Below are 243,793 nucleotides of genomic sequence, written 5' to 3' on the forward strand. Positions count from 1 at the left end.
AGAGGAATGATATGTCTTTATCTTTAAAGGATCAGTCTGGCTGCTGTCAGAACAGACTTCGATGGGGGTGGGAGGGTGGCAAAGATTAAAGCAGAGAGGTTACTCAAAGGCTCTTCCAATAAATCTAGGCAAGAAATTCTACCAGAGGGGTAGAATGAGGTGGTAAGACAGGGGCAAATTCCAGGCACATTCTGAAACCTCAGGAATGGAGCGGGAGGGAAAGGAAAAAAGACAAGGATAACTCCCAAGTTTCTGGCCTGAGCAACTGGAAGGATGATGCTGTCATTAACTAAGATGAGAAAGACTTTGAAGAGAATAGGAATGGAGGTGTGATAGATCAGGAGTTCCACTTGAGACATGTGAAGTTGGAGGTGGCTATTACACATAACATAGATATGTCAAGTGGGCTGGTGGATGTACAGGTTCGGAAGACAGGAGAAAGTCCAGGCCAGATATGAAAATCTGGAAATTGTCAGTATATATTTGGCACGGGTGGTACTTAAAACCTTTTTACTTAAGCTAAACAAATCCAAAAGCAACATGTGACACATGAATTGCACTTGACTGTACTTCATTATCCACTTTAAAAAGCTAATAAAAATGTAATGAAAGGCTGAACCATACCTTATGAAATTTCAGGCTTACCTTGTGATTGTATTGTGTTTGTGTGCTGATCCTAAATATCAGGAAACACTAATTTACTAGATGAAAACACAGTCAACAAGATACCATAAGGTGGCCTTCTAATGATCTAACTTCCTTGCATGTATACATTACATTGGTTTTATTATTATAAATACTGTATCAAAGACGACCTCATCCTTAGTTCCTACATAAAATGATGTTTTAGCTTGACCTCTAATTACAGTTTTCTTCACTTTTCATGATCTGAAAAATTAAGAGACCTCATCTGGGATATTCAGAGATAAGACCCTGGTTGCCTTACCAACAGTTGACAAGGCTTGATCTACTCTAACATCTTGCCTTTCCCCTAAGACAGCACACAAAGGATGGCTTTCATGAGGATGTAATACCCATTAGCAAACAATATGAAGATCAATTAATTAATATTAAATTTTCCCTGTTAAGTATTTTGGTTTATATCTCTATGGTAAAGTCACTAATGAAAGTCACATATGCTAGAATTTCATTTCCCTTAAGAGAGTACATATTAAAGTGTTTAAATTAGCCCTCTTTAAATATATATAAATTACTCTCATCTAGAATACTTTAAATAAAACTTCCTACCTAGACTTAGGGATTCCCTCTTTCAAAAAAAAAAAAAATTTAGATGAGTCTAATTAATATCTATTCCAAGAAGGAAGACCTCCCTACTGATTTTATTTTAAATTGAGAAAATAATTAGAATGGTGTTGAAGAAGATAGTTAACATGCAACTTATCTGTGAAAAAATGGAAGTATGTTAGTTCCACTGCTAGACTTTTAGGAGTAAATTTTTGTGCTACTGCAAGATGTTTGGACTTCTCTTCTTTCTCTGCAGATTCTTGTCTCCCCCACAAAAAAACATACTTGGGATGTATTTAAAAGAGATGGGAGATGAGAAAACAATAGTGAAGGAAACTCAAGTGGAGGCAGCTGTTGGACTTATTTTGTTTTGGCAATGTAGAAAGGTAACTAAAAAAAGAAAGGCATATGGAAGCGGAAAAAAATACAAAATTTACAAAAGGCATAAGCCATCAAATACCCAAAATACACACTAAAAAAATCAAAACACTTTACGCACAGACCATCATCAGTGAATAAACAATCTGTACATGACATGTGTTTCCCTTTTCTACTCTTATTGTGAGAGTCTCAACTGTCATGCATTAGCCATTGGGTCAACAAATATTTTTCAGCACCTCCTCTATCCCTGCACTCTGCTAGGCACTGAGAACACAGCAGGGGATGATCTCATGGGGTTTCCATTCTGGCAGGAAAGATACTTCCTAGAGCAGGCAGCAGAAAGAGGAAGAGTATTTCTTTTTAAAAACCTTTTCATTTTACATTGGCATATAGCTGATTAACAATGTTGTGATAGTTTCAGGTGGACAGCAAATACAAATACGTGTGTATCCATTCTCCCCCAAACTCCCCTCCCATCCAGGCTGCCACATAACATTGAGCACAGTTCCCTGTGCTGTACAGTAGGGTCTTGTTGGTTATCCATTTTAAATATAGCTCTGTGTACATGTCCATCCCAACCCCTCTATCTATCCCTTCACCCCATCCTTCCCCCTGGCAACCATAAGTTCATTCTCTACGTCTGCAAGTCTGTTTCTACTTTGTAAATAAGTTCATTTCTATCATTTCTTTTTAGATTGCACATAAAGGGATGTCATAGGATATTTCTCCTTCTCTGTCTAACTTCGCTCCGTAGGACAATGCAATTTGCAGCAATGCAAATAAGTATTTCTAAAAGAACAACTCAGTCTCCCCTTCTCATCACCACTCTCTTACTACCATCACTTGTCATAGGCAGTTCTTTCACTACTGTCAGCCAATTCCCTTCTGCCCAGGAATTTCCACCTGATCATCCAGAGGAGCTGGAGGAGGGCATGGCAACCCACTCACTACTCTTGCCTGAAGAATCCCATGGACAGAGGAGCCTGGTGGGCTATAGTCCATGGGGCTGCAGAAAGTTGGATACAACTGAGTGCCTACAAATGCATACGCGTTCACAACATTACTGCTCAGGCAGGGGAAGTAATCCGGATTGTAACTGACGTAAATGACTCATACAAGTATTTCAATTCATCTCATATATACCTAGCCCCTTCTATGTAAATACAAGTCATGAGAAAGCCCAGAAAAAAATAAACCATGTTCTCTGCTCTTATAAAGCTGACCCTCCCAAGCAGAGAGAGATATGAACATGAACAATTCTAACACAAGTTACAAAATGATGATGCATCCAAAGTCATGTATAAATGACATTGTTTGGAGGGCTCTAGGTTAAGGAGGGGAACGCTCCATTCATATCAAGAAAGATCACCCAGCTCAAGCACAACATCTGAGATGGAGCATAAACAGTACTTAGAATAGACAGAGAAGACAAAGGACAGTCCAATCTAAAGAAAAAAAGATAGAAACGGAAGAATAGGGTGAGATGAAGGGACAGTGATGGTCTGGAAGTGCTGGGTGTGGGAAAAACACTTCACTTCATGTTTGTGTTTGTTCCCTCGTATGTTTGTGGGCGAGTGTTATATTTCTTGCATGTGATATCCCTATCACTTTCTCAAAAGTATGTAAGTGACAAAGCACTGGCCTCGGACTCAGGAAACCTTGAATTCAATTCCAGTGACTGTGCGACCGTGGGTAAGTCATGTATTTTCTGATGTCAGGTTTCCTCTTCTGTGAAATGGAGAAGATAATCACATCCGAGAGGAAAGTCCAGGGTCGCAATAAGATAATATACCTTTGAAAACATCCTGCATTATAAAGATGTTGAAAACGCTTAAGATCATTCCTCACAGGTGCTCATAAAGGGTTTTGTTGTTTCATAAATCAGTACAACCAGAACTACACGTCTTTATTTAATTATCAGTTTTGCTTGACAGTTTCCACTGGAGATCACTCTGTCACAGCAAAATTGAACCCACCATTGCTCTTCTAAAAAATTTAGACACCAAATAATGACACCAATATCAACATCATCTGGAATAGTTAACTGTGTTTAATTCTGGGTTTGAAATTTCTGTTAGGGAGAGATGGTATATCACTTTTATTAAAAAAAAAACTCCCAGCATCTAACATGGCTGTTATCACTTTCTGCAGGAATATTACAGTTTATGAAAGTTCAGGATAGCACTATAAATTCTGAAAATTAAGGAGGAGAAAAAAGAAAGTACAGAGGGGATAATGGAATAGTTAAGAGGTGATGCTATTTCATTTCCTCTCCATGTCTGGAAGATATCTCCTGGAAAATTCACATGAAGTTGAAGAATCAAAATAAGAAGCTTCATTGTTTGAAACTCATATGTAAATCTAGATTTAATAAAGACTCTATTTCTTCAATCTCCAATTAAAAAGTTTGACTTTTTTCCTCCTAGAGTGGCATTTTGATATATAAAACTTGTCAGAAGCTGCCAACTGCTTAAGAAAGTGTTTCGTATTAGAATTTCCATATCTGAATTTCCATCATTACTAAATGTAAACCAGCTTTCTTTTGAAACTCATATTCAAATACCATTTCAATTTCATGTAATTTTAATGCTTCTTTGTGTCCACAGTAGCAAGCAGATATTACTAAAATGAATTTTAGTAACATTCTCTGTTTTGAGTAGTCCATTGAAGGAGGACACCTAAATCTCAATGAAATAAATGGTAATGTAGTATACATCATGCTTTCAAAAAACTGTACAAATACCATTTGGCACGGGCAAATAAAAGAATCACCTCCAAAGCTGACATGACTATTCATAAATGATGTAAGAACAATCCTTGTTATTGGTCTTGCAGTGATACCTAATGTAATGGATTAAAAAAAAATTCCAGGTAGAGTCCACTATGTGGACTTCCTGGAAAGAGCAGTAGTTTGAAAGCTGGAGAACAAGAGCAAGTCACTGAACTTCTCAGGACCTTATCTCCTCCCTGACAAAAATAAGAGGCTAGCCCCGGACAGACTTTCTAAAAGCAAAATAAGCAAGTGAAAAAACAAACAAAAAACATGATTCTAGTCATCATTTATTTCCCAGTTACAAACAGTAAAGATGCAAAGGAGCTCCATAGCAAATTATCTCAGAAAATGATCAGCAACAAGATCAGAAAAATAAGTCACATTGTTAAGAACTACAAGTTCTTATATCTTCATCTTTTCTCTCCTTTGCTCCCCACCTTAGCGGGGGAGGTGGAGTGGAACAGAAGAGACTTGTTGGAGCAGACTACGAGAGACTGCTGAAATGTCTTAGGAAAGAAATAAAGCTATTTAGTTTGTCATGTTTGGTTCCAAATGGATCTCTGATAGTCATCCTTTAATGCATCTCGCTTGGCAGCCACTGAGTCAGATGAGAACCTGTGGCTCTCTTAGATCAGATACAGCTCCTAAATTGTCTCCACAGTGAGTTCTTCCACCTCCATAACTCTCGGAGCAGTTAACATATACTGACATTTTATGGCAGGCTATTTTTAACGTATAAAACTTTCTTTTCAGATAGGTCACAAATCCTGTCTTGAGGAACAAAGCACACTGCATTTTGTTTGCATTTGGGACCCTTCTGAAACCACAGTCCATACAAAGATCAAGGTTTTCCATACAGTGGTTGTCAATAAATACTTGCTTGTGAATTAGTAAATTAATATGGTAGGGAGACTCTTTAACAGCTCACAATCATCTCCACCTTCTAATATTTAAGCCCTGGTATTATCCTTTCCCCTTGACTGTGGGCCAGACTCCAGTGATTCCAGTGAATAGAGTACAGAAGAGTGATGGGATATCACCGGCCAAGATGAAGTCACAAAAAGATGACTTCCGTCTTGCTTGTCATCTCTCACTCTTTCTCAGAGTCCTCAACCTAGGAAAAACAAGTGGCCATATTGCAAATGACCCTGAAGAGAAACCCCATATGGCAGGGAACTGATGTCTCCAGCCAACAACCACCATGACCATGTCAACGACCATGGGAGTGAGCTTAGAAGTGTATTCTCCCCAAGTCAAGCCTTGGAATGACTTGGATCCCAATCAACAATTTGATTGCAGCATTGTGAGAATTTGTGGCTCATAGAAGCTAGGAGACTATAAAAGTTTGTTATTTTAAGCCTCTAGGTTTGGAGGGCGAATTGTTACACAGCAATAGAAAGCTAGTGCAATTAGCAAAACAATGAAAATCTCCAAACATCAGGGATGTAACATTCAGGGATGTCTAAGCTTCTTGTGTTGACTTCCTTTGAAGGCATGTTAGGAAAAAAATCCCATCACCAGTATTCCTCGCTACCACCCCATACACTCATACTGTGCACACACGGTAAGTCACTTCAGTCAAATCGGACTCTTTGTGACCCTATGGACTATATACCCTGTCAGGCTCCTCTGTCTGTGGGATTCTCCAGGCAAGAATACTGGAGTGGGTTGCCATGCCCTTCTCCAGGGGTTCTTCCTGACCCAGGGATTGAACCCAGGTCTCTTATGTTGGCAGGCAGGTTCTGCACCACCAGCGGGAAGAACTAGACACACGTGAGCCCTCAAGTAAAATGAACCAAGAAACTGTTTCTATACTTACAATTTTTTGTTGGTCTATAACCATTTGCATGCCACTAGAAAGCTCAATCTAAAAATCAAATTGAGAACGGAGAGGTTGATGTATGATCTTGACTAAAGAAGTAATTGAAGACACGGTTCACCCACAAGGACAGTCACTGTAACCCAGATGAAGAGGCCAAATGGCTAGTGCTTCCTCTGTCCTCAAAACCAGTCGACGACTGAGTGCATCTGCCTGGAACTCTCTCCGTGGTGCTGGCTGGAGGAGGCAGATGGGGATAATGTGAAAAGTATCCCACCCTGACTCAATGATTCAGTCTCAACCTGTAGAAACAGGAAGCTTTATATCGATTCCTCAACTTTGAGTTAAGCCTGTAAGTCCAGAGAGAGGAAAATATTAGGGTGGATAGCAGTCAACCCATGGAAAAAGAAAAGCACATATTTGGAAGGCACCATGAAGACTCAAAACCTTTAAATATATTCTGGAAAAAAAGAAAAAAAAAAGAGAGAGAGGGAGAGCATCTGGGTTTCTCATTAAGGCCAACATACTCAGAAGACTGGCCATTTTCTGCCAAGTTCTGCTGCCATATGCCAAAGGGTTTTGTTTTATTTTGTTTTGTTTTTTAAAGCTTTCTCAGCTCACTGCCTTATACCTCACCCATCTGGGGCACTTTCTGGTGCATCTATGTGATACTGTGAAACCAGTAAGTCCAGGACTGAGAGAAAACAGAACAAAGTGAAAGTGTTAGTCAGTCATATCCGTCTCTTTGTGACCCCATGGACTGCAGTCCACCAGGCTCTCTGTCCATGGGATTCTCCAGGCAAGAGTACTGGAATGGGTCACATTTCCTTCTCCAGGGGTTCTTCCCAACCCAGGGATCAAACCCAGGTCTCCTGCATCACAGGCAGTTTCTTTACCGTCTGAGCCACAAACAGCTCTACCTCAAAGGATAGCAAACATGACTTCCTGCTTTCCTAACCATGACTTCCAGCTTTCCTAACAAAGCAACAAGTTCCTCTTTCTCCAAGGTTGTACTACCTTTTGTATGTATAAAATCCTAGAAGTAAAAGTTAGTTGCACTTGGTGCTGGCTCCTGGAAAGGCTCCCTAGAATGTGTGTGTGCCAGAAGCCAGAAGATCTAAAGATTAACAGTAGTTGTGGCAAGTGGGCTCAGTGGTTGCAGCTCAAGAGCTTAGCTGCCCTGAGGTACGTAGGATCTTCCCAGACTAGGAATTGAACCTATGCCCCCTGACTGGTTCAGGCAGTAAAGCATCTGCCTGCAATGAAGGAAACCTGGGTTCAATCCCTGGGTTGGGAAAATTCCCTGGAGAATGGAAGGCTACCCATTCCAGTATTCTTGCCTGAAGGTAATTCCACGGACAGAGGAGCCTGGCAGGCTACAGTCCATGGGGTCACAAAAGAGTTGGACATGATTGAGTGACTAACACACTCTTGACTAGGCAGGCAGATTCTTAACCACTGGACCACTAGGGAAGAGCCCTTACCACTATATCTTGATTCTTTTTCCTCACACCCCTTATCCAATCCAGTCCTGTTGGCCCCACTTTCAGAGCTTATCCTAAATCCAGCCACCCTCTCCATAGCCATCAACATGAGTGGGCCTCTCTTTTGGACCACTGCAAGCCTCCTACCCCTGCCACCCTCAAAGACAGCACCAATGATGGTCTAAAAACAGAAATCTCAAACCCTTTGATGGTTTCCAGTTCTGCACAGCCCTTCAGGATCTGTTGCCTATTTCATCTCTCCAGAACAACCTCCCACTACCTCCCCTAGGCCATACTGACGCTCCTCAATACGGCCTACTCATTCCCTCCTCAGGCCTCCTGCCGCTTTTTCCGTGGGCTACTCTTACCCACGTGGCCATGGGTTTCACACTCTCACTTCATGTCATCTTCTGCTCAGTGTCTCTCCCTCGAAAAGGTGTTCCCTGAAGCCCTGTCTCAAACAGCTGCCAACAATGATCACACTCTTAATTACAACTCAATTCCTTATCTCTACCTGAAATGATACTGGATATGTACTTATTTCTAGGAAATATGCTTCATTTGGGCACACGTTGTCTCTGCCTTTTTATTTTTATATCTTCAACACTTAAAGAAGTCCCCAGTAGATCCTCAATAAACATTCTTGACTAAGAGAGGATTGAACAATTTTCCACGTGAGCTGAAAAACCCAGTGGTCCCATGAGGACACAGTTCTGATTGAGGAGTTTGCTCCTGCTGACCTTGATGGCTCAGTTGTTACACTATTAACCTGGAGCCTTACTGGTGACAACTGAAAAAGCCCTGGGTGAACTATATGCACCCCTTTCCCAAACCCTACAGCCTGATCACTGCCCTCACCAGAGAGGCAGGGCTCTGCCTGTCAGGCATGGCGTTCACCTAAGCGAGAAGGTGGTAGGGTGTCCTTTTGATTTTATGCCCAGTCAAGGGCACTTCATGCCAAGCCTGGCTTGGATGCTTGTGATACAGTTCTTCAAATTTACTCACGCAGCCACTTTTCTGGGATCTAAGGCTGCTACCAAGAGAGTGAGGTCAGGATGAATTCTGGCAGTGACTATCAGAAAGAAACCTGAAGCAGGGTTTCAACACCTGACCCTCAGCAGAAAAGACACTCAAAATGCACCCTTCTACCCCAAGCTTTGTTCATTCAACTCTCAAAAAGATAAAAAAAGAAAAAATCAAGGGGCTTTCCTGTTGGCTCAGTGGTAAAGCATCCACCTGCCAATGCAGGAGACACAGGTTTGATCCCTGATCTGGGAAGATTCCACATGCTGAGGAACTGTGCTCCACAGCTACCGAAGACCACGTGCCGTAGAGCCCATGCTCCACAATGAGAGGAGCCACAACAATGAGAAGACCAGACACAGCAGCTGGAGAGTAGCCCCTGCTTGCTGCAACCAGAGAAAAGCCCGCACAGAAACAAAGACCCAGCACAACCAAAAATTAATAAAATTATTTTTTAAAAAAACCAACCCTCAAAACAGATACGGAGTGCTGATTGCACTCTTCCTATAAGTCACACTTAATTGTTATAGCAATTTGTGGAATTAAATAAACAAGACTCTGCAGGGCAGCTTCCTAACCCCATATATCAATGGATAAAGCTAGGTTGGAAGAAACACAAGCTGGAATCAAGATTGCCGGGAGAAATATCAATAACCTCGGATATGCAGATGACACCACCCTTATGGCAGAAAGCGAAGCAGAACTAAAGAGCCTCTTGATGAAAGTGAGAGAGGAGAGTGAAAAAGTTGCCTTAAAGCTCAACTTTCAGAAAACTAAGATCACGGCATCTGGTCCCATCACTTCATGGCAAATAGATGGGGAAACAGTGGAAACAGTGGCAGACTTTGTTTTTGGGGGCTCCAAAATCACTGCTGATGGTGATTGCAGCCATGAAAATAAAAGACGCTTACTCCTTGAAAGGAAGGTTATGGCCAACTTAGATAGCATATTTAAAAGCAGAGACATTACTTTGCCAACAAAGGTCCGTCTAGTCAAGGCTATGGTTTTTCCAGTGGTCGTGTATGGATGTGAGAGTTGGACGGTGAAGAAAGCTGAGCACCACAGAATTGATGCTTTTGAACTGTGGTGTTGGAGAAGACTCTTGAGAGTCTCTTGGACTGCAAGGAGATCCAATCAATCCATCCTAAAGGAGATCAGTCCTGGGTGTTCATTGGAAGGACTGATGTTGAAGCTGAAACTCCAATACTTTGGCCACCTCATGCGAAGGGTTGACTCATTGGAAAAGACCCTGATGCTGGGAAGGATTGGGGGCGGGAGGAGAAGGGGACGACAGAGGATGAGATGGTTGGGTGGCATCACTGACTCGATGGACATGGGTTTGGGTAGACTCCGGCAGTTGGTGATGGACAGAGAGGCCTGGCGTGCTGCAATTCATGCGGTCGCAAAGAGTCGGACACGATTGAGCGACTGAACTGAACTGATGTTAAAGTAAGGTGATACACACCTAGACAGCCCCAAGCCCAAGGCTTGAATGAACCAAAATGTTCTACTGCCTGTGAGAAAAATAGGACATATTAATACTTCTCAAAAGTATGACATTAGAAAATGTTCCAGACTGAGCATCCACTTAATAATAGGCCCTTTGCTAAACTGCTAAACACAGGTGGTTATAAAGATAAATATCATCTCTGCCCTATAGGAGGTGATCTTCTAGAAGGAGAGGGATACAGTGATGTGAGTCATAAACCCAAATATGTGCTAGATAAAAACGATGTAAGCGGACAAACCCAGAAAATACTCTACAAAGAAGATGACGCTTAAACTGAGCCTAAGAGTGAGGAGGAGGCTGTCAGGTCATTTCAAACAAAGGGAACAGCATCAGCAACGGCCTGATAGAGCCTGACTGTTAAAGAAATTTCTCTCTCCAGTCTCATCTTCCAACACATCTCCCTAGCCACTTCTGTTCCAGTCAGAGTGATTTACTTTTTGTTCTGTAAGTAGGAATAAGCTGCTCTTTCTCCTCTTTGCAAATGATCTCTCTACCTAAAGCAGTTTCTCAATACCCAAATCTTGGATCTGAATAATACCTTCTCAACCTTTAGGTCTTAACTAAATCTGAGTCAGATGTCACTACCATGTTCCCTGATTGTGTGCGATAACTTCCCTGCTATAGAACATAACACTCTCTAAGGTAAACCCCTGCAGACTCCTCTATACTCCTGCACATTCCAAGGGGACAAGACTATCTCTCTTCTGATCACCACTGTATACCCAGCATCTAGCAAAGTATCTGCTACATAGCTGGCAATGCATGCAGAATGAATCAATTGCTCAAAATTTCCAAGCATAGGATGGGGTGGGGGAAAGGATATTAAGAAGTGGTACATTTATACAGTGAAATATTACTCATCCATTAAAATGAATGAAGTAATGCCATTTGTAGCAACATGGATGGACCTAGAGGTTGTCATACCGGGTGACAAACAGAGAAGTCAAACAGAGGAGGAGAGATGTCTTATGACATTCTTTATATGTGGAAGCTAAAAAGAAATGATAAAAATGAACATGATTATAAAACAGAAAGAGACTCATAGACTTAGAGAACAACCTTATGGCTGCTGGGGGTGGGGAAGGACGAGGGGAAGGGATAGTTAGAGGGTTTGGGATGGACGTGTACACACTGCTGTATTTAAAATGGATAACCAACAAGGACCTACTGAATAGCACAGGGAACTCTGCTCAATGTTATATGGCAGCCTGGATGGGGTGGGGGGAGTTTGGGAGAGAATAGACACACGTGTATGCATGGCTGAGTGCCTTCACTATTCACCTGAAACTATCACAACATTGTTAATCAGCTATACCTCAATACAAAACAAAGTTAAAAAACTAAAAGATTGAATTTATAGATGAAGAATTAAAGCCTGAATGATCACAAGCATTCTGCTGTGTTTATATGTTACCCTCTGTTCAAGAGGAAGTCATGGAAATGTTTTAAATTTATAAGAAAAGAAGAGCAAAGTGGCAGTAAGAGGGCCTGAATTAGTGGCAGGGGGCTGGAGACAAGAAGACCTATTGCCAGAGACACTTGAAGAAATTATATCTCTAGGACATGGTGATTTATTACATGTTTAGGTAAGGGAGTAAGAGAGTCAGGATAACTTAAAGAATCAGTAAGATGGAAGATCTATAGGGAATATTTTTATTTTGCTCTTACGTGAGAGAGGTGAGTAATGTAAACAGTGGGATGGCCCTGGGTATTCACGACTAAAAATATGTCTATTGTTCATTATTGTGTGTCTTGATATTGGCAGCTCAGTAAGCTACTGGGACATTTGCATCCCCACAGGTGGAGAATTCGAAATTTCAAAAGACTGCTAGATAATTAAAATAGGCTAGAAACAGATAGGATGCCTTTTTAAAATAACACAAAATAAATCATCTTTAAGTTCTTTAAGAAATGGATATTAAGTGGAGGTTGAATCACTAAATCTTGACTTGGGAAAATGACAAATTAACAGCCAATTTTTTTATTACTCTTTGCCTTCAGATTACGAAGAACTTTACTAAACATGGAAAAAAAACAAGCAAACAACATCTCTCAGGAGATGTTTATCCAAGTGGAAACACTGGGGAAACAGCATTATAATAGAGATAGGGAAAAGATATGCTTGATAAGTGAGAGAAAACTTCAACGTCAAGAGAGGAAATGGTTTTCAGAAAACATGTTGAAGAGACGCGAGAGGACATCAGGCAATAAAAAAATGCTTTCATGTGCGTGGGAGATGAAGTTTTTGAAAGGACCAGAAAATCAAGAGGGCTGAGTACAGAGAGAGAATAACTTTTAAGGAAGATGAGAAAAATAGGAGGGAGAAATGGAAGCAGACTTGCGGTTAGAGAAAACAATGACAAAGTGGCCCCTCAAATCTCAGCCTGAGCTGCAAGGAACACAGAGGTCAGAAGCAGGTTTAGAACACCATCAGAATGCCTTAATTTAGTCATCAAAGCCTTAGCTTTCTCATCTATAAAAAAGAGACACAGTTAAGGTTTCTATTGATCATCTCAGGCTGTCATAAAAAAAATACCATATACTGGGTGGCTTAAACAACAGAAATTTATTTTTTTCACAGTTCCAGAGGCTCACAGTCCAAGATCTAACATCTGGCAGAGGCTGTTTCCAGCAAGGGCTCCCTTTTTGGTTGGCAGACTGTACCTCCTCACAACGTGGACAGAGAGGAAAGAACCGTGATGTCTCTTCTTATACAGGCACTAAGGCACATGAAAATAAAAGACACTTGCTCCTTGGAAGGAGAACTATGACAAACCTAGATAGTGTACTGGGGGAAAAAAAGCAGAGACATCACTTTGCCAACAAAGGTCCATCTAGTCAAAGCTATAGTTTTTCCAGTAGTCCTGTACAGATGTGAGAGTTGGACCATAAAGAAGGCTGAGTGCTGAAGAACTGATGCTTTCAAATTATGGTATGGGAGAAGACTCTTGAGAGTCCCTTGGACTGCAAGGAGATCAAACAAGTCAATCCTAAAGGAAAGCAATCCTCAATATTCATTGGAAGGACTGATGCTGAAGCTCCAATACTTTGGCCACCTGATGCAAAGAGTCAACTCATTAGAAAAGACCCTGATGCTGGGAAAGATTGAAGGCAGGAGAAGGAGGTGACAGAAGATGAAATGGATGGCATCACTGACAGTGGACGTGAGCTTGAGCAAACTCCAGTAGATAGTGAAAGACAGGGAAGCTTGGCATACTGCAGTTCATGGGGTTGTAAAGATTCAACACAACTTAGCAACTGAACAACGACAAGGATGATATAAGAAGTGTGTGAAAAGATGCAAAGTACATTGTGTCTGGCACGTAGTAAGTGCTAAACAAATGTTGGCTGATTTTACCCATACATCATTGTTAAAGGCATCAGCTCTATGCTTTTTCTTTTATATTTTTTAAGGAATTCTACAGATGGAAAAGGTATCTGTTTCCTACTGTCCCTGAAAATTGACCAGCTGTCCAGCATACTAACATGTCCTCAGGCCTGTTTTAGAAACATCACCCAGCGCAGAAGTAGACACAAAAGAAGCAGAGACACAGAGAGTTGGTGGAGGAAGAAGAGGAGAAGGTGGGGAGGGAGGGAAAGGATGAGGAAAGAGTGAGATCCAGCAGGTTCGCTCTTCTTCCTACATGCCTACAGGGTGCAGCTAAGTTGTCTGATGAAAGAAGGAACATTCAAACTACCACCTCCAGAGGTGTTCACTGCAAATTTCCATTGCGAAGGAGATAAAAATGCCACTTTTAGACACTCCAGCACTAGTCTCATGCTATTCCATTCAGAGACCATGATCAACAGATCAGACTAACATCTCAGGTAGTCACAGACTTGATTGGAAGATTGGACTTATAGGGCTTCCCTGGTGGTTCAGACAGTAAAGAGTCTGCCAGCAGTGTGGGAGACCTGGGTTCAATCCCTGGGTCGGGAAGATCCCCTGAAGAAGGAAATGGCACCCCACTGCACTACACCTGCCTGGAAAATCCCATGGACGGAGGAGTCTGGCAGGCTACAGTCCATGGGGTCGCAGAGAGTGGAACATGACTGAGAGACTTTACTCTTTGACTTATAACAATCTTTGAGCTTGGAAGACATGCTGCTACTTTTACTCCAAGGTAACTGTATAGAATAGGAGGAAAGGGTAAGTACAGCTATGAATTTAAAGGGTTCATGGACATATAAGAAACACTTTATTTATTTTTGGCTACACTGAGTCCTCATTTCTGCACACAGTCTTTCTCTTGTTGCAGAGGATGGGCTCTGGAGTATGGGCTTAGCTGGGGCACACGGGCTTAGTTGTCCTAAGGCATGTAAAATTTTTCCAGATCAGGGATTGAACCCATGTCTCCAGCATCGGCAGGTGGATTCTTTACCACTGAATCCCCAGGGAAGTCCAAGAAACACTTTTTAAATGGCTATGGATTTCCTGGACTTCCCTGGGGGTCCAGGGGTAAAGAGTCCACCTGCCGATGCTTTTCCATTCCCTGTCATAGATTTTAAAATAAAAATACAGCTAGAAAGCCACTGTATTGAAAATCAGGAAAATGCATCCTGAGTCACTTAAATGATCACAAACCCACTGTGATATATTTTAAAACTACCTTCAAAAAGGGGTAAGAAGTGCTAAGTTGAAGTAATGCCCCAGTTGGCTCTGCTATAACTAGAAAGGCCATCATTTGTTTAGTGCCTGGAATGGCAGGCATTTTACAAATACTATTTCACTCACTTATTCCTAAAAATACTGTTAAGGTTGCTATTATTGTAACCATTTTACAAATAAGTAAACCAAAGAGCTTGCCCAAAGTATGACAACAAACAAATGAAGGTTAGAATTCAAACCATAGCTGACTCCAAGTACATCTTCTTTTTTTATACCAGAATCATCATCCTTAGGGTGTTGGTACATGTGAGCATGACTAGAAAAATGGGCTAGGCTGCTTTAAAAAAATTCGCATTGATTCTTAAATCTATGTATTTATTTTTCAGTATTGTTCTTATGAGTATTTACTTTCTCAAATTTGTAAAAAAAAAAAAATCACCTGAAAAATGCCTCAATACTGAAAAATTGCTCTACCAATCTAGTCACTTGATCATATAATGGGCTTTTTAGTTTCAATGCTAGAGCAGAAGATCTGGGTTGCAATTCAATGTTGCTACTTCATAAGCATGTGATTTTGGGCAAATTGCTCATCTCCTCTTAGGATGAATTCCTGAGGGAGCATTATCACCTATGTCACAGGGAAATTTTAAGAATTATATAAAGTGAAGTCTGAAAAGCACAGTCAACTGCCACATCAGTGTTTATATTTTAAAAGCAGGTGAAAACATTGCCAACATCTCTAGTTCTGAATAAGGGAAAACAAGAGAGACCGTAAGGATTTTTACAAAGAACCTAATGCCTGAGATTTAGGACTCATTACCATGTAAACTCCAGACATAATCAAAGTTGTTTTCAAGCTTCATTGTTCCAATCTAGTTTATCTTTCTCCCCCAGTTATTTTGATGGGTTTTTACAAACTCTGCAGACTTCAATAACTCACTCTCTAATAATATACTCTGGATAATTGTTAGCTTCATGAAATGCAATTGCCTATACTTTAAGTTATAATTAAAGGCATTACTTAAACCCTCAAGTGGCCTCTGGAAATCTGAAAATGGAAGTTGAATTCATAAATGCTAGTGAAGAATAGGAAATCACAGAACCCTAAATCAAGCAACTTCAATTCACGTGAACTCAACTGAAAGAAAAGCCACCTCTTGTTTTGGTTATCACCACCAGGCTTATAGGGACATTAACAACACCAGCACTGCAACTACTAAATGAGAAAACTGGACTCTTTAAAGTTCAGTACATTTACTGATGGGAAAACCTTTGTAATTCAGCTGAGCAAAGAAAATGCAGTTTGAAAAGGCCTACCGAGTAAGGGGCAATTCTAATCACAAAGTAAGTCTAAATGTGCCTATGTGGCATGTGACTGAGTGAGAATGGTGAGGTCTGTAAATCAGCTGTTCCATGATTTGATCAATCTGGGACCATTTTCCTCCTTTCTCATGATATCATTCACTGTTGCTGGAGAATGACCTGATGAACCATATAGAAAGATCCAAAGGTCATTGCCGTCCTTGACAGCTTCATCATTCTATTTTTTTTTCAAAGAAACCAATCACTTGTCCACATTTTCATAACCTTGCCAGAAGAATTCTATTTCACTCACTATTTCAAAATGAAGTTAATATCATCTCATCCTTCATTTCCGGTCCAAGTTGTATCTTTTTTTCCATCACTGCTTAAGCCTTAATTCTCTAATATGTTCATTAGTGTGCACATGCGTGTGTGCTCAGTCATGTCTGAGTCTTTGCAACCCCATGGACTTTAGCCCACCAGACTCCTCCGTCCACGGGATTTCCCAAGCAATAATACTAGAGTGGGTTGCCCTTTCCTTCTCCAGGGGATCTTCCCAACCCAGGGATCAAACCCACATCTCCTGTGTCTCCTGGATTGGCAGGCGGATTCTTTACCACTGAGCCACCTAATACCACAAAAAAACTAAAATCGACCCTTCCTACCTACACAGGCCATTAAAGTATAAAATATAAGTCTCTAAATATAGAACTAAACTCCCCTCTCAATACTGAATAATAGCTTTAACTTTCCTATTAAGTTCTAGTTAATACACATTATTTTTTTATTCTTACTGCCCAAGTGCTATCACTAAGATGAATAAGCCATGAGCCCTCCTCTCAAAGAATGGCTTTTCACAAAAAAGTAAAACTTACATGACACCTCTATTATAAAATGTAGATGGTGTTCAGTTTATGATCCCATCTTTCTTTGAAGACCTATGAAGTGAAGTGAAAGTCATTCAGTCATGTCCAACTCTTTGCGACCCCATTGACTATACAGTCCAAGGAATTCTCCAGGATAGAATACTGGAGTGGGTAGCCTTTCCCTTCTCCAGGGGATCTTTCTAACCCAGGGATAGAACCCAGGTCTCCTGCATTGCAGGAGGATTCTTTACCAACTGAGCCACAAGAGAAGCTCAAGAATACTGGAGTGGGTAGCCTCTCCCTTCTCCAGGGGATCTTCCTAACCCAGGAATCGGACAGAGGTCTTCTGCATTGCAGGCGGATTGATTTTTCTCTTCTATTATCTCTTGCTGTATCTCTCAGCTAACATTATTATCTGGACCACTTTCTTTTACCTAATTAGAATCAGATTAATAGAGAAGAAAATGGCCTGACATCATTGAGACCAACCTCCCATTTTATAGGTGAACTGTCCTAAAGAATACTATGTTGGGTATAAGAAAGTACTTAAAATCTATCAGATCAAACTCAATGATAAGCATTAAACTTCTAGTGCAAAATTATTTTATCCCTGGAATTATAATCCAAGAGAAGAAATCTCATGGTACAGTTCTGATTTATAACTATTCAGAAATAAGTAGGTCATATACTCAGCAGGTCTGCTGAGCCTAATTCCTGGCCCAGACTGTCCAGAGGCACCAGAAAAGTGGCACATGAGTTCTTTGTCTAAAGGATCAGACATTAAGCTAAAAATCTGAAGGCACTTAAAGTATATACATAACACACTGGCGATTTTGGATAGCTCACAGTCTTCCTCTGAAGATTCCCATTTATAAGGGCCCTGCCACTCGCTGTACTCAGGAACTCCTTTGTTCAGAAACCAGGAAATTCAACTGGCTCCATTCTCTACCTTTCAGTGATGAGCCAGGCTCCTTATTCTCCTGAACAGGAAGTGGAGGATTTAAGGCCCCTGGATCCTGTGGTCCTACAGAATGCATCCAAAGATATACAGTGCCATTTTCAAAAGCTCTCCAATCTATAACATGTGTAAGGCCCAAATAAAACACACTTAGCTATCTTAAACCTAAAAATAAATGGGTTAATAACCACACAGAGAAAAGAAGAATTAGGTTGTACATTTGTTAGAGTTCTTTATTGTACTTCTATCGCGAAAGGTAAATTTTTAAATGTTAGTATAACCTAACACTTTTATATTAATTTTGTTTATATGAAAATTTGAGGCGAATATGTCCTTGAGGGTAAGCTTTGTCTTTTCATCAGTGTATTTTTAAAAGTTGGCAAAGTGCTTGGGACATTATTAATGTTTGTTGATTGAATGAAAGGATGAATAAATGAATATAAGTGAAATTAAGACATATTTCTTACTGACAGACACTAATGACTAAAAAAGGGTTCCAACAAATGAACAGAGTTGACAATTAAAGTGTAAATAGGAATCTAATGAATGCTCTAATTGATCTTCCCTACTTTAAAATGTAGCCAGGATTTTTTAACCTTGAGATACAATGCTTAGCAAATTAGTAGACTGTCCTTGTGTAAAACTCTCTTTAATCAATCTAATAGTTGTCGACCCAACTAACTAAAGGCTTTAAGACATCTGCCAAATTAGCATTTCATTTTGTTACTCTTAATAAGAATTACCTGTTAGTAACAGATTCATATACAGAAGTTTAGTTTAGCACTTTGGACTTCTGTGACAATAGTGAGAATATACTATTTTTTTTAAGTCTTCAAAGTTAATGAACCTGAGAGGGTAAAGAAAATTCTCATTCTTTCTGGATAATTCTGCCACCAAGAAACAATATACCTCTAATGTCTGAGTAAGGTTTTAACAAGATTTTTAAATTTATTTTCATTTATTTATTTGGCTGCACACGGTCTTGGTTGAGACATGCAGGATCTTTAGTTGCAGCATGCAAACTCTTAGTTGCAGCATGTGGGATCTAGTTCCCTGATGAGGGAGTGAACCAGGGCACTCCCCCTGCGTGAAGAGTGCAGAGTTTTAGCCACTGGACTTTAGCCACAGAGAAATCCCAGTGAGATTTTTTTTTTAATTGAGTCTCTTTTGTTTTACAGAAGTCTCAGGATAATGGGAAAAATCCCATGGACGGAGGAGCCTGGTGGGCTGCCGTCCATGGGGTCGCATAGAGTCGGACACGACTGAAGCGACTTAGCAGCAGCAGCAGCAGCAGGATAATGGGTGCTAAACATCTTAAACCCATTGAGAAGTCTGATACCATGTATGTGCTAAGTCACTTCACTCATGTCCGACTCTGTGCGACCCTATGAACTGTAGCCAGCCAGGCTCCTCTGTCCATGGATTCTCCAGGGTAGAATACTGCAGTGGGTTGCCACTTTCTTCTCCAAGGGATACCATGTATATAGGCTTGCTAAAAGGTGGTTTAAAAAAATTTTTTTTTTAATTTTAACTCAGACTATAGGAATTAAATTTTAAAATAAGATTCTGTATAAGAACTGTTGGTGAGTATTGAGTCCCACTCAGTCCCCAGGCAGGAAGAGCTGGGTATGCTTTTCTGAAGCTCAAACCCCGGAAACGTAGCTTCACTAGAATTAGAGAGTGGAAGGTAGGCCCGAACTGCTGATGGAAGACAACAGGATATGGACAAACTCTGCTCTGATGGAAGGCAGAGGGAGACTGCTACCAAGAAAGATGGCCAAAGAGTTTCTTGGTGCAACAAAAGTGTGAGAGTTAACTGTGAATCCAAGAGCAAAGATCTAGGCTTGGGGTCCCTTAACACAGCCCCAGATGACCACCTTGAAGAACACCGTAATGCTAGCAAAGGACTGTGCCTCTGGAGTCCCAGGGATGGAGGGAGAGCATCACACAAACAGGCAGCCTCAATGATGAACTTCCTGGCACATCCAAAGAACTGCAGCTTAGATACTCCAGTGATTTGGGGTTGAAGGGTGGGAAGTTTTCCAATAATGCACTGAAGTTTGCCAGGAAAAAAGTGTTGGCTTAAAAAAAAAAAAATCTGCCATGTGCAGAGAACACAGGTATCAGCTCATTTCAGCACTGATCAAATAATGCCTTTTTCTTCCCTCAGACCTCCTTCCTTTCCCTTGGCCCCCTTCTCCACCAAAGGGGTCAGAAACTGCAGTTACAAATGAGGAGGAGGAGACCCAGAAGCAGAAAGTGGAGAATCAGAGACAGAGCCCACCAGGTCTGCCTTCCTCACCTCTGGCTGTCCTTCTGTGCAGACCTAAGCCTGAGAGACGAGATGCCTCGACTTCAAATAATACCAAGATTATTCCTACTTGGACATGGAGATTTTAATAACCAAAATCAAACCTCTTGGGTGGCTGAGAAGTGAAAGTGTTAGTTGCTCAGTTGTCTCTGACTCTTTGTGACCCCATGGACTATAACCCATCAGGCTCCTCTGTCCATGGGATTCTCTCGACAAGAATACTGGAGTGGGTTGCCATTTCCTTCTCCAGGGGACCTTGGCTGAAAGAGCACAAAAGGTATCCCTTCGTGGAATTCATCCAGAACCAGACAAGAACCTATCCCACTGAGCGGGCTGGAATAGGAAGTGGGGAAAATATTAAAGTTGTCTTGTGAGTCCACTGGAAGAGGCTTGCTCGTTCACTACTGCAAGGTTATTTTGCCACATCAAAATTCCAACTAGTTCTGTCATCTGGTCTTCATGACAGGTATTCCAAGAAAGAATGAGGCAAAGAGCACACAGCTGTTGGATATCAACGTGGTTCAGGGGGAAGATGAGCTAGGGATAGGTCATGAAACTTTCCTCCCAGTTCCTCTAGCCCAGTGCCTCCCCGAGTCAGACTCAGGCAGACAAACAATAGCAGGAATTCATTCTGCTGCCCAGAGTTCAGTATCAGCTTAAGCTGAGTTTGGTCTCTCCTTCCCTTAACCCCTTCCCCCCATGGTTCCTCCTAATGGCTCAAATTGACCAGTTTGGTTTTTTAAATACTTATTTATTTGGCTGCTTTGGGTCTTAGTTGTGACATGCAGGATGGGCCTGCAGGATCTTAGTTCCCTGACCAGGAATCAAACCCATGCCCTCTGCATTGCAAGGTGGATTCTTAACCACTGGACCACCAAGGCAGTGTGACCGGTTTGATTCTTTGACTGTGTAATGATAATCTGCCTTCCCTGAGACACCTGGACCCTCTGTCCATGTACCCTGCCATGAGCCAGGGTCACGCTCTCAGTTGACTGATCTCCTAGACTCTGTTGGCCTGACAACAAATTCTGTCCACCATCTGTATTTCCTCTGCCCTGCCCCACTGACCAGATTCAACCTCTTTGTAGCAACAGCCACCCACAACCCCGCCACACCCATGGGGAAGAGCCTGCAGCCGGGAAGACTTTCCCAGATCTGACTTCAGCCTCTACCCAGCAGCCTTTGCTAGTGAAATCCCAGCATGCCTTGTGTCTGAACCCATGTGTGTGTGTGCTCAGTCTGAACCATTAGAAATCTGGGGGCGGGGAGGAGGGAAGAACTTGGAATGATTCATTTGCAACTATTTCTAGTCATTAAAAGTGGCATGACCCTTAAAGAAGAAAGGTGGGAGGTAAAAATTGGGACCTTAAAAAGTAGCCTTCTGTTACCACCTAAGACTAGGAAAGTAGCCACAAAGTGTTCTTAATGTTCCTCGGTGGTTATCATTTCAAATCAGATTCAGACCAGAAAGATGCAAGGATAATCATGAAATATGAGGCACACTGCTGCCGAGCACCAGTTAGTTCCAAAAGTGTTCATTTATTCATCTGCAGTAACAGCCTCTGAAATCAGTGGAGTGGTCTCTAGGAAGTAGAGGAATAAAATAATTTTCCAACTCTCATAGTCAGAGGGCTAATTGAAGTTTCAAAAGCAACACTAACTTGCTTAAAGTATCATAAAAAAGAGAGAGACAGAGTGGAAATTCCATCCTGCTTTAATCATTGTCCACTGCAAGTTCCCTTAATGATTTCCAGCTGTCTCCATTTAAGTTGTTGCCTTGACAGAACTTTCATACAAACTTGGAACACTTTAAAGTAACTTCCCCCACCTCCCGCAAAAAAAAAAAAAAAAAAAAAAAACTTACTTTTCCCTCAACTGCATCCTAACCAAAAGCAGATTTCTTTTGGATTATGTAAGAATATGATGAGCTGGAAGGGAGCAGGGGAGGAGGACCCAGCAAGGAGTCAGCCTCTGCTTTTTTGCAGTCTCTGCAAGCCATTCCACACGAGGCACAAAGGAAAATGTGAAAACCCAGAGAGAAGCCCACACCCTGTGGAAAGTCAAAATATGCTTTTACTTCAACATACCACTGCATTCCAAAGTGAAGAAAAACTATGCAGAATTAAGGCACCATGAAACAACTACCTCCAAAGTCGTATCAGTTAAAATTTTATGTGTGTATGTGTGTGTGTGGTGAGTAAATGGAAATGTTAACAGACAAAATTGTACTGCCTAAGTAGCCTGTAATCCCAAATCATTCATTCTTTGCATGGGAGAGAGGACAATGGAAACATGGATGTCCAGCATAATGAAAGGTTGGATATTAACTACTGAATAAGGCGCATGAATGCTCAGTGGTGTGTGACTCTTAGCAGCCCTACGGGCTGCAGCTCGCCAGGCTTCTCTGTCTAGGGGATTCTCTAGGCGAGAATACTGGAGTGGATTGCCATGTACTCCTCCAGGTGATCTTCCCAACTCAGGGATCAAATCTGAGTCTCCTGTGTGACTCCTTTGCATTGCCAGGCAGGTTCTTTATCACTAAGCCACCTGGGAAGCCCATTGAATAATGTATTTTGTTACAGATCATGAGTTTGACGTTTCATGCCTCTTTAAGTTCATAGTTTTCTTTCCAAAATGGCTGCCTGCTCTTAAGGAGTAAAGAACAGTCGTTTCTTAGTAATCTTTGCCTCCCCCACAGCCCCGAGCACTAGCATCTCCATGAAAACAAGTTAAAGTAAACAAAGGAAAACTTTCAGAGACATGTTAGTTAAGCAATAGGATATGCAGATACAGAAAATACAGATGGCTTGAGAATAGATGAAATAATTATTTCATTCTCATGATTCCATGAACTTACAGTTTTTCATATATCATTGTTTTCCATATAGATATAGTCTTACATTTTTCTCTAAAACTATTCCAGACTACCGAAAATCTACTCTTCTTTTTTAAAAAAGAGTTCTATAAATTAACTGGTTAGTACTTTTTTTGGTCCACCATATCTGTCAGGAAGTACTCCATCTATCTACCTCAAATCCTTTGTTTTGTGTATTGAACCCTTTGACGGTAGAGGTTAATGTTGTTCCTAACAACATTAACAAATTCACAATAACATTCTACTTAAAACCCAAAACAGGTACAAAGGACACATAAGAAATAATTGCTAAGTCAGTCTGAGTCACTTCTCATCACCATCTTCATTCATTTTGACAAATATATTTGATTACTTAGGGTGAAGGAAATGGCAACCCACTCCAGTATTCTTGCCTGGAGAATCCCATGGACAGAGGAGCCTAGCGGGCTACAGTCCATGGGGTCACAAGAGTCAGACATGACTGAGCGACTAAACCACTTAGGGTGAAGCAGATGTTGAAAATCCCATAGATGTTCCTCATAAATCTCATTTCCATCATTTAGGAACATTTGGAGACTCTAGAATTTCTGTCTGTGAGGATGCTGGGGCTAATAATCTGGTCGGCTGGCAAAGATGTCCGTCAACTTTTGTCGTGGAGTTGCATGTGAATATTGAGCTCACTGTTTTACTTACATTGCATCTTTCTTTTAAAAATATGTTTATTTGTTTATTTATTTGGCTACACCAGGTCTTTGTTCCAAATTCTAGGATGTTTAGTTGCATCATGCAAACTCTTAGTTGTGGGATGTGGGATCTAGTTCCCTGACCAGGGAGCCAATCTGGGCCCCCTGCATTGAGGGGGAGTCTTAGCCACTAAGAGTCTAAACCACCAGAGAAGTCCTGCATTGCATCTTATTTGGAGGGCTTGACGAGTTAAATTCCCCTACCCTCCTCAAGCCACTTTGTACTGTCCCTGTTGAAGATCTCACCTTAATAAATTTTTGAACTCTTATTCTGAATCTTTCCAAGCTTTCCATATTATTCTCAAATTCTAGTGTCAAAAACTGTACAGAAGACTCTAATGTGGGTAAGCACATTAGATGAAGACAAACAAATTCATCACTTTATAATTGCTGGGTTTTGCTTATTTGTAAGACTCAGTAATTATACTTTTCAAACAAATTCACTCTTCTTTTGATTTCTCATGACTAGATAATTTAGCTGCCTATCACTGCAAACAATCATTTATTTTCAAAAAAGTGTTCTGCAAATGAAAGCTGTCAATAATATAGAATGTGAGTATACTATATCTGTACCGATTCTTTCTTTCACTTGCTCTTCTTATACATACCTACCCCTTCTGTTTCTTCTCTTATTTTTATTTCTGTTAAATGTATTAATAAAATACTATTAATAAATATTCCTGTGCCACTTTTTTTCTTTCATGATCTATGTGTTTTGCTTTCTTTACCAGATGTAAGTTTCTTAATTATAAAGACATTGCTTAGTTCATCTTTTCATCTCACTGGCCAGCATCTGACACACAGAAAATATTAAGACTAGTTTGTTGAGTGAATGAACAAATAAGCCCAAACCTGAACCCTAGAAGAAAGATATAAAATAAATGTTTAAAACTTTGATAAATAGATTCTAAAGCTGTTTCAGATAAGCTATTAGCAAGTCCTCAAGTCTAACACTTCTAGGAGGCCCACTAGGGAGGGTCAACATAACCCTATCAGGGCATAAACACAGCTGTTGTTCTCTACAGGACATGATTAGTTTTGATTTATTGCACATATCCACCTGCAAGGCTTCTCCAGCACACAGAGTCATAATCTCCAAAGTCACCTGGTGACAAGTGAGTCCCTCAGCTCCATCGCTCACCTGGATCAGCAGCTCTCATTTATCTATCAGGCGGCTCAGAACCGCTTACAGCCTCAAGGCCCAAAAACTCAGGCTTTGTCAAATCAAATGGTTAATAATTTACAATTTAAGTATCTTTTACAGAATAGTGAGTTATTTCTCTTCTTCTTCATCTGTTTTTCTCACAAAATAAAACCCTGGAATTACAGACTACAGATAGATTTATAGTTAGTGCTTTTCTTTTTTGAGAAGAGAGGTGCATTATCCTGTCACTGGTCACAAGGAATATGAGGCCAACAATTGAAAGGGTCCAAGTAAACACATCAACACTTCCCCTAGAAGGGCTCAAAGTACATGGATGGGTTGCAAAAGGTAAGCCACAGAAAATGCCAGAAGGAAAGAAGGACATCAGGTAAAACTCGGTTTTGAAACTGAGATAGAAATGTAAAGCAGGAATGAAAGACAGAATGTCCACAAGGGAAGCTATGCTCCCTTAAGGAGTTAAATGCTGAATCCTGAGATGTTAAATTCTAGTCAGGTTTTAAGTCAGATCAAGTTACTTCATATATCTGTAACTTGCCTCTTCTGTGAAGTTTGTTCTTAAATTAATGCATGGACAATAAATACTTGAACATGAGCAAAGGATACCACAGCTGAAGTGCAGCCCAATCAGTGTGATTCCCCAGTGGAAAAAGGAAATTATCCTTGTAGTTATGCTACATTATAAACATCACATAACACAGGATCCCTGAATAAAGTATGCCTTGAAATTAATACTCTCATCCATATAGAAAGATTGGCCCCTTTCATCTTAGCAGAAAAAAAGAAGGGAGCATTTCAAAAATTTATTTGCCCCCTGATAGAATGCTGAATTAGGAATTAAAATTCATGTTTGAATCCTGGTTCAATCTCTTAGCACTGTGTGAATTTTTTAGTGATTACTTAAAATCTCTTGAATTTTTTTAAATGATAAAACGGAGAGGTTAAAGACACTTGCCCTAATAAACACCCATATGGTTGAGATAATCAAATGAGATGTTATATTTAAATGTGCTTTGTGAACTCTAAACTGTCAGGTGAATATGACACTAATTGAACACGTTTGATAACATAAATGGCTTTCACAGAAATTTTTCTACCATTGTATGAGACAAAGAGCTGTGGTCAATCTTTCCTATAACAAAAGAGCATATAAATAAATGCTCTAATAAGACATAAACAGCTTTTCCCTGTCTAAAAATCATCTGTCCCTACTGAAAAACGGCTACTAAAATGACAGAGGTAAGCAAATTCTTCCAGGTAGTTCCTTTCTTTTGTTCATTGAGCTTTAGAGAAATATTTTTTTTAAGTTTTAGTCTATTCCTCCTAACAAGTTTCTGAGGTACATATGACGGATAATTCTCCAGATGCTCGCTCTTTTCAGAAAGAATTTACTTAGAGAAAATTAGAATTTAATTTATACTGGGTGATCAATATAGACCTTTATGCATGCAATACATCTAATACATTGGAACCAGATTAATTTCTCCAGTCAGTGATTAATTGCCTGCTCTGTCGCAGGTGCTAAGAAGATGCCTTGAATACAGTGGCAAGCGCAATGGACAGGGTCTGTGCCCTTCTAAATGTCAAATCCATAGTTTCGTCTCAGAGCTCATCTTTCTCCACTTCCGTGACATTTGATTTTGTTGCCAAATCACCTTCTTGAAACTTTCTTCTTTCTCAGCTTTGAAGACATTGTTCTTGCTTAATATGGCATATGCCACTGACCAGGTGCCCCAACCTGAATGTCCAGCCTCTTCTCTTTCATCACCCTCCATCTGGAGGTGGAGATGTGATGTAGTTCTGATGAAGTAGATGTAAGATGAAGTCTACACTGATGATCCTGCAATACCTAGGAAGCACTGCTTCCTCTTGCTGATTTCTTCTGCAAAAATGTAGATGGCTAGCCAGAGCCATAGTTGCCAACCTGCAATCATGGGGGAAAAATCATGGCAGGGATGGTCTAGGAGATAATTTATACCAGAGCTAAACTCACCACCAGTCACAGCTTAATGTCTTCTCAAAGGGACCTCCCCAAACCTCCCATCTAAATTAGCATCTCCTACTAAATATTTTCATAGCACTTGGTTATCTTCCTTCATATAACCTTTATATTTTTTGTTCTGTATTTCACTGTGTTAGTATTTATTTTACATCTTACTCTTCCACGAGAAAGCAAAGGGATTGAATCTTTTTATTGCCATTCCACATTCAATGCTTCACTGATTATCTAGCACATATTCTGTGCTTAGCAAATACATACTGAAATTTTATGACTTCTCTAAACTTATATGTTTCAAATTATCTTCTGGGTATCTCTACTTGAATGTTTTGCAGAGCCTTCAAAACAAAGACCCAAAGTAGATTTTTATTTTTACTGAATTCCTATTTCCAGTCAATGGCACCACCAGAAACCAAAGCCAGAAACCTCTAAATCCTCCTTATCTTTGACTCCTCCACTCCCCTCTCACAACCAGCTGGTATCTAAACCCTCTTGATTCTATTAATTTAATATTTCTTCACCCTCCTCTTCATCCCCTTGGTACTGTTCATCCTTCCTTACTTCAAGCCCTCCTTGTACCTGAATTACTACAGTATCACTACAGTGTTATTATCGCAGTAGTCTGCTCATCAATCTTCCTGTGTATTTGAATTTCATCCTTATTAATAATCTTCAACTAACTATTCTGCCCATTTTACAGATCAGAAAAACTAAGCCTCCAAGGTTTTAAGAAACTTACCTCTGGTCACTCAACTAGTAAGTAGTAGAGCTGGAATTTACAATGGAATATATCCCTAAATCAGGAGACTTGGGAGAGATGTTCTAGACCTCGGCATGACCAAAAGCCCCAATCCAGGCATCCTGGATTATACGACTATGTTCATACATGGATCACCCCTGGAAGTCTGTGCATTTCTTGAGAACAGAGAAAAGATCTTCACGTTGTTCCTCTTCTTCACCCATCACTGCTCCTCTCCCAGAACACTGCATAGTGTGTGTCCATTGCAGAATATCAAAAGATGCTTGAGACAGAAAGGAAAAGAAAAGAAAAATAAGGAAGTATTCATCCAAGGGAGAGAAAGGGAGAAGGGTTCAAAGCAATAAGATGAAAGAGAGAGAAAGGAACAGAAAACATAACTCAATTTAGATTCTTGTTCAGAAGTTACGCTTTTGCAAAAAAACATCAGCTTGAATTCTGGCTGATGTTTTACTTAGTTCAGCACAGGGAAAATTCCAACTTGGCCTCTTCCCTCGGGAACATCTATGAAGAGTTAAGAGTTATACGGTGATGCGAAGTAAAGAAAGTCAATTCACATATACCCTTCCTCAAAGTAAAAGTTAGCAGCTAAGTGCCAACAAGTGAATCACCTCTCTTCTAAAAGCTCTCCCCTCTCCCCTTCAAAACAATTACAGTCTAAAAAGCTGATTGATTGTCACATTTTTATGTTTTTTTTTAACCATTTTGTGCTTTAAAAGTAATTTGGGACTGTATTTAGGGCTGCAATTTCTCCTCTATAGCAACTTAAAAGCCTTAAACCTTTCAGTCTGATAATTAACCCACCATACTATTTCACCCAACTAATCTCCTGGAAATCTGAGGCGTATCTCGCTCCCCAAATCTTTCATAGGCTGGTTTTTTGCCTCAGCACCGCAAACTGCCTCCCTATCAAGTTTCTCATGGGCGGCAGCTGAAATGAAATATGCAAACCATGTAATTGGAAAAAGATTCTGTCTCATTTGCCTCAGCTGTTCTTCCTTGTTGGAAATGCAAACGAAAAGAAGGCAGTAAGAAAACCTTCCTGCTGACAATTTAGAAGAAAAAGCCATCATCTCACAGCCACATCAGCAGGGGCAAGCCTGAGTTCTCTGCAGGCATCTAACAAGGCCCTTTGACCTCTAGACACTCATCAAGGCCCCTTGACACTAAATGAGAAGACTTTCGATAAAGCAATATGGCACACAATTACAGAACACATCTTCAGTGCCCCCTACTCATTGGCTCTGTTCCATTTCCAAAATGCTCTTGTTCTGCTTTTCCAAAAAAAAGTTTACCTCTAGCCAAAGTGCCACATGTGCAGAGAAATAATATATTCTGTCTTTATTTTTTTATGTGTTTCCATAATCCTGGTAGTAAAACATAGTAAAATGAGAATCTTCCTCATTAGGCTGGGGTTTATACGGGAGATGATTTAAAATTTTATAAATTTTCTATCACTTTTATTTTCCGTTCTCTATCATTTAGAATTTAATTGTTCAATTCATGAAATAGTTATAGCTAGCACTTATTATACTTGCCACGTGTCAGGCTCTGTTCTAAGTGCCTCATGTATATTAATTGTGTCCTCAAAAGATCTTATGAGGTAAATGTTATTACTATCACTCCTATCTTTACAGATAACTGAAGCACAGCCATGTTAAAACCCCTGCTCACATCACCAGCTAGGAAGTGGTGCCCACACCATAGTGCCTCTTCCTTAGACAAGCTATCATTTATGTGTCCACTATTTCTTTTTTTCCCTCTTTCTATGTTCCCTTTGGGGCCATTTTATTCATGTATTCTTTTAGCAAATGCTTACCCTTAAGAAAATGTCATCAGTATATGGAGGAGATACGAGACACATCTCAAAGTCACGAGAGAGGGAAATAAAGTGGGCTCGAAGAATCCTTCAGAACGTGTGGCAGAAGCAGTCAGTGATCTCTCAGTATCCATGGATTCCTTATATTTCCAGCTTTCCTTGAAGTTGGAGGGAGCCACGTGACTAGTTCTGGCCAATGAGCAGAGGCAAAGCCAAGTGAGAAAGTATACAGGAGGACAGAGCATTCGACTATGTCAAATGCCACTGACGGGGCCGGTATGGTGGGAACTGAGAACTGATTGTGAAATTTAGCTATGTGGAGGCTATTACTGAACATAATAACAATAGTTTCCCTATAGACATTCACTAGCAGCATTATTGAGCCGGTAATATTCAGAAACTACGTCACCACTGGGGACAGAAAATGGGTATATAGAAGTTAATCAATGACTGGCATTAAGTTGCAGAACCTAGATCCTTCTCCTCAAAACCTATGCAGTTCTCTTACCTAACCCACTCAGAATTCTGTGTTTCTTTCCTTATTCCGTTACACATCCACATATTCACACACATATATTGTGTGTCATAAACTGAATTATTGGTCCAAAGTCTTTTACTCTCCTATAGTAGTGTTATACACCTGTAGTTTTGCCATGGTCTTATGGTAAATAGCGTGTATTTCTAAGCCCCTTAACTTTGGACTTGTTCATATGATTATCTTTGGCCAATGTGAAAGTGAAGTGCAAGTCACTCAGTTGTGTCTGACTCTTTGTGACCCCATGGACTATACAGTCCATGAAATTCTCCAGGCCAGAATACTGTAGTGGGTAGCCTTTCCCTTCTCCAGAGGATCTTCCCTACCCAGGGATCAAAACCAGGTCTCCCACATTACAGGCAGATTCTTTACCAGCTAAGCCACAAGGGGTGCCCAAGAACACTGAAGTGGGTAGCCTACCTCTTCTCCAGCAGATCTTCCGGACCCAGGAATCAAACTGGGGTCACCTGCATTGGAGGTGAATTCTTTACCAACTGAGCTATGAGGGCAGTTGACCAATGGGACCTTAGCAAAGACAACCTCAGCATTAAAATTGAAACTCACACACCAAAAAAAAAAAATGAGCAAATTAAACCAAACAAAAATACATAGATACAAAGAAAAGATTAATGGTTCCCGGAGGGGAAGGGGAATGAGGGGAGAGCAACATGGGTACAGGGGGTTAATTATATGGTGATGGATGAAAACTAAACTTTTGGTGATATGGTGTCATACAGAAGTTGAAATATAATGTTGTACACATGAAATATATGGGTTTCTCACGTGATGTTAGTGGTAAAAATTCTGCCTGCCAGTGCAGGAGATGCAAAAGACATGAGTTCAGTCCCTGGATCAGGAAGACCCCCTGGAGTAGGAAAAACAACCCACTCCAGTATTCTTGCCTGGAAAAATTTCATTGACAGAGGAGCCTGGTGGGCTGTAGTCCATGGGGCTGCAAAGAGCTGGACACAACTGGGCAATATAGCACATACACACATGAAACATATAATGTTATAAACAATGATACCTCAATTTTTAAACTAAATAAGTAGAATTCTAAGACAGAAAAAGAAATTGAAACTTACCTGAGCAATTGGACTTGCCCTCTTGCAGGTCTACACAGCCCTGAGAAAGTCCACACATTCGGGAGTCTGCCAGCCCCACACAGGAACCCAAAGCAAACCTCCAACCTGGAATCTAGTCCAACCAACATCAGTCAAACTCTAGTTGACATGCAAATGCATTAGAGAGAAATAAATGAATTTTTTGCAAGAAGCTGGTGAATTCTGTGTTTGGTAGATAGCATTATTGGGAATATAACTGACTGAGACAAAATTAAAGTTATAAATCTCTCAAATGTCCTGAAAAAAAAATAAGGCACAAAGTTTTGCCTGGACTCTTCTCTAATTATAAACCTCAGATTAATCCCAAAATGCATAAAGCCACTCAGCACAATAGTCACACCACACAGTAAAATTTGTTCATTCTTCTCTTAAAAAAAATCAAAGACTTTAAGAACTGGAAGGGGCCATCCACCACTTCTCTTTACATCTGCGAGTACCCAGGAAGTGAAATGACATGTCAGATATCACACTACTAGTCAGACAGAAGAGCTGTTAGAACCCAGATTCTTCTTTTTTTTTTTTTTTAGAACCCAGATTCTTAATGGTTATTTCAGTACTATTTCCACTGTGTCATACCACCTGTCTGAATTCTAAACTGAGAACTCGCAGGTTCAAGCTATATTCAGAAACAAGAAATCTAGGACTCAATACTATAAACGTTCATTCTCTTGTCACCCACAATATCCTCCTTCCTTTTTTATAAACTCCTTTCTGTCAGTGTCTGAACCACTCCAACACACACGCACACACACAGAGAATTGAATTCAGTCTTTAGACTTCGTTTTGAATACGATTCTACATCCTCCGGAAGTCTCTGTTCCATCAACAATTAACATACATGTTTCAAATTTTTCACTGGATGATGTTTTTTAAAAAAGTAGTGTGCCCAGTAGAACCATAAAAGTATTCACCTAAAGGCTTCATTTTTCAGGCAAGAAAATTGAGCCCTAAGAAAAGTAAGATGATTTACCCAAAGTCATATGACTGGATGGCTGGACTCTTCTCTAATTATAAACCTCAGATTGATCCCAAAATGCATAAAGCTGCTCAGTGTAATAGCCACATCACACATTAAAACTGATTCTCCTCTTAAAAGACTACTGAGTATCAATTTTGACTCTCTCCCTAGCATCTACTTCCCAGCCCCTGCCATTTATTGTCCTTGTGGTTAGTTGCTTAGTCATGTCCGACTCTTTGCGACCCCAAACACTGTAGCCCACCAGGCTCCTCTGTCCATGGGATTCTCCAGGCAGGAATACTGGAGTGGGTTGCCATTTCCCACTCCAGGGGATCTTCCCAACCCAGGGCTTGAAACTGCATCTCCTGAGTATCCTGCATTGGCAGGCAGATTCTTTACTACTGCACCACTTGGGAAGCCCACCACTTATAACAAGGTACATATATTTGTGCCTTTATGGCTAGTAACTTCATTACTTCAGGAGAAACTAACTTTGGGTTACTTTTTCAATATGGTAGTTCATTTTTTTTTAGAATGGAAATAGAGGTTTTTGTTTTAGAGTGTAATCCAAGTATTTTTGAGGGCTTTCAAAAGTCACTATGGCTTCTACTCTTTCTAAAAGACCATTTCTCTCTCAAGAAGATAGTGACTTGCCTTTGCATTGCTGTGCTCTGAAATGAAAGGGTAATTTGTGTATTTAAAAGGCACTTTTCATCTTCTCATCTGCAGAGTTCAATGCTTGCAAAAACAACTCATTATTTCTCCACCGTTTGTTTCCCTAGGAAAAAGGAGAAATTCAAGTACTCAGAAACTAAGTCTTTTGCCCCAAGTTGGACAAGAAGATACTGGTTTAGCATATTGCCTCCAAAAAGCCCTGGTATGAACTTTTGTATATTAGTATTACTAACTCCCACAAAACCAGCACCCATTGAAGTTATACTGTGTTCTAGACACCATGATATAACTTTTATATGCATGAACTTATTTACTCTATAATTATTGTAATCTTAGCATGTAATACTATTATCCTCATTTTACAGCTGAGGATGATGAATCTTAGAGGCGTTAAATAACTTCTCCAAAGTGACACAGAATATGTCCAATTTCTGGCGAGGGCTTCCCAGGCGGCGCTAGTGGTAAAGAATCCACCTGCCAGAGCAGGAGACAGAGCTCGATCCCTGGGTTAGAAAGATCCCCTAGGGGAGTAAATGGCAATCCACTCCACTATTCTTGCCTGGAGAATCCCATGGACAAAGGAGCCTGGCAGGCTACAGTCCATGGGATTAAGAAAAGAGTCAAACATGGCTCAGCAACTAAATGACAACAACAACAATTTCTGGCAGAGATGCCGTGTGTTTCATACAAACTATTACCAGCTCATCACAGGGAAAGGATCTTGATTCTAGCACCGAAAGAGTGAACAGAATGGTTTCTGGGGTTTTATGGTGAACTGCTGTAAATACGTATAGCGACTTGCCCAAGGCACTGTAAATCTATGGGGAAAAAAAAGGATTTGAGCTATTTCATTAAGATAAATTAAAAAATATACACTACCATATGTAAAATAGATAGCAAGAGGGAATTTGCTATATGATGCAGGGAGCTTCAACCGGTGCTCTGCATCAAACCAGAGGGGTGGAATGGGGTGGGAGGTGGGAAGGAGGTTCAAGAGGGAGGGGACTTTATGTATATCTATGGCTGATTCATGCTGATGTATGGCAGAAACCAACACAATACTGTGAAGCAATTATCTTTCATTTAAAAATAAACAAATTTAAAAAATAAAAACAAAACAACCACAACAATGAAGGGCATGGCAACCCACTCCAGTATTCTTGCCTGGAGAGCCCCATGGACAGAGAAGCCTGGTGGGCTACAGCCCATAGGGTTGCAAAGAGTCAGACATGACTGAAGCGACTTAGCACAGCACATTAGAAGTTAGGACATGGTTTGCTTTGAACGGGAAGAATCCTCCTGACTTGGAGAGGGGCCCACAGTTTTGTGGGAGTCACTAGTAGTAACCTCTTGTCCACAGGGTCTTTGGCAGCACAGGCAATGTTCTATACTGTGCTGTGGGCGGTCGTTATGTAGGTGTGTTTCCTTTGTGAAAGTGCTTTGGGAAGGACACTTAGGATTTATGCCATTTTCTGTGTGTATGTTACATGTTATTAAAGTTCACATTAAAATTAACCTTTGAAAATGTCTAAAAAGCATATTCAGCATAGAACCACTGTCTCCCTCTGAGGAAATGTTACCTTTACCAGCAGTGTAACAGGGGAGGCGGTATATCAGAGGTTACGTCTGTGCGGGTTGACGATGACAGGTCGTGTTCAGTTCTAACCCAATTAAGGATTTCTAAGCTTCAATGTTCTTGCCTATGAAAATGAAGGGACTGAGCTCAGTGAGGTCTGTTATAGTCTCAGCTGCAGTCTTTGTTCCTTCATCTTCCAGTGAAGGTTTCTGTTTACCTTGTTTGTTAGTCTAAAAAAACAGACACTGAGATGGAATTAAATGTGCGACAGATTTATTGGGGAAAACATCAGAGGAGGCTGAGAAAGATGTCAGCTGCAATGTGAGTCTGAACTTTATGAAGATGAGAAGGCGGGGGTCACCGCAACGGATAATGCTTGAAAAGAACCAGGTTTGAGGAGAGGGAGAAATAATGAATTCTGTTTTGGCATATTGAGCTCGAGGTGCTTTTTTAGACATCAATCCTAATAAGGAAATGGCAGCCCACTCCAGCATTCTTATCTGGAGAATCCCGTGGACAGAGGAGTCTGGCAGGCTATAGTCAAAGGGGTCACAGAGAGTCAGACACGAGTGAGCACACATATACCTAAGATGTCAAAGGGAAATATGGGTCTGGAGTGGGCTGCAGTTGCACAGTTGTGAGTTGTCTGCATATAGGTGGTAACAGAAGCTGGAGGCATAATGAGACAGCCTAGGGACAGAGTGCCAATATAAAAAAGAAAAGGACCTCAAGCATTGAAAAATTCAAAATTTAAAGTCAAGAGAGAGAAGGATGAGACTGCAAATGCAAGGAGTCTACAAAGAGACAGGGAGAAAGCAGAAAAGGATTGAGTCCAGTCAAAGAAAGTAGGAAACAATCAACAGTGACAAGCACACTAGGGAGGTCAAGTAAGAAGCAGTCTGAAAATGTCCATTGAATTTAGAGACCTGGGAGCCATTGCTGGTCATAGTTCAGTGTTGGGAACAGGCCATTCTCCCTACTGAGTGGTGGCGGGTGCGGGGAGGTGGACAGAAGTGGAGACAGTGTACCCATCTAAGGGGCAAGTGAGCAGACTGGCTTTCTAAAGGACGCAGGCAGCTCCTCTATTAGGAAGAAAGGAGAATAGATTAGATACAGATATAGTCAGAGATACGTTTGGAAAAGGGAATGTGAGAAATCACAGTCTTATAGAACAGTTTCCATTTTCTCTGTTGAAAATATCATCTTCTGAGAGCAATAGAAAGGATAGAAATGTTGGAGGAACAGAGAATATGAAAGTCTTTTCAGAAGCTGGAGGTGGGAATTGGCCAAAACAGGTGGCAAGTTAAATGTCCATTTGCAGTTGTTGAGGTTACATTGATAGCAGGTGCAGAGAGCCCTGCTGCACGACCTTCTCCAGCCAGGGTGGGCTGTTAGCTGCACACACACAACAAAGGCAGATCTTTGGGCTAATTTGGGGCTGAGTTCATGCCTTATGGGTGCAGTGAAAAGCCAAAGGTGCATGCATTTAGTGGTACTGGGCATCAAGTTCCTGAAATCGTAACACATGGAATCGTGGTTGAGAAGGGAAGGGACAACAGAAGAGGAATGATGGATTGAGAGAAGGCAAGAGGTCACTAGAGCTCCCTGCACAGCCTTACCCTCTAGCCTTAAACAACTCTTCTAAGGCCTGTCAGTTTGGTCCCAGGAAAAATCATAGTATAAATCTTATGTTTGAGAAATCAACTACATTTATGGCAGAAAACACAATTGAAAAATTCCTTGCCTTCATGATGTTTGTACTCTAAGAGAGTCAGGATAACAATATTTACTCTGGAGCAATACTGTCTAACAGAAATCAAGGAGACCATGGATGTAACTTTAAATTTTCTAGTAGTCATATTAAACAAAGTAAAGAAAAGAGGTAGACTTGCCACATAAAAAACAGGAATATGCTTATACTAGAAAAAAAATCATTTCTTGCTTATCTGAAATTCAAATTTAACAGAGCACGTTGTTCTTTTATTTGGTAAATCTGTCCATCTAAGCAGGTGAAATAAATCTTAAGATTCTGTATCTTTTTTCATTTGCATATGTAATTAGTGTTTTAAAAACTGAGCTATTTTACATTTTAAAAAGTTTAAAGTAAAGAAAAGTGAAAATTCAGTTTCTTATTCACACTTGCCACACTTCAAGTGTTTGACAGCCCCACATGTGACTAGCTGTTACTCTAACAGACAGCAGAGTTCTAGACTATAAACTCCTGGTGTCATGGATGATGCCCACCTTTGTAACCTCTCCCACTGACTAACATATTAGCAACAGAAGGAAATATGCTTTGGGGAGTATGATTGTTTCATTATGTTGTGTTAGCTTTTGCTTTACAATGAAGTGAATCAGCTATATGCATGTGTATATATATATATATATATATATATATATATATATACACATACATACATATATATACCCCCACCTTGAGCCTCCCTCCTGCCCACCGCCATCCCACTTTTAGGTCATCACAGAGCACCAAGCTGAGTTTCCTGTTCTTTATAGCAGATTCCAACTAGCTATCTATTTTACACATGGTATTAGATATATGTCAACACCAATCGTCCCACCCTCCCCTTCCCCCACTGTGTCCACATGTCTGTTCTCTATGTCTGTATCTCTTTTCCTGCCCTGGAAATTAGGTTCATCTGTACCATTTTTCTAGATTCCACATATATGTGTTAATATATGACATTTATTTTTCTCCTTCTGATTTACTTCACTCTGTATGACAGACTCTAGGTCCATCCATATCTCTATAAATGACCCAATACAAAAGATCATTAGGAGGGGAAACTTTTGAATAGAAAAGAAGCACAACAGTGGGCAGAGAAGAGAAGTAGCATTTGTGTTGAACAAAAGAACCTTCTGGAAACCCAAGAAATTATACCCTTCAGACAGAAACATACATGAAAAAGATGATCCTTAGAGAAACAGTTTCATAACCAACTGGAATCTAATTTTAAAAGAAAAACATATACTGTATACTTCAACAATATATACAGGGAAAACAAAAAGGTGTCTTTTAAGAAAGCTTCTATCCCATTCATTCACCAGACATTTCTTTCTCTGAATTTTGCACAGAGTTTAATTCCTAACATGAATACATGTTCCACAGAAACAGCATAAGAAACTCCATCTCTGTAAATACTGCAAGGACAAACTCTCCCTAAGAATTCCACAGTTGTGAAGTTGGGTATCTCTGATGAGCGTGGCTATTTTCTCTAAATCCTCTCAGGGTGTTTTCTGTTTTCCAAAATGAAAACAACCTGGAAATTATTTACTTCACGGAAGAAACCCAGAAGAGTAATGGCAGACTGGAAGCTCACGAAAGAGAAGGCTGAAGCTGTCCTTTTCCTCAGGGAAAAATAATCTGAGTCTGATGCAATGTGGTCATTTTTTCCTTGCCATTCTTTTTATCTGCCAAAGCTGTGCTCTCTTAGAGCATTCATCAGTTCTTTCTCAGTTAGCAGAGAGAATTCTGTATGAATTCTAACCCTGCAATATGATCCATCTTGGAGAAAGGAAATACAATGAAAGAAGATGGGGAGATAATTCTCGTATTGATATTCACATTTCCCAAAACATATAAAACTATCATTTGAAATTAACTGCTCACAGACCAGGCTCCCACTGAGGAAATGTTTATTCAAAGAGAAGATTGACCTAGAGCCGTTTTGAATCAGAGTCACTGTTTTAATTACTCTTTTCTCCTCACTCATCAAATGAGCCCCCTTTATGGCTTGGTTCTGAAGTTTAGAATTCATTCTATCATTAATTTTAATTAGATAACAAGTAAATTTTATAAACTTCTGAACTGACAAAACAATCATTGCTTTTCAGTCTATAAATGGATTTTTTTCAGTGACGATTATAGGGCCAATTTTTGAAGTCAGACTCTACCTAGAGTGCTAAGGTTAAAGTCCTGGTTTGTGGGAGAGGATGGCATATAAATTTTAATGATATACCAGTGGTTGGGTAATGTTTGAACACTGAAAAAATGACACCCAAGTATACTACCCACTGGCAGTTTTTTGAGGCATGAACTCAGGAGCAACAGCCTGAAAAGAAAGATCGCCCTTTAGTGAAGAATCATTTCCACTACTCAGCATTTACTAAGAACTGACAAATTATGAGTCCATCAGTACATTTAACATTCAAGAACAACTCTTTTCATCTTGTTCTTCACTTAATCTCCCAAATCATTATAGCAACCCTACAGAAAGAGAACACAGCCTAGGATGGAATTAGGGTCCTGGTGAAAATAATTCAACTCTCTTTCACCCTAAAAAAAAATGTCTTACCAGCTCTGTTGTATACACATGAAATTGTTGGCAGACAATTCTTTGTGGGTCTCACATTTCTGTACATTTTGCAAGAGGAGCACTGATTTCTCTTTTACTGCAGACTACATTTTCGAGGATGTTTGTACCATGAACAAACTTGGGAGAAAAAAATACTTTGGAGATACTTGCATGTTTACCATCTAGTAAAACAAAGATAGAACACATACAGGAAAGCTTACCGCCCACTGTAAAAGATTCGGGTTCCCTAAATTCAGGGTTCCTCGCCTACAATGCAACCTACTGCATGTGCAGATGTCATCTGGTTTTGTTAAATCACCCTGAGGGGCTCAGAGAATTGGGGAAAAAGGCATTATTCCGACCACTGTCATTACTAAGAGTAATAAAGAATCTTCTGTCTCTCATTCAGCCGTCGTTTGTCTTCTACCAGTATTCCTGAAACTATGGCAGTCTTACTTGTTAGTTTACAAGCAGAGAAGTTCAAAGCCTTAACAGTTCTTAACAGGAATTAGTCAGGAAAAGATGTACAGAAAGACAGGCTTTACTACTCAAATATTTCTGATACATTCCTTCAAGCTGGGGCCAGAGAGGGCCAACAAGTAAGGATTTCTGGAGTTAGAGATCACTGTTATCAACAGTGATGGACAAACCCTTCATCACTGTACAGCTGGGGCTCAATATGTGAGATGTATTTTTGCACAACAGAGGACGTGAACCCTTATGGTGTGGTTCATCTGATAGGATACTGAATTCCCTGAGCATGCAGTATAATATAAAACAGAGATAACTTGCTGAGAGTAAGAGAAGAGAGGTTAAACTCCAGCCAGCAGGAGAGAAACTGAGGATTCACTGCAATGTGTGAGGGTATTGCTTCAAAAATGCAAAAGTATTGTCAGAGGATAGGGATTCAAGCTGAGGGACCTAAGTGTGACCAGTTGAAGAGGGTGGTTCCTCTAGTACATTACTGTTTTTTAGTTTTCCAATACTTTCCCTTAAAAAAAAAAAAACACTCTTTTCATCTTTTCAAGTGTGCTGATTTGAGAATCTAGAATTCAATAGTGTGCCACAAAGACAGAAAATGATGGGAACCACAGATCTAGAATGCCCAAAGCCATGGGGTGGGTTGGCATTGCCAAGCCCGGTATCCCCAAAGAAACCCACCCCCCACTTCACTTGCACCTCCATGAGGTTGATTCTCACAGGAATTTACAAGTCACACTGGGGTCTAAATACAGAGCTGAGCAAACAGCTGGTGTATTCAGGACCCTTTTCCTTGATGTCCTTTAAGAAGCTGTGAGAAAATGCCATCTCCTCAACCCTCTAAGTTCCCACCTAATTCCTAACACAAACACAGTGTAGGAGTTATATGAACAGACTTAGAGATGTAAGCCCCCAGACCTCATATATAAAGCTTTTCCAGTCATACCTAAGGGATAAGATAAGAGGGATTCGGTCCACCATCCATGCCAGAGGGAGGCCTCCAAGAGAAGGTCTCTGGGCCTCTGAAGGGAAATGCCAAGATAAGGGAGGGATTCCACATACCACAGACATAAGTTTCAGGAGGCAGGAAGGAGCGAACACAAGTCAGCTTAGCTGAGACCATGCTTGCCCTGCCCTGTGAAGACTGTGGCAGACACTGACGAGGCGGAGCTCCCTCCAAGCCAGTCAGAACACATTGCTGCCCCCAGACATTTTAGGGGTCCTCCCTAATGACAAACTTTAAAGGAAAGTAGCTGTGCCTATGAGATCCTGGAGTCTGAGCCACAGGAAGCAACCTCCTCTGACAGTATCCAAAGAACAAAGAGAAGTGATGTCTCTTAGGAAGAACTCCACTCTTCACCTTTGCTTAAAAGCCAGACAATAAATAAATGTAAATAAAAAGATAAATATTTTAGGTGAGTGTGCTCACTGACCACCTGCTAAGTTTACAAGTTGACGTCGCAGAGGAAAACCCTGTTGTCTTTCTACTGCAGAAGACTTAAACGATAAAGCCCTTTTCAGGCAAGACAAATCTGAGGTGGCTATTTGTTTTAATGAAGACTTTTGACCCTTGGGAAGTAGAAGAAGGAACATCCAGAAAGAGTGATAACAGATTTCCTGTCTTTCCGTCGTGATGGGAGATCTTTTTTTTTTTTTTGGAGAATTTTAATTCTTAACGAAGATCCACAACAGATGACAGAACTGATTAACGCCTACGAGTTCGATTCTTTTCCAGCAGTCTACTCAGGTTTTGAGTCCCCTATTAAAACTCAATGCTCAGGTCCACTAGTGAAAGAAGGAATGAAAATTCTGTCTCTTGCTTCGAAGTCAGAACGGCCTCCAGCTCCGCTGTGCCCACTTTAAGCAGATTGCTTGGTTTGGCCTCTTACACTGTTTTTTCTGGAAACCACTCATACTTCTTCTGGGTTGCACTCCTAAACCACTGGAAGTTGTCTGGTTAAGAAGGAACTAGAGTCCAAGTACTTTTTTTATGACTTTATTTTACCTGCTCCTTTTGAGTACCCTGCCCTTTAACACACAGAGAAAACAAGCTTATTAACAACTTTTTACAACAATGTCCTTACAGGAAGATTTTGTTGTCACCCACTTCTTTTTCCCAAGGTTTAAGGTAAGACCAGCAACCCTGTGGAATCTAGCTGGTGACTCCCATGGAAAAGTTTACCACAGAAACATTTGCAATCAGTTAAGACTTTGGTCCCATAATGCTTAGCAAAGGAAGCTGAAGACAATTTGGAATGGGAATCGAATTCTGTATGCCAAACCTTGGAGCTAAGCTCTGGAGAATCACCCACAGGTGATGTGTACTTTTTTTTCACGGTTTTTTGCCTGATGGATGCAGAGGACTGTGTCTTTAATATTTTTATTCTCCAGATTTGTGTCTGCATCTGTATAGGACATTATCTTCCACTTGGCAGGTCACCTAGACTTGCTCACATCTGTTTCTGCTTTCGTTTCTGTTACCCTATTCGTTTCTGGCCAGCAGTCAAAAAGAACTGCAAGTTTATAAGTGCCACGGAGGCATATGGTTAGAAGGAATGATTTCCCTTTCACCAAGCCTCTATTCCTGTTTTGACTTTTCCTCCATTTTTCACTTAATTCAGGATAATCTCAATTAAACAGAGGGTTTCATTAATTTTCTAGAAAATGGTGTTTTAAAGAGACATTTTTGGAGTGATCTAAATGCTTAGAAACTTTGTTTTCAGTATGGAACTACAGCCCTTGTTGAGAGGCAGCTTTTTATTGAAAGACCCTGGGCGTCACAGCCAGGCAGAGCTCATTGTGATTCTACTTTTTCCATTTACTAGCTGACTAGAATCCTAGGTTTTCCCATCTGTATTTATGGGATCTTTTAAAATACCTACATCTTCAGGCTGTTGTGAAGAATAACTATAAGTACATGCTAAATGTCTGGTAAAAGAAGTATTATTAATAAAGAATAGCTCTTAGTAATATTTTGTAGCAGAAAAATGCAACATTCTGATCACACTCAGCAATTAAAAAAAAACCCTGCTGGTTATCATTTCCATGAAATCTATTATGTAGGGGGTTTTCCATTACTCCCAACAGAAGGTCTTTGCTCATAATAAAGGAAGCAGAGTCACTGAGGCATAGAAATAGTATTTGCTGAATGTGAGAGAATGGGCCCAAGGACAATACCATTATGGTTTCAGAGAGAGAAACAAATTGCACTAAAAACATTAGCAGGTTGAACATGTCAGAGAGAAACTCAACTCCAATAAACAGGAAAATATGTCCTAGTACCAGGAATAAGGTGAAACAGTGATTATCTACTGAAAGTCCAGAGAGTACACCTAAATAAAAACAGACAAGATTAGCTAGAGGAAACCATTCTCCATCTTTCTCTATTCTCTTGGCTATTATCAGTTGTGACTCTTAACTGAGGGGGAGAGAAAGGTGCCAGCCAGGTAAGGCCATTGCCAATCAGAGTTAACCATTTGACATGACTAAGTGGATGTCAATTTCAGTTTGGCCTTAAGCAGGGAAATTAAGCACAAAACATATTGGCACTCATCTAGTGAATTCATAAACATAAAAGAGACAAATTTAGAATAAAGAATTTGGACAATATTTTGAAAGATGACATTTTAGGTGTTTATTTCACTTCCAGAGTTAAGCAAAGTTGAGTAAGATACATTGTACTATTCTGATAGAATTTACTTAATTGACTGTATTTAAACCTTGCTTCTTTTGTGTGGGTGATGGTGTTTGCTGGATCAGAGGAGATTTTTTATGATTCTTATCTTTAAAGCAGTGATTATATCCTATAGTTTCTAACAGTTTCTCAGGCACCCACAAAGATAACTATGTTCGCTTATTTATATTCTCTACAAATATATTGTATGTCTTCTCTCTCTCTTAGGTGAGGTTGACTTTCATAAAAAAAGACAGAGATTCAGGTAAACAATGGAGTTTTTCTTTAATCAGTTTTCTTGTCTCCTATTGGGTATCGCTTACTTCCCTCTGGGTCATTCAATGAAATTAGACTTCACTAGGCCATACTAAATAAAGGAAAAGAGGAGGGTGAATTAATGAAGTTTGGATAATATAATTCTTTTAATGAAATTCAGTTTTATTACTTTAAAGAATCTATGGTAATTAAAACTAGACTGAGAACTTGTTTCATTGAGATTCAAATTTAATAAATAACAAAGCAAGATTTGCAATTAGATTATCATATCCAGGCACCAGTCTAAGTATTGCCAATGCCTGTTTATGAGTATATTATTTTAATCATTTATTCATTCTTTCTTTCCACACAAACTTATTGAGCACATATTACTTGCCAAGAACTATGGTAGATGCTAAGGACAGAATGGTTAACAAGATAGAATTACTTCTTCACCTGCTTGTACACTTGAAAACATTTTCCTTCCAGTTAATCTCTCTCCTTATGATCTTATTAATACTATTCCATGTATTGATATATTCACAAACTCACAATTAAGTCTAAATTAATGAAGCTTTTTCCTACTTTTTTCCAAGGGCAGAAACTGATCAGCAACTCTTTGTTTTTATACAGCTGTGTATCTTGAAAGACAAAAGGCTGTCTGAATCCATTTTCTTTTTCTCTGACAATTTGTAGGAAATGGGTGACTACTAACTGGAAACTATTCATCAGGTCAGTCTTTTCTCTCTTTCCTGCTGTACCAATTATTACAGGAGTTCTAGCAAACAACAAGTTAAGGAAAATGCTATGAAGTCAAGCAAATATTTTTGTACAGTAAAAATGTGGGGATATACATTTTCATGGGAAGAAGCTGAGCCTTCCAGTGGTTCACAGTAATACAATTGTCCTGAGTGGCAGGACAGCTTCAGAAGGTTAAGCACACAAGTGCTATGTGGTGTGTAGCACTCAGAAGTACTGACCCCTCAGCAGGAGGCACTAGCCATAACGGGCATGATGGAAAGTCTGGTGGTCCCAGCTCTGCTGTGACCTTGTGCCAGTCACCTCACCTCATAGGCTTGCAGCAACTCAAAAGCACAGGAGTTGAAATCCAGAGCCTGGTATGACTTATGACTGCGGGCAGAGCTCTTTCTAGCAGCAGACTCTTCTGTCAGAAGGATGAAGTCAGGCCAGAAATTTTCTAAATGAAACTCCAGCATTAGCATTCTTCATTATGAGAATTAGTTAATACCAGAGTTGTTTTCCAGGTGGAAGTTTTTTTTTTTTTTTTTAATTATTTTGAATAACACCTGTCCCTTCACTCACCACTCCACTTCATGGTACTTATTTTGGGATCATTGAACTGACCATCCCAGCGCAGAGAAAATGAAAGTGTTAGTCTCTCTGTCATGTCCAACTCTTTGTGACCGCATGGATTGTAGCCCGCCAGGCCCCTCTATCCGTGGGATTCTCCGGGCAAGAATATTGGAGTGGGTTGCCATTTCCTTCTCCAAGGAATCTTCCCGACCCAGGGATCGAACCCAGGTCTTCTGCATTGCAGGTGGATTCTTTACCATCTGAGCCACCAGGGAAGCCCCAGAGCAGAGGAGAAGGTAGTAATCCCCCAAATATGTATGTTGAATCCAAACCCCCAAGACCTCAGAATGTGGCCTTATTTGAAGATAGAATTTTCAAAGAGATAAGCAAGTTAAAGGAGGTCGTTAAGGTGGCCTCTAGTCTGACATGTTTTTATAAAAAGGGGAGATTTGGGTAGATACAGAGAGAGGATGCGAGTTGAAGACACAGGGAGAAGATAGCCATCTATAAGCCAAGAAGAAAAGTGTGGAACGATCCTTCCCCCACAGCCCTCAGGAGGAATCAAGCCTTGCAGACACCTTGAACTCAGACTTCCAGCCTCCAGAAAGAGGAAACAATAGATTCATGCTGTTTAAGCCACCCAGTTTGTGGTACTTTGTTTTGGCAGCACTAGCAAATTAATATACCCCATGAGCTAGTTCCAAGAAAATTCCAAAGGGGTCTGAACATCCCAAACAACAAAAAGCATTAGGCTTGGATCCAAGATTTCTTTCCCCTTCTAAACACACACCTCGTTTTGCATGTTTCCCTTTCCTGGCATCTCCTGTATCTCCCCCTCCTCAAACCTGCCTCCAGGCACACTTGAACCAAATATAAGAAGCTGATGCGAAGTCCAGGATGGATCACCTGACTTGTCCAGGCTTCCACACTCCACCCGTCTCCCCCAGAATAGTCTCCTTTGTAAACTAGTTGGTTGGATTTGATAGTGAGGACTCATTTTAACTGGGCTTCCCTGATAGCTTGGCGAGTAAAGAGTCTGCTGGAAATGTAGGTGACGCAGGAGACACGGGTTCAATCTCTATGGCAGGAAGATCCCTTAGATGAGGAAATATTAATAGCAATCCACTCCAGTATTATTGTCTGGAGAATCCCACAGACAGAGGAGCCTGGCGGGCTGCAGCCCAAGGGGTCACAAAGAGCCGGACATGACTGAGCACGCTAGCACACACTTTTAGCCACAACATCCACATAACATATATGTTGGGTAATAGGATCCCCTGAGACATTTTGAGAGAGGGAATGAGATAATTAAAACGGCACTTTAGGATGATAATTGGTGACAATGGGAAGGAGGCATTAGAAGGAGACAAAAGTAGAGGCTTAGAGACAGCAACAATTGTCATTTTTCAAACAAGTGATGTGACCAAATTGTCAACAGGATTAGACTACAGCTGCTGCTGCTGCTGCTAAGTCACTTCAGTCGTGTCCGACTCTCTGCGACCCCATAGACAGCAGCCCACCAGGCTCCCCCGTCCCTGGGATTCTCCAGGCAAGAACACTGGAATGGGGTGCCATTGCCTTCTCCGTTAGACTACAGCAGTGGTTCTCAAACCTGAGGGTGGACCAGAATCACCTTTGTTAAACAGACTTGTTAAGAGACTTGTTAAAACACAGACTGCTGGGCCCCACCCCTAGAGATTCTGTTTCAGGAGGTCTCGGGAAGGGGCCCAGTATTTCCATTTCTGACAGATTTCCCAAATGATTCTGATTCTACTAGCTTAGGATCCAAGCAGTAGGAACCACTGGGATAGACTGTCACAGCTATAGTGCTCTGGAGAATTTGGGTTATAAGTCCTGTTCTTCTTAATCTGTTTTTTTTTGGGGGGGGGGAGTGCTGGCTTTTGGCAAAAACAGGGTTTGTTTTTGCTTTCTATTTTATTTTGGCCTGAATTATTCAAGCTGTTAAAGATGCAAGAGTGCCAACTCAATGATAATTGATCATGCAAAATTCTGTCTTAGTTCAGGCCATATTAATCAGGCATTAGGAGCTTAAGAACCTAAAACTGAGGGGGAAAGATGTTGAATTGGTGTCCTCAAATCTGGCTTCAGACTTCTTCAAGTTAAAAAACCTAGGTGACTACCACTTCTCTTCCAGCTTCCCCACTCCAGTTGAGAATCACTGATTTATAATATGCAAAGCCTTTCCATTTGATTTTCCAGAGTAATTGGTAAATTCACAAATAATGGTTTTGTCCACCATTCTATGTATGCAGGCTGGGAAAATATTATCCCCAGTTAACAGGTAAAGGAAATGAAGCTGAAAGAGGATGTTACCCCTGACTCATTTCTGTTCTTGCCAAGATTTGAATAATTTGTCAAAACAGATTAATCTTCCAGCTTCAGAAGCTTCCCTTAACACAAATGATTAGGAACAACATGAGACTTATCATGAAATTCACACAAGTAATTTAAAACAAATAGCCACAGAATTAGAGTCCGCTTAAAAAGAATCATTTGGCCCTAACAGACCTCTCCACTATAAATGATAGATTTGGCTTGAATATTTATCCTATAAGATTGATCAAACTTCTGTTGCTTTTCTCTGTGTTCTTTGTTAACTTGATAGGCGCTTCCAGCTGCCAAATCAGCAAATAGTCAATTGTTCAATGAGAAAATAAGCTTCTCTTTTCTGATTTCCTTCAAGTTCAAGGAGAGGAAAAAAAAAAATCCAAGAACTGTACTTTCTATTAAATTGAGAAGCGAGATGTGTAATGAGGAAAGAATTTTGTTCAACAATAGCAGCAGTGCCACATAGCTGACCGGCTGGAGTCCAGCCCAGCTGTGGTCCCGCTGCCCCCTCTTCCAGCAAGAGGCCAGCGTGGCTCCACAGACGCTCTCACAGAGGGCACCTGCCCTTGGCCGCCGCCCTAGAAACCAGCCGTCCATTTCTGTAGCGGAATGCACGTGCTTATACAACATATGGGCCCTGTCTCTCTGTCTCTACCTTGATCTCTCTCTGTCTCTCTCTCTCTTTTTTTTCTCTTTCTCTCTCCCCAACTCCTGTCTTTTAAATCAGTCCTGTAGCTTTCACATGAGCTTTTTGGTGTGTGAGATCCACCCAGGCTATCTTTGGATTTAAGTGAAAAATGAGCTGCTTTTATTTCCTTCGGGCTTCATTTTACTCAAAAGATGAGGCTTCCATCCTGACACTTTATTTTCGTGAGAGAGCAAGAGAGAGACAGAGAGACATTGAGAAAGAGAGGCCATTCTGAAACCAGCATTTCAACCTCTCCTTCCTGATTGCTATTTAAAGCACTTATTCTAACTCAGAGAAAATGTAATATATAGTTCCTTAATGTGTTTAGTTAAGGACCTCATGAATCATGCGGATTTCTCCACAACCTAAGTGGTTATTATGCTGACCCAAGGGTGTGCCATTTTGTGGATGCTTCATCTTTGTGTCCCTATTTATTTGTATCGAGCAAGCTGGGTTCTGTAGGACACTGATTAGAGGCACAATGGAAGTTTGTTATCTACTGTAAGCTGCATACAACAAAAAGCTGCCAAGCAGCATTCATGTAATTGAAGATGCCAGTTTTCAGACTTGATTGTGATTTTTGGTTTGGGGCTTCCAATTCTAGCTCGGCTCTCAGGAAGGCCAAGATGATTCCTCAACCTGAATTATTCCTTTTCAGGAATAACACAACTGTGCATCTCAGAGATGGCATACCAGTTTTTGCATTTAAAACCTTTTTAACGACAACAATCTCATCTTTAGTCCTCCCTAAACTAACGAACCAAAGCTGCTTCCTTGGCTTACCACTGGATTTCTACTCTCGCAAGGCAGTTCACTAAGTGAAGCAAGGCAGTGGGGGATGGTGATGGACTGAGTTACTTATATGGCTGAGCTGAGCGCCAGGGAGACTGCTTTCTTACCAGCTGTTATACATCAAGAAGAGACAGGCTTCTGTAACCCTTTCCTGTCTTGCTTGTTCAAAACGAAAGCCAGATGCTCCGTTTTGATAAAAAGATTTTTCCTCTGGAAACATACAAACAACGTGATCAAATTCACAGCTAAACAAGATTAATAAAAGGTGACGCTGTTAGCATCTGTGTTTTGGATTGTCACAAGAAAGTGTGAAAGGCATTCGATGGCCTTGGTCACGTTGACATCCCCAACAGGTACTGTAATTTGCTTGTTTTTCAAGGAAAGCCTCTCTTCTCCCTTGAGGTGTGGGTTAGGAAAACACCAATCTGAAATATAGAAGGAAAATGGCTAGGGTTGGACGTACTCTTGATCAAATTCCAGAAGTATGTATATTCAGATGTGATTCCCTCACGGGTTAAGGGCCAGACTCCTCCCAGGAAATGACAAATGGCTCCACAGACAAAGTTTTCCTCACTCCCCTGCCCCCAGTATCCAGACTTGCAGACTTCAAATAGTTAGAAAAAATGTTTGGTTTGAAATAATTCCTCAGCTTCAACTGGCCTCACAAACCACATTCTTTTTTACCCTCCTCCCTTAGCCCAGTTAAAAAAAAAAAAAGTGGAAAAGGAAAATGGCCTGGAATTCTGATGATAGACTTTCATAAAACTGTCCACGTTGCCTGCAGAGACAAAAAAAAAAAAAAAAAAAGTCTATCCAAAGTATAAGACTTCTGTTGTTACTAAAATCTTTGTCTTTAATATAGAGATATTTTTTTCTATGTTGACTTTTTCAGGTCTTGAATTCTTACTGTAGTTTTCATTTTGCAATTTTTCATTTTAAAAACTTCATTCTCTTTTAGCCCTACCCCCATGAAGACATCAACCCTTTTGTAAAGCTCCAGGTCCCGAGATATACCCAAGCTCACAAGGCAGTGTCTGTGAGATTTTTTTTTAACCTGCAAATGCCTGGAACCTGCCTATAAAAATTCTCAGTAAATCTGGTCTGGGGTATTAAAGAGTTAATTGGTCCTCCAGTGATTTTAACACAGAGCCTGGCTGGGAAAATACTGCTATATAGTACACACACACACACACACACACACACACACACACACACACACACGATTCCTACATAAATGACTAGCATCAGAGAACAGTCAGCATTAAGAGTTCTAATTGTAATTCTGTTATAGAAGATACCCTATTTTTCCTTTATGGCTAAACTTCTTGAAAAAGTGGCCAAGTCTGCCTTCACCACTCTCCTACTTCCTAACCTACCTCCCGCTTATAGCAGGTACTTCTAATGATTCTTAGATTAATGGTCAGTGACTTCATCATAAAGTTCACTGGCCTTTATTCTCTGCCTCTAAAACACATGCTTAGGCTTAACACTTGACCATCTTTGCCTTCTTCCTTTGGATTAAGGAGCTTTGCACTCTCTCATGTCTCTTCCTATTTTTGTACTTTCTCTGGATCCTTATATTCTTTCTATGGCAAAAAATTCCCCTCACATCTGTCCTTGGCTGTTTTGTTTTCCATCTCCACAACTTTTTCTCTGACAAGTTTATTCAACCCCCACAGCTTCAACCAGGACCCCCTCACCAGGCAGTTCCCAGATCTCTCTCTCTCTCGCTCTTCTTCTGGCCTCTCTCCCTTTCTCTACTCCTCTCCCTTTATTGTTCACAAGACTCCTTCATCTGGCTCTTCCACTACACCCTCAATGTAACATGTTCAAAAGGGAATTAATCTTTTCTCTCAAACCCACTGCTTATCTGTAGTTTTGTGATTCTGTAAATTGTAGCTCAATCCTCTCACTTATGGAGGTTGGAATCTATGACATCTCTGACTGATTCCCATCACTATCCTACAACATTCAAACAGGTATCTAGCCCTGTTTATTCTTCCCCTCAAATATCTCCAACTCAGTCTCCTCCTTTCAAGTCCTACTGCCAGACTGTAAACACTATTGCATTTTAAATATAAAGATTTTTTGAGAACAAGAGTACTCAGAGAAAGATTCAAAATGCTCAAGATGAGGAAAATCAGTAGGATTTAGGTAAGCCAAAGGAGAAGTTGAATGGGATCTGGTGAGAATTTAAACGTGGGTCAAGGTCCAGAGGCAGGAACAACCATGGCATGTACACAATCAAGGAGAAGTTGACTAAATGTGTCAACTAAAGCTAAATGTGTTTTATTAGTCTCCGAAGGTTGCTCCATCATAAGTCACACTTTCAGGTAATCATACCTGTGGGTAACCCCATCCTCTTGAGTCTCAGGTGGCACTGAGGCTCTCTTTATAAACACAGAATGAGGTAAAAGTGATGCTGTGTCATTTCCATGGCTAAGACAGAAGTCTTGCAACTTCTGCTTCAGTCCCTTTAGCACCCTCTCTGTGAGAGCCAAATAAGAAAACTGACTGCTGTGCTAGAGATGCCTCATGTAGGCATTTCTGTCAACAGTCCCAGCTGAGCCCAGCCTTTCAGTCATCTCTGATAAGGCAACAGATATATGCACAAAGCCATCTTGGACCCTTTGGACCAGACCAGCTGCCAGCTGAACTCTGAGTGACCTCATTCAATATAAAGTAGAACACAGTAATCACCCAGCTAAATCCTACTTGAATTCCCAGTCCATAAATCAAGAATGTATTGTTTTAAGCCACTAAGTTTGGGGCTAGTTTATTAGGCATGAGAAGATAACCAAAGCACAAAGGTAGGTTTTCTGGAGCAGTAGAAAATCAGATTGAATATGTAGGATGCTTCCAAATTATGGAAATTCTCAATAATGTCAAGCAGAGACGTTTTTCTTGCTGATGTACAGTGACAGAGAACTAATAAAAGTTGTTGAGCAATAGGATGATAATCATAGCTTTGGATAAAAGATCGTTTGACAGAAATACACAAAATGCATAAATGATGGCAAGCATTTGGCAATTTGATATGGAAGATCTAGGACCTAAACTTGGTTTTGTTAATATTGAGAAAGTTACTAAATTCAGCTTGCTACCACCTCAAGGGGTTGTCATGATGGGTAAATGGGTCATATACAGGCCAGTACTTTGAACACTCATTCTAAATACCACATACAATTAATTCTTATTAGTCACATGAGGGAAAGGCTAGCGGCATCGAAAGTAGGTTGAAAGTTGGAACAGCAATCTGGGTGTGTAGAATGATGCATTCCTTATTTAGGATGACTGATCTGATCCCTCTTGAGCCTTTTTTCCAGCCACTTTCTGCTGCATCACTTGTGTTCTAGTCATACTAACCATGGAGGGTAGCTTCTACAAGCCATACCTTTCCTGAGCTTCAACTCTCTTGTTCATGCTCTGCCCAGTACAGCTACAGCTTCTCTGCTTTACTATCATGCCATTCCTGGTCATTTTCAAGACTGAGCTGGGGTTTTTCTTCTCTTGTAAATATGTCCTTGATTTTCATAGTTTGAATTCATTACAAGGGCCTCCACTATACATCACACTCAGCAGCAATGACTCTATATCCTATTAAATGGTATTTGTTGCTTTACATATTCACCTGGTCCAGTGGTACTACACTCAACACCTCTGATTACCTCTGATTACCTGACATACGTAGGGTCTTACTACATATTTTTCTTTTCTTTTTATCAACTAGAACATTGTGGATAACAATATAAGAAAGATTGAAAGAAGTAGCAAAAGCAAAAAATAGGAGTTTGTGATTGACTGAATTTGGTGAATGAAGACTATAGAAACACCAGGATTGATCCTGAGATATGACTAGGAGAACACTGGTGTACAAAGAGATTCAGGAGAAATTATAAGGATTCTGGACACAATAAAAGAATTTGGGAAAGCTTTTAGATGTGACTATACTGAATTGAGGAAATGACAAAACATCCAAATGGAAATATCTAGAACTAGTTGTATATATAAAGCTAATGTTGAGTTCCTGGAGCCAGAGTCAAGCTTTAGTGGTTCCAGTGATGATAGTTGGTTATTTCTTTGATAAAAGGTCTTCTCAGAGAAGTAGAAGAAGGAGCTCATCTTTACGAACCAAGAGAAGGAAAGGAGTTACAGAGGGACCTGAAATAAGCCAGCATTAATAAGGCTACCGGTGGTGATGTCGCTGAAACTAGCAGCTGTTGCCTGCTAGTCAGCAGCAGATGGACACCCTGCTTCACTCTCAAAGATACCACGTGCAAATCTAACATCAGATCCATAGCTCTGCCTTTCCCGCTGTCTCCCCATCTCTGTTAATGACATCATCATCCACTCAGTGTTCAAAAGGACATTTAGGAATTATTCACAATTCTTCCCTTAATCCTGATATTCTCGCAACAAGTTCTATGAACCTGTCCTTGAAATATGATTCCTTTCTTCTTTCTCCTGACCGACTGACCACCACTGTGTCATACGAAACAGTTGCTTTGTAACTACCTGGCTCCAGTATCAACTCCTTATAATTCATCCTTCCCATTGTCAGAATAATTGTTCTCAAACACAAAAGTGCCCTACTGAGAATCCGATGATTCTCCACTTCTTTAAAGGATACCTTTTCTCCTCCACTACATCAGTTCAGTCACTCAGTCATGCCCGACTCTTTGTGACCCTGTGGACTGCAGCACACCAGGCCTCCCTGTCCATCATCAACTCCCAGAGTCTACTCAAACTCATGTCCATTGATTCGGTGATGCCATCCAACCATCTCATCCTCTGTCATCACCTTGTCCTCCTGCCCTCAATCTTTCCCAGCATCAGGGTCTTTTCAAATGAGTCAGTTCTTCACATCAGGTGGCCAAAGTATTGGAGTTTCAACTTCAGCATCAGTCCTTCCAATGAATATTCAGGACTGATTTCCTTTCTGATGGACTGGTTGGTTCTCCTTGCTGTCCAAGGGGCTTTCAAGAGTCTTCTCCAACACCACAGTTCAAAAGCATCAATTCTTTGGCACTCAGCTTTCTTTATAGTCCAACTCTCAGATCCATACATGACTACTGGAAAAACCATAGCTTTAACTAGACGGAACTTTGTTGGCAAAATAATGTCTCTGCTTTTTAATATGCTGTCTAGGTTGTCATAACTTTTCTTCCAAGGAGCAAGCGTCTTTTAATTTCATGGCTGCAGTCACTATCTGCAGTGATTTTGGAGCCCCAAAAGTAAAGTCTGTCACTGTTTCCATTTTTTTGCCATCTATTTGCCGTGGAGTGATGGGACTGGATCCCATGATCTTCGTTTTCTGAATTTTGTTTTAAGCCAACTTTTTCACACTCCTCTTTCATTTTCATCAAGAGGTTCTTTAGTTCTTCTTCAATTTTTGCCATAAGTGTGGTGTCATCTGCATATCTGAGGTTGTTGATATTTCTCCCAGCAATCTTGATTCCAGCTTGTGCTTCATCCAGTCCAGCATTTCTCATGATGTAGTCTGCATATAAGTTAAACCAGCAGGGTGACAATATACAGCCTTGATGTACCCCTTTCCCAATTTGGAACCAGTCTGTTGTTCCATGTCCAGTTCTAACTGGTGCTTCCTGACCTGCATATAGATTTCTCAAGAGGCAGGTCAAGTGGTCTGGTATTCCCATCTCTTTAAAAATTTTCCACAGTTTGTTGTGACCCACACAGACAAAGTCTTGGGCATAATCAGTAAAGCAGAAATAGATGTTTTTCTGGAACTCTCATGTTTTTTTAATGACCCAGCAGATGTTGGCAATTTGATCTCTGATTCCTCTGCCTTTTCTAAATCCAGCTTGAACATCTGGAAGTTCACAGTTCACATACTGTTGAAGCCTGGCTTGGAGAATTTTGAGCTTTACTTTGCTAGCATGTGATATGAGTGCAATTGTGTGATAGTTTGAGCATTCTTTGGCATTACCTTTGGCATTGCCTTTGGCATTGCCTCCATGACGTGGATACTACCCATTGCTCCACCTCTCTTCTGAACCTTTATCATAATCAGCCCACATATTCCAGTGATGGGAAGTTATACTCAGCTATTTCAAACACAACGTGCCTGAAAGGGAATTGCATATTCCTGTTTATTTCACTCAGTGTCAACCTAACAAACCTTAACCCATCAAGACTCATCATCTCCTTTGGGGAGGGAGTTCACCTTAATATTCTCAGGCAAAGTTAGATACCTCATTTTGGTTTTCCCACAAACAGACCTCTATCACATTGCTTTGTTTCCATCTCATAGGTCCCCACTAAATTATGAGCAACTGGAAGGCAACAATCATCTTAAGCAGCCTTCTCTCCTCAGTGCCTATGATTCAATACATGTTTGTTGAATGAATGGACAAATGATTCCCTTGAGAAGGAAGTAGGTCAATATTTCTTCCAATATTGACAGATGAAGTGATCCTTTTCTAATAGCAATTTTTATTTTTAATCAAGATGTATAAATAATTTCTATGAACTTACAAAACAGAAAGAGACTCTTAGAGAACAAACTTTGGTTGCGGGGGAAAGGATAGCAGGAAGGGATAGTTAGGGAGTTTGGAATGGACATGTACACACTGCTATATTTAAAACAAGTGACCAACAAGGACCTACTGTATAACACAGGGAGCTCTGCTCAACATGAGGCGGCTGGCTGGATGACAGGGGAGTTTAGAGGGGAATGGATTCGTGCATACGTATGACTGAGTCCCTTCGCTGTTCACTCGAAACTATCATGACATTGTTAATTGGCTACACTTCAAAACAAAATAAAAAGTTTATTTTTTAAAAAAGATGTATACCTAATTTTTCAATGAAGTGTTTCTATAAAAGTTGTTCATTTAAGAAATAATTCCCCCCAACTCTTGCTCCCAGTGATAACTACTTTTACCATTGTGTAAATTTGCTTTCACGTTTCTAATGATGTATTTATGTTGAGTTTGGGATTTTTTTCAGTTTTAATAATTATGTCCTTTGAATAGCAGGATTTAGCTTTCTTAAACACACTACTCCTCCAACCCCCACCCCTCCCCATGGAGCTGTCTATCCTATTAAGTGACTCTAGTTCTCCATTACCATACTTGGAAGTTATTGTAAACATATATGAAACAACATGAGACAACACACTATTTTTTAAAAGGTGTGCAGGAAATAAGAGTGTAAATATAGTAATTTTGTATTAGGAAAATACCTTCAGTTGATTGTGAGATCACTCTGCCAACTCTTTATTGTTCACTACAGTACATCTCTGTGCCCACCCTTTATTTTTAAAAACAACTTAAGTAGTGGAGATTCTTTAATGTTCTTTGGAAAACTGATCTAAAATGTTAAAGGCCATTTGATTTTTTTGTGTCATGAGTCTCCACTAAACTTTCTTGAACAATTATTTTTTTATTCGTAATCCTTCAACTTACCACTGTCATTTTCTAGCTTTATTTTCTACAAATATTTTGGAGATGAAGTCTATAGAAAGAGAAGATTAAAGTTCTAAGAACTGATGAACTGTACTATTTCAGACCTTTGCCACTGACTGGCCACACGACATTGATGGAACCACTTTATGTCTCTGGAATAACTCCATTATGCCTTACATGAAGTGCAGCAATCAGCACTATAAAAATAGAACAAATGGTCTCTTCAATCCCTCCTTGCTCCCTGTTCCTGCCATGGGCTTTCATAGCCACTGAGGCTTTATCTGGACAGTTTTGTCAGCTTGAAGAACATTTTGTATCATTTGAGACAATTATAGATAGCTCACATTTATTTGCCATATTTTTTTACTAGTCTCTCTTTCTCATGAGACTGTGAGCTTACTTTAAAAAAAAATTTATAGAGGTAAAATTCACATAAAATAAAAGCAATCATCTTAAAGTGTAAAATTTAGTTAGTACATCCACAGTGTTATGCAACTATAACTATATATATACTATATAGTTCTGGAACATTTTCATAATCATCAAAGGAGACCCGATACCTGTTAAGAAATCATTCTCCATTGCCACTACTAGTATGTTTCCTGCCTCTGTGGATTTACCTATTCTGGATATCTCAAATAAATGTAACCAGACATTATACAAATTTTGGTATCTGGCTTCCTTCACTTAGCATATTTTTGAGGTGCATCTTTGTTGAAGAATGCTGGAGTGGTTGCATTCCCTCCTCTAGTGGACCACATTTTGTCAGAACTCTCCACCTTGACCCGTCTGTCTTGGATGGCCCTACATGGCATGGCTCGGCTCACAGTTTCACTGAGTTTGATCCATGTGATCATTTTGGTTAGGAATAATCCTAGAAAAGACCCTGATGCTGGGAAGGATTGAGAGCAGGAGGACAAGGGGTGACAGAGGATGAGATGGTTGGGTGGCATCATAGACTCAATGGACATGAGTTTGAGCAAACTCCAGGAGATAGTGAAGGACAGGGAAGCCTGTAGTCCTGCAGTCCATGGAGTCACAAAGAGTCAGAAATGACTAAATGACTGAACAACAACCTTTTAACTATTGTGAATAGTGCTGCTATGAACAAGTTAATTTCTTAAAAATTGGAATTATTTACCATGATTTCCTTAGTGCCTGGGAAATTGGTTAATCAAAAGTCCGTTAAGTACACCAATATAAGCTAATGTTTTAATAGATACACAGAGACAGGCTCACACACACATATACCACAAACCTTGCTTCTCCTCCTATCTTCCTCATCTCAGGAAATGATACCAACATCTACTTCGCAGCCCAAGGCAGAAACTCCTCCCCCATTTTCTGTATTTAATTAATTACCAAGTCCTAAGGATTCTAAGTCTTAAATCTCTCTTCAATCTGCCCTCTTCTATCTGTCTTCACTGCTTCAGCCTGCGATTAGGCCCCCATCATCCCTGACCTATTACAATGCTTTTCTAAGTGACTGTCCAGCCTCCAGGCTCTTTCTTCACTGCTTGGTCCTCCTAATAAAACATAAATCAGATAGTATAAGTCTTCTGCTGAAAACCCCTGATGGAACAGTTCTCTGTGGACTATACATTAAAAGAAGACTCCTTCAGATAGCACAAGATGCCCTACCTAATTTCTCTTTATCTTATCTATAATCTTATTTTTCCAATACTCTTTTACTCTAACCAAGCTTCTAACTCTGAATATGCATTTTCCCTCCCCAGACATTCTCTCTTCTCTTTCATGCCTCCATTCACTCAATAAATTTAAAGGATTACCAATCTGCCTCAAATCATGCGAGGTCCTGTAGTCACAGGGGTGAATAAGACAGGCTAGGTCCCAGCTCTCATGCGACTCACCTTATAGAGAAGAGACCATGATGATTTAAGGTGGAAGCTTATGTGTTATGGAATCTGTCCTATGTACTGTAAGAGCTTTAACAGTATCCTTGGCCTCTATCCACTAGGTACCAATAGAACACTCCACACCTTGTTAATTGTTATGACCTTAATTACTTTAAATACAAATTATGATAAATGTCACTTACCTCTACACATGTTATACCATTTCCCTGGAAAGGGTTTTCCTTCCTTTTCTGCCTGATCAATTTCTCTAAGAGTCAGTTCCCACATTCCCTTTTCCTGCTCAAACTTCCCAAGTAGAATCAGTTACTTTGTGCTCTTTGATCCTCCTTATCACCCCCCTTAGACCTTGTTAATATGTTGTTCACTGAATAAATGCAGTGAAGTAATAAATGCAGTAAAATATCTCTATTTTCATGAGATAATGTCTTACTTTCTCCAGTTATAAAGTAGTCCCTCCCTGTGAGCAGACCACCCCTACTTCAAATTTTAGTAAACAAGGGATTTCAGTTGATATGGACTGAGTTTTGTATACTTATCCCCAACCACAAGAATGTTAGTTCCAATATTTAAGAATTATGAGTTACTCCTGTTGGGGATAATTAGAAAAAGGAGAAATTGGGTGTCGGGACTGAAAAAGTAAAGTAAAGCAGATGGCATGGCAGTCACAGAGGTTTTTGCCTAGAGGCTTTAGGAAAGAAGGTACTCTGAGGAAACATAAAGCAGTACCTTAAAATGGTACTCCTTCAACTGCAAAGAGGAGGAAGTGATCTCTGTGTATGAAGGGCCTGGTGGCATGTGCTGTGGAGAGCTATCTCTGGGACCCACAATGCAAGAGTCAACAATTCGAAATCATGAAATCTGAAAGGCCTCACACATTTGGATGCAGAAATAGACATGGGGCAGTGGGGGATGGGGAATATCCTTTCATATGCATATTATCTTCAGCAAAGCAAAGCAAAGCAAAACAAATTTATGGGCATTTCATTGAAATGGCAGAGGAGAAAGACCCTGAGAAATTTCTATTGAGCAAGAGATGGTAAATGGAAAGCAACCGTACCATAACCCTTACTAGTAGTTTAAGATGTGAAAAATGTCACTGATACTCTATTCACTTAGCATGCTGTCTTGATGTTTTAGAAATGATACAAAGCTTTATAATGGCTTGCCTTTAACCTTATTGTCCCCCTAAAATCTTAAATACTTCAACAGAAATATCTCCTTCCCCTCACAACGGGGGAGGATCCACTCTATTTGTAATGTTTCCCGAGACTGGAATCTATAGTTTATCCCTTTATCCCTGTATCTGCACCTGGCACATAACTGAAACTCTATCACTGATTATTGAGGATGCAATCCAAAACAAGATGTGGTTGGTAAAACCTATCCTCTTCTCTCAGATGGAGATTCTAAGAGAAAAGCGGAGACTGGGAGCAGGCATGACAGCAGTGGACTCAGCTGCAGGCAATAGCTGGAAATTGGGAGCCGGGGGAAAAAGCACAGCCAGGAATGCCAACAGCGAGGGGAAGGAATGCAGGTGTTGCAACAGGTGCTAAAACAGAGCCACGTGGAAGCAGAGCCAGGCAAGCAGGTTTGCCACAGTAACAGACATGAACGTGGAAACAGTTCTGAAGTTCAGGGGCAAGACTCCTGTCTCCAGGGTGTCGGGAAAGGTCAGGTTGCCAAGATCCTAGCCCAAGCCCAGTTTCCAACGTTGCATCTTGCATGGAAAATAGGTTTGGTTTTTTTTTTGAGAGATTTGTCATTTTTTTTCTTCTTTCTAACTTTAAACTTTTTATTTTGTATTGGGGTATAGCTGATTAACAATGTCACGGTAGTTTCAGGTGAACAGTGAAGGTATACATATATACAGGTATATGTGTGTATATGTACACACACATTCTCCCCCAAACTCCACTCCCATCCAAGTTGGCACACAACATTGAGTAGGGTTCCATGTGCTATACAATAGATCCTTGTTGACTATCCATTTTGAATACAGCAGTGTGTACATGGCCTTCCCAAGCATAGACAACAGGTTTGTTGAGTGAATGAATGCACGAATGAGTGAATGGAGTGAATAAAGCCAACTAGAGGGGAAATCAGGCGCAAGAACACAAGATAAAAAGAGATGTTCTTAGAATGGGCTTACCATGTAGACTGGGTTTCAGATACATGAAGCCAGCTAAAAGAAGAGTGCCATAGAGTCAAATCCAATGAATGGTAGTTAGAAAATGTTAGAAATGGAGCTTCTTCAATTCATCATGTGTAGGGACAGGGCCTGTTTCCAGAGTCTGGACAGGACTGGCTTTGCAGTTGTGCCTAATTGGCTACCGTTGTAAAATAAGGAACCTGTCAGAAAACCCAGCAGGGACTCACAGGCAAAAACAATGACTTCTGGGATTGTTTTAGCCCAATAAATTGCACATTCTGAAATTCTGAATAGGAAGGTCTATCCTCTTAAATACTCTCGTGGGTGCTTCAGAAGGAAAGTCCATTTTTCAAGGCTGTGGAGTGCCACTTTAACTCAAGTATCAAAGCATGGCATGGGAAAGAGGGAAGAGGAACATATGTCTATGACGTCAATATAGAAATGAAACATTTCAAAACATCACCTGGGCTTTCGGGGGGGTTGCATTTTCTAGAATGAGTAATGGATTTGCAGTAAACCATGAATCTTTCCTGTCTCACCTGAACTATTTAATTACCCAAGGAATTACACCCCAGGTTCACAGACTGGTGAATTCCAAGGTACTATAACAGGAGAAGTTAATTGGTCCAGAAGTGAACTGATGTTACAAACGAAAACTTCATGTTCTAACCATTAGGCCAATCATATTCAGGTTTCTTGAGTTAAGGTAATATATCCTTTAACACAAATTTTTCCACTGTAAATGTTTCCCAGAGAGCCTTAAATAAAGTTTGTAGCAGGAAAAAAAAGGCTAAATACAGTATTCCTTTGAGGTTAACAGGATTTTGAATAAAGAATAATTAACAGTCTTTCAGATACCCATCCTCTTGAACCAAGGAGAATCAAGAAAAGATGCACTGTCAACAGATATATTAGAGAGCAAAAATGGATGTGGTGGAATACAGTATAATAATGCATATATATGGAATTAGAAAGATATGGAATTTAGATAGATGGTAACAATGACCCTGTATGCGAGACAGCAAAAGAGACACAGATATAAAGAACAGACTTTTGGACTCTGTGGGAGAAGGCAAGGGTGGGATGATTTGAGAGAATAGCATTGAAACATGTATATTACCATATGTGAAATAGATCGCCAGTCCAGGTTTGATGCCTGAGACAGGGCGCTCAGGGCCGATGCCCTGCGACAACCCTGAGGGATGGGATGGGGAGAGAGGTGGGAAGGGAGTTCAGGATGGGGGACATCTGTACACCCATGGCTGATTGATGTGAATGTATGGCAAAAACCACTACAATACTGTAAAGTAATTGAGTGAGTGAAGTCACTCAGTCGTGTCCGACTCTTCGTGACCCCTTGGACTGTAGTCTACCAGGTTCCTCCGTCCATGGGATTTTACAGGCAGGAATACTGGAGTGGGTTGCCACTCCCTTCTCCAGAAGATCTTCCTGACCGAGGGATTGAACCCGGGTCTCCCACATTGTAGGCAGACGCTTTACCATCTGAGCCACCAGGCAAGTCATAAAGTAATTAGCCTCCAATTAAAATAAATGAATTAATTTAATTAAAAAAAAAAGGATGTGGTGGAAGCTCTTTGGAATCTGCCTACAATGCAGGAGACCCCAGTTTGATTCTGGGTTGGGAAGATCCCCTGGAGAAGGGAAAGGCTACCCACTTCAGTATTCTGGCCTGGAGAATCCCATGGACCGTATAGTCCATGGGGTCGCAAAATGTTGGACTCGACTGAGCAACTTCCACTTCCCTTAACTGGACTTTCCTACTTTACTATCCTGTCATACTCACATCTGTTCGCTACAATACTAGAACTATCTAATTCAAGTTTAGGGGCTTCCCTAGTGGCTCAGTGGTAAAGAATCCACCTGCCAATGCAGGAGACAGAGGTTCGATCCCTGGGTCGGAAAGATCCCCTGGAAAAGGAAACAGCAACCCACTCCAGTATTCCTGACTGGGAAATTCCATGGACAGAGGAACTTGGTGGGCTACAGTCCATAGGTTCACAAAAGAGTGGGACATGACTTAGCGACTAAACAACAATAACAATTCAAGTTTAACCATAATAGTCACATTCCTCAATACTAAATCACCTGGAGGGCTATTAAAACACAGATTGCTGCTAACCCACATCCCAAATTTCTGCTTTAGTAGATCTGAGATGAGGCATGCAATTTTTCTAACAAGTTCTAAGGTGATGCTAGTATTATTGATCCAGGGACCACACTTTGAGAACCACTAGTCTGGAGAATATTTTTTTCTTTGTTGAGCCTCAATTTATATTCTCTACAATAATAAGTAATGTTCAGATTGTTGTAATGGTTAAATATTGCAAAGTATTCCAGACAAATGCTAGATGTGATTTTAATTTGAAGAAAAGAGCAGGGGACTGTGGATCAGGAGACTCCTGGTTACAGGTCTACCATACGCTAGCCAGTCACATGACCTCTCTAGGCCTGTTTTCTCATTTATAAAATGTGTTAATTCATGCAGCTAAAACTTATGGAACACCCACTGTGTAACTGACATCTGCCAGACATTAGAAACATGGTAGAAAAACAAATCCCTTAATTTGAGAGAGCAGCACTGAAACATGTATACTACCATATGTGAAATAGATGGCCAGGGCAAGCTTGATGCATGAAGCAGGGCACTCAAAGCCGGTGCTCTGGGACAACCCAGCGGGATGGGGTGGGGAGGGAGGTGGGGGGGTGGCGTTCAGGATGGGGAGATACATGTGCACCCATGGGTGATTCATGTCGATGTATGGCAAAAACCACTACAATATTGTAAAGTAATTAGCCTCCAATTAAAATAAATAAATTAATTTAAAAAAAGGAAAAATCCTATTCCACACACTATAATTATGATTATGATTTGGATGATATCTAAATTGTCTTCCAACTGTAAAATTGGGTGGCTTTATTATTTTAAAAAATCAGCTTTTTCCTATTCTTCAATAACTTTGTCCTTCATAAGTCTGACTAAAATAAAAACTTTATAAGCTATCAAGGAGTAATTAAGTGTTACTATCAGGTGAGATGGCTAAAATATAAATATAAAATATTCATATATTATTCAAGTAAATTTCATGTGTTGATTACCACTCTTACCTATTAATAAAAATAAAATTTTATGTCTGTGGATTAAGTGACAAACCATCAGTGAAGAAAACAATTGGAATTTACATTTAGTTCCATATTCTCCAATTCATTTGCATTTTTCAAATGCATATTTCAAGGCATTTGAAAACATACAAGGCAATGGATCCAAGCCCAAGAATGGACGTGACCCATTCTAGCATACCTGGGAAGGCTTAGACAAGTCTTTTCAACTAAATCTCATTTCTTTTTACTTGTAAGCTTGGGAATAATAAAACATACCCCACCAAGATTTAGATAATGATTTTTGGAGTTTTGAGATAATTTATGTAAAATTACGAGCACAGTACTTAACGCACTGTGGTTATAATGTCACATTAACTAGAAGATTATCTATGCAAGTATAGAATTCCAAAGGGCAAAATCAAGTTTAGACTCTATAAAGAGTCTGTCAGTAATACCAATAACTTAATTTGCTATTTTTAAATGAAACATAAATTACATAAATTCTAAATGTGATATCATATATAATTAAGTCTTTATCATTCTTTTTCTGTATGTAATATGTCTCAATTCAACTTAATGGGTGAATCAATCAATTAACAACACCCAGAATCTTCCACTGCAACTGAAATTAAAGTCTCCTTATTTCTTCCAGCCACTAGAAAAGAACTAAAAAATTTGAGTCTGGAAACCAAGACAACCAAAGTCCCAAAAAGCCAGAGTGGACTTTTGGAATGCACCAGCATTATGGTGCTCTTCAACTTAGGGATGGATTTGGAACTAGCTGAAGATTTTGTAATCAACATCATCTCAAAGGAAAAGGTGGGCTTAAAAGCTGAAATTTATGTAGCCTAATATATCCCTCTGAATTACCTGGCTTGGAATAGTCAATAACAAGATGCCACAAAACACCTACAGCCACACAATCTGTGCATTCCAGAATATGAGCTGTGCTTAAGTAAAGAGTGATTATTTCATATTTCTAAACATGAAAAATAGGGCACTGAATCCCAAATGAGTCTCCCAGACTAAACTGGGATTCGAAAACTGTGATAAAAATTGACTCTGTCTACACATTTTAAAGGGATCTCCTGAAAAAAACAACTGATTATTCACTACCAAGTTAAAAAAAAAATCTGCAAGCTCTTAGGTGTTCTTTGCTTCAATACTAAGAAGCAAATAAGGAGGAATACAAAGTCAGAAACCTAAGGAAGGAGAAGAACATTTCAATGGAAGGCTTTGAAAGGGGTCTGGGGACTTCCCTGGTGATCCAGTAATCAAGACTTCACCCTCCAATGCAGGGGTGGGTTCAATCCCTGGTCAGGTAGCTAAGATCCTATGTGCCTCTAGACCGAAACACCAAACTGTAAAACAGAAGCAATATTGCAGCAAATTTAACAAAGACTTTAAAAATGGTCCACACCAAAAAAAAAAAAAAAAACTTTTCAAAAAATAAAATGAGGTTTGTGTCAAGATTTAACATCTGCTTTGATAGTATCATCCTAACACAAAAAATTCTCTTCCACACTAATCCTAACATCACCTTTAACCTATACCCTAGCTCTTTCTCAACTGCTGTTATACTCCTGATATAACATAAATTCTACTCTAGATGTGTTTATTTCCTCATTCTTCCACATTCTCTCAGTAGGATTTCATTCCACTGGAACCACCCTCACCAAGGACACCAGTGATCTCCAATTTGTTAATCTGGTGTCTTTCTAGCCTTACTTGACCTTTCTTGCTCTCCTCCCCCAAACAACCTGTTTCCTTTTCTTCTGTGATGGAGACACAATGCTTTTCTTCCATCTTCTCTGGGTGTTCCTTCTCAGTCACCTGTACAGATTTTCCTCTTCTACTGTTGGCTGCTTACATGCTGGAGCTCTTCAAGCTTTTGTCCTAGGTATTCTTGATGTCAACTTCCATTTGCATGTACAACCTGGGGGATTTCATCCACTCCTGTGACATCAGTAATCTGCTGACTCCCTTATTCATCTGTCTAGGCCATGTACAAGTTTTGGATTTCAGGCCTAAATATCTAACCAACTATGAGACCTATCCACCATTGTGGATAGGACATAATCACTAAAACTGAACACACCCAGACTTGACCTCTTTATCTTCCGCCTCCTTTACTCCAAGCCTTCCCCCTCAAATGTTTCCCTGCTCAATGGGTGGTACCTCCAAGGCAGTCAGTTGCTCAGGCAAGAAATCTCCTGATGCTCCCCAAGTCCTTCTCCCTCACTACCCACAACCGGACATCAGTCTTTTTCTTCTACTCCAAAATGTTTAGAAAGTCTGCCAACTTCTCTCCAACTCTACCAACCCAACCCTAAGCCACCACGATTATCCTTCAGTACTCCTGCAGCCTCCTAACTGGTTTCTTTGTCTCCACTGAGTTCTCTTTCTAATCATTTCCCTACACTGCAGCCACAATCATCTTTCTTAAAAGCACTCTCTAATTACACAAGTTTTCTGCTTAAAATCATCCAAACACTCTCCATAGCATAGTCGAGAAAACACAAACACCAGAACAGCGCTGAAAGAGTGCTTTCTGACCTAGTTCCTGCTGAATCCACCAGTCTCATTTCCAGCTCCTTCCTCTGCTCTCTCTCCCTCCAAAAACCCACTGTGCTGAAAGGCTTCCATTCCTCAGAATTGCCGAATTCGCTAATCCCTCTGTGACTGGATCTCTCCCTCATCTCTTCTGGTCCTATTCATATTTAAGGCTTGAGCTTCTTGCATCCTCCAAGAAGCCCTCTTTGATTTCACCCACCTAAATCTGACACTGGAGAAGACTGAGGGCAGGAGGAGAAGGGGGCAACAGAAGATTGAGATGGATGAGATGGTTGGATGGCATCACTGACTCAATGGACATGAGTTTGAGCAAACTCCCGGAGATAGTGAAGGACAGGGAAGCCTGGCCTGCTGCAGTCCATGGGTGGTAGAGAATCAGACATGACTGAGCAACTGAACAACAACCACCTAAATCTAGATTAGGTGCCGATGTAATCCTCCCATAAAGACTTGGAAGCACCCTGTGCTTCCCCATCACAGTAGTCCCTACACTCGTCTCTTAATCTCCAACAGATGTCATGGTCCCTGAGGGCAGTGACCGTGTTCTGTACCCACCAGTTAGCACAATGCCTGGTTCCAGTACTAAACAGTATTTCAGTAAATACTCCTCTGGTCCTAGGTAAATAACCAAATGTTCCAATTGATAAGATGTAGGGCAGGAATCTCCATGTCTTCCAAACGTCACAGAGAGAAGTCGGCCCTCAAACCTCTTCAGCTACCACCTTAATGATCAGCTTAATACCTTCTTAGCAAAAGACCATCCTACCTAGAAATAGAATAAGATAGTGTAGTATTGGTGCTTTCCACAGAGTGGATCCTCAGAAATGTTCGAAAGGCAATGTCAGTTTGAAGCTCGATCAAAGGAAAGAAAGGAATAAAAGCATAAGACAGCATGGTCTTATCAGGCTGTTCTACATTTTTTTGCATGTTTTTAAAATTATTTTTTAATTGGAAGAAAATTGCTTTATAATGTTGTGTTGGTGTCTGCCATACAACAGGATCAGCTGTGATTATACATCTACCACCTCCCTCCATTCCCTGCTTCCTACCCTTCTAGGTCTGCTCTGCATTTTTTTAAATCAGTGGGTCTCTTGACCCTTCTCTTGCCAAACTTTATGGTGTGGCCCGGTTTGTAAACTGAGAGTTGTAGGGAGCTGAAGTGATCATCTTATATTCAATGGAGAACAATTTAGGAATAGGAACCCAAGTGTTAACTGCCTAACAGCAAAATTTAGAGATCTTTAATATCTAGCTCCTTTCTTCTTTCTCTCCCCTCCTCTGCTCTCTGCCTCTACCCTGCTTTACTCTCTTACTCTTTTTTTCCCTCCTACTGGGTCTCCAATCCCTCCACCCAGTCACCTAGGCTTCCCTTTCACTCACCCACATCATCACAGCCATCCCCAAGACACTCAGTTTAGGCTTTGGGTCAGTTTTCTCCCCATTACCCCCTGCTCCCCGCCCCCGTTCATTCACAAAGATTCTCACTTCGTTTGGAGGCACAAAATAGTTAATAGAGATCTATTTAGATTATAAATCCGTTTAGATTACAAATGCTTACATTTGTAAGCATTAAAGAACTCCTCCAAAAAAACAAACACTTAATTAACTATATTCCTCACTAAGTGGCAAGAAAGAGAAGGTCAAAATAGTGTGTAAAAACTGCTGGAACAAAAATGTCTCCCACTTTAAAAATTCAGTTTTCTCCATTCTCATTGTTTCCTCTGGATCCAGGGCCTCCCACCAAAAACGGCTGACGGCTGACGACTGCCAGCTTCAAACTCTGCCACATCAACAGGGAGGGAGCCGGGCAGCGTTAGCTATTTGCATCAGGTTCCAGGAATGCTTTTCTAGTTATCAGTTTACTCTGCAGAGAGATTTTTCCTTTAGTTTATAAACGTGTGCTTGAATTTCTTGAATTCTCCAAAACTTGCTGAGAATGTTGTTATGCTAAAAGGTAAATTATAATCACATTTCCCAAACAGTTACTGCAATTTCAAAAAGTCTTCTAAAGTTCTTAGAGGAAGCAACTAGTTTAAGAAAAGTTTGTTTTATAGCAGCTGCTGAAAGAGTTAACTTAGGCAGAAATTCTTCCTTATAGTAGTGGGGTGGAGGAAGGAGAGAAGAGATGGGGGAAAGAAAGGAAAAAAGATTAGAAAGGAACTACCGCCTACTCATTTCTGTTTGGTGGAGACAGAATTGACCTAAAGATGCCCCCTTTGTGCTACCTTCTGGGAGAGAATGGTTGTCTCACTGGGGGTACTGAGCAAGCAGGGACGCAGCCCCAGACCAATGGCCTTTCCTCCGGGCCTGAAATGACATCTCAAAAGGGCTGGGGAAAGGGCCATCTGCTGACGTTGACGGCACTCAGTATTCTGGATTCTCAAGAGTTCCGGTGTCTCACTTCCAGTGCTTCGGGGTCAAGGTCCCAGCTCCTCCTTTCCCTGGTGGGAGAAGGGGGTTGGGTGTGGCGGAGAGATCTAACATCCACACCGGTGGAAGCTTTGCTTGAGGTGTTACCAGAGCAGACAGTCTATATCCCAAACTCAAATTAGAAGTCCCTCTAGATGGCCTAGGCTTTTTCTCCAAGGTGTGGAGAGGAGCTGGGAGGTGCTTGGGCATTTCCTGTTCAGAGTGGGGTCAGTGAATGGGCAGAGAGGGGAAGAGGGACGGGGTGGGTTTGGGGGACTCTGAGTTTGGGCTTCGGATGGAGCTGGTAAATCCAGACAAGGAGTCTGTGGAGAAGAGGAGGGGGAGACTGGAACCTGAAAGGGAGAGGGTGGACTTTCCATGCAACCTCAGGAAGATACTGCGAGTGAGAGAGGAGTCCAGGTCGGTCAGTTACAATCACTTTGCAGGGTCAGATAATCCCCAAAGCCTCGGTTTAAGATCAGCCTCAGCTAAGGGTGGCCAGGAGGTCTAGGATTTCTCTTATGACTTGGTCGATCTGGTCTGCTGGCAAAGCCCATCCTCCCCGGAGCGGGAGGCCACGCTGCCACTAGTGCGCATCTCTCCCTTTCCAACAGTGGGTCTCCTCGGGACCCCAAGTCCACCCTCCAACAGACGGAACCCCCCTCTCATCCTTTCCGGGAGCCAGAAGAGAGAGGGAGAGTTACTTCTGAAAAAGTGGGCGCACACACGCCCCAGAGTTGGAGAAAAGCGGGGCGGGGGTGAGGGGCAGGATGGAGGAGGCGGAAGGAGGGCGGCCTCCGGCTGCGCCACGCTGTCGGACCCGTTCCGGGTCCTCTGCCCCCTGGGCCCTCCACCCTGCCGGTGGCCCGCAGGGCACAAGGTAGGCTGGGCTGGACAGCTCCCGCTTTGATCTCTGGGCTCCCATCCCTTCTCCAGCTGCCGGGCTGCCCCGGAGAGCTGCAAACTCTGCCCACGTCGGTGTCAGCAGAGCCCTCCGACGTGTCCATAAGTGTTTCCAAACTTGGAAAGGGCGGGGGGTTGGGGGAGGGAGGAAGGCCCGGGGGGGGGGGGATGGGGAGGGCGGAGGTATGCAGACAGCGAGTCAGAGTTTCCCCTTGAAAGCCTCAAAAGTGTCCACGTCCTCAAAAAGAATGGAACCAATTTAAGAAGCCAGCCCCGTGGCCACGTCCCTCCCCCCGCTGCGCTCCCTCCTCGGCGCCCCCGCAGTCTCCTCCCAGCTGTGGCTGCCCGGGCCCCCAGCCCCAGCCCTCCCATTGGTGGAAGCGCTTTTGGAGGCACCCTCGGGCCGGAGAAACTTGGGCCGTATAAATAGGGCAGATCCGGGCTTTATTATTTTAGCACCAAGGCGGCAGGAGGTTTCGGCTAAGTTGGAGGTACTGGCCACGACTGCATGCCTGCGCCCGCCAGGTGATACCTCCGCCGGTGACCCAGGGGCTCTGCGACACAAGGAGTCTGCATGTCTGAGTGGTAGACATGCTCAGCTTTGTGGATACGCGGACTTTGTTGCTGCTTGCAGTAACTTCGTGCCTAGCAACATGCCAATGTAAGTGCCTTCAGCTTGTTTCGGGCAGTCTGGGGAAGAGGTTAGAGGGATGGGCAGGAAAACCTGGTCTGAAATGGAAAACCTCGCCAAGTTCCAGGTACAGCTAGGAGGGCAGGCTCTCTGGCATGTGGAGAAACGCTGGCATATAGGAGAAATGCGGAAAATACTGTAGAAATGAAAATCAAAAGAGGCTCTCGACTCTCGCCAAAAGTTAGGGAACTTTTCTCTTAACTCGGAGTGAGGCTGTGAACTTCATCTGGATCCCCCAGTTAGTGAAGCTCAAAAGAAACAGAGAATCTGTTTCTTTAAGGATGAGATGTTATCTGACATAACCAAGGAAGACAAAGGCCTCCACCTAAAAGGCCCCATAACTGCACTGATGCCCACCTCTGTGAAACCTGAGGCCTGGTTTAGAAAACCTTTTAATTAAGTTATTTAAAAACGAAACAAAACAAAACTCACGCCCTAAAGACTTTTCTTTTCTGGGTGTTTTAAGACTGGTCTGGATGATGGTGACCATGAGGCGCCCTCTGGAGGGAGGACAAGGAGAGCACAGGGGACCAGGGCTTTAGGCTCATGGAATCCCCATTTAAAGACTCCACAGGGTTATACGGAGAATGTCTGCATTTCTCGTTGAACCCAATCCCAGAAGCTAGTCAGTGTTTCCCGGCATGGAAAATAGATACTTTCTGAAATGTAATTAGCTTCTCATTTCGTTACCTGATCATGGAAATGGTAACATTATTTAGCTAAAATCTGCCCTGTCTTTTGTTGAGCCTGAGCGTTATCTCTTTAACATGTTCCCAGTGACAGGCATTCTGGATTTAGCAAGCTAGGAAATCATCAACACAGATCTGAGTCTCAAGAGACCCAGGTTTTTCCCATGACTCTGCCAATAATTTATCATGTGATGGTGGGCAAGTCAAACTGAGCCTTTTCTAAAACACAGGATAGAAATTGGATGGACTCCAAGGCTGCTTTCCAGCTGTAGGTTTTATGACCAGATTGGGTATCTGGCCACACCCAACACTCTAAAACTTGGCTCCACCCATATGCCACGGTGTCTACCATTGCATCATTACTGATGCATTTGTGGGTGTGTTTTCTCCCTTCATCCACTTTTAGTATACATATTGTGAATACTAAGAAATAATTGCATTGAACAAATTCACAGGACCAGGTTCATTTTTTTATGAGATCTGAGGGTGGTGGAGGAAAAGGGACCTCTCCTAAAGATGAAAATAGACCTAGGGAAGTTTGAAGGTACAAAGGACAATTCAACTTCTGATCAATATCCAACCCCAGTCTGAATAAAAGTTACCCAACACACATTCTTCAAAATGGCTCAGTCTGAATAATTAGAAGGCAAATTTCCAAAACCATGAGGACTTCCGTTAATCAAGCCCAGGCATAATTATTCTTCCTACTGATGAACACAATGAAGTAAACATATCATTTTCCTAATTTAAAAGTAATTCTCATAAATTGCCCTTAAATGTCAGGGCTGGATGTGGTCCACCCTCCTGAATTGTGACTGCTACAACAGATGTTCTTACTCCAAATGACACACTTCTTGGCCACCTAATTAAAGCAATTTTGGGGGTGATTCATTTTGTTGCCAGCTTGGCCACATTTATATCCTGCATTAGCCTGTAATTTTTATACTGTAGGAGTGGAATTCAGTCTTTAAGGACTTACAGCAATTATGGCAAAGGGGGAGAATACTACTTTGGTGTATTTTTCCCATTATTTTTCTAGATCTTTAATGCAGTTTTTCCATTTATACAGAGCAATTATTTCTCAGGGCCAAAAGTGATATGTTGGTAAAATGACCTTACCTAATTCAAGTGAACCTATTTAAAGCAAAACTTCAGATGTCCAAATGAATCCATTTTCATGGTGACTAATTCACAAATTAGGCCTTTTGAAAAAGGACATTAAGAATGGTACAAACACTGTAATGTTAATGTTATATAAAAAAACAAAATCTGCTTTAGGTAATGTAGTTTCCTAAATCTCCCCCCTTTTAAATTTCTAAGTATCAAAAATTATCTAAACTACAAATTATTCCTCATCAATCTACTGGTTTTGCTCACATTCAGTGAGTCATTGTGCAATTTACCATCATAATTACTAAACATTGTAAGTATCCTTTAGACACATTAATGTTTCACAGCATTTATAAAATAGTAAATAATTAACAATTTAATTCAAAAAATTTACATATTAATATTTAAAACAAATGGTCCTGTTGATCCCTGCCATAATTTTGACCTGCATAATTTCCAAGTCATTAGAATATTCTTAATAAAAAATACAACTGGTCCTTTAATTAGGTAAGTCAGTTTTATAGACAAGTATACCCATTTGTTAATCACTGCTGGTGATCAGTGAAATAATACTAATAATTATTTCTTTTTTTCCCCTTTTTTCTATAGCCTTACAAGAGGTGAGTAAAATTATTTTTAGAATTTTTTATTTTAGACTTTGATTGCCTTGGCCACAGTAGTCGTCTCTGGGGAAGGAAAAGGAAGCTGTATTGGTATTGACCAACCTGAATTTCCAAAAAAATCAAGAGTTAAGGTAGTCCAACCTTTCTGGTTGCCTTAGAAAGTACCCACCCCGGTTTCCAAAATGGGCGGGGCTACTGAATAAGGCCACCCTAAAACCTACACCCATAAGAAAAGAAGAATAAAGAATTCAGTGGAAGGTTGGGTGTTAGCACCAGCTTCCTCGGAGCTAGACTTCATTGAGCTAGAGAATTTTGTCACTCCCTGGAGTCATCTGCAAGATTATTATGAGCAAATTCTTAGCTCATGAACTAAATTTGAGGTATAATTATAGATAAGTATATATCTGAGATCTGTACATATTTTTTATTGGTAAAATGTAAATTGTACTTTGAAATATTAAGATAATAGTAATGTGCAGTATGTATAATTTGTAAGTATATTTGTATACTACATGGAAATGGGAGCCATTTTAAACTTTATACAATTTTCCTCGTAATAATCTTTTACTTATTCTCTTCTAGGCAACTTCAAGAAAGGTAAGAATCCAATACTTCTCTGTATCTGAAATGATCAGAGATAACTTAGAGTTTAACTAAACTTATGGTACACTACAGAAGGAAAATACCTTGTCAAGATTTTATGCATATGAATATGCATTAGCTAAACCATAAAATGAAGTAGCTTTGATATGTAAGATAACAAAGCTTTATTATTTTCCAGAGTCATCTCTAATTATGTTTATATTATACAACTGGTGACTTACATACTAAAGGAAAAGAAAAGATTTATTTTTGTTCTAGAGATGAACTGAGTATTATGTTAATTATAGGTAGTAGACAAAAGTTTATTTTAAAGAGCTTTGACTATATAAATATGCTATTATTGATGTTACAAAATGATGATTTTATCCACAGAAATTATCTTTCTAAAAATAGTGGTTATAATATTGGTCCTAATGCTGGAGACTATAGCCTCCAATCTCCCAGTGTAAAACAAAATTACATGTAATTATAATAAAAACAAAATACTTTTATCTATTGTATTGTGCTATTTGTATAGCTACTATATAATAACATTATGGTTAGATCAGCCTCCTGACTAATCATTATCAAGAATGCTTTGCTCATTCACTGGAAATTGCTTAGACATTTATTATTGTTCTGTTTGTATCTTCCTTATAGGGCCCAAGTGGAGATAGAGGACCACGCGGAGAAAGGGTGTGTAATTTTTGAACTATTAAAGGGTTTTGGCCCATATTTTAATAACTACATATTAGAAACTACAGGAGTCTGACAGTTTATAAAAATATTATGTATCCAAATAATTGCCTACCTTTTAAGCAGATAATGCCTTACAGAAAGTGAATGAGCATTATTCTATATAATCAATATTATTTTTAGGTCAAGATTATCCTTTAAGAAAGCAGACCTATTATAGACAGCCATATTCTTTGCATGGTCTATCTTTCTTTGTTTTAAGCTGACAGGTCCAACACATACCTAAGGGAGATGTACCTACCCACTACAATATGACCCTTCCCTTTTCAACACGCTTTGTTTACTTTTCAAGTAAGATCTCTTATAGGCTGAATATAATAGTGACCCAGCAGTCAACAACATGTTTCTGTTTACATTAATAAATGTGTAAGTTAGGCTTGCATTTTATTCATGGTGTTCTTAGATCTCCTTGCTATATTTATGCGGTATGTGTAATCATGTGGTTTTTCACTATATGACACTTTCATCAATGTATAAATACCCATACCTTGTATCCATTGAGAAGTGCAGACTTAAATGTATTCCACTCAAGCAATTTATTACAGGTAGGATTATGTCAGTAAATTACTTTAACAATATAAATAGTATTAATGGCAGGAAAACTGCAGGATTTTCTGCACTGTGATAAAATGACTATTAATTATCATATCGATTCATCTACTTTTCACACATAACATACTAAAATAATTGAGTAAATTCATCAATCAGAAATTGACAGTCAGTATACATAGTATATCACTGTGCACTGTTAACCATATGAATTTATAGCTATGAGTTGTAGCTTTATTTGAATACTAGAGCTCCTTTATGATTCAATATCAAATGGCTGACATAGTCCTCTTCCAAGAGGAACTATCCTGTCTGTGTCTTTTTTGGACACCAGCTACTAAACCTCCTTCTAAAACAGACCCATGTCAATAGTGACAAATGTGGCATTTTAAACTTCCACACCACTTGTACCTTCTGACCAACTTCTGAACTTATCATATGGATTCTGAGGTCTCCTTTTTGAAGTACAGGTCCCATGGAGTCTGTCTAACCCTGGCATAATTCACTTTTTACATCACAGGGTCCACCAGGCCCACCAGGCAGAGATGGTGATGACGGCATCCCAGGCCCTCCTGGTCCACCTGGCCCTCCTGGTCCCCCTGGTCTTGGCGGGGTAAGATGTCTTTAAGTACCGTTAACTTCAGCTTCTTATACCTGTATTGGAAGAAGACTCATTGGGGAATTTATTTTTAGTAGTTTTGAGGGAGAGTCTGCTATTTGGATATTAGTATAGTATTTTATTTCATTTCTTTGGTTTCTTCATTCAAGATTCTGCTTTGCCACATCTCTTTGTGAGCCCTTGTCAATTACAGGACAGGTCTTTGTGTTCACTGAAGGTAGCTGCAGCCCTCGCGACCATTATTTAATTTGGGAATTTAATATCTTTTATCAACAGGGCACAAATAAGAGGTGTTGCATTATTTAAAAGTTTGATTAGATTGAATTATAGATGAAATCCCTGATCTTAAGCAATTTCACAAACATCCTACTCTTTTTATTCTCCTTGGCTTGAAGTCTGCAGAACTAACATTCAAAGCAGTTTTGGGTTTAATTTGCTTGAAACTAATTTGAGAAAAGTACATTTCCCTTTTTCATTAATATCTTCTTTTAGCTTTATGCTTTAACAATGGTATGAGCGCCAAATGGCCTCACTGCAGGAAGGAAAACATATTTGCTTAATTGGTTAGAGCTATGAATCAGAAGCCTGATTCTAATACCCAACTATATGCCAGTAAAATAAGACCTTTCTCTCCCAAAGATCTTATTATGATTGCTTATCTACTGAGTGCATTAAAAAGCACCTTCTTTAATAGATCTACCACTATAAGAGAGATCTTTAACAGTAAAGCTATTACTGTGAACTATTTTTTAAAAGTTTAATCTTCCAAGGGGCATTTTAATTTAATTTTCCTCTAAACTTGAATACTCTTTATACTCTTTTTGAAACTACAGCAAGAAAAAGATCCCTTAGTCGTTTTGTATAGTTCTGGAGGAACAGGGCAACAGGTGGAAATGCAAGTTGTCCTCTTGGTTTCTGTTTAATTTATCAGGGACTCTCACTGACTTTTAAAGTTTAGAAAGCTGTCTTCCTCAATGTACAGGTAGGGGGTGGGGATTGAAATGAGAGGGTTAACAGGGCAGGAAAATTTTCAAAATAAAGTAGGGAAGCTGCCTATTTCAAACTAGGGGTGACCCCAAATTTTAAATTCTTGAATTTTTTTAGGAATTTAGCTCAGTAGGGAAGGCTAAATTAAGAATGATGTAAAAAAAATACTGCTCCCTTTTAAACATCAACAGAAAAATCTTTAGAAAGTAAAATGAGAAAAATGAACTATATGGCCAATAGTTATTTTTATATATTTTTTTCTTTTTCTCCCATCTAGAACTTTGCTGCTCAGTTTGATGCAAAAGGAGGTGGCCCTGGACCAATGGTATGTTTATCTGTAATTTTTATCTTAGCCAAAAAATTACTAAATAGGGAATTTACTTTATTTTTAAAGTTCTCGTAGCCATTTATTTAGCTACCTAGGTTAATAGTACTCAGATCAGATAAAAGCAGTAGCTCTTTTTGTATTCAAATCTACAAAAATCTAAGCCTAACTAAGGGGGTTCCATTTTCTCTACAAACATGCCTCCTTATGATAGATCAGATATTTATTTCCAAGAAATAATCTCTGGACATAGTAACCATAATTTAGGCAAATCAATTTAATTTAGAAGAGCAATCACTGTGATTAACTTTTTTATGCCCTTTAATATTGCATAGAATTTTAAGCAACCGATAGAGACCCAGAACTATTAAGTTCTATGAACTTGCTGGAAAGGATCAGCAAGTTCTAGTCTAGTCCATTCATTTTCTGTGTGTGTGTGTGTTAGTCACTCAGGCCTGTCTGACTCTTTGTGACTGAATGGACTGGGGCCCACCAGGCTCCTCTGTCCATGGAATTCTCCAGACAAGATTATTCAAGTGGGTTGCCATTCCCTTCTCCAGGGGATCTTTCCAATCCAGGGATCGAACCTGGGTCTCCCACATTGCAGGTAGATTCTTTACCATCTGATCCACTGAGGAAGCTCATTTTCTATTTAGAGAGTTTAAGGTCTTTCCCAAGGACATACATGTGGTTAATGACAGAATGTCAGGCAAGATGTCTGATATTCAGCATCATGGCTTATGTATCTAGTACTTGAATAAAACATTACTTCATTCAACAAGTATTTACCACTTATCTTCGATAAGACCCAAACTCTATTATGCCTTTGAGATACAAGCAGTGAATGTGACAGATTCTCACCATCTCTCAAGGAATTAATAACACAGGAAATGTTTCTTTTTATCCATTTTGATAAAATATTCTTTTTAAAGTCTGATTAATTATAAATCAGTATAGGAAAGAATATGACTATGGTGATAAAAGTCTATCTTTTACAAGAAAACCTTCTCACAAGCATGAGTGAGTTTTGTTAGGGAAAAAAGACTGATAAGAAAATGCAAAACATATACTAGTACATATAAAATAGAGGAGAAAATTGCTACAAGTAAAAATATTAAGTTGATTAAACACTGCAGTTTAGTACATACCCACACATAATTTAGTGATTTTTTAATTAATTATTTGCAAACAAAAGTATTTATCTGCCCAAAGTTAAGATAGTCCTTAAAATATAAATTTTACCTGGACAATGTATGCAGTGCTCTGTCTTCAAAAGATGTTCTGCTGGAGCTAATGGTCCGCAATAAGCTAATACACTGTAAGAGCAAGACAATATTTTCTGTAAATTAAAACTCTCACTTGAGAAGTAATATGCCTTTAATTGATGACTTCCAATTTCCTGATTTTGCTGGTAATTTAAAGCATTCATAGCTGAAATGAGGAAGTAGAGATTTTCTCTTGGCTTTGTTTATATTAGATATTTGAAATTAGCCATTTCAGCTAATGCTGGACATTAAAAGCAGTACCTATATCTCAAGAAGAAGCTAAAAAAAAAAGTAACTCATTAATTAAAAAAAAAAAACAAAAACACCTACATAAGTCTGGAAAGTTAATATGGATTTCAGATTCCCCTGACTTCGGAACATCTTTCTGGTGGGCAGAAAGCGTTATGTTTTACTTTTAAATATCAGTGAAATATAATTTAAGCTTGCACATTGACAGGCATTCACAGACATATGTAATTAACAGATATGTGTTTCACAAACAGGCAAGATAGGCAGCAATAAAGCATTAAAATAAATTTCCATGTTGGAAAATCAATAACTATAAAACCCCAAAGGGTTCTTCTCTGAATTAATGAGTAATCATCCTCCACCCAACAGCCTCCGCAAAATAAACTACCTTTTATGTAAATGAAATTGTTGCAAATACATGGAAAAAATGAATAAATATAATTAAAAATTCATGTTGTCAAGGAAAATTATTTTTTAATGTACCCCTGAAAATATTATTTTGATTGAATAGTGACAGTTTTTCTTTTAACGTGGAAGCAATTTCTAAAACCAAAAAAAAAATAATTCTTATAATTAAAATGATGTGCTTTTAATAAAATCCGTATTATTTCACTCTGGGCATTATACAGTGGGGCAGACTTGACTGCAGAATCCCCATAGACAGATTACCTGAGGCTTATTTGTGCAATATTTTCAGCATTGGAGGCATGGCCCCTACAGAAGAAATTGCACGGGCCTTGCAAAGGGGGCTCACAGGGTGTATGCAGCTCCCAAACCAGCAGCACTTGGTTTGACTCTGTGTGCTGCTGTGTGTGCTACAGAGTGAAGAACCAAGCGGAGAACAGTCTGCTGCCATGTGGGCCAATAATAGTAACGTATGATAGATTCTTCCAGTAGGATGTTTCAATACTATTTTATTTTTCCTTCACCCCTTACTACATCCACTTTTGTTTGACATTTTCAGCAGCCACCAACAGCCTTTCATGGAGCAATAAGATTATAACAAAGATTATAACCTAAGATTATTAAACAAAAGATTATAACCTCCCTCTAATCATTAAGAAAGACTTTCGATCCTTTGCAATTTACGCCCCTTGTGGCAATAAAAATACCATTTTCTTAGCTAGGTATGATATGAGGAGATGACATATGATCCAGGAAATCCAGATGGAAATGCTTCATTGGCTGAATGCACGGTAGTTGCATATTCTGTACCATGCAAAGACTGAGTCACTTCATTTCATTGGAAGAATCTCAGTATGCCCAACTGCACACGAATTTAACGAACCGGTGGCCACGCCATCTAACCAAGTTGTGGTCTGGGTTAGGAGAAAAGGTGAAAGCAAAGGCAGAGAAACAGTGGAAGAAACTTGGGTCAGTAAATGCTTCCTTAGGGGGGACAAAAACTTATGAAACCAGGACAGTTCTGTTCATCGGTCCATCACAGACTGTGGCACTGCTGTGCGAGTCTTGTCTAACCCACCCTGAGGCCCTGATGACTTGCCAGTGCTAACTGTGTCTGTCCTCCTCACAGGGGCTGATGGGACCTCGGGGCCCTCCTGGAGCCTCTGGAGCCCCTGTAAGTACCGGGAGCCTGTACTCTCTCTTATGGAAAGAAGACAGAGAATTAAATAAAGGCTTGGAGTGTGACTTACTGTGTTTCTCTTAGGGCCCTCAAGGTTTCCAGGGACCTCCTGGTGAGCCTGGTGAACCTGGTCAGACTGTGAGTACTTTTCCCCCTGTGTGATAAGTATTTTTTTTTCCAGAGGTTTATTAATATAGCATTAACAAAATGAGGGGTCTTCTGTTTTCCTAGGGTCCTGCTGGTGGTCGTGGCCCACCTGGCCCTCCTGGCAAGGCTGGTGAGGATGTAAGTATTTACTCTTAAGCATTTCCAAGTGTGCCATGTAAATACTCCTGCCTCAGATAGAATTTCTAGATTCAAATGAAGGATTCTGCCAAAAGCTGAATATGCCTGATGTAATTCTCCCCAGATGGAAAATAATGTTTTAATGAAATAATGATTAATTTTCTTGTATTTAAGGAAATATCATTGTTAATTAGATATGTATCTGGATCCACATTTTTATATGATGCTTTTTTCCCCCTATTGTAAAAACCAAGATGTCCCCACTTTCATCTGATAGTTTACTAAGGAAAGGTTTACCCTATGGTGCTTTGATATTTTAGGGTCACCCTGGAAAACCTGGACGACCTGGTGAGAGAGGAGTTGTTGGACCACAGGTAAGATTTTTTTTTTATAACAGCATATAGTCCAAACATCAGCGGTATCTCAGGTATAAAATAGTTGCTAAAACTAGAATCAGACTAAGTGGCGACATAGATGTCATACTTATGACATTCACTGGGGGCATCCAACAAATAAAGGAGCCTAGTTAAGAACACATACAGTTTTTATTAATGCTAATAATGTAACATTAATGACAGTAAGCATATTGTAAACAACTAAATTGTGGGTTCTAAGAGTATCAAATTATAGCATCTTAATCACCTCTCTGTGCTTACACATATGCTAGTCTGATTCCAAGCTTGGACTTTGATAAGAAGAAACACTTTGGAGGGAAGAAATCAGGATATCAGGATCTTTTTATTTAGGACAAAAATGTCATCTGTGTTTCTTTTTAGGGTGCTCGTGGTTTTCCTGGAACTCCTGGACTCCCTGGCTTCAAGGGCATTAGGGTGAGCACCTTCTTTACCCACAAAAGAGAAAATGTTGATGACTTTTAGCAAACACCTCAGGTACCTTTAAACTCCTGGATAACACATATTGGTTCCAAATTCCTGGAATTTGCCCAAATGGAGATAGAGTTAAAGAGTAAGGTGGCCAGAAAGTAAAGTGGAATGTAGCTTTTTTTTTCAGTCTGTTCATAGCTTCCAAGAAATGAGGATCCTACAGAGAAAACTGTATAAAATGGGTGCAACTTAAGAGGTATTTAAAGCCGTCTGAAGATCATAAAATTATTAATGATGGAAAGTACTTGAGAGAGCATCTAGTTCTTTATGCTTCTCTTTCAAGTGAGGGAGGTTTAGTGACTTCCTAGGGCAACAGAGGGAGTTTGTCAGGGGCTGGGGCACTGGGACTTCATAGTCTACTGGAGCAGTCGCAAGATTCTTAGAGAAACAGTCACTGCAAAGATAAAAGCTGTTTGAGTTGACCAATTACTGTAATGGAATAGCATTTTAATAATGAGGTTTTGCCTTTCAGGGTCACAACGGTCTGGATGGATTGAAGGGACAGCCTGGTGCTCCAGGTGTAAAGGTAAATACTAAATCAGAAGTCCTGTTTTTAAAACGATTGTAATTTCTTATCACCATCAAAAAAAAAATGTTTTATTGAAGGCTACTCATATTCTGAAGCATATCTGATTTCCTCCTCAATACTTTAAATCCCTCAGTGGTCAGGACTATGGGATTCTGTAACAAAGGGCCAATTATTAATAATATTCATTTAATTTAATACCTATTAAACTACTGAGATAAAATAATGTCAATAGTTTCTTCCTCCATTTCCTTTCCTCCTGTAATTTCATTTGCTCTCTGCAGCCAAAACAAAAGTAAATAAACATATAATCAGATATTAGAACACTGTGTTATTTTAAACTGTAAATTCCCCTTTGCCATGCACTAATTAGATAGGAACATTCATGTCACAATACACTTTTCAACCTCTTTCCTGTGATTTATCTGTGCACCCTCAAAAAAATTTTAATTAGGTAATTAAAGTCTCAGAAGTGTGTTATCTCTTGGCTGGGCTCTTCTCTGACAGCGTTTTCAACTATAAAATGTTCTCTCTCCTATTAAGGAGATAATGTGATATTAAAGTGAATACCAACGTAATTACAAATTAATGAGTAACGAATACTAGTGGGACCAGGAATGAACATGAATATGGAGAATATGTTCTAACTTTGCAGCTGCCACACAAATGGATAAGGTCAAACTTCCCCTCCCTAGAGCCTAATATAATAGCTCAGACTACTAATCACAGCATCATCAAATGCTAGGGCTGCAAGGAGCCTTGGAGACTCTCTCATTTTGCAGATGAGGGAAACTGAGGCTTAAAGAGAGTGAGTGACTTCCCCAAAGTCACACATCTAGTAGAAGGGCATAGGCTGGAATTCCTGACTCCCACTCTAGGGCTTACTCACAAAGAATACACTTCAGATAAAAATCCTAGAAATGAAGCATCTTAAATGGTCTCGCAGACCAGGTTTCTTCTCTATCTAAATTAGATTATCTTGAAGGAAATTTCCATTGTATTGAATTACCACCACCACCACCACCATGGTTTTTACTCAAGAAAGTAGATTGGAAATAATACAGCTCTATAAAATATTAGGAAACTTCAAATTTTCATGCATATTTTATAAAAGTAAAAATAGTATGTTCAAAATAACTTTAAAGAGGGTAAATATGTTGCAAGCAATTTATCCTATTGTCTCTTTTTATGTTATCGTTCCTAATATATAAGCCTCGTCTAAATGATATCCAAAATCTAAGGGGAAAATTGGGGAGAGGGTAAATAACGCTTGACCACATCTCCCTAATACTGGGGTATCTTGTATTATCTAAATAATAACCCATATTTTATAAATTTTTAAAACTTACATGATTGGCATAATTGAGAAAAAGTCTATGTAAGAAATGTTATATGAATACATGAATGGTTGAAACTGAAGTGATAGTGTAAAAAAAATTACCCAATCAGAAAAAAGTAATTGATATATATAATATATAATATATATATATAAAATGAATAAAAACTCAATCCTTCTTTTCCATGTAGGGTGAACCTGGTGCCCCTGGTGAAAATGGAACTCCAGGTCAAACGGTAAGTATTGATTACTTTGCTATAAATAAAAAATGTGTACACTCTTTGCAAGCTGGAACTTCTTTAATGTTTTTGCTAATTACCATTTCCCTTGGCATTGTATTCTTTGATATTTTTCTAATAGCCTTCTGCCTAGTTAATTGAAATCCATTACCTTTTAGTTGGAATTAGAACAAGATCTATTTATTTCCAGTGGATTCTTGTACATGTTAGAAATTGGAAAAAAGCAAGTGATGCCTGTGACTTTTTCTTGAATTAGCAATTCTGGATCTCATTGGAAATATTTCTGCTTCTAGGGAGCCCGTGGTCTTCCTGGTGAGAGAGGACGTGTCGGTGCCCCTGGCCCAGCTGTGAGTGCTTCCAGTTTGGTTCTTTTTTATTCTTTTTTAAAAGCTTCTAATATATGCCATTTAACTTTGCACTTGACTTTTCTTCTTGCTTTTCTTCATAGGGTGCCCGTGGAAGTGATGGAAGTGTGGGTCCTGTGGGCCCTGCTGTAAGTTTTGACACTGAAGAATTTGAAAGGACTGGGAGTGTGGGATGGGGCTGTCTTCTTTATTAATTCCTTCTTTATTAACGCCATTTTAGACATCTTACCAAATGTTTTCTGAAGAGCCTGTTTATAAGAACTACTATCCTCGAGGCTTGTAATTGATATATAAAATAAAATCTACCTCACCTGGGATTCCAGTGACGACAGACTAGCTGTCAGTTTTCTCTTGGCCCACATTAAATGTGACCACCGCACTCTAAGCCGCTTCAGTCTTCTGTTACTGTTTTGTGAATTTACTGGGAGGAAACTTCTTACCAGCTTCTCCTGTGATTTCAGGGTCCCATTGGGTCTGCTGGCCCTCCAGGCTTCCCAGGTGCTCCTGGCCCCAAGGTAAGAACACCAGTGCCCACTGTCATTACTTGAAAACTTTTTATTGTGATGTGAAAGAAGGGGACTATGTTTGCAGGTAGCCAGTTACAGAACAGCAGCTTAATTACTCCCTCCTTCAAACCAGATACAGGGCAGCTGGTTTTCTCTCTCTAAACCTGAAATAGATTCTCTCTCTGTACCTGAGCACGGTGGGCATAGATAAAGATGGTAGCATGGCAACTGACTTCGTGGGGCTCCTCTGGCGTACACTCTCAGACGAGCTGGAACTGACTGGTTGAGAACCAAAGTCTCTACCGAGAGAGACAGACGTAGGTGTAGATAGCAGTGGTAGCCAAGATGGTCAAACCGGGCCAGGAAAATAGGAATGCAAACCCAAGACTGAGGTGCGTGCTCAGTCCCTCAGTCACTCAGTTGTGTCCAGCTCTTCACGACCCCATGGACTATAGCCTGCCAGGCTCCTCTGTTCTTGGAATTATCTATGGTACCAGACCACATAAGGGAAATTATTGCAATTCTGAAGAAATTTCATAAAACTTGGTGACCTAAACCCAGAGATATGCTGTCCCATTTTTTGCTGACTAATGCCTCGGTGTCTGTTCCTGCTTTTAGGGTGAACTTGGACCTGTTGGTAACCCTGGCCCTGCTGGTCCCGCGGGTCCCCGTGGTGAAGTGGGTCTTCCAGGCCTTTCTGGCCCTGTTGGACCTCCTGTAAGTAGCCATTGTCGTTAATCTTACTGAGCAGGAGGAAGGGAACGAAAAGAGTGAAGGCAGGATCATAAAAGAACAGAATACTCCTATGAACCGTATCCTTCTCCCTTCCTTTTCCTCACAGGGCAACCCTGGAGCCAATGGGCTTCCTGGTGCTAAGGGTGCTGCTGTGAGTATATGGCTCAAATACGCTGATGTGGCTTTAAATGTGCTTAATGGGCACTGTCTCTCCTGCCGATTGTCTCCTGATGGACCTTGCTGCCTTTCTTCCCCAGGGCCTTCCCGGTGTTGCTGGGGCTCCTGGACTCCCTGGACCCCGGGGTATTCCTGGCCCTGTTGGCGCTGCTGGTGCTACTGGCGCCAGAGGACTTGTTGTAAGTGGTCATGGCTGATGCTCTCCTCATTCTGAAACGCCGTCCCTACCATCAGTTCATCCCCATCTAGACTTCCTCTTGTCATTCTCTTTCTTCACTAGCATTTTTAATTTGTATTCTTTCTATAAGTTCATGCACCTGTATGTGTACTCTCTCCCCCCTCTCTCTCTTTCACACACACACACTTCGTGTCCCCTCTCTCTCTCTCACACACACACAGACACACCCCTCCTGCTATCCTGGGACATTACCCAGAGGTCAGGGAGGCACATCTCCGTTGTACCAGTCTCATTCTTTCAGTCAAGACTATTCCCCTGTAGGTCGTTTACATGTGAACTGAGCGTATTTCATAGAGAACGAAAGCTCACTTTACCTTGACTCATAAACAGTCCCTGATGTTTGTCTCCCAGAGAATTGTGACAGATGTCTGTCATTTGACCACTGTTTTGTATTGGACCCTAGGGTGAGCCCGGCCCAGCTGGTTCGAAAGGAGAGAGCGGCAACAAGGGCGAGCCTGTGAGTAGTTCTGTAGTCACAATTTTATGGAACTACTACTTTTTCAATCCAAAAAGTAATACTTCTACTTTTTTTAAGTTATTGCTTTTTCTCTAGCTGGATATAAGGCAAATCTTATTTTCCTGCATTTCCTTTTTTTTTTTTTAAATCAAATAGGGCGCTGTTGGGCAGCCAGGTCCTCCTGGTCCTAGTGGTGAAGAAGGAAAGAGAGGCTCCACTGGAGAAATCGGACCCGCTGGCCCCCCAGGACCTCCTGGGCTGAGGGTAGGTTCCAAATGCTCTTGACACCCAGATGTGCCAGAGGCACTCCTTCATTGGGAATTGGTTAGAATTACCAAGTGCATTTTCTAGATGAAGGAGGCATCTGCTTTCCATCTGCTGTCTTAAATCACTGACTCTCAATTTGATATGTTATAAAAATTGGTCTGGAAACAGGATTGACCTACTTTTGCAGAATGTTTCTCCCACACATTCCTTTGGGGTTTGGAGGAAGTTTTTTGGCTTGGTTTGTTATTGTATCCCCCGCTGAAGGGCATCAAGATTTCTTGCATGCGTGCCATGTTTCAATAAATTCTGCTCTACCTGATGGAAGAGTTTTCTCTGATTTTCTCCCATGTTTTGTGTACTTTCTTACAGGGAAATCCTGGCTCCCGTGGTCTACCTGGAGCTGACGGCAGAGCTGGAGTCATGGTAAGTTGTCCATTACTCATATCCTGGAAAAGAACTTGATGCTTCTGGTGGTGGGTATGTCATTGGCTTTAACAACCTCCCCTCCCTCTTCTTTTAAATAGGGCCTTGCTGGTAGCCGTGGTGCAACTGGCCCTGCTGGTGTGCGAGGTCCCAATGGAGATTCTGGTCGCCCTGGAGAGCCTGGCCTCATGGGACCCCGAGTAAGTTTCAGAATGATTCTGAGAAAGTCACACCTGGCACTGTTTCCTTTTTTAAAGGGACGATTAATATTTGAAGACAACAATAAAAAAAAATCAAAAGTTAATTTGTTAGTAAACTTGCTGACAGTTCTCTTTTTAATTTAACTTTATCAAAGCCCAGTAGATATTTTGATGAATTTAGTTAGTTCATAAATGTCCTATTTACTACTTGATACAATGGCTGTGAGGTTTTTGGAAGAATAGATTTATTTTAATATATCCAAATTAGGTTGGTTCTTCTATCAGCATGAATCTTTTATCTCAATTTGTGAGTTCTATATAAGGTGTTCATGAAATGTATTAGGACTATACATTATCAGTTTATTAGATTCATAAGTGAGTCATTTTTCTAGCAATCACAAAGTGCTATAATGTATTCAGCATCACACTAGCCATGGAGAAATGACCTTTAGAGCCGTAGACACTCTAATCCATAGCAATAGAGTAATTTTTTGCCTCCATTATCTCTTATGGATGGGTATCAACTGTAATTGTACCATAAATAAGTAATAAAGACACCAAACATAGCAATAAAAAAAATCCACTTTGAAAACTGCTTACTAAAAGTATTTGTTTTTCTATTACAAGATAGAAAAACATATACGTTTTGCCCATACAGTGTTGTTCAACAGTTTCTTGAGATATCTTTAAATGGGTCAGTTGCACTAAAATTCAATAAAAGGAAAGGCATTAAAAATAGAATGAAGAAAGTTTTCAGAGGTTTTTCATACCTCCTGGCTAGGGCTAATATCCCTAATTTTTGCCCTAAGACAACAAACAAAAATTGGGAGAAAAGTGCTTTTGTGACATTTCAATCCATTGGAACCTTGAGTATATGTGTGAAAGTGCCAATAGGAAGGCATCCTCATTTGTTTTACAGGGTTTCCCAGGTTCCCCCGGAAATATTGGTCCAGCTGGTAAAGAAGGTCCCGCGGTAAGTATCACTTTTATTTTCAAGGACACTTATTGCACCCTTATCAAGTCTATTCTGTAGCTTATTTACCCATGAACACATTTATACTGAAAATAAGTATCAGCCACACATATATCTGGGAATGCAAAGTAATAGATTGTAATTACAAAGTCCAAATCAGCACAGGAGCAAAAGGAAAAAGAAAAACAGGGCAGGGAAAATTGAAGAGGGTGGTAAGGGTTGGAAAAGAGAGGAGAAGGGGGGAATTGTGTACATATGAGATTGACTTGGGTGCGTGTGTACTGACATCCTATTCAGAAAAGGAAAATGGATTCATAGCTTACTGACATTTTCTAGAAGAAGTTCTATGCATTCAGAAGATGATTCTGTTTCATCCCATGGCAGAATCGCAAGCTTGAGGTTGTGAGATCCTGTAGATGCTGAGTAAACATTAAATAAACTCTGGTTTCAGGGTCTCCCTGGTATTGATGGCAGACCTGGACCCATTGGCCCGGCTGGACCAAGAGGAGAGCCTGGCAACATTGGATTCCCTGGACCCAAAGGCCCCAGTGTAAGAATCACCACCACCTCCTCTCCCTCAGCAATTTTTCGCATCACATTTCATCAAAACTCTCATTTCTCTCTGGCATCAGTCCCCTCTACCTCAGGGGGTCCCTTTCAACACAAGAAAACTGCAATTTATCACTTACCACATTAAAAGTTGACCTCCAGTATGGCGTGAAAACTCACATCCTGAGTTGCATACTTCTACGGACACAGGTGGACCTTATTGTAATCTAGAGCTGCACAATAATGGGTCATGCCTTAGATAACAGAATTCAAGGATGACGAAGCTAAAAAAACAAAACAAAACAAGATACTCATATTTCAGAATTGTCATGGTTAATTTGACATTAAATGTATGTTTTTAACATGTTTATTATAGGGTGATCCTGGCAAAGCTGGTGAAAAAGGTCATGCTGGTCTTGCTGGCCCTCGGGTAGGTGCTCATTTCTGTGTGGCTCTATCCACGTGATATTTATTCACATAGGATACACTTATTGGAAAAGACCCTGATGGTGGGACAGATTAAGGGCAGGAGGAAAAGGGAGCAACAGAGGATGAGATAGTTGGATGGCATCATCGACTCAATGGACATGAGTTTGAGCAAGCTCCGGGAGATAGTGAAGGACAGGGAGGCCTGGCATGCTGCAGTCCATGGGGTCATGAAGAGTAGGACATGACTGAACAACTGAACAACAACAACACATCTTTGAGGCCATTGCATATCATTCCATCACTTTCTTTCTACGATGGTACCTCCAAGGTTCCTTTTACAATAAAAAAAATGTCTTTTCTCTTTAACTACACTTAGAAGGCAGTGAGCTATAGAACAAATCAGAATGTATACTAAGTCAAAAATATTTATGGATGCTTTTGGCTTTTATTTAATTCATTTTGTGACTAAAAAGCTATGAATATGCTACTAGCATTTTCTGGTCTTCATGAGTTGCCCTTCATCCATGGATTTCCCCATAAGCCATATCAAAAAGTCAGTAGGCAGTATTTGGGCCTCAGTTGGGGACCCACAATACATTTAATTCATGCTAAAATGTCAAGCTTTGTTTTGAGGAAGTCACATGTGCTTTAGGGAACCATATATTGTCTGACTCAGGAGTGACTAACACTGAGCCTTTCTGCTAAACATTTTAGGGTGCTCCAGGTCCTGATGGCAACAATGGTGCTCAGGGACCCCCTGGACTACAGGTGAGTATTCTCCCACTCTTGTCCTATTCTGCCCTAAAAATGAATCTAGTCCCACAAAAATGGCCATTTCTTTTTTTTCTCCAGTCTGAAATTTATGTAGCTAGAAAGCAAGGGTGGCATATACCTCTATGTAATCTTTCCTATCATTTTCAGGGTGTCCAAGGTGGAAAAGGTGAACAAGGTCCCGCTGGTCCTCCAGGCTTCCAGGTAAGTCAGCTAAAACATACAGACTAGTGGTCTGTATGATTACTTTGGTCAGACTATCCAGCTGTAAATCATTATGCCGGTCTCCCCCAGCCACACAGAACATGATTTCAGAACTGAAGCAAACACATAGCTCGTGAAAAGCTGCTGTGTAACACAGGGACCCAGCCTGGTGCTCTGTCGTGACCTGGAGGGGTGGGATTGGGGTGGGAGAGGAAGGCTGGTTCAAGGGGAAGGAGACTTGTGTATGCTTACAGCTGATTCACAACATTGGCAGGAACCAACACAGCATTGTAAAGCAATTATTCTCCAATTAAAAATTTTAAAAAAGAACTGAAGCAAAGAAGGGTACATGTTTTTCAAGGCAAACTTTTCTGTAATCCCTTCATAACACACAGTAGTTAGTAATCATGTTGATATTAGACAGTTTCCCCCAAAACCAATTGTTAGAAAATCCCCCAAATATAGTCATAAAGATTGAGGTTTGTATTTTTTTCACCTAGGGTCTGCCTGGCCCTGCAGGCACAGCCGGTGAAGCTGGCAAACCAGGAGAAAGGGTGAGTAAAACAAGTGATCATAAATTCGCCTAAACTTGGGACTTTTTCTCTGTTTAATATCCTACTGCAGTGCAATTATGATATACAAAAGAAAACTTCATATTTCATATGTTAATGGTAGTGTTCCACGTATGTTGGTACTGTTGGAGAGAATGAGCCAAGTTACTGATTTTCATTCAGATTACTTTGTTTTAAGGATTGAATGAAATATCACATTATGGAAGTGAAATATATCATGAACATTCCATTTAATAGCCTTACTTTTTTGTATTGTTCTTAGTAATGTTAAAATACAGATTATTTCCCTTTCCATAGAAAAGAAGTAAATGCACTGATTTTCCATCAAACTAGGCCCTGAAAAATTGCTTTTAATGTTTTTCTTGGTATTCAGACATGACACCGCTATTCACAATCAGGGCATGAGTTCTGAGTCATTTTATCTATAATTGTGATGAATGTGCTTCAATTCAGTTACATTCTGTGGCCTGCTCTCCTTTGTCAACAGTGGGGCACATTAAGGAGACAGCTGGTCAGTAATAAAGGAGATACACTTGGGTATACAATTAACTAGGTAATGGGCAGAATATGATTGTTTCTATTAAGAGAGCAGTCTGTTATATAACTAAAAATAGGCAATGTCTGATACTGTTCATCATCATTATTTATTATATTATCAAAGGAGAAGAGTCTTTTGTCACCTTTAAAAAAGCAATACACTAAATAATGAGAAACTAAAATTTTCTGCTGCCAGGTTCTAGGGGAGATCTATCTTTCATATCAGTGGAATTCTCACTTTTTTTTTTTATCTTTCCATACACCACTGAAAGTTTTGCTGTTCCTAACAGCCTGTGTACTTATACACTCATGGAGGCAGAGCCTATTTGGCTTTATTTCACTCTTTCAAAAATTTTCTAAACATCATAAACATAAGTGGATCTAGAGAAAAGACATAAATGTCATACTTGATTTATTCCCATGTTTTGCCTAGGGTATCCCTGGTGAATTTGGTCTCCCTGGCCCTGCTGGTGCAAGAGTAAGTATTACTTTCATAAACTCCTGGAAATATTTTTAAAACAAATAGTGCTTTCTTCTAAAAACTACTGATGACCTTGTAACAACAAATTTCTGATTCTCTTCTGTAGTCAAGTCGATTTCTAAATTGGTAATAGACTTTTGTATCTAGTTGCTCATATTTCTTATTAGAAATCCACAAGGTATAAAAAACATAAATGAACTAATATATGTATTATATTCAGTGACTTATACAGACATGTGAGATATATTTATATGACAGTGGCTTGACCTGAGCTAAGGAAAAGTAATATCCTATTAAGATTTAAAGTCAATTTTTGCAATGCCTGTTGGTGCTCAAAGCCTAAAATCTGAAATCATGAGCCTACTCTTATTTTAAAAATTAAATAAATTTATATAATTTGTCTGTGGTCGTTAGGATAACTGGAAAGATTGGTTGGCCCCTAAAGTATCCTGTTATGTGGCTAGTTACCATAGAGCTGGGATGCCCACACAAATGTAGTGACATAGGACCATCGGGAAGATCTCCTGGATGAGGAAATGGTAACCCACTCCAGTCCTCTTGCCTGGAAAATTCCATGAACGGAGGAGCCTGCTAAGCTACTGTCCATGGGATTGCAAAGAGTCACACAGGACTGAGCAACTTCACTTCTTCAGGACCATAGAACCAAATTGTAACAAGTGTCTTTGAAACAGTTACAGTGTGGACTTAGATGTTAAATATTCTGAACCATAGAATGCTATGTTGTAGTGATATTTACATGCAAAGCAAATTGGGACATATTTAGATAGGTAGAAAAATAAATAGTAGACATATATACAAATATACACATTTCATATATATATATTGTTTTATATATATATACACACACACATATATATATTATACCTGTTACATCCCTATTGCGTGCAATTGTAAAAAGAGATCATAGATATGAGGACATATAATCTTATTTACACCTGGTATTGCTTTTCACCGAAAATGATACAATCTTTCCCTTTGAATACTGTGTATAACTGGCATCTGTTTTTACCTATGGATCTATTAATATCACAGAAAAAGACCAAAAAGAGGAAATGAATTCTAAAAGTTGAACATTATACTCTAGAGGCAACAGATTTTGACGTTGTAGCCATAGACCACTAGAACTGAATAAGACCTTAGAGATTATCTCATCCCATCCCTTTGCTTTACTAGTAGAGAAATTATGGGAAAGTAATTGTAATTTGCCTGTTAAATGGAGAGCTGGGATTCAGAAGATAAACAAGCATGAACTCTGATGTATAACGTGATATCTCGGAAAATGATGAACAGCACAACACTTCTCCTGATTCCTTTCCACAGGGGGAGCGTGGGCCCCCAGGGGAAAGTGGCGCTGCTGGGCCTACTGGGCCTATTGGAAGCCGAGGTCCTTCTGGACCCCCAGGGCCTGATGGGAACAAGGTAAAATGTGATGTTCTATATTGCTGGTTTGGCCCAGTATGCTCTAGAATAAGTAAAATCCTTTACAATAGTAAATGAATTATTGCTCAGATTTTTAAAATTTACTTTCAGTTCTGTAATGATTTCCACCTCAGTAAATAACAGTCTGATTCTAGTAGACCCAAATTATTCCAAAGGGAGCAAAACCCCAGTGTTCTACACACATAAATGAATTAGTATGGATTTTTACTCTTCTCATCTCACTATTCATACTTCTGTCTAAATCTAGAAACACCATATATATCTGGACACAATTTTTAGAGAATGAACATTTACTTTCCCAACATCCTGGAGTAAAATTTCAAAAAGTAATTAAATTTTGATAAGAGAATTTATGATGATAAAAACTAACTGGACAGTACTTTTATCTCCAAAACCTAAGCCTGAAAACTTGTGTTTCAAAATAGACCCTGTGATTTAGATCTTAAAATAGATGGAATTATACATTTCTGAAAAACAGATTACTTCAACCACAGTAAAGAGAAGGCAATTTATACTACTTCTGATTCTTACCTTTAAGGGGTAAAGAGTCACTATAAAAAGCTTGGTATATGGAAGGATATTGGAAAAAATAACAATAAGGTAAGAGGGCGAGAGGAAGGAAGAAAGGCAATATTGGTTCTCTGAGAAAGTACTTTCAAAGGGTTTTATCTCGGACGCCAGTCAACAGGTTTTAAGTACATGGAATTGTAAGGTTTTATAGAAAAATGGAAGCTATAGTCCCCACTGTTAAGAAGATTAAAATGTAAACATCTCCCTGGTTGATGAGGTCTCTTTCTACATTTCCTGTCTAGACTAAGAGACTTAACCTTGAAAAATGTTTGTGGGCAAACATTCTTCACTTTCTGCTTCCCATTGTCCTATTCTCTTCTCCTGCAGGCCTGTCTTCCTTTAAGAGCAGGTTATAGAAAACTTCGCGGGTACCCATTCCCACCACCCACTTTCTCTTCAGTCCCCGGGTCATTAACAGCATCTCCCTCACTTATAGCCTCTCTCTTTCAGTAGGCCTCCTTTGTGTCTCTGTAAGCAGGCGAGAATGCTATCCATTAAATGTATAAATTGGAACTCTTCAAGAGTTCATCTCTTCACTTTCTTCTTTTTACCACAGAAATAATTGATTTCGCATGTGTTTAATTCAAGGGCGAACCTGGCGTGGTTGGTGCTCCAGGCACTGCTGGTCCATCTGGTCCTAGTGGACTCCCAGGAGAGAGGGGTGCGGCTGGCATTCCTGGAGGCAAGGGAGAAAAGGTACTGTCTCGGTGTTGGGCCTTAATACCTATTGTTGATGAACTCTAGCAAACAAGGCTGCACAAGGTTAACCTTTTTTTTTTTTTAACAGTTCTTGGCAGGTGGTCTGGTAGCATTTTGATATCTATCTGTATACATTTCCCTCTGCCACCTAGCACCTACGTGTTTCTAAACTCACCAATCTGGCAAAATTCCTTGCTACCATGGAATTTCACGCAAACAGATGGTGTTGAGTAATACATGAGGCTCATTTTAATGCCACTAACAATAATGCCTCCGCCTGCCCTAATTAATGGGAAGAAGCTATATTGAACAGCTGTCAACCGTGCTGCTGCATTAGTTATGCCATAAGAGTGATCGGCTGCTGAAGCCCATTGTGATGTTGCCTTATAATTCTGTCCGCATGAGTTTGTACCTCACTTGATTATGCTTCAGGAGGGTGCATGGAAATTAGTAAAGAATATTTAACACTAATTTGGAAAGGGACTTGAATTATTTTTTGTTGTTATTTTTTTCTTCAATATTTCTATCAAATGAGTATTTCCATTTGATTTTTTAGAAGATGGTAGGAAATCAAAACATTACTAAAGATCTTAAATGAATAAAGGTATTATAGCATCTTCTGCAGAAAAAAAAGAAAAAACTTCAATTTTGATTCAAAAGTTTGGTTGGGAAATAAAAAGTTGCTTTTGCTTTATACTTTTAGGGTGAGACTGGTCTCAGAGGTGACGTTGGTAGCCCTGGCAGAGATGGTGCTCGTGTGAGTAGAATTCTGTTTGTACTTATATTGTTTTTTTTTAAAACATTTCACTCCATTTGAGTTGAGAAGCTTTCCAAAATTGAACTGACAAAAGAGAGATTCAAGGTTAGTAAAAGGGTATTCCACTCTTTCCTGGCTCTATGGCTAATCACATCATTTTACATGTTACAAAAGAAAAATTCAAAAGAGGACTTACTCCCTTGAAAATTATGGCCTGAATTTTCTACCTTCCTTAGTTTTAACTATACCGAGTACAAACTACCATCCCAAATCTCTAGGTTTTAACATTAAATTATTGTTTAAACTATCATAGGGCTTTAGAAAAAAGCAGTAATTCTTACATTTTAAGAGGCCATAACCTCTAACAAGGTTCTATATACCCTAAGAATTTATCATTCAAGAGCAGCCCCAAGATTAACTGTTAATGGCATGGAGATGCCAATGATAATCCCATCAAGGTATAATAATCCTCCTCTAGAATACTAGCATCATGGCTTTTCCAGGCCATAAGCCGCTTTCGTTCTTCTCACCTCTCCCTCAGTGCTGTGACACATTCATCCTAGTCCTTCCTCTGAATCACACAGTCCTAACACTTCTTAACAAGGCTAGTCATTTGCTACCCTCCAGGGAATTTTAAAAGAGCAGAGTTCAGATCTCTGCAGTTCCTAATCTGGCCATAACTTAGACATTTCCATGACCTTCACCGCTGTGCTACTCTCCTCCTGGGAGTGGCTTCTAATGTCTCGATAATTAGAACTGAAATGCATCAAAGGCTTTCTTGGTGTCTCTCCCGAGTGTCCAGTGAAAGTGTTCCACCACTGAATAAGCACAGCAAGGGGAAAGGGTAAGTGTCACTTCTGACGGCATGGGATGTTATTAACAAGACTTCTCTTTTGGGGTCTAGGGTGCTCCTGGCGCCGTTGGTGCTCCTGGCCCTGCTGGAGCCAATGGGGACCGGGTAAGCATGCATTTTCACTGACTTGCAACTCTCTGACTAATAGCAATATCTAAAATTCCCTGCTGCCCTGGCCCCAGAGGGCCCCAGCAATTCATTTTTATGCCTTGGTATAAAGCCCATCTATTTAAAAGCATACCTGTTAGTATGGGGCAACAGTGAACAAATGCTACGTGGTTCAAGTTCTCTTCCTTTTCTATACATGTGCCCAGTAGCTGAGCTATACTTTAATCCCTATCATTTGTTTGAAAGTCTTTTGGGGTTGCCCATTAACAATATCCTAATGTACTGAGCTTTGCCGAAGCCTTCAATTGTAAAAAAAAAAAAAAAAAAAATCAATAAAATACATGTGTTCCCAGTTCACATCGAACAGTCCACTTAAAATAGACATTATTTATTGTATTGTGCAAATTGCAGCAAGTAGATCAGCCTCGTGTCCATCTAAAAATTAAAACGTCCTCCTTCTGGTATTGCGGACACTGATTTACAATGTTTCTGCAAGTGTATGACCAATACCCCTTCAACCTCCAAAATGAATATGACATTAGGCAGAGTAAGAGTCCATTTTGTTTCTGTCTGTGAGATGTGGATCAGTCACCTCTTTGGATGCAGTTGTGAGCTCTGACAAGAACCCAATACCTATTTCCTTTCCTGTTTTTCCTGTTTTTCCTTTCCTGTCTACCTGTTTCCTTTTCCTCCTACCTCTTTGAGCATCTGTGTGAGGCACACTGATGCATCCAGTTTTGGTTCCCTTGTAGGGTGAAGCTGGTCCCGCCGGCCCTGCTGGCCCTGCTGGTCCTCGTGGTAGCCCTGTAAGTAGAAACCTGGATCAGTTTGGACACTCGTAACTTTTAGACACCGATGAATCTGAGGTTTGCTAAGACATTTTGCAATCCCTTCTCCCACCTAGGGTGAACGTGGTGAGGTTGGTCCCGCTGGCCCCAACGGATTTGCTGGTCCTGCTGTGAGTATCACGTGGTGAAAGTTAATCCAGAAACACCCCAAGTGAACACGTTGAGCGAGTTGGAACACGTGAACTGTGACTGTTCCTTTCCAACAGGGTGCTGCTGGTCAACCTGGTGCTAAAGGAGAGAGAGGAACCAAAGGACCCAAGGGTGAAAATGGTCCTGTTGGTCCCACAGGCCCTGTTGGAGCTGCTGGTCCGTCTGTAAGTTGAATCCACAAGTGGTCAACACAGCCTGTGCAGTTACCCATGAAATCTTGTAACAACATAAATCAATCAAGTGCCTACTACACATCAGGGAACATATCAGATAGAAGATAATTTGTACAATGAGTTAATACTTGTGTACCTGCTTTACATATTATAAAAGTATTGTAAATATTGTTTTATCTCATTTATTGGCTAACCCCCTAAGGGTAATATTGAAGTGGCAATTTTATGTAACACAGATCTCTAGATTTGCTTCTAATAGACATGGAAATAATCCATTTGAAGAAAAGAGTAACATTTATAAAGGTTGTTCTGTGATTTGACCCCATCTTTCTTTGTTTCCATGTAGGGTCCAAATGGCCCATCTGGTCCTGCTGGAAGTCGTGGTGATGGAGGGCCCCCTGTGAGTACTTACAGTGGATTTGTATCATTTTTCTTTGTTCAGAGGCTATTAGGGACAACTGGAGAGTTTGGAAATTTTTGGTAATTTGGACTATAATAAGGAGTGTCTTGAGGCTCAAGCTAACTCTATTTGGAGAAATTCTGATACTGAAGTTAAGGGTCATGTTCCTGGAATGTTAACTTAAATTCCAGCTGGAACTCAGTACACTGTATATTCTTACCACTTCACTTGAGGTAGTAATAACAAGGTTAAACCCAGGTAGTTTCATTGTGAAATGGGTTAAATATTTCTTTGGTACCTTTTATCCTTCTATTGATACACCCCTCTTCTGCCTGACCAAGTCCCTTCCCTGGGTCACATTGACTTCCTAGAGACCCAGAGCTCCCTAGGAGTGAACTCCACTGACCCCTTCCTCCTCTCATTGGACAGCAGTTAATACCCTTGGTCTTTTATTGTACCTTCTTCTGAAAACAAAATGACTTACTCCATGTCCATTCCCTTAGCACCTAGCCAGGTGGTTAAGAGTTACTAATATACACCCGTTGATGTATAATAATAGTATAGTGTCTTGCCTTTATAACCATCATGTAATATGATAGCATTTCAGAAAGAACTATCAGAGCCTTAATGCAAAACACAGACATTGCAATCTGGGCCATGCTGGTCAGGAAGATGTGTGGAGATGGAGGGTCTTGGGGGTCCTGGTTAAAATAATACCCTCTCCAAGGCTGTCACTACCTACTCTTTGGTCCATCCTTGGTCACATGTATTGAGGATTTTCCAAAGGAGAAATTTCCTTCTTACCCAGATTCCTGGAGTTGGTGCTGACTGTGGAATTTTCATGTGCTTGGCTTTTAGGGTGCTACTGGCTTCCCTGGTGCTGCTGGACGGACTGGTCCCCCTGGACCTTCTGTGAGTAAATCACTTCCCAGACGTGTCTTCATTTATTTACTCAGGCCAAAATCCCTAGCCTCTAGTAGGAAACTGTTAAGAAACTCTCTATGGAGAAACATGGTACTAGTATTTTGCTATTCCCTTCCTAATCTGAAATCAGTTGTTCTGAATCATTAATGCAAAATCATCAGAAATTATATTTTCTAATATCAGTTTAAGAGGAGTTTATTCATATGAACACAAGTCCCCTTGCCCCTTTTAGGGGCATGGTATCTGTTTAAAATAAAAATAAAGACAGTTTTAGTCACTTATCAGTTATTTCTAAAATACCCTTTATGGCCAACATTCTGCCTCCATTGTTAAAGTATAATTGTTCCTGAATTTAAAGGTGGTTTGGCCTCTAATTTAATTTTGATTCAGACTCTCCTGTCAGGACTCAAGAGAATTTAATTAATTACCAAGGATTAAGTCTTCCGGTTAAGGTTTCAGGGGAAAAAAAATAGCAGAGATGTTGATTTCTTGGAATCCTTTCACAGGTTCATAACAGGAAAATCTTCATTCCCCATAGGCATTTAATTAAACCTAGTTGAGAGCATATGTGATTCCTCAATTATGAACAAAATGCCTGTACTGGCTTTCTTCGAAAAGAAACAAGTGGAGTCCTCCAAAACCCACAGCCCCCTTCATTTACAACTAACTGTTATAACTCGGCATAGCTCTGATTCCAATATGCTGGCAACTGTGGCACAGCATTGCTTTTTCTCACAGATATTTACCGTACCCTCTGCCTCAGTTGTTCAGTTTATTATAGCCTCAGGAAGGAAGATGAAAATTGCTTCTTTCTATAAGAAAGATTGTTTAAAGGTCTAAACATTTCTCCAAAATGACCAGGATATTATTTTGTTGCTTCAAATTGTTGACATCCTAATATTTAAAACCTCAGCTGCTCTCTCCCTGCTCCATGATGATTAACAGAAAGTAAATGACCTCATACATTTGCTCACAGGGTATCTCTGGCCCCCCTGGTCCCCCTGGTCCTGCTGGTAAAGAAGGGCTTCGTGGGCCTCGTGGTGACCAAGGTCCAGTTGGTCGAACTGGAGAGACAGGTGCCTCTGGCCCTCCTGGCTTTGCTGGTGAGAAGGGTCCCTCTGGAGAGCCTGGTACTGCTGTAAGTGATTTCAGACTCTTCTTTCTTAGTACCTTGTATTGAATTAAAATAAGTCCCATATACAAATCTTCACATGGCATGTATTTGTTGATGAGTATTGCAGGTTCTCAAGTAGAGCTCAGTTGAGCCAGGAAATGTATCCAACAGATATTGAGATGTCAGGGCTTCAGTAGATACTCAGAAGGCACTGGGTGGAGATGATAATAAGTGAGGGAACTCGCTGTTTTATCAATACAGCCCTTTAAGCTGTTGAGGGTACTTTACTGGTACTGGGATTAGAGCAAAATTCGATCGCTGTGGTCATCCTACTGTAAATTAATCAATCTCAGTAAGCTACCAATTTTTTTAAACATGCAGTGTGCAGTATTATTGCCACCTCTGAAATGTGATTTTACTAGACCTGGTTCAGTAAGAGGCCAAGGTCAAAAATTTTGCTTCCCAGCATAAATTCTATGACTCTACTCCCTCACTCCATGATGGCTTCATTAATCCCAACCACATGTTTTTAAATGTCATTCCGCTGGTCTCAAGGAGAAACCAGGTACAAAGAAATATACATGCCAAAATGGAAACTAATTGTCATCACTAGAGAAAAGACAGCCAAAGATATGTTCTACTAATAGGAGGTCACTAGCCTTTTTCTGGGTTTCCCAGGTGGCACTAGGGTAAAGAACCTACCTGCCAATATACAGGAGACTTAAAAGACATGGGTTCAATCCCTGGGTCGGGAAGATCCCCTGGAGGAGAGCATGGCAGCCCACTCCAGTATTCTTGCCTGGAGAATCCCATGGATAGAGGAGACTGGTGGGCTATAGTCCATGGGGTCACAAAGAGTCAGACATGACTGAAGTGACTTCGCATGTGTGCAGCCTTTTTCTACACTAAGGATAAACCCATTCTCAGAATCTCAAACCAACCTGTATTATCCTGTAGGGTCTTACAGTAATACTCAGGATTTTTATTGTTGTTTAGGGGCCTCCTGGAACCCCAGGTCCACAAGGTATACTTGGTTCTCCTGGTTTTCTGGGTCTCCCAGGCTCTAGAGGTGAACGTGGTCTACCAGGTGTCGCTGGATCTGTGGTAAGTGTTTGACACCATTCTTATCCTCATTAACGTAATAAAAGATGTTAAAAGCTGCCACTTCAACTGTGACAAGATTGATCACTGAATAACTCCACTTAAGATTTTTTATTCATGGCATTTCTTTATACAGATCACATGTCATTTATCTGAGAAGCTTTAATACTACCTCCCTTAGACACATGTTACAAAGACACAGCTTAACATTATGCAGAACAATTTTTGTTCTTTTTTACATGCTTAACAACAATATAAGCTCTAATTGCATTTACTCCTTTGTAGTACGAAATGCTAGCATCATTTATCCTGGAGCAAGAATGAAACTCTGCAAGTTCTGAATCATTCCATTAAACCTAGTATGTGACAGTAACTAGGAACCATCTAATCTCCATAAACTCTCTCACCTTGACGAATTCATTTTATCTGGAGTATCAGATGAAATGAGGCTCACTTTGTATAGAACATTCCCAGAGTACATACAACTGACCATCTCAGTGTATAGGAGGTCAAGGATGACACTAACAACACTTCTTACCATTAGGTGGCCCCCTCACCTTCAATTTACCTTCTCTCTTAAAACTGGAATCCCCTGACTAGGACTGCTTTGGGAGAGTGAGACTAGCCCTCCATCCAACGAAAGGAATTTTGTCTTCTCTGCCTCTTTAGGGTGAACCTGGCCCCCTCGGCATTGCAGGCCCACCTGGGGCCCGTGGTCCCCCTGGTAATGTGGGCAATCCTGGAGTCAATGGTGCTCCTGGTGAAGCCGGTCGTGACGTGAGTCCAACATTTGGTTTGTAAAACTAACTTAGCAGTACGTCATTGTGTGCAACTTTGTAGCCTGAGCTGAAGTCTAGTTGTACTAACCACTCTCAGGACTTAAAATACTAAAGATAACTTGGGCTGGGGAATGAGTCTTTAAGTAGCATACTTCAAGGTGACCGAAAGGTTAAAAACACCTCTAAAAAAAATCTAGGTTTGCAAGTTCTTGTTTCTGTTTTTGAACAGCCTGAAAGCAGGTTCTCTACTGGGCACTGGGGGTAATGAAGGCAGGTAGCCGAACTGTAAGGAGCCGGTGGGCTACAGTCTCTCTAAGTGCCTTAACTGGTGTGATGTCTTCACAGGGCAACCCTGGGAGTGATGGTCCCCCAGGCCGCGATGGTCAACCCGGACACAAGGTCAGTATGCCTCATCATTGTTCTGTGACTTCAAAGGGGACTACAGTACAGGCCAGATGGATGCTGAGCTTCCTGTTTGCCTTCCACAGGGGGAGCGTGGTTACCCCGGTAACGCAGGTGCTGTTGGTGCTGCGGGCGCTCCTGGCCCTCAAGGCCCCGTGGGTCCCACTGGTAAACATGGAAACCGTGGTGAACCTGTAAGTGCGTCAACACCATCCTTATCGGGTTTCACCCCTGGCCTCCCTCCGCTTGGGAACTGTGGGGGGCCTAGGGAAGAGGATCTTGGGCTTGGCTGCTAAGTTGTGTTTTGCTTTTCTCATTCACAGGGTCCTGCCGGTGTTGTTGGTCCTGTTGGTGCTGTTGGCCCAAGAGGTCCCAGTGTATGTACATGGAGATGGTTTCTGTACAGGGTTTAGGGAAGATCAGTCTAGATTGTCCATTAAGAAGACAAATAATACATGACTATATATATATTTTTTTAAATTTAGTCCATGTTAAGAGTTGCTACAGACAGCTTTTAATCTCTTGTATTTCAAATCTCTTCTTATTGGTATTAAATAATCACAAAGATTGGACTTCCTCAGTGGCCCAGAGGGTAAAGAATTCGCCTGCATTGCAGGAGACCTGGGTTTGATCCCTAGGTCGGGGAAGATCACCTGGAGAAGGGAATGGCAACCACTCCAGTATTCTTGCTTGGAGAATTCCATGGACAGAGGAGCCTGGTAGGCTATAGTCCATGGGTCGCAAAGAGTTGGACACGACTCAGTGACTAACACTTTGACTTTCAATCACAAAGATTAGCCACTTAACAGAAAGTTCAACCAAAGAAGATTAAGGAAAGAGGTGGGAGTATCACCCACCTGGCTTTTAGACCTTTCATATATTGAATTATGTTTGTAAATAGACTGAACAATATTTGTGAAGAACTGAGTGTTGTTTTTTTAAAGGTAAATGTCCTGACTGTCCTTCTTTTTCTTCATAGGGCCCACAAGGTATTCGAGGTGACAAGGGAGAGCCTGGTGATAAGGGGCCCAGAGGTCTTCCTGGCTTAAAGGGACACAATGGGTTGCAAGGTCTTCCAGGTCTTGCTGTAAGTACAGTATGGAGAAACAGCTTATATCTATACAGATCTGAAAGTCCTTCAGCTAAGAATGAACTTCCTCTGAATTTCACTGCTATTGTTCTAAAATGTCCTACATCATATTCATTTCCTGTTCTCTGGCCAACTCCATAGCTCAGAGATAATGCTCTTTCACCCCAACATGGAAAGGTGAGGGTTAGAGGAGATAGAAACGTACATATACTAAGATCTCCTGGCAACAATGTCCTTCAGCCCCACTTAAATAAATATAATTAGAGGAATGACTAATACTGCACTCTGAAATAGCTTGTAGAAAAAAAAATAATTGAACAGACATAATGAAAGAAAAGAGGCCCATTTTAAATTTTTAGTTTTCTCAATCCAGAGTTCATTGAAACTAAAGTTTTCTGTTCAGTGTTTTAAAATCTGTTCATCAACACGTGTTCTAAAAGTGTTATTTTCCTGTTCTTTCTTTAAAGGGTCATCATGGCGATCAAGGCGCTCCTGGTGCTGTGGGTCCCGCCGGTCCTAGGGTAGGTAAATCTAAGAGATGTTTATCTCCGAAAAGAGCCTCTGGCAGACAGTGAGCCCCAGACTGCTTCCCGCCTGTGGGGTGTTCACTGGCGCACACAGACTTGGTGTCCTTCTTTCCTAGGGCCCTGCCGGTCCTTCTGGCCCTGCTGGCAAAGACGGTCGCACTGGACAGCCTGGTGCAGTCGGACCTGCTGGCGTTCGTGGCTCTCAGGGTAGCCAAGGTCCTGCTGTAAGTATGATTTGGGGAAATAATAAAGGGCATCACTGACCTATGGGAATATCTTCTTTAGACCAAACCAAGACAGTGAAGGGCTTCCTTGGTGGCTCAGACAGTAAAGAATCCACCTGGAATGCGGGAGACCTAGGTTCGATCCCTGGGTTGGGAAGATCCCCTGGAGGAGGAAATGGCAACCCACTCCAGTATTATTGCCTGGAGAATTCCATGGACAGAGGAGCCTGATGAGCTACAGTCCACGTGGTTTCAAAGAGTCGGAAACGACTGAGCAACTAAGCATACAAGACAGTGATAACAACACATTAAAGTAGTCTCCCATTTCCCTGATTTCTAAAATAGATAAAAATTATCTGTACCTCACGAACTCTTTAAGCCCATCCCTGCAAGTATGCCTTGGAGCAAGTTGTTATGACATGAATTTGATTCTTTTTTACTTATTAGAGCATGCTTTTGTGTGAATCTCCATGGAAAACCTGTTGTCATTGTTGTCTCTCACTGTGACCAAATCCAGAGCCTCTTCTTTCTCACGTCCACATTTGCAGGGCCCTCCTGGTCCCCCCGGCCCTCCTGGCCCTCCTGGCCCAAGTGGTGGTGGCTACGACTTTGGTTTTGATGGAGACTTCTACAGGGCTGACCAGCCTCGCTCACCAACGTCTCTCAGACCCAAGGATTATGAAGTTGATGCTACTCTGAAATCTCTCAACAACCAGATTGAGACCCTTCTTACTCCAGAAGGCTCTAGGAAGAACCCAGCTCGCACATGCCGAGACTTGAGACTCAGCCACCCAGAGTGGAGCAGTGGTAGGTTGAGATACCCAATCAGAATGACCCTTCTCACAAGTTAGGCCTTTCAAAGTCATCTCCCACTGACATGAAAGGGTATTTGAGTCAAAATGGCATTATGTGAAATCCTACCCAGGTAATAAAGTATTTTCTTTTTCCAGCCAGCACCCATTTCAAGATTGTCTTGACATGTATTTCTGCCCTTTTCATGGTAATACGTACCCTGATTTTGATTTTCATGGAGAGGAGAGGAAGAACTGAAAATAGTCACCCTCTTCCTGTTAATATGGAGTAGACAATGGAACAGTATGATCAAAAATGTTACTTTTGGGAATCAGAATCTCTGACTAGTAATTATTAGAACCTATGCTCCTTTCACTCAATGAGAGGTTTTATGATCTAGTTCTTTTTTTTTTTTTTTAAGGTTACTACTGGATTGACCCTAACCAAGGATGTACTATGGATGCTATCAAAGTATACTGTGATTTCTCTACTGGCGAAACCTGCATCCGGGCTCAACCTGAAGACATCCCAGTAAAGAACTGGTACAGAAATTCCAAGGCCAAGAAGCATGTCTGGGTAGGAGAAACTATCAATGGTGGTACCCAGGTAAGAAATTTTACAAACATTCCTTTTCCTACTAAATACTATCTAGCACTATTTGCTTTTTAATTATCCTCATTTTAGCCTTTTACCAAAATGGGCTTTTTGAAAGAACCTGCTCTGTTCTTGGGTTCTGTTACTTCCTGTATAGTATATTACAGATAGATTGATTGGACATGTCCATACAATCCAAAAGTTATTATTCAAATATGACTTAACTGATAGTCACTGGAGAAAGCAACGTTACATAGCATGAAGGAGTACAAGCCATCATCTAGTCCAGTATCCATGAACATGTGTTTTCAAGATGTGAGCTTTTCTGAATTTCTAATTAAAAGTTTTCATTAACTTTATTGGTGGAAAATAAAGGGGTCTAAATCTCTACCTTCTTGCTCTCTTATTTTTAAAAAGAAACATATATGTAGAGAGAGAGAAGCTTTATCTGAAATAGGTCCCTTTTTGAGATGACTTGCCTCAGCATGGTAGTTCCTGTGTTCCTTCTAGGTAGCCACTACTTCAAAGACAAGTGAATTGAGTCTCCTTTAAAAGTACAGGTTCATACCTGAGTCCATTATTCTTCTCTATACCAGACTATTTTTTTTTTTTAATTTGACTCTTAGTATCTGAGTCCTTCTTCATTTAACTGGAATTCCCATCTTATTCTCTGTAGTTTGAATATAATGTTGAAGGAATAACCACCAAGGAAATGGCTACCCAACTTGCCTTCATGCGCCTGCTGGCCAACCATGCCTCTCAGAACATCACCTACCATTGCAAGAACAGCATTGCCTACATGGATGAGGAAACTGGCAACCTGAAAAAGGCTGTCATTCTGCAAGGATCCAATGATGTCGAACTTGTTGCCGAGGGCAACAGCAGATTCACTTACACTGTTCTTGTAGATGGCTGCTCTGTAAGTAATAGTGGAATATGGGAATAATATTTATTTGGGAAGTGGGACAGTGGAGCTTAGACCATTAAAAGAACAGATGAATGAGAGACCTAACTTATTTTTCTTTCATAAATATATTTGTTTAAATTCAGATGGTAAATCCAGGGTATTCTTATCATATCTTGCCTTCTGAAATTCTCTGAAATACTGAAATATATACTATGTTCCACGTATTATTTTTCTTTTAACATGTTTCTTAAATGATGATGTAAACCCATAACTTACAATTACCTGAGGTTACAAAGGCCCAGGCTGTAATTTATCATATAGTATATAATGGGCTTCCCAGGTGGCGCTAGTGGTAAAGAACCCACTTGCCTCTGCAAGAGACATAAGAGATGTGGGTTTGACCCCTGGGTCAGGAAGATCCCCTGGAGGAGGGCATGGAAACCCACTCCAGTATTCTTGCCTGGAGGAGCCTGGAGGTCTACGGTCCATAGGGTTGCAAAGAGTTGGACATGACTGAAGCAACTTAGCATGCATGCACAATAAAATAATTATATATGAATAATATCTGATATGTTATATATTTCTATATAAATATGTGTTCTATATAATTATATAATATAGTTGTATGTAATATATCTAATTATATAATATGATACAAGATGATTAGATTCCATAACAGTGCTGCTTTATGTATATTCCTGTCTTCTCTTTTTAAACAGAAAAAGACAAATGAATGGAAGAAGACAATCATTGAATATAAAACAAACAAGCCATCTCGCCTGCCTATCCTTGATATTGCACCTTTGGACATCGGTGGTGCTGACCAAGAAATCAGATTGAACATTGGCCCAGTCTGTTTCAAATAAACGAACTCAACCTAAATTAAAGAAAAAGGAAATCTGAAAAATTTCTCTTGGCCATTTCTTTTTTTTCTTTCCTAACTGAAAGCTGAATCCTTCCATTTCTTCTGCACATCTACTTGCTTAAATTGTGGGCAAAAGAGGAGAAGGATTGATCAGAGCATTGTGCAATACAATTTAATTCATTCCCCCTCCCTTTCCCCCTCTCCAAAACGATTTGGATTTTTTTTTTTCAACACTCTTACACCTGTTGTGGAAAATGTCAACCTTTGTAAGAAAACCAAAATAAAAATTGAAAAATAAAAACCATGAACATTTGCACCACTTGTGGCTTCTGAATATCTTCCACAGAGGGAAGTTTAAAACCCAAACTTCCAAAGGTTTAAACTACCTCAAAACACTTTCCTGTGAGTGTGATCCACACCGTAAGGTGCTGACCAGAGATGAGCTGAGGTATTTGTGTTTTTTTGTTCAAAATACAAAGGTGCTAATTAACAGTATCTCAGATACTTGAAGAATGTTGATGGTGCTAGGAGAATTTGAGGAGAAATACTCCTCTGTGTTGAGCTGTATTGTGTATTTTTTTCATTTGACTTAACATCAGTACTTTACATCTTATTCCCACAAAGTAAGTGGATCATTTGCCCAACATTGTCCTCTTCTTTAAATTCAGCATTTGTTCTTTGCCAGTCTCATTTTCATCCTCTCCCACGGTTCCAAAGAAGTCTTGTTTCTCGGACAAGCAGAAAAATTAAATTGTACCTATTTTGTATATGTGAGATGTTTAAATAAATTGTGAAAAAATGAAATAAAGCATGTTTGGTTTTCCAAAGAAAATATTGAGTAGAATTCCTTGCTTTAGTGCTCTTTGCAATATAAATATAGATTACAGCAGCTCTACCAGCCATAATACCAAGTGTTTCTCATTAGATAGAAACTCTGCAAAAAGGGCAGTTTGATATCTGAGTTACAATTCTGGCTCAGCTCCTTCTGGCTAACTGACCTTGGGCATTTCACCTTCCTGAGTTACGCTATTTATCTATAATATGGGGAAGATTCCTTCTCTGAACCAACATTTGCCCTACTCAAAATACATAATACCTAAGCAGCATGGCAGAGGTTGACCCACATTTATTCTAAGTAGAGGTCCATAGAACCTTTTGGTTTATTATCCATTAAGCACTTTGAAACAGTGGCTGAAAGTTGGTCTATGCACAATTAATACTATTAACTAAAACAGTTTCAAATATTCAGTGAAAAATGCCATACACTTAAATCTGCTGCAACTGAGTACAATACCTGTTAAGAGGTAATGTGTGTGCTGTCAATCAGCCCAGACAGTTGCGGATAATAGTACCATGAACACCCACCTGCCAAATCAAGTTCATTCTCCTCCCCTGCACCTTTCAGTGACATCTTTAATACACTTAAACATAGTAATGTGTCAAGGAAAATGTTAAGATTCATTTGGAACTTACTTCCTGTTGCAGAACATAATTGTGATTGTAATATTTGCCTCCTGCTATAAAGTCATCTTGAGATTCAATTAGTTTTAAATGCAAAAGACTGAACATGATAAAAATCTAAAATTAACTCTGAAAAGTCAGCAAGGTCTACTAACCAAATGATAATTTCAAATTATGGTCCTCTACCACCAAAATCAGAACAATGGGATGCTTATTAAAATGCAGATTCCCAATCCTCAGCCACCAAATTAAGACTTAGTAAGGAATTAGTATTCTTTTAAGCACCTTGAAAAATTCTGACAGTGCACCTATTGGGAAATCATTGGATAAGGTGATTTCAAACAATCCTTTGTAGCTTTACATTTTATGTCTGGCAAGAAAGACAGAATCAATACCCTTGACCGAGTAACATAAAGAAAACTGAACCTTTGGGATCATAGTACTAGTACTCTCCACAAATTGCTAATTGACATAACAAAGGTAAATTTACATAACAACCAGTTAGAAATCTCTGGATTAAAAATATGCTATGTTCAGGCTTGCAGTATAAGAAACAACCATAAAGATGGCATAAAAAAGGGAGAAAGAGAAGTAGGAATAAAACCAACATTGATTGGTTTTAAGCCTAAACTATGCTATATGACAATGACTTGTCAAACTACATCCAAATAGGGAGATTTCCTAAGCCAGCAGACACTTAATAGTCATTTACTCATCTATCTGTGACTAGCATAGTGAAATAGTTAAATAATGGTATATCTGATAGATAACAATAAGGAAACAAATGATGGCATATCTAATAAATACCAATGAGAAAAAAATGATATATCTAACAGGTAATAATAAGAAAACAGTGAAATAAAAATTTATATCCCAGTAACATTTATGAGGATAATTAAAAGAAAAAAGAGAATAGAATGCCACACTCTTTAAAATATATTCAAGTACATCGTCGTTAAAAATATTTTAAATGCATATAAAAACACTAAGAGTAGGTATATTTATGTTGTAACAATAGAAATGATTTTATGTATAAATTATCCAAATTTGCTGCAATGTAGTTATATTACTTTTGTCATTTACAACAAATTTAAAATAATGTGAAAAGAAATACGTAGTCACAAGTGAAAATGATCCTGGTTGAGGAGTGACCAGCCCTTGGGGAAGGGTGGTCATCCTCCCACTCACCCGCCCACCTTCTGAAAGAGAAGGAAAATCCTGACCTAAAGTGTCATTATTCATCACATCCCCACTACTCTGGGGGACACTGGGGAGAGGAGTACAAAGCCATACTGCAGCAGCATCCTCAGGGATCTCGCAGTTCAGTTGCAGAGAGAGAATAAAATAATGTGTGAACCCAATTTTAAATGAAGTGTCCTCCAGCGGTAGCAGAGGACTCCATTAATTAATGAGATGGAATGTCAAGAAACTGGCTCTAGCATCACGCAATAACAGTGATATTGGGACTGGCCGTCTAGCTCTCGCTAGAGAGCTCATTTCGCCTTCTAGCCCTCTGCCTGGCCAAATATTTCTTCTCTGGAGGCCACATAGTAGGACAGTCTGGTACTTACCAAGCCAGGAGGCCCACTGTTTCTGTTCCCAGTGCTGGGCAATGTCCTGAAGGCTTGACCCTTGGACAGTAGATCCCCTCTTTAAAGGCTAATCACCGGACTCCAGGAACCCTCCTTACAACATCTCCTGACCTTTGGTCATATGAAGGTCAGCTGCCTCTAATTTGTGCTACTATGAGAGGAAAGAAGATGGCACAGGAGAGAGTGAAGGAGCTAGGGAGCAAAGATGAAGGGAAGTCTGGTGAAAAGGGTCACTTAAAATTCTAAAATCAATACAGCTAATGCACTGGCAAAAAACAGAGACACCTGAACAATGCTGAACACATCTATACCTTTAATGCCCAAAGACTTTTTTAAGCTATTCCACTTAATATCACTGAAAAGAAAGTTCAGAAATTGAATTATATATAAGGATAGTTGGAAATGTCGTTTGGGGTCAGAACTATGATCCTTCTAGATGAGTGCTTTGCCTTTGACAGTGGCACCTGGGGAAATTTGGGAGAAAGAGTGGTTGGCACTTCCCATGAAGCCAGCCTCAAAACTCCCATTTAATAACCCATTGTAAATCTTCTTTGTACATAGATGTATCTAAACCCTTGCAGAGCCCTCTATCTGTTTTGAAATATGTTGGTATTACAGTACCAACAGGAGAGAGCTAATGCTGAATTGTGAGCTCAGCTTCCTGGCCCTCTGATCAAGTAACTAAAATAGGCTTTCTGTCCTTATGCCTGGATCAGCCAGAGAGCCAACAACTCAGTGTCCTCAGGGAGCACCAGTAACTGCAGCAAGGGGGCCACAGGCAGCCCATAATGATTGACTTATCCCCACAGTTCAGTGAAACGAGCACTTAATTTGTGGTCAGCAGCCAAGGTTATGAGCACCAGCTCCACTACTGACTAGCCAAGGGCCCTTGGGAGAGTCTCTTAAGTTTTCTGAGAATTTGGTTAACAGATCTCTGCGCTAAGAGATTTCCATGAGCATACCTACTCTGCCTGTCTCAGAGGACCACTGGGAGAACCAAATGGGGCAAGTGTGAAAGTGCTTAATGAAGTGTAGACAAATGTTACTTGTCATTGTTAGGTTCAAAACTTCCAGTCACTTGTAGTCACTTCTTGATTTAGGTTCCTATCCGTGGCCCTCCAATTTAGGGGGAGGAGAGATTAGAATTTAAATTTAATTAGCACCATTCTCTAAATTGGTAGTCGATCAATTTTGAGTTGTGCCTGCCTATCAGTAAAAATGTAAGCTCTTACAATTAATTTTGCTAGTCTCTTTATATACTGTTATATGTGTACTATAGTACTAATACATTATGTGCAATATAAAACCTAAATGGAAAAATTTTTTAGAGAAAAAATAAAAGCAAAGAGAAAATGCCACACTTCTCTGGATCATTTGGCACACACTTTGGTGTGCACCACCTATCCACCCCACATCTCTGAGACTATTGTTCTAAACAAGGATTTGTGGTAGGCTCCAGGGGAGGGCAGAACATCAATAAATTCCTGAAACAGAGGGCTAAATTTTGTGTGCATATGCATATTTATTGGAAAAGAGTCCACAACTTTATTCAGCTACCCTAAGGGGTCTAAGGCCAAAAATGATGTCATAAACCACCAACCAGAAGAAATACTATTCACTTCATTAAACTTGGACTTTTCTAAACTATGACTCTCATATCTCATCTCGGGTCTCATACTCAACATGCTGCTTCTCCTATCTTAAGACCCAAGAGAACAAACCAATGGCCCAAATTAAAATGGAGGTTTGTCACTCACTCTTCCACTTTCCTCTTATAGACCCTCTGGTGGCTGCCATCTATGGGGTCACACAGAGTTGGACACGACTGACGCAACTTAGCAGCAGCAGCAGCAGCCTATGTTCAGCAAGTCTCAGCATATGCTTTATGACCCAGACTTATATTCTGCCACATCAGAATACACCAGTCCACAAAACCTCTTCAAATGAGAACAAAGTCAATCATGGAGAACAATTAATGAGCTATTCTCTTTATGTAAAATATGCAGATGCTGGTTATACATATTTTGTTAAAAAAAGAAGTTTTAACCTAAAAGGGATTAAAAACTGGCCATTATTAGAGGTTGTAAGACAATAATAGGAACACGATTTTCAGGAACCCCCAAGTCACCTCATAGAACCAAATATCTCTTCTTCATCTGGCTGTCCGCAAGCAGAAATATTATTCTCAGTCCAAGGTATAAGAATAATCTTGGACAGAATTAGCAATCTTAATGGATTCTAGAAAGATATCTTTAAATCTGCAATTCACTACATATTTATAGATGTTCTCTTACTGAACATAGACATGAAATGTATTTTTCTACTAAAGTAAATTTTTTTTTCTGCTGCAGAATTGATGTTGGTGTCCAATGACTTAATTATCCATAAACAGCCTGGAAGAAAATGGAAATAATTTTTTTTTTCATGGAATCCATTAATACCAGGCAGGATAAGAACACTTACTCATACCACTGTGCTGAGTGGATTGCCTTTCTCTCTCTGTGGGATGTCACTTCAAGTTCACTGCTCCCCCTGCTGACGGGATAATAGAACATCCCAGCCTTTTAACACTGCCACATGCACATCACCAGAGAATGAACACTCAGATTTAGGAGAAAATAGAACAACTTCCTGAACTTATTTCCTGTCTGCCCCAGACACATAGCCTTCTCTCCAAATGGTGGAGAGACAGTGTCCATAGGGGTCTACCTTTATGTCCTTAATGCTCTCTTTTCCTTCTTACCCTCTATCTTAAAGAGATGGGAATACCAGACCACCTTACCTGCCTCCTGAGAAGTCTGTATGCAGGTCAAGAAGCAACAGTTAGAACTGGACATGGAAAAATGGACTGGTTCAAAACTGGGAAAGGAGTACATCAAGGCTGTATATTGTTACCCTGTTTATTTAACTTATATGCAGAGTACATCATGAGAAATGCCAGGCTGGATGAAGCACAAGCTGGAGTCAAGATTGCTGGGAGAAATATCAATAGCCTCAGATATGTAGATGACACCACTCTAATGGCAGAAAACGAAGATGAACTAAAGAGTCTCCTGATGAAGGTGAAAGAGGAGAGTGAAAAAGCTGGCATAAAATCCAATTTACCCCTCTAATCTATCCTTAATCTCTCTCCCATGGAGCTAATAAGTGGGAATCCCAAGGAGACAAACATAAAGCCCAAAAAGAGAATGGTCTTTTAGGTAAGCAGAGCTGTCCCATGCTGTAAATGCTGCCCTCCAATACAGTGAGTAATCCCTCAGGGTTTAAGCAAGAGAGTTTAAGGATTATATGGAACAGAGAGAAGATGGTATGAGAGAAAGAACAGGGGCTTAGTAAGCAGAGCTGTCTGGATTTAAATCCTGTCTCCACCATTTCATCATCCATAAAATGGTGATAATGATGATACCACCCATTGGACTGCTAGGGTTGGAAATACGAATGCAGAGCAGCTTGTAAGATTGGTGTAGAGCAAGTTCCCAGCAACTACTGTTATCATTATCCTACAAGGCTGGATCTTCTCTGAAAGCCCTTAACTACGTTGCTAAGAAAAGCAATCACCTTTCTACAGGTGCTATCTTCTGTGACAGCAGTGGCCTAAAACAACAGTACCACTGCACTTTAATTTTTTCTACCACAAATGGATTCCGGCAAACTTCCAAACCCTCACAATTTTGGTGACTACCACTCCACAATCCAACTTTAAGAAGTAGTACTTTTATTAAAAGCTTGGAATTTTTTTCAATTTTTCACAACAAAAAACAATAATTATTCCACCTTGACAGTTAAAAAAAAGAAAATTTCTGACAAATAGAACAAATTTGCACTTAATTGGTCTCTGCCCTATGCCATTAGGAGCTTCCAACTTTTGAGAGAAGGTTTCTAAGCATAGAAATGGTCCTTTTGCTTACTTGGAAGCCAGTTTTTCTACACAAATGGGCTATAACACATACATTTTGAATGATCTAAACTTCTGATACTTAATTTTCACAATTTGTTTTTTTAAAATTTTGTCTCTGGCAGTGGTAATCCTATCTCAAGAGTTATCAGTACAAGAAATGATCGTAATTATTAAATTCATGTCCTCTGGGAAATTTCTTGTCCTATATAAATTTACTCAAGGGTTTTAAACATCATTAAATCACCTATTATTGCCAGTGTTTTGAATGTCTGTATGAGTAATATTATAAGTAGACCCACTTCAAAGAAACATAGAAGAAGCTTTGATTAGAGTTATTTCCAACATGGGTTTTCTATTACTGATTATCGGTCTCCTTTCCTTTGTAATACAGAAGTCTAAAATAATTTCAAAAACTTTATCAGTGTAACTAAAGTTTCCATCTACCACTTTGTTTATTATGATATGTTCCTAATCAAAAAAAATTTTAAAGACCTTCTCCAGATACCTTCTAGAAAATTGCCCATTTAACCATTTTCTAGATAATTCACAACAAATATTTACCTTGGGCATTCTATTAAAATACAGTGAACTTACAGTCAATTTGAAGCACCATATGTTTTCTTATATTTTTCTTCAACTAAAATAATACAATAAACACTCACCTTGCCATCATAAATTATAAAAAGAGCTGTGCTTTTCTGCTCTCAAGCTTGGGAAGGCTATCTATCAAAACAGAGGACAAAGTCCACTAAATCCTTTGAACCTTTGAAGAGAGAAAAACAAATCAATGCCAAAAATGATGTGCCTTCTCACCAATACACAAATTAAACTGTGTATCTTGTAAGATTTATAGGGTAACTGAGTTCTTTTTATTATCATTTTTGTTAGGTATCTGTCAAGCGAATCTAATTCAGTAAAACAAATTAACATGTTGGGGAAAATCTCTAGTCTCCATTCTCAGCGGGGAAAAAAGCATGCAGTTTAGTCACCCTATACCACTCATATTATGATTTAATTGGTCTGAAATATTGTTTTAAAACTCCCTCAGTGATTGTAATATGCAGTGAGTCTCCAGAAAATTTGTACTAAAGTCACAGTAAAATCACTGGTAAAGTTGGAAGTATGTGAATATGTGCTTTTTTCTAGAAAGAAAGTGTGCGATGCTCCTCCAAGTTTTTCCAGACCCCACATAATAACTCTCTAATCAGAACTGCTGGGGGTGGGGCCAAGGTATCTGTATTTTCAGTGAGTAGTGACGTGATTCTCATGTCCTCTCAAAGTTTGGGAACCACTGGTTTATTGCTGTCGTCATATTATTGATGTATTCTTGGATGATTCTGTTCCCTTCTCCCCAAAATGTTTAGGACTACAGCTTTAAAATCATGGGCTCTTTAAGCTGCTTTAAATGAGAACATGTACTGGCTCATTGAACACATGAGCAATTAATTTGGGAACAGTTGCAGTATTACAAATGTGATTACTTATTGCAAACCCAATTAATCTGGTTAGGAGGAATGTTAATTACAAAGGAGTTTGGAAATTAGCATGAGTGCATGACTAAATGCCTATATTTTGACCTTATTGTATTGTCTGTCTGGTAATTTACTTTAAAAATACTTCTACAGAAAGGCGCATGTATATATATGCATATAGGTAATAAGGTAACATTACCCCACATTCCAGGGCTGATTAAGTAATCTTGGAACTACCCTAATTATGAAAATTCACAGTTGTAGAGGTGGCTACTCTGGTATTTCAATCAGCATTATTGAAATCTACACCAGAATATACATATATTAATTAGCATGAAAGGTGTTAAAAATAAATCTTCATAGTTGACATAATGATCTTGATATTTTGACTAATAAATATTTAATATTAACAAAATTTGGGCTAAGCCTTGCTCTGCTTATAGCATACCACTTGACAACAAGATTGATAACAAAAGACATATAGTCCAATCTATTCTCAACCACCAGATGCTACCTGTACTTACCCCAAACTCTTGAATCACTATATTGGCTTAGATCAGTCCCCAAAATTGAGAAATGGCAGGAGATAATCAAGAAAATGACACATAAAGCAAAACTATATTTAATTGATTAAAAACTAGAATAATTTATAAAACAATAACTGTATTTTTCTATGAGCAGTGGAATATCAATCAAAACAAATTCAGATATAGAAGAAAGCAATCAGGAGGTTTCCAAAGTTGCCAAGAAATTCTCTCCTAATTTGGGAACAGCAAAATTTTACTAGATCTGTGCACTTTTTCAGTCCCTCCCCCTTGGGCATAATTGAAAAGATAGAGGCAGAGTCTTGGCCAAGCTGGGCCATTCCACTCCCCTCCTCTGGGAATTTAAAACTTGGAGTGGAGAATGACAGAGACTGAGAGCCACTGAAGTTGAGGCATGCTAATGACAATACTCCAGAGACAACAATGAACTTCTGTTGATGAGGTGCTAGAACAGTACTAGTTAAGGGTTGTTCTTTGAATTATGAAGTGATCCTGCGTCCTTCTACTAACTTTCTTTTTTGTTTAAGTTAGAGAAAATTGGTTTCTGTTATATAAAACAAACAGGTGGGAAAAAAAATACAGTTTTGGTAAATACACCTAGTAAAAAGAATATGCTAAAAATGGGGAAATACAGGACAATCTCAGAATAAGTAGATAGAGTTAACAGAAATAAGAACCAAACATTTGAACTGTTTTATAAAGTATCCAGAGAAAGAACATTGTTGGAACACAATTCTCTATGGATTTATAAAGTTCCTGTAAAATGTCTTATAAGCAAAAGTATGTTAGTCACTCAGTAGTGTCCAACTCTTTGCGACCTGATGGACTGTAGCCCGCCAGGCTCCTCTGTCCATGGGATTCTCCAGGCAAGAATACTGGAGTGGGTTGCCATACACTACTATTTATGTTTTGGACTATCTTTTCAAGAATGTTTGCTTAGTAGCCTTGGAAGACAAAGGTAGTGTCTCCCTCCACAGTGGAGGGCAAGCTACTGTCCAGTATAATAAAGATGTTTCCCTACAGGGTAAATGTCAGGCAGGTTTGATTACAGTCCACTGTAAAAGATTGGGGTTCCCTATACTTGGTGTTCCTCATTTGTGACACATTCACGGAGTTGCCCTCAATGCCCCCATGAGACCTGGGGGCAAGAGGACCAGAAGGAAACATAAAGCTCATGTTGCTTGCCTTGCTGTGAGTAATAAAGTCCTTTTCTGACTCAGAAGTCACATGTCTTCTGCCAGCATCTATTAAACTGTAGCAGGCTAATATCATAGCTTTAAAGGAGAGGAAAATTTCAGACCTTTCACAATTCTTGACAAACATTGCAAAGATGAATTCATATCATAATGAAGCTGCATCAGTTCTGTATTCCTGTATTTCAAGTTGCCTAGCAACTAGTTGGTCACCATTGATCTGACAATCCGTAGTAATGAAAGACCATGCTACATAGAAAAGCATGATTGAACTATATGCTTCTAGATGACAGATTGTCTGATGCGTCTCTGTATCTCCTTTACCACCTAGCCCAACACCTAATATAGACAGCATGCTCAATGATTTTATGTTGAACAAACTGTTAAATGAAAGAATTGTTGACTATTAAAATAACTCTGCTGGGATATATACAGAGCTGTAGTAAATAAGATAGCTTTAAATATGTGTTACTTTTCCTCTGAATCATTCTGTTTCTTCAGGGTCACTTAAATGTAAATAACAGAGGTCCATTCAAGGAAGCTTAAGAGACAGGGAGGTGTATAGGGGAATAAGAGCAGGAAAGGTAAACAGCTTTGCTGAAACTGGAGCTGGAATGTGGCTATTTAAGGTGGCTTTAGAGATCTCAGGAGCAGGAATTTGTGGCTCTTTTCTCTACAGTTCCACCACTAATCTTGTTCATTCATATTCTGCATGTTTGTCCTTTCAGATCTGCTATTAATTGGCAATCTTTTTTTTTTTTTTTAACTTGCTATTCCAGTTCCCTAGGGAGACATTCCAGTGCAGTTCATAAATCCCTTGGCAGCCTATTAACTCATGACCTTTGAGTCGACATCCCATCAGCTCTGATCATTAAAGTCATGTGGTATAACACGTGGCCACCTAGGCACCAGAAGCCATGGATGGGGCAATTTTTAAAGGGGGTGAGAGCATAAAGGCCATGAAAGGCCATTCTGTTTGAATGTATGTTGTCTCTCTATCCTCACACATCTTTCTCTTGATAAATACATGTCTTATTTCACCAGGTTTGAGTATTATATTTTTAAATACCAAGTGCTCTTACACATTAGCTTTTATTTTAAAAATGCTTGCACCAAAAACCTTGTGAGAGAGGGGACAAAGAACACAAATTAAAAAATACAAAACGAAAGGTCATTAAACAGGCAAAAAACCTGTTCAATTCCTCTAACAATTAAAGAAATATGAAGTAAAACTTCACCTAGTCTATCGCTAGGCTTCTTTTGAAAATAATAATGTTTTAGACAAAAGATCAGCCCCATGTATAGTTGGCATGATGTGTGTGTGTGTGTGTGTGTGTGTATGTAGTGACATTATATGACTTTGATATATAGTCTTATATATAAATGGGTACAAACTTTCTGGAAAGCAATTGATCAGTATGTATCAAAAGACTTAAAAATGTTTATACTTTTGACAAGTTACTATTCCTCATCTAGGAATGTATCCTAGGAGATGAATCCTTGATTTTCCTAAAGATTTTTGGACAAGAGTGTCTACATGAAGAGTTTCCCAAAAAGCTGTGAAACCCTGGTTTTCTTTCTACCGCCCAAGTCACAGCAACACACAGCTGTCCTCCAGTGAAACTGTTTAGAGCAACCTAAGCTTTGAAGGACAGCCATGCTAGTCTGAAGGACAAGCACGTGAATCACAGAAGTCTGAGAAAATGCCAGGGTGTTTGCAGAACGAAGCCAACAGAAAGAACCAGAACACCGCAGATCTCAAAAAAATCACAGCAAATATACTCCGTGAACTGGCTCATGCGACTAAGTGCTAATCCAACTCTCTGAACAGGAGGTGTTGTGGCAGGAATTCCCCTCAAAATGTTAAAGATTGTATTTAAAATAGATGTCATATTGCCTCCTCATCCATTAAAGGCAATCTCCCATTGGTTATTGTGAAGTCACATTGCCCTAGCTTCTATATTTTAAGAGTATGAAAGTGTTAAAAAAAAAAATGCCTGAAGGAAAGATACCACAACAGCATTTAAGTACATGTGCAAAAATAATGGTTGATCATCACGTCATATCTTGGGTGCAACAGCTGTCCTAGCCTTACTTAACACCAAACATTGGAAAGCAATCAAATATCTAAAACATAGTGGGTTGGTTAAAGTAGTTATGTTCTCAAAGAGTACTTAATGATATGAGAAAAAATTCATAACTAGATACAAGTAGATTACCGTGAAGTTGCACCTCATGCAGTAGATTTTAAAATAAGCACATGATTTAAAAAAATCTCATATGGCTAAGACTGCCCATGAAAATCTCCAGTTTAGACACCAAATACCATAACCTCAAGACAGGTTTTCTTTTTAGTATTAGAATAGATAACTGTTTCTGTGACTGAGCATCAAAGCTGTTGGCTTAAGTTTTGACCGTGTTGTAGGAAAAATATGTATTTTTACCATTAGAATCATAGTCATTGTAGCAAGATGCACATACTATAAGGGACAGAGAAATTGAGATGCATTGAAGAAACAGCAGATACCTATCCCCTGTCTCATGCTTATTCCATATACTCACAAATGAAATGAACAGGAAATTTTTAAAATCTATTTAAATTGTTCTTTCTCACACACACACCCAGAATAAAATTCACAGAAGTTAAAAGTAATGTCTGTCTACATAAATCATTACAAAAGCTCAAGTTTGTTTAAAATTTTTCATTTTACAAACATATGCATAAAAAATCCAGAAAGGATCTATGTAAAAATTTTAATAGCCATCATCTTTAATGAGAAATGAGTATTGTCAGGTTTCTTTCCTGTATCCTTCTTAATTTTTCAAAAGAAAATATAAATGAACATTTAATATTTCTATTACCAGAAGAAAACTGATTATTTTAAGTGATATTCAAAAAATATAGACGCTATCTTTAAAAGTAAGCTTTATTACAAATGCTTAACAATATGTAGTTTTTGGTGTGTAATTCCTGTGTCTAGTGAACAAGCATTTGGTTAAACAAACTACTGCTAAACACGACAGAAACTCGGACACATTTATAATGCAGGAATTTCAATCAGCGGAATTCTATTAGGTTACCTCAGTAAAGCAGTGCTATAAGGCACTATTGAAAAGAACACGAAAACAGCCTCCTTGCATTGAACTGGACATTTAAACGCACCTGTCAAAAGAAAAGAAAGGTTTTATCTAGACATGGATTATATAAATACACATAGTCTACAGTAAATTACCTCGGAAGTGTCCATAAATTCCTACCCTTTATGCATTTCCTTAAAATATCATTAAAATACCTATTACACAATACTTTCTCTCCTTCATTCACAAAAGATGCATAGATACATTCATGTAATAAAGGAAATTTCTCACTAAAACATATATCCCTCTAGTAAGGCTATTTCAGTGATTGAAAAAAATACACGTCTCATGAGAAGGGTTCAAAAGACAGGTCAATTAAAATAGTTCTTTGATGGCATAAAATTACTGGTGGTTGATCCATTGTGTCAGATGTGAAGTGAATCAAACAGTAAGTTTTAAATTCTTAACATCAAATTGAATTAATAAATTGAGAAATGACATGGTTCAAGTAGGATTGAAAGATTTTTGCTACAACCAGACTGTTTAGATACATTAGCAACACAGATACTAAGACCGAATATCTCATCAGAAAGCAGTATAGGCTGCAGAAAGTTAACCGAGTGCTAGACCCAATCTTGGTGTAGAATTACATGGAAGGGATTAGGAAGTGAGGGGAAGGTAATTAAGTAGAAAGAACAGCCGGAAAGAACTGAAAACCAAAAGATCAGATGGTCTGAGTTTGAGCCCCTGACCATCTGTTGGCAATCATCAAAATTTATTTGATCTTATTGTGTATTTACTTTGTAAAAGGGAGGAAAAAATAAAACCTCATTCTAATAAATGAATAGGTGGGATACAAGGCGAATGCCTATTATAGCAGAGCTCATTATGACAGCAAGCGAAATCATTCCCATTGCAACATAACAAATACAATTAATGCGATTTAATTGTTCCATCTCTGTCCACGTCCCTAACATCAGCATCATAAAAAGGTTCTTATGTTTTCCAGGCTTTTTGTGATTTAGTCGGAGGGCTTTGTCTGTAATTTTACTGTCATTGTTTATTGTATGTCTGTCCATACAATTTGCTCTTGTAAAATTTCTGAATGACTGCATGTATCCATTAGGAAAGTAGTCAACCAGCCACTTACGGTTCCCATTTTAATCAGCATCAGCACCTGTCATTTCAGTATCATTTAAGGATGTTACCATCTACCCAGTTAAATAAGGAAGAAAACTCATTCTTTCTTCTGCTTTACCTCTGGCCTCCATATTCACTCAACTACTAAATCCTTCTAAATGTTCTTCCTACATGCTTTATCTTTTAAATATTTTGGTGCTTCCTCCTCTTTTATCTGTGGTGCTTCCTCCTCTTTTATCTGTGGTGCGGCCTTTCATGGTCTTTCACCTGAAAGACTACCTGCCTCTTTTCCTGACTCCCTCAAATCCATTCTCCATCATACAGAGAAAATACAAATCTGACCTTTCAGTTCCCCTTTAAAAGATTTCTGTTTCCACAGTTATTTATAGGATAAAGTCAAAAGGCATCTGTGTGGTATATGAAACCCTTAACCACAGATCCCCTGACAATTTGACCTCTCTAGCTCCTCACTCCCATCTCACAGTTTATACCCTTCAGCAAAACCAGAGTGAGTAATTTATAAAGCAACTAGTAATAAATAATTAAGCAATTTTTATTATAATCAACTCATGAGATGCCTCGAGGATGCGTATTTTCATTCATTCTTTAGGTCTATGCCATGCATTACTATTTTAATATTAGCCGGTAGGGCTTCAGAGTGAGACAGCCTTCAAGTAAGGTGGAACAGACTACACAGCCAGCTGTCCCACAGGAGAGTCTCTGAGCAAAAGATCTCCAAACGGCTCAGCAAGCCTGGCAGATACATTGTTGTACCTCTGGACACATATTAGTGTTACCTGCCAGTCAGGCTGTGTGCAGTTACACAGGAGAGCTGTGTATTTTCCTTTATTAAAAAATGATTGAGACCGTATTTTCCTTTGTATCATCTTTCACACACCTAGCAACACACTTTTAGGATCCCAGATATTTGGAAGCTTTATCAGAAAAGAATGGCTGCATCGAATAAAGAGTTTTATTTAATTTAGTTCTGAAGTTGCTTGATAAAAATTCATTGATGTCAGGTTTCTAGAGTTATATTTGCATCGCAGATGGACTATTTAACAGTCCACATAATCAGTAATATTACTGCTAAAGCCAAGTTTGTATTAATGAGATATTCTAATATCTGGGTAAGAAGTTTCCTTCTGAAAAGTCTTACCACATTTGCTTGCCTAAGTTTGTTAATCATAAGAAACTACTTTCTTTTGATGAAATAATAGTTGAATATTTCCACAAAGCAGTCAGCTCCTTGTACATCATGCTAATTTCCTTTTAGGGACTAACCTATCTTGATAAATGGAAATATTCTATTCTACTCCCCCCCACCATCCCACTATAGAAAATAATGTACAGATCCAAATTTGTGTAGACTGGTTTAAAATGCTGATTCATTGCAGTGCCAAATGACAATGAGGGAATATTTTAAATATCTTGGGTATTCTATATATCAATAAATGGATGAAATAAATATTAAGCTAGTAAAAGGTAAACACTGAATGTTTTAAATATTAAATTTTCTTTTTAGAAAGAAAGGACAAGAGTTGTACTTATTCTTTTTTTAACAGTTTTATTGAGTATAATGGTTTAGTCACTAAGTCATGTCTGACTCTTGCGACCCCATGGACTAGTCCACCATGCTCCATTGTCTATCAGATTTCCCAAGCAAGATTATTGGAGTGGGCTGCCATTTCCTTCTCCAGGGGATCTTCCTGACCCAGGGATTGAACCCACATCTCTTGCATCTCCTGCATTGCCAGGTGGATTCTTTACCACTGCTCCACCTGGGAAGACCAAATATTTTATATATATATGTGTATACATATATATATATATGAAATGCACATCTTTGTTTATCAGAAGTAAAATATTTACAAAATGAATGATAAAGAAAATAATCACCTCTAACTAGGAAATATAATTATAGAAATAACCGTACAAATAACCACTATTAAACTCAATTTTAATCTACAGTTATGAATATACAGAGGTACATATAACATATATTTTTATTAAACTAGTAATCAAACTACATGTATTATTTCATACCCTAATTTTAAAGGAATTTTAATAAGCATTTTATGTATTTGCAATTTTACTGTTTTCAAAAAATTTAAAAATACAAAAATGAAGAAGGAAATTATCATCAATAACTCTGGTAGTATGATAATCACTATTAAAACTCTGAAATAATATCCTTATGGAGAGATAGTTATAGATAAAACTGTGTTATTACTTAAACCCTATTTGTAATCTAAATTCTAGATGAGTGTTTTTCCGTATTATTAAATATTTTTTAAGGAATAATTTTAAACAGCAGTAGAGTTTTATAATATGGAGTACTTTTGTCTGTATCATCTTTCATCTACCAAGCAACACACTTTTAACATGTCAGATATTTGAAAGCTTTATCAGAAAAGGAAAACATTTATCAGAAAACACTAAGTATAATAACATTTTAAAAATCTTGGCCAATTTTATAGTTAAATTTTTCAGTTTTCAAAACATATGTAATCCTTTGATTAGTAATGAATGAGGTTAATATTCTTTTCAAATGCTCACAGGCCTTTTTTTAAAAGTCTTATTCTACTTGTCAGTTCTATAAGCTCTAAATATTTTTCCTAGTTTATCATTTGTTTTTCTGGCGATACTTATACACAGATGTTTTCAACATTCTCCTTTATAATTTTTCCTTTGTTTTTTGCTTAGCCTAAATATTAATTTATATTTTTTAATTTATTTCATTGCATATTTTTAATTTTTCACATCTGGAATATATTTGGTAAATGATGTGAGGTACCCTTGCCCATGAATTTGAAATGGCATCTTTATCACATAATAAATTCTTATGTATGCATTTGAATTTAAAATTTGTGCTAGTGGAGTGATGAAAGCTGCAGTTCAATCTCCAGGCTTTTGTTCCTTTTGTATCTTTTTAGTTAAATGTGGCATTGATTTAGGGTGGTGCTTTTTTTTTTTTTTAAACACTCTATCAAGTGCCCTTGTGAGACTTACATTTAGATTTATGTACACTAGCATATAGCTATTTTTCTTCTTCAGATTTATATTTTTCTTTTAAAGCAATACAAGCTTTGCATGGGGGAGAAAATATAACTCCATACAAATGTAAAGAAGCAACAAAATTTATTTTATTCCCTCTTATCTTAGTAGTCAACAGCAACCACTGATAACGCTTAGGCATATTCTGAGTTTTTGGAGTTTTTTTCTCTTCTCCCCTTTGTAGGGGCCACAAGAGATATAAATAAAGATTTTTAAATGGTTTCAAATGATAGTGTTTTTAAATTTTTCCAGTAGAGCTTTAAAGTGTTCCATAATAATAAAAATCTTTATTCTTCTAGCAAAGTTTAAAATATATATTTTTAAACCTAAACATATAAATTCATACTGCAGAAACAGAAAACAAATGTTTTCCTAAATTACTCATTAAAATGGAAATTCTCTATTTCACCAGCGGGTGGCAATCTCAACATATATACAATTTAGTGTTTTCAACAGAACAGTTTCATGCAAAAGGAAAAACTACCTAAAATGTCTGACAACCCTAACTCTAGCAGCTGTTTGTTGCCCTTTAGTTGCTGTGATTAAAAAAACAAAGTGAGAAAACTGCAGGAATAATCACAAGTGAGAACATTAGACAACATGGAAAAAAATTACCTTAGCTTAATGTCAGCTCAGTGAATAAAAGCTATGTGTTAAAACATTATTCCTCATGTGCTTCCAAAGAAGATAGTGTTTTAAATATTTGATATTTCCAGGCAGGACTAAGAATTTACATCTAACAAATATCTTACAATTACATGAATTACAACTATTGCTAAAAAACAAGACAAAATGAAAAATAATGGAGAATATAATTGTGAAGGGAAAACAGCAAGTTTGAATTGTTAGCAAAACATCCAAAGCACAGAGCCGAGCCACCACTATAGTCACAGTCAGTCAGGATAGTAGAACGCTTGCAGGGCCAAAGAAACCTGTGGGGAAATGCTTGCAAATAACAGTCTGAAATGGCACCTATCTCCGATTTTAGAAACAAAAATGAACACAAAATCAAAATAATTGCTTTCTAAGTACAAAATTCAGTAATGCCCAATATCAGATCATGAGAAAAAACAGTTTGGGGTGCTTTCACAGACAGTTTTGATCCACATATTTATACAATCAGTCTCCAAACCAAATATAGTATAAATATGGCAATTTTTTATTTTATAGAAAAACCACCATCTTTCACACTGGTAATTTAAAGTAAATTAAATTTTAAAAATCACTTGAGAGAGAGACAGAGTGAATCCTCAACATCCAGGGCAGTCTAAAGTTGAGGGTAGGGTTAGCAGCACAGCTGCAGAGTTGGTCTTCAAACCAAGTACATGCTCAAGATGGGGCCCCTTGTCTCCTTCGAGTTTGTTAGTTCCCATTTCCTATGTGTTTCTATTCCACTGCTCTAGAGCCTATTAAGCCTGGGGGAAAGGGCAGAGAGTTTGACTCAGGATTTAGCAACACTGAAGCCCTCTGGCAAACTGGTCGGCACTCTCAAGAAGCTCATAAAAACTTAGGAACCTCTAGGGAGAACTCTTTGAGGGGGAAAAAAATGGCAAGGACAGTAAAACTGACTTAGAAAAAAAGCCACAGGAGCTGCGAGAGTAAGGGCTTCTAAAACGGGTAACTCTTGATGGTAACTAACCCCAGTCCAGCCTCAGGAACTCAAAGATTAAAACTTGACTATAAACAGAAATCTAAAAAGAGCAAACCTCTCCAATAGCGCCTAACATCAAAGAAAGATTCTCATGTGCTGCACTACCCAGTCCTTTCCACAATTTCTCACAATGCGTAAGGTTTCTAGACTCTTCTATACTTACTTTCTGTTATCCGTGTCATTCTCAGGGTGTAGGTTCCCATAATTAAACTGGATATTCTAGCAATGAGGAAGAAAGTAGGGCTTTCATAAGCTAGACACTTTTTCTCCATGAACAGTGTACCACATTCCTTTAGCTTTTTTAGTGTTGATCTAGTTGTTGTTCAGTCACTAAATCGTGTCCGATTCTTTGCAACCCCATGGAATGCAGCACACCAGACCTCCCTGTCCCTCACTCTCTTTCAGAGTTTGTCCAATTTCATGTCCATTGACTCAGTGATGCCATCCCACCATCCCATCCTTATCTAGGATTGACCCTAGAGTTGCGACTAAATATTTATCAGAGATTAGTTTAACCTGAGCAGCACCACTAGGCAATCTGTTATCTTGAACACTGTGAGCCATGTTCAGCAATCTAAGGGAGATTAAAATCACTCAATAGATGGTGATGGATGAATTAATGCATGATCAAGTGCCAAAACGAGCACTGCAGATTCCAAGAGCTTTAGCAGTTCAGAGTCAAGGGGTAGCTGTGGCAGACAGGACTTAACAGCTAACATTTGCTGCGTATCCATTTAGTGCCAGACTCTGTTCCGTGTCCTTTAGTAGCATGATTTCATTTAATCCTCACATCAACCCTGTGAGTTAAATACTATTATTATCTCCATTTTACAAGCAAGGAAACTAAGGCCTAGAGACGTTAAAGAATTTATCCGAAAGTACACAGCAGTTATTAGGAAGACCTGGTTCTTAAACCTAGATAACCTGACTCCATTCTGCTGTACATTCTCCCTACAAAATTGTGGTATCTCTGGTTTTACAGTCATGCCCCAAAAAATCAGAGGTGTCTCATTTAGCTTAGTTCATGGTGGCTGCTTTCTGATCTTCAGGAACTTACACTTCTAGGCTCCCTTTTTAATGTGAAACCACGTAAACTGGCTGTAATGAAACAGTCTGAAGCTTTGTCACATCTGAGTCCACTGCATTCATGAGGATCGAGCCCATACTGACGGGTTAGGGCTCTGTTAAAATGAGCAGCGAAAGCATCAAAATAACCCATAATAGAAGATTTATGAAGAGCATTGATATTATGATTTGCGGATAGTTACACAGGTAATCCAAACTATTTACATCTTTTTCACTCAAATAACAAGCAAGACAGAATGCAAATTATGTGCAAGGCCCTGCAATAGACATTATGGGTATTCACTGCAGGATTTGGAAAACCTCTGTGGATCTTCAGAAACAAGTATACTTAATATTTTTTATTACAACTTAAGTTTTTAATTCTAAGCACTCTCATCTTAGTAGGTGAGTTGAGTATGGAAAGTACTACACACCACTAAGGGGAAATACACCAAAAGGAAACCCCCACAAAAAGAAAAATTAGTTGAGAATATTTATATTAAATAAAAGCCAATAACTCTAGACCTACTGTGATCATATTCACAGCCTCAAGAGGACAGTGCTACAAATACTAATAAAGTAGAAAGAATTCCTTCTACAGTAATAAAATATTTAGTCTTTTTAATACTGTTCCTGGGGGAACAAAACCAAATAATTTTGTCAACAAACACGAATGATCTCTATTAGACTAATGAAAAGTGGAAAAGAGCTATCAGGAAAAGGTGGGTTTTTATGTCCTTTGTTAAATAACTTAAACATTTATCTAGACAAGTATCATATTTAAGAAGCCAAAGTCAGCCTCAAAGGGAACCAGCTGGCCATGAAATATAATCTCTTTAGCTGGATGGAGGATAAGGATAAACAAAGTTCAGTCCTTCGTGCAGAACATGTAGTGAAGATAGAAAGCACATTGCCCTGGGATTTGTCCGGAGCAGGTGTCAGCAGCCTCTGTGATATGGCTGCCAAGTCTTTATTTATTCACTTCTCATGAACTGGAAGAGGGAAGAGTTCTAGTATCTTTAGGTCTCACACACACACACACACACACACACACACACACACACACACACACGCCCAGGTTGCACTTGGAGACAGCTAGGTTAAATCTATAAGCAGAAACACTGAAAAAACACCTGGTTTACGTTTTCTGCTTCACCAAAAATGTGGGGATAGGACATTTCCCCTCGTTCTCAAAGAATCTCTCTCCCCACCATTCCAGTTACTGCTCCTAGGGCTTCTTTAGAGCCCTCAAGAATTTCCTTCTATAACGCAAATAGCCTTAAGACAGCCCACACCTTACATTCATCATTGCAAAAGCCTTTGTGAAGCTAAAAGACAGATAACATTCAAGCATAGTTACGACATTATGATCCAAGCGGAGAACAATTCACTCCTATGTGTTTATCTGGTCCCACTGGTGCGGATGCAGGAGGCAGAGTGAAAGGGTAACCCTGTTGCTGGTTAAGAGAGGGAGTAGCTGCTTATTTTCTCACGGTTCTATTTTTATCTGTGTTAAGATCTCAGAGGAAGGTGTAACAAATCAGTTTTGAGGCTAGAATGCCATATTACAATCATATTTTACATGTATTTATACTACTGGGTGAGTCAGTAAACAAGAATAATTGAGTTCTGACGAAAACCTAGAGCACCGTATCTGGGATTTATGGGAACAGCAAACAATATGGTTTGGTTTACCCCTAGGTTGCTAGCAAACAGATTTTTTTTTACTACCATTTACCTACACACTAGAGCCAAGTGGAGCAATGCAATTAAAGTGTTCCAGGTCATCATAGTAAATAAAAAGAGCCTTAAGTGTACTTGGATAAGTTAATGAAACATTTACTTTTTCCAATTTACTCCTATATATTTCTATTTCTTTCTTTCTTCTGTTTAGTTTAATTCTAAATAAATTTTAAATAAATAAATTAGTCTATACATAAGAACAGAAATAATATGTAAGACTGATAACAGAGCACTAATTACAGACCTTTAAAAATCTTTATAATTTAATAAATTGTAATCAGATAGAAACTCACAGCCACCTTGACTTACTACAATTGGGAGTTTTTAGCCTATTTATCTATTTTCTCTGTCTTCGATATTCAAGCATATCTATAAGACATATTGTTGTTGACGATCCAATATCATGTCATGCTGCTTAAAGTTAAATTGCACAGTTTTCCTTGGCAAACTATTTATCTTCCCTCTGAGTCTCAATCTGTGTATTTTGGGTGGCATGCCATCCTGGTGCCTAGTCAATCAGAGCAAAAGATCCCCCAGGAGAATGGGTCAGAGACCATATGATCCAAATTGGTCCCATTACAGTGGATCCCAGGATTTACATGGAAATTTCCAGAGGACACTTTTTCCCATTTCCTCTGGACTTGAACACTGGAGAAGTTAGCCTTGGCCAGCCTGAGAATGAAGCCAACACACAGGATAACTGAATGAAGAAAGATGGCAAAACCAGGTCCTAATGATAGTATTTTAAGTCCTGTATCAAACCTCTAGATTTTCTGTTACACAAGTCAATATATTCTTTTTCTTAAGCTATTTGGAATTATCTCTCCTTTTCCATGTTATCAGAGGAGACCTACCTGACACAGAGACCAAGTTAGTTGCTTTTACCCTATTATATCCTTTTTGTTTCTATTCTCTAACTCAGTGTGCTAGATATTTATTAATAATAAGAATACCATATTTTTTTACTAAAGCAAAACCTTTTCATACTTTGTGTCCCAAGAACTTTGATGGATAAGTTATGATGCCAACGTCCATACACAAACATCCCAGTAAAGGAGTTTGTCATTGAGTTGTGATCCTGTTTTTAGCAATGGTGTCACATGCTATACTGTTACACACAGACTTAAATTCAGATTTCAAATTTTCACTTAACATGCTTTCAAAATGATTATGTTACGAAACCACTGAAATGAAACAGTATTGTGAGAGAGGATACCTGGCAGAAGTCAGGTAATGCAATTAAAGGCACTGGAAATTGCCAGATCTTTTTAATAGATCATCAAATTCTCAAAGTGGGGAAAGACCGCTACAAACAACACATGATTACAAAGAACCACAGTCAGGGCTCCAAATAGCTATCTATTAAAAATCTTTGGCTGACTTTCAAGATAAACTATTTCATTTCCAGAAATACTTAAGTCATTTAAAGATAAAAAGAAAACATGAACTTAATCAAATAGGAAATACAGACAAAATCCCAGTGCTCTTCCACATTATAGTGTCACTGTATCAAGCCTCAACATACTAAAGAAGTCACTATTCTAGGAAGTGTGTTTTCCACATGGTGCTGTATTTGAGTGCCCATTGATGAGAATGACTCAGAAAAGTCTTTAGACTCCAAGTATAAAGAAGCATTATAACTCTATCTTTATGAAGGAGAAGACACAAAATGCCATTGTTTATGTAAATTCATTAACAAAAAGGTACTAAATTTCATTTATAGATTTTGGTTCTAAGATGCAGACTAACACACAAAACCAGAGAATAAAGAAAAAGGAAGAGAGAGGAGAAGGAGGAGGAGGAAGAAGGGAGGAAAGGAGGGAGGGAGGGAAGAAGGAACAAAGACAAGAAAGAAGGAAGGGGAGAGAAAAGAAAGAAATTAATTCTTGACAAGAAAAGGAATTCTTGGTGGGCATGAACTTGTGGAAACAATGGAAACAGTGACAGACTTTATTTTCTTGGGCTCCAAAATCACTGCAGATTGTGACTGCAGCCATGAAATTAAAAGATGCTTACTCCTTGGAAGAAAAGCTATGACCAACCTAGACAGCATATTAAAAAGCAGAGACATTACTCTACTGACAAAGGTCCGTATAGTCAAAGCTATCGTTTTTCCAGTAGTCATGTATGGATGTGAGATTTGGACCATAAAGAAAGTTGAGTGCTGAAGAACTGATGCTTTTGAACTGTGGTGTTGGAGAAGACTCTTAAGAGTCCCACGGACAACAAGGAGCTCAAACCAGTCCATCCTAAAGGAAATCAATCCTGAATTTTCATTGGAAGAACTAATGCCGAAGCTGAAGCTCCTTGGCCACCTGATGAGAAGAGCTGACTCGTTAGAAAAGACCCTGATGCTGGGAAAAACTGAAGGCAGGAGGAAAAGGGGACGACAGAGGATGAGTTGGTTGGATGGTATCACTGACTCAATGGACATGAGTTTGAGCAAGCTCCAGGAGTTGGTGATGGACAGGGAAGCCTGGTGTCCATGGGGTCACAAAGAGTCAGACCTGACTGAGTGACTGAACTGAACTGAACTGATGAACTTGTGGGGTATTGCTAAAAGAAAGACTGGCAGCCATAGCAGTGAGCCAAAATCGCAGGAATAAGTATAAGAGGCATCCATTGTGTGGGAAGCCATCACAATTGGAAGTCATTATAGGCAGGAAATCTTTGGGACCTTTATATCTGGTGCACGTCACAGCTGCTGAGCTAAGAAGTCAAGAAAGCCATCCTGAAAGAAAATACTGCCCTTGCTGTAGCCATGTTATGTGGTATTAGGAGAACTACATCATCACCACTGGAAGTCATTTTGGACACGCAGGCAACTGTCACTGCTTGGCATACATGCAGGAGAATTCTGTCACCAAAGATAAATATCCAAATAAGATTTACTAATCCCATGGCAACACCATGAAAGACTGTCATCAAGCTCAGTCATTCAACTCACAAGAAAGAACTTTGACTTAAGGAGATGAATTAACGGAAAGGTCTTCAACGAATATTTAATACTATAGGAGAAACAAAACAGGAAATTCAATAAAATACATAAAAACAAGAAAAAGTGGTTATGAAGCAAAAGTAATAGTAACAAAGTAATCAGTTAAAGGTCTGTCAAATGAAAAATGTACTCATTAATAAATTTTGTTGTTGTTTAGTCGCTAAGTCATGTCCGACACTTTTGCGACCCCCATGGACTGTAGTCCACCAGGCTCCTCTGTCCATGGGGTTTCCCAGGCAAGAATACTGCAGTGGGCTGCCATTTCCTTCTCCAAGGGATCTTCCCGATGCAGGGACTGAAGCTGTCTCTCCTGCATTGGTAGGCGGATACTTTACCAATGAGCCCCTAGAGCAGCCATATACAACTTAATAAACAGACTGACTAACATACTGGATCTACCCCCAAGTAAGCTGGTGAGCTGGAATACACTTCTGTGGGATTCTTCCAGGACATAATACAGAGGTAATGAGATGTAAACTCTGAAGAAAATTTTAAAAGACACAGAAAATAGATTCAGAAGTTCTAATATCTGACAATGAATCTTCCTAAGAGGGGAAGAAAGACAAAAAGGAAGAGCTATGGTTGGAGAAATAGAGACGAAGAATTTCCAAGAACTAAGTGACAGGACTCTTTTGTCCAAAGAGTTCATCACTGCTACCAGAAAAAAAACAATTCAGAAAAACAAAATAGGCCTAGAAACAAACATTTCAGACCATGAAGGATAAAAAGAAAAATCCTTTATTTCTCCTCTTCTTCCTCTACTTAATAGGTTTCTTCCACTTTCTGTGGAGATGGTAGCATAGCCGAAAGCACAGGAGGCAGTAGTGAGTCTGGAGCGGAAGAGGTGTTGGGCCATGCAGCAAGCAACTGATTCAAGGAGGTGGCAGTAGACACAAAGGCCAAGTAGACATGAGGTGGGGAGGATGGAAAAGGGAGTGATGAAGGGCTGATGATGGAGCAAAGGCCAAATATACGGCTTCTGTGGTCAGGAGATTAGTTATATACAGAAAGACTGAGAAAAGAAGTAACTGTATTAAAGACAATAGCGGAATTCCCTGGTGGGCCAGTGGTTAGGGCTTGTGCTTTTACTGCTGTGGGCCTGGGTTCGATCTCTGGGCAAGGAACTAAGATCCCACAAGCCATGTGGCAGAGCCTAAAGAAGTAAATAAATGACACTATAAAGATAACTAATGATAGTGTGAGCCAGATTTTTCAGTGTTGGAGAAGTGAGTTACAAATAAGAAAAGGAAGATGGCTAGAAAGAAGCTTGAGCTGTTAAACTGGAATTGGAGATATCTGTGTGAACTCATGTTTAAATATACTTTATACATTTCTATGGATATATATATAAATAGACATAGATATATATGTATCATAATATGTGTATACATATGTCTATATGCACATATATATTTTGTACCTTCTTTGGAGAACATCTAGAAGCAATGACACTCTAGTAACTAACAATGAACATAAATGAGTGCCCAGATATTAGCTTCAAAATTCCATCTTCCTCTAAAGGAACCTAAAGTCCTTGGGGAAATAACGGATTCCAGGATGGAGGCAAAAAAAGTACAAGATGGTCCTGGAATATCTTGGTGTGCCACAATATAAGAAGGTACTTAAAGAATAACTGGGTAGGGTGTGGGCCAGTTACATAATGGGTAATATATCTGGTTACAGATCAGAAGAATAATTGGGCATGTTAAAATGACATAAGAGACAGCTTTTTTTTTTTTTTAATAAATTTATTTATTTTAGTTGGGGGCTAATTACTTTACATTATTGTAATAGTTTTTGCCATACATTGACATGAATCAGCCATGGGTTTACATGTGTTCCCCTTCCTGGACCCCCCTCCCACCTCCCTCCCCATCCCATCCCTCTGGGTCATCCCATTGCCCCAGCCCTGAGCCCTTGTCTCATGCATCGAACATGGAATGGTGTTCTGTTTCACATATGATAATATACATGTTTCAATGCTATTCTCCCAGAACGTCCCACCCTCACCTTCTCCCTCAGAGTCCATAAAATTGTTCTATGCATCTGTGTCTCTTATTCTGTCTCGCATATAGGGTTATCGTTACCATCTTTCAAATTCCATACATATGCATTAGTATACTGTATTGTTGTTTTTCTTTCTGGCTTACTTCACTCTGTATAATGGGCTCCAGTTTCATCCATCTCAGTAGAACCGATTCAAATGTATTTTTTTTTAATGGCTGAGTAATATTCCATTGTGTATATGTACCACAGCTTCCTTATCCATTCGTCTGCTGATGGACATCTAGGTTGCTTCCATGTCCTGGCTATTGTAAACAGTGCTGCGATGAACATTGGGGTACACGCAAAGAGACAGCTTTGAAGAGGTTCATATTGGCCAAATTAAACAATTTGAGCATTAAAACAATGATAGTAGTAGTAGTAATGTTAGTCACTCAGTCGTGTCTGACTCTTTGCAACCCCATGGACTGTAGGCTGCCTGGTTCCTCTGTCCATGAGATTTCCCAGGCAAGAATACTGTAGTGTGTAGCCATTCCCTTCTCCAGGGAATCTTCCTGACCCAGGGATCAAATCCAGGGATCAAACATGTGTCTCTTGTGTCTCCTGCATTGGCAGGCAGATTCTTTACCACTAGCACCACCTGGGAAGTCCAAATAGGAATTGATTAAAATGCAGTGAATAAAACAAAAATCCCTGAGTTGATACATACATATACACATACATAAAAGAGGTGATAATTCTACTACTTTCTTAGTAGAATTCCTATCAACAAGTACTGGAAAAAAGACAGAAATAGAAAATTACCATATGGGTAGTTGATTCAGGTGGGTGTAGTCAATAGATGCTAAAGTTTCTGGGTTTGATGAAGAATGGATATTGATATAACCAACACCTCCCTCCAAAATAGCTATCAATTACAAAAAGGAAAATTAAGTCTTCATAATGGAGAAGTAGAAGAAAACAATATGATCAGGGTTAACATCAAAAAAAAGTTAAAAACATGACTTTCATAGAAATTCAGAAAGAACACATGTCAAAGATCTATAAACTGCTTATTTCTAAGTAATCAAAAATGAAAAAAAGATTGTTACTTTAGGCAAAAATATTACCTAGAACTTGGAAATAAGGCAGCACATCTTTTAATGTCATTAAAGAGCAAAGATCTACCCAACAATTACTTAAGGCAGAGTTCTGCAATTTTTATCAGTAAAGTGCTGAAGAGTATATATTCTTGATCTTGCAAGCCACAGGGTGTCTATAACAACTACTCAACCCTGTTGCTGTCACACAAAAGGAGCCACAGAAACCCCCCAGATATAAATTAATGACTGAACTTGACTCATACTGCACTGGATTTGCCTGCAGGCTGTAGTTTACCAAGCCCTAATCTAGCAAACTATATGTAAAATAAGAGGAAATGGGGCGGGGAGAGAAACAAGGATTATAATAATTTGAAAATTCATATAAGAGAGCAGAAATAATTCTAAACATATCAGTAATTATAATAAATATGGATGGATTAAATTATCAAAAACTGATTTAAACTAATCAAGCTCTATTTAACAACAACAAAATGCCAGTCTAGTTATAATAAAAGTGTCTGATTAAAAAAAGAATTGAAGGTAAAAGTCATTAAGAAATGAAGGAATGGCTTTATTCACATAAAAGCCATAAAATATATAATCGCCAAACAACATAACATGTATCAGAATGAAAAGAAAAAAATCAGAACTAGAAAGAGAAACTAACAGGCTTACAGAAATAGTAGGAATTTTTAAGGTGCTTATTTCAGATAGCAATAGATCAAGCAGATTCAAAATAAGTGTGGTGGACAATGTCTGAATAATATAACAACATTTGCTAATATATATAAATATGTACATGTGTGTCTACTTAGACATTTCTATACATACATATACATATATATATAGAAAGAGAGAGATCAGTATATACATATACATGAATACATATGCACACACTCAGAGAATAAACACTTTTTAATATAAGTAAGAAATTTATGATAAATAACCACATGCTACCCACAAAGGAAGTTTCAACAAATATAAACACAAAACCAAAAAAAAAAAATATTATGCACACCATGTTCATTGCCCACAATATAATAAAATCAGGTATATATAACTAAGCTAGCAAAAAAACAGTAAAAACACATGGAATAATTGTAAATAGAACACTTATTTTGGGGCTTTCAAAACTATCATTTGAAATTGATAACATCTTAAAATTGAAGAAATATAAGCCTACATCTTCTATTCAAAATTGCAAAATCCAGAAAACTCTGAAAAGTCTGAGGTAAGTTTTTAATTTATTTGGCATCAAAACATAATCTGATCTGAAATTTTTAGTAGGAAAAGTTATTCTGAAGTGACAGGAGACCATTTAAAGACTTTATCCTATGGAGTGTGAATATTCATTTTTTGCCATTTATTGATGGCAAAAAAAAATATTTCCGAGTAACTGGTGCTATCCCAGGCCCCTCTGGAAGAAGTTACATAATAAATTTATATGAATTTATGTTACCATTCTAAAAATCTAAGAATTTTTCAACTCCAAACAGATATCAAACTCAAGTGGTTTCTAAAGGGATTGTAGACTGGTACACTATTTCTTCTATATTCTGAACCTAAGAGAAAGCATAATGAAGGGAGCTTGTCAGCTCCAATATCAATTTTCTACCTCCTAAAAGCATCCTAATCAAATTCTTTTCTGTGGCAAGACTCCAATTTTATGACTATTATAATATACAAACTTAAACTATTTAATTTTTTTCCTTTCATGCAGAGAATAATGGAATGCAAATATTTTTCCTTGCCTAGAGGCAGGGTTTGAATATTAAGAAAGAGAACTAATATTTTGCTTGTTAATGATTCAACCTCTAAAGGTAATGAGCCATCAACGTTTACTGTGAGAAAAAAACAAGAGAACTAAACAAAGAAAGAAAAATTGTCTGTAAGAGAAGTCCGAATAGAGAGGAATAGATCTGCCCCCACCTACCGCTTATTCCTGACACAAAGGAAGTTGGAAAGAGGTGAGGAAATAAGAGAGGGTAACAAAAGGAGCCCTGGGAAATTTGGAGCCCAAGAAGAGAGCTTGCAACCTGGGAAGAAACCAGTAGGTAGATCTAATTAAGAACCACTGCCAAGAGCACCAATCAAGTGCCAAGATGGTGAATGCAAGCTGAATAAGCTGGAGCCTTCACTTGAGTAAGAATGTCACACAACTTTAGGTGATCCTATCCTTAGCAACAAGAAAGGACTTTAGAACCCAGTGGTTCATCTATTGATTTTGAGCCTTGATGATACCTTCTGGAGTATAGGATTTTATTGTTTGAATAACCCATAGAGGAAATCTTCCTCCTGATTACAATGTTTCAAACCCTCTTAAATCCAAGATGCATGCATTTATGGTTAGTTGCTCAGTAGCGTCCAAATTTTGTGACCCCATGGACTGTAGCCTGCCAGGCTCCTCTGTCCATGGAATTTTTCAGGCAAGAATATGGGAGTGGCTTGCCATTTTCTCCTCCAGGGGATCTTCCTGACCCAGTGATCGAACATACATCTCTTGCATCTCCTGCACTGGCAGGCAGATTCTTTACCACTGAACCCCTGGGAAAACCAACGATAGGAGAGATGAAAGCCCGGACAACTAGGGTAGAATTAATGATGGGGAAATTACTCCTTGCATTTCTGGTGCCGATGAAGGGATACAGAACTGAGAAAGATTTTATTCTGCAAGTGGCTTAAGAGACTCTCCAAATTCTGAATGATTTGTAAATATATAATAATACCTGTTCCTCTTTATTGGTAATTGTTATCAGAAGTGTGGGCAGTTTTAGTTACTAAACCAATCTTTGAAATAAAGAAACAAACCAGACTTTGAAATAAAGAGTACAACAAAAATCATATTAAAAATAATTGCAGTGTGTGTAACAGTTTTAACGCAAAAACATTTCTATAGGTACTACTAAGGTAAACAAACTAAAGCAACAACAAAACCCCGAGAAATTTCTGTAATCTTAAGGACCTATTTCCTGTGCTGAGTAGGTCTGTATCTCAAGCCTGGGGAAAGAAACAAGTGCTTGTCTTTCATACTTTCATTGACCATCATTACACTCATTCAAATCTGCCTAAATTCCATCCACACATGAATTCACTTTCCGTTAGGAGTTTTCATAAATGACAAGCCCAAGGGAGCATTAGGTTAGATGATAATTTTCAAAAGAAGATCAAATGTCATTCATACAAACATAACATTAACACATGTCAAAGATGTTACTTCACTCATTAATTAAATGAGGGACCAATTTCAATGGGTTCAAAAGGGGATCTCAAAGAAGACATACTGCTGAATCTGTAATACTGATATGAATTTGCAAACCTGGCTTTCCCACAGGAGGAAAATGTTTTCCTTCTATCAGATAAAAATTTTTATGTGTCTACAGACAAGAATTATTTGCATTATGGTGCTATTGATAAAGAACCTGCCTGCCAATGCAGGAGACTTAAGAGATGCAGGTTCAATCCTTGGGTCAGGAAGATCCCCTGGAGGAGGACTTGGCAACCCACTCCAATATTCTTGCCTGGAGAATCCCATGGACAGAAGAGCCTGGCGGGCTACAGGCCATGGGGTCACAAACATTGGACACAACTGAAGCAACTTAGCACGCATCCATTTTATACAACTTTGTACAAAGTTGTAAAACAGCTTAGAGACAAAGTTGCATATCCCTATAGGTTCAGATAATCCCCAAAGGCTCTAAAATTGATTGAAAATATAGACAGTCATCTCCTTTGTTTGTCCTGAAGTCATAAAATTCCCCATTAGAAATATTATTGAAAACAATTTTTTAAATGTCACAGCTATTTTCATAATTCTCCAAGTAAAGCTGAAGGTTCTGTTTTAAAGGAAATGCTTATCCCTTATGTGGATTATAATGAAATATCAAGACTTTTGATAATTGTCAAAGTATCAATAATAGTGAGAAGGCAGAAATAATTAGTTCTTATTCTGACACTTGGTAGATATACTTACAGTTTGCAAACATTTAGGGAAGGATAAAGAGAAAAATATTTTGCCAATCATTACTTTAAAAATAATATTCAGGGACTTCCCTGGTGGTCCAGTGGCTAAGACTCTGAGCTCCCAATGCAAGGGGGCCTGGGTTCAATCCCTTGTCAGGGAACTAGATCCCACATGCCACACCCAAGACCCAGAGCAGCCTAAATAAATAAATACAAATAAAAAAAAATAGAATAAAAAAATAAAAATAATATTCAGTAGAAGAAACATCTTGATAGTCATCAACAGCAATATCAATAAATATGTTTATATGTACTATAATATTTCTGGGTAGAACTAAGATCAATAGAAGGAATCTGTTAATTCTCAAAAAAGGGTTCAGTTCAGTTCAGTTGCTGAGTTATGTCTGACTCTTTGTGACTTCAGGGACTACAGCACACCAGGCCTCCCTGTCCATCACCAACTTCCAGAGTTTATTCAAACTCATGCCCATTGATTCGGTGATGCCATCCAACCATCTCATCCTCTGTCATCCCCTTCTCCTTCCAGCATCAGGGTCTTTTCCAATGAGTCAGTTCCTTGCATCAGGTGGCCAAGTATTGGAGTTTCAGCTTCAACATCAGTCCTTCCAATGAATATTCAGGGCTGATTTCCTTTAGGATGAAATGGTTGGATCTCCTTGCCGTCCAAGGGACTCTCAAGAGTCTTCTCCAACACCACACTTCAAAAGCAACAATTCTTTGGCACTCAACTTTCTTTATAGTCCAGCTCTCACATCCATACATGACTACTGGAAAAACCATAGCCTTGACTAGACAGATCTTTGTTGGCAAAGTAATGTCTCTGCTTTTTAATATGCTGTCTAGGTTGGTCGTAACTTTTCTTCCAAGGAGTAAGCATCTTTTAATTTCATGGCTGCAGTCACCATCTGCAGTGATTTGGGAGCCCCCCAATATAAAGTCTGTCACTGTTTCCACTGTTTCACCATCTATTTGCCATGAAGTCATGGGACCAGATGCCATGATCTTAGTTTTCTGAATGTTGAGCTTTAAACCAAATTTTTCACTCTCCTCTTTCACTTTTATCAAGAGACTCTTTAGTTCTTCTTCACTTTCTGCCATAAGGGTGATGTCATCTGCATATCTGAGGTTATTGATATTTCTCCTGGCAATCTTGATTCCAGCTTGTGCTGCATCCAGCCCAGCGTTTCTCGTGATGTATTCTGCATATAATTTAAATAAGCAGGGTGACAATATACAGCCTTGACGTACTCCTTTTCCTATTTGGAACCAGTCTGTTGTTCCATGTCCAGTTCTAACTGGTGCTTCCTGACCTGCATACAGATTTCAAGAGGCAGGTGAGGTGGTCTGGTATTCCCATCTTTTGAAGAATTTCCACAGTTTGTGGTGATCCACACAGTCAAAGGCTTTGGTATAGTTAATAAAGCAGAAATAGATGTTTTTCTGGAACTCTCTTGCTTTTTTGTTAATCCAACGGATGTTGGCAATTTGATCTCTGGTTCCTCTGCCTTTTCTAAAACCAGCTTGAACATCTGAAAGTTCACAGTTCACATACTGTTGAAGTCTGGCTTGGAGAACTTTGAGCATTACTTTACTAGTGTGTGAGATGAGTGCAATTGTGCAGTAGTTTGAACATTCTTTGGCATTGCCTTTTTGGGGGTTTGGAATGAAAACTGACCTTTTCCAGTCCTGTGACCACTGCTGCGTTTTCCAAATTTGCTGGCATATTGAGTGTAGCACTTTCACAGCATCATCTTTTAGGTTTGAAATAGCTCAACTGGAATTGCATCGCCTCCACTAGCTTTGTTCATAGTGATGCTTCCTAAGGCTCACTTGACTTCACATTCAAGGATGTCTGGCTCTAGGTGAGTTATCATACCATCATGATTATCTGGGTCGTGATCTTTTTTGTATTGTGTATTCTTGCCACCTCTTCTTAATATCTTCTGCTTCTGTTAGGTCCATACCATTTCTGTCCTTTATTGAGCCCATCTTTGCATGAAATTTTCCCTTGGTATGTCTGATTTTCTTGAAGAGATCTCTAGTCTTTCCCATTCTATTGTTTTCCTCTATTTCTTTGCACTGATCACTGAGGAAGGCTTTCTTATCTCTCCTTGCTATTCTTTGGAACTCTGCATTAAAATGGGTATATCTTTCTTTTTCTCCTTTGCCTTTAGCTTCTCTTCTTTTCTCAGCTATTTAAGGCCTTCTCAGACAGCCATTTTGCTGTTTCGCACTTCTTTTTCTTGGGGATGGTCTTGATCCCTGTCTCCTGTACAATGTCACGAACCCCCATCCATAGTTCATCAGGCACTCTATTAGATCAAATCAAATCAAATAAAATTTAAAAAAGGGTTATTGAGATAAAATTTAGCAAGTAGCTCAAACTTTTTTAGAGACATTTTAAAGAGACTTGGGCCACTCAGATTGTCATCTTTGAAATATGTTTTACAGTCTAAAACAAAAATACAGTGAGTTAAATCTAAGGATAACTGACATATTAAGTATGGATCAAAATATCGGTATAACGAGGTTTTCTTTAACATATTGCACATCACATATGTTGAGGTCTCATATATAGCACAAAGAAACCCAGCCTGCTTTTATAAATTTTGAGTCGTCATATCTCTGTGTAAATGTTATAGCACTGACATATAATTTTAGGGCACTCTCTTTACGATTTAAAGCCAAGTCCTCCAATCACAGATAAAACCCACAAATTATAACACCAGGAAAGTATCTTATTTTCTAAAAACTATTACTTGCTGACATGACAGAACTGTACTATAGTAAAAAGTAGGAATTCTCCTTGTATATTTTTCAAAAGAAAGCTGGGAAGACTCTGCTTCCAGTTAATATAGCAAAGTTAAGTATCAGAATAATTCTCTTGTCAAAATTAATTATAAAATGCATGAAACAATAGCTTGACACATCAGAGAATACTGACAGCAGGGAGAACATGAGAAGCAGCGGTCCTGGAGAGAAGGCAAGCACACTGGGATGAGTTTCTCTGCACTGCGATCTTCCTCAAGACACCTGCAGGTCTGCAGCAGAGAGAAGCAGAGGTTAAACACAAAGACAAACCTGGCCGTAACATTCTCACTGGGCTGAAGAGACAGAATTCAAGAGTTGAGGGTGTCCAATAGGGTAGACTGGAGAAGGAAATGGAAACCCACTCCCATATTCTTGCCTGGAAGATCCCATGGACAGATGAGCCTGGTGTCCTACATTCCATGGTGTGGCAAAAGAGTTAGACATAGTTTAGCGACTAATCAATAGGGTAGACTTGAAGAAAATGAGAAAACACATAAAAAGTGCACCTGAAATTCTGCATGCAATTTCCCTGCAAAGAGTTTTCCATCTTTGAAACCACATATGCACAGAGCAAGACTCGCAGAAACCTAGCCCAAAATAGTATGACAGATAGCGAAGCAAAGACCTTGGCAATGTGGTAGTGCTAAGGACATGTAGATTATAATTCAGGGCTCAGAAAGTAGAGGTGATACAGGAAACAACCTCATGATTGAGACCATAGAAAAGCTCTACCTTAGAAATAAGGACTTTGTCTAAGAATGAAGGCAATTTAGAATAAGACCGATCCCATCAGCGTAGAGAATCCATTTTCAACTAGATCAAGGTGATCTGTCATAGCTCTCTCTTTCTGTCAAATGATGTTAAACTATCTTGGGGAAAGACATCATCACCTATGATCTCTATGATTTTTCATTCAGAATATCAATACTTCATCAAATATTACTAGAGAAAATAAGAAATTGGAACATACAGCAAAAAAATAGGAAAAATTAGAGAACAGATATAGAACTAAAGATGATTCAGTTATTGGAGTTATCATTAGATTTTAAAATAACAATGTTTAATGTATTCTTTATAACAGAGAGAAGGGTGGAAATTTTATAAGAAGACAGGGATCTACTAAAAAGAATCAAGTATAAATTGTATGAATGAAAACTGATAATAATTGAAATCAAGAATCCAATACAGAAGTTTAATAGCAGAAAAGGCAAAGATTAGAAAACTGAAAGAGAATAACTAGGAAACATTCACATGAAAAAGCAGAAAGAATATTCAACAGGGACAGTTCAATGGGAAAAGAACAGTTTTTTTAAAAGCGGCACTGGGACAGCCTCAAATGCACATGCAACAGAATCAAGCTGAACCACATACAAAATGAACTCAAAATAGGTTATATCCATAAATGTAAAGCTAAAGTCATAAAACAACTCCAAGACTCTAGATTTAGCAATGGTTTCTTAGTTATGCCACCAAAAGCACAAGTGACAAGAAAAAAAATGCATAAATTGGATTTCAATAAATTAAAACATCTGCACTTCAAAGGACATCACCAAGAAAATGAAAAAAAACACCCTTAAATAATGGGAGAAAATATCAGCAAATTATGTATTTGATAAGAGATACAGACAGAATATAAAAAGAACTATAAGAAAGAATGAAGTACTTATACATGCTCATATAGATAAAGCTTGAAAATATTTTGCTAAGTGAAAGAAGCCAAACAAAGGTGATAGTTTTGTGATTCTACTTTTATGAAATGGCCAAAATATGCAAATTTATAGAGACAAAAGGTAGATTATCAGTTGCCAAGGCCGGGGAGAAAATGGAATATGAATTGATAACACGTACAAGGTTTCTTCAGGGATGATGAAATTAGACAGCATTTAGGACTGTATAAATATAAATTAGACATTATATTTCAGTTCAGTTCAGTCGCTCAGTCATGTCCAACTCTTTGCAACCCCATGGACTGCAGCTTGCTAGGCCTCCCTGTCCATCACCAACTCCCAGAGTTTACTCAAACTCATGTCCATTGAGTCGGTGATGCCATCCAACCATCTCATCCTCTGTCATCCCCTTCTCCTCCTGCCCTCAATCTTTCCCAGCATCCGGGTCTTTTCCAATGAGTCAGTTCTTCACATCAGGTGGCCAAAGTATTGGGGTTTCAGCTTCAACATCAGTCCTTCCAATGAATATTCAGGACTGATTTCCTTTAGGATGGACTGGTTGGATCTCCTTGCAGTCCAAGGGACTCTCAAGAGTCTTCTCCAACATCACAATTCAAAAGCATCAGTGCTTTGGTGCTCAGCTTTCTTTTTAGTCCAACTCTCACATCTGTACATGACTATTGGAAAAACCATAGCCTTGCCTAGACGGACCTTTGTTGCCAAAGTAATTTGACAAATAAAGACAGAATATTTAGAGCTCTACAAATACAATAAAAAACAATGAATTGGAAATCTTTAAAAGGATGCATTTTATGCTCTGTAAATTATTAATAGGAATCAAGCTGTTATAAACTAAAATTCAAAAACAAGACTGAGAGAATTCAATGTAAGTAGATGGTAAAAGACATACTAGCAAGGGTTTTTCTGTTATAAGGAAAATGATGAAGCTGTAAATCTTGTGATACAGGAATTAAGGAAAAGGATCAAAAGTTTAGAATGTAAGTAAATCTAAATTAATATTAGTTGATGTTTTTAAAATGACTTGTGTGATTTAAAATATATGGAAACTAAGACATATAACAACAGCACAAAAAGTGACAGTTACTCTGGTGAGAATGTTTGTGAGATCCTTGCATTGGCCAGAAAACCGTAAAAGCACTAATCTAAGGTAGATTCTAATTTAATGTAGATAGTAATAATTCAAGAATGCATGTTGTAATCTCTTTATTAACTGTAATCTCTTTATTATCTGGAATATTTTCAGATGTATTATTATCAAGCAAATAAAAACAGAAAGAGAATAATATACTTATTAATTCAAAATAATTTAGTAAAAAGGAAAAGACATACAAGAAATAAGATGAAATCAAGCCTAATATACTACATTTAAACATAAATAATAGTAATTATATCAAATATAAATGGATCATATCTTCCAATTGAAGGACAAAATTATTCAAATAGATTTTTAAAAATCTGTATACTGCTTATAAAACCTTAAATTAAGGTATTTTATTTAAGACCTCACCTTAAATGTAAGGAAACAAAAGTTGAAAGAAATGTATGGAAAAAGAGATTATATGCAAACACTAACCAAAAGGGAGATGTTGAAACTATAGATAGATAAGATACAGAAAACTTTAATGCAAAAATCAGTAACTAGAAATATAGAGAGATGTGAATGTATGATTTTAAAAAACAGTCAATTCAAAAGTATTTTATAATAATCTATATTTGTATGCACCTAGTAATGAAATGTCACAATATGTAAAGCAATAACTGACAGAGTTAAAAGGATAGTTAATACACAATTCTGGCTGAAGATATTAACAAAATTTTAGTAATGATCAGAGCAGACAAAGATATTAATAAGGATATAGCAAGGCAAGAAAAAGAAACTATAAGCATACAAGTTGAAAAGTAAGAAGTAAGTCTTTATTTGCAGACACTAAAATCTTTTATGTAGAAAACCCCAAGGATTATGCTTTAGAAATTAATAGAACTAATAGAGAAATTTTCCAAGGTCATAAGATATAAGATTAATATAAAAAGTTAATAGTATTTCTCTATATTAGCAAAACAATCCAAAAATGAAATGAAGAAAACAATCACAATCACAGTAACATTAAAATTTAACAGTAAATTGAGTTACAAATTCAAGTTTGAGCTAACATTCAAAGTCTGAATTACAGAATCAACAAAATAATGATAAAATCCCAGTAGTTTTATTTTGTAAAAGTTAGCAAGTGATTCTAAAATTTATATAGAATTGCAGATAATCTATAGTAGCTAGAAAAATTTCAAACAATAAGAAAAAAGTTAGAGAGTTTATACTACCTGATTTCAAAATATACTATAAAGCTACAATAATCTGGAGAAGGTGGTCTTGGAATAAGGACAGGCATATAGAACAGACAGTCCAGAAATGAACTTATATTTACAGCCAACTGATTTTTTTTCAAGTCATGCAAGGTATGTATTAATAATACAAAGGTACCTGGAAAATCCACAAATGTTTAAAAACTAAATAACAAATTTTTAAACAGACTCTATGGCCAACTGATTTTTGACAAAGACACCAAAATACTTTGATGGGAAAGAAATAATGTTTTCAAAAAACATAAAAATAGCCACATGTTAAAAATAAGCTTAGACATCTTACATCACATACAAAAATTAACTCAAAATGGATCACAATCCTAAATATAAGATATAAAACTATAATATTTTAGGAGAACATGTAGGAGAAGATCTTTGTGACCTGGCTTAGGTAAAGATTTTTTAGATATGATACCAAAACACAATCAATAAGAAAAAAACTATAAATTGAATTTTATTAGTATCTTTTAAACTTTATTCTTCAAAGAACACTGTTTATGGAAATAAAAAGACAAAGCACAGACTTGGAGAAAATATTTACAAAACATATATCTGATAAAGGACTAACATCTAAAACATATAAAGAACAATTAAAACTCTAGAATAAGAAGACATACAACTCAATTTTTTAAATGAGTAAAATATTTGATGGCACAATAAAAGATGGTCAACATTACTAGTCACTAGAGAAAGACAAATTAAACTACAATAAGATATCACTACATTTGCTAGAATGACTGAAATTGGAAAGACTTATCAACATCAAGTATGATTGAAGATGTGGAGACACTAAAACACTTTTATGCTGCTGGAGAGTGAAAGATAAAAGTGATCTGGCAGTTTTTTGGAGGTGGAAACTTATCATATGTCCAAGAAGTTCCATCCCATGTATCTTTGATATAGGTAATAAAAAATATATGTCCACACAAAGACTTGTATTAATACATGAATGTTCAGAGCAGCTTATTCAAAATAGCCAAAAAGTGTAAACAAAAGAGAAGAGACCATGTAAATATCAACCCCAGATGATCCAAACATTGAAATTAGTAGATGTCAAAAATCTAGAAATAGCAAAATTAAAATCACCAAACCAAAAAATAGTATTTAGTCAGAGTTTATTGTACATTTAAGAATAGTTTGCAAACTGGGAGTTTTCAAATTTAAAACTAATATGAAGCTCAGGGTATGACATTATAGGGCAGCTTATAAAGTAAAAATGATTGATAATTATTACAATGGGGGTTTCCATATCACAGTAAATTTGTTAAAACAATTATCTGACACCAGTTTTAGGAAGACAACTTACGTTTCTTTTATAATTGTCAGAGGCATTTACAAGAAGTGGATCAAGTTAAATTTTATTTGTTTTGCAAAATAGTCTAAATCAAGTTATACTTATATGATTTAATTGGTCTTGTCTGCTCAGGAAATTATGAAGTCTGGGCTCCATTTTGCACTTAATTTTAACACAGGCAATGATTTTCAGAACAGCTATTATAACTATACTCATTGTAGTAAAGAAAAATAGTATGGTAATGAATGAAAAGTTAGGGAATCTCATTGAAGATATAGAAATTATGCAAAAGAGATTAATAAATTCTAAAACTGAAAATGAAATCTCAAATTAAAAAATATCCTTGGATAGGCTTGAATAATAGAAATGACAGAGAAAACAGCTTGATGATACAATAGAAATTATCCAATCTGAAAAACAAACCAAAAAAATTAGAAGAAAATTAATAGAGCCTCAATGTCAAAAAATCTAACACATGCGTAATTGGAAGCCCAGGATGAGAAGAAGTACGGCCAAAAAAGTATTTGAAGAAATAGCCACTACATAATGATCAAAGGATCAATCCAAGAAGAAGCTGTAACAATTATAAATATATATGCACCCAACATAGGAGCACCACAATATATAAGGCAAATACTAACAAGTATGAAAGGGGAAATTAACAATAACACAATAATAGTGGGAGACTTTAATACTCCACTCACACATATGGATAGATCAACTAAACAGAAAATTAACAAGGAAACACAAACTTTAAATGATACATTAGACAAATTAGATTTAATTGATATTTACAGGACTTTCCACCCCAAAACAATCAATTTCACCTTTTTCTCAAGTGCACACAGAACTTTCTCCAGGATAGATCACATCCTGGGCCATAAATCTAGCCTTGGTAAATTCCAAAAAATTGAAATCATCCCAGCCATCTTCTCTGACCACAATGCAGTAAGATTAGACCTCAATTACAGGAAAAAAACTATTAAAAATTCCAACATATGGAGGCTAAACAACACGCTTCTGAATAACCAACAAATTACAGAAGAAATCAAAAAAGAAATCAAATTATGCATAGAAACGAATGAAAATGAAAACACAACAACCCAAAACCTATGGGACACTGTAAAAGCAATGCTAAGGGGAAGGTTCATAGCAATACAGGTGTACCTCAAGAAACAAGAAAAAAATCAAATAAATAAACTAACTCTACACCTAAAGCAACTAGAGAAGGAAGAAATGAAGAACCCCAGGGTCAGTAGAAGGAAAGAAATCTTAAAAATTAGGGCAGAAATAAATGCAAAAGAAACAAAAGAGACCATAGCAAAAATAAACAAAACTAAAAACTGGTTTTTCGAGAAGATAAACAAAATTGACAAGCCATTAGCCAGACTCATCAAGAAACAAAGGGAGAAGAATCAGATCAACGAAGTTAGAAATGAAAATGGAGAGATCACAACAGACTCCACAGAAATACAAAGGATCATAAGAGACTACTACCAACAGCTATATGCCAATAAAATGGACAACTTGGAAGAAATGGACAAATTCTTAGAAAAGTATAACTTTCCAAAACTGAACCAGGAAGAAATAGAAGATCTTAACAGACCCATCACAAGCACGGAAATCGAAACTGTAATCAGAAATCTTCCAGCAAACAAAAGCCCAGGACGAGATGGCTTCACAGCGGAATTCTACCAAAAATTTAGAGAAGAGCTAACACCTATCCTACTCAAACTCTTCCAGAAAATTGCAGAAGATGGTAAACTTCCAAACTCATTCTATGAGACCACCATCACCCTAATTCCAAAACCAGACAAAGATGCCACAAAAAAAGAAAACTACAGGCCAATATCACTGATGAACATAGATGCAAAAATCCTTAATAAAATTCTAGCAAACAGAATCCAACACCATATTAAAAAGATCATACATCATGACCAAGTGGGCTTTATCTCAGGAATGCAAGGTTTCTTTAACATCTGCAAATCAATCAATGTAATACACCACATTAACAAATTGAAAGATAAAAACCATATGATTATCTCAATAGATGCAAAAAAAGCCTTTGACAAAATTCAACATCCATTTATGATAAAAACCCTCCAGAAAGCAGGAATAGAAGGAACATACCTCAACATAATAAAAGCTATATATGACAAACCCACAGCAAACATTATCCTCAATGGTGAAAAATTGAAAGCATTTCCCCTAAAGTCAGGAACAAGGCAAGGATGCCCACTTTCACCACTACTATTCAACATAGTTTTGGAAGTTTTGGCCACAGCAATCAGAGTGGAAAAAGAAATAAAAGGAATACAGATAGGAAAAGAAGAAGTAAAACTCTCACTGTTTGCAGATGACATGATCCTCTACATAGAAAACCCTAAAGATTCTACCAGAAAATTACTAGAGCTAATCAATGAATATAGTAAAGTTGCAGGATATAAAATTAACACACAGAAATCCCTTGCCTTCCTATACTCCAATAATGAGAAAACAGAAAGAGAAATTAAGGAAACAATACCATTCACCATTGCAACAAAAAGAATAAAATACTTAGGAATATATCTACCTAAAGAAACAAAAGACTTATATATGGAAAACTATAAAACACTGATGAAAGAAATCAAAGAGGACACAAACAGATGGAGAAATATACCGTGTTCATGGATTGGAAGAATTAATATAATGAAAATGAGTATACTACCCAAAGCAATCTATAGATTCAATGCAATCCCTATCAAGCTACCAATGGTATTTTTCACAGAACTAGAACAAATCATTTCACAATTTGTATGGAAATATAAGAAACCTCAAATAGCCAAAGCAATCTTGAGAAAGAAGAATGGAACTGGAGGAATCAACCTGCCTGACTTCAGGCTCTACTACAAAGCCACAGTCATCAAGACAGTATGGTACTGGCACAAAGATAGAAATAAAGATCAATGGAACAAAATAGAAAGCCCAGAGATAAACCCACGCACCTATGGACACCTTATCTTCAACAAAGGAGGCAAGAATATACAATGGAGAAAAGACAATCTCTTTAACAAGTGGTGCTGGGAAAACTGGTCAACCACTTGTAAAAGAATGAAACTAGAACACTTCCTAACACCATACACAAAAATAAACTCAAAATGGATTAAAGATCTAAACGTAAGACCAGAAACTATAAAACTCCTAGAGGAAAACATAGGCAAAACACTCTCAGACATAAATCACAGCAGGATCCTCCATGACCCACTTCCCAGAATATCGGAAATAACAGCAAAAATAAACAAATGGGACCTAATTTAAATTAAAAGCTTTTGCACAACAAAGGAAACTATAAGCAAGGTGAAAAGACAGCCTTCAGAATGGGAGAAAACAATAGCAAATGAAGCAACAGACAAACAATTAATCTCAAAAATATACAAGCAACTCTTGCAGTTGAATTCGAGAAAAATAAACGACCCAATCAAAAAATGGGCCAAAGAACTAAACAGACATTTCCCCAAAGGAGACATACAGATGGCTAACAAACACATGAAAAGATGCTCAACATCACTCATTATTAGAGAAATGCAAATCAAAACCACAATGAGGTATCATTTCACACCAGTCAGAATGGCTGCTATCCAAAAGTCTACAAGCAATAAATGCTGGAGAGGGTGTGGAGAAAAGGGAACCCTCTTACACTGTTGGTGGGAATGCAAACTAGTACAGCCACTATGGAGAACAGTGTGGAGATTCCTTAAAAAACTGGGAATAGAATTGCCATATGACCCAGCAATCCCACTGCTGGGCATACACACCGAGGAAACCAGAATTGAAAGAGACGCGTGTACCCCAATGTTCATCGCAGCACTGTTTACAATAGCCAGGACATGGAAGCAACCTAGATGTCCATCAGCAGACGAATGGATAAGGAAGCTGTGGTACTCAGCCATTAAAAAAAATACATTTGAATCGGTTCTATTGAGATGGATGAAACTGGAGCCCATTATACAGAGTGAAGTAAGCCAGAAAGAAAAACACCAATACAGTATAATAATGCATATATGTGGAATTTGAAAGATGGTAACGATAACCCTATATGCGAGACAGAATAAGAGACACAGATGCATAGAACAGTCTTATGGACTCTGAGGGAGAAGGTGAGGGTGGGACGTTCTGGGAGAATAGCATTGAAACATGTATATTATCATATGTGAAACAGAACACCATTCCATGTTCTATGCATGAGACAAATGTTCAGGGGTGGGGCAATGGGATGACCCAGAGGGATGGGAGGGGGAGGGAGGTGGGAGGGGGGTCCAGGAAGGGGAACACATGTAAACCCATGGCTGATTCATGTCAATGTATGGCAAAAACTACTACAATATTGTAAAGTAATTAGCCCCCAACTAAAATAAATAAATTTATTTAAAAAAAAAAGAAATAGCCAAAATTTTTCCAAATTTGGTGAAATGCCTAAAAATAAAAGCTTGGTGAACCCAGAACATGACACATTTTTTAAAAAACTATATGTAGGAACATCATAATCTAACTGCTGAAAATCAAAGAAAAAGAAAAATCTTGCAAGCAGTCAGAAAAAATAATGACACAGTTACACAGGAGAAAATGATTCCGATGATTATAGACTTTTCAACCTAAACTATGGAGGCCAGAATTTCATGAAAGTATCTTCAGGGTGTTGAAAGAAGAAACTGTCAATCCAGAATTCCATATGCAGCAAACACATCTTTCAAAAACTAAGGTGAAATAACGTTTTCAAATAAAAGAAAACTAAGAAAATTTGTCACCTAACAGATATGCTGAAATGCTAAATAAAATTCTTCAGGCTGAAGGGAAATGAAAAATTCAGATCTTCAAAAAGGAATAAAAATACTTGAATATAAATTAAATATCTGAGCTAATATAAAATATTATTTCCTCAGTTGATTTCTTTAAAATTATATGTGTTAAAATATACCTAGATGTTTAGGTCAAAAATTATGAGATTTTCTTGTGAGATTTATAATATATATAAAGGTAATACATATGAAGATTATTACATAAAGATTTGTTGGGGAATAATAGACCTATACAGCTGTAAAGTTTTTGCATTTTATGTGAACTAGCTCTTTATTAACTCTAAATTGAAATAAAAAGTTAAGTATATCTATTAACCTGTGGGGAACCACTTACCCTGGAATTATAATCTCTTAAAAAGACGACCTATGCTTTATTCGTCTTTCATCCTGAGTCATAAATCACAGAGTAATGAATCTAATGACTAAATAAATATAGTGAAACAATGTTTGTTGAGATGTTTTGAATCAACGCTTTTAACTGGCACTCATTCACAGCTGAGTTAGCACAACTGGGTATAGTAAAGGTCTAATAAATGCTATTATTAGTGTTCCTAATGATGTCTTTGGAACACAAGAATATCATGTGTGACAAATTTAAAATCACCAAAGAATAATCAATTCACAGATAAGGGCACAGGTTCTAGAGTGCCCAGACTTAGGTTAGAGTTTCACTAACCACCTGTGTGACCTCTTAATTTTTGCCTATAGTGAGATGGTGACCAAACTTGTTTTATAAGGCTGTTGAGAAGTGAATAAAAATCCATGTAAATTGCTTAACATAGTATTTGGCACAAGAAAGTACTCAATAAGCACAGGCTGCACTTATTGAACACCTAATACAAACTTTAAAAATTTATAATCCAGGGACTTTCCTGGTGGTCCAGTGGTTAAGAATTCATCTTGCAATGCAGGAGACATGGGTTCGATCCCTGGTCCAGGAGCTAAGATCCCATATATCATGGAGCAACAAAGCTCATGTGCCACAACTGGAGAGCCCATATACCACAATTACTGAAGCCCATGCTCTGGAGTCCAGATGCTACAACTAATACTGGATGCAGTCAAATAAGTAAATAAATATTTTTTTTAATTTATAATATCCATGGATATAATATATATATATATATAGCAACTCTACACTAATTAGAATATTTGATTAACCAGAATATCCATTCCTCAATCTCATGTATCACTGTGTCATGTAACTCTATTGAGTTATGAAAACTTCCACATTTTCAATCTAAAATATGACACAAATGAACTTATCTACAAAAAAGAAACAGACTCACAGACATAAAGAACAGACTTATGGTTGCCAAGGGGAAGGGAGATAGGGGAGGGATGGATTGGGAGTTTGGGATTAGCAGATGCAAACTATTACATATAGAATAGATAAACAACAAGGTCTACTGCATAGCACAGGGAACTATCAATATATTCATATCCTGTGATAAACAACGTTAAAGAATATGAAAAAGAATGTATATACATGCACAACTGATCACTTTGCTGTACAACAGGTATTAATATAACATTGTAAATCAACCATACTTCAATAAATACGTTTTTAAAAAAGAAAGTTTCTACATTTTCAAATCATTTGTTTTGTGCCCAACCAATCAAAAACAAGATTGCATCTACTACTCTACCACTTGAAATAATAGCTACACGGATCGACTTAGCCCCCTGCAAAACCCTTGGGACTTGATATTTTTTGGAATTCAGAATGTCTCAGCTTTAAGAGAAGGCAATGGCAACCCACTCCAGGACTCTTGCCTGGAAAATCCCATGGACGGAGGAGCCTGGTAGGCTACAGTCCATGGGGTCGCTAAGAGTCGGACACGACTGAGTGACATCACTTTCACTTTTCCCTTTCATGTATTGGAGAAGGAAATGGCAACCCACTCCAGTGTTCTTACCTGGAGAATCCCAGGAACGGGGGAGCCTGGTGAGCTGCCGTCTATGGGGTCGCACAGAGTCGGACACGACTGAAGCGACTTAGCAGCAACAGCAGCAGCATACCCATTTGAATGCTGAGTTTAAGAAAATCATGGCTATCTTATGTAACAACCTTAGCAGAGGCTGTCAGTTGCTTTTAATCAAACATATTAATAATTCTTCAGTCATTAATATATAAGCCCTCTGTATCCATGAGTTCTGCATCTGAGGATCCAATCAACCACAGACTAACAATATTCTTTAAAAAAAAAAAATCTAGAAAGTTCCAAAAATAAAAACTTGAATTTGCCACAGGCTGGTAACTATATGCACAGTATTTACATTAGGTTAGGTACTGTAAGTAATCGAGTCATGATTTTAAGTATATGAGAGGATATGTGTAGGTTATATGCAGTTACTACCCCATTTTATATTAGAGACTTAAGCATCCAAGAATTTCGGTATTCACAGCAGGGCCTGAAACTAGTACCCTGCAGATACCAAGGGACAACTGTATTTACACAAAGTAGGGAAAAGTGAACCTGTAAATTGCCACAGATCATTTCCAGTCAGATCTTACCACTTAATGAGTTCACTACAATAGGCGCCAATTTTTTTAGGTTTTCAATTTTAGAATTGCAAATAAGGGATTGTGGCCCTGTGAGAGTAAACACTTAGATTGTATGTATCATGATCCAAGCATACTCTAAATACTTTACATATCAATATATTTGACCCACAACAAACCTATCAGGTAGACACCAGGATTATCCTCATTATACAAATCAAGAAAGGAAGGCACAAAGAGGGAAGTCATTTGCCCAATGTTACATACTTAATAAGATGTATAATCAAGATTCTGTTCCAGGGCTTATGCCTTAAACCATCTCGTTTTGCTGGTTTTCTGAAATCTAATTTAAATTTTAATTATCTGTAAAGCAAATGTGTTTAAAGGTCATTCTAAATAACAATTTCAAAATTCAGCTGGATATCAGTCATTTTCTGACCAAGAGACCATTAGGACTGTAGAAGTACTTCCACGCTCTGTATATACTCTTGCACTGTGAACAGAAATAGGAACTTGCTCAAAGTTCCAATATGTACAGTACCCACCAATATGTACCAATAACCACATTTTTTTTCTCTGCCATGCTGGCAGTGAAAGAAATAGCAGGGAGTGAGAAATTAGTGGGAGAGGCAAGCAGAAGGGAAAATAACATGCGAAAATCAATAAACTCCCAAGTGGGTAGCCTTTTGTCATCCCCATGTGTTCAGCCCTTCTCTTGAGAGAACAAGGTGACAAGTGTCTGGGCTTGACTAGAAGTTACAATGCTTTGGGTCTCCAGATCTCCTCTTGAGAAATTATATAAAAGTCACATTCAAATGCTGGTTATTGATTTAGAACATTTCTCACCTCTTATTCACTCAGTGTATTATATAAAAACAACTTGAAAAACTTTACCAGAGTTTTCTACAACTTAAATTCAACTACAAATATATATTCTTTGAGGTCTCTTTAGTAACTGCAGAAAATCAAGAAATTAGCATTTTTTCCTAATTAGATTTCTTTACAGGTATCTAGTAACCACATTTTGCCCAAGTATCTTCTGTTTGGGTGATTGGCTTCACAGTTTAGGACATTACTGTTGAAAATGTACTTTTTTAATGAGATGTTTTCACTGTTAGCCAATGAAACAAAGCATTCACTGTGTCCCTTGCCCTCCCAGATACAGTCAAATCTAGGCTGTGCCTGCAACTTGAAAATCATTTTAATTATATGTCTATATTCCTGTTAGAAAACAATCTGCCTTGTTTTATACCCTTGTTTTCCTATTCTTATTTCATGCCCTGGGACTGCAGGTAATCACAGCATTGGCTCTTACATTTGAAAAATGAGTTTATTGAGATTAGATTTGATTCTCTATGGTGAAAAAAAATGTTGATTCACTATACTATTGTATTTATGGCATTCAGAGCACATACAGAAGATAAAGAAGTCTAAGAACCAAAGGCTCCACAAGTTACATAATTCTAAAAAAAAAAAGAAAAAGAAAAAGCTAAGATAACAGGACCAATTTTGAAAGATCTGAAAAACAAATGAGAATATAACAATGTTTGAAATGAACTACTTCCAAACCTCAGCCTTGAATGGCATTAAGTATTTTTTTAAAAAAAGAAGAAATGTATAAAAAGAAAAAGCTTTATATTAAATGGATAAAAGCAGAAAAGGACAAAACCACATAGATGAAACTTTCAACCAACTCAGTAACCCTTATTATCTTTCTCCCCAAGGGCAGAAGGGTCATTACTGCCACTGTAGGACAGTGAAATATCCTCCTCATCACCAAATTGAACCAATCTCCTCTCTTATCGGTGATCACAGCAAGGGTAAGTACACTAAGCGAATCAGGGAAAGAGACTGCCGGCAGGGGTGTCTGCAGACAAGGCGTGAAAGAGCTCTTTTCTAGTTTTTTTTACCAAGGTGATCACATTAAGAGAAGAGAAACTTTCAATCAACTAGAATAAAAAGGTCTTATCCTGGAAGTCCTCTTTTTTAATATGGTCAAAATTAAACATCCTGGGTTAGGAAGAGAAGGGAACTAGCATTTGAACACCACAGTGGTTTAGCCACTTTGTTCATGTGACTTCATTTGATGTTATTATAAATGCTGTAACCTCGAGGTCTTCTTCCCTCATTATACTGATAAGACTCAAGCAGAGAAGCTGAGCAACTGTCGACCATTACCCTATTGGTAAGTGATAAGATGGGATTCAAGCACAAGTCTGTGTGACTTCAAAGTGTGTGTCCCTCCCACTGCATTTGGAAACCCTTCCCTCCCAACAAACAGGTTCCCTCTTTCTTGCTTCTCTTCTCAGAAATGTAAGCTCACTCCTCTCCCCTTTACCTGAGTAAAGGATTCTCCTTCAAACTGGACCATGCTTGCCTCCCCTCAAACAGAGACTCCTCTGTAACCAATCATTTTACCTTGAACATCCTCAGGAAATCCCACTTACAAAAACTGAGACTGGACAAATCGCTTCCTAGTTTTCTTTAATAGTGGAGAATAGTCAACTCGTTTTTTCAGAAGTTCAGTATTACTTAATTTGCTTAACTCGCAGGTATTCTGAGAATACTTGTGACTTCTATGTGCTACCTATATACAAGTTTTAAAAACTGCACTTGTAATCTTAATTTGTATTTTACTTTATAAATGATGTTCCCTGGTGGCTCAGAGAGTCAAGAATCTGCCTGCAATGCGGGAAACCCAGGTTCAGTCCCTGGGTTGGGAAGACCCCCTGGAGAAGGGAATGACTACCCGCTCCCATATTCTAGCCTGGAGAATCCCATGGACAGAGGATTCTCTGGTAGGCTATGGTCCATAGGGTCGCAAAGAGTCAGACATGACTGAGTGACTAACACTTTACACTTTAGCCTTTCCCTTCTCCAGGGGACCTTCCCATCCCAGAGATCAAACCTAGGTCTCTCACATTACAGGTGGATTCTTTACCGTCTGAGCCACCAGGGAAGCTCAAATAACAACCAGTTAAAGTTAAAAGTAAAATTCTCCTGAAGTCAGTACATGAAGGATTACAGTTTTCCCTGAGACTGCGAAATGAGGGACTATGAACTTTAAATGGTTAAGCAAGCTTAGGACACAATGACTAATAAGAAGAGATATAAAAGAGAGAAGAAAAGCTCTCAGGCCAGTTAAGTTGACTGTGTTATGAATGCATTAACAGTTAAGGAATGATTTATTTAACCAATTCCCTTTGTTCTGATTTCACATTCATCAAATAAGCTTCAGGTTATAATCTTACATCTCATGTTCAATTATCTAAAGAAAGATCAGAGACTATAGCTTTCTAACTAGTATGACAATGCCACTTCCCATTAAAAATTAATACATTGGCACTAAATTTTGGATATCAACCTTGTGAACATGGTTTACATGAAACCATCACTAAGAAATGCATGCATTTCATGAAATGACTAAAGCTTCAGGGCTTCAAGCCTAGACAAGTCAGAACCAGATCACTTACTGTGATAAATTCACCAAAATAAAGCCCCCTCACAGGGTTCTGTGAGGTGTCTGCAAAGCCAGCTTCTGGCTTGGCCCTGACACCACACCTCTCACAGCCTGGATCTGTCTTCACGTGTCTATGCCTTCTGTGCATCAGAGTTAACCTTAGCAGCCCACAACTACTGGCATCCAAGTCAGCCTTATGGGCAGAAATGTATTATAAACAGAACATACTCTTCACATCAAGTTGGGGGAAAATGCATTTTCGTGGTTTCCTCATCCCACTTGCGTCAGTTGTCAATTGTCACTTTCAGTAAGAAAAACAAAATTAAAAAGGGATAGTCAATAATCTTTGCCCCTATTTTGCCACCAAGAACAGCAAGCTAATACATAAAAGATAACATTCCACCCTCCCCCCGCCAAAATATCCCAGACTTTTACAGGCTTTTTCCAATTTATCATACATGCTTACTTTCACCAGTTTTGATAGGAAAATACACAGGCTTTTATTTCCTGTGCATTTTTTTCTCTTTCTTGAACATTTAAAAGCAGACAGATTTGCAAATCCATCATCAAGGTAGGATACTGTAAATATATTTTATTCATGTTTACCCATGTTATCTAGACAGTTGTTTGCTTTTCCAACTATTTCTAGGGGAAAGTGAAAGCTCTGCTTCACAGGACTACCACAAACAACTGTAATGTAATTTAATGACAGCCAACATGAAGAAGCACTTCTTTACCCATTTCCAGGTGTATATTGAATTAAATCAACTGATATTTACTGAGTCCCTAACATGTGTGCTCAGCACAGAGGAATCCCCAAGTTCAGTCATGAAAACGTTATATTTGAAGTATGTTTTAGGTGTCTATTTGAAATTGTGTTGAGACAGAGACAACCAGGGTCTTTTCTTATTCTCAAGTTGCTGTCACAAAAGGTTTCACTTTTATTTATGAAAAATGAAATAAGATCTAACCATATTACAGTCAAAGGAGAGTTAAAAATTTAAACATAAACAGTGTTAGCTACAGAAGTCTTAGGTGTAGGCCTACTGGTCATCAATAGCCTTTGAGACTGGTTAATCAAAGGAAGGCTGCTACCATGCACAGCCATAGAATCTTGTGGGAAGAGTATGTATGCTTCTATCACTAGAAACGTGAGCAATATTACCATGTAAACCACCCTATTCCAATTAATCAGGAAAATCTTCGTTAAAAGGGAGAAGGAAAAAATATTACATAATAATAAATGATAACCACAATAAATGTGTATGATTTCTTCTCTCTTGTATTAGCTCTTTTAGGGCTTCCCAGGTGGCTCAGTGGTAAAAAATCTGCCTGCCAAGCGGGACACACAGGTTCGATCCTTGAGTCAGGAAGACTCTCTGGAGAAAGAAATGGCAACCCACTCCAGTATTCTTGCCTGGGAAATCCCATGGACAGAGAGACTGGCATGCTATAGTCCACTGGGTCATGAAGAGTCGGACATGAGTTAGCAACTAAATGGCACCAGCATTAGCTCTTTTTACATATACTTTTGTGCTTATTATTTTTATAACATAGGGGATGACGTATCTTCTGAATGGATGGGGAAATTGAGGAACCATAAATTCCGCAGTGCCCAGGGAAAATGTAACTGCATTTTTAGCAGAGCTTTGGAAAACAAGTGATCTCTGATGAGAAGATACATTTTTGCTAGGTTTAGAGAATAGATTGTGTCAAGAGTTACATCGTTCCTTTTCCCACAAGGGACCATAAAGCCCTTCTGAGAACTAAAAGATACAATGTAGTGGACTAGATACAATACTGAAAATCCCACAGACTGAATTTTGATGGCTTCTGCATGTTTTTCTTTGTGTTTGATTCTTTGGTGAAACATTTTAAATCTCCCTTCATGGACTTCATCTCGACATCTATTTATCCAACCTTTTCTATAAAGTCTCTCAATAACTCCAGTATAAACTGAACTAGCTTCTCTAGCCTCAGCAATTTAATACATAGTGGACATTTGTCATTAGCCATCCTACTTCTTGGGCTTCCCTGGTAGCTCAGCTGGTAAAGAATCTGCCTGCAATGCAGGAGATCCTGGTTCGATTCCTTGGTTGGAAAGATCCCCCTGGAGAAGGGAAAAGCTACCTATCCCAGTATTCTTAAGCTTCCCTGGTGGCTCAGACAGTAAAAGAATCCACCTGCAATGTGGGAGATCTGGGTTTGATCCCTGGGTTTGGAAGATTCCTTTGAGGAGAGCATGGCTACCCACTGCAGTATTCTTGCCTGGAGAATCCCCATGGGCAGAGGAGCCTTATGGGCTACAGGCCATGGGGTGGCAAAGAGTTGGATACGACTGAGCAACTAAGCACATTCTACTTCTTAATAGCACTCTAACATCCTTTCAGCAAATAATTTCTCTTCTTTGTGTACTTATCACAGTTAGAGAATAACTGTGCCTGTCTGTCAGGCTCCTATCTCTAAATACACCCTGAGGGTGGGCTCACGACCTAACATCAGCCCACTGAATGCTTTCATCCTATATTATGAACAAGTAATGCAAGAATAAAACAAACGGTTGATAGTTACATTCAGGGTGACAACATAACAGCAGAATCCTGACAAGACTGTATTTCCCACTTCTCTGCTCTACAGAGTTCCCTGGAATCCTCCCTTTTCCCAAGCCTGGTCCCTGACCTAGCCTCCAACTGACTGTGAGAGTCCCTGATAGCTTTTGCAACAACCTCAGTTTTTGCTTGATCAGTGGACTCCTGTTGCATGCAACCAATATCCCTTATTAACATACTATATGTGAGTAATTGATTACATATTTTCCATAATTTCTGTACTTCAATTTTATCTCCCCAACAGGATTTTTAGTTACAGAGTTAATATTTACTTAATGCTGAAGAATCTTAGGATAATAGAAAACATAAACTGAAAGGGATTTTAAAAAATAAGCTACAGGTAAAAGAAACAAATGCTATATAGATAAAGTAACTTGCCACAGGTCATATATTTAACAGTGGGATCACAAACTAGAACAAGGATTACCAGCTCTGCTGTTTATTACTTTTTCCACCAGAACTAGTTTCTTTCTTATTCATCAGGTGGTTTTTGGAAAACATTAAGACTAAACCATGAATCATATTCTCAGGTGATATTCAAAGAGAATACAATATGCATTCAAACAAGGAGCCCTAAGAGCAGTTATGGAGCATGCTAACAAAACAACAGAACTGCATCCATCAGTTTAGGATGTCATCCCGCAGAGCTAATGGAACACAGGAAATAATTCCCAAGAATGTGCCAAAGAAAGTAATTTCCCATAAGAACTCAAGGAAATATACTGCTATAATGATGACTGCAATAACTGATATACTATTCACAAGTCTTCATTTATCATGAGCTTTACATTTATTTCCATACTGACAGAAATTTTTCTCTGTTTCTTCCATGAGACAGCTGTGATAGTTAATGTTCCAGGATTAACTAAAAAGTATCATGTTGGATTCAGAGTGACTATTTGCATAAGTGTAGCAGATAGAAGTTGTGTTTTTTTTTTAATTGGAGGCTAATTACTTTACAATATTGTGGTAGTTTTTGCCATACATTCAGTTCATATTAGAGAAGAAGCCCAGAACATTGCTGCTAGAAGGCTGAGCACACCCTCCTTACAGTCTGTGCATTCTTTAATGTGGTTATGGAAGAACTGGCTCTAATAAGAGACAACAGGCACTGTTCCTGGGAAAGATTCCATCTCTGGAGTTTATAGCTAAGTCCAAGAGGAAAAGGTTTACTCTTCTGAGAGTTAAATCATACACATCAAAGAGTAGAACTTTTAGCTGCAGTGATTTCATTATTTTCCACACATTTTCCATTTGCTATCAAATTAATAGTTCTTTTTTTCTTTAGGCATGATTAATATGAATTATTTACAAAGCCTGGACCCATCATTTCAGTCTTCTAGCGAAGAAAGAAAATGAAGTCACTGAGTCGTGTTGCACTGTATGTGACCCCATGGACTGCAGCCTACCAGGCTCCTCCATCCATGGGATTTTCCAGGCAAGAGTACTGGAGTGGGTTGCCATTTCCTTCTCCAAGGGATCTTCCCGATCCAGGGATTGAGCCTGGGTCTCCCGCATTGCAGGCAGACTCTTTACCATTTGAACCACAAGGGAAACTACTTATCAGTTATAACTACTTAAGTATGTGTACCCCCATGATGGCCAAGAATTCAACAATGAAGAGTTGAATGAGATGCAAGATTGAATAGCAGAAATGAATTTTTTATAACTATCTTTAAAAAGGAGCAGCATTATGGTCATAAGAGAACAAATGTAAGGTATCTTTGTATTTTCTTACTTCTGAGACCAGAAGTATTTAGAACTATATGGTATGTGTGACCCATCAAATACAACTATGTTAACAAATTCAGAGTCTTCTATAATTTAAAGAAGCTAAGTCCAAGGAAACGTTTGAAAATTTTTTGAGGAAAGCAAAATTGCTATCAAAATATTTTACCATGGCCTACAAGGCCTTCTGTTACTTGGCTTTCTGCCCATTTTACCAGAAGTATTTTCTATCAGTGCCTAACTATCTAAACTCTAGCCATATTGATCTTTATTTATTTTTTTTAATCTTACCTTGGGTCATTTTACACTTTTGCCCCTGAGTTTGGAATAAATGGCTCTTTCTCATCCTGGAAATTCTCAACCCAAAGAGGCTTCCTAGACCACCATAACTAAAGTGGCCTCCTACTCAAACTCATCTTCATAGTTACTTTCTACTCATTACTCTATTTTCTTCACAGCATAAACACCAAACAAAACTATCTCCCTTGTTTATAAGTGGTTTATTTACAGTCTGAACTCTACAGAGGAATAAACATGAAAGAAGTTTTATTTTTTTCCAATCATTGGCTTCAACCTTGCAATGTTCAATTTTCCTTTCCTGCCTCTTAACAATAACTCAGGCAGCTCTCAAAGATGCTGGGTTGCTTCCAGTTATTAAAACTCAGTCTAGTTCATTTTTAAGTCTCGTCCTCCTTCTCAGGATGTTCTTTCACAATTCCTCTCCATTTCTACAAATATTAGGGCTTCTGGAATTGGGAGTGAAAGGGGGAAAAAACCAGGAAAGATGGACAAGATCTTGGAGAACAGGCTGCTTGTCAGTGGTTCTGTGTTGGTCACTGAGGTGTCTCTGGGTAAGAACCACTAGCCTTCATGCTCTCCTTGTAAAATTCTCCAACTGCTGCTTCTTCAGAAAACCCAGAGAGATCCTTCACTTAGTCCCCCTCCAGCTCACGTCTTCCAACCTTCCCATAGCAGCTCTTCTAGTGGTATATCCCAAAGCTCCTGGTGTCAAAACCTGCTCACCAGGTGAGGTACCAGAAGGTCAGCTTGAGTCCATCTATAGTTTAGTGTGTCTTCTTGAACTGCAGAACTCTCATATCCTTGCCATGCAAAGGTTCAAGGACAGCCTACTACATCTCTCTGTTCTGTCATCTGTTCCAATTTTTTCCCTTCTATGTTAAAATGACACAGAGGCTGGTCAACAACATGCATAAGTTGATGGTCCAATACAAAACAAGATGCAGTCTCACTTTCTTGCAGATGCCCCCAACCTCTACAGGCAGGTTTTGTGCAGCTCCTCTTACTTGGCTCTTGGAGTTAACAAACACTCACTTGACTTTAGGAGATACCTCCTGAACTCCACCAAGTAGAAGAGAAGAAAATGCCAATCACTCTCACTTTAAACAGCCGCTTCTCTCTTTCTCTCTCCATTCCTCTTTAATCCCCTCTAAGAGAGACTGAAAGGGGAGCAGACCAAGCCTTGATGGGATGTCTGTCCCCAGTTCTCTGCTGTTGTCTTTAGAATCTGAAGCACTCAATACATTTTTTAACCTCAGATTTGGCTTCCCTGGTAGTTCAATTGGTAAAGAATCCCTCTGCAATGCAGGAGACCCCGGTTCAATTCCTGGGTTGGGAAGATTCACTGGAGAAAGGATAGCCTACCCACTCCAGAATTCTTGGGCTTCCCTTGCAGCTCAGCTGGTAAAGAATCTGCCTACAATGCTGGAGACCTGGGTTCGATCCCTGGGTTGGGAAGATCCCCTGGAGAAGGGAAAGATTAACCACTCTAGCATTCTGACATGGAGAATTCCATGGACTGTATAGTCCATGGGGTCGCAAAGAGTCAGACACAACTGAGTCACTTTCACTTGGCTTCTAAATCATGAATATAGGAGTAACAAGAAAGGTCTCCTTTACTTAGCATCCTATATTAAACTTTCTTTTCCTTATGCGTGTTTATTTTTCAGTACCTCCCATAAGAGCAAATCTCTAAACAGGGCAAAGGTGCCTTAACTCATTAGCATATCCCTAGCCTCCTGTACATGACTTGGCACATATGAGGCACTGAACAATACCGACTAACTGATGGTATGAAAGAAACAATGAAGTTAAAGGAAAGTTGTGGTATAGTGCTGCTCAGTGCTCAAAACAAGGAGATCCTAGATCTACAGTAGTGACCAGACTAACTCTGTTGTAGCAAGTTAGTGATCAAACTGCAACTAGAATCAGTGTTGCATCCCCCAACACACATATTTTTCCTATTTTTCTCTCTTTCTCCATTACTATCCTTGCTCCTTTCCTTTCTTCCTTCCTTCCTTAAGGAACAAAAGATATGTAGTATCTCATATTCATATACTGGATAAACAGAAAATCTATGTTAATTTAAGGTGAAATTGTGGAATGTTGGGAAACCAGAACAGCAAGTTTAGAGCAGCCGTTGGTTTTAAAACTTAGTTTCAAAGGACCTTAAGCTAAGCAAACAGTAATACAGTTATAAACAAAGAACCTAGTGTTCTTCATATTTTAAATATGAAAAAGGTCATATAATTGCCTTTTCCCTCAAACTTTTAGAAGAAAGAGTAATATGTCTTCAGTTCCCCCTATTTTTTTCTCCCTTAGAATATTCTCTTATCAAATTCAAACTGGGGAAAAAGAAAAGTAATGAGCATTGACTCCTGTGATTCCCTTTAGGAATTTCCTAAATTCTCACTTAAATTTTTTGTAGGTCCACAAGTGATTCCTGACCAAGTGCACCAAAAAAGGTGATATACTCTGAGTCAATTCCAGAAAAGGAAGCTAAAGGATTTACCCAGGAGCTTCCAGGCAGAGTAAGCACACCATTTTCACTTAGGCTGCAGGATTATGTCATGCGACCTTAAAAAGGGTGGGTTTAAGGATAATGCAATCCTCCCCACCACTACCAAAAGACCTCTTTACCATCACAAAATTTCTAAAATGACCCCTTCTTAAAATAGTTCCCTCATTTTTCCTTTCATTGACCCCAACACTGTACAGGTTATTATCCTAGCCCCTGTGAAGCAACCACTGAACACTGTGGCAAACACCACACATGTAATGAATGATCTTTGACTTCTCCTTCCCACTCACTGCTACATCTGAGCAACTACCAGTTGCACAGTTGCTACTCCCAAAGCAGATCTCAAGTCTGCCCTGTCTCCTTTTCCCATTATTAAGCCAGTCAAGCTCACAGTAGGGAAAAAACTATGCTTCAATGTAAAAGAGTATGTATTATTTAGATCACATCTTGACAGGTATCTGATTCTAGGCTTTCATTATTCTTGAGTTATCTTACAGCACTGTAAGTTGTATATAACTGGTAACAGTGCACAATAATTATTGTCTGTAATTGTGGAAGTTCTACCTGGTGGAGAGTCAACTAACTTTCCTCCCTTCCCACCTGTCCCCTTGAGGCCAGTATTACTTTGATTTGTACATTTATTTCAATATTCGTGATTTGCAAATTAAATCCTACCTTGAACTTATAATACCTCAACAGTTTCCCATTAATGAGTTAAATTAAAATTTTAACATCTACTTATTCTTATATCTGTGTGAAAGCTGTAATTTTACCTTTTAAAAAAGAAGTATAGTTTAACACATTCAGCAAAGATACAGTTGTACTTTTAACACTCAAGGTTATCAGTTAACATGGCCCCTTTGCACTCCCCATGTAAATTCTTTGATATCAAAATAGCCTAAATCATCGTTCCTGAGTAAACCATAGAAACTCTTTGTTTCTTTTTTCTGGTTCTTGGCCAAGTCTATTCATCTATTCATGTCTTGTCTAACTCCACAGCTGCACCCATAGACCAAGTTGATACTCTGGACCACTGGGACAGTCTTGATTTCATAGTCAAGAAAGCATCTTGTGTACATTTATGCACAGTCAACCATTTTTTCCTCATTGGTAACAACAGTATTTGGGAATCTGCCTTTTATGATCTCATCATTAGGTGATCCCTGTCAGAATATAATGGGGAACAGTTAGGTGAGGAAGTCTGATTCTGAGGAAGGCGGATTCTTTACCAGCTGAGCTACCAGGGAAGCCCTAATTAAATCTTTAACATCAACTCATTTTTGTATCTGTGTGAAAGCTGTAATTTTACCTTTTAAAAAAAGCAGCATAGTTTAATACATTCAGCAAAGACACACTTGTACTTTTTAACATTCAAGGTTATCAGTTAACATGGCCCCTTTGCCCATCCTACTCCCCATGTAAATTCTTTGATATCAAAACAGCCTGAACCATTGTTCCTGAGTAAACCATAGACACTTATTGTTTCTTTTTTCTGGTTCTTGGCCAAGTCTATTCATCTAGTCAAATCTTGTCTAACTTTACAGCTGCACCCATGGACCAAGTTGATACATTGGACCAGTGGGACAGTCTTGATTTCATAGTCAAGAAAGCATCTTGTGTTCATTTATGCACAGTCAACAATTTTTTCCTCATTGTAACAACGGTATTTGGGAATCTGCTTTTATGATCTCATTATTAGGTGATCTTGCTCAGAATATAATGGGGAACAAACAGGCAAGAAATGATAGAGTCTGGTTTGCTAGCATTTGTTTGTTTGAGGAGTATATGTGAAATGTACTCAGTCAAGAAAATATTTTATGCTCTCTGAAAGTAGAACATCCCTTGAGATCTGCTTTAATGAGTATTTATGGTTCTGCATTTAATGTTAATCTATGATTGACGCTGTAGAACTTAAGCTGCCATTTCTCAGCAAGTCTGTGTATGTCACTGAGAAGGACCTTTGCCTCTCATCAATTTTGATGTTTTCCTGTCTCTAGAATATATAAACTATAAAGTCTCTAAACACAAATAGCGCCATTCTAATTGGCTCATAAAGAAAAACAAGCACTTATATAACAACTCTATTATTCCATATTTTTCAGGAAATAAAGAAATCAAACTTGTAAAACTAGGTTTTAAAATGAATCTTACAGAAAGCTCAGTATCAGAAGCAGGTCGATATAAAAACTTCAGTTCATGTAATAAGGTTTAATCTTTTATAAACTAGGCTGGTTTAATAACTTTTGGTTTGAAAACAGCAATGATGCTCCCTTGGTTTTATCAATGTGGTCTTATGAGTTTACTATTGCTGAATAACAATATTAGCACAAACTTCTCAGCTTAAAGCAATGCACATTTATTAAACTCACAGTTTCTGTTTATTAATCAGTTAATTTTATTAGGCCCACTGCAATAAGGGAGAACACTACCTTGAGAGATTCTAAGGATGTCTCAAATGGGGAGACTGGGGAAGGACTTGGGGATCTATGCTTAAGTGGTTGAAAGTAGGACAGTGCTTGACATAATAGTTTAGGATTGAGAGACAAAGCAAAGTCAGCTTCTTGACATGAGTCTTAATAACGTTTTTTATAAGCTACCTATTTGGCCAAGTGAGCAATCTATTATCCTGACAGGAGATAGAGCTGTCTCTCCAGATGGACAAACTATATAGATAAATCGCTTTTCAGAAATTTCCTGAAGCAAATAGTGAAACTGTTAATTGGCTACAGCTTTTATATTCCTGGATAAGAATGTCCAGGAACAAATATTAAGTCAAACTGATACATAGGATCTCAGTTCTCAGTCCCAATCATTAAGCTATGTAAATACAAATGGTCTACATAAATTCCTAAATTTTAATTCTGATAAGTGATTTTCTAAATAGTTGCATGTCAACTTAAGATCCTTATTTAACCCTAAAACCTTAGATTATGATTTCCTTCCCATTTAGGTCCCCACAGAGCACTGAGTTCCTTGTGCTATACAACATGTTCTCACTAGTTATCTATTTTGTACATATGCATGCTCAGTCACATCCGATTCTTTGCCACCCCATGGACTGCAGCTTGCCAGGCTTCTCTGCCCATGGAATTTTCCAGGCAAGAATACTGGAGTGGGTTGCCATTTCCTCTTCCAGGGATCTTCCTGACCCAGGGATCGAATCTGCAACTCCTGTCTCCTGCATTGGCTGCTGTTGGCAGGTGGATTCTTTACCAATGAGCCACCTGGGGAGCCCATTTCATACACAGGAGTGTATATATGTCAATCCCAATCTCCCAGTTCATCTTACCCCCACTTCCCTCCTTAGTATCCATACATTTATTTTCTATATCCTGTGTCTCTATTCCTGCTTTGCAAAAATATCATTTTTCTAGATTCCACAGGTAAGTGATTTGCTTTTCTCTCTCTGATTTACTTCACTCTGTGTGACAGTCTCTAGGTCTAGACACATCTCTGCAAATGGCACAATTTTATTCCTTTTTATGGTTTAGTAATATTCCATTGTATATTCCATTGTACCACACCTTATTTATTCCTGTGTTGATGGACACAGGCGTTCGTTTCACATCCTAGCTATTGTAAATAGTGCTGCAATGAACACTGGGATACAAGTACCTTTCTGAATTATGGTTTTTCTCCGAGTTTATGCCCAGGAATGGGATTTCTGGGTCATATGGTAGTTCTATTTTTTGTATTTTAATGAATCTTCATACTGTTCTCCATAGTGGTTGCATCAATTTATATTTCCATGGACAGTATAAAAGGGTTGCCTTTTCTCCACACCTCTCCAGCATTTATTGTTTGTATATTTTTTTGATGATGGGCATTCTGACCAGGGTGAGATGATACTTCAATGTAGTTCTGATTTGCAATTTTCTAATAATTAGTAATGCTGAACATTTTTTCATGTGTTTGTTGGCCATCTATATGTCTTTTTTGGAGAAAAGTCTATTTAGTTCTTCTACCCATTTTTTTATTTTTATTTTTTTATATTGAGCTGTTTGTATATTTTGGAGATTAACCCCTTGTTAGTTGCTTCACTTGCAAATATTTTCTCCCATTCTTGTCTTTCATCTTGTTTGTAGTTTCATTTGCTCTGCTTTGAGTTTATTTTTGTGTATGATGTTAGGAGAGTGTTCTGATTGTATTCCTTTAGAATCTAGATGTAGCTATCTAGTTTTCCCAGCACCACTTAGTGAAGAGACTGTCTTTTCTCCATTGTATATTCTTGCCTTCTTTGGCATATATTAGGTGGCCATAGGTGCATGGGTCTATCTCTGGGCTTTCTCTTTTTACCTTGCTCCATTGATTTACATTTCTGTTTTTGTGCCAGTATCATACTATCTTGATAACTGTAGCTTTGCAGTATAGTCTGACATCAGGGAGCCTGATTCCTCCCACTCTGTTTTTCTATCTCAAGACTGCTTTAGTTACCCAGGGAATTTTGCATTTCCATGAAAATTATAAGATTTTTTTTTGTCTTAATTCTGTGAAAAGTGCCATTGGTAATTTGACAGGGATTGCACTGAATCTGTAGATTTTGGGGGGTAGTACAGTAATTTTCACAATATTTGTTCTTCCAGTCCAAGAATATGATATATCTTTCCATCTGTTTGTGTCATCTTTGATTTCTTTCATCAGTATCTTATAGTTTTCTGCATACAGGTCTTTTGTCTCCTTAGGTAGATTTATTCCTAGGCATTTCATTCTTTTTGTTGCAATGGTAAGTGGGATTGTTTCCTTAATTTCTCTTTCTGATCTTTTGTATGAAAAAGATTTCTATGTATTAGCTTTGCATCCTGCAACTTTACCAAATTCATTGGTTAGTTCTAAAAGTAGAACCTGGACTATTCTTAAATCATGGAGAAGGAAATGGCAGCCCACTCCAGTATTCTTCCCTGGACAGTCCCATGGACAGAGGAGCCTGGTGGGCTATGGTCCATGGGGTCGCAGAGTCAGACATGACTAAAGCACACAACATATTCTTAAATCAAGTTCTTTAATGCATAACTTTGGATACCTAGAAAACCTCTAAGTGAGGGAAATATTAAACTGAAATGTGGTCACCCAACATATATATATATATATTTTTTTTGTTTTTTTGTTTGTTTGTTTGTTTCTTATAGTGGCTAAATGTGTTGGCCATGATAGTGATTATATTTATTTTGCTAATTGATACAGGTGAAAATGGATGTAGGGGACTGTAAAGGGTTTTATGTGTGTGTTTATGAGTTTTGTTAATTTGATGTGTATGAGATTCCTTGACACTCCTTTCCAGTTTTCTCTATGAAATAGAAGTCAGTTAATTTGACTGAAAGTCATGAACTACATAGGTAGTCAAAGACTGCTAAAGCAATAGTAGCAGAAAATCACAACTGAATGTAAGACAGTGATATGTGTTTTTGTTTTGAAGAAAAGGAGAGTAGTCTTGTCTTTAAAACTCTGGTTTTTCCTTAATACAAAAAAGAATTGTGTAAGAAAAATCTTGAATATAGAAAATTACATACATTGGCAGGAAAAAAACTGTATTTGTCTCAAACTAGAAATAATGAAATGGATTCAAATTTTGACAAAGTTCACTCAGTCTTGATGGGTTTATTTATAAGGAAATTTAAAAAGTAGGGCAGGGAGTTCATTAATCCTTTACTGCTAAATATAATATTAATGTAAATAATAGAATTTTAATAATATAATTCTAATGTAAAGATAGAATTTTATTTTCTATATATTAAAAGTTCAAGTTTATCTTGAACTTTTTAGTCTTCTCTTTACAAGGGGTAGTAAGTAGCTACTCTTTTACATTCTATGTGATCTGTCTGCATTTTGGAAATTCCACATCATAACAGAACAGTTTTCTGTGTTTTTTGATGACTTTGTCAAGTAATTTACTATTAGGCAACAAAAACATAACATTCCTCATTTCTGAAAAAGCTAAGATTCCTTTCAACTGTGTTACTTTCTTATTATTTAGAATATTGTATTGTCAGTTTGCTTAACAGCCAACTTACTGTTTCTCAAGCACATATGATCCTATCTTAATAAATTCTCTCTCTTGATTTTGCTTTCCCACAGTATCTTATATTCAGAAAAACAAAATTTTCAGGATTTTCATTACAAATAAAACTTCTTTGAAATTCTCCATAAGATCCCTGGAAATTCATAAAGATTTATTCTTTTGCCTTATAAAAATAGGTGATGCCCCCAAATTGTTTTCTTGACATGTTCTGTATTTCTAGATTAGCTCAACTGTAGTGTAAGAACCAATCAAAAGAGTGGTCAAGTTAAAGGGTAAATTTTATAGACAAAATATTATTCACATATATGTTTTGGAGACTGTATGCATTATAAAACGAATTGGAAGGTCCTGGAGATTTGTCAGTGCTGTCATTGTCTATAATATGTTCTTACTCCCAGGGAAAACACTGATCAAATTCTTACAAAAAATTACATACTACATTCAGTAAAGAATTTTACTGTCTTCAGCTTTGACATTGTTAGTTACCACAATATATTAACTATAATCATTTAGTCTCATTGACAGATGACTCCTATTATCTTCTGATGCTTGTCAAAAGGCTCACAGGTTAAAATTTTAATATTCAACAAAGGACAATCTCAGAATTTCATGGGAAAGAATATAATTTGTACTCTTAATTGATGATAGTTCAACGAATAGGCTCATGAGTAACAACTTTGGAACATAAAGATGACATTGCTTGCACAACTGTCAGATATATTTGGGAATGAGTTGAGATTTTCAAGACTCTTTTCTTTTTTCAGAGTGAGATGACTTCATGAAAGCAGAATGATGACCCAAGATGCAGCAGAACAAGAAAGATGTACATAAAACTAAATGAATTGATATGGGAAGTTTAACTATAGCTATTTGGTTTGGAATACTGACAGCATTTATTTGATAACTGCCTATTTTCTGATGCTTTTGTGAAGTCCTTTACTTGGCATTAATAATTTATGTCTAGCTCTCTAACTCTCAACATCAAATGTAACTTTCAACATCAAATGAAACATTTAAAAAAATAGCTCCTAACTTTCAGTGCCTCCTTCAGAATTTAGAACCAAATGTCTTTACTGAGTTTCCAAAGTTACTTGCATAGGTCAAAAAGAAGCTGTCTTCCTTTCAGTTCAGTTCAGTCGCTCAGTCATGTCTGACTCTTTGCAACCCCGTGAACCACAGCATGCCAGGCCTCCATCATCAACTCCCAGAGCCTACTCAAACTCATGTCCATTGAGTCGGTGATGCCATCCAACCATCTCATCCTCTGTCATCCCCTTCTTCTCTCACCTTCAATCTTTCCCAGCATCAGGTTCTTTTCAAAAGAGTGAGTTCTTTGCATCAGGTGGCCAAAGTATTGGAGTTTCAGCTTCAACATCAGTCCTTCCAATGAATATTCAGGACTGATTTCCTTTAGGATGAACTGGTTGGATCTCCTTGCAGTCCAAGGGACTCTCAAGAGTCTTCTCCACACCATAGTTCAAAAGCATCAATTCTTCGGCGTTCAGCTTTCTTTATAGTCCAACTCTCACATCCGTACATGACTACTGAAAAAACCATAGCCTTGACTAGATGGATCTTTGTTGGCAAAGTAATGTCTCTGCTTTTTAATATGCTGTCTAAGTGAGTTATAACTTTTCTTCCAAGGAGCAAGCGTCTTTTAATTTCATGGCAGCAGTCACCATCTGCAGTGATTTTGGAGTCCCAAAAAATAAAATCTGTCACTGTTTCCCCATCTATTTGCCATGAAGTCATGGGACCAGATGCCATGATCTTAGTTTTCTGAATGTTGAGCTTTAAGCCAAACTTTTTCACTCTCCTCTTTCACTTTCATCAAGAGGCTCTTTAGTTCTTCTTTGCTTTCTGCCATAAAGGTGGTGTCATCTGCATATCTGAGGTTATTGATATTTCTCCTGGCAATATTGATTCCAGCTTGTGCTTCATCCAGCCCAGTGTTTCTCATGATGTACTCTGCATACAAGTTAAATAAGCAGGGTGACAATATACAGCCTTGACGTAATCCTTTTCCTACTTGAAACCAGTATGTTGTTCCATGTCCAATTCTAACTGGTGCTTCCTGACCTGCATACAGGTTTCTCAAGAGACAGGTCAGGTGGTCTGGTATTCCCATCTCTTTCAGAATTTTCCACAGTTTGTTGTGATCCACACAGTCAAAGGCTTTGGCGTAGTCAACAAAGCAGAAATAGATGTTTTTCTGGAACTCTCTTGCTTTTTCGATGATCCAGCGGATGTTGGCAATTTGACTTCTGGTTCCTCTTCCTTTCACCAGGTATCAAACTCTCATTAAAAGATTATGTCTTGCACCCCAACACTGAAGATTCTGACATCATCATACAAAGTCATACCTGGGAGTCATATTTGAATATAAATTACAATCAGATATGGAAATCCCATCATTAACAAGTAAGTGTTGTATTTTATATGTGACAGCAATGCCTACAATCCCACCTAAAAAAACTAGCCTGGTACCTATTTTAAGGTTAAAGCCCCACAAGTCAGAAGCAACAAGACTTACTGCTGGCCAGGAACCTCAGCATATTTGGAACATACAGTGGAAAAAGTTCACTAGAATCTATAAGCCATGAGTGAAATAGGTTTTCTTGGGCTTGGGTGGATAGGTTTTCTTGGGCTTGGTTTCCTAATCTTGGGATAGAAGAAAATAATAGATCCTTTTAAATTATTTGAATCTTACATTTCTTAATGAGAAAACTCAGCAGAATTTAATTCTTTGGCTCTACAGTTACTCAGTACTGAATACTCAAGGAGGCTTACAGACAGGTAATACCTTTGGCTGAACTATGTAAACAACCACTCCAAAGCATAATGAATCCAGCCTTTTGCGTGTGAGATCAAAAATAAATCTCTAAAGGTTATTTATGATCCAAAGAACGGACTGTTAAGCAAAAATTATTAAAAATTTATAAATAAGGCAAAAGATGGGTGACAGGACCTCTCATTATCATACTGGAATATTATTTAACAGACTAAACTAAAGATTATTTAATTATCTAAAGGAGCATATCTATGTTTGACTTGGCTATTTCTATTAATTAAACACTCAGTCTCCATGACACATATGCTAACCAGTAGAGAACAAATTTAAGAAAACTTCTGGCAAATTTACCAGTGACAGTGAATTCTGAAGGAAGAAAGAATCTTTTATTAAGCATCACCTAAGTGTCAAAAACTATACATTACTCATTTAGTCATAAAAACAACCTTGAGTGATAGGTCTTATTATCCTCTTTTTACAAGTAAGAAAGTTGAAGTTCAACAGGTAAAACAATTTGCCACATTGTTTAGCTAGTAAATGGTGGATCCAGGTGTCAAACCCTGAATGTTCTTTCAAAGCCTACGCTTTTCTTTTTTTTTTTTTTACATTATTCTACTCCCATAGTAAAAACTTTCCACTAACAACCACAAAGTTATACCTGCCACTTCTTCAAACCAAAAATGATATCTAAATGTCACCTCAAAAAATATGCTATTTAGAAAAGCAGAATTTCATGATGGGAAATGTAAGTTTATATTCTGTGTGCACAGAGTAAAAGACCTATGAGTCATCTCCTGCAACCCAGCAAGTATTTAGTTGAAGACTGCTCTTTATCATCTGCTGCTGCTGCTAAGTCACTTCAGTCGTGTCCGACTCTGTGCGGCAGCCCACCAGGCTCCCCCGTCCCTGGGATTCTCCAGGCAAGAACACTGGAGTGAGTTGCCATTTCCTTCTCCAGTGCATGAAAGTGAAAAGTGAAAGGGAAGTCGCTCAGTCGTGTCTGACTCTTACCATCTAGCTAGATGGCAATTAGAAGCATGTGAGACAAAGTATCCCTTAGGAAAAACTGGCTAAAGAATAAATCCTTTAAAGTGCTTTACAGACATTTACCTAATACATTTTCACACAACTCTGTGAGCTCCACAGCATTATACATGAAGCGATCCTAATTTGTTTACAGACATTCAAAGGTGAGAGTGTGTAAAGTGGAAGGCCAGGACACTGCTAACAACATTAGACTTACCTGAGGCCTTGGGCAGTTTTGTCTGTTTCAGCTGAAACACCACTAAGTCAATTAACCTCTACTGTTTTCCTTAACCTGTTTAATGAAAATGTCAGTACCACTTGGGACAGAAGGCTGTGTGAAACCAGGCAGGTTATTTAGAATTTTTTTTTCTCTTCAAGTTGCCCCACTCTGATCTGATCAATGGTTAACATTCTTCACCTTAGAAACAAAGGGGAGATATTCATATTTGCCTTCCCTAAAGGATTTTTTAAAAGCAGTGAACTGTGAATTTCAGCTAATTTAAAACAACTACTCTACAGAAAGGAGAATTTGTCTCAGCCACTGAGTAAGACTCAGGGCAAAATTATTGTTATACTATCAACCTTGTCTCTCTTTATTTGTTAACTGTTGATAGGAAACATTGATTTCACCTGAGAAAAACCTGTGTAATTTGGGAATAAAGTGGATGATACATGTTTCTGTCCTGGAGAAAGGGTACTGGGGGCGGAGGCATAGGGCAGAATTTCACATGTGAAAATTTAATATGTATTAGACTGTCTGGGCTTTGATGTAAATAAGAAGAAACTGAAGAACTGTTCTGACAATCTTTCCCACATAGATAAGTGATCCCTGAAGCCATCAGTTGCTCAAGCAGAAACAGAAGTCACCCTTGATTCTCCTCCTCCCTTATCTTCCCACAAGCAATCCATTGGCATGTTCTGTCAGGTTTTACTACTAAAACCTCTCTGATCTGTCCACATTTTTTCCCCTATCTCTTCTGCTTTCACCTTTGTGCAAACAGTGAAGTGAATGATTCTACCAGGGTAGGGAATGAAGAGCTTTCTCAATAGTACAGATAACTTTGGAAAACCTACAACTGGTAGCAGAAGAAAAGTTCAAAGAGATGCTGAAATGGTGTGAGAACCAGAATATAACTGGGATAAACCAAGACTTTAGACAGAAAGGACCTGAGACTTTAAGGTTGATTCCCAGCTGTTTCCCAATCTGAAGACAAGAAAGACTGTGAATTCAGGATATGTTTCTTACACATGATATTGAAGACTACAATATCGTGTATTAACTTTTACTTTATACAATTTCCAAATGATTACTGAGATCTGTATAATTTTTAAGGTGAAATCTTCCAGATTAAAAAAAAAAACCTAAACTAAAAACTAAAAGCATGTAATAACGGTGTAATACTTCATAATTTCTTACTATTTTGTATTAGTTTTTTTTTGACATTTGAATACACACAAATCAGATATTTGGCTTTTGTTTTGGGTACATTCAGTCAAAAAATCAAAAGGCCAATATTAAAATTCATTGTGATAAACAAGTTTTTCGGTCTTGCATAGGAAATTGTTCATTTGTTCAAACAAGCCAAATTCACTTTGGAAAATACATCTGTATCCTATAGCCTTAAAAATTTTAAGAAAGGTGTCTCAATTTTTTCCAGTGTTCTTCATTAAAATGATCTTTGATCTGAACTTAAGAAATATTAATATTTATTAAGTTCAAGGCATATTCATGTATTAAAAGATAATTTTTAGAAGAGAATATAGCATGACTTTCATACAGACATAAAATTAACATGTGTCAAAGCTTTAATTTAATTCATTAATTAATGAATGAACCAGAAAGATATTACAACTGGTTCAAAAGAGAATTCAAAGAATCACATATATCTGGGCATTAGGAATGGTGAAATAAATTTGCTTAACAAATGTAAAACTTCAAAACTGCTCAATATCCACAGAGCAATAATCAACTGAATCCCAATGAGATACAATTTGCATTTCTATGGACAAGAATCATTTGCATTACTATAAGTATTATATAACTTACAGCAATGCAAAATAATTCAAAGACAATAAAAGACTCAGAAAGCGGACAGAAGCAGATAATCTGGACAATGCCCAATTTCCCATTGAAGACAACTCTAATATCTTGGTCTATTTCTAAGTCTTTCACAAGTTTTTCCTACAAATAAAACAAAAAGTACTAATTCCCCGTGCCCCAATGCACAAAATCTGGAGGGAAAGGAATGAAGAAGAGGGAGATAAACACAATAACTGAGTAGGTTACAAGGCACGGTGGGATATAGTCCAAAAGAACTGATAGTTTCCCAATAAACACAACATGCACAAGGAAGGAAGATGTAATACCTACTCCGATTGGGTGCTGTCTGGTGCTGAATGCATATTGAAGCATACACAGAAACAAAAGTACTATGACAAACCCCGTGCAGGGAAAGAGTCATATTCCCACAAGGAGCCTTGGCGAAAAGGTAAAATGTTGCAGGTCTTTACAGGAGAAAGTTCTTCTGATTGTGTTAATCATTTCACAAAGTATGGTTATATCAAATCATTACTTTGTACCCTATAAACAATTTTATTTGTCAATTATACCTTACTAAGGCTGAAGGTGGAGGGGGAGAAAGGTTTTAAATAAGTAGAATATGAGGTACAGGAGAAAAAGTATTCAAGCTAAGGGAATAATATTAATAGTAATGAAAAAGCAACAGATACATAATGTTTTCTGGCTTGTACTTTAGTATGGCTGGATAATATGAGAGCTAAAGCAAGTAGTATAGGTAAAGTAATAGGAGTAGAAGTCAGTTTTCAAGTATTTAAAGAACCAATAAATAGTTGAGAAAAGATCAGGCAGAAGTTTGACAGTTATGGGAGAAGAGATTATGTGGTGAATTAAGGAAGATGCTTTAAATAGGAAGTATCTGAGCTTACACGGTGGGTAAACAGTGAAGAGGGAGCAGTTTATAGGTAAAAATAAAGAAGGAAAACTTATGATACCAGATTCTCAAATGAAATTTTACTGATACAATCAAGGACACAGATGAAAGAAGAGAAAAAAATTTGGGAAAAGAAGAGAAAGAATTTCTCAAGTCAGAATGAAGTATAGTTAATTGCAAGTTGTTAAGAGAGTAGATCTTAAAAGTTCTAATCATAAGAAAAAAAATCCTGTAACCACGTATGTATGTTGTTATTGTTGAGTCACTCAGTCATGTCCAACTCTTTTGCGTCCCCATGAACTGTAGCCTGCCAGGCTCTTCGGCTGGGATTTTCTGGGCAAGAATACTAGAGTGGGTTGCCATTTCCTTCTCCAGGGAATCTTCCCCACCCAGGTATCGAACTCAGATCTCCACATCTCTTATATTGCAGGCAGATTCTTTATGTATGTATGCATGGTGACAAATGTTAACAAATGTTAAAAGTTATGATTTTGCAGTAAGTACAAATATCAAATCACATTGTACACTAGAAATTAATACAATGCCAACTGTCAATTATACCCAAATTTTAAATCCCAACAAAATGGACACAGTAGAGCAGGAACGGTTTATATCAAAATATTCTCACCTCAGAACTGTGCTTCTCCTACGGTGCTGGTCCTTTTCAAATCTGTTTCCTCTCTTCTTTATCCTCATGACCTCCTGTGGTACAACAGGAAATATATATTTGGTTAAAAAGGAAAAAAAAAATAGAAGGGAAGGAATAAAGTGTGGCCAGTATTTTTCATTTTGTCTCCTATTAGATCATTTCTTCTTTTTTTTTTGAATCATATTATTAGCACTGAGGTAATCTGCTGAGCATTAGTTAACATTCTAGCAAATAAACATGGAGCCACTAACTACTTTTTAGCATTATTATATTTAAGAAAGTTCAGTCTGGTTAGAGGAATGGCAGGAAGCTGTAAGATTGAATTTTTGAGCCAGACATGAGGGAGAAAAGTTTAAAGGATAAAAAAATTCCAGCAAGATATCATGCCTTAAGCAAGGCAACAATAATGGAATGGAGAGGAGGCGACATATTTGAGAGTTATTTAGAAGGGAGAATGGGAGTAGAGCAAGTGAAGACTGAAAAGTCAACACTGTTCTTCCTAGAGCTTGTCAGAGAAGGATCTAGATGGATAGTTAAACACAAAGAAACACAGTCCATGGATGGGCTTCACTAACAAGATAGAGTTATTGGTAGAAGGGAAATGTCCAGGAGAGAGGAAGAGTTTAAAGAAGACACAGAAAGAGAATGACTGACATAGGGATAACTGATGGAGCCATCAACACTCCCAAGAAAGGGGGACAGGACGAGATTCAGAGCAGAGAAGGATTAGCTTTAAACTGGAGGGAAGGATATGCAGATGACAGCATACTTAGGGCAGAAAGTGAAGAACTAACGAACCTCTTGATGAAAGTGAAACCGGAGAGTGAAAAAGTTGGCTTAAAATTCAACATTCAGAAAACTAAGATCATGGCGTCCGGTCCCATCACTTCATGGCAAATAGATGGGGAAACAACGGAAACTTTGTGAGAGACTATTTTTGGGGCTCCAAAATCACTGCAGATGGTGACTGCTGCCATGAAATTAAAAGACGCTTGCTCCCTGGAAAAAAAGCTATGACCAACCTAGACAGCATATTAAAAAGTAGAGACATTACTTTGCCAATAAAGGTACGTCTAGTCAAAGCTATGGTTTTTCAAGGAGTTATGTATGGATGTGAGAGTTGGACTATAAAGAAAGCTGAGCACTGGAGAATTACTGCTTTTGAACTGTGGTGTGGAGAAGACTCTTGAGAGTCCCTTGGAGTGCAAGGAGATCCAATCAGTTCATCCTAAAGGAAATCAGTCCTGAATATTCATTGGAAGGACTGATGCTGAAGCTGAAACTCCAATACTTTGGCCACCTGATGCAAAGAACTGAGTCACTGGAAAAGACCCTGATGCTGGGAAAGACTGAAGGCAGGAGGAGATGGGGATGACAGAGGATGAGATGCTTGGATGGCATCACCGTCTCAAAGGCCAAGTTTGAGTAAGCTCTGGGAGTTGGTGATGGACAGGGAAGCCTGGCGTGCTGCAGTCCACGGGGTCACAAAGAGTTGGACACAACTGAGTGGCTTAACTGAACTGGAGGGAAGGAAGGGGAGCCACAAGCTATTTACAACATTTCAGAAAGCCTTCTGGAAATTGCAATTAAATAAAATGTCAGGTTTCTTTACTTTTGGCAGGCATTAAATCAACCCTGCAGGCTAACACTGGTTATCACGTGCTGATCAGAAATTCTAATTTGCTGTTGATGACATCATAGAAATTTTCAAGATGTGATTTGGTAGACCGTATACTGTTAGCAGAGTTATTTATCTGTTTTTTGCAATATCTGATTTAATTCTCCCAGCATGTGATCAACCTTGGATCAGAAGAACGACAGCCAAAATTAAGCAACCATTTCCAGGGAACAGTGCCTAGTGTTTGTACACTTATTTAGCTTTATTGCTTATTAGCATTACATCCATGACAGTGATGTATGTGATTTCATTTAACTGACAAAAATCTTTCAAGATATGGGGTCCATAGATAAAAACATAATAAAAAGAGTCCTTGGATGAAAAGAATTGGGATGACAAGATCTCTACAGTCCCATCATATTTAACATTCTATCACTTTAAGAGGGACCTATAAATACAAGTTCAGGAATGGCTAAATGGGAAAGTTGCAAAGAACACCTGAAAACACCCTAACTAATCAGTAACTCACTCAAGTAGAAAAGGAAACAAATGTAAATAACCATTCCCACATGGAAGGCAGCACAGGGGAACCCAGAAAACTAACTAAATAAATAAAATGGGGGAATAAGGAGCGTTTAACAAAGGCAAAGGAGTGCTCCCTTTTTTGATAACCACATTAACCAACTTGAGGAGCATGAATGATGGTCCCGAGAACACATTTTGACGTCTGGCCCAACCACCTAGCCAACTCTCGTGTAAATACAAGTGGAGTTCTTTTCTCACCAACACCTACATTAAGTTAGGCTCGTTTTGTACCTTCTACTCTGTTCATTCCAGAAGGGAGTGGTAACCCGCTCCAGTATTCTTGCCTGGTGAATCCCACGGACAGAGGAAGCTGGTGGGCTGTAAGTTCATGGGGTTTCAACGAGTCGGACTTGACTGAAGCGACTGAGCAAGGAAGCACTTTGTACTTCGATATACTTTCCCTCACTGCAAGTGGGTAAACCCAGGACTTGTTTTTTTTCAGTTTTCAAGAGAAATGGGCTTCCGAGCAGTGAGTTAAGAGTTAAGACTGGTCATACAGGTGGGTTGGGTGCTAAGGCTGTCAGCAGTGTCTACACCTGGCAAGCATCTGGGGGGCATCCAGACTGACCGGAGAGCCTGACGATAAAGTCCCGGTGACATTGGGGTGGCCTTCGCATCCTGCTAGGCAGGTTTAGGGAGTAGAAAGCTCGTTAAAGGGTGTGTTGCGGAAGGAAGCAGAGAAACGATGTGTGCTTTTCTTCCGGAACAGTACTTCTATTGCCCCAACCTGGGCTCAGGTTGCCGCCAGTAAGCTAATTAAAGCCCAGGACTCGCGTTCGGGCCAGGGTGGAAGCCTGGTCCCCTCTCCTCACATCCCCATGTCTCTGCCGCCACCGCCGCCGCCTGCCGCGGGTGACCCGGTGACCCAGGAGGACAGTCTGGGGTCCGTGACCCCGGAGGACTGGGCAACCGGAGCCCCCTCACAAGTGCAGCCTCTCTTAAGACAGGAGGCTAAAGGGGAGGAGGAGGAAGGGGAGGAGACAGGCGTCCAGGGCGCCTGGGGGAACGGCACGGCGGAACAGCGGCGGCGGGGCTGGGGGGAGGCCGCCGAGGCGGCCGCGGCCGAGGAGGGGCAAGGAGAGGCCGGGGGCGCCGCGGGGTCAGTCTCCCCGGCGGGAGGCGCGGGTGGCGGCCGCGAGGGCTGGCGGCGGCTCCTCGCCTGGCTGCGGCGGCGGCAGCAGCCCCAGTGCTGCCCCTGTGCGGCGCCCCTTCCCCGCTCCGCCGCGCACTGTTGTCATGGAGGAACCAAGATGGCGGCTCTGGCCTACAACCTGGGCAAGCGGGAGATCAACCACTACTTCAGCGTGAGGAGCGCCAAGGTGCTGGCGCTGGTGGCCGTACTGCTGCTCGTGGTGTGCCACCTCGCCTCCCGCCGGTACCGAGGTGAGCGGGCCCTCCCCCTGCCTGGGCCGGCCGGGGGGAGGAGGCGACGCGGAGGCTGGAGGCCGCCCCCCGCGCCCGACACACGCCCACGCTCACGCGGCCGCCCGCCGGCGCGCCCAGCGGGCTGGGGAGGCGGTGCCCCCACGCGCCCCCGGGTGGCCCAGGCGGCGGGCCGGGCGCCCCCGACCGACCGAGCGGACCCCAGTTCAGGCGGCCACCGGTCGAGGGCCCGTGGTCCTGGGCACTCCCGTCCCCACCCCGAGCCGCCAGTGCTGCAGTCGGGGGCGCCTGCCCAGGCCGGGCCCAGGGGTAGCTGGGGTCCCGGCTCTTGCGCGGGCTGGGCCGGGGGAAACACGGCAGGCCCGGGGCTCGCGTGCAGGAGGCGAGCAGGCGGCCCTCGGGGGCCAGCCCAGGGCGCCTGAAGGCCAAGGCCGCCCTGCACGGGGGCACCTGCGCTCCAAGTCGGGTCGCCCCATTCTGCGCCTTAGGTGCTCGGTTTTTTAGCCTTTGTTTTATCCGGTTTCTGCCCTGGAACAGCGGGGCCAAGCTGTTGGACAGCGGCAAGGGCCGCCCCACTTTCTTTTGCCGCCGAGTTGACAGCTGGCAAAAGATGCCCTTGGCCAAATGGAGGAGGTGTCACCCAGGCTTTGTGATTCAGAAACGTTTAAAGGGGTCTGGTTGCACACTTTTTACAAAGTGAAGCCACTGGTGCCGATATTAGAACTAGAACTTATGGGTTGACAGGAGTTGAGGTGGGCAATGAAAATAAGTTGGAAGCAGTCTGAGAGGAGTCCTTCGCTGTGGGTTTTGAAATTGGTGCAAAGAGTAAGGAAATATGACCTCATTATTTCAGAACGTGTTATTCTTCAGTAATCAAGGGATATTGTCCTTCTTGATTTTTTTTTTTTCTTATTTTTCTCTGTAAGAATGTCACTAGGATAGAGGTTGACAGGCTGAGGGAAATTAACAAAGATAGGATCTCTTGTTTGTGGTTCTTTTGAAGCTGTTATCTGGACAGCTCTTGGAGATTGTGAGATTCACTGGTCAAGAGGTAAATGTGTAATAGGTGCGTATTTAAGGCGTTTCCCGTTTAGTTTCACACCTACTTTGGCAAAATATCCAGTAAAGAGGGCACTGGAATCTGAACTCTCTTCTCATTTTAGGAAATCTTTAAAAGTAAAGGATATTTTGATCAGTTGTGCTGCTTTGTTTTCTGCAATGCTTGAGAATTAAAAATCTTATACTCTCCTACTGTACTGAATGAATAGCCCTTTATATAAATACACAAAATCGATTGAAAAAAGATAAATTGCTTATACCCTCTTGGCCTTTCTCCTCCAGCTTCCCATAGATCACATTCACATGACCTGGCAAGACTTTGGTTCATCTGCTGTTGCTGTAAGAGAAGTCCAACACTTTGATATACAAAATAAAGCTAGCAATTTGATGCATTAATTTATTGTCATTTTAAAGAAAATTTTCTGACCACTAACATTTTATGCTATTTTGTTATAAGATGATAGTAATCTAATTCAATTTTATGTATGTGATAGTGGAGATAACTTTTATAACTGTGTGCTCTGGTCCTCCTATAAGTTAAACATCTAGTCTCCTCCACCTCCCTTTTTTAATTGTGCTTTTATCTTTTGATAAACATGGATCCTAATTGCTATATTTAGATTATAAATTTCATCCTTTCAAGATCTGTTGTCAGCAGGGAAGATAGAATGTCAGATGGAACCTTATGAGTCAGTGTAGCAATCTGGGATTGTTTATAAAGCCTCCTCCAGAAGCTCATCATCAACTTCTGTAGGTGCTTCAGTGTCTTGAGTGTGAAGCAGTACACCTGGTGTGTGTACGTGCCCAAGCGGAATGTCAGGAACTTGAGCCAGAGACTGTTTGGGGAAAAAAATGATCTTACCAGAAACTTTTTAGCCAGCCTCATTCTTTAGCAGTGTGAAACAGTCAGATGCAATGCTTTTCACGCAAGGATAATCAAACACTTGAATCACAGCATCATAAATCTTAGAATAAGAAAGGACCTTATATTACATATAGAGGTTTAGGCTGTGTATTAAAATCTCCAGTGTGTGAGTATGGGTTTGCCTCAGGCCAGGAGAGTGAATGCAGTTGAAATACACAGATTCAGTATTTCTTGTTTGACAAACTAAAGAAAGTAAAAAGTACACTACAGAAAGCAAAGCTTAGGAAAACTACATGCTATCATTGAGCACTTGTTATATGCCAGGTGCTGTTCTACTAAAGGTTTTAAATCTTAACTCATTTTGTCTTTGCAACCAGTCTATGGGTAGATACAATTACTAGATTTCAATGTTCCCACTTCCCGCCTCCACCATTTTTAATATCTGTAATCAAGATGAGTTTTTAAAACTTTGATTGCATGTCAAAGTTTAATTGATAACATTTTTCCTACTGTTATATAAAATAATGGTGTATTTTATAATCAGTGGTCTTAGATTCAGAGAATTGCAGTATTTACATTTTAAAGATGAGGCAGGAGAGGTTAAGTTGCCTAAAGACACACAATTAGTCTGACTGAGCTAGGATTTAAAACCCAGTTAGTTGTACCTCATACCATTATGTTATATTCTGCCTTTCTGGAGTCTCTTAGACAGTAGTAGTGTAGTGAGAAAGCATTTTCCATCAGAACATGGGTTAAATCATTTAGAAATACTAATTCAACTTCACAGTGCCAGCCAAGAATTGTCTTATTCATTTTCCAGTAAATGGTGATTTTCTCGAAGTTACATGTCTAAAACTTCAAAATCTGACCTGTTTACTTGTTCCTTCAAATCCTGGTCCAGATGTCACCAGCATAGAAATAGAAATTAGGAATTCAATGTTTCTACAGTAACTAGTACATACTTACCATGTTGTATTACAATAATTTGTATCTGACTTCCCCACACAAACTTTGAGCTTCCAAGGGTATTTTATTCATCCTTAAATAATCAGAGCTTAACACATAGTAGAAACTCTGTAACAATTACTGGATAAACAGATTTTTGAAGTCCTTATTTCCTTCTGTTTGCCTCCCTGCATTTGGTTCTTTTGGTTTTAATTGAATTTCATGTTCTAGACGCATGTTCTGATCTTAACTTTAGAAAGTAGTGTTTTGTGGGGGGTTTTTTTGCATTATTAATATTATTTCACATAATATAAAAAATGACATTTTTAAAAGTAGTTATTCTTTTAGTTACATTTTTTCTAAATTTTACCATGATGGAATCACAAGATATCCATTAATATTGTGATTACAGACTAAAAACATCATTTCTGGGATAAGAAGCCAGTATCAGTAGCCTTAAGAATAGTTCCAATCTGGTTAAATTTAGATTTTTTAATTGATGAAGTTAACTTGCTTCAAATGTCTTAGTTTTGTCGAATTCTAATTCCTTTCTGTCATAGGCATATTTAATGCCAATATGAAATAATACTGCATGGTTTGGAAAAAATGAGTTCAAAGCTTCAGAAATTAAAACAAGAAGCAGCGTTAGGTCTCTCAGGCTTTTCCTTCTTTGGCTGCTAGAAAAATCCTGATCTGCATGACACTGCTTGTAAAGAGGCACTCCTAGCTTATCTAAAGAAAATTGTAAATGGTGATTTTTCAACACAGACAGAAGTATAACTTGCTAAATTTGGAGCAAATAAAATATTCTGCAGATCACGTTGTAAAGTTTATGATCTGGTATTTTCATGCTTGATAGTAAGAAACATACAGCTTTGTCAAGATGATTCAATCTAAAGGTGCAGTGTGCCAGAGGTAGTCAATGAAAAATATAAGCCTTGGTTTATTTAGCAGGTCAGGAGTTTTCTTTATTTGTTATATTTTGTTTTTCAGGTTTTTTTTTTTTTTTAACTTGTTTACCTTTTTACTTAGTTTGCTCTTAGTATCCTTCTATTATAGAAAAATCATGCATAAAAACCTGAGACTTGAGATTGACAAACCAGAATGTTTATGCTTAAGATAACAGAATGAAGGGAAGACAGCCATTCATCTAGATAATCTTTGTATTAGAGATAGCTGAAGTAGATAATTCTATCCCGTTAGTTGCTTTTTTTTTTTTTCTTTTTTAAAATTCTGTTCCTAACTTGATTTATCTGAGCACTTGGCAACTTTCATCTCACTGGTTGCTATCAAAATTATATGAAGGTAGCTATCAAAATTATATGAAGCAATTGAAAATAATGACTGCAGTATTTTGTTTTCTTTTGTTTGGGGTTCTTCTGGGTAAATTTTGAAAGGAAAATAATGTGCCAGCATATGTTAATATGTAGCTAGTATACATAATATAAATGTGTCACATTAATTTAACATTTAGATTTACATTTAGTGATTTGATTTTAAAACTGTTTCCTTCCCAGGAAAAGAGAACTAGTGTTAGAGTATAGAATTTTGTGGAGTTTTTTATTTTTATTTTTTAAGACAGGTTAATTTATTTTTATTCAGACATTATAGTATTTACTAGTGCTACTATTTTTATTATTTTGCTGACAAATATGTAAAAGTCTGTGTCCTCCTAACCTTTTTCAGTTATCTACTTAGCAATTCTTTTACTTTCCTAACAGTTCTTCATATTACATTCTCTCTACTAAAATAGCTGGTGTAGTTTCCGTGTTTTGAGTAGACCTTAACTGGCTTCCCTGGTGGCTCAGACGGTTAAGAATCCACCTGCAATGCGGGAGACCTGGGTTTGATCCCTGAGTCAGGAAGATCCCCTAGAGAAGGGAATGGCTACCCACTCCAGTATTCTGGCCTGAAAAAGTCCATGGACAAAGGAGCCTGGCAGGCCTCAGTCCATGGGGTCCCAAAGAGTCAGACACAACTGAGCAAAATCACTTTAACTGATAAGATACCGAGACTGTTTCAGATACAAGGTTTTTTTTAATTTGCATCATAGAATATATTATGAAGAGTCACCATTAATTAGCATTTATTCAACTACCATAAGAGTCAGACACGACTGAGCAACTTCACTCTCACTTTTCACTTTCATGCATTGGAGAAGGCAATGGCAACCCACTCCAGTGTTCTTGCCTGGGGAATCCCAGGGACGGCGGAGCCTGGTGGGCTGCCGTCTATGGGGTCGCACAGAGTCGGACATGACTGAAGCGACTTAGCAGCAGCAGCAACTACCATATTAAGGATATTTTTCCCAGAAAGACCAGCTAGTTTTTAAAATACAGTGTTCATAATGTCTTTTGGTTAGTGACAACTTTAAATTTGTCTTGGTATGAGGTTTTTCTAATGTGGGATCTTGAGATTAGAGCTTTTGTTTTCTACCAACTGAACTACTGAAAAATAATGTCTGAGTAGTAATATTGAAGAGGGAAAGAAGAATTTGGCATTTTAACACACATTTTCTGGTGGAGAAAATTGGTTATTTTAAGACACTGGTGTGGCACTTCCATCTCCACAGAAGCATATCAATAACCTGTAGAGATGGTTAAACAAATAGCATAATCTAACACACTGAAGATTGATCTAAGAAACAGAAGCCAAGTAACAACAACAACAACAAGGGATGAAGAAAGAAAAACTTTACAGAAGGCTAATTGTTTAAAACTTCTTATATAACTTTTTAATAAAATAAATGTGTTACTAACTTTTTGCTTGGTTTAAAAGATGTGTTTAAAGAGGTAGAAGTGGTGTAAATGTGGAATTTTCATCCTAATTTTAAACATTTACTGGATTTTTAATAGGATTTTACTATATGGCCATTATTAAAAAATGCAGCAGCAGTGCTGTTTTTAGGAAATAATTGTGTGTTTCTAGAGTCCTTTCTTTACTTCTCCATGATTGTTTATGTAACTTAATTTTGTTTTTTAGAACTAGCATTAGTTTTTGATAATTGAAAAGAATTAAGAACTGATTATTTATAGTTTCCTTAGAGAGATGTTATTAAAAAATCTTTAAAATACAAAAAAAAAAAAGGCTTAGCTACATCTATAATTACAAAAATATAATAATTTATCGTCTACTTTCCTTATCCAGTTTTTACCAACAGAACAGTGTACTATTTTCATTTTCCTCCTTGTTCTGTTTTAGAATTTATGACACTGTGGTATCAACATTTTTATTATTTATGCATACTTGCCTTATGTTTGTATCACCTTTTATCTGTGTGTTGTCCAGATAAATGGATAACTGGATGGAGAAAAGAGATGTGTTCTACTGAAAATATCTTTGGCTCTTTCCTATCTCCACTATTTTGTTCTATAGTATTCTTTTTACCAGATTCTGCGTCCTGACCTTAACTATTTGTAAAACAAATAGAGATTGCTATTGACTGTTAAAGAACTGGAGATCAAATTTAAAAGCACATTAACTGTAACCCCACAGTTAATGTGCACACCTCATTTTTCCCTCGTCCATTTGACATATTTGAACTCTTCTAATGCCTCCAACCCCCTTTTTAACCATATACATTGGTCATGTACATTAAGCTAATGTACAGTAAAATGGCCAAAGGAAGTAGGGTAACCATCTGTCCCAGTTTACACAGGAGCGAGGGGGCTTGCAGATATGGAATTTTCTGTTTGAAACTTCTCCCAACCACAGTGGGAGGGGTTTGCTGTCATCCTAATGGTGGAGGCAAAAGACAATTGAGAGAAGTAGAGGATGGATATTCATAATAGCATTTATTACTGATAATTGATCATGTGTATCTTCAGTCATCTTTTGATTAACAGTGTTTCAAGTCTTTGTGAGATTGTAAACGGATGACATTTTACTACGCATTTTAAGAAGTTTTTAATAAGTCTTTCTCTGTTTGCACATTTACAGAGTAGGGATATAGCCCACTTCCTCCCAGGGAAATTGTGAAAATTAGGGCGTAGATTTTTAAAATACTTCAATATTTACCAGGTTTCTGATGTACTAATGCACGAAGTACTATAATAGTTGAATAGGAAGTCATTTCCAAAGTCTTCTCTTTTATCCCTTAAACTTTTGTTTCCCAACTAGAAGTAGAAGTGATAAACAGATATAAAGGCTATTTTGAGGCAAGATGTCCTTGGAGGGAAAACTTGCAGTAGAAGGAACTGCCAAAGCATTAACATAGCACTGGTGATGAAGTATATTCTGGGTAAATTATCTGTCACTAGTGTCTCTTATCGTTTTCAATATTAATATATTAATAGTTACTATGCTTCTCATGGATGAGTCGTATGTACCTAGAAGGTATAGTGAAGTGTGGAAAACTCTGTACTCTCTCATCTCCAAGGGTAAAATGGGATAGACAACCAACGTATAAAAGTGTAACTATTGTTAACAACATTATTGTGTTTAATTATTACAGGCAATGATTCATGTGAATACCTTCTCTCAAGTGGCAGATTTCTTGGAGAGAAAGTTTGGCAGCCTCACAGCTGTATGATGCATAAGTACAAAATCAGGTAAAGTTTCTTCATTTATTTTTTTTCTTCTTTTCTAAGATGGATCTTAGTATCGGTAGAGATGTGTTAATAGAGCAAAGAAAGTGACAGATGGTACTTCTCTATGTGATGGTAGAGAATTGCTGACAGGGCAGGCGTGGGGGTGAGTCCAAAAGAATATTCTTGCTCTAAAGCATTAGGGAAAGCTTTGAACCAATCTACTTTATCTCAGGTGAGAGAAAACCAGGGGCCAAGGGCAATAGCCTATGAATGAAGGACTTTTGCTTTGGGACTTGGATAGCTACCTCGCACAGTTTTTCTGAGAGAGTGGGTATTAAGCACTTACTGTGGTTTGAGTACATATGAAACACTTAATAGAATTAATCAATCATACATGAACTGGTAGGTTAAACAAACCTGGCCACCTATTTCTAAAACAACAACGTAACTGTATATAATAATCCTGTACTACTTTCTTCACAAATTATGTGCTTTGAAGATACCTGTGCTGAATTTCTGTATTCTAATTGTTGTTTCCTTGTTGATTTCAGTGAGGCAAAGAACTGCCTCGTAGATAAACATATTGCATTTATTGGAGATTCCAGAATTCGTCAATTATTTTATTCTTTTGTGAAAATAATTAATCCTCAATTCAAAGAAGAAGGAAATAAGGTAAAATCTGTCTATTCATTTCATTAGAGTATTGTTTTAGAAGTTAGGCAACTGAATAGTTATAGGAGGAATGTGCCTTTTCACAGTAACAAAAGAAACTATAAAATTTTTAGTTTGGTTTTGGGAAAGGTGGCGGGGGACACTTTGCCATTACAGAGCCATAAGAAAAAGAAGTGGTGGGTGAAGTATTGGCAAACCTTTTATTGACTTAAACTTTTTGTTTTCAGAAATACTAAAATTCTTTCCATGGAAAAACTTAAAAAAAATTTTTTTAGGAAGATAAAGAAGAAATATCCCATATCCTCCTTTTAACATTTTACTATATTTCTTTTCAGTCTCTTTTTTAAAAAACAAAATTATAATAGATTAGCATGTACAATTTGATATCATCTTTGCCACCACTTATCATAATTTACCATATTATTATAAATCAGTGTAAGTATCTTCATAATGGCAACATACTAGCAAGTGGATATAATGGGATCTTATATAATCTTCCCTTTTCTTAGCTTTTTGTAGTTTTCTAATTTTTAATATTTTGTGATTTTAAAAAGGATATTTTTATTACATTTTTGTGTGAAAATTTTGCTTTTTAAATTATTTCCTTAGGGTAGAATCTCTACAGTGCAAATATTAGGTTAAATATAGTACTTTAAAAATTATTGATTATATTGTTAAATTCTTTCAATCTATACTGTAATTAGCAATGTACATTGGAACCTATTTTCTGTAACCTTTCTGGCACTGGACATTCATGCTATATAATTAAAATGACAATGTGACAAATTTCTGCTCTTTTTAATATCTCATTTTGAAACTGTATCTTTTTTAAAAAAACAAGGATGAACATCTTTCTAAATGTTAATTTGTTAGTTAATTTTTGTGAACTATTTCATCGTATCTTTCTGTTTCATACATTTTTAAGTGATCTGAAGTTCTTATTTCTGTCTTTAATTGCATATAGTTGGGAGTGGGGAATAACAAGAAGAAAAAAGTAAAGTACAAGAAAGTTCAGAATTGTAAGGGTAGTAGCTTGTGAATTTATGATAAAAATCTGCCTGTACATATCACCTTGTCCAGTGGTAGGAAACTGAAAAATTAGGGACTTCACAGCTAACTAACTAGTCTCATCATGATGATGGTAATGGATACTCAGTCCTTCGGAACTCTTGTAAGAAGAGTCCAGTAGCAATTTTGTCTACTAGGAAAAGCTAGTATAGATTTATATTTCACAACATAGCCTGGCATGTTGTGAAAGTTGATTAATTTTTTTTAGCCTTGGTAGTGGGATTCTTTAAGTGGAATAGAAGTATTGAAGATAATTTTTTTGGATTTCTTTTCTGTATTGAGGAAAATCTTTTTTAAAAGAAGCTTTAGAGCAGGATTTATTTTTTTTCAAATTATATTTTGTGAAAGACTAGTTCTGTAAGAAGCTCTGGTCAAATAAGTTTGGGCAGAGGCAGATATCATATCCTCCTCTTAGATAGTTTTAGTTTAGGCCGGGGTATTAAAAATTTGAGAAGTCTTGCAATGAAGAAAGCTGTTTGTGTTACTTCCAGCCAGAGGGCAAGCTAGATACTCTGGGGGCCCCTTCCACCTCACACCAACTAGATCCTAGATTAAAAAATACTTGTTGATGTATTTCTAGACTTTGACATGGGAGACACATCCCCCACAAAAATGGAATGAACTGTGAGGCAAATCCAGTAATGGGAACAATAACAGTCAGTGTGCAGTAGAGATTTGGGTTGCCCTAAAGATAGATGCCTGTAGCTACAATGCCGTGTATGAAGCAAACAAAGCTCTGAGCCAGCATATTTCTCAACAGTAATATTGGTAGCCAGAGGACAGTAGACTAATAGCTTTAAAGTTCTTATAGAAAGTAAGTTTTAACCTAGAATTGTATCCCTAACATGTGAGTTCCTCTATTCTTGAATTATAGGACATTTTTAGATTAACAACAACTATGAGGGCTTGGAGAAGGAACTAGCAACCCACTCCAGTATTCTTACCTAGAGAATCCTGTGGACGGAGGAGCCTGGTGGGCTGCTGTCCATAGGGTCGCACAGAATCGGACACGACTGAAGCAACTTAGCATGCATGCATGCGTTGGAGAAGGAAATGGCAGCCCACTCCAGTAGTCTTGCCTGGAGGATCCCAGGGACGGAGGAGCCTGGTGGGCTGCCATCTATGGGGTCGCACAGAGTCGGACACGACTGAAGCGACTTAGCAGCAGTAGCAGCAGCATGAGGGCTTACTGCCATATAAACTTATACTAAAGAATTTTCCAAAGAATAAACTTCAAGAAGGAGGGAAATAATTCAGAAAAAAAAAATGATCTGAATTAATGGTTAAAGAAAATAGGAAACATGTTTATGAATCTAAACAAACTGTCAAATAATATCTTTTTACACTTTACAGAAACACAGTACTAAAGGACTGACATAGCATATAAGTCAGAGAGAGATGACCACAATTAAAGTGTTCTAATGTCCTCTTTACACTTTAAGGTATCATCTTAACTTAGAACTTAAGTTAAAGATGACCTTTATTCCAAGGGCATGGACTGAAAGGATAGAATTAGGGTGGGTGATTGCAAACCAGAAGAAGAAAAAAATTAAATGAAACTGAACTCATCTAATATCAAATATAATACATAAACATACATAAGCACACACATATGTGATACACACATGTGGATACATATATAACATATATTTGTATATATGTACATATATGTAACATATTACATGTTAAAAATCAGTGTTTTATTTTTATATAAAAATATACATATGTGTGAGGGAGCTAGAAATCAAAAATTAAGATGGAAACATTTATTATCAAAATAAATATAAGTAGTCTAAACTTGTCAGCTAAACATAGATTTTTCAGACTGATTTCAGACTGTCTACCATAGTTGGAGAATTACTCACTGCTCATGTAATTAATAATAGTGCAAGCAAATAAGTAAATATCAGCTATTAGTATGCTGATTTTATAAACTTATAACTCAATACTTAAAGAATACGCTAAGATATCAGAGAATATCTTTCAAAGCACACATGAAATCCTTTTTTTGATCACATATTGGTCCATTAACCAAGTCCTAACAGTATCAGGGAATTGGTATCATTTCTCTCTTATAAGTAAGCTGCTTTATATTCTTACTCTGATAAAAATTCTAAAAGCCTACAATAAATGTTCCATTGGTAAGATGGTAGACATATCTCCATTAAACTCAAGATGTTCATTATTGCTGCTTCTATTCAGTATTGTATTAGAGATCCTTAGGGAGACCCAGGTTCGATCCCTGGGTTGGGAAGATCCCCTGGAAGAGGAAATGGCAGTCCACTCCAGTATTCTTGCCTGGAGAATCCCATGGATAGAGGAGCCTGGTGGTCTACAATCCATGAGATAGCAAAAAGTCGGATGTGACTGAGCGACTAACTGTCTCTCTCAGCCAGAGAAAGATGGTACTTTGAAGATGTAAGGATTGGAAAGAAATAACTTGATATTTTATAATACAGTTATCTACATAGAAAATCCCAAAGAACCTATAGAAAATTTACTAGATATAATAAAAATTTTAACAATATAGCTAATTATAAGATAAATATATGAAAATTGATTGTACTGAGTCAATAAAGCTGTTAAAAATTAATTGCATATCTACTTGTCAGGAATAGAGAGTTCAAAAATGTTATTTAAAATATACTCTGTGCAATAATAATAATAAAAAAACACAGTACATAGGAATAAACCTAGTAAATAAGCCTACATCTGTATGCAGAAAGCTCACAAAATTTTATTAAAAACAATTTAGTTTTCTGAGGAACCTCCATACTGTTCTCCATAGTGGCTATACCAACTTACATTCCCACAAACAATGTAGGAGGGTTCCGTTTTCTCCACATCCTCTCCAGCATTTGTTGTTTGTAGACTTTTTAATGATGGCCATTCTGACTGGTGTAGGCTGTGACCTCATTGTAGTTTTGATTTGCATTTCTCTAATAATTAATGACACTGAGCATCTTTTCATGTGCCTACTGGCCATCTGTTTGTCTTCTTTGGAGAGATGTCTATTAAGGTCTTCTGCCCATTTTTGGATTGGATTGTTTGGTGTTTTGAGTTGTGTATATATTTTGGAGATTAAGCCCTTGTCTGTAGCATCATTTGCAGATATTTCCCCCCATTTTGTAGCATTGTCTTTTCATTTTGTTTATGGTTTCCTTTACTGTGCAAAAGCTTGTAAGTTTGATTGTGCTGTGCTGTGCTTAGTTGCTCAGTCCTGTCCAACTCTTTGCAACCCCATGGACTGTATCTCATCAGGCTTCTCTGTCCATTGGGATTCTCCAGGCAAGAATACTGAAATGGGTTGCCATGCCCTCCTCCAGAGGCTTTTCCCAACCCAGGAATCGAACCCAGGGCTCCTGCATTGCTGGTGGATTCTTTACCATCTGAGTCACCACCAAAGCCCAAGAATACTGGAGTGGGTAACCTAACCTTTCTCCAGGGAAACTTCCCGACCCAGGAATCAAACCAGGGTCTCCTGCATTGCAGGTGGATTCTTTACCAGCTGAGCTACCTGGGAAGCCTCAAGTTTGATTAGGTCCCATTTATTTATTTTTGTTTTTATTTCTATTTCCTCGGGAGACTGAGCTAAGGAAATATTGATAAGATTTGTGTCAGAGAATGTTTTGTCTATGATCTCTTCTAGGAGTTTTATGGTATCATTATGTTTAAGTCTTGAAGCCATTTTGAGTTTATTTTTGTGCAGAATGTGAGGGTGTGTTCTATCAGACAAAACTATAATTCAAAAAGATACATGCACCTGTCATAGCAGCACAATAACCAAAACATAGAAACAACCTAAAGGTCTATCGACAGATGAGTGCATAAAGATGTGATGCATATATACAATGGCATAGTACTTAGCTAGAGAAAGGAACAAAATAATGCCATTTGCAGCAATGTGGATGCAACTAGAGTTTTATCATATTAAGTGAAGTAAGTAAGAAAGAAAAATACAAATATTAATAGTAAGGACTGTGATGGCAAAAATTTCATGGTCTAAAGATATTGAGATCATAGACTATTCTCTTATCACTGTGGAGTTATGTTAGAAATCAATATCAAAAAAGATATTTGAAAATAACCCACGTATTTTCAAGTGCATTGTGACATTTACCAAGAGAGATCTTTGGCTTAGCCATTGAAAGCCTCAATAAAGTCAGAAGACAAAAAACGCAGAGGGTGATTGCAGAAAGAAAGGATTTAAATGAGAAATTAATATCAAAATAAGAAATTAATATCAAAGATACTTTTTAAAAGCCCATATATTTGGAAATTAAATGACTCCTTTTAAATGATGGGTGTATCTAAGAAGCTGTAACAAGGAAAATTAGAAAATATTTGTAACAGAATAAAAATGAAAAAAGACTGTACCAGAATTTGTTGCATGCAGCTGAAGCTGCTGTTTTGGATTTGGTTTTGTAGGGTCATTTCCTTCCTTCTTTTGTTCTCTTCTGATCTGATGACTGTGTTTAGTGTTGTGCTTGGATTTTTTTTCTTTTTTATATGTGTATCTTTTATAGTTTTTTGGCTTGTGGTAACCATGAGGTTTTGATATAGCAATCTCTCTCTACATACACACACACACATATGTATATATGATTGTTGAAGTTGCTGATCTCTTAATTTCAAATGCATTTCAAATATCCTGAATTTGTACTTTCCACCTCTCACAGTTACTGGTTTATATATTTATATTTGTGTGAGGGTAGTTTCCTTTATTATATGTTTGATTTATCCAGTGAGCTTTCCCATTTTGTAATGTTAGTGTTTCTAATTGTTGCCTTCTCTTTTTCATGTAGAGCAGTTCGTTTAGCATTTGATTTGGTGGTGCTGAATTCTTTTAGTTTTTGCTTATCTGTAGAGTTTTGATTTCTCACACCAATCTGAACAAGGCCTTTGCTGGGTAGGGTATTTTTTCACTGTAGTTTCTTCCCTTTCATCACTATAAATATATCATGCCACTCGATTCTGGCCAGTACAATTTCTGCTGAAAAATCAGCTGATAGTCGTATAGGGATTCCCTTGTTGGTTATTTATTGTGTTTCCTTCAGTGCTTTTAGTGTTTTCTCTTTGGTCGTTAGTTGTCATTAGTTCCGTCGCTGTGTCTCTGGGCCTGCCCCTCCTTGGGTCAGTCCTAGATGGGACTTCGTGCTTCCTGGACTTTGTTGGCTGTTTCTTTTCCCATGTTAGGGACGTTTTCAGCTATTGTCTCTTCAAATATTTTTTAGGCCCTTTCTCTCCTCCTTCTGGAACCCCTATTATGTTATTGTTGGTGTATTTGACAGAGTCCCAGCAGCCTCTTAAATTGTCCTTTTTTCTTTTCATTCTGTTACCTTTATTCGCTTCCATAGCAGTGGTTTCCAGCACTCTGTCTTCAAGCTTACTTATCCATTCATCTGCCTCATTTATTTTGTTGTTGAGTCTCTCTCATGTATTTTCATTTCAGTTGTTGTATTCTTCATCTCTTTGGTTGTTCTTGGTATTTTCTGACTCTTCTATAAACTTGTTGTACCTTCCTGCTCTGTGCATCCATTACTCTTAACTCTTTTCTCGGATAGATTGTCTATCTTCATGCCATTAGTTGTCATTTTGGGTTTCTTTCTTTTTCCTTCCTCTGGAACATATTCCTCTGCCACCACATTTTGTCTAAATTTCTGTTTGTATTTTTATGTATGTGGAAGTTTAATTATGTTTCTCAACTTTGGAGAAGTTTCCTTCAATAGGGGCTGCCCTGCTTCCCTGGTGGCTCAGAGGTTAAAGCGTCTGCCTGCAATGCGGGAGACCTGAGTTCCATCCCTGGGTTGGGAAGATCCCTTGGAGAAGGAAATGGCAACCCACTCCAGTATTCTTGCCTGGAAAATCCCATGGACAGGGGAGCCTTTTGGGCTACAGTCCATGGGGTCACAAAGAGTCAGACACGACTGAGCAACTTCACTTTCATGCAGATACTTTTCTGTGTCTAAGCAGTACATTTCGCTCTTATTACCCAAGGTCCAAGGTCGGTTCTGACCTGAGTTTGCAGACTCAGTTCCATAGGGTGCTGTTATCGTAGTTTTCTTGCTTCTGGTGTCTGCCCTCTGGTGGGTGAATCTGGTCTAGAGTCTTGTACAGGCTTTCTGGTGAGAGGCCAGTGTCTGCCCCCTGGTGGGCAAGCCTGTTCTAGAGGCTTGTGGAGGCTTCCTGGTAGGAGAAGCTGTTGCTTGCCCACTGGTGAATGTAGCTGGGTTGTGGTTCTCTGGTGGGCAGGGCTGTGTTAAGGGCCATGTCTATAGGTGACCATGGGCTCAGAAAGTCTTTAGGCAGCCTGTCTGCTAATGAGTGGCCAATACTTTGGCCACCTGATGTGAAGAACTCATTGGAAAAGACCCTGATGCTGGGAAGGATTGAGGGCAGGAGAAGAAGGGGACAACAGAGGATGAGATGGTTGGATGGCATCACCAACTTGATGGACATGCGTTTGAGTAAGCTCTGGGAGTTGGTGATGGACAGGGAAGCCTGGCATTTTGCAGTCCATGAGGTCACAAAGAGTCGGACACGACTGAACGACTGGACTGAACTGAACTGAACTGCTAATGAGTGGGGCTGTCTTCCCGCCCTGTGGATTGCTTGGCCTGAGGTGCTCCAACTTTGGAGCCTACAGGCTGTTGGGCAGGGCGTGGTCTTGCTGCTAATTACCTCTAACAAGAGTTCAAGTAGAGGAACACTCCCCAATAACTCCCCAATATTACCACTGCCAGCTTTTATGACACCAGAGAGAGCCACGGCTGCCTCATGCCTCCACAGGACACCCTCCAAGACAAGCAGGTAGGTCCAGCCCAGTCTCCTTTGAAGTCATTGCTTTTGCTCTGTGTCCCTGTTCTCATGGGACCTTGCGTGCACCCTCCACGTGTGGAGTCGATCCTCCAGTCCTGTGGAACTCCTATAATCAGCCCCTTTGCTGTGAAAGCCAAATGCTCTGGAAGCTCCTCCTCTCAATACCAGACCCCTACGCTGGGGAGCCTGGCATAGGGCTCGGAACTCTCTCTCCTGTGTGAGAACTTCTCTGATATAATTGTTCTCCAGTTTATGGGTCAGGATATGGAATTTGATTATATCACAAGTGTGACTCTCCTACCATTTTGTTGGGCTTCTTTTTGTCTTTGGATGTAGAATATCTTTTTTGAAAGGTTTCAATCTTTTATCCACGGTTGTTTAGCAATTAGTTGTGATTTTGGTGTTCTCGTGAGAGGAGGTGGGCTCAAGGTCTGTTTTCTCCACCATCTTGTCTTCAGTCACATACATAAAACCTGGTTTTTATTGAATTCTAGGTTAAAATATAAGAACTGTAGCAAAGACTTTATTAGGGAAAGTTGAACATGCACTGTATTATTAGATTTGATAATATTTTATCAATGTCAAATTCTTTGGGACTGTAGTATTGCAGTTATGCAAGAGAATGTCCATATTCTTCAGAGATATGTGTTTAAATATTTAAGGGTGAAATGTTACTATGTCTGCAGTTTACTTTTACATGGTTCAGCAAAGAAGAAAAACTATGTGTATGTGGTGCATAGAGACACATGAAATTAGTGTAGAAAATATTAACAATTGGTAAAGAGTGTCAATTTTGCTGTAAGTCTGAAATTTTTCAAAATTAAAAGTGGAGTTAAAGCCAACAACATTGAACACTGTATCATTTAAAGATGCATATATGTGTGACAAAGCTGTATAATAGAAAGCAAAATAAAGTTTAAGATGATTGTTCTTTTTGGGGGGAGCAAGGAATTTAGAGAGGGAGAAGCCAACATAGCTCATTTCGTGTGTTGGTAATACTGATTTGTGCCATGGATTCATGAGTGCTTATTTATTTTTACTATGACTTGTGACTTACATATATATGATATGTTATTTTGTATATAGCAGATATTATATTAAAATAATAAAAGAAATGAAGAGATTGAATTGATTGAATTAACTGTGCCATGCAAAAAGGAGAAATATTTCATGACACACTGTATCTCGGAGGGAGAATTTTTTAAAGAGTAGGATGGGATAGAAAGAGGAGAACACCTGTGTGATTTTCTCTGACCCTATTTCCCAGACTTATTTGACGAAGGAAACTCTTTTCATATAATATACCTTGAAGTACTGGAAAAGGAAATGGCAACCCACTCCAGTATTCTTGCGTGGAAAAATCCCATGGGCAGAGGAGCCTGGTGGGCTGCTGTCCATAGGGTCACAATAATCAGACATGACTTAGCGACTAAACCACCACAAGGGCTATTGAATTAATGGTCTCAGGAGTCCTTTTGGGAAAAAAGAATACAAGTGAACTTATTTAAAAAACAGAAGTAGAGTTGCGGATGTAGAAAACGAACTTATGGTTACCAGGGAATAAGAGGGAGGAGGGATAAATTGGAATATTGGGATTGGCATATACATACTACTATATATACAATATATAACTAAAAAAAGAGTGGATAAATGTATATGTATAACTGTTTCACTTTGCTATACACCTGAAACTAACAACACTGTAAGTCAACTCGATTTTTTTTTTTTAAAAAAAAGCCCTTTTGGGAAAAGATGCTGAAACAGGACTAATAAGAATTTTAAAATTTAGCCTGTTGATAAAAACAAACTTTATTTCTTAATAAAAATAAATACTATCTGTCTAGTTAAATTAATGAAAACATTTCAACCTTGATTTTAGGAAGACAGTTAGCTTCTTATTAACTATCCCTGTTCCATCCTGAATATTTAATTATGAAATGATTTTTTTTTCTTTTTATGAAACAGTTACAAGAAGTTATAGTCTTTGGATTTTAATTTTTTTCTACAACTAGACTATTTACCATCTTCAAAGTGAAATCTTTAATAACCTAGAGTCCTATGTGTCCATTCATGTTTAGGCAGAGCCTTCACCAGTATAGTGGTGAGGACAGGCTAGCTGTTGCTACAGAAATAAACCCATATCACAGTCTTAATACTTAGCACTTCTTGTCATAGCCACCTGGGACAAAGGGCTTTGCTCCCTGCAGGGATCTTTGCTGTTGGAATTTGTACTGTTTTCTAGTTGTTCCATTTGGGACATTCAGCCTCCTCGGTCTCTGTATCAGGTTAAACCAGATGAGCAGAATTGCCTTGGGAACTTCAGCCTGGAAGTGACCCACATTACATCTAGTCATAGTACACTGGCCAGAACTAGTCATGTGGTGCTGTCTAATTGGAAGGGATTTGGGAAATACAGGGCAGCAACTGGTCTCTGCCATAGATAATAATACTAGGACTAAATTGGAATCGTGGGAAGCTTGACAAAAAGATAATTTATGTAGGCATAAATGCTTATTCATACACTATGCTTATTCATAGTGGGAATTTCATCTTTAACCTACCTCTAAGATGTTGAAGATCACAAATAAAAAGTTTTTTTTTTAAATAGTATCACTTATTTTGGGGTAGTCTATGCAGGTCTTTTCCCCTTTGGGTTGAATGTAGATAATTGGGATATGGTGTATAAATCAATCAACAAAAGCAGCTGAAGGAGGAATTATTTACATAAAATTAATCTATACATTAATATTTTTCTGTCATCTCTCCCCCGTTATGGTAGCATGAAAACATTCCTTTTGAAGACAAGATTGCATCAGTTAAAGTGGTAAGTTCATATAATAGTAAGCTCAGTGTTATGATGTTGAAACTATTCATTGGTTAATTTACATGTACATGTAGTGTATTGAGAGAAGATAGGTCGAGTAAGATAATGTAATGCACGCACTGTTTTGTGTAATAGAAAATTTGGTCTCTTAGATTTTTATCCAGGAAAAAGTATGTTAATTTGAAACCAGTGTGTATTCAGGATTACTCTTCATAAGAAAACATTATATCAATTTTCTGAATTCCCAGTGCCTTCTAGGTACTGAGAATACAGATGGGGATTAAGACAGCAATGTCCTAATCTATCTAATGGAGCTTGCAAGTCATTATAGTTTTCTGTGAGCATTTAAACATGGGATTAAGTGTTAAAGTGTTAGTCACTCAGTTGTGTCTGACTCTTTGTGACCCCATGGACTGTGTAGCTCTCCAGGCTCCTCTGTCCACGGAATTCTCTAGGAAAGAATGCTGGACTGGGGATCTTCTCCAGCGGATCTTCCCTACCCAGGGATTGAACCCAGGTCTGCTGCATTGCAGCCAGATTCTTTACTGTCTGAGCCACCACTAGGGAAGCTAAGGATGGCAAAAAGGAAAAAGTAGAATACTATAAATGTATAGAACAGGGAATTAAAAGTAGTTTGCCTCCTTGAGGAAGTGATGCTTTACCGGAGGCCTCAAGGGTAAATAGGAGCTAGGTAGACTGAGGGGGAACCCACTCTAGTACTCTTCCCTGGGAAACCTCATGGATGGAGGAGCCTGGTAGGCTGCAGCCATGAGGTCTCGAAGGGTCAGACACGACTGAGCGACTTCACTTTCACTTTTCACTTCCATGCACTGGAGAAGGAAATGGCAACCCACTCCAATATTCTTGCCTGGAGAATCCCAGAGACGAAGGAGCCTGGTGGGCTGCCATCTATGGGGTCGCACAGAGTCGGACACGACTGAAGCGACTTAGCAGCAGCAGACTTAGGGGGAGAGCTTATGAGCATTATAGGTGGAAGGAACAGGAACAAAGCCCTAGAGAAAAAGGAACATGTAGAGCATTCCAAGAGCTGAAGGAGAACCAAAAGTATACTTAGAACAAGTGGGAAAGTGGCAGAAAAAAGGCAGACTATCTAGGCAGAGGCCAGACCTGCAACTTCTTAGAGTTTTAAGGACTTTGGAACTTATCCTCAGGGCAATTGATTGAAAATTCTTAAATACTTAAGCAGGGATGTGGCAAGATCAGATTTTAAATTTTAAAACATTATTGTGTTGAAAATGTGTGGAAATATTCTAGAGAAAAGCAAAAGTGGACATACAGAGAACTATTGTGAGACTTGCCAAATTGGGATGAGAGATGAAGATATTGTAGATAAGGTAGTGTTTTACTTTTAACTACTCTGTAAGAGATGTGTTAAAGTTTGTTTTGAATGGTGGACATAGTATTTTCTTTGACTTCTTTTCTCACATTTCTCTCTTAGGATTTTCTGTGGCATCCAGAGGTTAATGGTTCTATGAAACAGTGTATCAAAATGTGGACTGAGGTCTGTATTTGAAAATATGGCCTTGCTGGTTTTGAGCAGTCAAATTTTGAAAGTTCATTCTCCTATACTCACCTGTCCTATTCTCCTCTACTTTATACCAACCTTCTTGATTTCGACCATGCTAGATTGATTGTCACTTTAGGGAGAAAACAAAGTTTTGATCCAGTGTCTGTGGACATTACCATTCTAACCTTGTGGTGATTAGGTTTATACAACACTTTACTGATTTAAAGCTTTCTTGGTTTAAAGCTTTCTGTTACTGTTGTGCATGTTTGCATGCTCAGTCACGGCCAACTCTTTGCATCCCTATGGACAGTAGCCTGCTCGGCTCCGCTATCCGTGGAATTTTCCAGGGAAGAAATACTGGAGTGGGTTGCCATAGCTCAGTTAATTCAAACTCAGATAATCTTTTCATCACAATACACATTTTCTTGAGCAGTTTTCCACTTTGTTCTTCAAACTTATGTCCTGATACATCTGAAAAAAAATTTTTTTTAATATCCTTATTCCTTTTTATTATTACATTTGTGACCTAAAAGTCAAGCCTAGTGTGTTTTGGCTCATAATGTTTGCAGATAAATTAGATGTAAGACAAGAGTGCTGTTAACCTCAGAAAACCCCTAACTTATCACAAGTCCACTTTAGAATTCCCACAGTGTCTCCATACATCTCCTTGTCAGTCCTTTAATTAAACCTTTATCCTTTCCCAGAGATATTTGCATTTGGGATGGATAAAACAATATTTGACTTTGTTGGCCTTGTTTTGCTTAATTACTTGTGTTGCAGTGGTATTTTTCTTTGCTTCTTTTCACAATAAGTGTTTTAATATGGCAACTGTAACACATTAAATAGAATTTTGTAGGATCCAGTGAGAACCTAGTCAACATTTTTAACTTTGTTTCTTTGAGAAAATGTTTAAGTTTTCAAAAAACAAACATACAAATAACTTTTAGAATTCAACTTTCTGGAAAATTTGAATCTCACATAATTTTGTTTTGTTTTTATTAATATGTTTTTAAATGTCCAGAAATAAGAATAATGTTATTTGTGTATTTCAGATGATTTAAACATGTGATTTATATTTATGCTGAACCTGAAAGTATATCCATTAGAGTTGTAGAAATTCACAGTTAAACAACATCAGTGTAATATAATTTAGAATTCAGGCAAGATCACAAAAACCTCTGTTATGACTAAGCTGAAGATACATTGCCTATTCAGATCTCCTGTTCTTACAATTTGCTAAAACTTGATTTTGGAGCTTTAGGTTCTATTGTAAAATTCCTTTTGATTCTTGGCAAAGAGGAAGTATTCAGCTTATTTGGATAAATGGTCATGTAATTACCTGAGATTGATTAGTTGACTGGTTTTAATTATTCAAGGAGTATGTTTGTATGCATATATTCATGTATTTTTTACTGTTTCCATAGTAAGCTGCTAAATCCTGATAATACATATTTTTATTATGTCTGTACTATAACTAGCTTTGTTATCGGTATTAGGCATGTGGCTGGGAATTAGCCCCAGTCTTAGCCTTCAGGGAGTGTGCAATCTAGAAGATAGACTAGACTTTCTTATGAATGAAGTGATAATATGAAGGGTAACAATAGACTTGGCCACAGAGAACTATGACAGCACCATGGGTAGAGGCACTTAGGATGAGAGTTGTTTAGAGTATAGGTGAAGATCTAAGAAAGCTTTACAGAGGAGATAAGAAGAACATTGGATTAAAAAGATAGGAACTGAAATAACCTTACAGATACCTATAGGCAAAAAGCAAAGTTGAAGTTAAATAACTCCACTGTTATCCAACAGGTATTTATAAATCTTGTCATATTTTAGGCCTCAAGCTAAACACTGCTGATACTTTGATTAACATAACAGAGTTCCTCTCCTCAAAGAGCTTCTAGATGACTGGCAGATATGGGTAATTAAGGAACCCAGCAATTTAGAGTTATTTCCATAGATGAATGGTAAGCATTAGGTCTGAGTTACTTAGATGGGTTTGGGGAGTCTTGGTATGAAGTGAGATGATATTTGAAGTGACTTGAATAGAAATAATTGAATAGACAGCAAGTGTAGATTAAAGAAGAGAATGTGGGAATGAAACAAAAGATTCTGAGAGAAGGCAATAAAAGAGGTAAGGCAACAAAAGCAGAAGAATAACTGTAATATAACACACAGGGAAGGAAAGAGTTTTAAAAGTGGATAGTAGTGTCACTTTAGGAACTATATAGGATAGACTGAAACTACAGGACTTGGCAATTCAGAATTCATTAATGGGCTCTGAGGGAGGTTTTAATGGATTATTAACTCAAAATCAAAACATGATAAATTGAGGCATAAATGAGAAAGAAATTAGCACAGTGAAAGCCGAACACCCTTCCGAGTAATCTGTTGGTCAAGAGTGAATGGGAAGCATTTGAGAGTGAGACAGAATTGAAGGCACGTTTTTTGAGGATAAAGGTGAGTTGACATTTTGTGGATTGAGAGAAGGACGAAGAGAAGAGGGTGAAAGGGATAATTCCAGAGTTTGAGAAGGTAACTTACAGACATAGCTCCAGATGTGGGAGGAGATACAGACTCAGAGTGACAGGTTAGCCATTAAGTAGAATAGGGACACATTTGGTTTACTCTTCGTCTATCAGAAGATGATAGACTGTGTGAGTATATGGATAAAGTTGTGAGAATGGAGCAAGGAAGGCAAGAGCACACAGACCAGATGAGTTCTATTTTCTCTGTGAAGTTTGAGGATTAGGCTTTATGCCAAAAGTGAGGAGGAGGGCAGGAGGGACCTGTGTAAGAAAAATATTTAGTATGATTTGGGATAGCTGCTGTGAAAAGTGAGGAAGGGAGCCACCTACAGATGAGGAAAAAGTTTCTGTAAAATAGCAATATAAAATGGGGCATGCTAGCCTGGAAACTGGAATATCTAACAGGAAATAGACTAATTTTGTTATTACATTTCTCTGCTTTCATAGTTCTCTACACTTAGGATGTTTTACCTTCATAATGAGATTGTAACTGTCACTTCTCTTTTTGTATATGGCTTGGATGTTTTCTGATTTCTTACTTTTAATCGTTTCTTGCACACATATCAGGTCTTCTGTGTTGTGAAAAGTGCATTGAACTCAGTAGTCCGAGACTTAAGTTCTGGTTCTGTCTCTTCTAGGCCTCAGCAATACCTATAAACCTGAGTCTATAGCCTTTTTTAAAAAATAATATATACATACGTATATGTATACATATGTATATCTCCCTGCCTGCCTCACAAGTGGCAAGAATCTATATTAAAATGAGCTAATTTAAGAGAAACATTTAGTAAATTACCAAGTACTATGCAGTTGGCGTGTGTGTGCTCAGTGTCTTTGTGACCCTATGGACCAGAGCCTGCCAGGCTTCTCTGTCCATGGGATTTTCCTAGCAAGAATGCTGGACTGTGTGGTCATTTCCTCCTTCAGAGGATCTTCCAAACCCAGGCATCTCCTTTGGCAGGTGGATTCTTTACCACTGAACCAACTGGGAAGCTCTATATAGTTGGTAGTATTATAAATAATATAATTTGGATTAGGTGAGGATTTCTACCAAATTTCTCCTTGTTTATTTTCCACATTGTGGTCTATAATAGTCCATTAACTTTGTTAAATACACACCAGACCAGCTTTCCCAAAAGATCTTGTCTCTTAGAGCCCTACTTTTATTTAACACTATAACTGTGTACCCTGTAGGCTTCCAAAGATACTTTTTAATTGGCTGACATAATATACTAGAGCTTTACATGATTTACTCAGAATTCAGAGTAATATTAGGCCATATTAGATTTTAGTAGTGATTTTTTGGTTTGGGTTTTATCTTCAGTTCAGTCGCTCAGTCATGTCAGACTCTTTGCGACCCCGTGAACTGCAACACGCAAGGCCTCCCTGTCCATCACCAACTCCCAGAGCTTACTCAAACTTTTGTCCATTGAGTTGGTGATGCCATCCAACCATCTCATCCTCTGTTGTCCCCTTCTCCTCCCGCCTTCAATCTTTCCCAGCATCAGGGTCTTTCCCAATGAATCAGTTCTTCCCATCAGCTGGCCAAAGTATTGGAGTTTCAGCTTCATCATCAGTCTTTCCAATGAATATTCAAGACTGATTTCCTTTAGGATGGACTGGTTGGATCTCCTTGCAGTCCAAGGGACTCTTCAAGAGTCTTCTCCAATACCACAGTTCAAAAGCATCAATTCTTCAGTGCTCAGCTTTCTTTATAGTCCAACTGTCACATCCATACATGACTACTGGAAAAACCAAAGCTTTGACTAGATGGACCTTTGTTGGCAAAGTAATGTCTCTGCTTTTTAATATGCTGTCTAGGTTGGTCATAACTTTTCTTCCAAGGAGCAAATGTCTTTTAATTTCATGGGTGCAGTCACCATCTGCAGTAATTTTGGAGCCGCCAAAAATAAAGTCTCTCACTGTTTCCATTGTTTCCCCATCTATTTGCCATGAAGTGATGGGACCAGATACCATGATCTTAGTTTTCTGAATGTTGAGTTTTATCTTAAAGAACACCAAAGAATTAGCCATACAAGCTTCATGCCCTCCTGTGTAGTCATACAACCATGTAAGGTTTTAAGCATAGGATGTCCATCTTGTTGTAAAAAGAATCTGATAAGGAACCCTAGAAAATTAAAATGCATTTAAATGGAAGAAGAACTTAAGGGAAAAAAATTAAGTAATATTACTTGTATTAATCTCCTGAACTGACTATAACACTATTATAAAGATTTTTCTTTCTTCAGGATTCTGTTGCAAAGCCCCATGTGATTGTAGCAGGAGCTGCCACAGTAAGTTATTATCTGTATTCTTACATAAATGATTTTTGTTTCATATACTTAAGAACATGCTAAGAAAAAATTAACTTATGCTAAATAGAATTCTTGATTATACTTATATTTTAATTCTTATTTCTCTTAATTAGATTGATAATTTTAATAAAAAAGATCTGAATGAACTTAGGAAATTTGATGGTAAATGTCAATATTATTTTTACATCTAAAATTACATTCTTTTTTCTTGAATGTTATACTTTGAAAGTCTAATTTTTTATCCGCTCTTTGTAACTGCCTTCATGTATTTCATGAAATAATTGACCATATTTTATTCTAATATTGAATAAAAACAGGAATTCTCTTAAAATAAGAACCTTTTTTACAATAGAGGAAATTATATACTTTCATTTTCCTGTGATAAATACTGAATTAATGCTTAATTTTTACTTCCTCTTAGTGGTCTATCAAGATTCACAATGGCAGCAATGAAGCACTTTCCCAATATAAAATGAATATTACCTCCATAGCACCACTTTTAGAAAAATTGGCAAAGACTAGTGATGTTTATTGGGTCTTACAAGGTAAAAGTAATGAAAAAATGTCATTTGTATGTGTTTTGAGGCTTGGGTTTCTATTATTTATTTCAAGAAGCAAAATTACTACTTTATGAGAATAAATTTTGAAGTAAGGTTTCCAAAATTAGAGTAAACTTGAGCTCTTTGGTTTCCTATTTTGAACTTAAGGAACAGATAGACTAATAAATATAATAAGTAGAAAATTAATAATAAATTCTCCAAGGAGTCTCAGCAGTTAGAATAGAACATAACAAAGAGAATAAGTCCTAAAGGCAAATTAGATGCTTGCCTTTGATTTTATTTCTTATCAAGTTTTTATTGTGATTGGGATATATAGAAAAAATTATCTGGTTCATAATATTAGACTCATTGGAAGTAAACATTCTTTGGAATTGACAGAATATATTTAAATTTAAGCCATCTAGTTTATACTTGGCAATGAAATTCTTTAAGAAAAAGTTGACATTAGATCAACTCACTTCAGTTTATTGAATGCATTATTTAATGCCCTGCACAATATGAAATGCCTCGGGTATTTTAGCAATTTAAGTTGTTTGTCAGAAACTCTTATGATTATTTCTAAGTTTAATGTCAAATTGAGAGAAATAACAAGGATGGTAATAATCTCTTCCAAAATCCCTATTTCATTTACAGACATTCACCTTTCTCTTACTAAAGTGAGAAAAAGTTAAATTTAAATGATTATGCTAAGTGGTAAAAAGCTTTGATCATTAGTAATATTACCTCCTAATTGTGTGAATAAAGTTTGCAAAAATTAAGCAGCAAAAGATTGACTGCTATTCTTAATTAGGCGATCTTCCATAATCCAGTTTTGAATTCCCGTTACCTGATATAATCCAGCATCCAAAATTTTCAAACTCTTAAGACATGCTAGAACATAAAAATGTTTCCTAAAAGTTGTGTACCTGAGAGAGAAGAGGTATAAAAGTCTTAATTTGAAGAGAGGTATAGATTGATTCAAAATTTGAATAGGAAGTCTATTACAAAATCTTGGTCAACTATTTTTAAAAAATGGTATTAGGTGCTTGGAATTCTCAACTTTAACAACAAAATATGAAATGCAGTTAACTAACTTGCATGATTATAATTTCTACCAGTAGGGACTTATAAGTGTATTTTTAAAAATATGTTTCATGTGCAGATCCTGTTTATGAAGATCTATTAAGTGAAAATAGGAAAATGATCACTAATGAGAAGATAGATGCCTACAATGAAGCTGCAGTCAGTATTTTGAATAGCAGCACCAGAAATTCTAAATCAAATGTTAAGGTGTTCAGTGTTTCCAAATTGATTGCTCAAGAAACCATCATGGAATCTTTGGATGGCTTACATCTTCCTGAATCAAGCAGAGAAACTGTAAGAATTCTTTTATCTGTCAGTAGGGACCATAATATCTAACCTATAGCTATATATCACTATAACATGGTAATATATAATTAATTTAATTGCAGTCAATTATTTTCAGTTTTTCTGTCTAGACATAGATCTAGAAATAATTTGACTTTCCATCACCTAGCTGAATATGTAAGAGTTTTTGTATACTCTAAGGAAGAAGGTTATGGAAGGGAGGAAATGTGACTTCATTTAGTCAGTGCTAGTTACTCTTAATAATTATACCTCGTTTCATAAAAAGGTTTTAAGTCCTCATTACACTTATGTTTGAAAACTACTGCTTCATGTTCTCTTTGCCTTAAACCTTAAAATAAAATTAAGCTTCCGCGAAGAGCAAATTTTAATATGGAGAACAATTTTTTTATTATTTCCTTCTAATTCTGATACCCTAAGCATTAGTCATGGTACAGAGTAGATACTGAACAACTCCAGATTGATGGGTGGGAAGGGATTTTAGTTTAAATACAAAAGAGAACTGGATAATTATAAATTTTCACACATAGTGCAACAGATAAAGCGGTGGTCCTGAATCTTTTTGAGTATCACATAAACCTTGTATCTGATAAAAAGTAATTGTTCCATTCCTCTCCTGCAGAAAAATGCATATTTGCTTACACACACACACACTTCTCCATATTTTTTCAAGGATTTTGTGGACTCCCTAGAACTGGTTATGAACCTTGAGATGGAGTTTATAGACTAGTGTCTGCAAGAGTTCCAGGCTCAGAATCTTCTAAAGTCTTAACGCTGAGAGAATGAGATTTTCTAAATGGCTGAATACTTTGAATGCGTTAGGCTTAAGTAGTATAATGACCTTATAGTTCTAAAGGTTTTGAGAACCATGAAGTTTTTATAAAACTGAATTTGACTGAACCTTCATCCAGAAAGGCTCCTGATAGCTTGCCTAGAATATTTTATTATGATAAAACTATGTTGAAGATTCTACACTTCAAGTTAGAAACACTAAAACTATTGAATCCCAAGTGGTCCATAAACTTGTAAACCAAATGAAAGGCATATTATAAATATTGTTAGCTAAGAGTTAATCATTTTTGGTGGCAGTTACTCTACATTCTTTTTTCATATCTAAAGACTGGAAGTGTATCTTAAGTATCTTGGTATCTTCTCTATTGAACATCTGTTAATTAAAATTATTTGGTCCTTGACATCTGTCTGTTTTTGTAACAAAAAGTCATGGCCCATTAACAGTCATGAAATCCGTATTTTTTTCTTTTTTTAAAGAATAGAATAGAAAAAACTCAGATGCATTCCAAGTAGTAAGGATGGGTATTGTTTCATATATATATTCATATATATATATATATATACACACACATATTCTGAGTCACATTACAGAATGAACTTTCACTATGGATCATAACCCAAGAAGTTTAAAAAACCCTGAACTAGTTATTTACAGATTGAAGGACTATCATTATTTACATGATTGTTTGGGAAATGGTAGTAAAAAGTACAAAAGCATTTTGGTTTCAGTGCTAAAGTCAGTTGTATTCACAGGAGAAAATCTAATGGGAAATATATTACTGACAAGATAATAACGAAATCACTTGATTTGTTCACAGAGTGCAATGATTCTTATGAACGTGTATTGCAATAAGATTTTGAAGCCTGTAGATGGTTCCTGTTGTCAACCTCAGCCTCCTCTTACTCTCATACAGAAGCTAGCTGCTTGCTTTTTCACTTTATCTATTATTGGATATTTAATTTTTTATATATTTCATCGTAATGCTCATCGGAAGAATAAGCCTTGTACTGACTTGGAAAGTGGAGAAGAAAAGAAAAATATCATCAATCCCCCTGTGTCTCCATTAGAAATACTTTTACAGTCTTTCTGCAAACTTGGCCTGATTATGGCTTATTTCTATATGTGTGACCGGGCAAATCTATTTATGAAGGAAAACAAATTTTACACACATTCAACTTTCTTTATTCCAATTATCTACATCTTGGTTTTGGGAGTATTTTACAATGAAAATACCAAGGAGGTAAGAATCATTTTCTTTTTAGCTCATGTTATCCTTCTCATCTCATTATAAAGTCTGGATTAAAGAATTAATACCATTTATCATGCCATCATATACAAACATTTACATATATAGAAGAGGATGAAGGAATATTGCAGTTGTACGTCACTTAGTGGACTCTTAACTGTTCCTTTTTTGAAACATTTTGGAGAAAGTTCAGTTTCATAAAGATTGTTGAAAAGTTGGAAAATAATGACTGTGAAAAAGATATTGTGACTTGGTGTTATTTTGTCTGCCTGAGGATGGAGAAAGTAGAGATGCTCCCAACTTTGTGATGGTCCACAAACATGAGATGTTATTATCTTTTATAAGTTAAAAGTATATAATTACGCTAATAAACACTTTTTCTATTTATATATTTATACACTCAGGCATGCACACACAAATTTGAACTTACATAATAATGTGGACACTGTTAAAAGTGTTCTGAATGCCTATTTTAGCTTTGCTGTAGTTGCTCAGAATATAAATGTAACTCCTTTATAAGTCATGATTTATTTGAATTAATAAATTCTTTTGTAAGAAATAACTTTCATATGAGGATGATTAATCAGTTCTTCATCTCCAGTGGGAATATCCTAGAGAAAATAAAGTATGATAGTAGAGCTTTTTTCTTCACAGTACAGTGTAAGAGAACTTATGAGATTTTTTTCCAACTCAAATCCTAAGGTTTTCTTAAAATTATAAAATGCCATTTTTTAGATTTATAAGCACATCTGTCACAGTTTAAAAAATGATATAAAACCATAAGTATCAACTTAAATATTTAAAATCTATATTCATTTTTTAATTCATATTATACTTAAATAGTTTATTAGCTCTTTTATCAAGAAATTAAATGACAGTCTTTAACTGTTTTTCCCCCAAGGTTCTTTTGAAAGAAGCATTAATTTATATCCTATAAGAAAAATTTTAACATACTTAATATATTCTGTCTAAATAGTAGCTTCATGATGAGTTTTAAAACAAATATTGATTATTTTGCACAGACTAAAGTATTAAATAGAGAACAAACAGATGAATGGAAAGGCTGGATGCAGCTTGTGATTTTGATTTATCATATCTCTGGAGCAAGTACAGTAAGTATTTCAAATTTAAGTTCAGAAAATATTTAAGTTAATAAGGAATATTTAAGTTCCTCACATTAAGGTGAGGAAATAAAGTCACTTTAATGTTTCTTTTAGAGCACCAACTCTTTGTGTTTTATATTCTCTACCATTTAGAGACCCATCTTATTTCCCACCCAATCTTTCTGTCTTCCCATTTCTCTCCTACCACCTAATCTGAGAATGTATACACTTAAAAGCAAAAGAATTATTTTTTAAAAGATAAGGCAATAATTTGTTTGTATTTACCTGACATTAATTTTAGTGTAGTAGGAACAATCATCCAAGGGTACTGTTTCATGTCATCCTGTTAGAAAACTAATTTAAGTTATTAAGAGACTTTCTAGATGATACTTAGTTGCAAAGGATTTAGAATAGGCAAGTTACTATTAAAAGAAATCAGATTAGATGATTATATTTTATATTCTACCCTTCATTGTATCTTAGCAAGTTTGAACAACCATTTTTATACTTTTAAAGTTTAAAAATGCAGAACTCTCTTGCCCCAGTATTCAGAATCCTCAGATACTGATGATCTGCTGTTGTTGACTGTGTATTATGTTCCATACCCTAAGTATTACTGCTTCCATGAGATGGAGGACCCTTCCTTAGCTCACGTGCCGTCTGTTCCTGGCCAAAATCATTTTTCCCTCAACAGTAGGTGTCTTTTTAAGTCTTTTAGACTTAGGATTCTCATTAACTGGGGACACCTCAGATTTGGTAGGGGTAGAAAAAAATGTATTCAGAATTGTAACACTAGAGCTACAGTTAAAAAGCTTTTAAGAGTGAACCTAGGTATCTAATAACCACTTTTCACACTTTTTAAGTGAAGGTAAAAATTGATTTCTATAAAATATGTTTTAAAAATTTAACAGATTCTTTCATAATTTGGGAACTATTGAACATGAACTGGTTTTTGTTTTATTTGCTTATATAAAGCACATGTCCATAAACAGTAATTTAACATAGAATCAATATTATATTGAGATAATAGGGGAGATTTGCCAGAAAGAAAGTGTTTTGAAATTTCCAAAGCAGCAGTTAAGATAAATAATACTGGGGTTCATCAGATATCTCTTAACAATTGGAAAATACTAATGTTATTCTTCATGAAGTCTCTTTATTTTCAAAAATTGCTGGTAATTTTATGAATGACTTGTTTAAAGGGTAAAAGGCAGAGGGAAAAGTATAACTTTAAAACTGAAGTTGTACAGCTATAATATGTATATTTGTGACAGCAGTAAAATTCCTGGGACACTGCAGCCGAAGGGGACCTAGTAAGTTCAAGGAATTGTGGACGAGCCAAGACAGGAAAAGAGATCCAAAGCAAGAAGACATGAAGATAGTAAGGATTAGTTTATAAGCCTGGTTCAGAATTTGTAGAATAAATTTAGCAAGTTCTCTAAAAAGTAAACAAAGACGAATATTGAGTCATAGAAATAGCTCTGACACATGAAGAAATATTAGATTAATTTGGAGGCGGGGTGGGGAAAGGTTTGAGAGGATGTGGAAAGGGTTTTGTTTTAAGAAAATGCCGCTTAAAGACATAATTAATTGCCGACATATTAAAGAGTAATAGTACTGTTTAAAAAAAAAACACCCAAAGCAGAAAGTATTAATGGCAGATTCAGTTTTTCAATTCAGTGATTCCAGAAAGCATTTTCATAAAGGGATGAAAGCAATTTGTCATTCTATTATAATCATTTGCCAAGTTAACGTTCTAATACGTCTTAAACTACATCCCAATTCATTCTAAGTTACAATTTAAAAATATCTATATTCTGGAAAGATATAAAGATCATTTGTTATGATTCACATATCCCTATTCTTTTATATAGAATTTTGTGGTTAAAAATTACCTGTATCTACATTTGGCAAAGCATAATCAGCATGGGTTATAGCATATTTTGGGACTTGATTCTTGGATATTTGTGGAATTACCCTCATTAAAAACTTTTTAATTGTCATGATTATTTTAATTACCTTACATTAATGTTTTACATTTTAAGTAAAATATGTCAAGCTTTAGTTGTGCTTATAGTAAAATAGAAACTACGTAAAAAATTACAGAGAATTATTAAAATAATCCAGGTGGATTGGTAGATTGCAATTGTTGGTGTAAAAATTCCTTTAAAACATAACTTATATCAGATATAGGTAAACTACTGTGAAATATAGAGTGTGCAGCAAGTTAGGTATATACAGTAGATGACTTTGTGTTCCATTGTGGCTTTTTCTTCTTTGGGAGTTTGTAAGTAACTTCCCTGAAGGGACCTGAATAACAGGTCTTAAGGGAAAATTTGTGAGGCTAGAAAAAGAACAGAACAAGAAGTCAGCCTTATTATTAATTCTAATGAAGTTGGATACTAAATACATTTTTAATACTAACATTTTGTTGTAATATTTGACTCCTGAAAGACAAAAAAGGAAAACAATTAAGATTAAAGGAAGCTAAAGAGGAATAAAAGCTAAATGCAGTGTATGATTCTTAAGGTTCCTAAATTTAAAAAAAAAATTAATAATAAAGGATATCACTGGGACAATCAAAGAAATTTGTATATGGATTGTACAATGGATGCTATTATATTCATGTTAAATTTCTTGGGTGTTATAATGATAATACAGTCATGTAAGCAACTATTCTTAGGTGATACTGATAGTTGCTGAAATTTCTAGGGATTGTGTCATGTGATCAGCAACATACTTTTTAAGTAGTTCAGCATAGTAAATAGGTGTTTGTTGTACTATTCTTGCAACTATTCTGTTGGCTTTATCTTTAAAAAGTTGAAAGCATTATATAACATTTGCAATAATGCAGCATTGGTAGAAACTTGGCAAATTGTTGTGATAGTGTTTAATTCCATTTAAATGGTTGCATTTCCTGTTTAAATACAACTAAGTCTCAACATTGTAGGCCCAGACCCATTCTTGAAGGGGCTCAAAAGCACATTTCATGGAGAGTGGTTTACATAATTGGGAATGATTAGCCTCAGTTTGACCTCTGTTTATAAATGCTTACCGAACAAGCAGATGTAAAAATGATAAAGGACATGCATATGGCTCTAGAGCGAAACTGTCCATTTTGGTGGCCACTGGCCACAGGTGGTCATTGAGCACTTGAAGTGCAGTCAGAATTGAGATGTTCTGAAATGTGAAATATGTATCAGATTAAGTATGATTCATTTGATAAATGAATACAAAGTTCACAAACCTACTATGAAAAAATATGAAATGCCTCAGTATGTGTTGGGACGATATAATATTTTGGATATATTGAGTTAAATAAAATTTGTTTATTAAAATTAATTTTACTTATTTCTTTTAACTGTTTAAATCTCTGGCAGCCACATTAAAAATTTGACACACGGCTCGCATTTTATTTCATTGCACAGCACTGCCCTAGAGAGCTTAAATTGGTAGCTTTTACATAGTTTGATTTCCATTTTTCATGACAAGGAACTTTATAGCAATTAATGACCATCTGAAAATGGAATGGATTGCCTTGTGAATTTGTATGTTTTCCACTATTAAAGGTGCTCAAATACTTGAAGGAAATATTTTAAAGTGCATTCAAGAATGAGGTAAAGATACAGGTTTGGATTAGAACAGTTTTAAGGCTCTTTCAATTCCGTGTTCCCACCTTCATCCCCATGATTCTAATATGTTACACCTGCACTGAAAATTTCCGATCTAATGATAAGACATTTAAAAAGAACTAATAATGAAGAGCAATAAATAAAAAATCAGATATGTTTGTGCTAAAAGACCTCAAAGGAAGAAGAAATGACTTTCATCTGAGAGTAAAAGATTGGAAAATTTCACCAGGGCTCTCAAGAAGAATAGGATATGTATAAATATCATGTGGTTAGGAGAACATTCCAGGGTAGAATGAGCAGGTAAACAAAGGAGAGGTGACAGAAAAACACAAAAAGAACCAGTTTAGGAGACAGAGAATCTAATGGTTTGGCTAAAGTGGAGGCTCTATTGAAGAACTTATAATTTATTATAATCGGCTGTTTCCTTCCAGAAAAAAATGTTATCCCTCAGAAAAGATAAAAGAAATGTTCAAGGATGCATTCAAGGATACATACAAAAGATGCAAATGTTCAAGGCCTTATAAAATCTGTTTAAGGCATCTGCTCAGTTATTTTATCCTGCAAAGTATCACTTGGGGAAGAAATACTTAGCTAAAGTGGCCATAACCAGTGTTAATGCTGGATAATTACAGAGATGATCAGATGAGTCAATCAAATAGAAGCAAAAAAAAAAAAATGTTTACATAGATTTAGTAATTATTCCTAAAAGAATGGCTTTATTATTACAAATGTTGGATGTCACTGAACTAGTCTTTTAAAGATCATTTTAAAAGGCAGCACACTACCTGTATTGTGAAATAGTGAATAGACAACTAAGGGTCGTGGAGAGGTGCAGTGACAGTGGTTTAAGTTAAGAGAATTAGGACTTGTAAATGAAATAATATTTCCAGTGACTCCCATAAAATATAGATGAGAAAGGTATTTCATTCAGCTTAGACAGAAGTGAAGATGTGATGCTTTGAAAAATCATGGTAAAGATGAAACATCGAAGAAGGAGGGAAAAATAAAATTGTTTTATAAAAGATTAGAAGGGAAATAATATTTCTGAATTATGTTTGCATATGTTTTTTAAATGTGTAGTTTTTGCTAAATAATAAGTAATCGTGACAATTTTATTTACAAGTCTAAATTCCATATGTTTAAGGGGGCCAAAAATGTAGGATTTTGTTTGGTTTTTTTATCTTCTTATTGAGAAAATGTGAACTCCAGAGTGACCTCATGTTCAGCATATGTGATGATTAATAATTATGGATATCATATATTTAATTCAAATTGAATGAAGTGTATAAAGCGCTTCACATTTTTAAAGTCATTCATTTCTCACAAAACCCTTTGAGGAAGGAGAAGATAGTTTCATTTTGCAGTTTAGAAAACTCTAAAAGTCACATAACTAAGTGTTAGAACCAGAATTTGAATCTAGGTCTATCAGATTCCAGAGTCTACTTTTTTTTTTAACCCCAGCTATGATGCCTAATTTTTGAGAATAAATCTTTTCATTGAGCTAACACTGAATGATAATAATGCTTCATTATCTTGGTTAAATGTACTGGTTCTGATTATTTAGATATAGTTAATGTCAACATGTATTTGACCTGTTTATTTTTGTCCACAGTTTTTGCCTGTGTACATGCACATTCGGGTTCTGGTTGCTGCGTACCTATTTCAGACAGGGTATGGGCATTTCTCATACTTTTGGATCAAAGGAGACTTTGGAATCCATAGAGTATGTCAGGTAGGAATGCGTTGTTATTCTTTTTCTTTCATTTCAACGGGCTTTTGTGCCTGTTGAGAAAATATAAATATGGCCATGAATAATTTGAAGTAATTTGAATTTGTGAAATAGCACTTTAAAGTTGTGTTATTTCCATGTTCTGTGGTTAATAATTGAAGATAAATAATTTATTACTGAGGGATGGAAAAATAGAATTTAGATGAATGTGTAATAGATGCACACAAGAGAAAACATTGCTGATTCACTTCAGTTTTGTAGAAATATACAGTTACCTGGGATTATTATAATATGCTATGTTTTCTGTCTCTAAGAAGAGGATTAAGATTTATTAAGTTTCTACATTGTGCTAGGGAGTTTGTAAACATTATTTTATTTACCCTTCATTACAACCCTGAGTGGTGATCTTTATGTTTACAGACAAGGACACTGAGGCTCAGAGAGGTTAAATAATTTGCCTAAGCTTCCCTGATAGCTCAGTTGGTTAAGAATCCACCTGCAATGCAGGAGACCCTGGTTCGACTCCTGGGTCAGGAAGATCTGCTGGAGAAGGGATAGGCTACCCACTCCAGTATTCTTGGCCTTCCCTTGTGGCTCAGCTGGTAAAAAATCCACCTGCAATGCGGGAGACCTGGGTTCGAGCCCTGGGCTCAGAAGATCCCCTGGAGAAGGGAACGATTACTCACTCCAGGATTCTAGCCTGGAGAATTCCATGGACTGTACAGTCCCTGGGGTCTCAAAGAGTTGGACATGACTGAGCGACTTTCACTTAGAAAGGTAACATAGTAAGTGATAAAGCTCTAATATTAATCTGCTCAAATTCTGTGTTCTTTGACATCACACCATCTGAAATGACTGGTTACGCAAGTCCCAAAGATACTTTTGTTTTTCAAAGACTCTTTTTAATTTGAGTAATATTATTTTGTATCTATTAATACTTTCAACTTAATACCAAATGGGATAAATCAACATCAAACGGAGATCAAATGGACACTCTTTCATTGAGATAATCTAATCTTTGTTTATGAACTATAGCTCTGGGAAGGAAGTTTATGATTCTTTTCCTGCATTTAACAAGATGACGCTTGTAGCCAGAGGACAGCTCAGGTTGGTGCTTTGCTGGGATCCAGTTAATAAAATGATGCATAGATATTTTATGTTCAACTATTTACAATGATTTTAGAACAAATATGGTTTTTTAAGGATTAGTAAATGGTACTTGTACAGTTATTATTTTAGTCTTAAACATTTATACTCTGTCAGAGAGAATCTGTCTACTTTTCATGCATACCTAGAATGAAAACCGTTTTCTTCTTTTTAATAGGTCTTATTTCGTCTCAATTTCCTGGTAGTGGTGTTATGCATAGTAATGGATCGGCCTTATCAATTCTATTACTTTGTCCCCTTGGTCACTGTATGGTTCATGGTCATATATGTTACTTTAGCACTATGGCCACAAATAATCCAAAAAAAAGCAAACGGTAAATATATTTTCTTCCTAATGTTAATAAATATATTCTTCCAGTGCAAGTTTCTTGTTAGTTGCTAAAGGCTATTATTTTTATTGAGACGTATTGACAGTTTAAATTTATATGTAGCATTGACATTTTGAAAATTTGTTCTTAAATTATGTTTCTAGAATGTTAGTCACATGGTTCGAGTAGTATTAACAGTGAGGAACAATAGTTTGCATTTATATTATGTTTTCTCTTTTTAAAAAACTTTCAAAGCCATTTTACTTCTCAGCTAGTGCAACTGTTTTCAAACTCTCCTGTATGGAGCCAGAATGGAGCGAGCCAGAGGGCCACACATCCTGCTTCAGTCTTGGCAGCTCTGGTGTACTCGATCCTGTGTCTCTGTGTGTGTGTGTGTGTGTGTGTGTAGATTTTGAGTAGACAGTCATTTGCAAAAAGGCTTTTTGCATCAAACAAGCTTAAAAATCACTAATATAGCTTATCTTCTAAACAACCCTTTAAGCAGTTATTATCAACCTGTTTTATGTTTAAGGAAGCGTCATCTTCAAATTTTATACAGCTGGGTCTGATGAATGTTCAAAGTAAGGTCACAGTCGTTGATCCTAATGCTTTTCTCCTTTGAAATCGTGTTATTAAAATTAAAGCCCGGTTTTGTTTTTTTTTTGGAAAAAGAATTTTTTTATCTTTAATAATGTCTTTTAGGTCTTTCAATCAAATATTATATATCAAAAAATATTTTCTGTTGACTTCTATTATAATACCAAATACTTTTTCAGAGAAGAGTTAAGCTCCAGCCTTCAATAAAGTCCATTTGCGACTTGGAGAGTCTCTGTAGTTTAATTCCTCAACATAAACCCTGCATATTCATAAAATGATAATCAATATGTATAAACTGTGAACACATAACTTAAAATATGCATATGTTAAAATGCATCTTATGATTAAACTAGTCCACTGGGAAGTTCTTATGCTCTCTCCTTAAAACTGTAATGTTTCAGCAGTATTACCTAAGTTATTAAACATGAGTGTTTGTTAGAATTACATTGAACCTGTTGTTCCAAGTTTTGTTGTAACTTTCAGTAATGAATAGTATAATTGAATCTAGGATGTATTTTCAAATGCATTTATAGTGGCTGAATATCAGGTATATGGGGTATCAGATTAATGTTGTAGCCTCATTCCTAGTAAGGATGCTCCACCTTTTCTTCCTTTGTGTCCCACTTGTAATTTATACTACTGAGATATATTTTGTGTATCCTGTAAGGCAGCCTTAAATTATTATAAAGAGCTATGCAGGGTATTAATATGTTAAATAGAGAGTATTTAACATGTTTTCTAATGTAAGTTTACATTTCTTAGTAAATTAAATATTTTCTCTCTTAGGAAATTGTTTGTGGCATTTTGGCTTACTGTTGAAACTAGCCTTCTTGCTGTTGTGTATATGTTTTTTGGCATATTCTCAGGTTTGTATTGTCCTTTTTGGTTTATATTTTGTTGTATTTTATTCTAAAGTTCAAATCTGTTAAAGTATGAGGGAAGAATCAGAGCTTTTTTTTAAGCTTCATTTTTTAATGACTGTAATAAAAGTGTCACTCTGTAGTTGACTACTCAGTGTAGTTCTTTTGAGACCTATCTACTTTTGTTACCTCTGTTTTTGTTGTAAGAGCAATTTAAAGCTCTTCCTCTGGCAATTGTTCAGAATCCATTTTACTTGACTTTGATCAATCAAACTTTTATTGAATGCCTCTTACAAGACACTAAGTGAAGATCAAAATTCTCTTGACAGAATTTGCAACTTGGTTTGTGCATTATTCATTGCATCAAAGTGTTACTTGACTTTTCCCATAACTTCATAGAGCAAAATTTTGGCTGTTAATAAAGCCAACTTAGGGGCAGAGGGGCTTGTTTATATGTAGTATGTACCTCTAACCTTTTATCCCTCTATTTTGATGGTTGAGATTTTCTCAACTATTTTTGCAAGATGACGAACTGCTACCTGCTGGTCAGTCCAGCAGACAGACTTATTATTTGGGCAGCATTTTTATAACAATATTTTAATTTAAATGCATTTAGTTGTGACATATTCTGTAGTTTATTTCCATCTCCAACCCTATCGTGTATCTGACTCTACCAGATGAAAATGCCATATGAGCATTGTGTGTGTGTGTGTGTGTGTAAACTCCTATAGAGGGCTTTTCTTTTTTTTCTATAGCCTTTCCTATTTATTTTCATTCTTAGAAATAAAGTATTTTATGTCTGCCTGACTTCTAAGGTTTTTTGCAGGAAATGTGTAAAGTAATAAGGAAACAATAGGCAAATGTTAAAGAAATAGCCAGTTAAGTGTCACACTACTTGACAATTATTCATTAAAATTCCCAACACTCCCTAGTTCATCTGAGGGAGGGAAAGGAAGACAGACCAAGAGTTCATAAAAAGAATTAAGGTTTAGCTTTGAATCAATATTGACTACTGGATAAGAAAAAAGTTGTCCATAGCCCAGTACAGCCCAGTGTCTTTCACAAATAGGTGCTCATTAAATACTTGCTTACTGATTACATAAAAAATAAATTTTGATGAGAAATAAACTTGATACATATACACGGAATCCTTTATCTCTAATACATATCGGTGAAATATAGAAATGTGATATAGTAGGTATACACCTTATGTTGCAGGTCTTGGTAATAATCATCCTGAGGCATAGACCTTGATAGAACCTATTTTTATAAGTGACTAGCATTTTAAATTCTGTGACTAAATGGAGAATATTGTATTTTATTAAAATAATAAACTTCTTCTGACCTAAAGATTTGGTATTACCTAAAATATAATACTATTTTCATGTTTTGATTTTTTATTAGCCTTTTAAAAAACTGAAGTTATGCATTTTTTTTTTTAATGCCATGGCATCATGTGTAATAATGGAGTTTCCATAATAGAGTTTGTTGTCATTCTTTAGTCTGGAAATTGAGTGTTTTGTTCTCTTTTTTGAAAGACTTCATTAATGTACAGAAATGTACCCAAGACTTCTGCCCCTTCATTCCCAGATTTTCCAGACTGTCAGATCAATAAGAAGGTACATTCACTAACTTGACAAGAATAAAGTTGTAAGCTTTGTTTCAAAGTCTAATAATGGCATTTGGGTATAGTTGATTGAGTAAGGTGACTAATTCAGAGGATTATTTTCATTCATATGGTTCATTATAGATTGATTATTAAGGACATTACATAAGGAAAAACTATAACCATCATCCTTTAGGTTATTGATACCATATTGGCTGAAGTAATTTGTAGCTTTGTGTTTTGATCATTAAATAGTAGCTGTTTTGTACACTAGATTAAATGGAATAACTTTCCAATTACCAGCTTGGGGTTTGTTTTGTTTTGTTTTTTGATTTTGACATCTCAATAGCCTTTCATGTGCTATGAAAGTAAGTTAACAAAAATGTTTTGTTATCTTTACTATCCATTAGTAGAATAAATTTCTTTTCAAATGAAATGACATTTTGATGTGAAATGAATAGAATTTTAAAATTATGAATGACCTTAATATAATCTTAACTTTAGAAAATTACAGTTTATAATAGAATTGCAAAAGCCAGTATTGACTTATACCATCTTAATTTATTTTCTGAATTCCTCTTCTCAGGGTGCATTTGAGAAGATCTTTTCTCTTTGGCCATTGTCCAAGTGTTTTGAACTGAAAGGCAATGTATATGAATGGTGGTTCAGATGGAGGTTAGACCGTTATGTATGTATTTACCTTGTGCTCTTTTGCCATTTCCAATTATACTTTTAAAATTTCTTTGTAAAAATGTAATCTGTTTTTATTTAGTTTTGGAATAAGGAAAAATGTTGATTTGGTAAATCAAAGCAATCCAGCCAACCCCTTGGTTTTCTTTTCTTTTCTTTTTTTGCAGTGAGCAAAATACTTTTTTATTTTTACACAAGTTATCTTAACATTTATTGTTATTGTTTTGATTCATCTGGTCTTTAAAAAATTATTATTTTTTAATTGAAGTATACTTGATTTACAATGTGTCAGTTTTTAAATGAAAATTCTTAAATGTTGGGAAAGGTTTAAAGTCAGGAGTATCAGCAGTTTGGCAACATGTACCCAGCGCTTGTTGTTGTTGTTGTTTAGTCTCTAAGTCATATCCGACTCTTTTGAGACCCCACGGACTGTAGCCCACCAGGCTCCTCTGTCCATGGGACTTCCCAGGCAAGAATTACTGTTACTGCAAGTGGCACTTTTCATTCTTTTTTATGGCTGAGTAGTGTTCCGTTGTATGTATGTACCCCATCTCCCCTGTCCACTCACCCATTGGTGGATGTTAGGTGCTTCCATGTCCTGGCTGCTGTAAATAGTGCTTCAGTGAACGCTGGGGTGCATGTCTCTTTTCAAATTATGGTTTTATCCAGATATATAAAATGTCTTTATTTCTTTACTTGCTGCTGAGACTACTTGAAGTAAACCAGCTTATCTTGTCTTATCAAGAGATGTTTGCTTGTCTATTGCAGATTGTTTCTAGTGATCATTGACTTGTCCTCATTTCTTGATGTTTAGGTTCTTCATAGAAACTTTGGACCTTTAAGCTTTTAACCTCTATACTTCTATACATATTGTGATCCTTTACCAAGTATATTTTCTATTTATTGAAAAGTAGCTATTTAAAACAGGTTTTCCCCCCTTATTTTTCAGGTAGTCTTTCATGGAATGTTGTTTGCTTTCATTTATCTGGCTTTACAGAAGCGCCAAATACTTTCTGAAGGAAAGGGTGAACCTCTTTTTTCAAGCAAAATTTCAAATTTTCTATTATTTATTTCAGTAGTTTCTTTCTTGGTAAGTTTCACATGTAATCTTCTAAACTTCCAAAATCCCAAATGGTGCAGAAAATTAACTTTTAGAGATAGGAATTTAATCATTTGTTTTTAATAAATGAAATCTTTTACTTTTGAAATATCTTTTTCTCATTTTAAATTGAACATAAATTCTAAAGAGAATATAAACATATATGTGTTAAATATGAAGAATAACTTGAGATCTCAGTGAAATAGGAATTTTAAAAGTTGTAATAAGTCTGGGAAAAAATATAACGTAAGATATTTAACAGAAATAACCATCACTGCATTATGATCACTATTTCTGGAAAAACACAGACTTATGCTCCTCTCTCTCTACTTTGTTATGTTTGAGCTTACCAAAATGAGTGAGGAGCAAACCTGTGTACAGTTTTTACTGAACTTTTTTTAATAGCATAATGAAGTATAATGTTGGACTTCCCTGGCAGTCCAGTGGTTAGCACTTTGCCTTCCAATGCAAAAGTTGCAGGTTTGATCCTTGGTCAGGCAGCTAAGATCCCACATGGCTCCTGGCCAAAAAAGTCAAAACATGAAACAAAAGCAGTATTGTAACAAATTCAATAAAGGCTTTTAAAATGGTCCACATCCAAAAAAAAAGAAATCTTTAAAAATATTATGAAATATGTTATAAATAAACTCCTTAAAATTGAGTGCTGCCTTTTTAAAAATAACTATTTTTGTGAAGTGATCCGTAAATTTTTTGTTTTAGACCTATTCCATCTGGGCTAGCAGTTGTAAAAACAAAGCAGAATGCAATGAACTCCACCCATCTGTTTCTGTGGTACAGGTAATTATGTTTATTTAGAGAAATTTTTCTTAATTTTTGATTAGAACAAGGAGTCTTTAGAGACAGCTTTTAGATCGAAATCTATTAAATGTAGTGTATCTTTCTAAGCCCTACCTTCCTCTACTGTAATAGAGATACTAAAATCTCTTTTAAAGGGTGGTTATTAAATGTTATTATTAAATGTATAGAAATGATCAGTGTTTATCACATGATAAGCACTTAGAAAATGTTAATTCATTTCTCCTGTTTGCTTTTTCATCATTTATTTATTCAGATTTCTTCATTTACTTGTTTTTGGCCTTACTTATTAATGGCCTTCCATGTGTTAAGAACCATGCTACAGGTCAGAAGTGCATGTAGTTCCTGCCCTCAGAACTTACAGACCAATAGAAATATGGATGAATATTTATTCATTTAACAGTTTTTAAAATTCATTTAACAAGTCTTTGATACTTCTGTGTGCTGGATATTATGCTGAGGGGTATAGTGATGACCAAAGCAGACATGGTCCCTACCCTCACAGAGCCCGTATTCTTCTGTTGCAGATAGTAATCATATAATCACCAAGTAATCATAAACAGAAGTTCATGATGCTACAAGGGAATACAATAAGGGTATATGGCCTAGTTGGAGTTGGAGTGAAGGTGCTTAGGGTTCAGAGACGGTTTCCCTGATAAAATTAAACTGAGAGGAGCTTCCCTGGTGGTCCAGCGGTTAAGACTGTGCTTCCACTGCAGGGGGTGCAAGTTTGATCCCCAGTCAGGGAAGTGCTGAACGCCATAAGGTACAGCCAAAGTGGGGTGGAAAAATTAAGCTAAGATTGGAGGAATGAAGGCAGGCAGTGAGAACTTAGGCCCTGTGGGTAGGAAAGAGTATATTCCCATTCTGGGAAGTTGAAGAAAGCCACTGGGGCTGGAACTCAGAGAGCCAGCATCTAAAGAAGTATGTGGTAGTGACTGGGAGGTGGGCAGAGGCTGCTCGGGGCAGCCCAAATCAGATTTACATTTTACAGAGACGTTGTGATTAGTGTGGTGATGGTTAAGTACAGGGCACTGTAGAACATTTGGGATTTCTTCCTAATCCATCTTGATATCAGAGCAGGGTTCTTGGAGAAAGTTATGTCTAAGCCAAAGCCTAAAAAATGTCTGGTTCAACAGAAAGGAACAGGGAGGATTTCTGGAGGATCTTCTTGTAGGTTTTAAGTTCTCTTCATTGAAGAAACTATTTCATCCATCTTAAACCCCTATATAGTCAGTAGAACTAAGCATATGACCAACTCTCCAAACACAATTGATAATAACACTTTTAAAAATTGTACTATATTAATATAGCATTTTCAGGACTTCTACAGAAGTCATGCTTACAAGTAACACTTTGTATTTTGTGTCTGATGTGATTTCTGTAGCAACATGAAAGGAAGGGGGCTGTTCCACTAACATTACACCAATACAGAACAATGTAAGAGTAGCTAAGGGAGAGGTGACTGCACATAGAATAAGGCTAACGTAAACCCTGCTGAGCCGTATCACTTTCACTCCTAGTCACTGTGTGCCACATACTCCTCTTTCCTTAGTTACTTTTTCCCACATTTACATTGCTGTCAGTAGAAGGAGCCTTGAAGAGAGCAAAAAGATGGGGGTGGGCAGCTCGCAACAGAGTGAATACGTTATAGAAGAAGCAAAATCATATCATGGAATTTTATTAATTTTGATACATAAATATAGCCTTTCTTTCTACACAAAGGTCCTCAAGATGAGTTTATATTTTTTCTAATACATATAAAATAAAATAAAACTGTCCAGCCATATAAAACCTGCCCTTGTTTGCACTATATGGACCACATGCTCAGAAATCCAGTTTTAGACTCTAGATCAAAAATAACTTGCAAATACTTCATCTATTGAGGGGGGGAAAAAAAACAGTCTATGTATTGAGTTCAGTAACATAAATAATAAAGTTATCACTTGAAAGAAAGCAAAATTATTTTAATAAGCAGATTATTAATGTTTCTCTGTGTGTTTTTTCTTTAGATTTTAGCCTTCATCCTAATAAGGAATATCCCTGGGTATGCACGTTCAGTTTACAGTTCATTTTTTGCTTGGTTTGGAAAAATTTCATTAGAGGTTGGTACATTAATATTTTGATCTGTCTTACACTACCCAGTGTTTTATATGGAGCTGTGTATATAAATGTATATAGGTGTGTAACTGACTTTTTTTTAAAACCAGAGCTATGTTTATGAAATTATAAGCAAGAAGCTTTGAACTTCAACAGCAGTATTGTAGAATGTTTTTAAAGTCTTACTTAAATGGTTAGATACAGATGACTTTCACATATTTATTTTGTCTTAAACTTTCAAGTACAGCCAAGACGCGGAAATAGGAAGAGAAAAAAATAAAATAGATACAAATGAAATTTGTAAGTAGACATAAATGAAATCAAGCTGAGAGGATTTTGATTTGTTCATTCGTAATTAAATATTATATTGCTGGAATTTAGTTTATTGACACTTATCATAATAAAATTCACTCTTATTGAAAGTTTGGGGAAAATTTTTAAACTCATTATTTTGTGTGCAGTAACTAATATGAATTTATCCTCAGAATCAGTTTAAAGTAGGTATGAAATACCTTCAGTGTATTCTGAGTTTTATTATTGAAATAGAACATTTTAAAACAGTAGAATTCATTTAATCATAAAAGATACATTTTAGTATAATGTGTATTAAATTGTCTTTAAAATGGGAAAGACTTCTGTGTGATTCAATTACACATTCTTTTTCAGATTCTCTTCCCTTATAGGTTATTACAAGATATTGAGTATAGTTCCTTGTGCTATTTATTAGGTTTTTGTTGGCTATCTATTTTACATATAATAATGTGTTAATCCCAACCTGCTAATTTATCACCTCCCCATTTTCCCATTGGTAACTAACCATAAGTTGTTTTCTATATCTGTGAGTCTCTTTCTGTCTTGGAATTAAGTTCATTCATCTTGTTTTGTTTTGTTTGTAAGATTCTCCATATAAGTGATATCATATGATACTTGTCTTTGTCTGGCTTTCTTCACTTATTATGATAATTTCTAGGTCTGTCTATGTTGCTGCAAATAGCATTATTTCATTCTTTTTTATGGCTGATGTTCCATACACATACACACACACACACACACACCACATCTTCTTTATCCTTTCACCTGCCAACGGACATTTAGGTTGCTTCTGTGTCTTGGCGATTGTAAATAGTCCTGCAGAGAAGACTAGATACTTTTGAATTATCATTTTCTCCAGCTATATGCCAAGGAGTGGAATTACAGGATCAAAAGGACACTTGAAAAGAATGTGTATTCTGCTTTTTTTTTTTTAAGTGTAATGTCCTGAAGGTATCATTTAAGTCTGACTCTTCTGTTGTATCATTTAGCATTTCTGTTGCCTTATTGATTTTCTCTCTCAAAGATCTGTCCATTGATGTGCCTGGGGTGTTAAAGGCTTCTAATTATTGTATTCCTGTCAGTTTCTCCCTTTGTTTGTTAGTATCTCCTTGCAGTGGTCCTTTTATCATTATACAGTATCCTTCTTTATCTTTCTTTATATCCTTTGTTTTAAAGTCTATCTTGTCTCATATGAGTATTGTGACTCTAGTCGTTTCTGTTTGCATGAAATATCTTTTTACATCCCCTCCCTTTTAATCTTTGAGTGTCCTTTGCCCTCAAGTGGGTCTTTTGTAGGCAGCATATTGTAGGCTTTTATATTTTTAATCCTGTCTGCCACCCTGTGTCTTTTGATTGGAGCGTTTAGTCCACTAACATTTAAAGTAATTAGTGATAGATATGTTATTTATTGCCATTTTAAACCTTGTCTTCTTGTTGGTTTTATATTTCTTCTTTGTCTCTTTTTGTTTTTCCTTTTGTGGTTTGATGGTTTTCTTTTGTATTATACTTATGTTCTCTTCTTCTTGGTTTCCATGAATCTGTTGTGGTTTCATTTGCCATTGCTCTGTTTTCCAAGTACGTTAACTCCTTCTTATGTCTACTTGGTTTAGACTGGTAGTCATATAGGCTCACACACTTGCTAAAAAAGTCTATATTTTCTTACTCTCCTCCCCCACATTTTATGATGTCCTCCTTTACATCTTCATGTTCAACCTGTTGTTGTCCATTGTGGTCATCATTGCTTTCACAAAATTTTTAAATTTTTTTAAATCTTTATACTGGCTTATTTAAGAGATGTACTTTTAAACTGTGATATTTTTCTTCCCTATAGATTCCTCATTTCTATTTATTTATTTTATTTATTTCTATTCCTCTTTTCCCTATTTATTTCCTCTCTTCTATTTCTTTTATATTCCTCTTTCAATATTTCCTTTAGGATAGGTTTAGTGTTGCTGTATTCTTTTAGTTTTTGCTTATCTGAGAAATTCTTTCTCTCTCCTTTTTATTCTAAATTATAATCTTGCTGGGTAAAATATCCTACTTGATAGGATTTTGCCTTACAAGACTTTTAATATATCTTGCCACTCCCTTCTAACCTGCAGCATTTCTGTAGAGAAATTACCTGATAACCTTATAGGGTTCCCTTGTAATTAACTCTTTGCTTTTCTGTTACAAGTCTTTAGAATCTTCTCTTTAACTTTTACCATTTTAATTATGTCTTGGCATAGGTCTGTTTGGGTTCATCTTGTTTGGAACCCTGTGTACTTCCTGTACCTGAGATATCTCTGCTTCCTTCTTTAGGTTTGGGCAAGTTTTAGCCATAATTTCTTCAAATACATTTTCAATCCCCTTTTCTCTCTCTTCTCCTTCTGGGATCCCTACTTGTGGATTGGCATGCTTTATCTTATCCTATAAGTCTGTTACATTGCTTTCATTTTTTTTTTTTTTTTCATTTGGCTTTCTCTCCACTGATCTAATTGGGTGAATTCCATTATTCTGTCTTCTAGATCACTTATTCATTCTTCTGCATTATCCATTCTGCTCTTCATTGCAGTTAATTCACCTTTTGTCTGTGCAAATTAATTTTCTAATTTTTCTTGGCTCCTCATAGCTTTCTAGTCCCTTTTTACAATAATTTGCATTTCTGTCCATAGCCTGTCATCATTCCTTCAGTATTTTCACTGTCTCCTTTTTAAACTCAGTATCTCTTAGACTGAAGAGGTCTGTTTTATTGCTTGTTCTTTCAGGGGAATTCTTTACTTAATTTTAATTGGGATTGGTTCCTCTGCTTCTTCATTTTGCATATTTCTCTTACTGTCTGAGTTTAGGAGGAACAATCATCTGCTATGATCTTGGAGGTCTGTTTTTCTGTAGGTGCGTCCCTATGTAGCCTACATGGGTTTAGTATTTTTTGGTGCGAGCACTCTTTCTAGTACGGATGCCTGCCATCTCTTTGCTCAGTGCATACTGGCCGTTATCCTTTTGATAGGAGATATGACTTGTGGCCAGAGCCTGCACTGGATATTGAACTGGGCCGCCTCCTTGCTCTGCAGTTGTCACTGCCCTATCAGGGGCAGGATCTGTTCCCTAGTTGTTGGCATAGAGGCCCCCAGATGCTTTTCTGAGCTGCATTTCTGAGCGACAGTGTGAGGTAGGTGGGATTGGAGCTCTCCCACTGGAAGAGGAGCCCCTGAGTTTTCCTTGCAGGAGCTGTTCACTGGTGAGTGTGCTCTGTTGTGTCACCTTTCACTTGTCAGGGCTCAAAGAATGCATTGTTGTTGGTGCTGTCCTTGGCTCTGTCTCAGTGGTGGGAATGTCAGCCATGGCCCTGGTGTCCCTGGGGTGTTGTCTTCACAAGGCCACCAGCGCAGGAGCTGGGTCCAGTCAGGTCCCAGGACCGCAGTACTCACACCTCTGAATCCAGTGTGGGAGCTGTGGAGGCATCCTATACCCTGGCCTAGCCCAGCCCTCACGCACATGTACCCACAGAGCCCACAGCTGCTAAGGTCAGAGCCCTCCCAGTGGCAGAAGCACCTGTTGTCTATTTGTGTGTCCCACTGGTGCTGAATTTACAAAGCTGCCAGTGAAGGTGTAAATCCATGGCTCACACAGCCATGGGGAGAGAATTCAGTCCTGCTTCCTAAGTTGCTTGGCCTCTAGGGCTCAACTGTGGTTTCAGCCCCGCTTCTGCATGTGGGCAACCCGCTGGCATCTGCTCCTGGGGCCTGCCGAGATGGTAGTTGACACAGGAGTCTCCTGAAGCAGTGGCAGCTGGGACGCACTCTCCTGGAGGTGGAGGAGGCACGGCATGGGCCAGCACACAGAGCAAGAGGCTGCTGTGGTGGCCCCACCCTTCACACACCACTTAACAATGGCCCTTCATTTCTACGGCAGACCCACACTTCTGCAAACACCCACTGTTGCAGCCATACCGCAGTCCAGCTCCTTCTGGCTGTCTCCATGCATTCAACACCAGTCTTTCCCCAGGTCTACCTCACAGTAGTTTTGATTTGCATTTTTCTGGTAATTAGTGATGTTGAACATCTTTTCATGTACTTTTTGGCCCTCTGTATGTCTTCTTTGGAGAAACATCTATTAGAGCTTCTGCCATTTTTTGACTGAGTTGTTTGTGAGATTTTTTTAAAAATTGTATTGGAATATAGTTGATTTACCATGCTGTATTAGTTTCAGGTATACAGCAAAATGAATCAGTTATACACATTCCATTCTTTGAGAGTAGATTCTTTTCCCATATAGGTCATTATAAAGTATTGAATAGTGTTCGACTATATAGTAGTTATTTGTTATCTGTTTTATATATAGTAGTGTATATATGTCAGTCCCAATCTTCCAATTTATCCCTACACCCTCTTTACCCCCTGGTAACCATAAGTTTGTTTTCTACATCTGTAACTCTGTTTCCATTTTATATATAAGTTCATTATATATAATGAAGTTCTTTGACCTTTAGTTCACTCAGTATCCATCCGTGTCCATCCATGTTGCAGCAAATGGTGTTATTTCGTTCTTTTTTTATAGCTGAGTAATGCTCCATTGTAAATATGTACCACATCTTTTTGATCCATTCCTCTGTTGGACATACAGGTTGCTTCCATGTCCTGGCTGTTGTAAATAGTGCTTGAGTATTGGTATACATGTATCTTTTCAAATTAAGGTTTTCTCTGGATATATGCTCATGAGTGGGATTGCTGGATCATATGGAAGCTCTATTTTTAGTTTTTTAAGAAACCTTTGTACTTCCTCCATAGTGGCTGTACCCAGTTTACATTTCCACCAACAGTGTAGGGGAGTTCACCTTTCTCCATACTCTCTCCAGCATTTATTGTTTATAGATTTTTTTTTGATGATAGCCATTCTGACTGTTGGGAGGTGATACCTCATGGTAGTTTTGATTTTCACTTCTCTAATAATTAGTGATGTGGAACATCTTTTCTTGTGTTTTTTAGCCAGCTGTATATCTTCTTTGGAGAAATGTCTGTTTAGATCTTCTGCCTATGTTTTGATTGGGTTGCTTTTTTGATACTGAGCTGCGTGAGCTGTTTGTATATTTTGGAGATTAATCCCTTGTCGGTTGCTTCATTTGCGAATATTTTCTCCAATTCTGTAGATTGTCTTTTCATTTTGTTTATGGTTTCCTTTGCTGTGCAACAGCTTTTAAGTTTAATTAGGTCATATTTGTTTATTTTTGTTTCTATTTTCATTACTATAGGAGGTGGATTGAAAAAGATCTTGCTGTGGTTTATGTCAAAGTGTTTTTGCTGTGTTTTTCTACAAGAATTTTATAGTGTCTGGTCTTACATTTAGGCCTTTAATCCATTTTGAGTTTATTTTTGTGTTCTAATTTCATCCTTTTACATGGAGCTGTCCGGATTTCCTAGCACCACTTACTGAAGAGGCTCTCTTCTCTCCATTGTGTATTCTTGCCTCCTCTGTTGTAGATTAGGTGACGGTAGGTGTGGGTTTACCTCTGGGCTTTCTGTCTTATTCCACGGATACATATTTCTGTTTTTGTGCCACTGTCACTTTATTTCTGTGCCAGTGTCATGCTGTTTTGATTATTGTATCTTTGTAGTATAGTCTGAAATCAGGGAGCCTGATTCCCCAGATCCATTTTTCTTAAGATTACTATGTCTGTTTGGGGTCTTTTTGTGTTTCCATACAATTTTTAAGATTGTTGTTGTTGTTGTTCTAGATCTGCAAAAAAATGGCATTGGTAACTCAATAGGTATTGCATTAAATCTGTAGTTTACTTTGTGGTATAGGCATTATGACAATAGACTTTTCAAGGCCGGTAGTGAAACAATTATGCTATCATATGTTTGAATTGGGAAAATCTATAATATATTTATGGACTTTCTGAAAATATCTAACTTGAAATATTTTTCCTTCCAGCTATTTATTTGCCAATATCACATATGGCTGGCAGCAGACACAAGGGGTATCTTGGTCCTCATACCTGGAAACCCTATGCTCAACATTATTGTCAGCACTTTCATATTTGTTTGTGTGGCACATGAAATTTCTCAGATCACGAATGATCTTGCACAGATTATTATTCCTAAAGATAACTCATCTCTGTTGAAAAGATTGGCATGTATAGCTGCATTTTTTTGTGGACTCCTCATCTTATCATCCATTCAAGATAAATCAAGACATTAGGATTCTAAAAACTTAAAACTCTTCAGATTAACTTTGAATCTACCCAGAGGAGAACAGCATCTATCTGGAGATGTATTGTAAATGTATATGTAAATAAAAATTTGTGTGGCAAGAGGATAGCTCAGTGACATCTGTTGAACATGTGTGGTTGTATATTTTGGAAATGTACATATACAATGTGAAATACTGAAAAAATTGAAGCAGAGTGCATCGTATAAGATTGCATGTGAAAAGTCTTTTCTACTGGATCTACATTTCAATTTATAAGTGATTTTAAGTTAACATATGAAGGCAGGGAAATAATTACCTTTCCAGTAAAAAAATACAGATAATTTAACTAGCTGGGTAACACCAATGAGTGTTTTGATATTTACTAAATTTATGGTAATAAAAATTGTATGCACCTATATTCATCATGGAAATTCCTACTTCATCAAAAGCTTTCTTACTCAAAGATTGCAGTGTTGTTTTCTTATATGTGCAATGATGTGGAATGACAAACAGTATGTATTTTATTGTTCATTTTCTGATATTATGTTTCCTGATATGATTTTTCTTCCTAACTGTGGTTTTCAGGTATATAAACCTAAAATCTTTGTACACTTTGTCCCAGAGTTGTTCTAGGCTCCATGACAGGGTTTTGTCATTGATTCTATTGTAGCTTTTTATAAAAAGGCCAGATTTTCCTTCCAGTCCAAACATTCACCTGTTTCCTTTCCTTAAGCTACACCAGTGTAATACGTTACCCTGTGAATTCATCACATATGCTTTCCCCCCATCTAATTAGTTTTTGTATATTATTTCCAATGTTTGGAAGCTCTTTATAACCATTTTGGTATTTCCTATTACTCCCTCCTATTTTTAAAAAAATATTTATCAACCTAAATATGTGCAGTGTAGTAAAGATTCAAGACATGTTTGAGATGTATGACAATAAGTAGAATTTTAAGTAAACTGGTCACCTTGGGCAATGTTTGTTTTGGGTTTTGTTACAGGCTTAACTGTTAGAGGTATAAATCTATTTATCTGTTGTACAGATTTGATTACAGATTTTAATGTTTTAAAAATTGCACTTGTTTGCTGTTACTGTGTATGGGGTAAAATATTTTTTGTTCATGGTATATGAAAATATGGAATAATTTAAACAGTAAATAAACATTCTGTGGATGCTTATTTTTGTATTGTAAAGTATCAATTAAACTATGTGGTTTTTTTTAAAAGCTGGATCCATTAATGATTGGTTCAAATGTCTAATTCATTTCCTCAGTTTAAATTTACTTTTTTAACCTCTTAGCATATATGGGTAAGTCACAGTGATAGTTAAAGAATAATTTAGTTATCAGTGCTTTAGAGGATAATCTGCCCTTTCTGCTCATGAGTTAAAACATTGTTTTATTAGTAATGTTACTTGAAGATTTAAAAAATTGAAGTATTTCTTTAGCACTGGATTTATATGCTAGTGATATATTCCATTAATTGAGGAGTGTCTCTCAAACAGATGTGTGTTCTTTCTTTTTCTCTCTTCTTCTGCCCTTACTTAGTCTTTTGACATTTCCCAGATAGACAATTGTAATGATTCATTGCTTTGCTTCCTAGACTGCAGGCTTATAAGTAGAGCATAGTATAGTTATAAATCAAAAACTTCCAAGTACTGTGATCACACTTTTCTTGCTAGTGTGGCTTGCCAATGAGTAGAGTGCATTTTAATTTAGCTTGTAAGTTTTATCACCTGAGAAAGATTCTTCCTGATGAAACAACTGAAAAAAAAAAAGATGACCAGTATTTGTTTTTTAGAAGCGTTTATGTCTTCCAATAGTAATACCCAAGTGAATATAAGTTTTCTTCCCTATTTGAACTCAAGCCTAAAACTTGACTGGTGAGCCCTATTTCTTCGTCACGTTTTCATTTAATGTACATATAAAATAAAACAGTGACAGATAAAAATTAAAATAATTAAAATATACATTTGTAATTAAAATATTCTATTTGTATTTGATTTTCTTAATGAGTCTTTACAGATAAGAGGTTATTGTGCACTAAGTTGCCACAGTGTTAGCATCTATGTATGGTATGTTTTAATATTTTTTTCTGCGTTGACTCACATAATGATTATCTGCATTAGTCAATCATACCATTCTTCAGAGAAAGATGTTTAAAAGAATATTTAGATATGCTAAAATTTAGAGAAAATCACAGGTTCTCTGAAACTCAGAGTTTCTATAAATTACATCACATTGAAACATCTGTCCTCTGGCCTCAAAAGGCACTACCTGCCTTACTCAGTCTACCCCAGTCCTCCCCTGTTGCCATTGTCAAGCCTTCCCATTTGTATGAATAGACAAAATAGCATTAAAAAGTCAGAGCCCTGTGATACACCATATTAACAAACTGAAAGATAAAAACCATGTGATAATCTCAATAGATGCAGAAAAAGCCTTTGACAAAATTCAGCACCCATTTATGATTAAAGCTCTTCAAAAAATGGGCATAAAGCAACCTACCTCAACATAGTAAAGACCATATGTGATAAGCCTACAGCAAACATTATTCTGAATGGTGAAAAACTGAAAGCATTTCCCCTAAGATCAGGAACAAGACAAGGGTGTCCACCTTCCCCACTATTATTCAACATAGTTCTGGAAGTCCTAGTTACAGCAATCAGAGAAGAAAAAGAAATAAAAGAAATCCAGATTGGAAAAAAAGTAAAGCTCTCACTGTTTGCAGATGACATGATACTGTACATAGAAAACCCGAAAGACAGTATCAGAAAATTACTAGAGCTAATCAGTGAATTTAGCAAAGTTGCAGGATACAAAATCAATGCACAGAAATCCCTTGCACTTCTATATACTAACAAAAATCAGAGAAATTAAGGAATCAATCCCATTCACCATTGCAACAAAAAGAAATATCTAGGAATAAACTTATCTAAGGAGACAAAAGAACTGTACACAGAAAATTATAAGACACTAATGAAAGAAATCAAAGATGACATAAACGGAGAGATATCCCATGTTCCTGGGTAGGAAGAATCAATATTGTGAAAATGACTATACTACCAAATACAATCTACAGATTCAGAGTGATCCCTATCAAATTACCAATGACATTTTTCACGGAACTAGAACAAAAAATTTTACAGGTCATGTGGAAACACAAAAGACCTTGAACAGCCAAAGCAGTCTTCAGAAAGAAGAAGAACTGGAGGAATCAACTTTCCTGACTTCAAATTATACTACAAACCTACAGTCATCAAGAGAGTATGGTACTGGCACAAACACAGAAATATAGAACAATGGAACAAGATAGAAAGCCAAGAAATAAACCCATGCACCTATGAGTAGCTTATTTTTGACAAAGGAGGCAAGAATATACAATGGGGCAAAGACAGCCTCTTCAATAAGTGGTGCTGGGAAAACTGAACAGCTACATGTAAAAGAAATTTGAACACGTCCTAACACCATACACAAAGATAAACTCAAAGGGGATTAAAGACCTAGATGTAAGACCAGAAACTATAAAACTCTTAGAGGAAAACATAGGCAGAACACTCAACATAAAGCAAGATCCTCTATGACCCACCTCCTAGAGTAAAAGAAATACAAACAAAAGTAAATAAGTGGGACCTGATTAAACTTAAAAGCTTTTGCACAGCAAAGGAAACTATAAGTGAGGTGAAAAGACAACCCTCAGAATGGGAGAAAATGATAGCAAATGAAACAACTGACAAAGGATTAATTTCCAAAATATACAAGCAGCTCATACAACTCAATACCAGAAAAACCGACAGACATTTCTCCAAAGAAGACATACAGGTGGTTAACAAACACATGAAAAGACACTCAACATCGCTCATTATTAGAGAAATGCAAATCAAAACTACAATGAGATATCACCTCACACCAGTCAGAAGGGCCATCCTCAAAAAGTACAAACAATAAATGCTGGAGAGGGTGTGAAGAAAAGGGAACACTCTTGCACTGTTGGTGAGAATATAAATTGATAAAGCCACTATTGAAGATGGTATGGAGATTCCTTTAAAAACTAGAAATAAAACCATCATATGACCCAGCAATCCCACTCCCAGGCATATGCCCTGAAGAAACCAAAATTGAAAAAGACACATGTATCCCATTGTTCATTGCAGCACTATTTACAATAGAACATGGAAGCAACCTAGATGTCCATCAACAGTTGAATGGATAAAGAAGTCCTGGTACATATACACAATGGAATATTACTTAGCCATAAAAAGGAACACCTTTGAGTCAGTTCTAATGAGGTGGATGAACCTAGAACCTATTATACAGAGTGAAGTAAGTCAGAAAGAGAGAAATATCATATTCTAATGCATATATACAGAATCTAGAAAAATGCTACTGAAGAATTTACTTACACGGCAGCAATGGAGAAACAGACATAGAGAATAGACTTGTGGACATGGGGAGAGGGGAGGAGAGGGTGTGATGTATGGAAAGAGTAACATGGAAACTTACATTACCATAAATAGATAGCCAATGGGAGTTTGCTGTATGGCTCAGGAAACTCAAACAGGGGCTCTGTATCAACCTAGAGGGGTGGGATGGGGAGGGAGATGGGAGGGAGGTTCAAAAGGGAGGGGATATATGTATACCTAGGGCTGATTCATGTTGAGGTTTGACAGAAAACAAAATTCGGTAAAGCTATTGTCACTCAATAACAAAAATAAATTATCTAAAAAAATTGAGAACCTTCACATAAAACCATTCACTGTACCTATGAAGTGAATCCTATTACTCTAGGTGCTAGTATAAAACAACATTTCTACCCTACCATTCCATTGTAAGACAAGTTGCCAGTTAAAATTTTTAAAATGGGTGAATATTATTTCAAATGTTAGGAAGCTGTTAAGCATTGTAAAATTAACTTTAACAATAAGCATATTTATGTTTGGTTATTATATTTTTTAACTAGATTGTAAAAATATTCAATACATATGTAAACTATCAAGCCTATTAAATAGACCCTAGGACCTAGGGTGGAGCCTTCATAAAACAGACTTAATAAAAGACAGTTTGTCAAGGAACATGCAAGTTCTAGGAGAATGCCTCTTCCGCTTCAGATGGATAAAAATGGGAGGGACAATCTAGTAAGCTTGAGAGCCAAATTGGAATTTTTTCGTTGAGCAGTATTAAATCATTAATACACTGTCATTTTAACCTACAAAATGGGACTCAACAGCTTCTCTTGATTAAAACAACTTGGGTAGTTACCTGCAGAATTGATTTTGACACCAAAAAATCTAAATACTCATGCTTGAAAAGCATCTTTAAACCCATTCTGATATTTTAGTGAAATCCCTTCTAGTGTCTTATATGCTACACATTAGAATTATAAAACTTGCTTAAAAGTTAGACTGATAAGATAGTATAAGTAAGAGACTATTTTCTAAAAGTAAAGTTGAATATGTTATGAGGTATAAATTATCTAATAGATTAAGAAATAAGATTTAAATTTCTGTGATTAAAAATACTTCCAAACAAAAGTCCAGGACCAGGTGGCTTCAAAGGTGAATTGTATGAAACATTTAGAAAAGCATTAACAACATGATAACCAAAACTAAACAAAGATACCACTAAAGAAAGAAAATTATAGGCTAGTATCACTGATCAACATACAGGCAAAAATCCTCAATGAAATCCTAGCAAACCAAATCCACCAACACATTAAAAGGAACATACACCGTGATCAAGTAGGATTTATCCCAGGAATGCAAGGATTTTTCAATATCTGCAAATCAATCCGTGTGATACACCATATTAACAAGTTGAAGAATAAAAACCATATGATCATCTCACTAGATGCAGAAAAAACTTTGACAAAATTCAATACTCATTTATGATAAAAACTCTCCAGAAAGTGGGCATAAAGGGAACTTAATATAGTAAAGACCATATACAACAAATCCATAGCTAGCACCATTCTCAGTTGTGAAAAGCTGAAAGCATTCCCTCTAAGACCAGGAACAAGACAAGTATGTCTATTCCCTGCCATTTTTATTCAACATATTTTGGAAGTTTCAGCAATGGCAATTCAAGAAGAAAGACAAAATGGATCCAAATTTAAAAAGTAAAACTCTCACTGTTTTTATACAAAATGTATTTATTTTTATACAAAATTATTTACAAAACACTTTCTAAAATACCATTCTAAAGTATAAAAATGGAGTAGATCAACATTTTAAAAGGAAATGCTTGCCTGGAAGTGATTGTCATGTGCAGGCAAAATCTTCATCTTTAAAAGTAGTTATAATATTTTAAAATTCAGCTGATTATATTATCATTTACTTCACTAATACCTGGGCTTCCCAGGTGGCACTAGTGGTGAAGTATCCACCTACCAATGCAGGGGTGCAGGTTCGATCCCTGGGTGGGGAGATCCCCTGGAGGAGGGTATGGCAACCCACTCCAGTACTCTTGCCTGGAGAATCCCATGGACAGAGGATCCTGGTGGGCTGCAGTCCATAGGATCGCAAAGAGTTGGACACGACTGAAGAGACTTAGCATGCACGCACTAATATCTAGTGGACCTATTCCATAGAAGATATTTGAGAGAATTGTTTTTTAATTTTATTTCTTTTTGGCTATGCTGGGTCTTCAGTGCTTCACTAGGGCTTTTATTTAGCTGCGGTGAGCAGGGACTACTCTCCCTTGCAGTGTGTGGACTTCTCATTGGGGTGGCTTCCCTTACTGTGCCTCCCAGACTCGGGGGTTGGGACACACAGTCTTAGCTGCTCCACAGCATGTGAAATCTTCCCAGACCAAGTGTTGAATCCAAGTCCCTTGAATTGGCTCACGGATTCCTAACCACTGGACCACCAAGGAAGTCCCTTGAGAGAATTTTTTAATAATGAAAATCACTAAAAAGGATCATAAAACTATTAAGAATTTTTTCTTAATTCTACAGCTACCACATTATTCAATTTTTTAAATCTCCACTGCCAAAATAAGAAACCAGAGCTTAGCTGATGGTGAAAGTTCTTCATGTTTATCTCTTCTTAATATGAGTTCCAGCCAGACCAGTCTTACTATTCCCCAAATGTACTATTGCTTAGTTCCCACTCTTTTCATCAACCTAAATCCAACTTTTTTAACATAGAATTTAAACTCCACATTGTCTGTGAAACCAACAGTTTATATTCTTTTCAACTATTCTAGCATTAATTACCTGGTTCCATTATATTGTCATTTTTTTCCCACTCCTTCAGTAAGATTGCAACTCTAGTGTCAAGATGGATATAGTCACGTGCTATACACAAAGTAGGTATAGAAATGCTTGACCATCAGTTAAGGAGTTCTGGTTTTACTTCTGCCATCTTAAAAACAAAATTCCTCTATCTCTAGCATTCCTAAAGCTACTGCTTCATTTATCTTCTCCTACAGACCTGAATTGCCTCTTGTCAAGATCAACAAGAGCCTCCATATTCCTAAATCTATTGATCAATTCTTAGTTTCCACCCTACTTAACCCATGTTTGACACAGTCGATTCACTGCCATCTCCTCCACTATGATTCCAGGATGTCATCATTCCTGTTTGCCCACTACCTCAGTAGCCATTCCTTCACAGTCCTGGATACTAGGTCCTCTTCATTCTGTCAGTCTCTAGATGCATGGGCTTTGCAGCACGCACAAAAACACCCACTGTCTTTTTCTCAGTAAATGGCAACTGCATTGTTCAGTTGTTCAAACATCTTTACTCTTATACTTTTTGTTTTATACTTTAGTAACTCTTTTCATTTTCATCTTCAAAATATATCCATAATTCAGTAATTCAACCACTTTTCATCATCTCCAATGTGATCACCCTGTTCCAGAAGTCTACTGGTTCTTTCTTGGATTATGATACTAGTCATCTTCTTTTTTCTTTGTAGTTCTGCCATATTTACTCTTTTTACATACCTATGCTTTTCAGCTTCCATCTCTCCCCTCCTTAGAACATAATCTTTTGAGGACAAGGTTTTTGTTGTACTCCCTATGGTATCCACAGCTCCTAGAACAATACCTCGTAATTATTTGCCAAATGAACTAATTAATAAAAGCTACAGAAATAGTATCAAGTACTAATCCCATACAGGGCAGGTGGGCAGCCCTGCAAAATGATGAAAAGGAAAATTATTTTCCCAACTGCCCTCTTAGTGATTTGGACAAGAGGCTAAAAATATGCTCTATTTGAGTTTTAGGATGTTAATTTGAATAATGTTATAAAAAATTTAACCCACTTACATGGTCGGATAAAGAGTGAGTGCAAATAGTCACATGGCACATAACCTGTGACTCTGCAGCAAGTAAGGGTCTTTGTGCGGCTTCCCAGGTGGCACTAGTGGTAAAGAATCTGCCTGCCAAAGCAGGAGATGCAAGAGACCTAGGTTCGATCCCTGGATTGGGAAGATCCCCTGGAGTGGGAGATGGCAACCCACTCCAGTATTCTTGCCTGGAAAATTCCATGTGCAGAGGAAGCTGGTGGGCTACACTCCATGGGGCTGCAAAGAGTCTGACAGGACTGAACAAGTCAGCCTAAGGGTTTTTGCAGCCTGGATGGAAACCACCTGCATACGTGGGTGCTAGCCATACTAGGTAGAACAGGCCCTTACTTGCTGTGCATTCTACTATTTTTCATTTTCTTGCTTTATGCTGGGGAAAATGTCAATTGCAATTTGTCATTGTACTTGTGCTATTATATTAGTTATAGTAGAGGGAATTATTTGGAATCCTATCTCTACCAAAAGTGGAAAATGAAAAGATAAACTAGGAAGGCTATGTATTTTAAAAAGAGATTGTGCTTTTTGTGGAACTAAAAAATATTCTTCTGTGTTCAGACAAAATGTGACTGTGTCATAAAACTACTTAAAAATACTACTTCAAAATCCATTATGAAATCAACTCTACTAAAAACTATTGCCAGTATGTAAAAATGTATAAAAATGTATATGTGGGTGCCAGTATAAGTAAAACTCAGATTAATGAATTAAATGAAAGCCTGAAATTTTAACAGGACTTTAATGAAAAGTTATCAAATAATAAATGCTGTGAAATTCAGATATATATTAAGTGAAAAAATTGCATCAGAACATGTAACAGATGGTAAGTTTTAAAATCATATCCATTGAATGTAACAGAAATTACATGCCAAAAAAATAAGCTTTGAAAATAGAAGGCTAATGAGGAAAACTTATCTCCCTCAGTGTATCAAGATATGGCCACCTAGTTATATTTGTGCTTACATTGAGAATTCTAATGTAACCAACTCAGAAATATAGCAATGTCCTGTTCATTATAAGAAAATGATATACTGATTGATTGAGGAGATCCTAAAGTTTGATATAGGATTAATACAGTCATTGATATCATAAACTGGGAATGGTTGGTGGCTTACCTTATGGACAAGTCACTGTTTTCTTTGATAGATTGGACGTACCATATGGGAACCTGCTATATAAAAAGAGGTTAGATGGCATCGTACTTAGAGTTCTTTAGAACTATCAAAAGAGATTAAGATTTTTACATAATTCAAGAGAAAATGACCGTTAGCCTGGTTTCAACGACTGAAATAAAGATGGCCTGTTTTGACTGGCTATTCAACTCATCTTACCAGTTTGAATATTTCTCTGCAAAGACATTCAAAACTGATTGAATATATGAATTAATTTGTTCATTCTCAGGATAGCTGAGATTTGGAGAAATGTATTTGGCAACACTTATTCTGGTTCACTTTCTTACACTAAAAATAGTTTCTACAGAAGGAACAGTTGGCACCTACATTCCCAAAATTATAGGGTTGAAGACTAAATTCTAGAAAACTTTTTGTTTTAAATTTTATAAAATGTAAAAGCACTATTCGTTTTCCTTTTCATATTAATAGTGGTGGTACAAGTGAACTATGAGGGAAAAGTGCAAGTTACATGGCTGCCATTCAATATGGTACCAAAACCTAAATATGATAAAATTGGAATACCTGAATTCTAGGTAACACCAGGAATAATTGCTTTAAAATATAAAAGTTATACAGGTATCTTATCCATTATGAAGAATTTGGGAACTATGAAACAGGATAAAATGAAATGCTTTGTCTTTAAAGGATTCAAAGATAAAATTTTACTAAGCATCATAATGGAAAAAAATCTGACATTTTTACATCTTAAGAAAAAATGGTACCAAGATTCTTTTTCCAAATTCGAGGTAAACCAACAAAGAAAAACTTTTGCATTTTTTGTTTTCAAATTTAAAATATCTCCAATATTACAAACATATGTTATATTAAAGGCTTACACCATCTTATGTTAAAAATGAAAAGGTTATCTGGTAGTTGTGGGTCTTTTTTGTTTTTTTTAATTCTTAGCTTTCTTTACTTTCTTTCTAATCAAAGTACTTGATTTTTGACCATAGTTTTTTCATAACTAGGTCTGTATGTTTTGTTTTGTCTCATAAATTATAGGATCAGTGTGAGTTGCTCAGTCATGTCTGACTCTGTGACCCCATGAACTGTGGCCCCCAGGCTCCTCTGTCCATGGGATTCTCCAGACAAGGTAAATAAAACTGAGAGCATCATTTATGTTCTCCTCACCTCCCCTCAGAAAACAGCAAACAACACTCTCCTGTGTTTCCTCCTTCAGTGGAAGGTAGCACCACCCTTATTTCTCCCCAGTGGAAAATCTAGGAATCATTCTCGACTCTTGTATCTTTCTCATATATTCCACGCAGTCCATTTCTTAAATCCTTATCAGTCTTTTCATATTTCTCTCCTCTTTGCCACTGCCTCTGTTCAGGCTCTTATTATTTCTCCTCTAGAATTTGGAAATATCTGGTTTTGCTTTTATCTTTATCTAGATCATTTTCTTCTTCTTTTCTCTTTCAGTGTTGCATATTAAATCAGATTCTGGCCAATGAGGTCAATGAAATTAAAATCTCATAGGGTAGATGAAGATTAGTATTTCTTATATGTTCTGCAGCCACATATTGTATAATGTGGCTAGGCTGAGAATCCATGTTGGAAAAGTTTCAAATGTCTTTGCCAGGCTATGTACAAGGTCTTCATGATCTTCAAGATGGTTTGTCATTTCCTCCTCCAGGGGATCTTCCTGACTCCAAGATTGAACCTGGGTCTCCTGCATTGCAGGCAGACTCTTTACCATCTGAGCTACCAGGGAAGCCCTAATTAAAAGGATCATACTGTACTCTGTGAGACTAGACTAGATAGGTTTGGAGTAGCAAGACGAGTTTTTTCCTAAGTGATTCAGGAGAAGAATAGTGACAGCCATCTCTGATGTAGAGAGAGTAAACTAGAATTAAGAACCCACCTCACCTCAGGACACTATCACTAAGAAAAAATAATGGAAAAACATTTACTTGAAGGCCAAAAGGTCCAGCACTTTCAAAACACATTCACACACAAGGGAAACAGAGATGGAGCACTTAGAGATTATGAAATTTTAAAGGGAAACTGTAGAAAAGTAATGTATGGGCATGGCTCTCCAAAAAAGAATTTAAATAGAATAACGGAAGGAACACACACGTACAATGGAAGGAGTAAGAATTGTGTTGAAACAATTGGATGTATAGACACATTAAGCTCTAGCTATCAATGTGGAATATATAGATTAATAGAATATAAAACAAATATTTTAATTCAGAAAATATTAGAATAAGGTAATATTTGATTTCACATTGCTAAGGAAAGATAGACATAATCTTTAAATAGTCCTGAGACAACTGCTTAATTATGGGAGTGTGTATGTGCATGGGTAATCACTCAGTCGTGTCTGATTCTTTGCAATGCTATGGACTGTAGCCCACCAGGCTCCTCTATCCATGGGATTCTCCAGGTAAGAATACTGGAGTGAGTTGCCATTTCCTACTCCAGGGGATCTTACCAAACCCAGGGATTGAACCTGAGTCGGAGTGGGGGCAATAAATTCCCTTTCTTACTCAAGACTGTATATTGTCCCTCTGTTTATTTAGCTTATATGCAGAGTATTGGGCTGGGTGCGAAATGCCGGGCTGGAAGAAAAATGCTGGGCTGGATGAA

General features: G+C 37.9%; 2 protein-coding genes and 2 long non-coding RNA genes across 29 annotated transcripts; 2 read left to right on the forward strand and 2 right to left on the reverse strand.

The window, feature by feature from the left end:
* Window positions 1-26,439: 26,439 nt before the first annotated feature.
* LOC145522662 (uncharacterized) lies at window positions 26,440-87,283 on the reverse strand. Its single transcript, XR_014066086.1, has 7 exons — window positions 87,140-87,283; window positions 76,983-77,056; window positions 32,887-33,010; window positions 31,236-31,347; window positions 29,616-29,804; window positions 27,779-28,061; window positions 26,440-26,964 (listed from the first exon to the last, which is right to left on the reverse strand). It is a non-coding gene; the product is annotated as an uncharacterized LOC145522662 (long non-coding RNA).
* Window positions 69,264-106,163, forward strand: COL1A2 (collagen type I alpha 2 chain). Of its 6 annotated transcripts, XM_081531471.1 has the most exons (52): window positions 69,264-69,470; window positions 71,909-71,919; window positions 72,505-72,519; window positions 73,165-73,200; window positions 74,330-74,422; window positions 75,693-75,740; window positions 78,789-78,833; window positions 78,924-78,977; window positions 79,071-79,124; window positions 79,445-79,498; window positions 79,901-79,954; window positions 80,481-80,534; window positions 82,062-82,106; window positions 82,403-82,456; window positions 82,558-82,602; window positions 82,936-82,989; window positions 83,599-83,697; window positions 83,822-83,866; window positions 83,973-84,071; window positions 84,534-84,587; window positions 84,744-84,851; window positions 85,224-85,277; window positions 85,379-85,477; window positions 86,397-86,450; window positions 86,902-87,000; window positions 87,376-87,429; window positions 88,143-88,196; window positions 88,350-88,403; window positions 88,904-88,957; window positions 89,946-89,990; window positions 91,335-91,433; window positions 92,613-92,720; window positions 93,427-93,480; window positions 94,385-94,438; window positions 95,194-95,247; window positions 95,346-95,399; window positions 95,496-95,603; window positions 95,959-96,012; window positions 96,871-96,924; window positions 97,913-98,074; window positions 99,047-99,154; window positions 99,821-99,928; window positions 100,276-100,329; window positions 100,419-100,526; window positions 100,656-100,709; window positions 101,312-101,419; window positions 101,890-101,943; window positions 102,066-102,173; window positions 102,722-102,980; window positions 103,387-103,571; window positions 104,236-104,478; window positions 105,186-106,163. In XM_081531471.1, the coding sequence occupies exons 1-52, from the start codon at window positions 69,401-69,403 to the stop codon at window positions 105,330-105,332; spliced, it is 4,095 nt and encodes a 1,364-aa protein (XP_081387597.1). In that variant the 5' UTR covers window positions 69,264-69,400; the 3' UTR covers window positions 105,333-106,163. The 6 variants fall into 6 exon arrangements, with proteins under 6 accessions (XP_081387597.1, XP_081387600.1, XP_081387601.1 ...); XM_081531474.1 differs by lacking the exon at window positions 71,909-71,919 and having other exon boundaries at window positions 69,264-69,474; XM_081531475.1 differs by lacking the exons at window positions 71,909-71,919; window positions 72,505-72,519 and having other exon boundaries at window positions 69,264-69,497.
* A 2,200-nt stretch (window positions 106,164-108,363) lies between these two features.
* Window positions 108,364-180,519, reverse strand: LOC145522660 (uncharacterized). 2 transcript variants are annotated; one of them, XR_014066084.1, is made up of 6 exons: window positions 180,306-180,519; window positions 176,811-176,884; window positions 118,574-118,655; window positions 115,485-115,573; window positions 112,945-113,045; window positions 108,364-108,535 (listed from the first exon to the last, which is right to left on the reverse strand). It is a non-coding gene; the product is annotated as an uncharacterized LOC145522660 (long non-coding RNA). The 2 variants fall into 2 exon arrangements; XR_014066085.1 differs by lacking the exons at window positions 108,364-108,535; window positions 112,945-113,045; window positions 115,485-115,573 and having other exon boundaries at window positions 118,406-118,655; window positions 179,266-180,519.
* CASD1 (CAS1 domain sialic acid O acetyltransferase 1) lies at window positions 179,001-232,952 on the forward strand. Of its 20 annotated transcripts, none has more exons than XM_081531486.1 (19): window positions 179,001-179,354; window positions 187,740-187,836; window positions 188,367-188,487; window positions 199,154-199,198; window positions 200,658-200,720; window positions 205,504-205,548; window positions 205,991-206,114; window positions 207,271-207,485; window positions 209,105-209,527; window positions 210,556-210,645; window positions 215,881-216,000; window positions 217,322-217,478; window positions 218,856-218,935; window positions 220,468-220,548; window positions 221,122-221,223; window positions 222,175-222,315; window positions 223,045-223,122; window positions 225,153-225,245; window positions 231,466-232,952. In XM_081531486.1, the coding sequence occupies exons 2-19, from the start codon at window positions 187,814-187,816 to the stop codon at window positions 231,730-231,732; spliced, it is 2,268 nt and encodes a 755-aa protein (XP_081387612.1). In that variant the 5' UTR covers window positions 179,001-179,354; window positions 187,740-187,813; the 3' UTR covers window positions 231,733-232,952. The 20 variants fall into 20 exon arrangements, 18 of the variants coding, with proteins under 18 accessions (XP_081387612.1, XP_081387610.1, XP_081387618.1 ...); XM_081531484.1 differs by having other exon boundaries at window positions 179,054-179,533; XM_081531487.1 differs by having other exon boundaries at window positions 179,282-179,445; window positions 221,122-221,227; window positions 222,179-222,315.
* The last annotated feature ends 10,841 nt before the right edge of the window (window positions 232,953-243,793 follow it).

Source organism: Giraffa tippelskirchi, chromosome 10 (assembly GCF_054371585.1).
Source record: "Giraffa tippelskirchi isolate mGirTip1 chromosome 10, T2T-mGirTip1v1.2.pri, whole genome shotgun sequence".
Classification (NCBI taxonomy): domain Eukaryota; kingdom Metazoa; phylum Chordata; class Mammalia; order Artiodactyla; family Giraffidae; genus Giraffa; species Giraffa tippelskirchi.

Coding starts and splice junctions, on each gene's coding strand:
- COL1A2 (XM_081531471.1), top strand. CDS start 69,401: ATGCTCAGCTTTGTGGATACGCGGACTTTGTTGCTGCTTGCAGTAACT. Junction 88,197..88,349: donor AGGGACCCCCTGGACTACAG/GTGAGTATTCTC, acceptor TATCATTTTCAG/GGTGTCCAAGGTGGAAAAGG. Junction 103,572..104,235: donor CTATCAATGGTGGTACCCAG/GTAAGAAATTTT, acceptor TATTCTCTGTAG/TTTGAATATAATGTTGAAGG.
- CASD1 (XM_081531477.1), top strand. CDS start 180,285: ATGGCGGCTCTGGCCTACAACCTGGGCAAGCGGGAGATCAACCACTAC. Junction 205,549..205,990: donor TTGTAGCAGGAGCTGCCACA/GTAAGTTATTAT, acceptor ACTTCCTCTTAG/TGGTCTATCAAGATTCACAA. Junction 207,486..209,104: donor CTGAATCAAGCAGAGAAACT/GTAAGAATTCTT, acceptor ATTTGTTCACAG/AGTGCAATGATTCTTATGAA.